Here is a 245,627-nt window from a genome sequence, read left to right as displayed (position 1 = left end):
TTCTCTGTGTAACAGCCCTAGCTGTCCTGAAGCTCACTTTGTAAAACAGGCTGGCCTTGAACTCCACAGAGATCTGCCTGCTGGGTTCAAAGGCTCGAGTCACCACTGCCCAGCCCTTTCCCTTATTTTTAAAAGCTTTTAAAACTGGGTGTAGTGACTCAATCCCAGCACTCAGGAGGCAGAGGCAAGCAGATCTCTGTGGAGTTCAAGGCCAAGCTGGTCTAAGGAGTGAGCTCCAGGACTGGTTCCAAAGCTAGAGAGAAACCCAGTCTCTAAAAAACAAACAAACAAACAAACCCCAAAAAGCAAAAAAGGAATAAAAGCCAAAAGTTTGAAGCAATCAACTCTGCATTGATAAATGAACGGGTAAATAAAATGTGGGGAGCTGGAGATGCAGTTCAGCGCTGAGTGCTTGCATACAGTGATGTTAGTTAGCCTTAGTGGCAGAACCTAGACTCGCCTCTGGTGGGCGTGTTCTTACTATGTTAATTGAAGCAGGAAAGCTGGTGTGTAGGAGATGGAGAAAGGGAGCTGAACTGCCCATACATTCATCCCTCTCTGCTTCCTGACTGTAGACCTGATATGGCCAGCTTGCTCCTGTTGCCGTGGTTCCCCTGCCTGACCGTGTATCTTGAAAGATGAGCTAGTTCAGATTCATAGGGGCAGAGGCTGCAGGCCACTGGAGAGAAGAGAGAGGAATGAGCTTATGTTTTTGGACATTATGCTCTCTGTGATGGGAGGGCAGGGTTTAGCTGGCCCCTGGCAGCCTTTCCCACAGCCCACATTCTCGACCCTTCCCTAAACTGCTCTCATCTCCATTCCCTCAGTGTAATTCTATCAGAGGCACAACATTGTTGATTTTGGACAAGATTCACACACAAGACATAGGTTGTATTGTGATTACATTTTTTCTTGCATTTTTTCCTTTAAGGCCTTTTTGTGTAGTTCAATGAGTTCTGATGGATCCTTACACCCCTGTAAACATCACCCTAACCCCAGGATGGGATTTCCCTCCAGTAAATTTCCCCGTACTGTTTGGCAGTCAACTTCCCCACAGTGAAAGAAAGAAAGAAAGAAAGAAAGAAAGAAAGAAAGAAAGAAAGAAAGAAAGAAAGAAGCCACCAGGGCCCCAGATTTTAGGAGGCCCTGGGTCGCTAGCACAACTGACTCCATGGTGAAAAGTACCATTCAGCGCACGCCTTTAATCCCAGCACTTGGGAGGCAGAGGCAGGCGGATCTCTGTGAGTTCGAGACCAGCCTGGTCTACAAGAGCTAGTTCCAGGACAGGCTCCAAAACCACAGAGAAACCCTGTCTCGAAAAAAATTAAAAAAAAAAAAGAAAAGTACCATTCAGGCTGTAAAACTCAGCCCATAGACAGCACCATCTGCCAAAACAAAAGCCTAATCCATTCAAGTCCATAGCTCTGGAATAAGCACTAGCCTTGCCTTTTGGCTTTTGTGGTTCTGCTTCTGGATAACTTTTCTTTTTTTTTTTTAAATATTTATTTATTTATTTATTATGTATACAATATTCTGTCTGTATGCCTGAAGGCCAGAAGAGGGCGCCAGACCTCTTTACAGATGGTTGTGAGCCACCATGTGGTTGCTGGGAATTGAACTCATGACCTTTGGAAGAGCAGGCAATGCTCTTAACCACTGAGCCATCTCTCCAGCCCCTAACTTTTCTTGTTAACTGAAGTGTGTCAACCCAGAACATGGTGTTTTGGGCTTAAGAGCTCACCCGGAGAAAGGCTGGGGGCTACACTGCAATCCGGAACACCCAGCAGTGGCCAGCCGGCTAATAAAGGTTTTCTATTAGCTTAAACTCCGGTTCGAGCAGTCTTCTTCCTTGGTGATTACCCCCACACCACCACCCACACTCAACTTCCCAAACATCTCAACATTCCACGAATAAAACCCCCAGCACCACTTTAGGAAGAGGTGACTTACGTAAAAAAGGTGTTCCATGCCCGGAGACAAGGGCATGGAGGGGGCATGGTGGGGAGTGTGAATGTGGACGGTGTCCTGACCCAAGAAACAAAATGAACAAGGCTTGGCGGCAAGAGAGAGTCTCACTTTGACTCAAATCAGGATTTCCTCATTTCTTCAATTTTATTACCGTGGAAATTCGTGCACTCCTCATTTTCCCCCAGTCCAAGCTGGGTGGTTATGAAGTCCCCCAGCGCTCCGTATAACCCAGGGCCATATACAAACAAGGCAAGTGCTCTAAGGTTGAGTAACACAGCGTAGGATAATTAAGCGATCATTAATTAAGTAGTCCTTCTGGGCGTGGTCCCCCCCCCCCCCCCCCCCCCGTCTCACTTCGGTGGTAAACTCTCCGAAAGCCAGAACTCTACAATCCAACCCTTGCCCTGCAGTTAGACTAAATGGTATTAGCCGCCTCCCTACCGTAGGGGGCGCGCTACGTCGGCCTCACTCAGGCTCCGCTCTAGCCTCCAGGACGCCGCTCTATGGCCGCGAGGAGGCCGGGCGGGGGCACAGCTGCGGCTTTTTGTCCTGACGCGGCGGGAGCGCGCAGAGCGCGTGCGCACGCGGAGGTGTCTGGCTTCTCCCGGAGCGTGTGAAGTGCGGAGCTGCAAGGCTAGGCGGCTGCGGACCCACGGAGCGGCAGTCCGAGCGGCCCCTGCGGCCCGCGGCGGCCAGGCGGCCCGAGATGTTGTCGGGGAAGAAGGCGGCGGCGGCAGCAGCGGCAGCGGCTGCGGCGGCGGCGGCGGCTGGGACGGAGACCGGGCCCGGGGTGACGGGCGGCGCCGAGAACGGCTCTGAGGTGGCCGCGCCAACCGTGGGCCTTGCGGGCCCCACGGACGTCGCCACGGGGGCGGCGGGAGAGCGCACGCCTCGAAAGAAGGAGCCTCCGCGGGCCTCGCCGCCCGGGGGCCTGGCCGAGCCTCCCGGGTCCGCCGGGCCTCAGGCGGGGCCCACGGCCGGGCCCGGCTCCGCGACGCCCATGGAGACGGGGATAGCCGAGACCCCGGAGGGCCGACGGACCAGCCGGCGCAAGCGAGCGAAGGTGAGGCCGGGCCCAGCCGCCGGTCCCCGGGGCTGGGAGCCGGGGTGGCGGGGGAGGGGAGGCAGCCTTTGTGCGGGGACCCGGCTGTCGGGCACGGGAGGGTGTGACCGTGATCGTCTGACTGGGAAAGATGGCTTCCCGACGCGCTGGTCCACCTGTGTGTGTGGCCATCGGGCGGCTTCTGGTCTGGGTGCACGCGGGAGCTGGAGGTGATGCTCGAGAGTCAAGGGACACGGAAAGGAAGGGACTCTCTCTTTGTTTTTGTTTTGCCAGGTTCTTAATTTTTTTTCTCCTCACACAGTGGTCTTTTGGCGTTGGTTTTTTTTTTTTAAAAAAAAAACATTTAATTATTGTCAGGGCTCGAGTGGAGCTCATAGGACCGCTCGCCTGAGTCGGTTTTTGTCCTTCCACCATGCTCAGGAATCGAACCGAGGTTCTCAGGCTCGGCGACACACGCTGTCTCGGGGCCTCGGGTAGACTTCTGCAGACGTGGAAGCGGATGAGGAATGCTCCTACCAGTTGGTCACGGTGCAAATGCAAAGATAAAGATTTGGCATCAAATCCAACGCTATACACAGATAACCTCTGTCTCACACCTCTGCGCCAGATGGTGCAGTTGGCACGCGGCCAACGTTTTCGCGTGTGTGTGTGTGTGTGTGTGTGTGTTTCCCCCAAACGCCCCTGAACGGGTGGGTGTTGCGTTTTAAGAATGAGTAAACTGAGGTTTACAGGTGAAAAGTTTGGCGTTTTGACAAGGTGTCATTTGTGATTGAAACGAAGAACCACCTGGGGCAGTTACATGGCCGAGCTTCGGTGTGGCTTTTTTTTTACTACACAGACTTTGGCGTTTTCTGCAGAGTTCTTAATCCGATAGGGGAGACTAGGAGTACGTGTGGGTATATAATGAGTATATGATGTGGTCTAGGGATGTATCTGGATGGCGTGTTTGAGGCCCTGGGTTTCTGTCCACAGCCCTGCAAAATAGATAACGTGTTAAATAAAGTCGTGACCTCTCCTTATACGTTGTTTGCTCCTGATGTACTAGGGAATTGCTTGTGCTAGACAGGGTCTCTACCATTGCTGTATATCCCCTTTTTGTCTTGAAGCTAAGTTGCCCGAATTAGCCCTGAGTTTATTTTGTGGCCTCGACAGGGCTTGGATTTGTGATGTCTTGCAACAACCTCTCCCAAGTGACTGCCTGCATTTGTTTTTGTTTGGGTTTTTGTTTTGTTTTGTTTTTATCAATTCAGTTGAAGGTGTGACCAGAAACAGATTTGAGGTAATTTACGTGCCAGTGTTGTTTTTTAAAATATGTATTCATGAGACAGAATCAGCACCGCATTCAGTTTAGAACATTTTCTCTGGTTTCTCTGTTTCCCAAGGACACCTGTTTGGAAGCTGTCTTTTCTCGCACCCTACCTTCAGCCCCTTGGCAGCCACTAGTCTATTTGCTGATTATATGGAGTTGCCTGTTCTGAACATTCTGTATGGAGTCTCAGGATATGTGGCCCTTTATTTTTGCCATTAGTATGGGTTTGCCATCATTTATTCATTTGGACATTGAGGGGATGGGTCGTCTTTTTTATTTATTTATTTATTTTTGCTGTTCTGTATGAATAGTGTGTGTAGCATGTGAGCATACATTTTCAAGTCTCGTAACACCTGGATTATAATTGCTGGGTCAGGTGTGAATTCACTTTTGTGAGGAAATGCTACCAAATGGTTTTCTAAAGTCATGTCTACAGTTTGACCTTGTATCAGCAATGTGTGTGGGTTCATTTTCTCCATTATCTTTGTCAATATTTAGCCTTGTCTATCTTACTGTAGACATCTTTGTAGATCTGAAATGGTATCTCATTGTAGTTTGGCAAGCATTTCCTTAATGGCTAATGTTGAACATGGTTGGGGTTTGATTTTTTTGTTTTTGTTTTGTTTTTCAAGACAGGGTTTCTTTGTATACTCCTCGCTGTCCTGGAACTTACTCTGTAGACCAGCCTGGCCTCAAACTCACAAATATCTGATTGTCTCTGCTTCCCAAGAGCTGTTTTTTTTTTCTTTCCTTTTTTTTTGCCATTTGTGAGATTTTTTTTTTTTTTAAGAGCAACTGAGGCTCTTAAACTCAGCTGAGGAAGACCTTGAGTTTCTGATACACCTGCCTCCACTTAGTACAGTGCTGTGATTACTGGTGTGTGTCACTTTCACCCAGTTTTATTCGGCACTGGGCACTCTACCAACTGAGCTACATCCCCACCTCTACCTAGTCACATTCTTGACTCATTTTTTTAAAAATAATTTGTTTCACTTTATTTCATGTGCATTGGTGTGAAGGTGTCATATCAGATCCTCAAGAACTGGAGTTACAGACAGTTGTAAGCTGTCGTGTGGGTGCTGGCAATTGAACCCAGGTCCTCTGGAAGAACAGCCACTGCTCTTAACCACTGAGCCATCTCTCCAGCCCCCTCATTTTTTTAAATGGATTTTTTTTAAGATTTATGTATTTTGGGGGCTGGAGAGATGGCTCAGTGGAAAGAACACTGGGTGCACTTCCAGAGATCCTGAGTTTGATTCCCAGCAACCACATGGTGGCTCAGAACCATCTGTAATGAGATCTGGTGCCCTCTTCTGGCATGCGGGCATACATGGAGGCAGAATGTTGTATACATAATAAATAAATCTTTAAAAAAAATTTATGTATTTTGTTTACAGTTTTCTGTCTGCATGTACGCCTGCAGGCCAGAAGAGGGCACCAGATCTCATTACAGATGGGTATGAGCCACCATGTGGTTGCTGGGAATTGAACTCAGGACCTTTGGAAGAACAGGCAGTGCTATTAACTGCTGAGCCATCTCTCTAGCCCCCTTAAATGGATTTTTAAATTGTTTTATAGCTGGTTGTGGTGGCATATGCCGGTAGGATTCACTGAAGGAGGCAGAGGCAGGAGGATCACGAGTGTGAGGCCAGCCTGGGCTACACATTTGGGCTGGAGAGATGGCTCAGCAGTTAATAGCACTGCCTGCTCTTCCAAAGGTCCTGAGTTCAATTCCCAGCAACCACATGGTGGCTCACACCCATCTGTAACGAAATCTGGTGCCCTCTTCTGGCCTGCAGGCATACATGCAGACAGAATACTGAGAATACTGTACACATAATAAATAAATAAATCTATTTTCAAAAAAATTGTTTTATAGCAAGATTTATATTTTTAGTTTCAAATGTTTTAAACTTTGATGAGGTTCAGTTTATGTATTTGCCTTGATCTTCTGCCCCCAGTGTGACCACCTTAGGAATACCTTTCTGGTCCCATCATTTTGTCCCATTGGTGTAGTTTTCTGTCCATATGCCACCAACACACTGTTCTAATTACTGTGGTTTTGAAAAAGATTTTTGAAATCAAGATGTGTGATCTCTTCAGCTTTGTTCTTTTTCAAGATCACGTTGATTTTGTTCTTTTAATATGAATTGTGGAACTACTTTATTAAATTCTTTTAAAAAACCCAAAACCCCATAAACACATGCATTCGAGCACTTGTGCATGCTTTTGTATACACGTCTGTGCATCGGGTGAATGTGTATGTATGTTTATGATTATGCAGAGGAAGAGGTTGACATCAGTTGTCCTCCTCAGTCATTTCTCTGAAATATTTTTTTTTTGACAATGGATCACTATCTCAAGGATCCATCTTTTTTTTTTAATATTTATTTATTATGTATACAATATTCTGTGTGTATGCCTGCTGGCCAGAAGAGGGCACCAGATCTCATTACAGATGGTTGTGAGCCACCATGTGGTTGCTGGGAATTGAACTCAGGACCTTTGGAAGAGCAGGCAATGCTCTTAATTAACCTCTGAGCCATCTCTCCAGCCCCCTCTCTGAAATATTTTTAATCTAGGATCTTTCTCTTTCTTTGAGCCTGGAGCTCACTGATTTGACTAGATGACTGTGAACCCTCAAGATTGTCCTGTTTCTGATTTTTACTAAGCCATTGTCTTTGTAATTCTCTTGGACTTTTAATTCCTGTTTTTCCATCTCGATTAGCTTTTTTTCTTTATGTGCATATATGTATCATGCTTGTGTGCTCATGTTTGTGTGCACGAGGAGGCTGGGGTTGATATAGAATGTCTCCCCTTTATCTCTGTTCACTTTATTTACTGAGTCAGGGTTTCTGACTGAACCCCAAACTTTTGTGATATGGCTCTGTCTATATTACTCCAAGGATGCGCTGTATATCCCAATTACTGGAATTACATGTGGGCTACCACTCCTGGCAATCTTTTATGTGAGTGCTGGAGTCTCTGGTCTGTTTACTATTTGTGCTTATCCCAGGAGCCATCTTCCCAGCCTTGTGATCAGATCTTAAACTTTCAAAAGAAATATGAGATTTCTGTTTATTTTGGGGACAATTAGAAGCAAGAGATGACTCAGTGGTTAAGAGCACTGACTGTTCCTCCAGAGGACCTGGATTTGATTCCCAGAACCCGCGTGGTGGCTTACAATCATCTGTAATCCCAGTTCCATGGGATCCAATGCTCTTTTCTGGTCTGTGTGGACACTATGCATGTGGTGCACAGAAACACTTGGATGTAAAACACCCACAGCAAAAAAAAAGTACAAAAAAAGTAGCAATAACAAAGAGGTGAGAAATTTTATGCATTCACAGCCAGACTTGAGAACTAGTGTGAACCATAGCTTCAGTGGGTGAATATCCGTTTAAGGAGTAAAAGGCAAGCTGAGTGTGGCCCTGCTGGCCAGCATTGTGGGGGAAGTGGGAACAGGAGGCTCTCTGAGGTTTATTGACTGCTAGCCAAGCTGTTGGTTCAGTGAGAGACCCTGTCTCAAGGGAATAAAGCAGAAAGTAATAGAACAGGACACCCAGTTTTCTCCTTTGGCCTTAGAATGTGCAGGAGTACATACACTTGTACATATACACCCCATAGGATTTTTTAAAAAGGAAGCTGAGGCTATTGTAGACAGGCTTTGCTTTAAGAGTTTTGCGATATATATAGACAATATAGCAGTGTTTTGTTGCTTTGAGATTTGTCTAGTATGGGGGCGCCTCTTTTAAAATAGCATGTTTTTATATAATAAAAATTAGGTTGGAGTTTTGTAAAGGTGTTACTGAAGATGGCAGGATCAATGCTTGGGCCTGACAGTAGATCTAACAAACTAGGCTTTGTAGCACAATTTCTAATTGTTCTTAATAATAAAAACTCAGATACTAGGGGTGAAAGCTGAGAGATCAGAGAAGCAGTGCAGCCAGCCACTAGAGAGACCTTTTACCTCTACCAGTGCTCAGACGGAAGGAGCAATCCTGTCTTCAGATTGCCTCCTCAGCTGCACCTTAGACTTCGATTGTTTCCACCAAACCTCAGACTGCGTTGAACTCCTGTCTCCTCCTATCTTATATTTTTCTCTCTCTGCCCAGCCTCTACCTCCTGTCTCTACCTCCCTAGTGCTGGGATTAAAGGTGTGGGATCCCAAGTGTTGGGATCACCTTTGTGTTGTAATAAGAGCGCCGGGGCTGTGTCCCCGGCACCCAGCTGCCTGCATGGTTAGCTTTATACCTGAAATAATTACACGGAAACTATTCTTTTAAATACTGCTTGTCCCATTAGTTCTAGCCTCTTATTGGCTAACTCTTACATATTGATCTAACCCATTTCTAATATTCTGTGTAACCCCACGAGGTGTGGCTTACCAGGGAAGATTTTAACCTGCGTCTGTCTGGAGTGGGAGAATCATGGCGACTGCCTGACTCGGCTTCTTTCTCTCAGCATTCTGTTCTGTTTTCTCCGCCTACCTAATTTTCTGTCCTATCAAAGGGCCAAGGCAGTCTCTTTATTTAACCAATGAAATCAACACAAAACAGAAGACTCCCACGTCATTTCCCCTTTTCTGTTTAAACAAAAGAGAAAGGTTTTAACTTTAACATAGTAAGATTACATATAACAAAACAGTTATCAAGCAAGAATTACAGTTACAATATTTATATCTTTTATTTTTCTGTTGAAAGGAGCTGTGGGCCGCGTTCTTGCCGCCTGGCTCCTGGCCGCCAGCTAGCTTATGCCCCGAAATAATTACACGGAAACTGTATTTTTTTAAAGTTTGTTTTTGTTTTGTTTTTCGAGACAGGGTTTCTCTGTGGTTTTGGAGCCTGTTCTGAAACTAGCTCTTGTAGACCAGGCTGGTCTCGAACTCACAGAGATCCGCCTGCCTCTGCCTCCCAAGTGCTGGGATTAAAGGCGTGCGCCACCACCGCCCGGCTAACTGTATTTTTTTAAACATTGCCTGGCCCATTAGTTTTAGCCTCTTATTGACTAGCTTTTACATATTGATCTAACCCATTTCTAATAATCTGTGTAGCCCACGAGGTGGCTTACCAGGGAAGATCTTAACCTGCGGCAGTGTCAGGTGGGAGAATCATGGCGACTGACTGACTCGGCTTCTTTCTCCCAGCATTCTGTTCTGTTTTCTCCGCCTACCTAATTTTCTGTCCTATCAAATGCCAAGCAGTTTTTTTTTATTAATTAACCAATGAAAGCAACAGATAGAAAGATGACCTTCCTCCATCACCTTTGTGTGAGCTCTGTCTCTCTTTTAAACATTTAATTTCCTGTGGCCCAGGGTAGCCTTGATTGAACTCACAGAGATCCCTCTGCCTCTGTCTCCTGAGTCCTGTGATTAAATGCCACCACTCCCTGGCCTTTAGTGGCTTAGCTCTGCACTCTGATCTTCAGGCAAACTTTATTTATTTATATCACTACAAGGCTGGGCCATCTGTTCTCAGCTTTTGTCAATTTAAAGAGGCAAGTAATAGCAAAAAGCAGGAAAAAACACAGTTGGAAGAGAAACTAATGCCTAAGCTACATCCACAGTGTGTGATATTCTAAGACATCTTTATTTAGGCTGCCCATGGAATAACCAGCCTGTGTAGCTCAGGTTGGTTAGCCTTGAAATTAAAAGTCATCAGGGTGCTCAAAGTATAGGCATATGCCACCATATCTGGCTCACTAGTTAACTGTATTTTGGGCTGAAGGCTATTTTAGTTGAAATGTTAGTATGTGAGCACATTAAAAAAAACTTGGAAGAGAGCTTGAGTTAGATGTGTGACCAGTATAATGATGTAAGTTACAGATTGGTGTAAACCTGAACTGACACATATTCTTTCTTGAGGCTTTTTGTCTTTATTTAACTTTATTTTATGTGCAGGTGTCAGATCCCCTGGAACTAGATCTTCAGACAGTTGTGAGCTGCCATGTGGGTGCTGGGAATTGAACCCGGGTCCTCTGGAAGAACAGTCGGTGCTCTTAACCACCGAGCCATCTCTCCAGCCCCCGGCTTTTTGTCTTTAATAACTTTTTTAAAAAGATTTATTTATTTATTAAGTAAACAGTGGTCTGCCTGCATATGTACCTGCAGGCCAGAAGAGGGCACCATATTTCATTATCAATGGTTGTGGTCCACCATGTGGTTGCTGGGAATTTGGAAGTGTAGCTAGTGCTCTTAACCTCTGAGCCATCTCTCCAGCCCTCTTTAATAACTATTATAAGTTCGCTTGATCCTTGTGAAGTTTGAAATCAATTAATTTCCATTAATGGTTCCAAATAGGGTCCCTGATTGATTCTCATTGTATTTAGCTTTTTTCTGGTATAATTTCCACTTAGGTTGAATACAGAGAGATGGATGAAAGTTTGGCCAACCTCTCAGAAGATGAGTATTATTCAGAAGAAGAGAGAAATGCCAAAGCAGAGAAGGAAAAGAAGCTTCCCCCTCCACCTCCTCAAGCTCCACCTGAGGAAGAAAATGAAAGTGAGCCAGAGGAGCCATCTGGTGAGTTGTAGCGACCAACCATGGTTTGTTTTATCTTAGAAATAAGAATCAGTTGTTTTGTTGTTCATATCTTGCGGTGTTGTTTATGTCTTCATCTTTGACTTATATTCTGATTCTGGGGCTCTTGCTGTGTCTTCATGTTGTGTATACATGTATATATGTGCACATGTATACCTAGTGTTGCTGATAATTTTTTGTGTATATCAGAAAACGAAGGGAAGGCGATAGATAATATAGCAATGTATGTCGGTTAGAATTAGGAGAAAATAAATGGTTAGAGAAAACACAGAATGTCAAACCCACAGAGCCAGTCTTCACAGCAACAGCTTAAAGTTTTGGTTTTTCAGTGTTGTTGTCTTTGTTTTTATTTACATATACTTGTTAGTAAAAAGTTTTTTTCCCCTGAACATATAAAAACATTCTGAAGTTAAAAGGACCAGGCCTAAGATCTTGTAATTTTTATTTATTGAGCCAAAGGAATGATATAAGACAAGACTGTGGGGCTGGTGGAGATGTTCAGTCAGTTAAGTGCTTGCTGGGCAAGTCCCAGGACCTGAGTTCAATCCCCATCACCTTTGTAAAGCTGAGTGCTGAGGAGACAGAGAGAGACACAGTGATCACTGAGGTTTGTTGGCCAGTTAGCCTAGCCGAATCTGCCAGCTCCAGGGTCAGTGAGACTCAAAAAATGAGACCATGATTAAAGAAGACAGGCACCGTTGAACTCTGGCATCTTTATACACACTAACACATGTGTGCATTTGCACAAACTCAGACAAAAAAGAAAAGACAATGAAGAGAAGACTCTGGTCTCACATAAACTTTCTTTTTTTTTCTTTTCTTTATTTATTTATTAAGGATTTCTGCCTCCTCCCCTCAACCGCCTCCCATTTCCCTCCCCCTCCCCTCACATAAACTTTCTTATACCATGAAAAGATTATTGGAATTTATATTGTACAAGCTTCAGATAGATAACCTTTAAAAAAACTCGCAAATGTTGTCAGGCTTGAGTCCTCTCTTTCCGAGGCTATCCTAACCAGTTCTGGTTTGTTTTGGAGAGCCAGTGTGAAATAAGAGTCTTAATTGTTAATTAGTACTTTGTGTTTTCTGCCCTGAATAACATTTCATTAGCTCATTTTGACTTTGAGAAATTATAGCATTCCTCTCCTTGAAATGACTTTTTAAATTTCTATTAGCTGCCTGCCCCACACTTCACTAGTTCTTCCTTTAAAATAGGGTGCCTATTTCAGGCCCCATCTGCTTTCTCTTGTGTTACTTTCAGAGTTAGCCAGATTAAAACTCAATTCTGACAACTTCTAGCTTTTGACCTAGCATCTTTTTATTTTTTATCCAGGGTGTTTCTCCTCTTTGGTGTTTTTGTAAAGCATTTTTTTTTTAAAGTCTACTATTAATGCTGGTACTCCACTTGAGAGTATTAAAAGTCAGTTGTTAATGTAAATTTAGATTTAGAGCTTAAATTCTGACTAAAGCTCTTAGAAATAATGTGAAATTGAAATAAAATATTATAAAAATATTTTTTGAAAAATAGAAAGATTAAATTCTAAATTAAATTAATCCCAGTATCCAGGGGTTTTCCTAAGACTTTCTTAAAATAGTTACCAGGCAACTCCTTATTTGAAGGCTTCTAGTCTGTGCCTTACTTTTACACATGCAACTTGAGGCAGCAGAGCCTTCTCTATACTTCAGCAGCACCTTCTCATTATCACAATTTCTTCATGTCTTTCCCAAATCTTGTATTTAGCTTTCTTTGTTCAGTCTGAGTCTCCCTCTCTTCTTTTTCCTCCTTTTAATACAGTCTTTTTGAGTCTTATCTTTTTCCTCTATTTACTGGGCACTTGCTATTGAAATGCCTGCTAGTCTCGTGAGACTACAGATCCTCAACTTAAGAGTTCTTAAGTATTGTACAGTGATGATCTGATATGTCAGAGGTTATTTTTTTGGTGTGATATTCTGTGGTCCCAGTAGATATGATTTATTTTAGGTACCAACTTGAGATACACTTTCTTTGTCCTTTAAAAATGTAAACCAAGTCTTGGTTTTTATGTATTTTTGTTTTTATAAGAGAGTTTTATTACATAAATATCAGGCACTGGTTCTGCAAAAATGTCTTGAAGGGATTTGGGATTTGGAGGCACTGTTTTTACTGTCTTTACAGTTCAGTGCTTCTATATAAATTAGGGTTTGAGTTAAGAAAACAACTAGAAGTTGTCTAAAATGTTCTAAGTGTTGCTTGCTTAATTTTATTCTTTTAAATTTGTTAACAAAATTTTGCTTTGTTTTCTAAAGTGTTAATGGGGGGGGGGCTTTGTTATTTATAAAAGCCCCAAGGTGTTCCAGAGATTTATCAAATGATTTGACTGGAGAAATTCCTTTAGATGAGAATTGAATAAGGAAACTGTAAGGCAGATTGGAGCCATATTGTAGAGAGCCTAACTTGACTGATAATCTGGTTAGAGGAAGTACCTAAATTTTTTTTTTTTTTTTGCGGAATTGGGATCGAACCCAGGGCCTCCAGCTATCCAGATGCGAGTTGTACAAGTTATTCACCAGTGCTTCCCAGTCTCGCCCGGAGGTCATTTAGAGGATGAGGGTAGTACTGAGCTATTTGTTGTAGAAAAGTCAGTCTGTGGAGGGGACTAAAAGCATAGAGAGAGATGGACATTGAATGGAGAAAAGTGTGATGAGAGTTGATTTGTGGTGGGGTGCCTTTCTCATGCTAAGAGATACTGCATCCAGCCCTCAGTTAATTTTTAAAAATGAAAATAGAGGTTTTATATGTTTCATGTTGTTGAATTTAATTTATTGGGAGGAAGGTCTCTATTTGGATTTAAACATTGCCCCCCTCCTCAGTTTTTTGACAGTGCACTGTGACATTGTAGTCCTAATAAAATCATATGGGTAAATACAGATTTTTAGATATTAACTATTGCTTATATTTAAACCTATATTTTTGTTTTCTCAAAATGTCCATGTTGTTTATTTGGTTTAACAAATGGTTTTGTTTAATTTCCTAGTATCTTTTCTGTGAAGATTAAACTGTTGATATTTTGTTTGTGTTCTAATAAATAAAGCTTGCTGAAAGGTCAGAGACAAAGGAGCAAGACACAGCCAACTCTTACCCTCTCCTCAGCCAAAAAAGGGTTGAGCTCCTGTGTCCTCTCGCTTTATATGCCTCTCTCCGCCCAACCATATTGCTTCCTGTCAGTTTGTACAGACCTCTGGACCTCTTTGGTTAACTAGTGGCTAGCTTCGCCCTCTGGTCTTCAGGCAAACTTTGTTAGAGCCCAAACAAAATAGCACCTCATTAAACTTTGTTTTTGTTTTTTTTTTTTAAGTCTGGTGGCCTGATTGGGAACAAAGTGCATTTGGGTTGCATGTATTGGTTAGTGGTGGAGCTTCTGTAATAGACGACTCATTCATTTGATCTTCAGTGGTTCAGCTCCTCAGTTGAAGGATCTTCTTATAGAAACATACTTTATTTGGAGCTTGACTCAGCTTGTCTCGTGTACGTCAGATCATTCCTTGACATTGCTCAGGCTTTACCCTGTTAATTGCTCTGCTGCTGCTAAGCCTTTTGTGTACAGAAGCATCACTTGTCCCCGTCCTACTGCCTTACTAGTTGCTGACTTTACATTTACAGTAGAGTACTCTGCGTTAGGAACATAATATTCTGTTTTGAGTAATAAGTAGCTTTGTTGTACATAGCTTGAGACATTTAACTTCAAAATAATGAGCAAAAGCACATTTAAAATAGGCCACTAGATGCTTTCTCAAGGCTTCTTCAAGTTAATGAGCGAGTGTGTGAGTTGTTTTCACAGGGGTGCCACTTAAACCACTGCTCAATTCTCAGGTTAGTTTTATTAGACATGGTTAGTGGATTAGCAGTTATAATCTACCTGTTAAATATGAGAAGAATTATTTTATCTTACGTACATTCTTTTTTAAGCCAGATGAAGATCTCTTTGCAGTATAGTCAGTTCTTTTGTACTTTGGGAATGTATGTGTTTGGGTGGAAAAGCTGTTAAATTAGCAAAATTAACTTATGTGATAATTGGTATAACAAAATTTTTGTGTGCTTGAAATAATTTGGGGACCCTTGTATTAAACTGTGGGCTTAAAAGTTTCTTAAAAATTCAGTTTGGTTTGGAAGTGTAGTTCAGTGGTAGAGCACTTGCTTAACATAACATAAGGCCCTGGGTTTGCTCGCCAGCGCTGCCCCTCCCCAAAGAACAACAACAACAAAAACTTAAAACAAACAAACAAACAAACAGAAAAACCCTCTAAAATAAAATGCACATAAAAGAATATCCAGGAGCTAGGCAGATGGATCAGTTAGTAAAGTGCTTGCCTTGCAAACATGAGGACCTGAGTTCAGGTCCCAAACTGCCCAGGTACAATGGTTTATGTCTTTATTCCAGCACTGGGGAGCAAAGACAGGAGGATTCTTGGGGCTTGCCAGTAGTCTAGATGAATCAGCAAGTTCAGGTTCAGTGAGACAAAAAATTAGGTGAAGACTACTGAGCATATTGATGGATACCTTTAATACCAGCACTCTGGAAGGTGAAGCCAGGTAGATCTCAGTGAATTCAAGGCTAGTCAGGGCTGCAAAGTGATGAGCCTTACCCCGCCCCCCAAAAGAAAATGGAAGAAAGGAAGGAGAACAATTGGATTATACATACATGCACCCAGAAAATAAATTAAAAGTATACACAACCTGTAGTAGTAAAAATACTGAATAATCCAAAATAAATATAGAAAAGGTATGAATAGAAAAATTTAATTCCAGTGACATTGGATCACAAAGCTGTTATAATGAAAATATATGACAAAAATTGATAAACATTTGATTGATTATTCAGTGTAACAAAAAACTAAAAGGCATATTTTGTTTTAGTGTGTGTTTCAGAGGACAGTTTGTGGAAGTACCTTCTACCATGTAGGTTCAGGTATTAAACTTAAATTGTTAGACTTGGCAGCCAGTGCCGTTACCCAGTAAGCCATCTCCCTGGCCCTGGAAAAGAGCTGGCAACTGATTTCCTACTTGGTTAGTAATAGGACCTCATGTAGCCCAAGCTCGTTGTGGACTCACTTTGTTGAGTCTAAGGTTGTACTTGTGACCCTCTAGCCTGTACTTCCAGGGGCTGGAATTGTAGGTATATATTATCACAATCAGCTGGTTTTCTTTAACAGAAAAGGAGAAAACAGGCCAGTGAAATGGCTCATTGGGATAAATATCTTGCTATCCGTGCAAGCCTGGTGTGATGACCTGGTGTTAACCTACCTGGTCTACAATAGTGAGTTCTATCTAGGACAGCCAGAACTATGTGGAAAGACCCAGTCTTTTTTTTTTAAAAAAAAAAAAAAAGAAAGAAAAAGAAAAATAAACCTAAAACAAGCAAAACCCTAGAGAGACTTGAAAGAAAAGTGTAGAGTATAGGATTGGTATATAAGTCAGAGGCAAAATTTTTAAAAAGTAAAACAGAACTGTGTAGTGGGCTGCGGGCAGGCCTGTTTTTCATCCTGCCCTGCTCCCGCATGGCTAGCTTTACACCCGAAATAACAACACACAAATTGCATTCTTTTAAACACTGCCTGGCCCATTAGTTTCAGCCTCTTATTGGCTAATTCTCACATCTTGCTTAACCCATTTCTAATAATCTGTGTAGCACCATGAAGTGGTGGCTTGCCGGGGAAAGATTCAGCATGTCTGACCTGGCTGCTGGCTCCACCGCGTCTGACCTCACTTCCCTTCTTCCCAGCATTCTGTTCTGTCTACTCCACCTATCTAAATCCTGCCCTGTCAAAAAGCCAAGGCAGTTTCTTTATTAACCAATGAGAGTAACACATAGATCATCATTTCCTCCATCAGAACTGGAGGGTGGTCCACGCCTTTTAATCCCAGCACTCAGAGCAAGGTGCAGGTCAGATCTCTTTGAATTCCAGGCCAGCAAAACAAAACAAAACACCACAAAAAACATTCAAGAAGCTGGAGATAAAGGCTCCTTCTGCTCTGGCAAGACCTGCAGTGAATCTCTGAGTCTGAGGGCAGCCTGGTTCACAGAGCCAGTTCCAAGATAGCCAGGGCTATACAGAGAAACCCTATCTAGAAAAACAAAACAAAAAAGTAATAGGGACATTCTTGCAATAGTTCCTTATTCACTTGATTTAACACACACCAACTAATTGTACAATTGTAATCCTTTGTTGCTCGTGTAATTCTGGAGTCTAAGGATTCAAAAATAAGACTAGATCCTCCACCACAGTATTCAGTCCAAAGAGCTACAGATACTAGCAGCTGACTTCGCTGTAGGAGTGAAGCAGCACAATATAAATATTAAAGGAAAAGTGTAGGGAAAATCTAGAAGATTATTTTATTTTCTAAAGTGGTAGGTAAATCTGTATGAAATCATTTGTATCAGATTATGTGTATAATCTGCTTTTAAAGTAATGTATATTTGTAGAGTCAATCTATCAAGGTAGCCTGTGTATTACCTTGGCATTTTTCAAGAATATTCATCTTGTTATTTATTATAGTCACCATGTTGTTTCATAGATTTTTTTTTTATTTCATTTTTTTAAATCATGGCAGGGTTTCTCTTTGTAGCCCTAGCTGTCCTGAAACTTTTTCTGTAGACCAGGCTGGCCTCGAACTCAGATTTGCCTGCCTCTGCCTCCTCAGTGCTGGGATTAAAGGCATGCGCCGTCACTGCCTGGCTGTTACAGATTTTTCAGAAATTGTCTGCAAGTTAATGTTTCTGCTCCAGATTGGATTTGGGAATTTTACATTAAACATGAAGAACGACTGTTAGGTTTTTGTGAAGTAGTTTTAGATTCTTGATTCTGAACTGCTAATTGCTTTTGATTGTTAAGAAGAACCATTGAATCCTGTGTTTGTCCTTAGAGAGATTGCCCTGCTTTCTTAATGAATGATTTAATTTGTCTATTTTGTTTCAATTTTTCAAAATAATGATTTTAGCTAATAGTTTTAGCTGAGAAACTTTATTGTTATGATTTGAATTCTCTTTACTACCATTATTTATTTGATCTGATCACATTGTAGTACAGCAATGGGGTAATTTGTCTATGAAGATTTTCCTCATCTGCCAAATGAGGCTTTCAGTGAAGATTCCATTGGAAAAATGTAAACACTACTGTTATGTATGAACATGTTGTATTAAATACAAGGTTGAACTAGGAATAGGACAAACTGATATTTTAGTCAGAAAAAAAAAATGAGGTCAGCAAATAGCCTACATATCTTTTTAGAAACTGGGAAGTGATTGCAATACCACATTGTCAAGTATGTGCAACTATGGAGTAGAATAGTAAACATGTAGTATGAAATGTTACAGCGGCACTTTTCATTGTGGCCAGAATAAAGTTCAGTATTGTCCATTTTAAAAACAGGTCAATAAGAAAAATGGGCTTTGTTTTTTACTGCATAGACACCTGAAGCTTGTAGGTAGCAATATAACAGAATCTGAATTAAATGTCTTCTTTGGAACATTTTGAAACCTACACTATGAATCAAGACTTTGCACAAAAATAGGGGACAGGAAAATCCCCACTCTGGAATGTGGGTAAATAGTGTGTGGAAATAGTCTGTTGATTTCTGAGAGGTTTGCTTTCCCTAGCAGCACTGTGTATCGACTTCTTACTTTGTCTCCATGGTTCTGACTGCTGTTCTTTCTGGCATCATAAAGTTCAGGTAGCTCCTGTTTCAGCAGAGCCCTTTCTTAGTTCTGGACATTATGAAGGTTGCTTGTTTTAGTTAATTTTTTCAATGAAGATTTAACTCTGGGATTACTATTCCAATTGAAACCCATGCATTTTATTTATTGTTGCTCAAATACTGACCATCATTAACTGTGTTAAAAGACTTCTGGTGTGCTTGAAGATTCTGGTTAATTTTGGCTACCTCTGTGAACCAGTTTACTTGTTTTGGATTTATTCTAGCAAGCATAGATTATTTATCCTGACAAAATTGGGTCAAACAGGTAGTAGGAAAGAACTGTATTGAGTTTATTTAATGATGCTTAGATTGTTTTTTATTATTTTTGTATGTATGAGTATGTGTCTCTCTCTATATACATGTATGTTTGGTTGGCTGAAGACCAGAAGAGGGGGTATCAGATCCCTTGAAAGTGGAGTTACAGGCAGTTATGAGTCACTTATTGTAGGAACCCTTATCTCCGGCCTCTTGAATGTTTTTTTGTTTGTGCTTGTTTTTGTTTTTATTGTTGCTGGGTTTTTGTTTTGTTGTTTGTTTGGGTTTCTTGTGTTGTTGTGTGTGTGTGTGTGTGTGTGTGTGTGTTTAAGACAGGGCCTTTCTATGTAACCTTGGCTGACTTGGGACTCACTATGTAGACTTGGAATTCAGCCTATCTCTGCTGGGATTAAAGGCATGCCATTACCATGCCCAACTTTTGAGTGGTGTTTTTAAAGCCACTTCTTAAAATGGAGATAGCAGAAAGGTAGAACAAAGCAGTGATGGTTACTCTCAGTTTGTACATTTTTATTTATGTGCATATGCCTATGTGGTACAGAACAGGGTGAGTATGCAGGAGTCAGTTCTCTTCACCCACTATGTGGGTCTCTTAGATAGAACTCAGGTCATCACATATAGCAGCAAGTACCTTTACTCACTCAGCTGTCTTTCTGGCCCACTTTCTTCATTTTTAACCTTTTGTTTGGTTATTGTTTCCATTAACTGGTTCATTTTTGAAGTATGGCTTTGCTGACTCTTCTATAAGTTCAGACTTTCTGAACCTCTTTTTACTTCCAGGTAGTTTAAAAATCTTTAGATTCATTGTTCCTTCTGTTTTATTCTTTAATTTTCAGCCATCTTTAGAATACTTCAATTTCAGCTTTATCTCATTACATTTTACCTATTGCATTACCATTCTCCTGAATTAAAAGAGTGCTCTTTAAAGCCCTTTTTCCTTTCTATACCCTCATATGCATAGCCTTTTTAATTTAAGTCTTGTCCGCTTACTTATTTTGTTACAAGTTATTTCACTTCACATGAATATGATTTTGTTTACATTTAATTGCATTTTCTTTCTCTAGGTCATTCTTCCTCCAGACATCTGTTACAAAGTGATCGTATCAGTTTAATTAAAATACAGTTTGTTTTTCTGTGGGATTTTTGTTTCTGTTTTTGCTAAAGATCAGCTTTCTTCCATTAGTGCTAAGGTCAAGTTTAGTTTTCAATGTGTCCCAAGATTTGGCATTATGATTTGATATTACCATCTACAAAGTTTACACTGGAGAACCATATAGTTGAGTCACAAAAATAATTGTGGGAAGCTCTTATAATGTTTTAAATAAGTTTGCCAGCTTTCTGGGGCCTCATTCATAGCTCTTCTCTGCTGAATGTGATCTGTCGGCTATAAACTGGACATATCTAGAAGTTGGCCGTCTCTGCTTGATCCCCACTGCTATTCTAGACCATCTCCTTAGTTAAGTGTGTGCTATGCTGGCCTCTGCACATACCTCATCTGATTTTCACTGGTCTGAATGCTCTTTCCTCTCCGTCTATCCAAATGCCTTGGGACCCGTACAGAAAATCATTCCTGATCCTCAAGTCTGTTAGCTTAGTTCATTTTTTTTTTAAGTTGCTTTGTGGATATTTTTTATTTTTCTCCAGACAGATTAAACTCTTTTTTTTTTTTTTTGAGACAGGGTTTCTCTGTGGCTTTGGAGCCTGTCCTGGAACTAGCTCTGTAGACCAGGCTGGTCTCGAACTCACAGAGATCCGCCTGCCTCTGCCTCCCGAGTGATGGGATTAAAGGCGTGCGCCACCATCGCCCGGCTCAGATTAAACTCTTTTTTTAAATATTTATTTATTTATTATGTATACAATATTCTGTCTGCGTGTATGTCTCCAGGCCAGAAGAGGGCACCAGACCTCATTACAGATGGCTGTGAGCCACAATGTGGTTGCTGGGAATTGAACTCAGGACCTTTGGAAGAGCAGGCGATGCTCTTAACCACTGAGCCATCTCTCCAGCCCAGATTAAACTCTTTTAAATCAGGAATTCTACCCTGTTTTTGTATTGGTGCTCAGCTGTTTTGGGATAAGTATCCATTAAACATCAAATTATGAAATTATTAAGCATGAAATTCCACTGATTTAAAATTAAGTGGATGAATGCAAAAGGTAATATACAGTGTAAGAACTGATGGGAACAGTTGGGCAGTCTTTAATCTCAGCACTCAGGAGCAGAGGCAGGTGGATCTCTCTGAGTGAAAGTTTGTGTATCCAACGAAGAGTTTTACTTTTTTGTTTTTTAACTTTTAAAACGCTTGTTTCTTATTTCCAAGCTGATTGTCGCAGTCAATATGAAATGACTACATTAACAGTTGTTAATCTTCCAAAAAAGTAATTTCTTCCAAGAAATTTAGAAGTTTATAAAGATATTTAGAATGTAATTCTAAGAAACTAGTCAGAATAGGAAGTTTTGGGGATCAGCATACTGAGGATTTTCACCTCCCTGTATTTGAATATTTGAAGGTCAACTGACTTCTGTTTAAGATGCTGGAAAACTGGTCCCTTGGGTATTTGAATCAAGATGAGGAAGCATCTAGTCAATGGTGGAACTGGGGCACAGCTGCTACAGAAGATAAGCTAAAGAAAGACTTACTTTTGAGGGGCTGGAGAAATGGCTCAGTGGTTAAGAACACTGGCTGTTCTTCCAGAGGACCTAAGTTCAATCCCCAGCACCCACATGGCAGCTCACAACTGTCTGTAACTCTAGTTTCAGATCTGCCATCATCATACAGACATGCATGCAGGCAAAACACCAATACGTATAGAATAAAGATAGTTTTTTTTTAAAAAAAAAAAGACTTATTCTCGATTTCGAGAAGCTGTGCACACATGACCTAAGTCATGAGTCTAAGTGCTTGAGGAATTCTTTTTTGCATGTTTGTGCACTTGTGTGCTCATATTAGTGGTTGAGATGAAAACTGAAGGCAGTGCCATTAAAAATGTTGCTTTTGAGTACTTTCATTGTTTATCTTGAATTTGTACTTATTAAAGATAAGTGCTTGCTTGCTTTCACATGTCAGGAGAGTCCTGAGCTGGAGAATCCCAGATCAGATGAATAAGACATTTTATGTATGATTTGTTACCCGAATGGAAAGTTAGCTCTTAGAGTTTGTATCTGTGCTATTATGAAGAAAATGATGAGTTGGGTGTGCCTATGATTGTAGTCCCAACTTTTAAACCTGTAAAGTTGTATAGACCCTGACTCAAAAGGAAGTTCATCCCAGAATACTAATAAAGATACCTGACAGGGCTGGGGCTGTAGCTGAATTGGCAGAGTGCTTTCTAGATGAAAGCAGGCAGTTCAAGGCCATCCTCAAATGTGTACCAAGTTCAAGGCCATCCTGGAATATATGAGAGCCTGTCTTAAAAAATAAAAAGGTGGGCCGGGCGATGGTGGCGCACGCCTTTAATCCCAGCACTCGGGAGGCAGAGGCAGGCGGATCTCTGTGAGTTCGAGACCAGCCTGGTCTACAGAGCTAGTTCCAGGACAGGCTCCAAAGCCACAGAGAAACCCTGTCTCGAAAAAACCAAAAAAAAAAAAAAATAAATAAATAAAAATAAAAAGGTGGGAGCTGGAGAGATGGCTCAGAGGGTAAGAGCACTGGCTGCTCTTCCAGAGGTCCCGAGTTCAATTCCCAGCAACCACATGGTGGCTCACAACCATCTGTAATGAGACCTGGTGCCTTCCTTGCCAGCAGTACATTGTATGCTTAATAAATAAATCTTTAAAAAAAATAAAAAGGTGTCTGGGCTGGGGATATAACAGTGATGCAGCCGGGTGGTGGTGGCACATGCCTTTAATCCCAGCACTTGGGAGGTAGAGGCAGGCGGATCTCTGTGAGTTCGAGGCCAGCCTCATCTACAATAGCTAGCTCCAGGACAGGCTCCAAGGCCACAGAGAAACCCGGTCTCGAAAAACAAAACAAAACAAAAACAAAAAACACCGTGATTCAATGCTTGCCTAGCATGGGTGAGGCCATAGGTTCAGGTCCCAGCACTACAAAACAAGCAAGCAAACAAAACACTTGTGGGATTAGGCATGTAGCTCAGTTGATAATTGTAGCTCTTCATTTAGTAGTGATGCAAATATAATTCAAGCACTTAGAAGGGTTAGAAATTCAGCAAATGCATACATGAGATCTTGTCTTTGGGGTGGGGGAAAGGAAGATTCTCAGCTCCTTTGGGAAGTGGGTAATATACCACAAATAAATACATTATGTTTAGAAAATAACTATATCTTTTCACTTCTAAACAAATTAAACTTTCAGCCAAGAAATAAATCTAAAACTTATTAAACATGTTTTAGCTTTGTCTTTCATCAGTTCTATTTGTTTTTTGTTTTGTTTTGTTTCAAGACAGGTTTTTCCTTGTTTGGCCTGGAAATCACTGGTCTCTAACTCAGAGATCAGATCCACCTGCCTCTGCCTCTTGAGTGCTGAGATTAAAGACTGCCCAGCATGTTCCATCTGTTTTTATCTTTTGCTTGCATTCATTCTCTTAATTTTTTTGCCTAAGTAAACCTTAGTATGAAAGAGCTTTTAAAAATACTTTCAAGATTTTGATAGCTTCCAAATTTCTCCTATATATTCTTATCAATAACAGTATCTTTTTTTAAGAACAGAATTTTCTATGTAGCCAAGGCTGAACTTGATCTTGGCATCTTCCAACTTCAGCCTTCCATGTAATTGAGGGTTATAGGCATGCACCACTTACTATACCTAGCTCAATCAGTGTCTTTATAAGAATTTTTAAAATGAAGTTTTAAAAGCAGAAGCAAAAAAGACTGCCCTTCCTTTTTTGCTATATTATTCTTTGTAGTACAATAATCAGGAATAAAAAAATGTAAAAAATGTATCTTCTGTTGAGTACCATTAATAGTAGCAAAACAAATGATGAGCTACTTATAGCTTAAACAGATTTGCTTATTGTAAGGCGTCTAGCTGGAGAAAAGGAAATGATAAGAATAGGAAGGGTAGACTAATTGAGGCTCAATGGCCAGTTGAAAGTGCTCTTGCTTTTCTATTTGATTTTTCTTTTTTAAAGTATGAAATGTCTCTACAAGAAGAAACTTTATTTTTGCTAAGTTGGGAATGTCATTTGAGAGAGAACAGCTAATGGTATTTTGAATCAGAGTTTCTCTGTATAGCCCTGACTGTCCTGGAACTCACTGTGAAGAAAAGATTGGCCTCAAACCAGGGGAGTCCACCTGCCTCTCTCTGTCTCGTGAGGGCTGGGATTAAAGGTGTGCCCCACCACTGCCCAGTTTAAAATGTTATTCTGAAACTGTGTTTGTTTACTGTTATGAGCTTTTTCTCTCTTACTTTTTCTAAATATGATTTAATATTCTGATCTACGTGGTTCTGTGGGGGAAACAAACCAACAATGACGATATTTTTTTTTTTAACTCACAACACTTTTAGGAATAAAAATCATACCAAGAGTGAACATTTCTGATTTAAATTGTAGGACCTGTGTTCCCAAGATTAGTTTGCAGATTTGGTTTAGCATTTTGGTCTTCTCATCATGATTATGTGCTGTTTCCTAGGGGCTCAACATAGCTAATCATACACATTGTATTTGTCTAAGAAGAACCTTCTAGAACCTAGTGGTTCCTTTAGATGAGCATAGGAAAATAATCTTTAAAACTGTTGTCTGCCATCAACCATCACATTCTGTTGTCAAAAGTCACTGCTTGTGTTTCATAGACCTGAAATATTTTTGAGGGCTGTAACTTTTTTACAACTCAGTGCTGTCATGTGGGGATAGTTTAAAATAAACTGTCCATTGAAGCTTGCCTCAGTTCAGATCACTGTGTGATTGTGTTTTCCTACTTTGAAAGACCACACTGATCTCCTTGCAGTACCAGGAGCCTGGAAGCGCATGATCATAGTGTCTGTCTTGGTAATAGACTGTACAAGACAGTTGTTGATGATATTTTCTGATTGAATTTAAAGCTTTGATTCTTGAAGTTCTCCACAGTACCATCGAGGAGATTTTTGTTGTATTTTGTTTTTTTAAGCCAGGCCTAGTATATAACTTAAGGTAGAATTTCCCCTACCATCCTCCCACAAGCATGTCTGTCTGCAGTTTGGCCTCTTGTGTCTTTACTGAGGAAGCACTGGCATATTCAGTCCATCCTATCTTCTGTTTATGGTTAACAAAACTACTGTAGGTGCTGAACTTTGAGTTACATCCCCTGCTTTGATGAGAACAGTATTTTTACTAAGATTGTCAGTCATTTGCTTGTTGTAGTTTTAGATAGAAAACTAAGAGACTTTGATGCTGAATTGTTGCAGTTTCAGGTCCTGTAGTCCTTGTCAGTCTAGCAACAGTTACTTAACAGACATTGGAATCCATCTCCCATCCCATCCAGACTTACTTAACAAGACTGGCAGCAAGAATTTAGGAATTAGAAATACCATGTACTTTGCTCAACTGCCTTTCAACAAGGATCAGCATGTGAAGTTGAAAATTCCTGACCAGAATTTGAAAGATGATGTAATACCATGGGCCTTGATTCCAGAAGGAGTGCTCTGATATGGGTTTACTAGTTGGTGGTAAATTCTTGAGTCACCAACTATTAGGCCTTTATGTCCAGATAATATCTTAATTTATGGAGTAAGGTCCCTGAGTTCTCCTCTTTCCTTCCACAGGGCAAGCAGGAGGACTTCAAGACGACAGTTCTGGAGGGTATGGAGACGGCCAAGCATCAGGTGAGGGTGGCATTAGATGCTTGCCACTTTAGCAAGAGCCGCCAAGTCAGGGAGTAATTGATGCTTGCAAGTGTTTTTGGCTATGGTATTCTCATTGTAGCCAGAAGCACAGCAGTAATGTAACCCACAGGACAGAGTAGTATAAGTAGAGAGCGTAGCCAGAGCATAGGCAGGCAAACTCTGTTGAAGTCCTCAGGCCGATCTCAGCCCTCCATTCTTCTTCATGTTTTTGAGGAGATGGCGGGTACTTTTCTCGGGAATCATGAGACCTTTAAAGAGAAACATAGTACTAGATACAGACAAGAAGCCATGGACTCAAGTCTTAAAGCTGAGATATTTATTCTAGGACTACACTCTAGGTGGCATCTTATAGGTGTAATTGTTGGCGTTGGGTTCTTTTTCCAATTAATAGTATGTAATCTCTTTACAGTTGAATTACTTTGTTCTAGGGTAAAAAAAAATCACCCTTTAAAAAAGCATATTCAAAGGACTTTCTCTTTTCAGACCAAACTATGGATTTTTACTTCTAGGAAAGGAAAAAGTAAAGGATTTATAGGGCCATCATTTGGAACAATTAAGCTTATTCCAAGAACTGGAAATAACATGTTTGTGTTTCATCCTTTTTGTCTTTGAAGAATGTGTGTGTGTGTTTGTGTGTGCCAGGGCTCAAAGCTGGTTTATTTAGACTCTTGGCTAAAATTGGAATACTTATTGCTTACTGTTGAAGGCTGTCGTCTCTCATTAAATATAGATTATATGTCTGTTGCAGTTTGTGTCTAGTAGGCTCAGGACATATTTGTGTTTTATTTTGGATCAGGAGTAGTTCCTTGGAGATAGAGCAGTTGGTAGTTAGTGGTCAAGGGGATTTGAATTGTTGGAAGTGGAAATCTTTCCAATACTGACCCAAGGACCAGAGATTTATAATCACAGACCCTAACTGAACGATGCAGGAGATCTTCTTTTTGAAACACGATTGGGGACAGCCTCTAGAGTCTTAATCTCAAGGAAACCAAGTTTTCTTGTTTTTTGTTTTATGAAATGTTCCTCTTTGCTTAAATAAATAGATTATAATGTATTGCTGGTAAACAACAAACTGTCATGTGAAACTGTAGAGCAGGTTCTGGCTGTTGTCAGGAGGGAGGTGAATGTTGTGGATCCTCCAAACCCTTTCTTAGGTTAGATCTTGCCATGTTCAGAAGTATGTTGCCATGTTCAGAAGAAGACACATGACATAATCAGAATTTAAAACATGCCTAAGTCGTCAGCATTCTTCTCCAAATAAAGCCAGGCACTCTTGAGGGTTTTTTAATTGTCAGGATTGTGTCTTGGTTTCTTAAAATCCATGTTGCTGTGTGTCTTCTAAATCTTAGAGCTGGAAGGGAGCTTGAGGCCATCTTGTCTGGCTTCCTGCCTTCAAACAGTAGTATTGTATATCCCTGTTTATGAGTTAGAGCCTGAAGGAAACCCAAAAAAGCTTAATGCGCTGGCCAGCAGTAAACCAGCAGCTATGAAAAGGACCAAGGGACTTCTTAGAGTATAGACTGCTTTGTATACTGATGGCAGTATACTTACCCTAAAGATAAAAAGTGTAAGTATGAGAACTCATGACTTTGCTTTTTTCTTCCTATCTTTACTCCTTATTTTAAAATCATTGTAGTAGGACTTGATGCACCTCTGCTGATTTTAAGAAAGACTTTATGTAGATCCCATGAGGCTTTTGTTCTCACTTTCTGCCTGGATTCTCTTTTATTTAAAGAACTATCAGAGGCAAATGATATGTGGAGGCCTTCTTTCTCTAACTTCTCTGTAACTAGTCAGAATGCCATTTACATCTCATAAAAATCAGGACAAAATAATTTTGTGGCATAAAATACTCAGAGTTCTACCTCCCTCCTTTCTTCTTTTCTAGTTGACTCACCTTGTGAAATCTAGGTTGTTTCTTTAAGAAAAGAAGGTTTTGTACGTTTTCTGGGACAGCATCAGATGATTGCAGTCTGGAAGGAAAGCCATTCCAGAGCTTAACTGTGAGGGGTGGGAGACAAGACTGAAACTAAGCAGACTGGGGCTCTTTAAAAATTTAAACAGCATCTTTGTGACATTTCTAGAATAATAAAGTGTGTTAAGCTCACCCAAACATATAATTGGAAACTATTCCAGAGCCAAGTGCAAATAACTTCTGAATTCTATGGTTACTTAAACGGGACATTATGCAAATCAGTAGGTTTCCTGTAAAGGAGATAGATCTGTGTGAGTTGTGAGAGTTTTGATTTGTCTTGTTGGCAGTACTGAGGAGTGTGCCAAGCCTGCATGTGTCCATGGTGGGCCTGTGCTCTTGGGCAGTCACCTCAGCGCTCACTGAGTGTTCCTAGGGACTGTGTTAACTTGAGAAGTTGGTATTGCAGTGTCAGTTCAGGAAGATAAAACTGTAAAGTAATATTGTTTCTGATGTGTTAATATCACCTTTTTAGTTTCTTTAACTGCATTTGTATAGTAATTTTGATTTCTGATTTAGAGAATACTTGGAAATTTCCATGTCAAGTAAATAACTTAATTGTTACCTACACCTCAGATGCCCAAAGGTGTATGAGAATTTGTTTTGTTTTCTCTAAGAACACTTGCATCTTGGAACCAAATGTCATGAAATTTTGGGAAATTATTTTCCACAGAGTTTTTCCTGCCATCATTAAAAAATTATCCATTGTAGAAATGTTAAGTAATTGGTTACTTTTTAAGCATATAGGATATAATAGTATAGCTAAGAAAGAAAATTATTTTTAGCAGGCTAGAAAAGGTTGTATTGATGTTTTGTTTGGGTATGTGGTGGGGTTTTGCCATAGCCCAGGTTGGCCTTAAATCTAATGATCCTCATGTCTATGACACACATCACTGTGGTCAGCTGAGAAATGGAATTTAATGAAGATTTTAGAGAAATTGTTCATTTTCATGATAATAGTATACACATGGACTAGACAGTATTTGGTTCAAGTACTAAACAGTAATGAGTAGATAACTAACTGTTCATTATAAGAATTTAAGATATTTGGGGTTTGATTTTTGTTTGTTTGTTTTGTTGTTGTTGTTCAGTTGTTTTGGTTTTGGGGTAGCGGTCAGGGACATCAAAGCTGTATAATTTTAGAAAATTCTGCCCTGCTAACACTTCACCTCTACCGTCACCTCTTTCTCTTGTAATATCACGTGCCACCGGAAGCAGTGTAGTTCTTATTTTATCCCGTAGGGAACGTTTGTCCTGACAATCTTTGATTTTGGGTTGGAGTTAGTTAAATAGGATTGTTGGTTTTACTTAGTAATGTGCAACACATGATTTTTTTGCTCTTACCATCTAGTGGTAGATAGTGCTTCTTTCTGAGAACAACTGTTTTTAATGTGTAGCCTCTGTCAGCACTGGGCAGTTTTACTTGGCTTGTTTGTTAACTGTTAGTTTAAGTAGTGATTGTCATTTGAATGTCATTATGGAAACAGATCCCTTAGAGTAGTACAGTCTTCAAGTTAAATTTGTACCTGCTGTGTTTTTAATTCTAGTCTTTACTTCTAACTTCTTGTTTTAAGACCTTAAAATATTAAATATAGATATTTTTGTCTTGCTTTGCTTCCTACTATAGTACTTAACAATACTGAATTCAGAAACCGTTTCTTGTCCCTTTCCTGTTTTTGGAGTAGAAGCTGGTTGGGGATTGAACCTAGGGCTAGCTAGGCATGCGTACTACTCTTGAGCTGCACCCAGGCCTATCTGGCTGTTGAAATGCCAGGTTAGTGTTTTTAAGGTGTTAGAATTGTAACCTCAGGGTGTGCCTGGCCTTTCAGGAATCCCTTACAAAGATGAGTTTTCCTGCTAGCTTATAAAATATTTAGAAGTAAATTAAGATAATTTTAGAATAACTCACTTTGTGTGTAATGTATGAGCACACTCCGTCGTGTGTAAGCAGCACTTGTATAGAGTGAAGTAGTTCTAATGTTGCTGACAGAAAAAGTAAATTCTTGGCCTTCTTCTGACTTAACCATTATAGTTTGCTTAATTCTCTACTCTCTTGCCAACTCTCCATAATAGGGACTAATACATCCTGCTCTTGATGAGATTGTGTGTTTTTCTATTTTTGAGTTTTCAGCCTTTGACTTTCCGTTCCATGCTGCAATCTCAAATGAAGGCTTGTGACCACATTCTTCACTCCTTGCCTCTGTAGTGTACTTTCCTTTAACTTGTATTTTTCTTTAAATTTTATTGTATGTTATCTATGACGCTCATTTTAATTAGAATATAATTTAGTATTACCTGTTCAATGAATGAAAATGTTCTAAATGACTTGTTATAAAGTAATTCATTTTAAACTTTAAACTTTGAGATGTTAAGCTTGAAATAGTGCCTGAAATTTTAACCTTTGAGGCAAAATTTATTTAATTATTTTGTTTTTTTGAGACAGGGTTTCTCTGTAGCTTTAGAGGCTGTCCTGGAACTAGCTCTTGTAGACCAGGCTGGCCTCGATGAGGCAAAATTTAAAAAACAAAACACTTTTAAGGTAGTATCAGTCTATGAATTAGGCAGAGCTTTACAGATCCTCTTCAGGCAGAAGAGGAGTTAGAGATTTCATCTTCGCTGCTCTGTGCCCACTTGCACTGTTCTAGTGCTCCTCTGCTTCCTTTGCCAGGTGTGGAGGGTGCAGCTTTTCAAAGCAGACTTCCCCATGACCGGATGACCTCTCAGGAAGCAGCTTGTTTCCCAGACATCATTAGTGGGCCCCAGCAGACACAGAAGGTTTTTCTCTTCATCAGGAACCGCACAGTAAGTATCTATGCCTCCTTTTCTTTCATTTGGATTTTGAAAATTACCCATGACTTTTATAGGGAATACAGAAAACAAAAAAATAGGACAAAAAAGTTTTGTATTTTTTTTTATCCTGTATATAACCATTGCCAGAGGTAAATTGTTTTTCCTTTGGGTATTTAAGATTTATTTTTATTGTTTTTGATTTTGTGCATGTGTGCTTGTGTGCATATTTGCATGTCTGTGGAAGCTGGAGCTCTAGGCAGTTGTGAGCCGTCTGACATGAGTAGTTTTCATTTCTACACGTTGGGATTTTGTATGCATGCATTTTTTAGGATCCTTCTCATGCCTCATTAATATATTAAGAATATACATTGAAACATAATTTGTCTCAACCTTTTTTTTTTGGGGTGGGGTTGGGTGGGGAGAAGTGCTGGAGAAAGATCGACCCAAGTTAGTGCTGTAGTTTCTGGCTAGCAGTTGCTTTCTGCTGCAGTGATGGTGTCTATTCCTTGACTTTTGGCTACATCTGTCTACTGACTTGACAACTGAAGTAGAGCTCGGACCTGAGCTTTATTTATTTATCCTAGCTCAGGATGGAAAAAGGAAGGAGCTGAGGTCAAAGAGCTTGAGCCATGGGTATGGAGTGGTTGCATTCTTCTTTGATTGTAGCCACTTCAAGAAGTGGAGTGTCTATGTAGCGCTAGCCATATCCCTTTGTAATTGGTTTATTTTTATGTAACCAAATTAAATTCCTTGGTTAGGACTTAATTTACAGAACAGGAGTTTCTTTTTCTTTTTTTGTTTTTTAAAGCAGGATTTAAATATGATGGTATTCATCCTGCTGTGTATTTTGTAAATATTTGTATGTATATGTATGTGTATGCCTGTTCACTTTGAGAATTCCTGTTAAAGCTCACTGAGAACCATTGACTATACTATAATCATTTCATTCTTCAATCTGCAGGCTTTGAAATAATTCAGTGTTCCTATTTGCTTCTTAAACATACTATTCTCTTGACCTCAGGGTGTGTTTATTTTCTCCTGTATCTCTGCCATGTAGTCTGATGCTTTCCAACTGGCCATTATGTGAAGTCCTCTTGGTCCTTTTCCTCTAGGGGTCTTCTGTACCAGTCACTGCATTATCATACTGCAGACCTTACCTCCTCTGAGCTTCCTATCTTGTACCTCCTCTTGGTGGTCTTAGAATTAGACTCATGGTGTGGTCTATGTTTGGTTTTCATTGGGCCCCATTCACCAACTCATTTAGCTGTACAATCCTGAACTGAGGAATCATCACCGATACTTTTTGGCCCCTGAATGATTATAATGATTTTTATCTGCTTGGTATCTGGAATTACATAAACCCCAAGCTTAAATCCTAGCTGCTTCCTACTGGTTATTAGGCATCTTTCTTCTTTAGACCAAATAGTCTCCAGCTTCTATTGAAATTCACTAATTTGGTGCAGCTTTGTATCAAACAGTAGTTTCCTTGTCAGCATTGTAACCCTCGCTCTTTACATGAAAATAAGAAACTCATAGTTAAAGTCTTAAAAGGTGATCTTACAACTGATCAGGTGACGTGTCTGTGGGCATGTAATACAACTGATGTCATTTAAATATAGTTGCAGTTGTGGCTGGACAACCCAAAGATTCAACTGACATTTGAGGCTACTCTCCAACAGTTGGAAGCCCCTTACAACAGTAAGTACTGTGCTTGCTGGAGAAGCCCTTTAGGGGCCTTACAGCTTTATTTCATCTTGTGATGTACATAAATGACCTTTACAAAGTTCCATTTTTGTTTGTTTTCCTGATTTGTAGATTGTATTGATGCAGATTTCTAAATGCTTTTCCAGATCTATTACCTCACTTGGATATGTGGAATACTTTTGTACTTGATTGGCTAGTTACCTGATTATCTTTCTGTTTACCACCAACAAAGTCTTAGGAAGTTTTTGCTAAAATATATGAACATTGTTCATGCCTTGCAAAGGTTTGTTCTCTGTTTTATCTGTAATGTAATATCATTTTTAAAATGTCAGTTTAGTCAGGTATGTGAGCACATGCCTATGACCTAAGCACTCAGGAGGTGGAAGCAGGAGGATTAGTAGTTCAGGGAAAGCCTCAGCTATGTAGCAAATTTGAGACCAGCCCCAGCTTGAGATTCTGTCTCCAAACAGCAATTCATGGCCCTCCCTCCCAAATTTAATTTCTGTGTTGAAAATTTTGTACTATTTTATAGCCTAATAGTTCTGTGACTTAGTTTGCTAAAGGCATCCATCACATGATCAAGGGCCACATGAGTTGTGTGTAGTGTGACTTGACGTTGGTGAAAAAAGCATTAGAAGACATTCCTGTTTAAACTGTGGGAAATATAAACATGCTTTTCATTTGCTTCGCAGGTGACACTGTGCTGGTCCACCGCGTTCATAGCTACTTGGAGCGCCATGGGCTCATCAATTTTGGCATCTATAAGAGGATAAAACCCTTACCAAGTAAGGGTTCGTCCACCAAATGAACTAAGTGGTTTTTAGTAATACTTTTAGTCCTGTGTTTAGTATTCATGATACTGTGACATTTTACTTTTATTTATAAGGTCCCACTAGTGAAAATGTTCCCAATCTCATAAGTTAAATTTAAAATAAGGCAAATCAGCCGGGCGGTGGTGGCGCACGCCTTTAATCCCAGCACTTGGGAGACAGAGGCAGGCAGATCTCTGTGAGTTCGAGACCAGCCTGGTGTACAAGAGCTAGTTCCAGGACAGGCTCCAAAAAAACCACAGAGAAACCCTGTCTAGAAAAAAAACCAATAAATAAATAAATAAATAAATAAATAGGCAAATCTATATTTCCTTGGATTTCCTATTTGAAAAGGTCTTAGGAAAAGATTAATTTCTAATTTTTAAAAATTGGAATTAAAAAGCTGTTAGAAATGTGAGAGGGCCGTTGGGCACGCAGGAGTTTTGAGGCTTTCCTCCTGTGAGTCTTTTCTCTTCCTGAGTATTTGCCCTTTTCATGCTGTTTGAATAATGTCTGCCAGGTATCTAAGAGACAAAGATATTCTGAAAAGAATAGAAGAATTTTTCAGAAAGGAATACTAAGTTAAACAGAAGTAAACTCTTAAAGAGAATGGCTCACTAGTACAGTCGTGAGTGGGTGAACGGACCTTCCAGAGGTTAGACCACAGAATTTCACATTCCGGATTAATACAATTCAAGCTTGTATATTTGGTTATAAGCTTATAGTGTTGAATTAATTTTTACAAGTTTCAGACATTTGTTGTTTTCACAGTTTTTGCAGTTTGAAAGTAACTGAATTGTTTAAGACATTACGTTAAGAAACCAGATGTTTTCATGAGGGAGAAAATACGAACTCCAAACTACAACAAAATACTCTAATTTTTTTGTTGTTGTTCTTTTTTCCCCTCCTTTTTAGCTAAAAAGACAGGAAAGGTGATTATTATAGGTTCAGGTGTTTCCGGCTTAGCAGCAGCTCGACAGCTACAAAGTTTTGGAATGGATGTCACACTTCTGGAAGCCAGGGTAAGAGTTAGACTTGGGATTAGAGGCCTGACCTAATGGAAGCAGAAGGAGTACCTGTTGCAAATTAAAGAATTGGACAATTTGTGTTTATCAAAACTGATTTCTGTGGTGTAATAGAGTATCTTTGGATACTGCATAGTGGGTAAAGTTGCACCTGTAGCTTTTACTTACATCATGATTGTTTGGTGCTGGGAATCAAACTCATAGCCTTACACATAGTAGCTAAATAAATATTCTACCTTTGATCTAAGTTTAGGTAGAGAGAGTATTTTTGACAATAAGTCTTCAGAAAATGATCATTGTTTTTTTACCATTAGCACTCTTTGTCTTTTTCTCTGTTTTAAAATTTGTAATTATGTATTTTATGCATGTATCTGTGTGGATGTATGCACATGTGAATGCAGGTTCCTAAGGAATACAGAAGGCGGCATCAAATCTCCTGAATTGGATTACAGTTGGTTTTGAGTAATCCAGGGTGGGTGTTGGGAACTGAACTCAGGTCCTCTACAAGAGCATCCAGTACTCTTAACCATTAAGCTGTCCCCAGCCCCTAAAGTTAGCCTTTCAGTTTGAGGAGTTTATAAACTAACTTTTTGTAGACAACAATACCTTTTTGGTGATAAATTATATTGTTTGATAGACAGGGAAAAGGAATTATCTTAGGTAGACACAGTCTTTTAGAACATGGTAGAACCAAGAGAATTGGTTATATTCATTATTATGCCTGCATCTTGAAATGGAAATAGAAAGGGTTGTTGGCACATCTCTTCAGAAAGCTGTTATGAAAATGGTTTTCATAAATAATTTTTCATATTTTATCTTCCAGTGGCTTAAATATTTTTATTTAAAAATATGAATGAAACCTTACTTATTAGCAACCTAAACATTTTCAAAATTTTATAAAATCCTTAGAATAGTATATATTTTATTCAAAATTGCTTTTCATAAAGTGTAATTTTTTTTTACTTCTTAAATAGAGGTGGGGAAATAAAAATGCTTTCCCTGATACACTGTTATTTGAAAAATCTTTTAACATCAGAGAACTTTTTTGTGTACTCTGTATACTGTGCATTAAGAGTAAAGGAGTGCTTTATAGGCCATATGTAATTGTTCCCACATGGATTATATTTTAATTTGTAAGGTTTTGTTTTGCTTTTTTTTTGTTGTGTTTTTGAAGTTTTCAGAAAGTGCTTTGATACTTTCCATAATTTTATCATTATAGCTTAGTAAAGTTTTTCTATTCTCAAAACTTTAATTGCTAGACATAAGCCTAGGCCTGTTTAGGAGTAAAAGCTAAGTTAACAGTTTATGTTCAGTACACATGGTTCCTGGGCATCAGATTGCTTGGGAGAAGACATTTATCAGAGAAGTCATCCAGCAAGAGATCCAGTTACAACAGCCAGTGTACCTGTAGTCCAGACAACTTGGACTTATGTGAGCCCACCAATTTAAAACCAGCCAGTGACTGTAGTATAAGATGCAAGCATCAGAGCGTGGTGGTAGAAAGTTGATGTTTAGTGTTGGAATTTATAAGCATAGATTTCCACTGAATGGGCCTTGTGCATTCTGCACAGTTAGAACAGCTGGGCAGGTTGTGTAACCTTCCCGCTGTCAGCCTTATTTGATGTCACTTCTGACATTCATGCTGTTTCCACCTTTCTTTCCCTCACTTCAGGTTATAATTGGTTTGCGTTTTGTGCACATAGTGCTGTTTATTGATAAATATAAACTCAATGCATTTCTTCTTATAATTATGGAAAGAGTAAATCCTGGTGTACTGACTTATGTGGTTAAAATAGAGTAAATGACTATGGTTATTTGATTTCTAAAAACAGGACCGTGTAGGTGGACGAGTTGCTACATTTCGAAAAGGAAACTATGTAGCTGATCTTGGAGCCATGGTAGTAACAGGTCTTGGTAAGTAGTTCTAGTTTGATACTGCAATACACAATCTAAGACAGAGAGACCTTAAATTTAAACCAATAGTTAGTTTTATAATATACTGATTATGGTGTCGTGTTAGTTTTCTTCACCAGTAACACACCATAGACAGCCATAGGGAGACACCACAGAGAGTCATAGGGACACACCACAGACAGTTAGGGACACACTATAGTCAGTCATAAGGATACATCACAGTCAATCATAGGGACACACCGCAGACAGTGAATCATAATGAAAGAAATTGAGCCAGACTTGGTTGTACCCCTTTAATCCCAGCACTCAGGAAGCAGAGGCCGGTGGATCTCTGTGAGTTTGAGGCCAGCCTGCTCTACAAAGCAAGTTCCAGGACAGTGAGGGCTCTTATACAGAGAAACCCTGTCTCAAAAAACCAGAAACAAAAGAAAGTTTATTTTTTTTATAGTTGTGGTAGGCCAAAGAGACAATGATCTGATAGTCAGTCTTCTTGCGATAGCCTTGAGGTACTTTGGGTCACATGACAAGACACAAGGACTTTAGGTTTGTAGGTGCCTTTAGATTTCATCTTCTAAGTCTAGTAAGATTCAATCAAGGGACTCAAGCTTGTCTATCTTTTTGTTTGTTGGTTGGTTGGCTTTGGTTTTTTGAGACCTTGTTTCTCTTTGTAATCCAGCTGTCCTGGAACTTACTCTATAGACCAGGCAGGCCTTGAAGTGGGAATTAAACTCCAGGTTGAGTATATTCAATTATAGCAGGTCCTTAATCTCCTGTTAGTAGGAGGTAAATTGCCTAATATCCATTCTGAAGACTGAGAAATGTAAATTGTACATTTTTCCTTTGATATTGGGTATCTTTTTTTTTTAATTCAAAGAAATTAAGGAGAAAAAGACAAGTGAACAATGTTGTTTGGATCATTTCTAACATGACATTGTTTATAATGGCACAGCATTAGAAACCACTTTAGAAGATTAAATTGCTATACAGTAAAGCATGTATATCCACCAAGAATAAGGTAGCTCAATAGCATAACATCTTGTTTACAATGTATTCTAAGTTAAAACTTTAATAGAGTGGGTTATAATTTTTTATGTGAAGTCTGTAATGCTATACTCTTAAATCCCAGGATTTGTAATTAAAATGTTAATTTAGAGGATTATGAGTCATTTATTTAACATTTTGGGGTTCCGCTGTGTACTTCCGGCTATCCTGGAACTCATCTTGTAGACTAGGCTGGCCTTGAACTCACAGATAGATTTGCCTGCCTCTGCCCTCCAAGTACTGGGATTGAAGGTGTGAGCTTTAAAAAAAGAAGTTGTAATTGACATCCTGCGTTTTCAGCTGTTTCACTCATTTCTTTTGGTAAGGCTGCTGGGGATCCAGCTCAGTGCCCTGAACATGGGAGAAGACTACAAGCTCTAGTACTGAGCTTGGTCCTTAGCCCTTGCTTATTCTATGGGGTGTCTCAGTACATAACCTGAGCAGGACTTGAACACTCTATCCTCCTGCCTCAAAAGTGCCACAGCACTGGCGTAGGCCACTAAGGCTGGATGTACCATTTTTTATTTTGAGTAAAGAAATTTTGACTTTGAGGTTTTTCTTTTCAAGGATAGTCTAAATTTGTTTGAGTTTTCTTCTAGGAGGGAATCCCATGGCTGTTGTCAGCAAACAAGTAAATATGGAACTGGCCAAGATCAAGCAAAAATGCCCACTTTATGAAGCCAATGGACAAGCTGTAAGTTGATGACAAACAGAGCTTTTCAAAATTTCTTTTATTGATTTGGAAATAATTTCAGGGGACTCTGTTACTGAGCATGACGTGAATACACAGACTGAAACAGTTGGCATTTTCCTGGCTGTTTTCTTAATTCTGAGCTATAGAGGAAGGGATGATGTGCAAACTTAAATGTCTGCTTAGGCATTGTCTATAAGTGTTTACTGAAGGTTGGCCACGCACTTAATTGGCCCTGGCTACTTGTTTCAAGAGACTGTGGAGTTAAACCTAACTCTTCATACTTTTGTTCTGTGCTTCCATTGTGTGCTTCAGCTCTGTGTGCTCTGTCGCCTCACTTTGTGTGTACAGTTAGATGGGGGCTTCTGACAGAGCAGTGAGCAGCCAGATGGTGAGAATTGCCCAGAAGTAGAGGGTAGTTAAGGCCTAGGAGCTTCTTGTCCTTGGTTTGAGAGTATCAGGAACCTGGTGATTGGTCTGAGAAGTGTCAGTGGGTAAGCCATGGTCAGGCAGGCTTAGGCTGCTCTGACAGTTCTGATTTTGCAGGCATGAGTAAAATTCGGAAGTTTGTGTTTAGCAGAAGTTTGACCAACTTCCCTGTCAGGATAACAGTCCATTGTCTGAGAGAGACTGTAAGTAAGCATACTGTTAACTATGGTTTAGTTATTGTTACCAAAGGTAAGACTCTCTACTCTTTGAGGTTTTTGTGATGATCTCAAGGAATATCCTTATTATCCTAGGTACCTTGGGTTTTTATGGCTTGATGTTCAGGAAATGCTTTGGGTCAGATACACCAAAATGCCCAGATTTCTCCAGAGCTTAGGAGAAACACCTAACAAAATAAGCAGAGTAGAATGAGAGGTGGGATGTGGTAGAGGCTAACTTATTTGATATAAAGTTGAAAACTGTTCTCTACTTCATTCTAATGTTACTTTTTTGGAAGTAACTCCCCTCTAATTTTTATTATGGAAATTAAATTAAAAATATTACAAAAGAAGAATACTATAATGAACTCCCATTTTCTAGTTTGTTTAATTTGTCCTGTTTCTGCTTTGGAGAGAGAGGATCTGAAGAATCTATCACCAGAAGCCTATCAGCAACACTAGGTTGAGGCAGATTTGCTGAGGGTTGAGTCCTCCAGAAAGGTGTGTGGTAGTGGCTGGGGCAGTGTGAAAGGGGAGGGAGCACGTTTGTGAGGTGCAGGGTAAGACTTCAGCCTGGGGTTGTACATTGGGGCTGAGGAAGGTGAGTAGGTGCCAAGGTTTCTGAGAGAAGGATGAGCTCATCCTGGTGAGGCAAGAAGACAAGTTCCACTGTCGGGCTGCCTTGCTGTAGAGGTGCCGGGAGGAGAGTTTGGAGCAGGGAAGTGACAGGATGAGATAGGTGTTTGAGGGCAGTAGCAGGAAAGAGCCTGGCTGGGGTAAGGAAACAAGGCAGCAATAGTAAAGAGATACCCGGAGAAGTGCTTTAGTGTTAGACAAGCTTTTTTGTGACTGGCTCCTGAGCCTCCTACTTGAGCCACCCAAGTGCTGAGACAACAGGCCTGTGCTATGCAGCACAGCTTAGCTGACATTTTTGTTTGCTATGTTTGGGATGCGACCCAGGCCCTCAGGCTTGTAGCAGTTGCTCTGTCATTGACCCTTAGTGCTCAGTGCTCTGCCTTTTGTGAGTTTGTTTGTTACTGGCACTTGATTTTTATGCAACACATGGTTTTTAAACCTGTGTTCTAAAATAGAATACCTACTAGCAAGTTCTCCCTAAGCCTGGTCACCAATCTCTCCTGTCACAGTATAGGATAAGATAAGCAGCTTGCATAAGGGCACAAGTATGTGCTGCTGTCTTATAGAAGGTTGCTTATTATGTTCCAACTTCAGCTCCCTATCTGAGAACCAGCCCTTTTGGTGAGCATTTGATAGTTTAAACAAGAGATATGGGAGTTTGTTTTTTTTTTTGGACCCAATTTTGTGGTTTTTTTTTTTAAGATTTTTTATTTTTATGTGTAGGGGTGTTTGCCTGTATGTATGTCTATGCACACAGTGTGTTTCTGTTGCCCATGGAGGTCAGAAGAGGGTGTTGGATCCCCTCTTATTGTAATTACAGATGGTTGTGAACTACCACCTGGGTTCTTCACAAAAAAAGCAACAAGTGCTCTTAACTTCTGAGCCATCTCTCCAGCCCAGGGTGTGTTTTTTTCCTCTCAGTCAATGTATTTGTATTTGGTGCTATACCCAAGTGATGATTCTTTAGGCATTTTAGTTTTGGAAAGAGCTTTTCTTCCTTTTGCCTTATAGAAAAAGCCGGGTTAATGTCTCTTTTCTGACCAGTAGTATATAGTTCAGTGAGAATGTGGAACTGTTGACTTGTAGACTAGCTTTTCACTTAAAGGACAGATACAGGGAGCCTTGTTTATATGCTTATAAATACAAATGAGGGCTTTGTGGTTTTAGAAATATAAAGAATTAAGTGAGTAGTAGTTATTTTCTCATTTTGCAGAATGGAAAACTGTGACTCCCCTTATTTCCCTAAAGCCACTGTGGTCAATACCTGAGAAGCAGTTTGTTGCTTGGAGTTCTAGCTCAGATTCCCATGCTTGTTCTGTACACCTGCCTGATTTCTCAGAAGATGATAGACGGGGCAGGGCAAGGGTGTGCAGCACCATGATCGCCTGTGTGATTATTTCTGCTTTAAAATAGCTCCCTTAGGCTGTGAGTGGTAGCACACACCTTTAATCCTGGCACTCAGAGCCAGGTAGATCTATGAGTTCAAGCCAGGTTTACATAGCAAGTTTCAGGACAGACAAGGCTACATAATAGAAAGACCCTGTCTCTAAACAAAACAAAAATCTAAAATAGTTTTCCTCGGAGCCAGCAAGGCCCACCTAGAGTAGAGATTACTCAGCCATTGAGATTCCTAGATTTTAAGAAATTCCATTTCTTAAAAATGAGATTCTATGTTCTTTGTGTACAACTTCAATCAAAATTGGCCCAGCACAGTGTCAGTCCTGTAATTCCAGCTGCTTCAGAGGCTGAGACAGAAAGATCCTAAGTTCAAGACCAGTCTAGGCAATTGAAGTAGATCCTGTCTCAAAATAAAAAGACAGGGATGTATTTAGCCCAATGGTCTAGGGTTCAGTCCTTAGTACCACAAAGGAGGGTAACAATTTGATGGTTCTGTTGCTAGTACATAGGGACTAATTCTACCATGTTCTATAAGGCAGGAGATACTCAAAGTTATGGATATCACCGGACATGGTGGCACATGCCTTTAATCCCAGAACTTAAGGGGCAGATTCAGGTGGAACTTTGTGAGTTTAAGTCCAGCCTGGTGTACAGAACAAGTTCCAGGACAGCCAGGACTGCAAAGAGAAACTATCTTGAAAAACCAAAATTTAAGAGAGAGGGGTGGGGAGGGGTGGGGAGAGGAGGGCGTTATGTTTGCTTAAGAACACAGCTCCATACCCAGCCACTTTTTGCTATAAGAAGAAAAAGTAATAGGTGGTGTTTGTTACTATTTACTTTTTGTATCTGTGTGTGTACGTGTCTGGGTGTGAGTGTACATACGAGGTTGTGTTGTCTCCCACTCTCACTCTCCATGGTATTTTTGAGACAGGATCTCTCCCAGAACCTGGAGCTCACTGACTGAGCTGTTTTAGCTGGCCAGCAAGCCCTAGGGATTGTCCTGTCTCTGCCTCCCCTGAACTGGATTATGTTTTTATGTGAATTCTGGGACTCTGAACTCAGGTCCTCCATTTGTGTGACAGGCACTTCCCAAACTTAAGCAGCTTATCTCCCTAGCACCTGTTAAACTATTAAAACATAATGACAATGATCTCTAAGCTAGCTCACTATTCTCTGTGGTCCTACATGGGCAGCTAGACTGTTGAGCTTCTGTGTTTGCCTTGACAGTGAAAGTTTTAATTGTTGGATATATAAAATAGAGCATTTGTAATTGGCCTTTTAACAATGAATTCAATATCTTAATACATTACAAACACATTTGGGTTTTCCCTGAACAATACTGGTTTGCCAGTGGACACGTATGCTGTTTACCATCTTCCATATACTCATTTCCAATTGAAATGTTAAAATTAATGGAGAACAGCCCGACTTCAGCACTTCCCCCTGGTTGCACTGGCAACATTAGCATCACTGTAATTGCTCACCTGGGCAGAAATGGATGGGCCTGGTTGCTGACTGCCTCACATAATCTCATAGCTGAGCTTTGGGTCTAAGTGGGTACTGGGCATACAGTCTTGTTATCCGGTGTCAGTCAGATGTGGCAGTACTCCTTTGGTTTGAGTTTTATTTGTTTGATTTTGTTGTTACTGTTCTGTGTTTTCTGTTCTTTGAGTTTTGTTTTTGTTAATCGCTGCTTTTTCACCACCACACCCCCTGCCTTTTTTAAATTACCCCACCCCCTGGCCATTTCTATGCCTTGACTTTCCCATTTTGGTCTCTGTACAGTCTGTTCCTTATTTCTCCAGCGGTTGCAGCTTCTAAGCTAACAGAATGCTTCTGTCATGCTGTGTGTTTAAAGCCTTGATTTTACTGCTGTCATACAAAACTAAACTTGACGTGGCTGTTGGGCTGTTATTTACAGTTTATTTCTCCCTCTGCTGCACTGGTTAAAAGGACACTGTCAAGGTATTTTTTCATAATTTTTCAAATCATTTTCTTCACTGTTTACAGTAACCCATTAAAAGCTTAACACTTAAATCTTTTCCTTTCAATGATCCTCTCCATCACACATTCACACTGGTTTGTTGTTGTAGAGTTGCGCCTATATGTTGGGATGGTGCTGTTTGAGTTTTTGTCATTGAAAGCGCATGTAAAACATCAGTTTTTTTTGTGGGGAGTGTGGGTGGGAAAGGGGGAAGTGTAATGAATGAAGCAGGCTGCTCAGAAATATAGAGGGAAGAAACAAAAGGTCAATTTGGTCCCTCTAACCTTGACAGTGTCCCTTTAAATATTTCTCTACCACCACCCTAGACCCAGTTACTGAACCTGAGTGCTGGGTATCTCTCAGTATGAACTTCCTTATGTGACTGTCACCCTAACTGCAAAGATTAAAGCTTGTCTGAAGCAAGCCATCCAGTTGGCACTAGAAGAGCTTTAATCTGTCCCATTTGCGTTCTCGTGTTTTGGCACATTCTGCCCCATAGTAGAGGCATATGTGGTCTAGTCCCTCTTGCTTGAGCATCCTCTTGAGGCATTTTTAGAAACTTGCATAGAAACTTCCAGGAAAAGCTGTCTTGCAGTTGATGTTGCACAGCTATGTAGAGTTGGTGTTGAAGTGTGATTGTCTCCTCTTTTGAAAGGAGAGCTAACTTGAGTACTAGAACCATCTTCTGTAGCACATTGCAGGGTTGCACTGGGAATAGCAAGTTCTTGGGCAGGACTTCATTTTGAGTTACTCTGTACATGGCCATCACATCTCTGAGAAAAAGTAACTGATGAGAATGTGAATGAAATTCATGGCAAGAAGGTTTCTGAACAGCTCTAATAGGTGTAGTCAGAGCAAGCAGAACCATCACCAAGAGCTCTTCTTTCACTGTGGAAATGGGTCGACCAGATAACTCTGATCACCAGCCCCTGCAACTACAGTAATTCATGTGACACCAAGCATCTAAAGTCTGGTTCTCTGCCTCATTTCTCTACACAGATTACTGGAGTTTAGATTTCTTTTAGTCTGGAAGTAGTTAATTCTCTGTGAGAGCCTCCACTGTCCTTGAGGCATTAAGCATGACTGATTGTCACTTGTATCTATTGTGTTCACGGATCCAAAGCAGGCTGCTTCGGCCCTCTTCCCTTTCTCTTTTAGTAAAGGTTATCCTGTTTTGACAGGTCATCTTTGCCACACCAGTGGCCAATCTCGTGGGGTTACCTGTGAGGGGTATTGTCTAGAGCTTCCCTCCTCCGTGTACTTGCAAGTGCAAAGTGGAAATGTTTGCACTGAAAGTGGCCTCTTACATGGTGATCTTGTCAGTAGCCACTTCCTACCAAACACCTCAGGCGTGGTGTTTACTGGAGCTTGTTTTAATGCTTTGTTTTCTCGTTCCCTACTTTAGGCTGATTGCAAAGTCTGTATTTTAAATCCCATTTTCCAACTCGTGCCCAACCCTGGCAAAAGATGCTTATCTTAGACATGCTTTGTTGTTTCTCACTGTTGCCGTGAATCCAGCAGTGGACTGAAGCGCAGATAGAATACTTTAAGCAAAGCTGAGATACAACAGAGGAATGACTAACTGATGCTCTCAGTAGACTGTACAGAACAGTCTAGGTCAGCCGGAGGGCTGCGTCGGAGTTGCTCCCTTCCTCTACCACAGCAACTTCCGGTAACTCAGTTATTCCTAGTCTAAGAGCTTTGACATTCAACTCTGAAGTTGAGAATCCATTATTACTATGTAAAAGAGTAAGGTGCTCATGTGTTATTGTTAATGCCATGAATTTGACTTCTCCGTTTCCTACTGTCCCTTGAAATTCTTTCATCTTTGAACAAAACAGATAACTTGAGCCTCTTCTTCTCATTTGGCTCTTATTTTGGAAGGTCTTCAGGTGTATGATCATAGTCTTTGTCCTCTGGGACTTTTCTAGTGTGTCCTTGCATGTCAGCCCAGCGCAGTGTACCTGTGCTTCATGGAACTGCAGCTAGTGCCAGTCAGTGCAGGTCTTGTGGCTGTTACTATAGGTTGAGTCCTTGCTCTGAGGGAACAAGTGGGAGAGAGGGAAATATTTCAGGCCTGAAACATTTCATATCTCATTTAAATGGATTTAACCACTTCATAGAAAAAGTCAAACCATTGTCCTCAAAGGTTTTCCTTTGAAATACATATTTTGGCCTCTTAAACTGTAGAACATTTTTGTGTGTTCATGAATGACTGGGAGTAGTTTGATAAGGATCAACTCTGCTATACTTCGTATTTTCAGGTTCCAAAAGAGAAAGATGAAATGGTAGAACAAGAATTTAACCGGTTGCTAGAAGCCACTTCTTACCTTAGTCACCAGCTAGACTTCAACGTCCTCAATAATAAACCTGTATCCCTTGGCCAGGCATTGGAGGTTGTCATTCAGTAAGTATTTAGAAACTGTTTATCATACTGTGAATTCCATTTTACAGATTGCTGTTTATTCTTTTAAGTTTTTCATAAGTCTTATTTGAGCTAATTTTTACATATATTTATATGAATGTTTAAATTCCAAAGTCAGAGTTGGAGAGATGGCTTAGTGGTTAAGAGCACTGGCTGCTCCTTCAAACCATCTGGGTTCAGTTCCTAGCACCCATGTGGCAGCTCATAACAGTCTGTCACTCTAGTACCAGAGGATATGACACTCCATTGCTTCCTGCCTCTGCAGGTACATGAAACACTCACAAAAATAAATTTTAAAAAATAAAATGAATTCCAAAATAAAACATTTAAAATAATTTTTAAAATAATTATAGAATCCCCAAAACCAGTTTCAGGTCTAAAATGCTTGTTATTTATCTCATAGGTCAGGAAAACAATAACCAGCTAACTCTCTGGTCTGAACATTAGACAGTCAGTGGGCTTTGGTCCTCAGGTGTTTGGCTGGGCGCATGTTTTGTGCTATAGAGCTGGCTGGGTCACGTGCGTTGTCTTTACAGGCTACAGGAGAAGCATGTCAAAGATGAACAGATTGAACACTGGAAGAAGATAGTGAAAACGCAGGAGGAGTTGAAAGAGCTTCTTAATAAGGTAGAGCTCTGCATTCATGGTTCCTACAGCCAAAAGGTGAAAACAAGGGTACTCCTTCCACTTAGGAATGTTCAAGGCCTTTCTGGAGTTTTTCTCCATGGAGAAGCATGGCCCAGCTGTCCCCCATACATACCCTTCCTAACTACAGTTGGTTGTCAGCACTTCTACTGAGGTCTGCGGTTAGAGCAAGATCAGCTGTACTGGAACCAAGTACCCATTGATGAAGAAGAAGTCAGCTCATTCATTGTCATAATTATTTCTCTCGAAATGCCAACATTTCCACTTCCATTCCCTAACTGAGCTTTCTGTCATCACTTTCTGAGTTCCAGGTTCCAGATAATTCAGATACAGTCGTAGTTTTCTTATCCTACCAACTGCAAAAGATGTCAGCTTAGGGAGAAATGATTCATGGGGGTGGGGGGGACACGACACCTCACTCTTGTTAAGCTTCCTGTCACACTAGGAGCTCCAGCCCACCTCTGTATGGACTGTGACAAGGATTGAAGATTGGTTGAGAATTGAGAGTTAGCAGACATCTCTGGGCCAGACTTCAACACCCTGTTGGTACCCGAAAAAAACTAACATTAGGAATGAATCACATAAAGTTCTTTGTGTGATGATTTGACCTTTTACATGTTTAAAAGAAGGGAATAGGGGCTGGAGTGGTGGCTCAGTGGTTAAAAGCACTGACTGGTCTTCCAGAGAACCCAGGTTCAATTCCCAGCACCCGTGTGGCAGCTCAAGACTGTTAGTAACTCCAGTTACAGGGGTTCTAATGCCTTCACATAGATATACATGCAGGCAGACACTAGTGCACATAAAATAAAAGTAAACTTAAAAAAGGAACAAAGCTGGGCATAGTGGTGAACCTATGCTATTTCAACACACAGGAGGCTAAGGCAAGAGGGATTGTGAGTTTAAGCCGTAGGCTACATAGTGAGTTCTTGTCTCTAAAACAGAACAATGACAACTGTTTTCTCAAAATAGACTTAAATTGATGGTAGGTTGTTTTAGTATTTTTTTCTTAAGTGGAATACTCTTTCCCTCTCTGTTATTTTGTAAGACAGGAATCTTAGTTATCTGATAGTGTTGTGGAAACCTCTGTTAAAATTTTCCCCTACAAATAGCATGATACAGAACGAGGTATTCAGAAATTCCAAGGATCTTTTATAACATTGTATAGGGAGAGCCAATGCCAAGGGCATGTGTTTTTTGGAAATAGAGTACACTGCTATCTAACCTGAAAAATATTGTCTACCTATCTGTCTATGAGACAGATTTCTCTGTAGCTCTGGCTGACCTGGGAACTCTATAAACTAGGCTCACCTTGAACTCACAGAGATCTGCCTGCCTCTACCTCCCAAGTGCTGGGATTAAAGGCGTGTGTCACCACCGACTGGCTAGTATGAAATTTTTTTACTTTTCCATCTTAGATGGTAAATTTGAAGGAGAAAATTAAAGAACTCCATCAACAATACAAAGAAGCATCGGAAGTGAAGCCGCCCAGAGATATTACAGCGGAGTTCTTAGTGAAAAGCAAGCACAGGGACCTGACTGCCCTCTGCAAGGTCAGTGCCACTGTGCCCTGAAAAGAAGTATAGAGGTGGTAACACCGAGAAAAGACAAAGCTGTAATACATGGCAGTGTGCTATGTAGAAGATGGTTAGGTACCTAAAGAGCCATGGAGAGTTAATTCCTCAGTATGGGGTGAGATTGCTATTTCCTTCACATGTGGAGTTTGAAGTCACACTGTGGTTTCGTATCTCGCACAGTGTCCCCAGCACCTTGACCTTTGTAGTGACCTCATCTACAGTGTGGTATTGGTGATAAGTAGCTTGGAGAATCCTTGTGAGACTTAACGAACTGTTTGTAAGGAATCCCACACCAGGGCCACGAGAGGAGCTGACAGCATGGTAGCTTGTGCGATTTTGCTTGCCTGTTGGGAGCACTCCAGTGTGTTTACCATTTCCCTCCTGCCCCATTTTATCCCAGATTCATAGCTTGTTTCCAGGATTAAAAACAACAACAACAGGGGGCTGGAGAGATGGCTCATTGGTTAAGAGCATTGCCTGCTCTTCCAAAGGTCATGAGTTCAATTCCCAGCAACCACATGGTGGCTCACAACCATCTGTAAAGAGGTCTGGCGTCCTCTTCTGGCCTTCAGGCATACAGACAGAATATTGTATACATAATAAATAAATAAATATTAAAAATAAAAAAACAACAACAACAAAACCCCTGAGGTTTGACCCAGCTTTCAGTTGAACCTTGTGTATGTGGTCTGAGCAGGAAATGCATCACATCTAAACAAGGTAAATATGTGACCCTGAGGCTAAATCACATTTGTTTGTTTGCTTATTTATTTCTGTTAGGAATATGATGAATTAGCTGAAACACAAGGAAAGCTAGAGGAAAAACTTCAAGAATTGGAAGCAAATCCCCCAAGGTAAGGAAAGGAAACCAGACATGAAGAACAACAGCTTCTCTCTCTCTCTCTCTCTCTCTCTCTCTCTCTCTCTCTCTCTCTCTCTCTCTCTCTGTTCATTTTGGAAGGAAGGTGACAAAACAATGAGGTTTTACTTACGGGTGTTTGATGTCATGAAGGGAACATGTTTGCGGATACAGGGCTGTGGTTGGGCTTGTGTCAAGATGCCTCTGTCTAAAATTAACCCTTCTCTACAAAACCTGGTATTGAGATAAAGCTTTCCTGGATGGAAATTGTCTTTGGGTGTGATTTTAAGAAAAGTTACTATTTTACACTCAAAAGATTCAGGAGACTAGAACTTTATTTCTACTGGGGTTCAGGCAGTGCTGACATGCTCTCTGAGCATCAGGGACAGAGCAGTTAGTAATACAGGGGAGAACTTGTTCGGTGACTTACATATAAGGCACAGTCCCAGTCCCCAGCTTAGAGTCCAGATTGGCTGAGACCATCCACGTGAACTCATGGAGACTAGCAGAGATGTCTTTTTAAAACTCTACTCCCTTATTTTTTCAGTGATGTATATCTCTCATCAAGAGACAGACAGATACTTGACTGGCATTTTGCAAATCTTGAATTTGCCAACGCCACACCTCTCTCTACCCTCTCTCTTAAACATTGGGATCAGGTAAGAGCTCTTGATCATTTATTGAGTTGCACATATTTGAGGACTACTGTGTGTGTGTGTGTGTGTGTGTGTGTGTGTGTGTGTGTGTGTGTGTGTGTGTGTGTGTGTGTGTGTGTGTTCGTTCTCGTAGACAGCTTCAGTAGGAACTAGTATTTGCTCATAGTAAAATCCACAAATCTTGAGCAAGCAGCTTGATTTGCCAAGCTTGCTTTGTCATAATCTACCACCATAGTTAGGATATAGAACATTTTAGCATGGGGTTGTAGTCCACTCCTGTCATCCCATTGCTTTAGAGGCTAGGCCAGAAAAATTAATAAGTTCAAGGTCAGCATGGCCTACACAGTGAGGGCTTAGTCTTTAAGAAACCAAAACAAAAGATACATTCATCATCCTGAAAAGTTTTCTTCTGCCCTTTTGCACATAATAATCCCTCCTCCCAATCCTGCTTCAGCTTGTTCTGTGGTTTCAGTGTATGTTGTCTTTGTGTGGTTGACTCGACTTGAGGTGGTTTATCTCTTTTTTTTTTTTATTACAATTCCATTGTAGAGATAAACACAGATTGTTAAATCATCACTGGTGCACTGATGGGGTTATGTGTTATGTTTGTCTTTGGGGTACTATTAGTGAAGGTGCTCTTAATATTAAGAGTGAGCTGGGTGGTGGTGGCACACGCCTTTAATCCCAGCACTAGGGAGTCAGGCCAATCTCTGTGAGTTTGAGGCTAGCCTGGATACAAAGTGAGTTCCAGGACAGCCAGGGCTACACAGAATAATAGAGAACCCTGTCTTGAAAAACTTGAAAGAAGAAAGAAAAGGTAAATGGATCTGCTTTTGTGCTTTCTGGTTGTCTGTGTCTCTTTGGATGGCCTGGACTTGGTAGTAGAGTATTGTGCTAATAATTATCTAGGAATGATTAAAAACTTCTTCCTGGAGATTAAAAACAGATCAGTCAGTAGTTTTTACTTAAGCTTAGTAACTGTTCAGTTGTGGTCTTAAAACACTGTTTGGGGCTGGAGAGGTGGCTCAGCAGTTAAGAGCACAGCTGCTCTTACAGAGGACCTGGGGTTTGATCGCTAGCACCCACGTGGCAGTTGTGGGTCACTCTGGTCCCAGGGTATCCAACACCCTCTTCTGGCTTCTGCAGACACTGCATGTGTATGGCACATAAGCTACATGTAGGTAACAACCATGCACATAAAAACTTTTAAAATTGACTAGTCTACAAGCTTGTGCTCTTCAACACTATCATATAGAATTCAGTACAAATGACATAGCGTAAATTTTATTTAAAAAATGTGGTAATAGACCTTTTTTTTTGTCCTTGTTAGGATGATGACTTTGAGTTTACTGGCAGTCACCTGACAGTAAGGAATGGCTACTCATGTGTGCCTGTGGCTTTAGCGGAAGGCTTGGACATTAAACTGAATACAGCAGTGCGACAGGTCCGCTACACAGCCTCAGGTATGTGTCTGGACTGTAGGAAGGTGGAGAGAGCACTTTTCCCTGAAACAAGACTAATTTTTTACAACTTTTTTTTTGTAACTTGATTGCATGGTCCATGAATTGTAAACTTTGGTAAATAAGGTGGCAGAGTGACAGAAACTGCAATATCGTCTTCATTCCGTCTCTCCAGAAAGTGGGCCTGGATTAGCTATCATACTTAAGACATAACATACATATTCTCAAAGAATTTATAATTATATTTACAATGAATTGATCAAAAAAGATAGATGTATATATAGGTGTATGAGTATTCATATAAAAACACACTAGGGCTAATCTGCCACCCCATTCTTTTGTGGAGTGTATTCTATGTTTTTATTCTCATTGTTAATAAATTTGTATTACTATTTAAAAAACAACATTAGGTAAAATAATAGTGATATAATTCTGATGTTAACTTAGAGGTCAAGCTAAGTATTACAGTGTCTCCAGTGTGAGGTTTTATGCCACAGTCTTCAAGTTGTCACCCTTAGTGAGCAGGTGACCACTTTAGTTCAGTATATTGGTAGTGTAGGATGGGGCCATCACGATTTTCTTATTGACTGAGGGTTTAAATCCTGGCAGCCTTAGACTCACTTCTGTTTTCCTGTCTGAAAAATTAAATAGCATGTTAATCCTGTTGGCCTCCATGATCAGTTCCTCGTTGAGTCCATCCTCATCGCCATTCAAGTTTCCTGCTTTCTCTAGGATGTGAAGTGATTGCTGTGAATACGCGCTCCACAAGTCAAACCTTTATCTATAAGTGTGATGCGGTTCTCTGTACCCTTCCCCTGGGAGTGCTGAAGCAGCAGCCACCAGCTGTTCAGTTTGTGCCACCTCTTCCGGAGTGGAAAACATCCGCAGTCCAGAGGATGGGGTTCGGTAACCTCAACAAGGTGATGTACTCTCCCCTTTCTGTCAGTGTTCAACAGCATCAGTGAGGAATGGGGTCGGCATATAGCCATGTTTGCCTGTATCCTCAGCTGTGATTCCAGGCCAGAAGCCTGGTAGTTCATATAACTCAGTACCTGGTTCTATAATATAGCATTCAGGTACTTATTCTTGTTATAAACCCGCTGAAGGTCACAAATCCATCAGAACTTAATGTAATGGGGATTTCTCTTTGGCACTGAAAGTGGATTAGGGGCTGGAGAGATGGCTCAGTGGTTAAGAGCACTGGCTGCTCTTCCAGAGGACCTGAGTTCAATTCCCAGCAACCACATGGTGGCTGACAACCATCTGTACTGAGATCTGGCGCCCTCCTCTGGTGTGCGGGCATACGTGGAGGCAGAATGTTGTATACTTAATAAATATATCTTTAAAAAAAAAAGAAAAAATGAAAGTGGATTAGGAGTGGTTAATAAGTCTAAGAATGATCTGAAAGGTCACAGCGATGCTTGCAGAATGCCATCTCTCTGAGGCTAGCTCATATGCTTCCTTTCTGTGGTAGGTGGTGTTGTGTTTTGACCGGGTGTTCTGGGATCCAAGCGTCAATTTGTTCGGGCATGTTGGCAGTACAACTGCTAGCAGGGGCGAGCTCTTCCTTTTCTGGAACCTATATAAAGGTAACTGTTTGCTAGTGGGTTGTTTTCTTATATTACTCTTTTATAGAAAAAGAGAATTAGGAATATTGGGAGGTGTTTTTTTTTTATTTTTAAAACATTTTTATGTGCATTGGTGTGAAAGTGTCCAGTCCCCTGGAATTGGAGTCACAGACAGTAGTGAGCTGCCATGTGGGTGCAGGGAATTGAACCTAGGTCCTCTGCAAGAGCAGCCAGTGCTCTTAACCACTGAGCCATCTCTCTCCAGCCCCAGGAGTTTTCTTATATATATGATATATATGCCTTATTTTTTTTTTCCTTAACTGAAATTCCAAAAAAAAAAAAAAATCCTTTCAAAGTGTTTTGAAGAAAACATGTAAAAATGAAGAAGCATCACACCCAAAAGCACAGACCAGGGGATGAATGTGTTTATGTTTCTATCTCCCATACTATTACTTTATAATCAGTTAACTAAAGCACTAAGTAAGTGTATTTAATTCCCAGTGAAGAACAAACAGGTAGTTCCCGTGCAGCAAGCAGTTGTGCATGTTTCTGACCCAGTGTCATTCCGTACCTGATACAGAGGCAGTCATGCACTGAGGTGGTGCTGTTTTTCCCCCCATTCTATCCAGGCTGTCTGGTTCTGACAGCACCAGCCTAATGGTATTCCTCTCTGCCCCAGCATTCTTTATCCACCACCCATGACCTTGTCCAGGCCACTATTACCTCCCATAGCTGTTGCTAATGATTACTGATATTCCTACTTCTGTTAATTGCTTTGCAATTACTTTTGTAATTGCTGTTGATTACTTTGTATTGCAAGAGGGAAACAGATTTGCCAAAGCTACTAAGCCCTTCATAAGATTGCCCTTCCCATCTTCCCCATCTACCCTGTTCCCAGCTCTGTTGTTCAGAGCATCTTTGTGCATCTCTTCACTGTCTGGCTTGCTTTGCTCAGTCCTCACAGCTTGGCCTAAATGTATTTGGAAGAGGCCTTTAAGGCACACATTCCTATTGCCTAGAATCTGAACTAAACCCCTGTATTCTCTTAACTATATCCTGTACTGTCACAGCTTTATCAGAGGTCACGATTCTATGTATGCATGGTTATTACCTGCTAACTCTAGTATAATTTGTATCTTTCATACCCCCAGGAACTAGGTAGCCCTGGGGCTATCATGCAAGCTTATTATATAATCACCAAATGGATGACTAAGGGTAGTAATAGGTATGAAGGGTCTGAGCTGGGTAGAAGAGATGTTGGCATAGCTGTGGAAGCACCTTAAGTGGCCAGGACTAAGAATTCTGTACCTAAATACAGAAATGTTTCCTTTTGACTCCTAGAAGTCATAAGCCGTGGAGTGCCCATTGGTCAGTTTCTGGGGACAGAGTTCAGAAAAATGGCTTGTTTCCAGCTCTGTGTGGTACTACTACATATCAAGAACAAAGCAGGGCCTGACAAGACTGTTCTTTTAAGAAAACACTTTCAAGTAAAGTATGGGAAAACCCTGAAATTGTTCTTTTTGTTTCCTCAGCTCCAATACTATTGGCCCTGGTGGCAGGAGAAGCTGCTGGCATCATGGAGAACATTAGTGATGATGTGATTGTTGGCCGGTGCCTGGCCATTCTCAAAGGGATTTTTGGTAGCAGTGCAGTACCACAGGTATGTGAGTGAGTGGACAAGCAGGCATTCAGCTTACAATTGAACTGAGGTTTGCCTTTAAAGTTTGCAGCTTATTTGACATATTTGTCAGAATGGAGACATGTGCTGAGTTGACCTGAATTTTAACATTTGGAGCTTTAAGGCATTCAGAGGACTCTATGACCTGACCTAGAGAATTGTAGCTGCTAGCTTTCTTTTGTATGTGGGGTCACATCACAAGCAGCTGAACTCTGAATACATTGGGGAGTTCTGTGAGGATTTCCTTGTAGCTTATTTTTCAAGCCAACTGCAATACGAAACCTAAGAAGGTGAATTAATGCGGTGTGAATTTATGAAGAGCGAAGGTCAAGTGCTGCTTGTCCCAGAGGAAGCAATTTGATCTTCTTGTCTCCAAGTCCAAAGCAGTAGCATCCATCACCTCACTCCCTCACCTTGCCTTCTACGTGGGCCCTGCCTACTTTTCAGCATTGGCTGATTTTTCCTGCTATCAGTAATACTCATGGTTCTTCTCTCTAGCCCAAGGAGACTGTGGTGTCCCGCTGGCGTGCCGATCCCTGGGCCCGGGGCTCCTATTCATACGTGGCTGCAGGATCTTCTGGAAATGACTATGATTTAATGGCTCAGCCAATCACTCCTGGCCCCTCTATTCCAGGTGCCCCACAGGTGAGAAACTACAAAGAAATTTGTGCCTGGCCTATCTGGGGAGGAGTTTTTAGGTGGAATATGCTAGACCTTGTTCTAGAGTATTTTTCAATATCACAACCCAAAAGACTTGGTATCTACTCTCAAACACATTCCTGCTTTAGAAGGCCCTGCTCCCTATGGCAAAGTTTAGGATGTCCAGGCAATCTTAGCTAGCACGAATTGATCGAGAGACTTGAGTAAACTAGTTGTGGATCAGCCTTCAAAAGTCAACAGGAATTTGGCAATTCAAACACAATAAATTACGTCTGTAACTTGCTTGATTTCTATACCCTCCTCCCCCAATAGCCAATCCCACGACTCTTTTTTGCTGGAGAACATACAATCCGGAACTATCCAGCTACAGTCCATGGTGCTCTGCTGAGTGGGCTTCGAGAAGCAGGAAGGATTGCAGACCAGTTTTTGGGAGCCATGTACACTTTGCCTCGCCAGGCCACATCAGGTGTCCCCGCACAGCAGTCTCCAAGCATGTGAGACAGATGGTTCTGAAAAAAGAGGCCCAATGGATGTGTAATCTGCCATGTAAGCGAGCTCTTCTAGCAATACTCCATCCTACTGAGGAACTGTCATCAGCTGCAGGACTCCTAGTTTGACAGCAGAGGCTGGCTCCTTTGACTGACAGCACAGAGAGGAACTTACCTGTTAATCTGGAATGATGGATGTCTCCATAAAGACTGAGACAAGCAAGTACTGCGAGGTATCCTCTTCATTTATCGGTGTTTGGCTTTTTTTTTAATATATTTTGAGAATAAAACTTTAAAATAATTTTATATGAATATTTATTTTTAATTATGTGTGGGTATGTGCACTTATGTGGGTGGCCATGTAGGCCAGTGGCTTTGGATCCCCTAGAGCTGTTGTGAACCATCCAGTGTGTGCTGGGAACCAAACTCAGGTCCTCTGCAAGAACAGTATGTTTTTACCACTGGGCCATCATCTCTCTAGCCTCATAAAATTAGCTTGATCTTTTGAATTAAAGCTTTATTTGCATAGTAGACAAGTGCTGCTCCCTCGGAAATGCAAATCCTACCTTTGACCCAGTAGCATATATATTTTCTTCATACTGTGGTAAGGTGGAAGCCATGTCAAAGACATGTTTAGTTAGGTCCAAGGGCTCCTACTGAGTTACACTGACAGCTCCTCTTTAAAATTTGTTTTGTGCATTGATGCTTGCTGACCTGTGTTTATATGCATTACACACATGCCCATGCACTTCCGTGCAGGCTCCAAATCTGGGTTCAGTGCTCTTAACCATGGAGCCATCTCTCTAGCCCCATTATAATTCTTAAGGGCATGTTTTTCACTTTTCATACTAATTGGAATGGAGCCACCTTGCAGTTAAACTGTCTCTGTAAGGCTACTACTGTAAAGTACTTAGAGCCCAAGTCTAATGCACACATCTCAAAACTCTTCCTATAGTGTCTGTGAAGTCCCCTCTACTATATAAGGTATTTTCTTTTTTTTTTGGTTTTTCGAGACAGGGTTTCTCTGTGGCTTTGGAGCCTGTCCTGGAACTAGCTCTTGTAGACCAGGCTGGTCTCGAACTCACAGAGATCCGCCTGCCTCTGCCTCCCGAGTGCTGGGATTAAAGGCGTGCGCCACCACCGCCAGGCTTATAAGGTATTTTTTTATATGACCTTGGATGACCATGAACTCAGGATCCTCAGCTTCCCCATGTATTGGGATTACAGGTTTACACCACTATACCCAGCTCTAAATGATATTCAATTGAGGAACAATGTATTGTGTTTTAGCTAGATGAAAAATGGAGTGGGGTTTTTCCCCTAGACTCACCAAGTGACACTACTAGAAAATAATTTGTTTAAAAAATGGTGTTAGTGATGGAAAGTTACTGCTGCAGTGGGAGGTGCTGGAAATACTCCGAGGGGAGTTCACGAAGGTCCTGCAGTCAGTGGCTGATGTCCCCCCCCCCCCCCGACACGGTTTCTCTGTGTAGCCTTGGCTGTCCTGGAACTCACTGTGTAGACCAGGCTGGCCTTGACAGACCCACAGAATTCCACCTTCTGCCTCCCAAGTCCTGGGGTTAAAGGCGTATGCCCGCCACCCAGCTCAGTGGCTGATGCTCTTTGAAGAGTGTTATTGTGTGGTGGTGGTGGTGACGCACACCTTTAATCCCAGGACTCGGGAGGCAGAGGCTGGAAGATTGCCTATGAGTTTTCAAGACAGCCAGGGCTGGCTACAAATGGGACCCTGTCTCCAAACAGGACTTTGTTTTTTGAGACAATTTATGTGCGTAGTTGTGGCTGTTCTCGAACTCATTCTGTAGACCAGGCTGGCCTCGAACCTGAGGAGACCCACTTGCCTCTGCCTCCCAAGTGCTGGGACTGAAGGTGTGCAACATCACCACCTAGCGCGACAATTGTCTTTGACAATAGATAAGCCTAAAAAGAAAATAGAGCAAAGAGGTAGCTGCTGGTTTGGTTTATTTCTAGACAGGGTTTCTCTGTGTAACAACAGTCCTAAGCACCCACTTTGTTGACCAGGCTGGCCTCGAACTCACAGAGATTGCCTGCCTCTGCCTCCCAAGTGCTGGGATTAAAGTCATGTGGGCCAGCACCACCTGGCTTGTAGCTGCTGGCTTTAACTCTGGTTCAGTTAGAACAGTTTTACAGCATAAATTACAGCTAGGTATTTTACCTAAATTTGTGAAGCTCCGTACCAGCAGCACCAATTCAGAGATAAGAGCTGTGTCCAGGAATTATATTGACAAAATTGGCATCACTGACTCAAAGGAGCATATAGAAACGAGGGAGCTTTATTGGTTACAATATTGTGCTGCAGAGCCAACAGAGAGCATTACAGCCTAAGGACACATGCAGACAGGCAGCTTCAACTATACACATGCACCCAAGGAGCCCTGAGCCACTGCCCGTGGCTGTGCCCTGCTTTCCAGAGGCAGTTCCTGGCCTCTCTGGTCCCGTACTTGGAGCAGGAATGTAGAAGCTGCTGCACCTAGACTCCAAGGGGCAGAGGTGAAGCCAGAGCCACCTGCCTGGACAAGCAGGTATGGACCGACAGAGCTGAGGCCCCAGTAAAGGGCCGATCATGCGTAAGTTTATTTAAGGGCTATCTTCCTAGCCCTCCCAATCTTTAAAATACAAAAAATAGACTTTATTCTCTTAAAAATACATTCCGTTCAATACATGTTCTGAGCTGTGAAGCAGCAGGAAAATAGGACCTCTTTCCTATGACCTTGGTTGAGGTGTTGAGGAGAACCCTGTTCCCCATTCAGGGTGTTCAAAAAAATCCCTAAAAGCAGCTCTTACAAAGCAGTCTTTGTCAGGGAAAAAACCCATGGTGACACAGGCAGCCGGGAGCCAGCCTCTGTCCCTGCTTCTTTACTGACCCACTAAATCTAACAACTGACACTGCCCAGGACAAGAAGTCCATTACTACTCTAGACACCGGCCGTTGCTGCAGGAGAGGGATGACTGGTGTGCAAGCTTGCCTGTAGCCTTGGCCCCACACAAATCCCTTTAACTCATACTCTGAACTGTTTCACTGCCACAGAAACAGACCTGGCATGGCTTCCTGCCTGCTGCCCTACAGCCTTTTCTGACTGTTTCAGTACCCAAGTGACAGGGAACAGCAGCAGGTAGAGGACACCAGCTCTTCATCTTCAGCCAAGCAGTTCTAGAACCAAGTTCTTCTAACTCAGAACTCTCGGATACACACCTGCTGGCTCAATTCAGCCATCTACCGAGACCACTGAAGAGAAGCACTTGTCATAAAAGTGAGCCTGTTGGTGGGGACTAAGGGAATATTTGGCTTGATTAGACAACAGTTTGACTATGGATCTTCCTTCTATTTGGAGGCTTCCTCTAACATCCAGCTTAGACCCAAAGGTTACATCTTGGTGATCTTTTTTTCAGAAGTGATGTGCCTTCCACCCTTGGAATTCCAAAGCACAGAGGAACCAAACCCTTCAAATTTCACTTGCTTAGTATAAATACTGTTGTCTGCAATGCTGAAGGCATTTAAAAATAAAATCTACTTTACAGCGGTTCAACAAAGTGTGCAGATTAAAGAAATAATATCCTGAAATAATTGTTACAATCAAATGCTATTGCACTCGGATTTTCAAAATGGCAGCCCACCGCTGTCCCTTTTCCACAGAACATTTCAAATAGCAGCAGGTGTTGGTGCTGCTAAAACGTGGAAAGATCCAGACTTTGGCACCAGGAGCTACAGCACCAGAATACAGGGTTCAACACCCAAAGACAAAAATTATTGGCGTTATCTTTTGAAGCAGGGCTTGGTGCCCTTATTTCTATCTGCAGAGAAGAGCCACAGACTGTTTCCTACACTCTTCAGTGGACCGCCACAGAGGTTTGCTTCCTTTGAACTCAGGGCTGCTGACTGGCACAGGAGAGTGGCGGGGGACTGAAAGTGAGAGGTTGCAGCCTTGAGCGAAGGAGTTCTGGCTAGTGACCCAAAAGCAGCAGCAGGAACAGATCTTGAAAACACTATCCTAGTTGTACATCAAGTTGGGATGTGGAGGCAAGACAGATGGCAATGCCCTCAGGTTAGCAAAACTCCATTATAACAGAAGTGCTAGCAAGTTGTTCCTGTCCCTGGGGATTCAAAAAAGCAAACACAGTAGATCTCCTCACACCCTGGCAAGATGGCTGAGTCTGTCTGATGCAGACAAGGGCAGATGGTGCCAGTGTGTGTGCTGAGTAAGGGTGGAGGAGATTACTCAGTCCTCCTGAGGATGTCCTGAGTCTTCCCTGTAGCCAGGAAATTCACAGGAGAGGCACGGAAACAGGAATCAAACAGATCTGTTACAGAAAGCACCTAGCTTGAAAGCCAGGAAGCGTGGCACTGGGGGACACTGGTGCCACATAGACCTGAGACCACCCAATCTAATCCCTTCACCTCAGACTGAAGACAGGCCTTACAGAGTTCTCTGAGCTCACCCCCATGACAGAAACATGAGGAGAAAGTATAAGACCAGGAAGACAACTGAAGGCAGACATTCCCCAGCCTCCTGTGAACATCACCTTCCAAAAGCAAGAGTCAGCTCACGCAGCATGGCGAAAACAAGTTTGGAACACCAAAGTTAAGGCCTTAGAGGTCATCCACTCCAAAGAACTCATTTGAGCTGTGAAGCAGCAGTGGCAGAACACTTGCCTAGCATGCCACGTCCTAGGTTCAATACCAGCATGCACGTGTGTACACACATGCGAGCAACAAAACTCATTTTAAAGATAGGGGAAACTGAGGCTCCAAGAAGACAATGACTTGCCAAAGGTCACAGAGTGACAAGCCAGGAGAGATGGGGAAAGTGGCTTCGAGACTCCTAGTCTAGTGATAAGACAATGACATCAATTTCACAAAGGTAGCCATGGAGGATCCCTTTGAACTGAAAGAATGCTTCAAAAACTCCAGCGACAAGCAAACAGTTCTTAACCTCCCCATGTAGTTGGTATGAGGAGATAAAAGGTTTTTTTTATTTATCTGCCTTCCTAAAAGGCTTAATGCACTTTGAACTGCATAAATCTGAGGCCCTCAACAGGCAGAGATATTGGCTTTCCTCCAATGAAATCACTGATATAATGATCTACTCGTAGACACAAGGGCTTGCTTTTGTGGGAATGGAGCATCAGCAGTCAGCATGGTAAAGTGCAAGGCCTCCTCCATGGGGCGGAAGAGGAATGGGAGAGAGCAGTCAGTCCATGCCTTTCATGGAGCTATTGCTTGTGGAGTGACTAAAGGAATCCACTTGTTTTGTTTGCGTTCCCACTTCCTAGAAGGCAGAGTATGCTGAGTCAGCTAGCTCAGTCTAGGGGATTTTCCCAAGATGAGAATGATGAGAAGTCAATTGAAATTTCCAGTCCCTGGGGAGAGCTGAGGTGATGCCAGCAGCAATGTTGGTGCCCAGGAAAGGAGATGCGTGAGATCTGTTTCCGATGCCTTTGGAAGGTGAGCCACGAGCTGGAGTTGGAGGACGGTGTCATTCCATTTGGTGTCATGCTCTGCCTCCCAGAAACTGGTTAGCCAAAAGCCAAGTCAGGGAAGCTTCAACATAAGGGTAATCCCATAATTACTTAGGGACAGCAGCACAAACCCTTTTTCTGTTTCCAAATTCTCAAGAACTCAGACAGGAATGTAAGCCCCCTAGATGGAAATGATGGCTGATGGTTCTTAGTGGGGGACCCCTTAGGGCAAACAAGGAGCTAACTGGATATGGTAAGGAGACAAATCGGCATCAACTACACGGCGAAAGGGGCTGGGCTTTGATATACAAACAGCTCACCAAGGAGCAGAGAAGAGAGCTTTTGGCTGCCTAGAGGTTGCTGCCTATGGTGATGGGTTTCTATCGCTTCCCATTTTGGGGTCTGAGAGTGGGAATAGGGACGAGAGAGGACTACTCATGCATCAGGGAAGGCTGGGCCTGAGGACTGGTTTGTAGTCTCTGATCCTATCCGGACAATTGGCAAAAATTACCTGAGCCATAGCCTGGCTCTGTACAGTCTCCCAGCCAAGGCCTTTGTGTCTAGCCTGATTAACTGGCCTTGGAAAGGTGGGGAGGAGCTGAGAAGCAGGAGAAGGGAAGAAACAGCAGACTTCACCTAGCTGGCTCAGTCTTCCTCAGTGTAAGGCCTGGCTGGCTGTAGTCGCTCCTCAGCCCAGACTCGCTCAGGCTCTGGCAACCCCTGCTTCCCAGGCAGTTCAGAATGCTCCAAGGCGCTGTGCACTCGCCTGCTGATAACAGACGTGCTGTCCTCCCCTTCCTCCTGTGCCAATGAGTAACACAAATAGAAAGTGAGCTGCAGAGACGGTACAGGGTCTCTTCCACTCTGGTAAGCTCTCCCACCTGGAATAGACACCACATTACACAGTAACTGCAAAGACTTCTTTTTTTTTTTTGGTGGTAGTGGGGCACAAGTCAGTATAAAACCCCTTGGAAATAAAGAACTGAGGATACCAAGAGGCCCTAACTGAAAGCCTGTTTTAGGCTCTGACGGGGAGCAGGACCCCAGGTGGCATATGTGAGAGCCACTTCCTTGCTGCATGGCAGGAGTGTGCTGAAGAGAAAGTTAGCTCTTTAGTTCCTGTGTATGATCTAGGAGAAAGCCACTCACCTTCCTCTTATACTATTCTGTCCCCTGGCTTGTAGCTCCCTGAGACCTCAGCAAATCCTTAAGACTTGAGATAAGCATCTTTCTCCCCACTCTTGGAATTCTGCCTTGCCAATATTCTTTGTCAAATAGTAATGAGTATGAGCAGAAAAGGTAGGCAGCCAGGGTAGAGGCATTCCACAGAGGAATCTTAGGTTCCAATCTGCACTCGGGTTTATTCATCTGGACAACCTTCAATAAGTCGCCTTGTCTGTGACCTTCATCTTTACCACTCACAGGTGGAAAGTGAGGACAGTACTGTTCATAGTGCTGTTTTAAGGGACAATGGGTGAAGTCAAATGTCAACCTAAAAGATTGACAGGCTTGTCCAGTTAACCCACAGTCGCCTTCCTTTTAAAAAGGTGCTAGTATGGGCTGGAGAGAAGTCTCGATGGTTAAGAACACTGCCTATGGTACTTCCAGAAGATCTAGGGTAGATTCCCATCACCCACGTGGCAACTCACAACCATCAGTAACTCTAGTCCCAGGGTGTCTGACTCTCTCCTAGCCTCTGCGGTACCAGGAACAGACTTGGTACACAGACATACATGCAAACAAAATACCCATATGCACTAAAGAAATAAAAATGTGAATTTTTAAAAGGTATTTGTTTGTCTAGAGGCAAGATATTTTCATGGTCATGGGGTTCAGGTCCAAGACACTCCTGGGGCCTTCTCTGTTCTGACACTGGCTCTCTGACACTTGGTTCTGGTTTCATCCATCCTTTGATGAGCCATATGGAAGCACCCACACACAGACAATACAATGGATCAGGCCCATCTGGAACAAAAGAAAGTGACACTTGGATATAAAGCTCTCACTCCCCCTATGTGGCTGTCCACAGAGACTTGCTGACCAACTGAGGCAGGACAGAAAAGAAACCTGTTCATTGCCATCCACAGGTACCCAAGAGGTTCCTGTTTACTCTGGATCTCTTGGGCAAACCAAGGAACAAATGCCACTTTGCTTGCTTCCCCTCCTCATGTGAAAGCAAAAATGAAGACAAACTAAATGAGGGGTGCTGGAAGTCATGCTGCTTTCTGCCAACCCTGAGACTCAGTATTTCCCAGCATCCTGGGTTCCCTAAATCCTAGACTGAAGAAATAGGAGAGGAAGGAAAGTGATGCTCACCATGCTTACTGAGTGGTTCCAGGAGGCAGCAGTGATGGCGTCTCCTATCCGATTCCTCCGGGTGAGAACTTCTGACGCGGTGAGGCTACTTTGGGTCCTTCTGGAGGAAAGTTCAGGACCATCCCCTGCATTTCCTACCTTTCGAGTGCCCTGTTCAGAAGGGAGGGACCTGGGCTGTTCAAGCTCTAAGAAGTCTGTGGAAGACCTCTGTGTGTAGGCATTGGTAGATTCCATGTGCCTACCTACTCGAGTTTGGGTGTCTTCTGAACATTTCAAGTCTCGCTTACTCTTCCAGGCATTCCGCACAGTGACGTGTCTGGCATCTGCACAGCCCACCTCTGAAGAGGCACTGTGGCTTTTCCACCTGATTGTCTCCGCTGGGGGGGCATGACTGTTCCTCTCCACAGAATCGGATGGCTTAATTACAATGCTGCTCCGGGAGACCACTGTCTCTGGTCTATTCTTGGGAGAGCCATCTCCCGTTCTTTCAGCTTCTGTGAGCTGCAAGGTAATGTCATGTTTATGAATAGAGAGCTCGAGGGGGGAGTTGACATGGTTGCTAGCTGCTGTGAGCTCTGGGGGCCCCACCTGGATGTTGCTGGTGGAGGTGTGCCTCTCCCTTGGGACCTCTCCTGGGACGGCTCTAGGGCCACTGTTGTCGGTGGGGTAGATGGTGATGCTGCTTGTCACTTTGCTTGGCACAGGTTTAGAGGTGGATTTCTGCTTCTCCAGGACAACCTCAGATCCAGATCCTCCCATGATTTTTTTCACATCCTTATCAATGATAACAGGTTTTATAATTGCTCTAGACCGCAGGGCCTCTCTAGGGCTGAAGGGCCTTTGGTTTTTTACCCCAGCACCATTGGCATCTGGCAATTCTACAGCATTGGAGGAAGCTCTGGTAGATTTCACAGATTCATTTTCTATTGCAGCATTTTTATCATTTTCAAATAGGGCAGTTCTAGGTCCCCCTCGGGACTTGACCTTTTCTCTAGAGTTTGGCTGTTGTTTGGGCTCTGGCTCTGGAGTGATAGTTGTGCTCACCAACTTGGCAGTAACAAGAGAGTCTATGTCCAAGTCATCATCCGAGTCTGGCTTCTCTCTGTCACTGGATTTGATGACACGACACCTTAGGGCTTCATGCTGGCTGCTGTCTTCCATTACAACTGCTACAGACTGATCAACTCCTTCTTTATTTGGCACGGAAAAGCCCTGAAGTATATTTTCTTGGCTTCTTGAACTATAAGGATACTTTGATAAAATAGGAGCTTTAGAATTTGGAAAATTGGCATCAGCCTCCAGGCCATTAGCAGCCTTTTTGCCCTTAGAAATCCCTTCTGAGGAGGCTCTTCGGGATGAGGACAGAGCTCCGGTGGTCTTAGAACAGCCAGAATCTACAGACTGAGTTACTTGACTTCCATTGCCAGGCACCTGTCCTCTCTTCCCACAGTGTGCCTCAGAGGTCTCAGAAGTCTTATCACCTCTACCCATTGTATCATTAGGAACAGACCCATGGGCAGAGTCATTGAATGTTCGAGTTGTCTTCTCAACTTTCCCCTTAAGTCCACTCTCAGTGCCTGGCTTGGGAGTTCCCTTCCAAACTTTATTGTGCTCCTGGGCAGCAGGGGGGTAACGGCTAAGCACTGATGGCTGCTCCCTATTCTTTTTCCCTTCAGTCTGAGAGGACCCAGGTAAAAATCGGTCTTCAGCTCTCTTTGTCTCCTGAGGTCCACTGTCTGTACCCACTCCCGGGTTAAAAGCTTTTGCTGCCCTTCTGTTGGTGAAAATAGGAGAAGAAGCCTGCTTATTGCTTAGAGAATAGTTTTCATTATTGAGAGCAAACTCCCTGTTCCGGATCCTTTCCCGCTTATGTTGAGGAGACAGTTCCCGGGATGTGTGCCTGGACATGGATGCCTCAGCCCCATGGCCTCTTAACTTAGTCCTCTCGTGCCTGCCTCTGCCCAATAAGAAAGCATCTTCCCCTTCAATGTCCCCATTTCCTAACTCTTTCTGTTTCTTGACTTGCAGCTTTGTCTCCTCTAGCTGGCTAACTAAGATTCTGTTTTTATTCAGTTCTGCTAGGTAATTATCCTGAAGGTCATTGTTTTTAGCTTTCATTTTCTTAAGCTCTTCTTCCAAAGATTCAAAGTGTTTGATTTGTGTCTTAAGTTTCTGAATCTCTTGGTTGAGGTCTTTGACTTTGTTGTCCTCCTGGTTCCGGTTCTTTTCATTTTCTGATTTGTCTCTGGTTTCATTCTCGACCTGCTTCAGGTAGTCCAGACTGCCCTTCCTTCTGGATTCTTTGGATGGCAGTGTGGAGGAGATGCCATCCTCAATGCGCAGGTCACTCCTCTCCAGAAGGGTAGAAGCATTCCTTGTATGATCTCGGTTCATTTTTTTGTTCTGCTCAAGTTTTTGAGTAAGCTCTCTTATTAATTTTTCATTTTCTTTCTCCTTTTCATTCAAGTATTTTCTTTCATTTACAAAGCTCAGGGTTAATGATTTTAGCTTTTCTAATTCTGATACTAAACTTTGCTCAGTTTTATCCAAGCGGTCCTCTGAAGATTCCAGGTCTTTTACTTTGACTCTGAGCGTTTCCAACTCAGAAGAGATTTTCTTGGTCAGATTTCTCTCTTCATTCAGGCTCAAACAAAGCTGGGAACATTCGTTCTTGCTCCTGCTCAGAGCCTCCTCTAGCTTCTCTAGATCAGCCATTCGTTTCTGAAGCCACTCAATCTCAGATTTTAGCTCTCGGGTAAGGTTTTCCTCCTCTTCAAGTTTCTCCTTCATCATATGGCACAGGTCCTCTGCTCTCTTGATTTCCTCATCTTTACCTTCAATCTTCAGTACCCGCTGGCGCAGCACCTCAATCTCAGCCAGCATGCTGGAGTTGCTGCCCTCTGCCTGGATCACCTTGTCCTGGAGGTCCAGGAGCTCATCCTCAGCTTTTTGGAGGTTTTTTGTGGCTTCCTCCAACTCATCGAGGCGGCGGCTCAGGCTCTGTAATTTAAACCGCAGATGGCGACTGGAGGCAGAATCCTTGTAGCTGGCCATGTCTGCCATGTCTACAGCCAGCCAAGGTGGACTGCTAAAGGCATCCGACTGCACTGGAGAAACTGGTTACCTTTCTCTTGGCATCCACAACCTTCTTTGGCAACTGAAGACCATTATAAGTCTATAGAATGGAAGCAGAAAAGCATGTCAGCAAACTTAAAAAATATATTGTTAGTTTGACAATAGCATGGCATAAGAGTTCAGGGAACCCCAATTCTCGTGGCAGAGTACAAGGATATCCACCATATGCACAACCTCTACACTTTCTATATTCACTAAATATAGAGCCTTTCTTCCTTAGCTGTAAAATGAGAATAGTCCTCTCTCCCCAGTACCCTTGTGAGAACATGGGTGAGCTCTTGGTAACAACACACTAAATAATCTTGCAGTAGGACAAGGGGAAGAGAGGGAGAGGGTGCAGACCAAAAGAGGGAAGAAGTAATATTTGAAACAAGTTGGTGAAAGAACTTACATTTAAAAAATACTTCCCCAAACAGAACAAAGTTAAAACAGAGCAGACACAAAGATACGTAAGAAAACCACAATTCATAAAAGCAACAGGTCTTAAGAAATTGTCTCAATCATTTGGCTGTTCTAACACTGGATCATTTATAAACACCAGATGAGGTTCTAGAAACGGGGAAAATGCAAACTCGGGCCACCAGCAGGGTCTTCTATGCCAGGAACAGACCTGGTGGTGTCCACTCGTAGGAGAGAATCTTAAATCTCTGGATTTAAGTAGTGGAAGGACAAAAAAGGTTAAAGGCCCTTTTGTAAGGGTGAGAGGTCCAACCACCTCTTAAAGGCCCCACCTTTTAATTAAATCAGGGAGGGTTAAATTTGAACTTGAGTTTTGTGGGACACACATTCAAATCATAGAAACAACGGACCCTTACCTGACTGGCAAGTAGAAGACAAAAGACTTGGTGATGCGTAAGAAGTAAACTGTCAATCTAAGCCAAGTACCCCCTACAACCACTAAACATGAGTTTAATTTAATGAACTCTTGAGCACCATCAATGAACGAGAGAAGGCATGTGCACAGCACATCTCAATACTACCAGATGACACTGTATTCAAGGCTCACAGTCAAGGCTATAAACAACTGTGGTGGCTGGTGTCAATTGTCAACTTGATAGACTCTAGAATCACCTGGGAGATGGGCTTCTGCACATGGGGGTGGGGAGCTGATTATATTCATTGCTGCCCACTGTGGGTAGCCTTTCCTTGGCAAGGATCCTAGACTATGTAACTGGAGAAAGGGAGCTCAACAGCAGCAGCATGCATTGCTCTCTCTGTCCCTGCTTGTGGATGTGCTAGGATCACTCAAGATGCCTGCCACCTTGGTAGACTGTGCCCTTGAACTGTAAGCCAGATAAACCCTTTCTCCCTTGAGCTGCTTTGATCACATCAAAAGAAAAGTCACTAAAACACTCACCTCAACAATTCTAAAAGAAATCTTAAATTAGACCACAAAGGATAAAACAAATAAGTACCAGAAGACAGCTGAAATACATTTTGAAATGAAAGAAAATACAACTTTCTCAAATTTGGAGGATAAACTCATAATGACACAAAAGAGAAGGTGGTAAGATTTTTTAAGAGCCAGAAGACTGGAAGTGTGCTGTGAGATAGTGTCTTCTGTGTATGACAGGGAGTTGCACTCATGAAATCTTACCATGAGGTTGCCCAAACCAAAGTTAAACAATGACACCACTAGATAACATCCCAACATGGATGGGGGAAGTCCCGCAAGGCCCAACCCCTAGATGAAGAGAAACAAGCAATGGGTGCTAATTCCAAGTGGTCAACCCTAAATAAATATTTACTCGGTAGGGCTGTGTGTATGTAAAACAATAATTAAAGACGTCATGAATTCAGTTATGACCACCATATGCACATAGGTGTAGAGGATGAGAGAGTGGGTGTAAATGATGAAAATACAATATTTGTGTATAAAATTCTCTAACGTAAGAGGTTGTAGGATGAAAAAAAAAGTTGAGGGATGAAGTGAAGTGTTGCTTAGAGATCTTGATGGCACCGGGTACAGATGGTAGATGAACTTGTAGCAATCAGTAACCTTGATGATTTCATCTGAAGAAACAAAAGGCAAAGTAAACAGATGGTGGTAGTTCCAGCTGCCAGGTCAGCATGAGACCACTCTCTATCAGCTAGTTAAGTAATTATTCATTAAAATTAAGCAGAAGTAGTACAGAAGGATGAGTGGAAATCAAACTAAAACAAGGAAACAAATAGAGGGTGTTAAAGACAAAGCTGGCTCTGTGACCAGATGATGGGGCTGGACGGTTTAGCCACTAAGAACACTTGATAAGTAATTGTAGAAAACTTGAGTTTTAGTTCCCATTACCACAACTCCAGTTCCAGGGGATCCAATGCCCTCATTTGGTTTCCACAGGGACCTGGATGCATCACACACACACACAAGTAATGAATCTTTTAAAGAACTTTTTTTTTAGATGTCCCCAGGTTTGCTTTAAAAATTACAGAGCAGAACAGATTCAAGACTCCACATGATGTTTTGACATTAAATATATCCTTTTACAATGGAAAAGATAACAAAATGAGGACTGTTAGAGGCTAAGAAATAATATAAAATTACTAGAATCAAAAATGAAAGAGAAAACACTACACATACATATCAGAGACATTAAAAAGATAGTAATTTATGAATAAATTTGGCAATTCAGGTGAAATGGACTAATTACCTGAGAGTCACAATCTATAAAGAAACTGATCATCAATAATCTTGCAAACAAAAAAACCCACAAAGACCCAAAATAACTACATACCAAATGTCCAAATCACAGATAACATGGAGGATATAGAGTAACAGGAATTCTCAAGTCCATGCCAATGGTAATGCAAAATGGTATAAGCACTTTGAAGACGGTTTCTTACCAAACTAAGCATACTCTTACTATCTGACCCAGCACACATTTTTACCTTGTTTTCATACCCAAATGATTAAAAAAAATTATGTTCACATAAAAACTAGTATGTAACTATCTGTAGTAGCTGTATTTATAATTGCAAAGAGATCTACTCCAGTGAACACAGGGATAAACTGTTTCATCTAGACAATGGAATATTATTCAGTTCTAAAATGAAGCAAGTTATCAAGTTTAAAAAGGTTAGCAAGGTATAACTTCTAACTAAATGGCATCTGAAGAAGGCAAAATTATGGGAACAGGAAGACTGTTCCCACAGTTTTGGGAACATGGGGTTTGGGGCAGTAAAGTAATCTGCATAATACAATTATGGATGCATATCATTTTACCTCTGTCTAAACCTATAAAATATACAAGATCAAGAGTGAACCCTAGACTGGATGTGGTAACGCACATGTTTAATCCTAGCACTTGGGAGGCAGAGGCAGGAGCATCCTTATGAATTTTGAGGTCAGCCTGGTCTACATAGTGAGTTGCAGGCCAGTCAGGGATTCACAGTGAGATCCTGTCTCAAAAAACTCTAAAGGAAAAAAAAAAGTGAACGCTAATATATAGATGTCGGGTGACAGCAATTATTATGACCTAAATAAAGATCAATATAAATGTCATGATTTTTAAAAAGATCACTGAAGAAAAGAGTGGGACTAGGAAGACCAAGCAGGAAGCATTGTGGTAATCTAGGCAAGACCATTGTGGCTGACAGCAGCACTGAGAAGTGGTCATGTGAACATAGAACCCCATGCTTTTGTTCCTGGACTGCATATGATGTATGAAACACAGTGAAAAAATAAGGATGACTCCATGGCTGCTGGCCTGAATTTGCAGGATCGTGCTGTCCTACATAAAATGCAGCTGAGTGCAGATGAACAGCTTACATTTGTGAGGGACTTAGTGGCCCTCCAAAGACAACAGAGGCCACGAATACACAAGCATGGGGGTCAGAAGAGAGGAGGTCTCAATATCAATCTGCAAGTCAACAAAAACAGATGGCCTATAAAAGCAATGACATTGTCAAGGAACTGAGTGAACACAGAGAAAACAAGAAATCAAAGGTCTGAACCCCAATATTTTATTGGTAGAGATGAAGAAGAGCAAAGGGAAAAAGCAGGTAGGAGACAAACTGGAAGCACAAGCGTACAAGCATGTCATGTCATGGAGCCTCTCAGAGTATAAGAAAAAAAGCAATGATCAACTGTCAAGTAAGACTGCCAAAGATGGAACTATCAAGACTACAATGTCACAAGGATCACCACTGGGGCTGAGGAGCTGGCTCGGTGATAAGCATTTTCTTCAGTCTACGAGATGCCTGGGGTTCCATCTCCAGCAGCACATGGGCTGGCAGAAGTGTCCAGCACTAAGTAACAGGAATGGTGTTGGAAACAGTGACAGAATCAACAAGGATTTGTGTCATTGGGAATTTAAGGGCAGTGACATGGTGGATGACGGCAACAATGAAGATACTGGATGATGTAGTCTGGTAAAATCAGATTCAAATCTACGGGAAAGGATGGAAGAACACAGTCTGAGCTGTAAGAGAAAGTCCAGCATCAAAAGTAAAATTGTCTTTCAACAACCCAACAATAACTGCAGGTTAGGCTTGAAATACCAAATGCCTTTGGGAGACTTCAGGCCACTGTTGCAATGCATGTCCAAAGACACCAGGTGGAGCCCTCGCACAACTCTTACAGAACCAACACTTGGGACAAACACTACCACCAAGGCTGGCTTTCTCCCTCCTATCACTCTGCATCCATCTCGATCCAGCTCTTTTCTCATCTAGGCTTTTTTAGACTCTCTCCCATCTTTCCATAGCCTACAGGCGTCCACATTCTCCAAAACTGGATAGGGAGGGGAGATTTTGGTCGTTTGTTTAGTGGCACAGCAAAAGCCTTATCTTATACACAAGGAGGGGGAATTAAAGACTCAACCAATTTCCTATGTTCAGTGATAACAAAGAATAAATGGTTAAAAGATTTATACTAGCATGACAGTTAGTGGAAGACAAATGACACCATGTGTCCACAAAGTGCTGTAAGGGAGTGTATCGTTGTATATAGCTCATATGGTGTAAGGAGATGGCTTTATCTTATATCCCAATCATGCTTTTCTTTTTTCTCTTTTTTGGTTTGTTTTTCAAGACAGGGTTTCTTTGTGTAGCTCTAGCTGTCCTGGCCAGTCTCAGAGATTTACCTGCCTCTGCCTCAAGGTGTGGTGGGATTAAAGGCATATGTCACCATGCCCAGTTCAATAATGTTATTTTTACAAACGCACACAGTTGGGCAAGGGAGCATGGGAGTTAGTCAAGACTTGATGTAGGTGGGTCTTCTATCTATCTGTTGCTTTTACTGGTTAATTAATAAAGAAAACTGCTTGGCCTGATAGGGCAGAATTTAGATAGGTGGAGTAGACCAAACAGAATGCTGGGAAGAAGGGAAGTGAGACAGCCGTTATAGCTCTCCTCTCCAAGATGGACGCAGGTTAAGATCCTTCCCAGTAAGCCACCACCTTGTGGTGCTACACACATTATTAGAAATGGGTTAATCAAGATATGAGAATTAGCCAGTAAGAGGCTAGAGCTAATGGGAAAGGCAGTGTTTAAAAGAATACAGTTTGTGTGTTGTTATTTCAGGGCATAAGCTAGCCAGGCAGCTGGGAGCCGGGCGGTAAACTAAGCTCAGCTGGGCGGTGGTGGCATGTGCCTTTAATCCCAGCAGAGGCAGGCAGATCTCTGTTGAATTCAAGGCCAGCCTCGTCTACAAGAGCTAGTTCCAGGACAGGCTCCAAAGCTGCAGAGAAACCCTGTCTCGAAAAACCAAAAACCAAAACAAAACAAAAATAAAACTAAGAGGGGCTGGAGAGATGGTTCAGTGGTTAAGAGCACTGACTGCTCTTCCAGAGGACCCGGGTTCAAATCCCAGCACCCACATGGCAGCTCACAACTGTCTGAAGATCCAGTTCACACCAATGCCATAAAATAAAAAAAATAAATAAATAAATAAAATAAAACTAAGAAGCTCAAGACAAGCCTAGGAAACTCAGTAAGGAATGCACACAAAAACAAAACAGCAAAAAAAAAAAAAGCCTATCCTCAGCTAACACTCTCAATACACCCCCTTTTTTACTAGTTTATACTGCACTTTTCATGAACAAATTTCTTTAAAAGTAAATTATAATATTAATATTGTCAACTTGATACAATTTGGAATCCAGAGATGAGCTTCCAGGCAGACCTGTGAAGGACTCAGGGTAACTGAAGGGGAGGCCCCACACTAGAAGTGACTGGCACTATTCCCCAGGGTTGGCTCTGTGGGTTCAATGAACAGCCTCCTCAGGTTTCTGTTTACACCAGACCAATCATTTCTCTCAACATTTTTCGCCAGGATATTTTATCAGGAAACAGGAAAAGTAACCAAATTTTATCACACTGTATGAAGTTCTATTACTCAGTCTATCGCTCCCTATTGCTGTCTTATTTGTAATTTGAATTCTCAGTACCCAGCAGGGAGCCTGGCACACAATAAATGCTTTAAACTTGGTGACTATGAGTGGCTGAATGAACTTCCTGATGGTTCAATGGCTGCCCAGACACTGGCCACCAACAGAAAACATTAAATAATGCCAAGGAACTGTCCATGGATTATAAAGGAGGAAATGGCTAGCAAGAGTGGATCTGGATGGAACAGAATATCAGGTCCTGGGGTAATGTTCTAAAAGATCACACCCAAGCCCTGCACCACTTGCTGAGTGTCTCAGCCACCACACTTCTAGTTTACAGGCCTGAGCCTTGGAAACAGGGTCAAACTGCTGAAGCCATTCCTCACAGGTTGCCCAAATATCACTCCTGGGCCAGACAAGAACACAAAATATTTCTGGATCTTCTTCCACTCCTTAGAACAGGGTTTTAAAACCTCCGACACATTTCTTTTTTTCTTTTTCTGTTTTGTTTTTTGAGACAGGCTCTCTCTAAATAGCCCTGGCTGTCCCAGAACTCAGTCTGCAGACCAGGCTGGCCTTAAACTCAGAGATCTGCCTGTCTCTGCCTCCCAAGTGCTGGGATAAAAGGTGTGTGCCACCATGCAGCTAAATACACATTTCTTATCTGGAGGAGGGTACGGGGAATCCTATTTCCAGGGCTATCTACACAGTGAAGGGGCAGATTCTTTTCTTCCTAATGTTTGTCTGCTCCCTGGAGAGAATTCATCATTTACTAAATATTTATGAAATATTTGACATACCCAGGCTTTTGTGAAGTGCTAGAATAAAAAAGAAAAAAAAATAAGAGCTTCCCGTTCTCTTTAAGGAAGCAGACTGACAGAGCCAAAAGTCAAACAATCGTTTTAAAAATAAAGCCTTCTCTATCCGTCACAGTGGCACTCTCCTGTGAGCCCAGCAGCAGGAAGATCGCAGCTCACAGTGAGCTCAGAGTGAAGCAACGGAGGAAGGAAAGGACGGGAGTGAGGAAGCAAAACAGCAGTAGCTTTTCCATCACCATCGCATGTGCTATCATATGTACCGTATCCACCCACCTACCACCTCTCTTTTCTCACACTGCTATTCTTTAGCACATTGACCACCATCCATACACCCTGGGAGATCAGAAGTAGGAATTATCTGTATCTGAGATTTGTTCATGCTAAACCTTAGAAAATTCACAGAAAAATAAAGGGAAGAATGAATAGTCCCACTTATTTGTATTTTGTTTCAACAGTGTTAACCCTATAGCCCAAGTGGTCCTGGAACTTAGCATGGAGCCCACACTAGCCTCAATTCACAGTGTTCCATGTGCTAGAGTCACTCAGAGATACACCACCCAGTCAGTCCCATCTCTTAAAGTCAAAGTTTCCACATCAATATCTACCTCAGTTCCAATTAATATTAGATACCAATTTTCTTTCATTTGGCAGACTTCTTAAAACGCTCCAAAACAAAACAAAACAAAACAAACAAACAAACAAGCAAACAAACAAACCCAGGTCTCTTGTATCTTGCCTTAAACTTAGTATGTAACCAAGAACGATCTAGAATTTCTTATCCCTCTTCCTCTACTTCCCAAGTGCTTGGAGGAGCATGCTGGGGTGGCTAAACAAGCACTTTACCAGCGGGGCTACATCCTCAGTCCCTACTTCTAAGTAGCCCTATCTAGTATTTTAGAAACTGGCTCTTCTTCCTGTCCTGGCAGATCAGGAAGGTCTGAAATAGAACATAAAAAATCCTGCCCTGCCCCTTCTTCCAACATAGTTGCCATGATTCATTTCCTGCTCCCAATAGTCATTTAATGCAGTGGTCGGCAAATGTCTTTGCAGTTTGATATATAACTATACAGACTTAGATTGGAAGTATTTTAGGTTTTGTGGGACTCAAAGTATCTGTCCCAACAACTCTACTTTGTAATTAATGTGAAGCAAGTCATACCAGACAAGTGAATAAACTTGGCCATGTTTCAACTAAACTTTATTTACAAAATCAGGCAAGGGATCTGCAGACCTGAGTTTGGCATCTCCTGATCTACAGGAACGTCAGAGCATTGTCTTTAAACAGTATCATCTGGACCACTTGTAGTAACCTGTCTTAAGGGCTTAGGTCTTCCAGCAACTGTATATTACCACCATCTCCTGAGTGTATCTATTTCGTTATTGGGATTCAGTCATTTTTACCCCATTATCATAAATTCATATACTTTAGATTTATGAACCTCAGGGTTAGCACCCAGGTAGCACTTAAAAGTTCTTCAAAGTGGAAAGAATTTAATGCCTAAGTTGTCTAGTAAGCATCATTCAATTCCTGCCCAAACACTTCTTTTTTTAAAAAAAAATTTAGCCTATGCATTTTTATTGTTGGTTTTTTAAAAATATTTATTTATTTATTATGTATACAATATTCTGTCTGTGTGTATATGCCTGCAGGCCAGAAGAGGGCACCAGACCCATTACAGATGGTTGTGAGCCACCATGTGGTTGCTGGGAATTGAACTCAGGACCTTTGGAAGAGCAGGCAATGCTCTTAACCTCTGAGCCATCTCTCCAGCCCCCTGCCCAAACACTTCTAATGACAAGAACATACACTTTCCCACCAACTCGCTCCATCTTTGGACAGCTCTAAGATACTACTTTTCAGCCTTGAATGTTTAAAACCACATTATATGTAAACTTAATACTGACTCTTCTACCAGCATATAAGATCTACAAGATAAAGAACATGTCTGAATGCCATCCACTGCCTCATGAAGAGTTCCTCTATGTCCTTATGATGTCTCTTTCATGACTGTGTCGACATGAGAGGTGTTACTGAGATTTTTCTCTATATCCAGTCATTTCCATGACCACAGTCTACTTTCCAAACTCTTTCTCCAGACCCTTCTCCATCCATCCCGTGCCAGCAGTGACCAGACCACTAGGTCCCTTGGTCTCATGTTCTCTCTCCTCTCACCTAACTCCCTGCTGCTCTCCATGGCCTTCATGAGTACCACCAACAAAGACTGGCTCAAAAACCCAGAAAGAGCAAAAGGATTTGGTTGTTAGTCCAAGTTTCTTTAATCTGTTTGTTGGTGTGCTTCTTAACAGAACACTGGCTACCATCTCAACCGAGAAAGTAACTTTCTTTAAGGGAAATGTGATATGTTGAAAAAGGTCTAATTTGAAAACTTAACTCTATTATTTGCTTCCTGGACTTGGAGAAGTTATTTGGCTTTTCAAAATACTTTCCTGCAGTGATAAAAGCACTAACCTCACAGTTAGAATAGGTGTTAAGGAAGAAAATGTCAGACAAACAGGCCTGACACAGTAAATAATAGGTTAGACCTTAGACCTACTCCTTAAAGTTTTTGGCTTCAAGAGTGGATAACACCCTATCCTATCAAGCTGGTGGGCTTAATTCAAAGAGAAAACATGTAAGGTGTTTAGCCTGGTTCAGCCTCATGTACAGTTCACACGAGGCATCAGCCAACATGGACTGTCCTCCCTTCCCTTGCAGGGATGGAAAACTGTAGAGGTTCAGAAACCACCCATTCTATTGGTCTGCAGACGTCATGTGTGATATACTTACCATTTAGGTAATGGGAGCTTTCTGCGGTGACTTCTCGTTGCCTTCCCACTGCTGCCTGCTGTCTTGGAAACAATCACTATCTTTCACTGGGAGCTGCCTCTTGACCTAGGCAGGAAATAAAAGAAGTAGGTAAAGCATGAGTCACACCAAGGCTGAGCTGACTCAAGGCCCTTCATATATAAATATAGTCCAACATCAGAAAAGAGGCAAAGAGTGAGTTATGCCTATATCCTGGATGTGAAGGAAGCCACCTACATCTCTGAAGGGCAACTAGGCTCCATGCCACTTCCCTTCTATCATATTATATGATTCCCAAGCCAGACTGTCTTTACTCAAATTAATAAAGCTCCATTTCCCAATATTCTAAATATTTATGACATCTTGTAGCTGGGAAGCACCTCAGGAATCATCTAAATCCCCATGTGAGTAAGGAAATCAGAGCCTGGAAATGGTGAGTCATACAATGATTTAGAGGTGAAGTTGGAATTAGACTAAAATAAGATGTTTTGGAAGACAAGTAGAAAATCCACTACATCCTGGGCATTATGTTTTACATATGTGATAATGTCACTTACTTATAATCTAAATTTCAAGAAGTCAAGTGACTTGTCCAAAGTCTTATAGCTTACTCAGTAAATAAAGTCAAGACAAACTCAAGTTTATCTGGGGGGGAAAAAAAGGAAGCCATTTTGCAACACTCTCATTTTATTGACTGCCTTTTGACTCAGTCCTCAAAAGGGCCCTGGACCACCCAATACCAATTAGAGCTAAAAGTAGAGTTTCTACAAACCACTCTCTATTTGAAGGGGATGGCTTCCTAAAAGAAAGCTAAGGATCCAATCTATCTAAAACTTACTGCTGAGATTAAGAGAAAAGTTATGGGAGGTAGAAGACTTGGGTTAAATCTTCCTGTCTATCCTGGTCATAAAGAATGAAGGTGGCTTATCAGTCAGTGCTAACCTAAGCTTTTAGACACAGTTTCACATTCAAACATCCCCTTGATTGAATAATGATTAACCATCCCTGTAGACCAACTCTGGTCTCCTTCTAAAACCATTGGTCCCTTTAATCTAAATTCCACATTCTAAAAATTTATGCATACCACAAAACCAACTTTCTGCCTCTATTGTCTTAGAGAGATAGCACAGAGTTAGAGAAAGAGATAATTATTTTGTTATTTATTTGTTTGATAGCTTAAAAGGCGGACAGTAAAAGAAGTACCTAAAGCTACAAACCAAAAACCTGAAGAGTGGGCTAAGAGATGTAGCTCAAGGTAGAATGCTCACCTCGCATGCATGAAGCCCAGGGTTTCAAACAGGGCCCAAAGAGGCAAGAAGAGGGTATCAGATCCCCTGCAACTGGGATTACAGATGGTTGTTGGCCACTATGTGGGTGCTAGGTATTGCACAAAGGTCATCCCCGAGTCACCTCTCCAGACTAAAAAGAATTTATTTTTAAAGGAATCCATACCAAAGAAGGACAACATCCCAAGGATGGCCTGCACATGGGGATTTCTCCTTCTACCATGTGGGTTCCTGTTTGGCCTATTAGCGCAGGCAAGCTGTGGCCTACCAGTAAGGTTCCGGCATATTTCTTTCTCTCTCTCTCTCTCTCTCTCTCTCTCTGCCTGGCTATATTCTGCCCCGCTATAGGCCAAAGCAGCTTCTTTATTAACCAATGGTAATAAAACATATTCATTGCATACAGAGGAGAATCGCACATCAGGTTCCAGGGATTGAACTCAGGTCATCAGGCATGATAGAAAGAAAGTGTCTTTACCCCCTGAGTCCTCTCACCAGCCCAGAATGACTGTAGTAAATACTATCAAACACCAGTGCTATAGCTCCTTCAGAGAGCTTTTTGTTGTCCCTGCCAGTGATATAAATGGTAAGTTCAAGTCTGTCTACAAAGCAGAGATGAAAGAAAGAGTCCTTAAACCGCCTCTTTTCCTGAGGAGTAAGGAAGTTTCAGAGAGGAAGGACATGTCTAAAGTTACAAAGCATGTTAATATAAACATAGTTATATCTTCTTTTTGTTCCCATAATTTTTCTGTAATGAATAAAAGTACCACTAGAGAATTCTGCTTCCAGCATGACTCTTCCGAAGATTACAGCTATAAACTGGATAAAACAAAAACAACCATCTGAAGAAAACAGAAACTGACAGATTTAGGAAAATTCAAAAAGGGATTGGGGTGGGTTCCGGCTGATGGTATCCAGCTGTAGTTCTAATTAAAAAGCAAATCTTAGGCCTCCGTAGGAACCAGGAGAGGCTGGACCAGCCAAGGATAATGGGAAATAGAAAAAACAAGAGCCAGAGAAGGAGAGAGACCCAGCTGAGTGTGCAAACTTGGCCCTGCACTGGCTGACAGCATGAAATGTGAAAGGCAGAATCCAAAGACCCCGGTTCAAGACAAAAACTACAAAAGAACAGAACTGCACCCCTACAGATATGGCAAAGCTTGCAGTTTGATTAACTGTGTGCTAAAATAAAAACACCAGCAGAACGTATAAGATATAATCTCAAATTATGTAAAGAATTGAAAAAATAAAACCTAGTAATTAAAAGGCAACAGAGTGCAACACTAAGATGGAGTCATGGTGAGATTACCAAAGACAAAAAATACAAACTTAACGGAAAAAAATGCTCAAAACTGAAGAAAAATGATAAATTTGGGGAGAGAAATTGGATGTTCTTTAAAAAGCAGGGACTTAAGAACAGAAATATAGTATCTAATTTTTTTAAATTCACAAATAGAATTAAAACAGAAAAGAATGTTGGGGAGGGGGCTCAGTGGGTAAAGTGGCTGTGACACAAACACTGGGATCTGAGTTCATGGTTATCTTAAGTATCTCAGTGATCTCTAGCACCTATGTGCAAAGACCCAGCATGGCGATGTAACATGCTACACTATTCTGGGTGATTGTTGGTCAGTCAATCTCCCAATCAGAGTTCCAGTCTCCTCCTCCTCCTCCTCTTCTTCTTCTTTCTCCTCTTCCTCCTCCTCCTCCTCCTCCTCCTCCTCCTCTTCCATATATATATAGGCTTTTTTTGAGACAGGGTTCCTCTGTAGTTTTGGAGCCTATCCTGGAACTAGCTCTTGTAGATCAGGCTGGCCTTGAACTCACAGAGATCGGCCTGCCTCTGCCTCCCGAGTGCTGGGATTAAAGGGGATTAAAGGCAAGTGCCACCACCACCCTGAGAGACACTATTTCAAAAACAAGATAGAGGTAGACACTTGAAGCTGACCTCTGACCTATACACATGTACTTTTTGCATAAGCATACACACCCATGCACATATACACCACACATAAGAAAAAACAATTTAAAAAAATAAATACATTGTCAATGATGGCTCACACCTCTAATTCCAGTACTTGGGAGACAGGGATAGGTGGGTCTTTGTGAGTTTGAGGCCAGCCTGGTCTACAGAGAGAAATTCAGGATAGCCGGGGCCACACAGGGAAACCCTGCCTCAAAACAACCATCACCCAAAAAAAGTAAGTTAAATAAATCTAAACCTTTAAAACAACAAGTACAATAGAATGGAGATAACAGTGGGAGTTGGTAAAACATGAAGCAGAATACAAAATCTGAAAGAAGTCCGGGTTATCTGTGGATTCCAGAAAAGCCACCATCAGACCTTTCACCAGAGTGTACAAGTTAATTAATTTCTATTGTAAGAAATACTGGTAACAGAATATGCAATGACTTGACATCACAGAGTTACACAAACTATTACCCAAAATTTTACTGGACCAAGTCACGTTCATCTACTCAGTAACCTCTGGGAGTCAGCCAGATAAAAGCAAAGTACAAAGTATGAAGATGGAAAATAAAAGAGCAGGAAAAAATTAAAACAATGTCCAAAGTAGCTCCGTAGTATACTGGGAAGTAAGGACAGTCAAGTTTGATCCCTGTAATTGCTGATGCAGCACCCACTGTTATCAAATAGAGCTGAGACATGAATATGCAGTCTCCTCACCAAGAGCCAGTATATGATGGAACGAGATGGACAGGTGAGCCTGAAGCCTCTTGTCACCAGATGATTGGTGAGAGTCACTCCAGAGTCACTAGAGCTGGTGAAACAACCAACCTGAGTTTAGACTGATTTTTAAGAATTATTTTTTCCTGTGTGTGGTGTATATATGCATGTGCATGGGTGGGTGTGTTTATGCAAATGTGGTGTAAAAGCTGGTGGAGCAGCCGACCAAGTTCCTCGCTAACTTCACATACATGCATGCTGGAGCTCAGGACATCTCAGGTACACATGGAAGAATAAAGCCTAAGTTGTAAAAGGATGTCATTTTGGTAATTCTACCTTTTTCTCCAATCCTGCTCACTCTGTCACCTCACAAATAGAAAAAAGAGAATCCAGAGTAAGTGGTCTTCTGATGGAGGAAGGTCATTGGTTAAATAAAAAGAAGCTGCTTGGCTCTCATTGGTTAGGAGATAGGTGGGAGGAGTAAACAGAACAAAACGCTGGGAGGAAGAGGAAGTGAGGTCAGACTCGACAGCTCTCCTCTCCGGAGCAGACGCAGGAGAGACACCATGCTACCTGCTCCAGGGAAGACGCACACCATGCCCCAGCTCCGACCCAGGATGGACTTAGGCTAGAATCTTCCCGGTAAGACCGGTGCTTTACAGATGATAAGAAATGGGCTAGTCCAGGTGGGAGAGTTAGCCTAGAAGATGCTAGGTAGAAATGAGCCAAAGCAGTGTTTAAAAGAATACAGTGTCGGTGTAATTATTTCGGGTAAAGCTAGCCGGGCAGGCGGCTGGGGTGTTGGGGACGCAGCCCAGCCGCCCCTATTACTACAGTCTTCTCTGACGAAAGTGGTAACTAAGAGTATGACACACCTTCACAGGCAAAACCACAAATGACAACCATGTTCTGTTGCTAACATACTATGGAGCTCTGAAGTCTCAGTTTACCCATCCAACAAAAGGTCCCACTAAATAATATGTAGCAAAGACCTAACACGCTCTTCTGACCTCCAAGGGCACCCAGCATGCCCCTGGGGCACATACATGCACAAGTGAAACACTCATACACATTTTTTAAAAGGCAAATAAGTAAAATGTAGTACAAAATTTTTGTTTGCTTGTTTCGAGACAGGGTTTCTCTGTGTAACAGTCCTAACTGTCCTAGAACTCACTTTGTAGACTAGGCTGGCCTTGAAATGCCTCCCTCTGGAGCTGGGGAGTTGGCCCAGCAATGCTCATCCCGGGCACGGTGGTGCACACCTTTAATCCCAGCACTTGGGAGGTAGGGGCAGGTGGATCTCTGTGAGTTCAAGGCCAGCCTGGTCTGTAAGAGCTAGTTCCAGCTAGGACTATTACCTTATCTAAAAAGGGGGGAAAACCCACAAATAAAGAATGCATACTGTTCTTACAAAGGACCCAAGCCCTCAGCACTCACACAAGGCAGTTCCAGCTCCAGGGGATCTAGCATCCCTGGCCTCCAAGGACACCTACATTCATATGCACATATTCATACAGATGTACAAGTATACACTTAACTAAAAATAATAAAAATATTTTTTAAAACAAACAAAATGAGCTGGGTGGTGGTGGCGCAAGCCTTTAATTCCAGCACTCAGGAGGCAGAGGCAAATGGATCTCTGTTAGTTCGAGGCCAGCCTGGTCTACAAGAGCGAGTTCCAGGACAGGCTCTAAAGCTTCAGAGAAACCCTGTCTCGAAAAACGGAAATAAAAAACAAACAAGACAAGAAAGAGGGGAGGGGAGGGAAGGGAAGGGGAGGGGAGGGGAGGGGAGGGGAGGGGAGGGGAGGGGAGGGGAGGAGAGGAGGCTCAGGGGTCAAGAGCACTGGCTGCTCTTCCAGAGGTCCTGAGTTCAATTGGTGGCTCACAGCCATCTATAATGAGATCTGGTGCCCTCTTCTGGCCTTCAGGCACACATGGAAGGAATGTTGTATACATAATAAATAAATCTTGAAAGAAAGAAAGAAAGGAAGGAAGGAAGGAAGGAAGGAAGGAAGGAAGGAAGGAAGGAAGGAAGAAAGAAAGAAAGAAAGAAAGAAAGAAAGAAAGAAAGAAAGAAAGAAAGAAAGGAAAGGAGGAGCTGGAGAGATGGCTCAGCTGTTAAGAGCACAGGAAGGAATGTTGCATACATAATAAATAAATCAAAGTAAAGAAAGGAGGAAGGAAGGAAGGAAGGAAGGAAGGAAGGAAGGAAGGAAGGAAATCTGTTTCCATATTCTAGGCTCATTCTTAGCATCTCCCAGCAGCCACTAGCATTTTGGGCCAGTCAGATGGCTCAGCAGGTTAAAAGTAACTGTCAGACCTTATGACCTGAGCTCTGTTCCTGGAGCCCACATAATGGAGAACTAACTCCTAGAGATTGTCCTCTGACTTTCACATACGCACTGTGCACATTACACAAAATAAAATATAGTATGTTTTTAATTTTTTTTTAAATCTGAAGAGCAAGCTGGGACCCTTAACCTGTCTCTGTAAGTCTGATTATCAAGGATTTCAGCAAGAATGGCAAAAGTAGTTAAAGAGTAAATCCTAACTACCCTAAGGAGGGGGGGAAGAAATCACAACTGCTTTTCATTACCATCAATCTTCATGGTAACTGTAATCAGATAAATATCATTATACTTTTAGCGAAAAAGCAAGGGCTAAACTAACTCACTCAGCTGAGAATGACTCTCACACAGGTTATTTTGCTTCTCCTCGGGGGAGTTATCTCAAATTCTGACCACAGAAGACAGTCCTGATCCACAGTCCAAACATCATAGAGCCATGCAGCTACTGCATTCATTTGTTTATTCATTCAAACAGCAACTAACTTCCTACAGTTCAAGAACACGAACAGTGAATACAAACAGTCCTTGTCTTCACAGTACTGAAAGTAGACTGAAACAGAAAAAAAAAAAGAATCTTAAAGTACATAAACTATAGGCACTATGATTGAATATAAATTATTGCTGGGTGGTGGCACAGCCTTTAATTCCAGCATTCGGGAGGCAGAGATAGGTGGATCTCTGTGAGTTCCAGGCCAGCCTGGTCTACAGAGCAAATTCCAGGGCTACAGAGAGAGACCCTACACAACCCCCCATTCCAAAGAAGAAGAAGCAAAGAGGAAGCTGCAGAGGCATGTATGGAATCACACCATGCACACATGAAAACCTTGGAGGATAAATGATCAGCTTGAACCTGTATCAGAAGTGTTACAGGAAGTTCTTTATTAAATAATGGTAAGACATGCTCTGAAAAGATCACTTTGACTTCAGTATGGGAGATGAGAGGAATAATAGTCAAAGAGAGATCAGCTGGATGCCAGTTTTGAAGTCCTGGAGAAATGGTGTAAGAGGTGCATGTTGGGCTTCATATACTAGGTAACCATTTTCTCTTTTTTCTTAACATTCATGGGTATTTTCCTAGCATGTATGTCTGTGAAGCACATGCATGCTTGGTGCCACGAGGCCCAAAGAGGGTGTTAAATTCCCCTGGAACTAGAGTTACAGATGGTTTATGAGCTTCCATGTGGGTGCTGGGAATTGAAACCTGGTGCTCTAAAATCGCTGTGCTCTGAGACACCTCTTCTGGCTCTGGTAGCCATATATTATCAGCACTTTATCAGACAATTTAATCCTAACAATGGACCCAAGTGACAGACACTATTATCAGTCTTATAAAAGACAGAGAGCTAGATAACTTTACACACCCGTCCTTCATGCTGCTTCCCTCATAACCAGTACCTGGTAAGGACTTTTAATCTACTTGCCCTCCAAAATATCAAGCCTCTCTACGCCTACACAAAAGCGGCTAGATGCCCGAGAAAATAGCCACTGGGACCATGCACCAGTGTCACTGCAAATGTATCGCCACAGCCTTTCAACACACATCTCCACACTACCAGCAACCATGCTATGCTTTTCCTAGTAAGTTGATTTTCATTCCTCCAATCACTCTTTCATACCTCCCAATAAACCTCTAATGAATGCCATCTGATAACAGCTCTAATAAATGCCATCAGCTGATAACATCCAGACCCGTATTTTCCTACCTCCAAATCTACCACCACACCATTCTGCTTCCTAGTTACAATAGATTCAGGCCCCTTTCTTCTTTGTGTCTGCATTACCCTCACTCTCTTAATCACTACTTTCCTCTCCGCACCCATCAGCATACAACATGCACCAGACGGTGCTACCTGGAGTGCACTGGACAAACCCACACTGGCCTTGCCAACAGAAGCAAAGGAAGTGAGAGTTAGCTTTTAGACACCTGTGTGACAAGTTGGCACCTGGTGTAACATCCAAATCCACGACTGGTGGAATCATCTTAAACAGGGTCCGTCTCACTGAGAGCATATGGAGTGAGCACATACACAGCGCAAATGACACCATGTAGTGCTCTCTGGCAGCTTAGGAAAAAAATAAATAAACTGGTCTCAATTCACAGACAATTTGGAAAGTCGTGTTCTTAGAATAGAATAATGTGATACAAGTGGCTAAAGAGTCTCACTTAGGGCTGCAGAGATAGCTCAGCAGTTAAGAGCACTGGCTGCTCTTCCAGAGGTCCTGAGTTCAATTCCCAGCAACCACATGGTGGCTCACAACCATCTGTAATGAGATCTGGTGCCCTCTTCTGGCTTGCACGGCATACATGCAGGCAGAACACTGCATACATAATAAATTTTTTTTTAAGTCTCATTAAAATGAGATTCTGGGGAATCAGAAAGATTGCTTAGCAGTTGAGAACACTTGTTCTTGCAGAGGACGCAGGTTTGGTTCCCAAATCCATATGGAGGTCCACAATGTCCATATCTACAGTTCCAGGGGATCCAAAACCCTCTTCTGATTTACAAGGGCACAAAAGCACACACACATCGTGCACAGACATAAAGTGAAATGATCTTTAAAAATAAAAACAATAAAATGAGATTCTAGGTTTCTATCAGGCTCTCCTGTGGATCCAGAGATCATATTCAGGAAGTAATATTCAAGAATTTCCTATTTTGAAAAAAAGAAACTCTCCTTTGGTCTCTACCTAAAAATCTAATTGACAATGAACTTCACACACTCATGCACCCACTTTCATAGTGGTCATAAACCCACTCAGTGTCCCCCACCTCAGTGACAGCACCACAGCTCACCCAGCTGTGCAGGTCAAGCATCTAGACTCACACTGGACTTTTCTTTGCCTCAAGAAAATGTCAGACCAGCAGGTGTTGTCAAACCTACTTCCCAATTTTCTTGGTTCTGTCCCTCTGTTTTCCACATTCCTCACCGCATTGTCATACAAGATGCTGGACTCTCACCTTGCCTACTCTAACAGCCTCATTAAGCATCTCTTCTTCCAGCTGTCCCCATATAAACCACCCTCCAAACAGATTACATTTCCAAAATTTTAAAGAGAACAAAACTCTGTCATGACAAGCAAACAAAAAACTCCAACTGCTTTCCATCTCACTTAATCTAGTCTTCAGCCACAGCCTGTGGGGGCAGTACGAGCTCTAGCTCTAACTCCTCCTGATCTCATTTCTTACCCTTCCCTCTGAACATGTCTCATGTATACTCTGTATTCGTTTCTACCTAGAGCCTTTGCACTAGCTGTTCCCTCTCCCTCGGTACAGCAGTCAAAGGTCAGTAGGATTTTACCACCTAGGTAAAGTTTGGATCCGCCAAAATAAAACAGTTCACTTTCTAATACACTACCATGTGTTGTAAACAAACATTCATGTTAGCACTTAACCCTGCTTGCTATTTTGTTCATTATTCATTTCTCCCCTCTATAAATAACCTCTACTTCTGTCTAGCTCAGCACTATATCTCCAGTGCCTAGAACAGGGTCTGGTAGATAACAGATGGGTCTATATCCCAGAGGAGTAGTGTGGGTTGGAGACATAAAAGTATGACTCATAGGGGGCTGGAGAGATGGCTCGGTGGTTAAGAGCACTGGCTGCTCTTCCAGAGGTTCTGAGTTCAATTCCCAGCAACCACATGGTGGCTCACAACCATCTGTAATGAAATCTGGTGCTCTCTTCTGGCGTGTGGGCATACATGGAGGCAGAATGTTGTATACATAAGAAATAAATAAATCTTTAAAAAAAGAAAAAGTATGACTCATATCCATAAAGCCAATGGGGGCAGACAGAGAGGGAGAATGTCTACTATGTGAAGAGAGGAGGGTACTGGGAGAATAGGCATTTAATAGCCACAGAAAGGAGGATGATCCTGTAAAAACAGCAGAGAAACAAGAGGAAGATTAGGGCACTGGAGGGGAAAGTCCAGTCCTTCTAGAAGGAAGGCGTGGTAGCAGCTCACAAGGCCGAGAAAACAAAGGATAAAATGTCTATAATGTTCAGCTTGGTAGAAGGTACTGGTGACTTCAGTAAGAACTGTTACTGTGAAATTTAAGGGACAAAAACCAGACTGGACTGAGTGGAGGGGCAGTGAGTAGAGACAGCTTTGTGGAAGCATTTACCTGTGTAACAGTAAAGGAGAGGTGAGGAGGGGCTTCTATTTGTGGAAGCATTTACCTGTGTAACAGTAAAGGAGAGGTGAGGAGGGGCTTCTATTTGGCTTTGTTTAAAACCAAGGGGGTCCACAGAGCCTATTCCACCAGTCACAGTATGAAACTCTACAAGTATTAGTCACCCAAAGGTTTCAAATTGTCTTTACTCACACTCAACTTAGAATGTGACTTTCTTTGGATTAATTCCTAAATGCCTAAAAATCGATGTTTAAGTTTTTTGCTTACACAAACATCTCATCTCTCTTATTACAATGCAAGATTTAAAAAACAACAACCAAAAACAAAAGCAAAAATTAAAAAAAACACACTTTTATCTACTACCTTGGTGCTATTAGGAGTGAGCTAGAACATATATTACAGGGTATAAATAAGGTTTTCTGCTTTTCCTCTTTTCGTATAATGACATACTTTATGGTCACTATTCCTATGCCCAGCAACAACTGTCTTTCATTTTACAGCCTCTAAAGAACAACCCTTTGTCTCTATTCCACACTTTCTCCACCCTGTTTGCTACTCCAGTCAAAAGTCCGAGGAAATTGGTCCCAACTTTAATTCAGTTATACAGTAATGTTGATGATTAAACTTTACCAACCACCTCTAGTTTTTCAAGTGTATATAGTAATTATACCTAAATTTCATTTAACTGCTATAAGGTTTGTATAAAAATAGACATACCACCATGCCACACAGCTGGAACGGTTTTCTTTACATATGAAATGTCATGTCTTAGGTCAGACAATAACTTCTTTCTTAGTAGTATGTTCACATACACAACTGTTCTCTCCTCTTTCTTTCTTTCTCTCTCTCTCTCTCTCTCTCTCTCTCTCTCTCTCTCTCTCTCTCTCTCACACACACACACACACACACACACCTCCAGAACTAGATGCCCTCTTTCGACCTCTGTGGATACTGGGTACACACACAGAGCACAGACATATATGCAGGTGAAACACTCATACACATACAATATAAATAAATCCTTTTTAAAAAAAATAATTAAAAAAAGGACAATTGGGGCAACATAGCAAGACCTAGAAAAGTGGTTCTAAGATACACTGTTAGAGAGGTTTTAGCCTGACCTAATCTCTGCAGTAGGTCCATGACAGGGTAAAAAGGGCAAAGCATCAAAAAAGTGCAGCTCTGGATGAAAAAAACCTAGTACACTGGAAAGATTGGGCTGAGCCCCTATTCTAATTATCTATAAAGATATTTTGAGATAGCAAAGAAATCTGATTATGAATTAAGGATTTGCTAATGTAGGTAAGATTGGTAACAGTACCACAGTCACATTAAGAAAATGCCCATATTTACAAATGGATATGGAAAAGCAGAAGATGGCACTGACATGAGAGCTGAGATTTGTTTTGAATTTTCTCAAAAAGAGAAAAGGAATGTTTGAAATGAGTATGGCATAAACCTTTACAACTAATTGTCTAGATGTATGTAGACTCACTATATTTGCCTTCCTACTTTTTTTTTTTTTTTTTTTTTGAGACAGGGTTTCTCTGTGTAACAGCCCTGGCTGTCCTGGAACCCACTATGCCTCAAACTCACTGAGATTCCACCTGCCTCTGCCTCCTAGGTGCTAGGATTAAAGGAGTGCACCACCACCCGACAAAGTTCTATTAAACTATTACAATCACAAAAATCTTTCTTAGCAATATCTATCAAAGTAGAATAACCTACCAATTCTGTTCCTTTGCATATAAAACCAAGATAAATAAGGACATACATCCACCAAGATATATACTAGAGCAAAAATGTTCATGGCAGCTTTCTCATATAGCCATACAATTCAATATCCAATAGGATGCTGGGGGATAGTGAGCCAGAACCAAAAGAATGCATACTGTCTTGACTCTATGTTAAACAGACAAAGCAGCCAAGCCTACTGAAGTACTTCTATAAACTGATCCATTCAGGAGGCTGAGGCAAGATCTCTGGTTCAAGGGCCCCCAAAGCTACAGAGGAGTTCAAGGTTAACCTAGGCAATTTTGTGATCCTTTATCAAAAACAGTAAAAAGTGACTAGTGGATTCATCTTATTAAAAAGTGACTAGTGGAAGGCTGGGCTAGCATGTTCAAGGCCATAAACTCAATCCTAGACAAAGCTAGTTAACAAAACAGTACAACAGCCAATGTGGGGACGCAGCTGGGCTACAAACATACCAAGACCCTGTTTCAAACAAAACAAAGCCAAACACAGTGGTAATCTCTTAGGAAGTAGAAAACACTTAGGAAGCAAGCATGAGAAGCACATGTTCAAGGCATAGTGAGTTGGAAGGCCAGCTTGGCTACAAGAGACCATCCTTGAAAAAAACACAAAAATGATCAATTAAGGGGCAGGAGAGATGGCTCAGCAGTTGGGAATACTGCCTGCTTTTCCAGAGGTCATGCGATCAATTTCCAGCAACGACATGGTGACTCACAACCATCTGTAGTAAGATCTGGCACCCTCTTCTGGCCTGCAGGCATACATGCAGACAGAACAGTGTATACAGAATAAATAAATTTAAAAATGATCAATTAATTAATGAATTCATAGTAAGTTATTACTTAGGGAGCCAGTAATGATAAAGAAGAAGTATGAGGAGCCAGGCGGTGGTGGTGCACGCCTTTAATCCCAGCACTCGGGAGGCAGAGGCAGGCGGATCTCTGGGAGTTAGAGGCCAGCCTGGTCTACAAGAGCTAGTTCCAGGACAGGAACCAAAAAGCTACAGAGAAACCCTGTCTCGAAAATCAAAAAAAAAAAAAAAAAGAAGAAGAAGAAGAAGAAGTATGAGGGAATGAACATTCTGGAGTTGGAAATAGTCTGTGTTTTGTTATGCTATATATCTTAATAAGTCATTTTTACATGACTACATAATAAAATTTATTGGGCAATTTGGGTATATTACTTTAGATATATAATCTAATCATGAAAAAATATGAGATAAAATCAAAGTCTTAAGTATCAGTATTTTTTAAGTCACTTAAGTTATTCAGGACTTAAACTCTAATATATTAATACTAGGAAATTTCCATGTCAATGAACTCAAACTTATGATTCCCTGGTCTTCCACTGCAATATAACTGTGAGACAAAGTAGTAAGAATAGAAGATGAAAAGGTCAGAGGGCAGAACGAAAAGGGAAGACTTAATTGAAAAAGAAAAAGATCCAGGGCAAGGAGAAAAAGCAAAGGCCAGTTCTAAGAGGCTCAGAACATGGCAAACAGAAGCAGTGGGTGAGGCAAATCCCATCTTAGCTCAGCTTTGTAACTAACAGTGGCTGTGACGCTTTAGATAGCTCCATAATTTCTTACAGCTTAAAAAAAAAAAAGTAGAGAGGTAGTTAACAAGGAATCCAGTAGGAACCAGCTCTCCTGACAGATCCCTAGATTTACTAGCACAGCACTTACTCAGTACTGTAATTGTCTGCTTGTTTATCTCCTATATCAAACCCCACTCTTACTCTCTCAACAACATACCTCTTAGCTATTCAGGAAATTAAGGCAAAAGGATCACTTGAGCCAAGAATTCAAAACTTGCCTTGCCAACATACCAAGACCCCATCTCAGAAACAAAAGAAATCACATGCCTCCTATTGTCCAGTGCTTACACTGTATTTCATGGTTCCGATGTCCAACTTCAGTCACACTGACACACATCTATTCTCAGTCCTCAAAACAATCTTCTCAGATTCCAAGATTTCAAATCCATTTTATATAAGAGGAAACTGTGGTTCAACTTTTAAATTTCCTTTATTTAAAAGGGGCAAGCTAATCACAACTGAAGAAGGGCTTTCACTGTAGCTCTTCTGGGCCAGAAGAGAGAGAAATGTATCAGTGCCTCCCCTCCCTCTGACTTCCCCAATGAAACAGAGTAGCCCTCTAGCTGTGACTGCAAGCTTTTCTTGTCCCCATAAGAATCAGCTTTATAGTTATTTTATTATAGTTTTGTTAGGTTGTTTTTATTTCTTTTGGTGATGAGAGACATTGATTGTAGGACTGTGTACAAGCTAAGCAAGTGTTCTGTCAATGAGCCACAATCCCAGTCTTCATTTTTACTGTTTTAAGGGAAAAAATAAGGCCAGTTCAGGGAGGAAAAAAACCCTCCAAGACTTCAAACAGCCATACTCATAAACTTCTATTATGTATAAAGCTAGAGAAATTAGGACAAGACATGTTCCAGCAGGAAGGTACACTCCCACCAGCCCTCAGCAAGTCAACTGCTTTAGAGGACATTAGAGTTTTACTTATGCCTATTGTTTTCTCCACACCATTCTAAATTCTTCAAAGAGTTGAAGTGACATCCTCATGAGTCTACATTCCCTTCTGTACAATGACCATAAAGTATGTAAATTAAAACTAAGTCAAAAATCATGTTTTCTGACTTAGTAATAAGTCTTTTCCAAATTTTAAAATTAAAATTGTTTACTTAGCTGTATATTTTTCAATGAACATAAGAAATGTTAAAAAACAATACCAAGAACACTAACACTATAATGGGCATACACTTAAATAGCACTCAAAGGAGGTGTGCTGCATGAAGGATAAATGAGAACTTAAAATCTATTAAACAAACAAACATTTGTGAGAAGTAAAATATTTAGGACAAGAACCAAGAGCGTGGGCAAATGTGCCAAGCAAACTAGGTTCTAAAGCAGTTTCACCAAAACATGCAGAGTACACACGGGTTTTAAGTACCATCTATAGCACCTACAGCAGTCAGCTGCCGCCCAGGTGAACACACTAGAGCAGAGCACAGCATCTAAACCAGCAGTTCACCCCCTAACAATGCAGCCCAGTCAAAGGACTGCAGGAGTTAAGCCAAACAGTACTAAAACTTGGGAGGAAATGAGCATGCCACCTGACACTTTTCTGGCATATAAGCCGATTAGTTTGAGTTACAAACATGACTGCAAGATTCCAATATGATGATGAAACTACTCTTTTCCTACAAACGAAAAATAACTACTTTATCAACAGAAGCATTCCCCAAGTATTTCTGCCCTGTCAGCAACCTAAAATTCTATTTTCCCAAATAATTAATGTAATCTATAAATAGTGTCTTACCAGATCCAAGAATCCACATTTCCCCTACATTGCCATTCCTCATCCTAATGCTGCCCTGTGAACAAACAGTCCTAAACTCCTTCCTACCTCATGCATTCTAAGTTTCTATTCCAATAACCAACTATGCACCAATGGCTCATGCCTTGTTTTGAGCAGCAACTGGAAGAACTGAGTTGCAACAAGCCAAAATGAAATGCAAAGAAAAATGAAAGACAAGACAGGACATGACTGGAAGTTGGCTAAATGCTTTTTACTCAGGCAGGAATGGAAAACACTCCACCCACCTAGAATACAAAAGCAAACAGTGTCCAGCACAGAGCTAGACTGTGCTGTATAATCTTAGAACACAGCCGTCAGCTTGTTCTAGAGACAGATGTACCCAAGAAGCTCTGAGTGCTCTACAAGAATCATGAAGCTACCCTGAGCTGAAGTGACTTTTGCATTGAAAATAAACTGCCATAGTTAAGGCTAAACAAATTAAATCTGAATTGCAGATTTTTTTTCAGTCATACAAAGCTAAGAGAGAGAGGCTCTACTGAGAAGTAGTAATTACAAAGAACCAGAAAGCTATAAGTCACCACTCCTTTTCCCAAAGCAAAAGCTGACTAGACTTTGAACTTCCTTGTTCTTTGCAACTGGCATCAGAAAAAGAAAAATGCCACAATGCTGTGCCACCCTATAAAGGCTCAACAAGGCATTTGTTATTATTACAGTCACTTGGGACACACATTAATGCACTTCCTACAGATCCATGTTTCAAGTACTATTCTCTAGTCCTTTCATTGCTTTTTGGGTTTGTTTTTTTTTTTTTTTTTTTTTAAAAAGAGACAGGGTTTCTCTGTGGGTTTGGAGCCTGTCCTGAAACTGGCTCTTGTAGACCAGGCTGGTCTCATAGACCAGGCTGGTCTCGAACTCACAGAGATCGCCTGCCTCTGCCTCCCGAGTGCTGGGATTAAAGGCGTGCGCCACCACCGCCCGGCTTGCTTTTTGGGTTTTAGTGTGTGTGTGTGTGTTTCTTTTTGTTGTTGTTGTTGTTGTTGTTGTTGTTTTGAGACAGGGTCTCATATAGTCCAAGGTGGCCTCAAACTCACTATGAAGGTAAGAATGACCTAATGCCTCTTTCCTGAGTGCTGGAATCACAGGTGTGCATTGCCATACCCAGTTTACGTGTGTTGGGATAAATCCAGGGCCATGTGCACATTAGGCACACTCTCTACCAACTGAACTATAATTTCAGCTCCTGTGGTTTTCAGCCCCTGTGGTTCTTTTAACATTTTACCATCTCAAACAAAACTAAAACTAGGCTAGCTATAAAACCTATACTCTCAGAAACACTTCTCCAAAATCAAAACAAACAAACAACAAAAATATTAGTCTCAGATCACCCAAGAAACACCATGTGGCCTCCCAGTTTATAGTCTATCCACCAAACTGCAGAGTCATGGAGGCCAGAGAATGGTATAAAAGCTGAAAGGGGGAAAAGATCTCAGTGTTACCAAACAGAAGAAAAGGGCACACAAAGGCAAGGTGAAACCACTGGAAGTGTGATGTGGGATTCCCCTCTGTATGCTATGAATACCACTGGTTAATAAAGAAACTGTCTTGGGCCTGCCCAGGGGGTGGGGGGGGGGGGGTGGTAAACTGAATGCTGGGAAAAAGGAGGCAGAGTTGAGGAGAGGTCATGTGGTCCTGCCAGAGAAGCTGGGAGCTTTGCCCAGTGAGCTACAGCCATGTGCCGATGCAGATTGATGGAGATGGGTTGAATTGGTATGTGGGAGCTGGCCAGCGGGAGGCTGGCGCTAATGGGCCAAGCAGTGATTTAAATAATATGGTTTTTGTGTGATTATTTCGGGAGGTTGAGCAGCCAGGAACCAACAAACCCCTCCAAAAACAAAAGTGGGGCGAGTAAGAAGTGACACTGCAAGGTGAGTGTGCCTGGGCAGCCCGCGGAAAGTCACAAAGAAGCATCCAGAACACACAGAAGGATACAAAGGACTTCAAGGCACCTCAATCCATTCAGAGCACTATCACATCCTCTGATACAGGACCAGCTGCTCCACAGGGTACAGCTGTGGGGGAGGGACATGAGAAGAAACAGGATTGCATTGGATACCCCTGGTTTTCTACAGAATACTTCGGAATTCAAGACCTGCCCCCCCCCTTTTTTTTTTGGTTTTTCAAGAGAGGGTTTCTCTGTGTTAACAGTCCTAGCTGTTCTGGAGCTCACTTTGTAGAGCAGGCTGGCCTTGAACTCACTGAGCTCCACCTAGCTCTACCTCCCAAGTGCTGGGATTGAAGGCATTGCACCACTACTGCCCAGCTAAGGTGTGCTTTTTGAAAAGGAAAAAAAAAGGTTTATGTGTATGGGTGTTTCGCCTACTATACACCATGTACATGCAGTGCCCATAGAGGCCTGAAGAGGGCATCTGTTCCCCTGGAATTGGAATTAAACAGTTGTAAGGTGCCATACTGGTGCTGGACACTAAGCCCGAGTCCTCTGCAGAAACACCAAGTGCTCTTAACCACCAAGCCATTCTTCCAGCCCTATATATGCCTGTTTTTAATCTTCTGCTGAGTCTGTACTTTTCAAAACTCTCCCTCATTCTGGAACCTGATTAAAATACAACTGTCCTTGTTGCACTTAATATTGGTTTCTACGCCACACTAGAAGATGATATTCTAATTTGTAAAGAAAAATTCTGGACTTATCCTGAAGCAAGGCCACTTTTACTCCTGAGTTACACCTAATACTGCAGGGCCAACCAGCTACCTTCACCTGGATAACACAGAAGTTGATTCCAGAGGATAAGCTCACACCAACAGGCTTACAACATGCACAGCCCTGCCAGACCCTCTGCAGAATTACCTGCCAAGCCATTTCAGAAAACGAACTATGGTCTTAATCTTTCATGCTCTTTACTTTACTGGTCTCATTCACTTGTTAGCTAAATTCTAGGGAGCCATCTGCCTGCTTTTGATGGTGACAATGTTCAGCAAAGTGAATCTAGGGACTATTCCAGAAAGGGACCCGATTTTCACTACTCTGAGGTGACGCAATTTCCTCTCCAGCTGAACTACAACAGAGGTTTAAATCCAACCTATGGAAGTTTCCAAAGGACTTACACTCCACAGGAATGGCTTGTCTCCTACTGTAAGAGAAGGCAAATGCGATTCTGGGAACACCAATGTGAGAGCTCCAAGTCTCAACAAAAGCAAGACAGCACACTGCAGCAGAGACTGCTGCATTCTGTTCTGCAGTGGGTCAGTCAGGCATTTCCTGCCCAGACTTAACTAACATTCACACGTGTCCTAGTTAGTGTTAAGCAACATGGGGACAGGATTTGTTTCACGTACACTTCCAAGTAACAGTCCATCACTGAGGAAAGTCAGAGAAGGAACTTATAACAGGGCAGCAATCTGGAGGCAGGAGCTGATGCAGGGGGCATGGAGGGGTGCTGCTTACTGGCTTGTTCCTCATGGATTGCTTGGCCTGCTTTCTTATAGCCAGGACCACCAGCCCAGGGATGGCCCTTCCCTATCATCACTAATTAAGAAAATGCCTTATAGCCGATCTTACAGAAGATTTTCTCCATTGAGGTTCCCTCCTTTCAGGTAACTCTAGCTTGTGTCACGTTGACATAAAACTAGCCAGCACAGCATGTATGTGTCTATATTCACCTGTGGCCAGAAATGCCTTGTGTAGCACATACTAAGGTCTTTCTAGGTATTACCTTACTCCTCAAAACAATCCTGCCCAGCACTCGGGAGGCAGAGGCAGGTGGATCTCTGTGAGTTCGAGACCAGCCTGGTCTACAGAGCTAGTTCCAGGACAGGCACCAAAGCCACAGAGAAACCCTGTCTCGAAAAACCAAAAAAAACAAAAAAAAAAAACAAAAAAACAATCCTGGGGCTGGAGAGATAGCTCAGTAATTAAGAACATGCACTACTCTCCCAGAGTCCAGCTCACAGTCAACTGTTAACTCCAGGCCCAAGAGGTGATACCCTCCTCTTTTGGCCTCCATGGGCACTTAGGTTCACATGCACATACCCACCCACAGGCAGGCAGGCAGGCAAGCAGACGTGTGCATACACACGCACGTTTTTTAAATTCTGGCAGGTGTAGTGATACATACTTTAAATTGCAGCATTCAGGAAGCAGAGGTAGATGGATTTCTTGAGTTTGAGGCCAGCATGGGTGACTTACTGAGTTTGAGGCTAGTCCAAGATACATAGAGCCCTGCCTAAATAAATAAATAAATAAATATAAATTGACAATATCAATATTATCCTCATTTTAAAGACCAGAAAATCCGATCTTTTTTATCGTTTGTTTATGTTGGTTTTTCGAGACAGGGTTTCTCTGTAGCTCTGGAGCCTGTCCTGGGACTAGCTCTTGTAGACCAGGCTGGCCTCAAACTCACCTTTCTCTGCCTCCCAAGTGCTGGGATTGAAGGCGTGTGCCACCACCGTCCGGCCAGAAAATCGAATTTCTAAGGCTCACTAATTTTCAATTAATAACATGGCTGAGATTTGAGTCCAGATTAGAACATAAATTCTTACTTTTTTTCACTTAAATATTTTAACTCCTAAGCTGACCTCCTTCCCATTCTCCATACTGTTAAAAAGAAGACATTTAATAAATGTTTATTGAATCTATGAGAGTTAAACATGACCACTTTAATTCAAACTTCAGAGTGCTGTTTAGGATCAGATTCTTCCAGTTCTAATCTTACTTTGGGGTGGTGAGATGTAAGGATCAAGCCAGGCAGCCTGGGTTGCATAGTGAAATCTCTCCAATCAGAAACAAGAAAGGAAAGGGAGGTGAACAAGATAAGACCCAAACTCATAAAATTCCCTTTGAATAGTAAGAAGAAATGGAAAACAGCTTTTCCATTTAAAAAGAAAAGACAGGGCCTTATTCCAAAATTGGTCTCAATATAATCCATTATTACAAAAGTTGGGAGGGAGTGTTTTTTGATGGGTTTTGTTGATTGAGATGCAGGCTCAATATTTTACCCTGTATGGCCTTGAACTTGTGGACTTAAGCAAACCTGCCACCTCACCAACCTAAGAGCTGGAAGTACAGGTATATGCCACCAAGCCAGAAAGAAATTTGGATATCAAGTAAGCCAATCCATAAAAAGAACTGTGATTTGGTATACTAAACAGGGAGATGAGAAATAAAATCTAAGTTTAAATTATTAAATTTAATTTTAAGCTTAAAATAGTGATAGATTCTCTTGCTCCTCCATGTAACAATGGTACCCTAAAGTTCAAATTTGACAATACCTATAAACATCATTACAGTGTTATGCAAAACTATCAAATATGCACCAAACCTTGATGGCAGAGCAAAAGCCTACTAAGACGACTCAGCCCACAAAGGCCAGCATTACAGCTCCACCACATCTAAAGCACAGACATAAATATCTTAAATCTCAACTAGGTTGTCCTTCAGAAAGGATGTGGTTTAAGCTTAAACTCTTCTCCCCCAGTGTTATCCCTCCAACAGCACCAGTGGGTCTCTCAGAAGTCAACACTGGGATACACAACTAATCACATACTGCTTTACTGAGGAGGATTTTCAGCAACAGGCTTACCGCATACTAGGGATGGAAGCTGATGGGGACTGCACTCCTCTGTCCAAATAATTCCCTCCTTCCATGTTATAGCTGTTACCCACTTGAGACATCTATTGTCATATCTATTAAATCCAATTCAGGGGAAGGGGGAAGGACATGACAACTCCAGATGACTTCAGAAACTCTTCTTAAGGGAAGACGATAAATACTATCAGCATATGCCTAATGTTGAGCTTATTCTTCTATAAACAAATAAATAAAAAAGCAAGTCAGTCAGTCATAAAAGACATTCAATAAACTCAATTTTAAGAGAGCATCAAGAAAGTGCCTTCTACTAGCCCAGTTATCTCTTTGCCACATGTTTGCCCTTCTCTGGATGAACAGGACTTAAAATGGATTCCCCCAATGGGCTCCAGCTGGTGGCTCCTGTACCTGCATGGGCTTCAGTAGAAGCAGAGCACAAATACACCTCTCCTGCAGGAGGAGCTGCCGCTCCTATAGCCCATGTGTCCAGAGCTCCATCTACAAGGATGCATCCAGAAAGTGCAGCCTTTACCTGATACAGGAAAGCCCTGCTCCAGCACATCCCACAGTAACATTTACAAAACTGGATTTGTTTTCACTATAATTCTAAACATTCATTTGTCTATAAGTATGTGGATAACAAACAATCACTGATATGAAAAAAAAATCAATTCTAATTAATGCCTCAAAGTATTTATTCCTATGGAAACACTACTGAGATTGATGTCAAGCAACAAAATGTTTTTAAAGCCAGAAGTTTAGGTGGGTGAAAGAAAAACTGTTTAGGAATTACTAGGATTATGTGTTATATGTGTGTAACATGAGGGCCTGCTTTGTTGGGGTTCCTGTCCTGCCGAGTTCCCACAGCCATTTAGCTCCCAAAGAATCACACAGAAGTCTACATTAGATGTAAACTGATTGGCCCGTTAGCTCAGGATTCATATTAGCTCTTATAATGTATACCAGTCCATTATTCTAGTATATGTTAGCCACATGGCTCGGTACCTTTTTTGGTGGGGTAGGTCACATCTTGCTTCTTCCGTGGTCTGGGCAGTACTGCCGAAAGAGCTTCCTTCTTCCCAGAATACTCCTGTTCTCATTGCCCCACCTCTACTTCCTGTCTGGTTTTCCCACCTACACTTCCTGCCTGGTTACCGGCCAATCAGCGTTTATTTAAAATATAATTGACAGAATATAGAAGTCCCACACCAAATGTGTGATTATATTTTAAATAAAGACTAAGACTTAAAATATCGTTAAGCCCATCATTCTCATTTCCAGACTGCAAACATAAAGACCACTTTTCTATCAAAACTCAAAGTATAGCAAGGATAGTAAATCTTGCAGTATATTCCAACAACCACCTTCAACTTTCCCTATCTCTAAACACCAAAACCCCAACTACTAAGCACCTACTAATAATATGAATTCTATTCTAATTAAGAATTCTTTCCTAAAGATACATGACTCAAAAAATCCTTCCCACTGGGTGATGGTGGCACACACTTTTAATCCCAGCACTCAGGGAGGCAAAGACATGTGAATCTCTGAGTTTGAGGCCAGCCTGGTCTACAGAGTGAGTTCCAGGATAGCCAGCGATACATAGAGAAACCTTGTCTTGAAAAAAAAAATCCTTCCCATTCATCTTCAGAATGTGTTTCTGTATTAACCATGTAACATGTCTCTATGTATAATCCAATTAGTTTTGTATCTGCAAGTGATCTAGGCTGTAAGTTTCAAAGAACTCAAGTATACACCATAGGCAATAATATTAACTGAATAAGCAGATTTAACACACACAAGTTACAACATACAAGTAAGTTATAAAGAAACATCCACAAAGATACAGAATAAGGTCTAAATTGCTTAGCTTGTCACTTGAATTCTGACATGTTGACCATTATCTTCTTCCTTGGACAGACTGATCTCATTAGGACAAATTCCTTCATGTTACACCTTTGCCCAGACATTTCCCTTGCCTGAAATGATTTATTCCATCGTAAATCTATCCAAGAAACAAATCAATGTTATCTCTTCTTTAGTAGAACTTTCCATTCTCATTAACTGCTCATTAACTCTTTTCTTGTTGAGTATCTGCTGTCATTTGACAGATAAACAGACACACACATATACACTGTTCTTCCTCAAAGACATTTGTCTTTACATCACAATTTTAGCACTCTACAACCCAAACTTAGAACTACAGACCTATAATTTCTTTGTAATTCTATAAATAAGACATTATGAACATAATATTATTCGGTAAAGATATACTGAAAGAAAGAGGTGAAAAGCAGTGAAACAGGGGGCTCTTCAGGATTCACCAAGTTAAAGGTTTTTGATTTGTCTCCTGATTTGATTTCATTTGGTTTTCTTTGAAAGAAAATCACTCTATTTATTCCAGGCTAGCTAGTTTATTGCCTTCTCCTACCTCGTGACCTATACCATATACCACCACTTCTCTGATCCATCTCACTCTCTGCTCCTACACACCTTCAGCTAAACCTCAGTGTCTTTCTACAGTTCCTATTGCCTTGGAATCCAAGCCACAGGTCAAATGTCATTCCCTCAGATTTGCTTTAGCTGCTGGCTAAAGCTCCTCTCCTACCATGTCTAAGTGGGTTAAAATTTTTAATATCTATATCCAAAATTATACTAATATGTTGGGGAGGGGTTGTTTGAGGTAGGATTTCTCTGGGTAGCCCTGGCTGTCCTGGAGCTTGCTCTGTAGACCAGGCTGGCCTGGAACTCAGAGATCTGCCTACCTCTGCCTCCTGAGGGACTAAATGAGTGCTTCACCAACCACCTAACCTACTGGTATATTTTCCTACTGCTTTATCTCCCCCAAAATTTATCAACTACACAAAGATAAATACTGTGTTAGTGTCATTTACCACTGTATCCAATGCCTAGAATACTGTGTGGCATACAAAAGGTGGTCAATAAATCACTCTTACCCAACACTGCAGTTCTCCTCAAGAACATTAGAACTGTTTTCTACGTGTCTATGTCCCATGTTTCCCACAGCACCTAACAGATTAAATGTATGAGAGTGACTAAATTTTTTAACTGCTGAGCCGAGAAAGACTTTCCTGTTATAGCCCTCCAGCCTGTTGGCATCTTTAAATCAACAAATACTCATCAAGTACCTACTATAAGCGAGGCATTATTCACTATCTACCATAAGGTAAGTCAGGCTGCATTCTAGTTTTGTTGTTTTAAGATTTGTTTTTGTGTTCATTGGTGTTTTGCCTGTATGTATGTCTATATGAGACTGCCAGGTCCCCTGAAACTGGAGATACAGAGAGTTGTGAGCTGCTATGTGGCTGCTGGGAATTGAACCCAGGTCCTCTTGCAGAGCAGCCAGTGTCTTAACTCTTAAGCCATCTCTCCAGTCCCCTGTAAAATTGTTGTTTTTTTTTTTTAATTCATCTCCCTCATTGATTTTTGTTTGTTTGTTTAGATTTTACAGAGCTGGGAATCAGAGAGCTTCATGTATGATAGGAAAGTGCCCTACCACTCAGCTCTCAGCCCTGGTTTTCTAAAAGAACTAATACTTGAACATAAGACAAGGAAGCCCTGAACCTTCCCCTAGTCCCAGACTAGTGATTTCACATTTTACTGACCAATGGAATGTAAATTGTTATTGCTACCTGCGGGGCACCACTTAAACACAGTGGTATTTTTTTATGTCAAGAGACCACAGTGAGTACTTTACAGTCCAATTACACTAGTATCTCTTTAGCTGTTGTACTTCCTTTCTTATAAAGATTTGTTTTATGTTTTTGAGTGTTTGGCTACCGTGCATGTCTATGCACCATGTGCATTTGGTGACAACAGACAGAGAAAGGAATCTGATCCCCTGGAACTAGAGTCACAGATGGTTGTGAGCTGCCAGGTGGGTGCTGGGATGAGAGCAGCAGATGCTGAAGCTATCCTACAGCACCTGATTATTGTACTTTAAAGAATACTTTTTTAAAAGTCAAAACTGACATTCCTAAGAAATCTGGAGGCATTTGGACTGAGGAACTTTCTTTTTTCTTTTCTTTTGAGACTGGTTTCTCTGTGTAGCCCTGTAACTCACTCACTCTGTAGACCAGGCTGGCCTTGAACTCAGAGATCACTAGGATTAAAGCGCTAGGATTAAAGGTGTGCACCACTGTGCACACTCCTTTTCTAGGTGTGTTAATACAGTAGTAGATGGCCTTCGTACTAGAGGTCACACATCTAAAGTTGTTCAGAACAACAACAAAATTTTTAAATTTTCCCAGTGAGGGTGACTTTCAATACAGGTTTAATATATAACTAGACTATAACTGATTCAGAGAATACTAAGAGGACTCAGAAAACATTAAAACATAAGAAATGTGGACAAAAGGAGTAGGGAATAGGAAAACCTTCTCAAGGCCAAAACAACTAACAGGACCAAGTTCTTTCTTCCTAAGCAGGAAACCTAAACCACAGAACTGCAGTGACAACGTATCTGAAAGAGATTTTGTAAACGCATACAGATTTGAAAGTACAACTCAGTTATTACTGCTGTTATTACTTAAGCATGTGTTAACAACTTTAATTAGAGCTACCAAAGTAATAAATAACTCATTTATTTAGGCAAAGACTATCAAAGGACAATGAAGGCATTTGGTTAGGAATAGAATATTCACATTGTCTCCAAGTCATTCCAGATTTCTTACTAAAGGGAGTAGGTACCTTTACAAAGCAGGGATCAAACAGACTGACACAGACTGCCTTTATATGACAAAAAAAAACACGTGGTGGCACATATCTTTAATACCAGCATTCAGGAGGCAGAAGCAGGCGGATCTCTGAGTTTGAGGCCAGCCTGGTCTACAAAGACAGCTCCAGGACAGGCCGTACTGTTACAGAGAAACCCTGCTTCAAAAAAAAAAAAAAAAACAAAGAGGGAAAAGGAAAGAAAGAAAAGAAAAAAAAGAAAGAAAAGCAAACCGCACAGCAACATCATAATTTCCTCACCCAAAGTTTCCCTGTTATCTAAATGTGAGAAAACAATAAGCTAAATTCAGTTTATGAGAAAACTGACCAGGACTCTTACAAACAAAATGCTGCTAAAGAGACACACAAAAGTTTGAGATCAGGGATCTAAAAGCTCAAGTTTTATTGGAGCACAGCGACACAAAGTTGAAAATCTTTATATTTTTAGATAATTTTTCTGACTCCAACTCTAAATTAATAGAGGTGTAACAATCAAATGTAACAAGAAATCTTTAAGGTAGGTCTTGTACCATCAGAAGTCCTAAAGAACATTTAGAGAACAAGGGATAAGTTAGACATGAACAAAAATTAAATAGTAGATGAATGCTAGTAATGTATGCAACTTTCTTCCAAATGTTTCAGGTAAGAAAATGTGTTTATAAAAAAAAATAAAGCCAACATGTATTAATAGGCGTGAAAAATCTAGGTGATTCCCAAATTTTTAGATCTCACGTCTCCTTTACTTTAAATCATTAATGAAGGTCTCCACAGGCTTTTGTTTTTGTAGGTTAATCTATCTACATTATATAAAAATTAAAACAGAAAACCTTAAAAACATATACTGCTTTTAATAACATTCAATAGAAATAACAAATTTTAATAAAAACTAAGCTTTCTAAATGCAAAATAAAATCTAATGTAACATGGGTCTTACTGCAGTCCTAGGGTCCTCTCTAGTATTAGCTGCTGCTCTCTAAGACCTGCTTTTATATGCAATCCTTTTAACGTCTTTTGTTTGAAGTGGATGAAGAAAATCCTACTCCACACAGTATGTTTTTAAAGTATTTTAATAACCTTTTGAGATAATTAAGAAATATTTTTCTTTGCCATTGTACCAAAACTTGAAAGATAGTAGCTTTTAAAGGTTAACTGTAATGTAGACTCTAAAGCCTAATAATGAATATTTAAAACTCTGTTACTTAAAATTCCTTGACCAGTTTTTCCACTTTGAATCAATCTTTTGCCTTTGTAAAAAAGCCCACAATGGTTATGTGAAAATAACCAATTCTGTCACTAAGATGACAAGAAAAAAACAAATTACAGACCTTTCCAGTGCATTCCATTTTCAGTATCAAAAAAAAAAAAAAACAGTGGGTTTTTGTTTTGTTTTTTCTTTGGTTTCGTTTGGTTTTTGGAGAAATGATTTCTCTGTTTAACAGTCTTAGCTGTCCTGGAACTAGCTTTATGGACCAGGCTGGCCTCGAACTCACATAGTTCCATCTGCCTCTGCCTTCTGAATGCTGGAAATTAAAGGTGTGAGCCATCACTGCTCAGGTCAAAAAACTGTTAACATTGCCAATGTCATTTAAAAACAAGTCTAAGTTAGATATGCTGTCAAACTCCCAAAAACAAGTTACCTATAATTCTAATTTTTCCTTGGAAGCTTGAATTGTATCCTTAATAATAAATATCATCAGTTTCCTTTACATTAACAAGTTTTATTTCATTCATTTTCAAGATGATGTTAGCCAAAGGCCTAGGTCTGAACATCAGTTTAACTACCAATCATCCTTTCAAATAAAACTGGTGTTTTCTGAAAAGAAAAATGTTACTTTGACTTGTAATTCAAGCAATTGCACAGTGTTTTTCTTGATATTCATTAAACATAGGCAGAAAGGCTTCACATGAACTTCCCATCACAAAATAAAACAATATGTACTCACCTGGGTACATACCTTAAAAGGTGGTGCACACCTTTTGTCCTAGCACTTGGGAGGCAGAGGCAGGTGGATCTCTGTTGAGTTTGAGGCCAGCCTGGTTGACAGAGCGAGTTTCAGGACAGCCAGGGCTACACAGAGAAACCCTGTCTCGAAACCTCCCCAATCACAAACAAACAAACAAAAGAACTATTATGTACCCAACAATCAAGATACTAATGAAACTGATATTTTCAGTGTTTTATCAAGGACATTTGAAAGTGAAAATAGAATTCTTATATTACAACATATGTATCATGAGCATAACTATCATCAACACAATTAAATGCTGTTCTTTTGGTGTGGGCTAAGCAGAGTTATTTGTCAGTTTTTGTGACACTAGTACAAATGTTAATGTCTTGACATTAATAAAATAGTTTGACTTTCCCTTACAGTACTTTAGGAATCCCACAAATCCATGAGAACTACTGATACATATGAAAGGCTTGTGGACCCTCATTAATACTATTTACTTAACCACTTCACTTTAGGAAACTTCAAAATATAAAATTGGGGGCTGTTAGCGGGAGCCCACTCTACTTACAGCACCCTGAAGGTTGTTTGAGACCAGCCTGAGTGAGCTAAACAGGAAGACTTTGCCTTTAGGAAAGGGGGGGGGGGGGGCTGGAGAGATGGCTCAGCAGTTAAGAACACTGGCTGCTCTTTAAGAGATTCCCAGCAACCACATGGTGGCTCACAACCATCTATAACGAGATCTGATGCCCTCATCTGGCATAAAGTTGATAGAGCATTCATATATAAAATAAATCTTTTTTAAAAAGGAGGAAAAGCTCATTCTCATTAATCACTAAGTAAATCAAAACCACTTTAACCCCACTCCTGTGGCAAAAAAAAAAAAAAAAAGACAGGCATTACAGCATTGTGGAAAAACAGAGCCCTGTACTACTAGGAGTGCAAACTGAAAATGACACAAACACTGAGAAGGCTGTCGGCAGGTCCTTAAAACAAAACAGTGACTGTATGACCCGTGTCTCTACTTTAGGTGTGTGCCCCACAGATGGGAAGCTCCTAATAGCCAAAAAGTAAAAACAATCCAAATTGGAATTTTCACCAGGAAAGCCTTTAATCCCAGAACTCTGGAAAAGGGAAGTAGGTAGGATAACAAATTTGAGATTGGCATAATCACATAATTTCAGGCCAATTAAGGCTATACTACTACATAGCAAGATTCTGTCCTGTCCCCCTCAAGCCATTATTATACAATAAAATACGTTTAGCTCTAAAAATAAGTACTAATACATATTGCAATAGAAAAAAATTAAAACACTGCAGTGGTCAAGTTTAGTGGTCCATCCTGTAACCCTAGTACTAGAATGAGAAAGCAAAGAGGACCAGGACTTCAAGGTCATTCTCAGCTATAAATCAAGTATTTATACCAGCTTGGGCTGGGCAGTGGTGGTGCAAGCCTGTAGTCCCGGCACTATTGAGGCAGAGACAGGCGTGTCTCTGTGAGTTCAAGGCCAGCGTGAGTAAGTTCCACGACAGGTTCCAAAGCTACAGACAACAACGACAACAACAACAACAACAACAAAAGGCTAGCTTGGGCTATATAAAATCCTATCACAAAAAATAAAGACACCCCAAAACTAAAACACTATACCCAGTGAAAAAGATAAAACGTTATCAAGTCTGAATGAACAAGAGGGAAAAAGCAGATATTATATGAAATGTCCAGTACAGGCAAATCCATAGACAAAAAGTAATCTATAGTTTAAGACTCAGACACAGAGAAGAACGGAGAGCGGCTGCTACTGGACACCTCTCTGAGGTGATAGAGATGTTCTGAAATCAGATAGCAATAATAGGTACACAACTCAACGAATATATTTTAAAAGACCACTGTGCATGAGGCCTGCTCTAGCTACTGAGGAGGTTCAGGCAGGAAGATTCCAAGTTCAGGTCCTGCTTGGGCTATAGAGTAAGTCTGTGGTCAATTTAGGTAACCTAACAAGATCATATCTCAAAAAGAAAAAAATTTGATGTAGTTAAATGACAAAACACTTGCCTAGCACGAGGCCCTAGATTTGATCCCTAGCACAAGGGGACTAGAGGAGCAGAGAAGAAAAAAGTGGAGCATGAGGGATAAGGAAAGAGCAGGGCACAGTGACAAACACCTTTAATCCTAGAACTCAGAGTCTCTGTGAGTTAGAGGCCAGCCTGGTCTACGTAGCCAGGACTACCAGAACCACATAGTGAAACCTGAGATCCTGTCTTAAAAAAAAAAGGAGGACTGGAGCTGATCTACTGGGAGCTCACCAAGGCCAGCTGGACTGTTACCAGAAAAAGCATGGGATAAAACTGGACTCTCTGATCATGACGAACAATGAGGGCTGATGAGACGCCAAGGACAATGGCACCAGGTTTTGATACTACGCAATCTGCTGGCTTGGTGGGAGCCTAGCCAGTTTGGATGTTCACCTTCCTAGATATGGACGGAGGGGGAGGACCTAGGACTTACCACAGGGGAGGGAACCCTGACTGCTCTTTGGACTGGAGAGAGAGGGGGAGAAGAGTGGGGGGAAGGGGAGAGGGGTGGGAGGAGGGGGAGAAGAGTGGGAGGAGGGGGAGAGAAAGGGGAGGCTGGGAGGAGGTGGAAATTTGTTTTTTTTTTTTTCTTTATTCTTTTATCAATAAAAAAATGTTAAAAAAAAAAAAAGGAGGAGGAGGAGGAGGAAAAAAAAAAAAGACAGCCATAGTGGTACAGGTGGCACACATCTTTAATCCCAGCACTTGAAAAGCAGAGACAGGAAGACTACACAGCTAGGATTACACAGAGAGATGCTGTAAAAAACAAAACAAAAACCAAAAAGAAAAGAAAAAGAAAAGAGAAGAGGAAGAATGGGAAAGAAAGGAAAAAAGAGAAGACAGACTACTGAACTGGACCTTTAAAATGATGAATTTTATGGTGTGGGAATTGTGTTACAGACCATACAGACGAGAGTTAGTTATTATTTTGAGACAAGTCTTTCTCTGTTACCCAGGCTGGTCTCCAACTCCTAGACCCAAGTGATACTCTTAACAATTCAGCCTCTTGAGCAGCTGGAACTACAAACACAGGCCATACTACCTAGCTCTGTTCTTTTTCTTTATGCATACACACAAACTCCAAGGTATGGTTCTTACTCATTAATTCTAAGATTGAAAAAATAAAAGTATCAACACAAAGTGAAAGCGTCAAAGTCTCGATGTATCGAGTAGCCAGCCGTGCACTGTGAAGTGGGAACACAGAGGTAAACGCCCTACTCCTCTGACCCTTGTGGTCTATGATAAAGACACAATTACGCAGCTAAGTACAAGACATGGTAAGTACAACACAACGTGTTAAGTACAACAAAAAGAGATGACAAGTTCACTGGATAAAGCACTTGTCATGCAAGTCTGATGATCAGAGTTCAAATCCCCAGAACCCAGATAAAAGCCAGATACATCAGTGCAAGCAGCTATAATCCCAGAGTACACCTACCAGGAGAATCTTTGAACACTGGAGTCAACTGGCCTGGCTTACTCAAAATGAAAGAGATCCTGTTCCAAACAAGGTGGAAAGGCAGATTTACACCCAAAGGTTGTCCTCTGACCTTCAAACATGAGTCACAGCATTTGCACATCCACATATGCTCAAGCATACACATACACACCAACAAGCACACAAATATACTCTAGCCACACACATATACACACACAGAGGTTCGTAGGGACTAGACTTGAGATAAAACTAAAGAAATGATAAGAAGTAAGCAAAATATAACTGGAAATTCAAGTACTTATTTCAGGAAAACTACAGTAGCCCAAACAGATTGCTGAAGTAGTACTGACTAACTGCTGGCAATGGTATGACTTGGGAATGCTGGCTAGCTTTGTGTCAACTTGACACAAAAACAGGAGTCATCTGAGAGGAGGTAGCTTCAATTGAGAAAACGACCCTACAAGACCAGGATAGAAAAAGTTTGTAGGGCATTTTCTTAGTGATTTGATGGGGGAGTGCTCAGCCCATTGTAGGTATGGCCATCCCTGAGCCATGATCCTGGATTCTATAAGAAAGCAGGCTGAGGGGGCTGGCGAATGGCTCAGCGGTTAAGAGCATTGCCTGCTCTTCCAAAGGTCCTGAGTTCAATTCCCAGCAACCACATGGTGGTTCACAACCATCTGTAAAGAGGTCTGGCGCCCTCTTCTGGCCTTCAGGCATACACACAGACAGAATATTGTATACATAATAAATAAATAAATATTTTTTAAAAAAAGAAAAAAAAGAAAGCAGGCTGAGAAAGTCATCAGGAGCAAGCCAGTAAGCAGGACCCCTCCATGGTATCTGGATCAACTCCTACTTCCAGGCTCCTGCCCAGTTTGAGTTCCTGCCTTGACTTCCCTCTGTGGACTGTGATTCAGGATATATAAGCAGAAAACAAAACCAAACACTTTCATCCTCAAGTTACTTTTGGTTATGGTGTTTCATCACAGAAACAGCAACTTTAAACAAGACACTTGGGTAGCATTTTGTTTCTTCCAAAAACTTCTTTTTATACTATTTCTACTGTTTCAGCTAGGTGCTAAGTATATTATTTTACCATTAAAAAAATGCCATGGTGCGATGCGTGAACTCACAAATATAAAGAACTAATTTATTAAGAGGTGCAATGTAAAAGGACAAACTCAGGACAGAGTAAGGCTGAAGCCTCCGCCTCTGATCCTGCACTGACTCTCCCCCCCTCTTGGGTCTCCAACCACCAAGCAAAGGTATAAGCAAGACCCCTACTCTTCCTTATAAGAGATCACAGACAGAAGCCATGCCCTAACGCAGGTACCCCAAAACTAATGGCAGAATTAATTCCCATAACAGTGGTAGATGGAAACCCATGTGCCAAACAATCTACTTGTCTATCTATCCTCATTTAATTTTTATAATATACATGAAATAAATACAAATACCCTAATTATAACATGGAATTCAACATCAGAAAGGTTACTGAAACTCAGTATCAACTCACAGGACTACTTCCACGCATGCTGATGGAGATTGTAAACTTATTATCACACTGAATTCTGCCAACAACCACAAGAACTATGTATGGTTAGAATTCTAACTTACAGATCAAAAACATAGGTTCAAGAAAGCTAAATTATCCTTAGAATTTAGCATTAAAAATCAGATCTGAGATTAAATCCAGGACTCCCAACACTAAAGCTCTCTCATTCATCTTTCACCTGCCCTCAATCATGATCAACCTAATCCAATGTGCTTGATTCTTACACACCCTGAACAGCCAGTGAATGATTCAGGAGTAGCCTCTCACATAGACTACTATAAACACATACATCTCCTGAAGACACTCATTGTACAGAATACAAGAGAAGGCTCCAGCTGGACAAACCCGATAGCTGAATTCTTTACAAGGGTCATAGGCCCCCAATTCTATAGTCTAGAGTGTGGAAGAGACACAATGGAAAAAGTCTCAGTGGAAAAGAAAAGGGCAAGTCCAACCAAATCCAGTTACAGCCCTGCAGAGATCAGCAAAGTCACGCTGAGAGGAAAACTATATATAGAGAGCTCTGAGCATATAGGCAGACAAGCAGTATTGAAGGGGATGGTATGTAGCTCATATTTGTATTTGTGTAACCTTATGAAGCAGAAAACTGACAAAACACAGAAGAGTAGAATTCAGTCCAAAAATTAAAGCCAGGAAACAAAACTCAACAGGATACTAGTGGTAGGTCGCTCATGTCTCCCATTCATTACCTTTTCCTCCAGGTACGCTGTTTTCCCAGTTCTCAGAAAATTCAACAATCTTTCAAATGCTATTTCTCAGAGTGCTAAAACAGGATATCAGAATGGCACAGCAACATCCTCTCCACACCTACTATGAACGTAGGGAAAGAATCAAATAGCAGGAATAGCTAAGAATGATCTTCCCTCTGACTCAAAATAGCACAAGTTTAAACTGGGGACGTAGCTCTGCTGGTGGAGCGCTGACCTAGCACACCTGGAGCCCTGGGTTCCATTCTCCACAGCACATACACAGAGCATAGTGGCACACACTGTGCTGTGTACATAAGAGGTAGAGGTAGAAGGATCAGAAGTTTGAGGTCATCCTCTGCCAGCCTGAAAAGGGGGGGCAGTAACACAGATTACTCTCACTTATACAAGAGAGCTATCTACTACAGAACTCATTGCAAACCTCCCCCACCCCACTTTCAGATTAGGATTTAAGAATCATTTAAATTTTAGTCCTTTTCATTTTGTTCTTCTGTATTTAGATAAGTTCCTTCTTGGATTTATTTTTTGAAAAATAGGACTAAATAGACTCCAGACCCTTTCTCTTTCACAGGAATGTCATTTGAAGGAAATACTACAGTACTGTGAAAGCTCAAAACAATGTAATAACCAATATTTACTGCATGACATTCTAAACCCTTTGCATAAACTTGCTAATTCCTCACACTAAGTCTATGAAATAGATACCGGTGTCCTCCTTTTCCTAGTAAGTAAACTAAGTCTAAGAAAAATAGAGTACCTTTCCCAAGTTTACACAAACATTGCTTGGCAGAGCTGGAATTCAAACTCAACCCATCAGGTCAATACATTTACTACTAAATTAATACACATGTACTGTAAACCATGTTAGAATGTTATGGCACATGGATTAGGACTCAATAACCTAATTAAACATACAGCCAATACTTGAATTCTATAATTTATTTTATAAGATACAAGGTCTCATTCTGCAGCCCAGGCTGATCTAGAATTCAAAATGTAGTTTAGGCTGGCTTCAAACTCACTGCTATCCTCCTGTATCAGCTTTCCATCTACTGGTTTACAGGGATAAGCCACCACGCCCAGCTGGATTCAACTTTATCCCCACTACACTATACCGTCATTTTTTTTCCAGTCTGAAATGAAAATGAGATAGATAAATTACATAGCTTGAGGCTCTGAAGTCACAGAAAGCCAGATACACCATATGTCATTTAGTAACAATATGTTCAAGTTACTTGACTGTGCTTCAGTGTCCTCATATATAAAATAGATAATACCTATATGAGATTTACGAACTAAGTCATGACAAACTCAGCACAGTGGCTAGCACATGGTAAGTGCTAAGCAAACACCTCTAGTAATTGTTGTTTTACTCTTGGCCCTCTTACCCATTTGCCATGTAAACAAGCATCTAAAAACTTTTGCTCCAAAGCAATCAAGTCATCCTGGATAGGTATCTGTGCACTGGGTTTCAAATATTAGCATCTCCAGTCCCTGGTAGTATTTTTCAATTTTGTTTGCTTGTCTTGGTCAGTGTTGGAGATGGAACCCAGGGCTCCATAAGGTTACACAAATCATCACTGAGCTACACACCACCCCCTTAAATACTGCCTGCCTGTTTATATGCTAACAACTATTTATATATTTTCTAGTGATATTACAATATATACAATACTGCTGCTTATATTTGCATCTTCCACTCACAGGTTTTTTATATTTTTTTAACTTTTTAAAGATTTACTTTAGATTACTTACATATGAGTGTTTGTCTACATGAATATCTGTATATCATGTGCATACCTGGTTCTCAAAGAGGCCAGAAGAGGGAGTTAGATCCCCAGGAACTAGAGCTATTGACAGCTGTGAGTTGTCATACAGAGGCTGGGAACTGAGCCTGGATTATTCCAAGATCAATAAGTGCTTTTAAACACTAAATCATCTCTCCAGCCCCTTTCTTATATTTCTTACATGTAAAAATACTACTGCAAACTCATCTCTTAGAACAGTGGTTCCCAGCCTGTGTGTTGCAACCTCTTTGGGGTCACATATCAAATATCCTGCATATCAGATATTTATATTACAATTCATAACAACAGTAAAATTACAGTTATGAAGTAGTAATAAGTTTATAGTTGGGGGTTACCATATAAGGAACTGTATTAAAGGGCCACAGCATTAGGAAGGTTGAGAACCACTACCTTAGAAGAAACTCAGTTTTTAATTTTTTTTAAATATTTATTATGTATACAATATTCTGTCTGTGTATGCCTACAGGCCAGAAGAGGGCACCAGACCTCATTACAGATGGTTGTGAGCCACCATGTGGTTGCTGGGAATTGAACTCAGGACCTTTGGAAGAGTAGGCAATGCTCTTAACCTCTGAGCCATCTCTCCAGCCCAGTTTTTAATTTTTTTAAGATTTATTTATTTAGTATGTATACAGTGTTCTGGCTGCATGTATTCCTGCATGCCAGAAGAGGGTACTAGATCTAATTGTAGATGGTTGTGAGCTATCATGTGGTTTCTGGGAACTGACCTCAGAACCTCTGAAAGAAGTAGTCAGTGCTCTTAACCTCTGAGCTATCTCTCCAGCCCAGATTTTATTTTGTACACAATTTTTTATTGATTCTTTAGGAATTTTACATCATGCACCCCAATCCTACTTATTTTCGAGTCCTTCCATATCCACCCTCCATCCTTGTAACACTCAAAAGAAAGTAAAAATTTTAAATTTGTATTTTAAAGAAAGAAAGAAATGTCTCAGACCTGCTCCTCTATCAATCGAGCCTTCTCTCCTATCAGACACGGCTGTCAATCCAGTTCCGCTGTATTTGTACCATTCTGTACTTGTACCAATCCTTCATCTTGCCCGCCTCTCCACCACACAGTCCTTCACGGACAAACAGCTTTACTTGAAAATGTTCACTGCAATGAGTCATTGGTTTGGTTCAAAGCCTCTGGTTTCTGCTACACCATCAATACTGGACTCTCACCAAAACTCCTCTAGGATGTCCTGCTGTTGCCTTGTGGCCGTGGCTCCACAGGACTGGCTCCATCACACACTCCAGCAGCTCACAGATGGAGTAGATGGTGGGGGGACACTCAAGGCCCTGGGTAGTAGCTGAGCTGGTCAGCTCAGGTCCTCACCAGAGCTGCCCCCTCCCCAGAGGGGTGGAGCCTGCTCTCCCAAGCTCAGCCCTGCAGCTGCTGCGGACTGAAGGGCAGGACCAGCTCAGCACAACACTTGGCCATCAACGTGGATTTATGTCGCAGCCCAGTCCTAACATATGCTAGAGAAGGGTTTGACCACTGAGCTCATAGCCCAAATTCACATTTCTGATTTGATTAGTACAGTAACCATGCAAGTCACTATATTCAGCTCAGGAAGACACCTACAAGATGTTATCTTCTTAGAAATCATTTACTCAGCCAGGTATGGTAGGAATGCCTTTGATTCCAGAACTCAGAAAGAAGAGGCTTATTCATCCAGAAAAAGACTCACTTTGCATGTGAGTGAGAATACATAGGAAATGTTGAAAAGAAAGATTAAGAATCTGGGATTTGAGGCTAGAGACACGGCTCAACAGTTAAAAGCATCAGCTGGTGGACCTGAGTTCAATTCCCAACACACCAGGTGGTTTGCAACCACCTGTAACTCCTACTCTTCTGCCTTCTCTAGACACCTGTACTCATGTACATACCTACACATCACACACATGCACACACCACATACATTCACTTTAAAATAATCAAGAATGAAGTATAAAGAAGTGGGACTGAGCTTCCTAACATTAAGCCAATTTCAGTAAATAGAATCTGTGAGTAATTTTCAATTATAAAAATGAAGATAGGTAAGCTGGAAGAACCGTGTAACTGCAGAGTACAGCTTGAATGGAAAGACATAACAAGCAAATTTTGAACACCACAAACATTACGTCTTCAGCACTACGCAGCCCAATGTTTCCAAAGGGAATGATCTTCAAAAACCACTTTCCCAGAAACTGGACCCTGAAATAGTCTTTAATTTAATTTGCCAAGAGTAGGAATTTGCTGAACTATCAACAGTTTGTTTATGTCCGTTTGTTTGTTTGTTGAACTAGACATTTGTTTTTAATCAAGATTTGTTCAAAGTCCCACAAAAAGACAGAAGGAACATTATCCAAAAGATAAACAAAAGCCATATGACTAGAAATTAGAGTTGCAGATTATATTTTTGTAAGCCTCCCTTTCATACACATACAGAAGTGGTCTTCAACCTTCCTAATGCTGCGACCTCTTAATACAGTTCTTTGTGTTGTAATGAGCCAATTATAAAATTATTTTCATTGCTACTTCATAACTGTAATTTTGCTACTATTATAAATCATACTGTAGATATCTGATAGGGAGACGGTCTTGGGAGACCCCTGTGAATGGGACATTAGAGTTCCCAAAGGGATTGTGACCCACAGGCTGAGAATCACAAATAATGCTAGCTAGCATTTGGATAGAATGCTACCAATTTGAAACACTATCTAATCAGTTATCTCAGCTGATCCACTCTTTATTCCTATTTATATATGCTGAATCCAAAGTTGGTAAAAAAAAAAAAAAAAGAATATGAACTTTGGCATAGAGTGATCTCAACACCAAACACTAACACTTCCTCCACAGGCTTTTTTTTTGGGGGGGGGGAGGGGGGTTGAGACAGGGTTTCTCTGTAGTTTTGAAGCTTTTACTGGAACTAGCTCTTGTAGACCAAGCTGGCCTCACATTCACAGAGATCCACCCACTTCTGCCTACCAAGTGCTAGGATTAAAGGCATGCGTCACCACCACCTGGCTTAAAGTGTGTAGCCCAGGCTGGCCTCAAACTCCTGATCCTCTTGCCTCCGCCTCCTTCAATAAATCTTACCAGCGTGCTCCACCAACCAGCTTACAGGCATTTCTTAAACATCTACCAGCTTCACTTTTCTCATCTGTAAAACAGGGGCAATTGGCCTATGTAATGAGGCAGTTTTAAGATCCAAGTCTTAAACGTGCTGAGCAGCCATCACACAGTAGGTTCTAAAGAAATGGTAAATATATAGCATACTGCAGTGGCAAAAGTGGAGACTGATTTAATAAATATCATAAACTAAGTAATCAAGCTGAACCCAAATTTTATTGCTATACTGCTGCTGACAGACACAGGACAAATTCAAGGAAATGAACAAAGAGGAGAGAGAGACCAACCCACCCAGGTCTGAAAGAGAGAGAGCTCAACCATTAACCATGCTTGCTGTTCTTTCCAGAGGTCCTGTGCTTGACTCCCAGCACCTACATGAAAGCTCACAGCAGTCTATAGCTTCAGTTCCAGAGAATCTGACACCCTCTTCTGGCTTCCATGGATACTGGGTATGTATATGGTGCATAGACATACATTCAGGCAAAACATCTATATACATAAGTAAAATTTATATTTAAAAAATCTAAAATAAAAAAATGCATCCCCAGGGACCCACAGCCAAACATTAGGCTGAGCTCAGGGAATCCTGTAGAAGGAGAGGAAGAATTATAAGAGTCAGAGGGGCCAAGATACCCTAAGAAAAGAGCCACAGAATCAACTAAGCAGGGCTCATAGGGACGCACAGAGACTGAGCCGACAATCAGGGAGCCTGTATGGATATGACCTACCTTCTCTGCATACATGTTATGGTTGTGTAGCGTGGGGTTCCTGTAGAACTACTAACAGTGGAAGTGGGGGCTGTCTCTGAATCTTTTGCCTGCTTTCGGACCCTTTTCCTCTTACTGGGTTGCCTCATCAGACCTTACTATGTGGGGATTGTGCCTACTTTTATTATAACTTGATATGTCATGTTTGCTTGACATCCCTGGAGGCCTGCCTTTTCTCTGAAGGGAAAGGAGGAAGGGTGGCTCTGGGGAAGAGGGGATATGGAAGGGAGGGACTGGGAGAAGAGGAGGGAAGGAAAACTGCAGTTGGGATGTAATACATAAGAGAAAAATTATTTTTTACAAAATGCATTCACAGGGCTGGAGAGATGGCTCAGAGGTTAAGAACATTGCCTGCTCTTCCAAAGGTCCTGAGTTCAATTCCAAGCAACCACATGGTGGCTCACAACCATCTGTAATGGGGTCTGGTGCCCTCTTCTGGCCTGCAGGCATACACACAGACAGAATATTGTATACATAATAAATATTTTTAAAAATGCATTCACAAAATTCTTCTCTATTTGACAGTCTAACAATGATTGAGGTATACGTTCCATAACTAAACACAGAGTTTAGAAATTTGTTTTTTTTTTAAATGACGGTTAAGTTCTTTTTTTTTTTTGAAATATTTATTTATTTATTATGTATACAATATTCTGTGTGTATGCCTGCTAGCCAGAAGAGGGCACCAGACCCCATTGCAGATGGTTGTGAGCCACCATGTGGTTGCTGGGAATTGAACTCAGGACCTTTGGTAGAGCAGGCAATGCTCTTAACCTCTGAGCCATCTCTCCAGCCCCCGAGTTTAGAAATTTGAAATGTACTTTTAAGCCAAGTGGTAGTGGTACAAGTCTTCGATCCCAGCAGAAGCAGAGGCAGGCTCTGAATCCAAGGCCAGCCTGGTCTACAGCCTGAGTTCCAGAACAGCAGTGCTACACAGAGAAACCCCATCACAAAAAACAAAATAAGAAATGTTATTTTCCTAAATATAACCCCAGCAGCACAGACACTGAGAGAAACAATTAAATAAATGGGACCTCCTGAAACTGAAAAGCTTCTATAAAGCAAAGGACACGGTCAACAAGACAAAACGACAGCCTACAGAATGGGAAAAGATCTTCACTAACCCCACATCAGACAGAGGTTTGATCTCCAAAACATACAAAGAACACAAGAATTGGACACCAAAAGATCACATAATCCAATAAAAAAAAAATAGAGTACAGACCTAAACAGAGAACTCTCAACAGAGGAATCTAAAATGGCTGAAAGACACTTAGGGAAACGTTCAACATCCTTAGTCATCAGAGAAATGCAAATCAAAACAACTCTGAGATTCATCTTACACCTGTAAGGATGGCCAAGATCAAAAACACTGATGACAACTTATGCTGGAGAGGTTGTGGGGAAAAGAAAACACTTTTGCATTGCTGGAGAGAATGCAAACTGGTACAACCCCTTTGGATGTCAGTGTGTCTCAGAAAATTAGGAAACAACCTTCCTCAAGAGCCAGTATTACCACTTTTGGGTATATATCCAAAGGATGCTCAATGGTGCCACAAGGACATGTGCTCAACTATGTTCACAGCAGCTTTGTTTGTCATAGCCAGAACCTGGAAACAACCTAAATGCCCCTCAATTGAAGAATGGATAAGGAAAATGTGGTACATTTACACAATGGAGTACTACACAGCAGAAAAAATAATGACAGCTTGAATTTTGCAGGAAAATGGATGGAGCTAGAAAACATTATTTTGAGTGAGGTAACCCAGACACAAAAAGACAATTATCACATGTACTCACTCATAGGTGGTTTTTAAACATAAAGTAAAGAAAGCCAGCCTACAAGCCACAATCCCAGAGAACTTAGACAACAATACGGACATTAAGAGAGACTTACATAGATCTAATCTACATGGGAAGGAGAAAGGAGAAAAAGACAAGATCCCCTGAGTAAATTGGGAGCATGGAGACCTTGGGGGAGGATTGAAGAGGGAGGGGAGAGGCAGGGAGGGGAGCAGAGACAAATGTAGAGCTCAATAAATATCAATAAAAAATGTATTTAAAAATGTATTTATCAAAAACACGTATCTCAAAAATAAACAAAGCTGCCCAGACCTGGTAGCCATAGTCCTTTTGTAATATTAGCTAGTTGAGAGGCCAAGGCAGGAGGATTCACAGGTTCAAGACCTTGCCCAGCTACAGAGAGCCCAAAGATAGCCCAGTCAGCTTAGTAAGACAAAGTTTCAAAATAAAAAAACGTGTCTTAAGCATGGTGGATAGGGGCTGGAGAGGTGGCCCAGTGGTTAGAGTACTGACTGCTCTTCCAGAAGATATGGGTTCGATTCCCAGCACCCACATAACAGCTCACAACTGTCTGTGACTCCAAGATCTAACGCCCTCACACAGACATACATATAGGCAAAAGAACAATACACATAAAATAAAGATAAATAAATTATATTTAAAAAAAAAAGCATGGTGGATCATTCCTATAATCCCAGCACAAAGGAAGCTGAGGCAGGAGGATTGAAAACTGAAAAACCAACCCCATAGGTTGTCCTCTGACCTCCACTCACACACAATATTGACATAGACATACACATATACAAGATATTTAAAATTAAAAAATTTCAAGGGGGCAGTGCTGGAGAGAGAACTCAGCTGTTAAGAGCACATACAGAGTTCTCTGCTCTTACAGAGAACCTGAGTTTGGGTCCCAACACCCACATCAGATGGCTCTAACTCCAGCTCCAGGGATTCAATACCTTCTTCTGATCTCCAAGGTTATATTCCTTCATGTGTACACACTGACACACACACACACACAAAGTTTAAAAATAAAATAAATCTTTTTATTAAGCTGGGTATATAGCTCAGTGGTGGAGTACCTACCTAGTATTCGTGAGCCCGAAGTTCAATCTCTAATATCACAAAAAAACATTAAAATGGTTCCAGATTAATCCCAGGGCAATCTTAAAGAACCTAAACATTCTTTTTTTTTTAAGATTTTTATTTATTATGTATATAGGTTTCTTCCTTCATGTATGCCTGCACACCAGAAGAGGGCACCAGATCTTATTACAGATGGTTGTGAGCCACCATGTGGTTGCTGGGAATTGAACTCAGGACCTTTGGAAGAGCAGCCAGTGCTCTATTCCTCTGAGCCATCTCTCCAGCCCCCGAACCTAAACATTCTTAATGTGGAGTTAAGGTGGGGAAAGCACAAGAATCCTGGTGAGGTGGCTCTACCTACAATACCAGCCCTGAGGAAAGGGAGGCAGACACACAGTGAGAACCCTGGCAAATGAAGTAATAACTTCAGTTAACAATCACAATTAATTCTTAGTTTTAACAACCTCAGATCTTTCTTTCCCTTTTTCATTTATGTCATTTAGTCCTATCTCTACTCTTAACAAAACATCTCCAATATATCCGTGTTTATGTGTTCTCACTCATAAGCACACAAGTATACATATATGAGCAAGTCAGTGACATACGAAGGCCAACACATGTTGGGTGCCCTGCTCTGTCACCTGCTGCCTTAATTTCTTCACACACTGTCTCTCACTGACCCTGGAGCTTGCTGTTTTTCTGCTAAGCTTTGTGTGTTCTGCTCTCTGTGCTGGGCTTACAGATGCCATTGGACACACTCGATTTTCTTCATATGGCCGTACACTTAGGTCCTCTTACCCATTGAGTCCTCCAATATAGCCCTTTATTTTTCCACTCAACCCCTAAGCTCATGTCTCAGTAATATTCACACATAAAATTTTCAATTAAAATTACATCATTTTCCACTATTCCCTTTCCTTCCTCCTGTGCCCTGCCCCCTCCCACCTTGCTCTCTTACATTCCATTCTTTAAAAAAAGCTTTAACTAGAACTGGGCATGGTGGCACATGCTTATAATCCCAGCACTGAGAAGGTTAAAGCAGGAATGCTTGCTACAAGTTTGAGGCCAGACTGTGCTACACTGAAAATAGCAGGTCACAAAGGGCTACACAGTGAAGACCCAGTCTCAAAAAAAACAAAAACAACAACAACAAAAAAAAACAAGGGACCGGAGAGGTGGCTCCAGACAACCACTGGCTACTCCTTCAGAGCACCCAGGTTTGGTTCCCAGCACCTATATGATGGCTCACAATCATGTGTCACTCTAATTCCAGGGGATCCTATGCCCTTTTCTTTCTACAAGGCACATATGTGATGCATAGACATACATGCAGGCAAAGCACCCATACACATAAAAACAGTATGATTTGTTTTTTCAAAAGAAACAAATTTTAAAAGTCCTATTAACTCCACTTAACACCTAATAACAGTCATAATTCCAAGTAGATCATATCACTGCCTAATTTATAAACTTTCAATGGCTCCCAAAAGTTGACAAGATGAAGCCTAAATTCCTCAATATGACTACTGATGGTGTTCACTGCCAAACCGGTTATTAATCTTACCTCCTCACAGTCCATAACTATATCAAACAGGTCTTCTCAGGCCCACAATCAGACACGTTTACCCCAATCTCAGTATCTTTGGTTTGCACTGCCCTAGTCTAAAAAGCATCCTCTTCCTTCCCACCATCTCAAATCCATCATGTAGAACTTGGTCTAACTGCCTTCGTGAAGTTCTCAGACGACACTGAGTAAACCACAGACTCGCTTCCAGACAAATCCACAGCACAGAGGCTTCACTGGACACTCAATGGACTGCCAAAGGACTCAAATGTACATTTTCCATAAGGGGAATTATGCAGTATTTAAAACTGTTTTCCTCTAAGATACCTTTTTCTCTTATCTGCTTTTAATGTTCCATCTTTTATAGTGGTATTAGATGCATCTCATCTTCATGTCCTTATTTGGAAAAAAGGACTCTTGATGAGGCTGGTTTTTGAGCCATTTCGGGTTTATCCACAGCCCAATACAGTTACGGAACTGTTTTAAAACTAAACACTGTCTCCCAGTTAGAATTTTAACAGCCATGTGTGGCACTTCTTTTGTCTTTTATTTGTCCTATATTAACTAGCCCTGGGTTGAACACAAAACCAGTACTATAAATGAAACAGATATGTGTAAATCCTGGCTTTTAAAATCTGATGTAACACTAACCAAAACCAGAAGTGAAGTCAGTTCAGTGTCCTCATCTTCTCTCCTCCCCGAACACAAACTGCACATTTCCAGACTATTCCTGTCACCTCACAAGATCACTAACTTCACTCCACTAACTTTTATTTATGAACTAAATTTTACCCTTGGTTTCTTTAGCATCTCCTCAGTCTCTCTCCCAGATCCTTTAACTGTCTCACTATTTCCCATCTTTTTTTTTTTTTTTTTTTTTTTTTTGGTTTTTCAAGACAGGGTTTCTCTGTAGCTTTAGAGGTTGTCCTGGAACTAGCTCTGTAGATCAGGCTGGCCTCGAACTCACAGAGATTCACCTACCTCTGCCTCCCGAGTGCTGGGATTAAAGGCATGCGCCACCACCGCCTGGCTTCCCATCTATTTTTTAAATATTTTTTTTCATATTGGGGACTGAAGCTCAGTCATGATAGGCACACACTCCACACCCCAGCACCATATCGTATGTGTGTGTGTGCGTGTGTCTTAGTTAGGGTTACCTCTGCTGTGATGAAACACCATGACCAAAGGTAACTTGAGGAGGAATATTCTTATATACCCTAAATCATAGTCCACTGAGGGAAACTAAGACAGGAATTTAAACTTTGTGGGAATCTAGAGGCATGAGCCGTCGAAGAGTGCTGCTTACTGACTTGCTCCTTCCTCAGGGCTTGCTCAGCCTGCTTTCTTATAGAAGCCAGGACCACCAGCTCAAGGGTGCTGCACCTACAACAGGCTGGGCCCACCCCATTAAATCACTAAGAAACCGCTCTACAGACTGACCTACAGCCTGATCTTATGGAGGAATTTCTCAGTTAAGATTCCCTCCCCTCAGCTAACTATAGCATGTGTCAAGCTGACATAAAATAGCCAGAACAGTATGTGTATGTGTGTGCTCTTGAGAAATCTGACCAAGCATAGGCCCCCAGCATGCTGAGCAAGCACTCTACTACTGACTGAGCTGCACCCAGTCTCTCAAAATTTTTATGGTTACTTTCAATTGACTTTAGAATCCAACCTCAAATGCGTTAGTCTAATTATCAGTCAAGTTCCTACAGAAAAGACTTTGAAAATGTCCAATCTTATCGAATTATATTAAGAATATTTCATGCTGCATTACTGTACAGCTATGGCAGAAAGCACAAAAATTAACTGCCTTTAATCTCAGCACTCAGGAGGCAGAGGCAGGCAAATCTTCTTGAGTCAGACTGGTCTATAGAACAAGTTCCAGTACAGCCAGAGCTATACAGAGAAACCCTGTCTCAAAAATCAAAAAAAGACTTAACCATCAGTAGACTATACTGTTTCTTTTTGGTTTTTGTTTGAGAAAGGGTCTCCCTACATAGCCCAGTCTGGCCTCTAACTCACAAACCACCTGCCCTAGCCTCCTACTGGGATTACAGTCCTATGTCACCAGGCTGTCTTAAAACAGATTTCTATATATCACTCAATTACAAAATGTCTACTAGATTAATGTGCACCCAGACTCAAAGAATGTACACATTAGTACGCCTTTCATACAGAAAGGAAGAATAATTGCCAATAAAATTTACCTACTGTCTATAGCTTTAAGATTTATTTTTATGTGCATTGATATTTTGCCTACATTTTATGTGTGTGTGATGGTGCCAGGCTCCCTAGAAACAGAATTACAGACGGTTGTGAGCTGCCAAGGGTGTGCTGGAAATCGAACCCGGGTACTCTAGAAGAGCAGCCAGTGCTCTCAAACAGTGAACCATCTCTCCATTCCCCTTGCTTTAAACAGATGTGACTGGTTGAAGATTTTCTTTCTCTTTTTGGGGAGAGTTGGGGTGGGAATATGTATTTGTTTGTGTGGGTATGTGCAAATGGAGTTCAGAAGCCAGCACTGTCTTTCTGCGGTTGCTCAACTTTCTCTCTTTTTGAAGATAGTCTATGATTATCTTAGCTGGTCTGGAATTCAGTACACAAACCAAGCTGACCTCGATCTCAGAGATTACCTTGCCTCTGCCTCCCAGCTACTAGGATTCTTAACAGTGTGTATCACATGTCCAGTTTACTTCATTATTTTGAAACAGGGTTTCTCACTGAATTTGCAACTCATGCATTCAGCTGGCCAATAAGCTTCAAGGATCCACTGGTCTCCACCACCCCTGTGGTGGGGTTAACTACACATACTGGGCTTTTACACTGGTGTTGGGGATCCTCAAATCCTTATGCTTGTATGGCAGGCACTTTACCAACTAAGTTGTCTCTTCAGCTCCTATTTTGTTTTTTGTTTTATCTGTATATGATTTCTTGTGTAGGTATGGATATACACATGCCACAGCATGTATGTGGAGGTCTGAGGGCAACCTCAAATGTAAGACCTTTTACCTTGTTTGAAACACAGTCTCATTTGCTCATACAGAATCTGCGGGCAAACATCTGGGGACTCTCCTATCTCTGCCTCCTATCTTGTACAGGCTTCATACAGGTTCTGGATATCTGAACTCAGGTCCCACTGAGATGTCTCCTAGTCCTATTTTTTTGTTTGAGACATGGCCTTGTCATATAGCCCAAGCTAGCCTTTAAACTATGATCCCCATTTCAGCCTCCACTCTAATCCCAGTTTTGAGATTACTGTGAGGCATGTATCACAACATCCAAGGGCTCATTTTCATTATCAACAGAACCAACAAAATACTGATCAAAAACAAAAAACAAGCCGGGCAGTGGTTGCACATGCCTTTAATCCCCAGCACTTGGAAGGTAGAGGAAAGTGATCTCTGTGAGTTTGAGGCCAGCCTGGTCTACAGAGAGAAAGAGAGAGATCCAGGACAGTCAGGGCAGTTACACAGAGAAACCCTGTATCAACATATCAAATAATAATGATAATCCAAATAGGATAATACCTGGAATCTCATCTTAGTTACCCAATCAGAACATCTTATACAAGCACAGACCAACCACCTTTCCCAGTAGAAACTCTGCTTAGTTCTTCACCTGTAATTTTTTTTTTTTTTGGGTTTTTCAAGACAAGGTTCCTCTGTAGCTTTGGAGCCTATCCTGGAACTAGCTCTTGTAGACCAGGCTGGCCTTGAACTCACAGAGATCCGCCTACCTTTGCCTCCTGAGTGCTGGGATTAAAGGCGTGCGCCACCACCGCCCGGCTGCAATGGAGCTTGTGCCTTATGGCACCATGACTGAACTTCCGAACTTTCATACAAGAACAGTCTATTACTTGATGCACTTGGTGCATTCCTACCTTTTGGATTAAAGAAAATATTATGTAGAATTCTAGTTTTTAAAAGGGATCCATATTAATAAGCCTAAAATATTAAAATTGCTACCTATGCATAAGCAATTTTGAAGATGTTCAATTACCAAAAACTCTACTGAAAGCAAATGTAGTGATGGATGGAGTAAAGCATGCCTGTGACCCCAGCATTTAGAAAGCGGGGGCACACTGGAGGCCAGCCTGGGCTAAGCTGCTGCTGTATGAGTGTGGGTTCCTCAGCACCCACATTAACATTGAGGTTACCCCACCCGAGTAGAAAAGAGACTAGCAGATCCCAAAAGCTGCTGACCAGTCTAGCCAATCACTGAGCACCATCTTCAGTAAGAAAACTTGTCTCAAAACTAAGGTGGATTATGGAGGAAGATACCCTATGCTGGGCATGACAAATGCACACACACAAAAACACCCTCTACTGAGAACCTACTATGTACGGTGCTCACAGGAAATAATCAGGGGGTATTAAACAACACAACTTCTGAACACAAATTTCTTATCAAATCAGGCAACTAACATATAAGCTAGCATGGGAGTTAAAACAATGGCTCAGCAGTTAAGAATGTTAGCTGCTCTTCCAGAAAATCAAAGTAGCACAGGTATTTAATCACAGCACTCAGGAGGCAGAGGCAGTCAGAAAAACCCTGTCTCAGAAAATTTTTTAAAAAGTGTGTGTGCATAAATTAACCAAAAATATGACAAGTATTATAAGCTGTTTTTTTGAAAGGGCCAGCAAGATGACTACATGGGTAAAGGTTCCTGCTGCCAAGCCTGGTGACCTGAATTAGAACCCCCAAATCCACATAAAGGTGGAAGGAGAGAGCTGACTCTGCACCTCCACAAAGCTGCCCTTTGACCTCTACACATGCACTGTGACATTCCTACATACACACATCACACAATCATACAAGCATACAAGACATACATAATAAATAAGTGCTTTGAATTTTTTTTTAAAAGAGGAACAGCAAAATGGGTACAGGGAGTTGCTAAGTCTGAGTTTGCTCCCCAGAACCCAAGGACATAAATATACCCCCCCAAGTTGTTCTCTGGTCTCCGTACATATACTGTGATATGAAGGTGCATGCACACACATACATAATATATGTAATGTTTTTTATTTTATTTTTTGAGACAGAGTATCACTATGTAACTCTGGCCATCCTGGACTCACTATGCAGACCAGGCTGGCCTTGAACTAACAAGATCCACCTGCCTCTGCCTCCCAAGTATTGCAATTAAAGGTGTGCACTACCCAGTTAATAAATGCAATCTTTAAAAAGGGAGCAGGGGTAGAGCAGTGGTGGCGCACGCCTTTAATTTCAGCACTCGGGAGGCAGAGGCAGGCAAATCTCTGAGTTTGAGGCTGGCCTCATCTACGAGTTTTCCAGGACAGTCAGGGCTATACAGATAAATTGAGGGAGGGGGAGTATTTTTGAGAAAGAAGCTTTTGATCCAACAAGATATTAGGATTAAGACAAGCCAATATGATTTACCAAGAACATAAGGAATATCAATAATAATACCATACAGAAAAGGTATTTTTTACTTTTATTGCATTTTTATTTATTTACTTTGTATATATGTATGTGTGTTCATACATGTATATGTGTACATGTTATAGCAGACATGTGGAGGTCAAAGGACAACTTGTAAGAATCATTTCTCACCTTCCACCACGTGGGTCTCTGAGACCAAACTCAGCTGTTAGGCTTGGTGGTAAACACTTTACCTGCTGAATCATCTCACCAGCAAAGCAAAGTCAAGATAACATCAATTATAAGAAACAGCTGATTAAGCTGGGCGATGGTGGCGCAGGCCTTTAATCCCAGCACTAGAGAGGCAGAGGCAGGTGGATCTCTGTGAGTTCGAGACCAGCCTGGTCTACAAGAGCTAGTTCCAGGACAGGCTCCAAAGCCACAGAGAAACCTTGTCTCGAAAAACCAAAAAAAAAGAAAAAAGAAAAGAAACAGCTGATTAACACTACCCTACTCCCCCAGATAGGGTTTCTCTGTGTAGCTTAGCCCTGGCCGTCCTGGAACTCGCTCTGTAGACCAGGCTGGGCTCAAATTCTGAGATCCACCTGCCCCTGCCTCCCGAGTGCTAGGATTAAAGGTGTGCGTCACCACTGCCTGGTGATACAGCTGATTCTTAGTAGATGAAAAACATCTACAGAGTAAAACAACATGAGAGAAAAAAACACAAAAGATGACACAAACAAAGGTGCTAACTTTGGAATATAATCATTAAATATTTATTAAATACCTGCTACATGTCACACTGTGCTAGGTATTAGGAATGCATATATTCGAGAACAAAACAAATGACGTCTTTGCTCCTATGGAGTGTAGTAGGAAAACAGATAATAATCATGCAAGCCAGATAATAATCATTATAAATCATAATAGGTCCAATGAAAAAAAAGCAACAGAAGCCAATAATAGGGAATAACGGGAAGGGACTAGGCAAGACAGGGTGATGAGAAGTATCTCTGATACTCAACATAAGCTTAGGCACTTGGGAGGCAAAAGCAGGTGGATCTGAGTTTGATGGCAGCAAAGGAAATTCCAGGATAGCCAGAAGCCAGAGTAACAGGGTGACTCTCCCAGAGGAGAGAGGGGATAAAGTCCATGTAATAACAATTTAAGAGGATAAAAAGAGCTGCAGCTAGATAATCATGAGGACCAGAGTTCAGATCCCAGTACTAACTTAAAAAGGTTTCACAGCACACACCTTAACTCGAGCCCCAAGAGACCAACACCTCCTTCTGGCCTTTGTACAATTCGTATGGACACACACACACACTCACAAAATTTTCTTTCTCAAACATACAAAGATAAACAAATCTTTACAAAAAAGAGTGCAAGGTCAGCCTGGTTGACAGAGTAAGTTTAAGTTTAAAGCCTGGCAATTTAAACACTGTTTCAAACTACAAGGTGAGGTCATGTTCAATCCCTACCACAAACAAAGCCAAAAAGGAAAAGGAATGGTAGATTTTTAAAGTTTTGTGCAAGTTTTTAAGAACACACGTTTAAAAACATGACTTGTCCAAGGCATGGTGATACATACATATCTATAGTTCTATAATTCTAGTACTCAGGCAACTGAAGCAGGAGAATAGTCGTGAGTTCAAGGCCAGTCTGGGATTACACAGCAAGTTCAAGGCTAGGAGGAGCTGCAGAGAGAGAGAGAGAGAGAGAGAGAGAAGAAAAATTGGCAGAGCATTTACCTAGCACATGTAAGGCCCTGAATTCAATCCCCTGCAACACACACACACACAGACATACCCAACACGCACACACTAATAAGTACTTCCTCAGCTACACAGGGAGTCTGAGGCCTAGGCTATATGAGACCCTGTCTCAAAATTCAAATAAATAAGAGTGTACAGAAAAAAAAAAAGAGAAGTGCACAGACCAAGTATGAAGTTCTTAAATAACAAACTAAAGTGACAGTAACTTTGGATCACATACAAAGAGGAGGAGTGGCCCAAACAGTAAACAAATACAAAATATTATACTTAAAAAAAATAAATGTTAAGTATGGAAGGAAAATGTGCAAAAAAAAAAAAAAAGAGCTACTAATTCTTTGGCATTGAGGCGGCGTCTCTAGGAACTACAAGAATAGATGGCCACAGCAGCAGCATGCCTACACACTGCAGCTCCGATTCTGATATGGTATGTTCACGTTTGTTCTTTTAAGATGCACCCAATACACCAAAGTGTAATGAAATAAAGATTCAACCTGCCTGACCTCAAGTATATAGTCTGCCCCTCACAGGGTCTGGCAGTAACTGCTCTGAGCTCGCTCCCTCATATATAAAATGAGGATAATAACTACTTCATAACCATGAAGTAAGCTACTATAATTTTCTCCCTACAGTCACCCAAAATGTTGAGTAGTCTGGAGGGTATTTTAATTTAATTATTATTTCCTAATAGTATATGGAAGGAGGACCAATGGTTGATGCTAACAGAAGTTTCTATTCTCAAAGAAATTCACAGATGGAAATGGAAAGTTGTACAACAGAAATAAAATGGGGGGGGGTGAAGTAGAAATGTGGCTTCTTCTAAATTCTAGAAGCTCTGCAAGGAAGGCTTCAGAATTTCCTAATAAGAGAAACTTGAGCTAAAAGCAATTTGAGTCAAATTCAATGACTCAAGAAATCACCAGATATCTTCCTAGCAAGCTACAGTTTCTCCCCCGATGTATCCTCCTTTTTGTGTGATGCTGGCTAAAATAAATCAGAGATCAATCAGCAGGAAGGGTAAATTGGCTACAGGTGGGAAGGGAACTCAACCATTTCACAGCATCCCTACCCTTAAGTATTTGTGGGCATGTTATGCAAATTGTAACATTTTAAGCATTTATTATGTATACAAGCTACATTTCAAAGGAAAACAAAGTTTTACTCTCAATAAAACTTTAAATATTAATTTTAGCAAAAAGAAATCCTTTTGCCTAGAAGTAACTAAAATCTACTTCCTCCCAAATGTAGTCATCACTTCCTCTCTTACGTGCACTATTTTTTTTTTTTTTTGGTTTTTCGAGACAGGGTTTCTCTGTGGCTTTGGAGCCTGTCCTGGAACTAGCTCTGTAGACCAGGCTGGTCTCGAACTCACAGAGATCCGCCTGCCTCTGCCTCCCAAGTGCTGGGATTAAAGGCGTGCGCCACCACCGCCCGGCTCTTACGTGCACTATTAACTATGTAAAATTTCCTGATTTCCTACCAAGTTAGCATACAGACTCCCTAGTATTCATTCTGATCTCCCAGCATAAAATCTAAGCACAGAAACCTCCTAATCTTCCTCGGAGTCAATCTGTTATCAATTCCTTAAAGAAAAGTTTAATAAAGGTAGTAGTGACTTCACAACTACACAACACTGTACCTTTGCCAAAGCTCAAACTATATACCTAACGCTGGCCAATTTTATCACATACAAATTATATATCAATAACATATACATTCATTCATTCAGCAAATAAATTTGAGTGTCTAATATGTGCACCAAAATTTATAACAAATTTTTCAGGTTGGATTATCTGAGTCCTACAAGTAGCATACTTTACTAAGTTGATACTGTCCTAAAACTGTTACATGAAAATGTTTCAATTTTGGATCCTGAATGTCACCCTCAATGGTGGCCTCTACTGCAGGATCATCACCACCTTTCTACCAGCTTCCATTATAAAGATGAAATGTATGACTTAGTCCAACCATTGTTTTAATACAAATGTTTCCAACATAAGCAAAGCATTAAGAACCTGCTATATACAGCACATATTTTTATGTAGTCTTTGTACCAAGTTTTCTTTTCTTTTCTTTTTTTTTTTTTTTTTTTTTTTTTGGTTTTTCGAGACAGGGTTTCTCTGTGACTTTGGAACCTGTCCTGGAACTAGCTCTGTAGACCAGGCTGGCCTCAAACTCACAGAGATCCACCTGTCTCTGCCTCCCGAGTGCTGGTACACCACCTGGCTTGTACCAAAATATTATCACACCTCCAGCACATACTGACATTACTCTAGGGTCCAACTGTGTGTGTGTGACCCAGTGAGCTGACTCAAAGATCTAGAAATCAAGTTTTTTGTTTCCCAAGACAGCATAGAATTGGAAGTAAATGTGGAGCAAACATGGTTTCAAATTTCAGAGCCACTTCTTACTGGTTATATGCATGGGCTTGGAATAGTCAGTCACTTGTACGTTCTGACCTTCAGTTTGCTCAACGAGCACTTCACTGACTTGTAGAGTCTATATAATATACTCTCCGCCTAGCAAGATTACTGAATAGCAACTCAACATTATTTGTTACCTTTCTTGGTCTTCAGACTAAAAAAAAAAAAAAAATCAGGAAGGCTAGTTAACAATCCATGTTATAGGAGATAAAGGAGAGAGGGCAAAACGTTTAAGAGCCTTTCTTGCTCTTCCAGTAGACCAAAGTTCAGCTTCCAGCACATATGTCAGGCAGTTCAGAACCATAACTGCCTATAACTCTAACTCCAGGGGGATCCGGCCTTAGAGAGCACTTGAACTCATGTGAGCATTCCCATGCACAGGCACACAGTTAAAAACAAATCATTTAAAAATCCATGATATTAATGGATGGTCAGCTGTGAACCTATACTTCCTGCCTTCACAGCCCAATTCATCCCTTACCCATCCCCACTATTTCTAGTTTTTCAAACTTGAGTTGCTATGTTTAGAAAAGTGATTTAATTTTAGAAACCTGGAAAATTCTTCTGAGTAAATTGAGCAAAACCTTAATCTGCCCCAGGGGGAATGTCTGTGCAAAACAATTATTTCTAACAAGAGAAGAATTTTCTATGGGGGTTATAGACTTTAACCACACAAATGCCACCAAAACTGCACACACAGTGACAGAAAGCAATCTGGAACACGCTGCAGATTTTCCAAAAGGAAATACCCTCCCCTCATCTAGGGTTGCTAAATCTTCTAGGTGATCTGAATTCTTCCCGGCTCTGTCACTAGTCCAGATCCTAAAACCAGAACCACAGCAGTTGGTAAGACGAAATACCCTGGACAAACCCCACTTCTCAAAAATATCCCCCGGCTCGGCAGGGAGGTCCAGAGAGTATTTGCTCCTCGGTGGACAGAAAAGCCACCACGAGGCGCCCAGAAGCCCAAATCCTTTCCCCCAAGGTCATTCAAGTCAGTGAAGACGGGGCGACGGAGAATCTGCAAGCTTCCCGATAAAGAACACTGCGGAGATTTTTTTTTTTTGAGGTGTGTGAAGGGGGATGGGGGGGTGCTTGCTCTCTTCCCCTCTCCCACCCCGAAGTGTGAGCACCCGCCTCGGCATTTCCGAAACAAGCCACAACAAGCTCTGCAGTGTTAGGAAAGGGGCTGACGCGATGAAGAAACAGATGCTCCGAAGCAAGATGGGTCTCTCTCTCTCTCTCTCGGGCCCCGGAGGCTCCGGCGAGGTAATTAGCCCAAACCGCAGGCACCTCGGAGAGGTCCCCACCGGGCTCCGGGCTGCGGAACCCCCCAGCCCCACCGTGCCCGGGATGCCGGCTTTCCCCTCGCTCGTCGCCCCGCCAGCCTCAGGCCAAAAGCGGCTCCCGAAACCGCATTTCATTCCTGCGCTTCGGGAAGCCATGGCTCCCTTCCCCGGCGGGCCGCGCGCTGCGGAAAAAGTTCACCGCGGCGGCGGGAGGGGGCCGGCGGCTGCCCGAGTGCCCCTGCAGATTCCACCATTAATTAGTCCCCGGGACTGCCGACTGGCAACTTAAACAAAGCGAATGCCTCGAATTCCTTCCCGGGCCGCGGCGGTCTGGCCGCGAGCGAGACGGAGCAGCGCGCCCCGCCGGCGGGAGCCGCGCGGGCCGCAGTCCCGGCCGACAGCTGCGGACGCCCCGGGGCCGCCACGGGCCTCTCTCGCCGCGTCCCCCGCGCGCCCGCCGCGTCCCGCACACCGGCCGCGGCCCTTCCTGTCCGCTCACTTCCTTCCTCCCCGCCCGCCGCCCCGCCGAGCCCGGCGAGGACCCCGACGCCTCCGCGGGCCGCCGCAGCCGCGCTTGCCCTCACCCGGCGTCTCCTCAGTCTCCTCAGAAACGTCCCTCCCCCTCCTCGAGAGGGGGAAAAAAAATCTCCGGAGTCTCTGTCTCTGTCTCTGTCTCTGTCTCTGTCTCTCTCTCTCTCTCTCTCCCTCTCTCTCTCTCTCTCTCTCTCTCTCTCTCCTCTCTCTCTCTCACTCTCCCTCTCTCTCTCTCTCTCTCTCTCTCCTCTCTCTCTCACTCTCCCTCCAACAACTCCGGCTACACTCTCCCGGGCTGGCCCACCGGAGACCTCCCCTTCCCGGCTCCGCTTCCACAAGCCGCGCGCACTCCCCAGCGCCCCCGGGACACCCCGGCCGAGCACCCCCCGCCACACAAGCCGAGCCCTCGGGCCGCCAGCCTGGCCGCGCTCCCGCCGCCGCCTCACCTCTGCAGCTCCGGCCCGCGCTCCCGCCGCCGAAAAATCCGGCGCTTCGCTCCCAGCGGCCGGCGCCTGCTCCGGCTCCCCGAGACTGACAATGAGGGGCGGGGCCTGATGTGGCGTCAGCCTTCCGGGGGCGGGACAGGGTCGATGCCACGCCCCTAGGCCTTTCTTTGGGCCCTCCCACTTCCAAACCCAGAGGGTTTGAATCCAGCCAAGTTTTCTTTGCCTTCCTCGGTAGGTGCTGGGCTCCCAGGGAAACCTGACTTGGAAGGCGAGACCGAATTCAAAAGGGACGCTCTCAGAGACGTTCGGAGGGTGCCGTGAGACCGTGCATACAAAGAGATTAGCCCAGAGCCTGAAATGGTGTAATCGCTCAACAACCACCACTCCTACTTAGGGAGTGTGGAGAAGGAACTGGGCGTGGCTCAGAGGTCATGAGTTCTAGTCCCACTAACTCCACATCCATTCCCCGTGAGCTGCCAAAAAAAGTCCTTTCCTATCTATAGTCCCCACTTTCACCTTCTTTCAAATGGGAATCGGCAGTGGCCAGATGGTCTCAAAAAGTCCCACCAACGCCTTCCAAGTAAGTGCAAAGAACGAGAGCCCAGAGAAGGGTCAAAGGACTTCGAAGGTAGCTCAGGACCCACAGCCAGCAGAGTACAGGCCCACAGTCAGAGACGTTCTCTCTGTGGACGCCCTCCCACGCGCTGGCACCCAGCAGCCTGCACAAGCCGGGACACAGATGGACTAGAGGCTGCTTCCGCTCTGACTGCGGCAGTATGGTTGGTCTCTGGAGACGCCTCTTGTGTAAGCTCTTTATTGCCTATGGAACAAAGGCCAAATCCGTGGCCTGGTATGCTCGCTTCCTACCTTCGTATGAAGGTTTACCAAAACTTCCCTCGGGCACGCCCACTGCTTTCCCACATCTGCCCTTTTTGCTCACGCTCTCTCCTTGTCACCTCATCTCCTGTGCATGTCCTCCTGGTTTCCTCCAGGCAAAAGCCTAATGACATTGGCTTGAGCTCTCACAGGACCACGGACACATCGACACATCGTAACTTGTATCCTGTTGACCTCCAGCTGGGTGTGGTGGTGGCACATGCCTACAGTCCCAACACTCAGGAAGCAGGTGCATTACTAGTTTGAGACAAGCTGGGCTAAGACAAAAAGAACGTGCCTTTTAAAAAAAATGATGCCCGTCATGGCCAATGCACACTGATAGACAAACGCTGAAGCAGACGTAACAGGAGGGTCACGGGTCTGAGGTTAGCCTGGACTACCTTTTGGGGCTGAGGCTAGAACTCTGTGGGTAGAGTGTTTGTCTAGAATGCCCAGTGCTCTGGCTCGAATCACCGGCACCGCATAGACTGATGTGGTAACACGCACCTGTCATTCCAGCACTCAGGAAGTAGAGACAGGAAAAGCAGAAATTCAAATTCAAAGCTGGGCATAGTGGCCAATGCCTTTAATCCCAGCACTTGGGAAGCAGAGGCAGGTGGATCTCTGTGGGTTTGAAGTCAGCTTGATCTAGATAGTGGGTTCCAGGACAGCCAGAGCTACATAGTGAAAACCTGTCCAAAAAAATTCAAGTTCAGGACTGGAGCGATTTCCCAGTGGTTAGAGCATTTTGCAGAGGACCCAGGTTCAGTTCCCAGCACCCACATGGCAGCTCCCAACAATCTGTAACTCCAGTTCCAGAGGATCTAATGCCCTTTCCTGGTCTTTGCAGGCACCAGGCACTTACATACATGGTACACATACATACATGTAAGCAAAACATTCATTCACATAAAAAAATTAATAATTTTTTATGTTGTTTTGGGATTTTTTGAGACAGGATTTCTCTGTGTAGTCATGACTGTCCTGGAACTTGATCTGTAGACCCCAGGCTAGCCTGGAACTCAGATAACTGTCCACCTCTGCCCCCAGAGTGCTGGGACTGAAAATAATAAAGTTTTTAAATTAAAATTAAGCTCATCCTCGGCAACATAGTAAGTTTGATGTCATTCTGGGCTACAAAACACCCTGTCTTTAAATAAAAATAAATAAATAAAATGTCCTATTTGTTTCTTAGTTATTTCTGGCCATGTTTGCGGAACTCAGGTTGTGATGCCACAAACCCATTTCCCAGCTCATAGGAGCTTACTAAAGCCTCATCCCTTCATCCGTGAAATGAGAATAATTACAAGGCTCTGGTGTTATTTGTTTAATCTGGATTTGGCAAGACAGCTCAGGGGTAGAGCACTTGCCTACCTAGCACAAAGTCCTGGGTTCAGTTCCGAGCACCAAAAGCTTAATTCATCACTTAAATGTGGTAAGTCGAGCAGAGTGATACATGCCTGTAATGTCAACACTTGGGAAGGACTGCTTGTGTCTCGCCTGAGCCACTCAGCGAGATGCTGTTTCAGGAAATCAGCAAGCAAAATAAGTGTGATATTACATAGAAAACACCAGGCACAGCGTGGTTATAATTCTTATTTTCAAAATGACCACTGTCGGTGATATTTCCAGCTTCTAACATCACATCCTTGTGATGATTCACCCAGTCACCAGATGTGTGGTACAGGCCGGTAATCCCAGAAGTTCAAGGCCAGACTGGACCACATGACATTGTTAAGACCCTGCCTCAAAAAAAGAAAAGTAAGAGAGAGAGAGAGAGAGAGAGAGAGAGAGAGAGAGAGAGAAGAGGAGAGGAGAGGAGAGGAGAGGAGAGGAGAGGAGAGGAGAGGAGAGGAGAGGAGAGGAGAGGAGATAAGAAGAGAAGAGAAAGAATCCATCCGATCATTTCACAGGGAGGACCTCAAGGGGTTGACATAAGGAAGAGGTTTAATGAAAGTGGCCTTTAGAACAGGAACCAGTTCCCCAATCACCAGACCCCAGGTGGATTCTGCAGGCCCCAGGGCATCAGTCTTGGCACGCCTCCCGGTTGGCAGCTGCAAGTTCTCTCTGCAGGTTCTTGCAGCAGAGTGACCTGTTTCTGCTCTATGCCTACTCACAGAGAGATGGATATGTATTAGGCTGCCCTTGGCTGCCCCCTGGTCTTCCAAAAGAACCATGGCACGGCCCCAGGAATTTCCAAAACCCCAGTCTGTGGGAAGAGGGGAAGGCTTTGGACTTCTGATTAATTTCCTGTGTTGCAGATAGACAAATAAATGTCCTGAAATGCCTGGGCTGGTCCCCAGGGACCCCTAAAAATTGTGGTTTATTTTTAGAACTAGGAGATTCAAAGCTGCTACTTCCCATAAAAAGTAAGCATGGTCACCGAATCGTTTCAAACACAGAGAGGGCTTTTCCTGTGTCCCTCTATCTGCTAACGTTGACTTAAGACACCACTAATATTCACTCAGAAAGGAGAACCCAGAATAAACAGGGGAGGGTCCGGAGGTCTCTGAAGTGGGCATGACCCCACCAATCACTAGCTCATTTGAGGCAAAAGCTTTGGAATGAGACAGTTCAGGAGTCAAATTATAACGCCACCAGTTATTGGTTATGAAGCCTCAGACTTGCACATCTCTACACCCCAGTTTCTCATCTGCAAAATGAAAATAATAATAGTACCTACCTCCTGCCATGGCTGTTACGGATTGAATGAAATAGTGTGTGGAAGAACTCAAAAGTTCAGTGCTCAGTTCATGCCTGAAATGGTGGTCGGGTGTGTGTGTGTGTGTGCGCGCGCGCGCACGCACTCAAGGGCTCATGAATGTTATTGAGAACGGAACCCAGGGCTTCATGCATGCTAGGCAAGGGCTCTACTGTTGAGCTACACCCCTAGCCGCCTGCTGCTATTTCACCAAGTCCTTCCAATAAATCTCTCATGTACTGGCCTCTGGGCTGGAAGGACTCAACAACAGTCCTGCCCTTGAGGAACCCTTAGTAGAATGAACAGGGTGGGTTTCCATGAATAGGCGGGGTAGATGTCTGCTGAGTGTTCTCAACTAGGAATCACAAGTCATGGAATCACAGGTGTGGTGTACGTGAGGCCTGCACTTTATAGTGTATGCTTAGTCCAGGAAGAAAACACTAGAAGGACTTCCACCCTTGTTTTCATTCTTTTGCTTTTCCTGCGTGCATGTAGGAACTTTCCAAAAGAGACCCAACTAAATACCGAGGGGGAGGAAAGTGGGTGAAAATACAGCAGCAAGACACATCTGTAGAGGGGATCTGTGCCAGCTGTGTATAGTGCCACAGAGAGTCCCAAAGGTAGCTGGGTGTGGTACCACACGCCTATAATTCCAGCACTCCAGAGGCAAAGGCAGGAGGATCAACTCAAACACAGACTAGGTACAAAAGACCCCTTTCCTAAAACAAAGAAACAAAAAGTTCTGCAAACCCCATCTCATTTTCTGTGGGGTTCCGGTAAACATTTCTAAAGATGGAATTCTTTGCCCAAGACACAAGATCCCCGCAACCATATATTCATTCATTCACAATAAAAGCTTCAACCCAGAGAAAAACTAAGATTTGAACTTTAGGAGCTGGGGCCACACCTCCACGGTAGAGCACATACTAAGCCTTTGTGAGGCCTGCCTGGGATTTGATGCATGACAGACATAAAAGTGTTGGGGGGGGGGGGTGCATGACTAGGGAAGGGCACAAATCCTAAGCTTACCGCTTACCAACGTCAGTCTCAACTCAGTCCATCAATTCACATATTAGTCCCTTCTGGAAACATCCTCCAAGGCACACCTAGGAAAGATCTGGGCCTCCAGTACCCCAGACACACTGACACATAAAAATTAGCCCTTACACTGTGGGATGTCCCTTCCTCCCTGCCGAAGAATAGCAAGCTGTCAGCTCTTGTGTCTGGTGTGCCTAAACTTGTGCTTTCGTTTTCCCTCAGTGTTATCTTCCTGCCATTTAATTTTTTTTTTTACAAGCAGCACGTAGTCCTCTGTCATCAGAAAATAAGGCAATAAAAGCATATATAAAAAGAATGTTATCCAAGCTAGAGTTGGCTCACCTTTGTTGGTTCACAAACAGTAAATTATAACGCAATAATGAATGGGGCCGGGAGCAAAGTCTCACAGGAATCGTGGAAAGTGAGAGTGGGGAGGAATAAAATCATCCTCCATCTGCCTGCCAGCCTCCGAATCGCATGGTTTATGTCCTCACGTCCCAGGGCCCCCACCGCTACACCCATTTCACTCACTGTTTTACCTACGAGCACCTTATGGACCCTTTTGCATAAACTAAGAATCACCGTGAGTGATGAGGGCTCTGACCCCACTATCTCACAAGGCTACAGGAAGCCTTGATTGCTCTTTTTAGGAAAACAAGGCTTAGAGGTAGAGCAAGTCAGAGAGGCAGAGTTAGTTATCTAAAATCACACATTTACTTGGACCGAAACCAAGAGCGGAGCTAAACCAATGGCTGGGTCCTTGAGGTTGAGGATGTATCTCATGGTAGACGGGTGGTGTACACGAGGTTTGGAATCCATCCTTAGCACAACTCTCCGCCTCCAGACAGGCAGGAGAGCTCGAAACAGTCACTAAATTCTTCATCAATTCCTCCACCTCCTTAGGATAAAAACATACGACACTTCATGGAAAGTAAGTACTCTGTATGTTGGGGTGGAAAAGAAATCCATTATCCCAGCCCTCTAGGGACTGGGTGTCACTCATCTCTGGCTCTTCCGCTGCCCTCCCCCACCAGCGTTTATCTCCGGGGCTGTTTAACCCCTGTTAGCACATACTTAGGACCATCTTCCTTGCACAAACCCTTTTCATTCCCCTCCCCACCCAGTCTGGGACCTCCTTGAAGACAGGAACGATGCTGATTCATCCCTGGTGCTTTTTCTACCCTTAATGCAGCATCTGGCACGCGTGTCTCCATTCCTTTGCTCTTTATTTATTTCACAACAAATGGCTGGGTGTTTAACATGTGTCAAGGCTACACAGTCTGCCCTTTAGCAAAAGTCCCTATCTTCCTGAACTTTGGGACTTCTGAGGTGGAGAGGCAGGGCAACGAATACAATCGTTTAATGATATTAGCACTAAGTATCACACAAGGAATCAGTCCATATGCAATGAGGGATAGAGGGACACCAAGTGGGGACCCAACGGAGTCTTGGAGACCTGGAAGACTCCTTTAAGAGGACATGGGTTGGAAGCTCAGAGAAGTTAAGGAACCTACTTGAGATCACACAGCTAGGAAGGAGGAAAGCTGGGACATAAGCTGGAGAATGACTGATTCCAATGACAGTGCTATACTAGAAAGCACCGCCCATTTATGTCCTCCATTTTTTTTCTTCTTCCTTGTAATTAGTGAAAAGGGATCGTGGTCTGCCCATCACAGTAGCCTCTAGGTCCAGAACTGTTTTTGAAGTCTCCGCCCATCAAGAAACTAAACCTCTGGGCACCAAGAACAAAGTTAAGACTCAAAAAGACACCCGGAGTCTAACTCCAGCAGGTCCAGCAATTTCCTAGCGGTATTACGGACCACTCACCTACACACCCTCAGCATGTCGCCCCCTCCACGAGAGCACTGGGCCGGAGCCCTCCCTCCCTGCGCCCCGGCAGGCGCAGTGGCGGCTGCAGGATCCGGGCCACGCGGCTGCCGCACTGGCGCAGGGCTGGGGCTGCGGCAAGGGCGCGCAGCGGCGGTGACAGCTCGCTGCAGCCTGGGACGCCGCGCTGCTGCAGCTCCGGCTTTTCCCACCCACGGGCAGGGCGTTCCCGCCAGCCAGCTTCCTGCAGCCGAAGGCCGGGGCGGAGGGCCCCGGGGCCTGGCAGGCCGGGTTCCTGGCTTTCTCTGCGTTTCCTGAGCCGGACGACCGGGGGATGGGACCCGCGGTGCAAAGCTCCTTCCCCGGAACGTGGCCAGGAAGCCGCGTCCTTGTGAACTCCGGGTCCTCCTCTGCCGGGAACGAGCCGGGAGGGGGGTGGTGTTCGGTGACAGTCCTTGCACCGGGGCGGGAGGCCACACACTTATCCCAAGGAGGCAGGGCCCACAGTGCGGCCAGATTCCAACCTTCTGATGTCAGCCTGTTAACTCCATCCTTCGGATGAGAACACCGAGGCTGACAAACGAAGGGCAAGCGCCAGGCTGCGCGTGAGATCCGAGAACAACTTTAGGACGCACTCTACCTCAAGTCGTCCAGTTTATCACAACAGACTTTACCCACCGGGCCGGGAATGGGACAACCAGAGGTCACGTGGCTCTTCATCACACCGCTGGCCAGGAATTTGACTTCAGGCTCCAGGTTCCAGTCCTCGGGCCATTCCATTCATTACACCGCCTCCTCGCTCTAGTTCAGTAACCCAGAAAGCTGGGACCTTATGTCATTTCTTACTAGTTCACGGAACTCGGAAGAAAGCAGTTAACTCTAAGAAGATTCTGGACCCTGGCACCCAAGCTAAAACTTGGGGCATCAGTCTGACTCTTTCCACAACCTTAAGAACTAGTGAAAATTCAACCGCTCAGACTTTTTCTGATCGTGGTGTTCTCCATATTTCCTTTCCTTGTGGCCAAAAGTCTGATTTAAACGGCAAATGTAAAGTCAGGAGCTGGCTCGTCCTTAAAATGTCTGCCACACAATCAAAAGGACCTTTCTATCTCACTTTAGTACACACAGAAAAAAAAAAAGTGGGTGTGGCTGGGCTTGGTAGCACGCGCCTTGAGTTCGAGGTCAGCCTGGCCTATAGTTCCAAAACAGCCAGGGCTACACAGAGAAAACCTGTCAAAAAAAAAAAAAGCACAAAAAAAACCCCCACAAACAACGACAACAAAAAGCTGGGTGTGACTATCCAAGCCTATCCGGCTATCTCTAGGAGGTAGAGACAAACAGATTCCTGGGCTCATTGGCTAATCCGATTAGCTAAACCAATGAGCTTCAGTCTCCCTGAGAGACCCTGTCTCTAAATGTACAGGTGGTGAGTGACTGAGGAGGGATGTTGACTTTTGGCCTCCAAAAGTATGTGCAAACAACAAACACAATTTTTTAAAATGTAAATGTTGTGTGCACATGTGTGTGTCAGAGAGGCTACAATGTACACACGCTATGGAGGCCGGAGGTCAACATTCTCAATTGCTCTCCACATTATTTTTTTCTTAAGATTCGTTTTGTTTTTTAAGTCCTGTGTGTGTGTGTGTGTGTGTGTGTGTGTGTGTGTGTGTGTGTGTGCACCTGAGCGCAGGTGTCTTTGGAAACCAGGAGAGGGCATCAGATCCCCTGGAGCTTTAATTACAGATTTTTGTGAACTGCCTTGTGGGTACTGGGATCCGAACCCAGGTCTTCCTCACGAGCAGCCAGAGCTCTAACCACTGAACCAGCTCTCCAAGCTCTCCTCTCCCCCCTCATTCCTTCGAGACAGGCTCTTTCACGACCCTAGCGCTCACTGAATCAGATAGGCTGGCTGGACAATGAGCTCCAAAGACTCATTTCCCCAGTACCAAGATTACAGTGACACAAACTTTTACCTCCCCATCCTTCTACTCAGCCCTAAATGCTCCCTTTTACCCATGGTTCCTTGCAAGCAAGGCAAGCCCAGTTTCCTTTTTGTGGCCAGTCTGCATCTATATAGACGTGAACTGGACCTGTGTCAGCTATTCAGTACAGATGCCTCCCCTCCGTGCATTGAGCTGTTTCAGAGAAAAGCAGCCCAGACTACATTTTTTCCAGCCCTTCTCGCAATTACTATGTGACTCCTTTCTACCAATGGGACAGTGGCGAGGATGATGTGGCACCGCATTCAGGCCAACGTGGTTAAGAAGTATGCATGTGCGCTCCCATCTGCCATTTGGACGCCAACACCAGGGTGACCTTGGAAGCCACGTATTGAATGTGGCAGAGCCTGAGTCGATCTGAGTTTTACTCCATCCCTACACTGGCCAGGGAATACATAGGAAGGCCTTCATTTTTCTCTACCTTTTCTACCTTTGTGAGTGTGTTTGTGTGATGTGTTCATGTGTGTACAGACACAGGTGAGTGGGAAGTGCGTGTGTGGGTATTCGTATAGAGCCCCGAGACTAACATCATGTATCTTTCTCTGTCACGCTCCACCTTCAGTACTGAGGCAGGGTCCCACACTGAACCCAAGACCCACTGGTTTTGTTACTCTAGCTCTCTGGCTTGCTCCAGAGATCCCATCTCCGCTTCCATCCCTGGGAGTCTAGGTGGGATGGGCTTGGGGAGGGTCCAAACTCTGTTCCTCAGGCATGTGACAAGTGCTTTACCCACTGAGCCGCTGGAAAAAACTTCCTTTTAGTTAGGCACCGAGATTTCGGGGCTGCTCTGTGTCTCTGACGTAATTTCATGAACGCAGAGTTAACATGGTTTCACTGCTCTAGCCACTGGAAGCTGTTTGGAGACACTCATCCTGCAGACTGTGACTGGCTGCCTCAGCCAGTCAGAAGGTCTCTATTCATCTCATAAATGTCTTATGCCCTGCTGATTCCAAAAAGGGTTTGGAGGTGGTTTCCGCTGCAGCCTAAAGACCATTTGATCAATAATTAAAGAGTAGGAATCAAGTAGTAATGAAAGCCTGGGCAGAAAGCCAGAGGAGAAGGAAGGAAGAAGCACGAAAATCTGACTGCAGCAGCAAGGTGATGGAAAGTTTTCTAAGGACAGAGACTGCGGTATAACCCAAACCGTGGCTGGCTTGGAGTTTCCTGGCAGTCAAAGCAAAGAAGGAAACAGGATGTGCTTCGAATTGTATAGGAAGTAGTAAACGTGATTAAGTGCACAGACCCTGGAGACAATGTTATGTTAATTAACTAACTTTTTTTTCCCCTGGTGCTGAAGATTGAATTTAGAGCCAGACAAGTTCCCCATCATTAAGCTATGTTATTTTGAAACCCAACTCTTCTCCTTACTAGTCACATGACCCTAAGCCATTCCGGAACTTCTCTGTTCTCTGGGGGCATTTGGGGAGATTAAAGAAGCCAAGCAAACGGTGTGGGGGCTCTTACAGCAGGCCTAGCACGAGGTAAATCGTGCATGAGAATTCACTATGCGTCTGATGCATGCATGTGACGCATGCGTGTGAGGCTCTGGGTTTCATTTCCAGGACCTCCTTTCCCTCCTTAAAGTTTTGCTTGGATTTGACTGGAAGAATCCAGGCCAGCGATTTGAGAGCCGCTCATGTTTCCCTGAACTAAATTCTCCCTGGCAGATGTCACACAAATACAGTGGTTGGTACTGCCAAGCTGACTGCTGTACCTTGTGTTGAGTGTGTCCCTTAGTGGCTTGTGGCCCAGTTCTGCTTACTGGGTAATTCTAGGTGCTGGGGGAACCATGAGTTCTAAGTTCAGTGATCTATCCATAGGCCAAGCAAATGTAGATTCTTTTTTATTTTTTTTTTTAGTTTTTTTTTTAATTTATTTATTTATTAAGGATTTCTGCCTCCTCCCCGCAACCGCCTCCCATTTCCCTCCCCCTCCCCCGATCAAGTCCCCCTCCCTCATCTGCTTGAAGAGCAATCAGGGTTCCCTGACCTGCGGGAAGCCCAAGGCCCGCCCACCTCTATCCACAAATGTAGATTCTTATACATGTGTTGACTTGTTCCAGCCTTGGTTTCTCCACCCATACAATGGGTGAATAACAAGTAGGACCTACCTACCTACCTCACACAGCGGCCAAGAGGACACCCGAAAGAGTGTATACACATAAATGGCTGTGTGTTACTCAGTGGGAGAGTACTTCCCTAACATGTGTGAGGCCTCAGGCCCAATTTTCCAGTATTCCAGAAAAAAGGAAATAATAGTAATAATAATATAATGATGTAGGGGCTGGAGAGATGCAGTTAGAAGCCCTTGGTGGGTTGGCATGAGAACCTGAGTTCAAAACCCAGCACTCATATTTTTTTAAAAAAATGGCTGGGGTTTTCTGTTTTCAGCCTAGCTCCGGGTTCAGTGAGAGATCTTGTCTCAAAGAAATAAAGCAGAGGAAACTGACAGGGACGCTCTGTCAGCCCTCTGTGCAAGTACAGACATGTGCGCGGATGCTCACTCACACACTGGCACACAGGCACACACAGCTTACTCACATACAAAAGCAAAGGGAAAAAAGTCAAAGAAAGCAGGGATGATATGTGTGAGACATTTGTCGCAGTCATTGGGGTTAGAGGCCACCTTCACGGCACAAGCACCAAACAGGTACGCGGACAAGAAAATAGAACAGAGGTTCTCTCCTTAGACCTGGCCCAGGAGAATCGTTCTGAATGCTTAAACAAGGGAACAGACAGAGCACCTTCTCCAGAAGGAGGCCCTGGACTGGCCAGCATTGTTTCTTTGCCTCTGGCTAGAATTCTCTTGGCCTAATTCCCATGTGGTGTCAGCCTGGGGCTGACCTGGTTTGAAACCCACCCTGGCTTGAAAAGGTATTTCCATGCCAGAGAGCCAAGTACCCACCTCAAGAAGCCACAGTCTCTCCGAGTGATGGCCAACCTGAAAGTCCCCTTTCCTGGGTCCCCCACCCCAGAACTGCATTGAGCCCTACACACTCTGCCTATTCCAGCCCCTAAAACGGTCTAAATGAAAGGTTGATCCTGTCCATAACCACATTGGATTTTTTATGTCTTATCTACTGCTATTGTGTGTGTATGTTGGGGAAGCTGCACACGTGTGGAACTTAGGGAATAACTTTGTAGACTTGGCTCTCTCCACTTTTTTGTTTTGTTTTGTTTTTCGAGACAGAGTTTCTCTGTGTGACAGCCCTAGCTATCCTGGAACTCTCTCTGTAAAAAACCAGGCTGGCCTTGAACTCACAGAGCTCCACCTGCCTCTGCTTCCCAAGTACTGGGATTAAAGGTGTGTACCACCACTGCGTGGTCAGTTCTCCCCTCTTTCGTGTGGGTTCTGAGGATCCAACCCAGGTTACTAGGCACTGGCTGAGCAATCCCCATTGTCCCATGACCACATCTCACAGAGGCAGGAGCTGAGGTTTAGATTGCCAAAGTGACTTGGCTGTGGTAACACAGCCAATAATTAGCAGAGTTGGCACCTGAAAGAGAAGCTTACCACAGGTGTGTGTCCAAGCAGACTGCTCTGCTTCTCTCTCCTACCCACCATCCCCATGGTTTGGTTTTTCTCTTAGTCAGTCCCTCTCCCTAGATGTCCACTGATATCAAGGACCTCCCAGAATATATCAGGTGAAGAAACAACCTCCTTGGCCCAGGGAAGCCCCCTACCCTGCGAGGACTGTCACCTGACCAAGACAAACAGTTTCACTAAGGTGCCTTGGGGGTGCATGGGAAGGTCGTGGTGGCTGTGTGGAAAATTAACCCCAGCTGTCATCACGCCGTCCAGCCGTCAACTCTTATTTGCTCAGTCTCTTAGTTGGCCTGTCTGTCTCCAGACTCCTCCACCTCCCTTCTTGTGTCTACACACCGCTCTCAGCTCCGATCTTACCGCGCCATCCTCTCACTGAATAGTCTCCCTGTTCCTCCCAAGATAAAGTTCAGAGCAGATAGCTGCTCGAGTCCCCAAGGTCCAACCTACTTCTCATCCAAGCCTCCCCTTCTTCTCGGCCTCCCTCAGCTCTGTTCCCCTCCCCCGCTCCGACCTCCCAGCCTTTGAACTTACCGTTCCCTGTGTGGTGTGAGACTACAGAAGTCTGACCGAACTGCAGGGCCTAAGCTGAGCTACGGAGCTGTCAGACCCGTTGATGGCCCCTAGAGTGATGGCAGCAACTTCTGCCATCTGGTAGACCGTCACCAGTGGTGGCCACCATCCACCTAAGAAAAGCACCAACAACCAGCCTCCAGCTCTGCGCACTGCCCGGGAAATGGGGAAATGAGGACCTCATCTTGCACCAGGACAGACCTGAGTCAGATGCCAAGAAGATTCCCAGCGGCAAAGATTTCCTACCGCGTCCGCTGGAGTCTGTCTCCCAGCTTTGACCATCGTCTTCTGCTACCTCCGTGGTCAGGCAGAATTCACCTCTGTGAGTGTCTGCAATGCGTACAGGGACCTAGTGCTGATCCAGAACAGCGGAGGCTTGCACCTGCCTGTTGGAGAAAACTTGTGCCCGCGGAAGGCCGTTGCCCACCCTTCTTTCTGCGCTTTTCCCTGATGCCTCTGCGCCACCTGGTGGACAGATTTGGACTGGACCAGGATTTCGGAGGAGGCCAATGCCATTCTCAAACTCCATAAGAGCAAGCAAGATGTTCCCTACTGGATCCTAGCCTATGATGGGATCTCAGATCTGTAACAGCCCCTCTCAGGATTAGGTTCCTCTTTCAGAAAAAAAAGGACGAGGAAGGATTGAGTTCTTCCAGCTCCGACACAGACAAGGCCCAGATCTAAAGTTACTCTGTCTGGAACTCAGTGGTTAAGAGCACTGGCTGCTTCTTCAGAGGACCAGGGTTTGATTCCCAGAGCCTACATGGCAGCTCACCACCATCAGTGTCTCCAGTCCCAGGGAATTCTTCTTCTGGCCTCCTTAGTCACTATATATACAGGCAAAACACCCATCTACATTAAAAAAAAAATCTTTAAAAACAAATTAAAATCAAAGCCCAATGTGGTAGCACATATCTTTAATCCAGCACTCAGGAGGCAAAGACAGGCAGATATCCATGAGTTTGAGGCCAGTTTCCTCAAACATAGCAAGTTCCAAGCCAGCTAGGACTGCACAGTGAGACCCTGTCTTAAGACAACAAGGACGAGCAAACAAACAAAAATATCAGAGCATTTGATCCTGACCTGCCATTAAAATTAGGTTTGTCCCCTTGCCCAGCTCCTTCTCTGCTCTAAGCCTGTCTGGTTAAGCACATGATTGGTACAGTATAGTGATAGAACATGGTGGCTGTTGCTAGGGAGAAATGATACAGCCAGGCTATGTTAGTGCACACCTTTAATCCCAGCACCCAGGAGGCAGAGGCAGGCGGATCTCTGAGTTTGAGGGCAGCCTTGTCTACAGGGCTAACTCAAGGACTCAAGGACAGTCAGGGCTACACAGAGAAACCCTGTCTCGAGAAGACAGAAAGAAAGAAGGAAAGAAAGAAAGAAAGAAAGAAAGAAAGAAAGAAAGGAAGGAAGGAAGGAAATAATATAAAGTCTTGAAGACTACTAGTGACAACCACGGTGCTTGGCTAGAGCTGGGTTAGGGGTAGAGTTGGGGTGAACACCCAGTCCCTGAATCTGTTCAAGGGTACTTGGTGGGCACACCCAGGTGTCAATTAAATGAACTGTCTAAGTGTGGTTCAGGGAAGCAGGGTGGTGGTGCACGCCTTTAATCCCAGCACTCGGGAGGCAGAGGTAGAAGAATCTCTGTGAGTCTGAGATCAGGCTGGCCTACAGAGTGAGTTCCGAAAGAAGCAGGACTACATAGCAGAGAGATCCCGTCTCAAAAAGCAAAATGAAAATTAGAGTGTTTCAAGGAGTGGGGTGAACTGGGAGCGAGTGATGCTGTTCTTAGATGACCTCACCCGGCTGGGAAGGCAAGCCCCGGTCTACCTATCTGTAAAATGGGGGTGACAATGGTGTGCTCTCCACCAAGTTACTGGGGGTCACTGAGGTAAAGCAACCCATGGGCATGAGCTGCTGTGACATGGGTGACCTGACTGAGGGTGTCCTCCATGATCTTTAAAATCCTCTTTCTCTAGGTCAGGGACCCCTGCTTCCGCCTTAGAAAGCAAAATATGGGATCAACAGAGCAAATAAATGCGTCATCCCAAAGCCCTTCAGGTGCTTGTCGAGGACTGGAGAGGAGGCTCTGTCCCTCTCTCCATCTCTCCCTGCTCTGACTCTGGTGGCAGGAAGGTGGCTGGAAGGGCACCTGAGGGCACAACACAGGCTGGGTGAAGGACGGGTGTCTGCCTTTCTAATCTGTTTCCTGCACTTTGATCCCCAGATGGACTCTGAGCTCTGTGAGGGACCTGGGGGCCTCCTGGGAACAGAAAATAGCCAATCATAAAAAAAAAAAAAAAGATCACAGGCTGCCAAGTGGAAGCCAAGGGCCAGACCTTGCTCGGTAGTCCGAATGGTCAACTGTGTGTGTTTGGCCTGACACTTAATTGGTTCCAAATGAGTAAGTGGTAGCCTAGTCTCATTCAGTGACTTCCCCAGTGTCAGGCACAGTACCAGGTGCCAGTCACCCCGAGGTGGATAGTATTGTCACTCATGTGAAACCAAGGAGTGAACTGCGTCAAAAAAGCAAGGAACTGGATGCCCTGGTTACCAGACTTGTATGTTCCCACTGCTCTGTGTGTGTGTGTGTGTTTGTGTATCTATGTGTATGTTTGTGTGTGTCTGTGTGTCTGTGTGTGTCTCTGTGTGTGTATCTATGTGTATGTTTGCGTGTGTCTCTGTGTGTTTGTGTATGTCTGTGTGTCTATGTATGTCTTTGTATCTGTGTGTCTTTGTGTCTGTGTATCTATGTGTGTGTTAGTGTGTCTTTGTGTCTGTGTGTCTATGTCTATGCATGTGTTGTGTGTCTCCGCGTCTGTGTATGTTTGTATGTCTCTGTGTCTATGTGTGTCTGTGTGTGGTTGTGTGTCTGTGTGTGTGTGCGTGTGTGTGTGATCTGACCTGTGTTTATATGTCTGTGTGTGTATGTATGTCTCTGTCTCTGTGTGTTTGCATGTCTCTGTGTGTGTCTGTGTGTGCATGTCTCTGTGTGTGTCTGTGTGTTCATGGGTGAACGTACATGTGTCTGTGTATGGAGGATAGAGGTTAACCTTGGATGCTGTTACTTAGGATACCATCCACACAATTTTTGAGGCGAAGTCTCTCTCTCTTTTACCTGGATTAGGTTAGCTGACTGGTTCTCAGCCTCGGGGATGTGCCTGTCTGCCTCCCCAGTGCTGGGATTACAAGCGCTCAGATCCTCATGCACGCACCTCACATACTTTACGGGTTGAGCCATCTCCCCAGCTTTACAACGGCACACACGGTCATGTACCATTAGGGCCCTGCCACATCCTTGGGCGTTCAGAGTGTAGACTAGCTTCAAGTCTGGCACTGTGACCCAGGGCAAAAGATTTTGTTTCTTGGGACTTTAGCACTTAATCTGCAGGTTAACAACAGGCCTGGCCTCACTGGGCTAAGTGGTTCATGTTCATAAGGCCCTTAAAGCATAGCTGGGCACACAGTCAGAGCTCAATAAATGCTAGCTATTATCATTAACCACTCGCTGGCTGGCTGGCTGCCAGGCGCGAAGAGGACAAAGTTGGGTAAGTCCCTGCAGGCTCAGAGTCTGGTGGGGCTCACAGGGTGAGGGATGTGTGGTGGAAGGGGCCCGACCTTGAAAACAGAGGGGCTGAGGTCACCTGTGTCCACAGAGCTCACGTGTTTGCACAACCTCCGGGATTCCTACCCTGGAGGCCAGAAGTCTGTTGCCAATTAGACTGTGGGAAGGGATGGTTGAGAGTGGAGCCCAGCAGGGAATAATTTGCCTCGTATGCATGAAGCCCTGGGTTATGCTTCTAGCTCTGGAAAAAAAAGAATAACTAATAAACAAACAAACTGGCCTGGGAAGCCGGGATGTAAAGTTGTGTCCTTGCAGTACCAGGTACTCAGAAGCCTGAGGCAGGAGGATCATTTGAATCCAGGAGTTCAAAGCCAGCTGGCCTGGGTAGCATATAGGGATCAGTCCTTTTTAAAAGGAAAAAAAAGTAAACAAGGAGGTATTTTAAATTTTTTCTTTTAGTTTATGTAGTATATTAGTGTGCATATTTACCTGTGTGAGGGTGTCAGATCTTGGAGCTACAGACAGTGGTGCGCTGCCGTATGGATGTTGGGAAGTGAACCTGGGTTCTCAGGAAGAATGGCCAGTGCTCTTAACTGCTGAGGCGATTCTCCAGCCTATCTGGTTTGTTTGTTTGGTTTGGTTTGAGACAGGGTTTCTCTGTGTAGCCCTGGCTATCCTGGGATTCACTCTGTAGATCAGGCTGGCCTCGAACACACAGAGATCTGTCTGTTTCTACCTCTGCCTCCTGAGTGCTAGTATTAAAGGCTTATGCTACTATTGCCCAGCCAAAAGATGTATTTTGTTTTGTTTTGTTTTGGTCTTTTTCTTTTTTCAAGACCAGGTTTCTCTGTAGCTTGGAACCTATTTTGGAACTAGCTCTTGTAGATCAAGCTGGCCCTGAACTCACAGAGATCCACCTGCCTCTGCCTCCCAAGTGCTAGCATTAAAGGCGTGCACTCCCACCACCCAGCTAAAGATGTATTTTTTGTTTGTATTTATTTATTTATTTATTTTGGTTTTTTGAGACACGGTTTCTCCATATAACAACCCTAGCTGTCCTGGAACTAGCTCTTGTAAACCAGGCTGGCCTCAACCTCACCGAGATCTGTCTGTCTCTACCTCCCAAGAGCTGGAATTAAAGGCATGTGCCACTACTACCTGGATCGAAAGATGTATTTTTAAAAATAAAATCAATTGGAAAAAAATAAATAAAGCCAGGAATGGGGATACACACCTATAGTTCCTGGACTTGGGAAGTGAAGGTCAAAGTTCAAGGCTAGCCTGAGCTATATGAGGCCTTGTCTCAAAACCAAAAATAAACGTAATAAATACTTTTAAATAATAAATGAAGGTTATTGTGGGGAAGGATTGGGGGAAGCAGGTATTTATTTGCTGTATATGTTTTTTTTTTTGTTTTGATTTGTATTTTAGTTTTGTGAGATAGGGTCTAACTATGTCCTCTTGGATGGCCTAGACTCAAAATGTCCTCTTAATTTCTGCCATTTCATGCCCACAGGGACAGTGTTGCTTTTAAAAAATAAACATGGGTTTCTCTGAGCAGGTACAGGACTGGCACCGTAAGCCTCTGCCAGGGCTCAGCAGTGTCTCTCGCTGGCTGAGGCCCTGCCCTCCCCCAGAGTCTTCTGTCACACTGGGTGTGTGTCTGTGACTAAGTGTGAAAGAATGAAAACCGTGTCCAGGATGGGAGGTGGGAGGAAAGAGGATTGGAAGGAGAAAGGTCCTCGGCCCTGGCTGTCCCTATGGTCATAAAAAACTGGTTGGTTGGTTGGTTGGGTTTTTGTTTGTATTAATGGAGATTACACCCAGGGCCTTATGCATGCTAGGTAAGCACCTACCCACCAAACCATATCCTGGCAGTTGGGTCCTACTAATTAATTGATTAGTTAATTATAGATAGGCTCTCATGTACCCCAGGCTGGCCTCCAACTCACCGTGTAGCCCAGGATGACCTTAAACTTCTGGTTTTCCTGCCGCTATTTCCCTAGCGCTAAGATTTCTGCTTGGTTTATATCACGTTGGGGATCGAACCCACGGTTTGGCTCCATCGCCTGAGCTGTTAGTCCCACTTCACATTAGCTCTAACTTCATCTTCTGTGGCAGAGTCTCATTGCATAGTTCAGGCTGGCCTTGAAATCCTCCTGCCTCAACCTCCCAAACTGCACTTCCAAGTCCACAAGTGTTTTGTTTATTAATTTTTGATTTTTTTTCGAGACAGAACTTTTTATTTTCTATGTAGCCCTGGCTGTCCTGGAACTCTCTTTGTAGATCAAGCTGGCTTTAAACTCACAGAGACCTTCTTGCCTCTGCCTCCCAAATGTTGGGGCTTGGTTTATCTTATCTTAACTAATTAAATTTTGAGACAAGGTCTCCACACACATCCCTGGCTAGGTCTCGAATTGGTATGTAATGTTGGTTAGCTGCTCAGACTATGGATTCTCCTACCTCAGTCTCTGAAACCTGCAGGCCTGAGCTAGACAAGTTTATTTTCAGTGTGTCCATCACGTGGCCTAACGAGCGCAGCTGTGGGCAGAACGTGGGCCACCTTCAGATAATAACAATGGCCAGCTGGCCTGGGATAGAGGAGACCTTGTTTAAAAAGCAAAAGCTCAGAAATTAAGAGCATTGGCTGTTCTTCTAGAGGACTCAAGTTCAATTCCCAGCACCCACATGACAGCTCACAATTGTCTGTAACTGCCCCAGGGGGTCTGACACCCACACACAGGCAAAAATACCACACACACACACACACACTATGCACATACACACACATACACAAAAACACCAATATACATAAAATAAAAAATTATTTAAAAAAAAAAACAAAGCCCAGCACACCTCTCCTGGGGGTGGCTGACCCTTTAACTTTTACAGTGCAGTAATTGCTGGAGGGGGAGGGGGTTGTCTAGAGGATGGGGGCGAGAGGGGGGAAGGGTGGGGGGACTTGTACTAAGGCAAGCTAAGTCACCAGATCTAACTTGACCCCTTGGAGACTCCTTGGTAAATCTGGCATCCTTACCAGCCATTTCTTCTCAGCGTGGCCTCCCATCCGATCCAGTTCCACTGGGTAAAGTTCCTAATCGGGGAGCAGTTGCCATCTCTCAAAAATTTAAAGACAAGACATTGAGCAGAAGGCATGTGGGAACAGGATTCCATGTCTTCATCAGCTGCTCACTCATTCAAACACGCATGTATTGAACACCAACTGTATGCCAGGCCTGTGGCATGCTGGTGATCAAAGGGAGAACATGTCAAATAAGACCATCACCTTCCAACTGACACTTAAGAGGAGGGACAGGCAACAAGCAAGGACTACTTGCTTAAGTGTAGTCATTGGAGACAAGCCTAATAAAAACATAATACCAGGAATTGGGCGTGGCAGCCTGGGTTTGTAATCCCAGCACTGGGAAGACTGAGGCAGGAGGGTCTCAAGTTCAAGTCCAGCCTGAGCTATGTAGGGAGGAGAGCCTCTTTTAAAAGTCTAGTAACGGGGCCTGAGGAATTGGCTCCAAGTTTAAGAATACTTGCTGCTTTCCAAACCCTGGGTTCAGTTCCCAGCATCCACATGGTGGTTCCCAACTGTCTGTACTCCCAGTTCCGGGGCTCAGCTGCCTCTTCTGACCTCCACAGGCACTGCACACACATGGTACCCATACATACATGCAGACAAACACTCATACACATAGAGCAAAGTAAAACTTTAAAAAAAAAGTCAATAACAGAAGTTGGTAAGAAAAAGTTATAGCCTTGGGGACCTGAGTTCAATTCCTGAAAACTCACATAAAGGTGGAGAAACAAAGCCAGCTCTAAGAAAATGTCCACTGACTTTTCATATGCACACTATAGCACATGCGCGTTATACACACACACATGCACACACCCACCATGCACACACACATACTATGTATATACACACACATGCATACACCCACCATGCACACACACATACTATGTACACACACACACACATGCACACACCCACCATGCACACACACATACTATGTACACACACACATGCACACACCCACCATGCACACACACATACTATGTACACACACACATGCACACACCCACCATGCACACACACATACTATGTACACACACATGCACACACCCACCATGCACACACACATACTATGTACACACACACATGCACACACCCACCATGCACACACACATACTATGTATACACACACACATGCACACACCCACCATGCACACACATACTATGTACACACACACATGCACACACCCACCATGCACACACACATACTATGTACACACACACATGCATACACCCACCATGCACACACACATACTATGTACACACACACACATGCACACACCCACCATGCACACACACATACTATGTACACACACATGCACACACCCACCATGCACACACACATACTATGTATATACACACACATGCATACACCCACCATGCACACACACATACTATGTACACACACACACATGCACACACCCACCATGCACACACACATACTATGTACACACACATGCACACACCCACCATGCACACACACATACTATGTACACACACATGCACACACCCACCATGCACACACACATACTATGTACACACACATGCACACACCAACCATGCACACACACATACTATGTACACACACACGCACACACCCACCATGCACACACACATACTATGTACACACACACACACATGCACACACACACAATAATAATGACAATTTTTAAAGCTGATAATAGCAATGCCCAAAAAAGGGGCAGAGACGGGCTGGGCAAATGGGGCAGCCACTCTTTTTATATTTTTGGTTGTGAGCCTAGCCTCCAACGGCTGAGCCATCTCTCCAGCCCGCAGCCACTCTTTTTAAGTAGAATCTGCAGACTCTGGGCCTGAGCTGCCTGCCCCGTTAGTAAGCAATAGAGGATGTTTATTTACATGCCAATCAGGCCGTGTTCATGCCTCGGTGGCAGAAAGAGAGTGACTCAGAGAGCTGGAAAGATTCACTCTCTGGGCCCTTTACAAAGCTTAGCCACATTGCAAGGAAACACCACGTCACTCCCACTAGAATGGCGCCAATAAAACAAGACAGACAACAGCAGGAGCCACAGCATGTGGACAGACTGGAATGCTTGCGTACCGCCACTGGGAAGGAAAACCGGTGTGGCCACTCTGGAAAACAGTGTGGCCCTTCTGCAGGAGGCCAAACGCAGCTGTCCTCTGGCTGGTCGAGTCAATTCCCAAGGCTCGAAACCTATGTCCACACCAAAACTTGGACTTGGATATTCCCAACCTCATTTGCAACAGTTGAAAAGTGGAAGTAATTCAAATGCCCCTCGACCGATGAACAAAATGTGATAGCCACACATTCTGGCAATAATAAGAAATATACCAAGCTGGGCGGTGGTGGCTCACGCCTTTAATCCCAGCACTCAGGGGGCAGAGACAGGCAGTTCTCTGAATGTGAGGCCAGTAAGGAGATTCGGGGACATGGCTCAAGGGGTAAAAAGTGCTTATTGTACAAGCATAAAAACCCAAGTTTAATTCCTGTTCCAGGGGATCCGATGCTCTCTCTCTCTCTCTCTCTCTCTCTCTCTCTCTCTCTCTCTCTCTCTCTTTCTCTCTGTTTTTCGAGACAAGGTTTCTGTAGCTTTGGAGCCTGCCCTGGAAGTAGCTCTTACAGACCAGGTTGGCCTCGAACTCACAGAGATCCACCTGCCTCTGCCTCTTGTTTTTTTTTTTTTTTTGGTTTTTTGAGACAGGGTTTCTCTGTGGCTTTGGAGCCTGTCCTGGAACTAGCTCTGTAGACCAGGCTGGTCTCGAACTCACAGAGATCCGCCTGCCTCTGCCTCCCGAGTGCTGGGATTCTGCCTCTGCCTCTTGAGTGCTGGAATTAAAGGCATGCAGCGTTGCTGCCCAGCTTATGAAGGTGTCTCTTAGTGAAGCTTTCATCTAACCACAGGTACATTTCTTTCTTGCCCATGCAAGGTGAGTAGGAAGAAAAAATGAGAAAAGGGACACAGACCACATGAGGGTACTTTAGAGGGGCTGTCATTATTATTATTATTATTATTATTTTATGCTGCCTGTGCTTGAGTAGATCAATTCCTGGCTTTCCAAAATGATAGGCCCTCTTTGTGTCAAAGGCTGTGTTAATTTATGACACAGTATTGTCTCCAGTTTACACGTGAGGAAAGAGAAATGAAGAAGGATTTAGAACAGAGAGCTAGGAAATGACAGCACTTGGATTTGTACTGAAGCCTCAGGGTCTCAGATTCATTTTTGTTGTTTGTTTTTGTTTAGTGCTGGGATCAAACCCAAGAATTCGAACATGCAAGTACTCTACCATAGAGCTGCGCTCCAAGACCCTAGCCCTAGGTCTTGAGGGTGTTTTTGCTTTTTCCTAACATTTTTGGAGTTTATTGTTTTGTGAATATAATTGTGTGCATGTGTGCTTGCCTGTTTGCTTGCGCGGAAGTCAGAGGACAGCTTGCAGGAGATGGTTCTCTCTACCATGTGGTCCTGGGAATCACACTCAGGTCATCAGGCTTGGCTTGGTGGTATCTTTACCCATTGAGCCATCTTGCCCTGGGCCCAGTTTCTCCACTTTTAATTGTCATGTTATCCTGGTATCCAGAGTCACAAGGCTCGCTGTCCTAACAAATGCTAAGAAGTTGGGCACAGGGCCCGGCATGAGGTGGGTGCTCAGTGGGTGTGTAAACTGAGGTAAAGAGAAAGTCTAGGCATCTGGGCAGAAGGGGGAAAAACACACAAAGATTTTACTATTCCTGGAAGGCTGGGGAGGTGGCTCAGAATGTCTGTTTGGCCCTCTAAGTTTGACAACTCAAGTTCCATCCCTGGAACCCATTTAGAAAGCCAGATGCAGTCATACCTGACTATGATCCTCACACTCTGCGATGAGACAGGAGGCGGAGACGGAAGTCTATCCCTGGAGCTCGTGAGCGCAGAATAAGCAAGGCAGAGGTGGAAACAAGGGACACCCGGCCTCAAACAAGGCTTAAGGCGAGGGCCTGAGGGCAGTGGCTGCCACACCCTTACACACGCATCATACGCTCACACATGTACAAAACAGTTCTGTAAAGACGTCGCTGCTCACTATGTCTCATGCTTTTTATTTGATAAGACTCAACATCTTAGGAACTCTGATGACAATGAGTTGTAAAAAAAAATAATTCAGAAAAAAAAATCAGACTGGGCAGAACGGGGTGACCCATTAAGGTTGGAGGGTCCAATACTTGTCAGTCTTCTTGAGTGGCATGATGATAAGGTTGATCTGGTCCCTCTCCCCTGATGCCACCTTCTGAATTTCTTTCCATGTCACTGTGTGTCACTGGGACCGCTTTCCTTATGGACAGCCAGGACCCAGTGAAAGTAATTTGGTGTTATTTTCTAATCAAGGAGCTATAGGAGATGGTGTCCCCGCCCCCATTCTGACTCCATATTCTCTCTAATTCAAGTCATTAATCTTACCCACTCTCCACAGCCCCATATAAAAATCCCAGGTAGACCAGAAGGCCTTCCTTCTGAGCCTGCTAGAGAATAAGACAGCTCCTCACCTCAGTCCTGTAGCTTATATTTCTTCCAATCCAGAGAATCACGAGAATGTTATGTTAAGGGACATCTTCAGTCCTGTCCTCTTTCACACAATGGCCTAGCTTTAGGTGACTCCGAAGTCTAGAAGATGCTGGCAGTTGAATACAGAGCAAGTCTATTGATTAATCCAAGACCCCAAGACAGCACACATCAACCCAAGTCTCAGACAAACAACAATCATTTAAAAAAGGCAACCTTAGTTGGGTTACAGGACATAACAGGTAAACAAACGTCACCCCCCAAATCCGACTAGGGGGCCTTCCGGAAATGAACAACTCTTTGAAATGCTTGTCGAAAATCTTCATTGAACACAGTGTAGATGACGGGATTGATGAGGGAGTTTAAATAACCTAGCCAAGTGAAGAAGTCAAAGAGGGCTGGGTGGATCCAACAGGAGTCCCTGCAGATAGGGAGGACCAGGGACACCACGAAGAAAGGCAACCAGCAGATGATAAAGGCCCCCAGAATGATGCCCAAGGTCTTAGTGGCTTTCCTTTCCCGAGCCGCGGAGATCCTCTTGCGTTCCAGGATGCTATCTGCAAGCTTGATTTTCACCTGGTTGAAAAAGATAGGGGAGCCGGCAGTATGTGAGTGGCTCTCGTGGAGGCTGGGGTTGAGCGAACAGAGGGAAGAACCTGCAGAGCCCGTGATGAGCTGTGCCGTGGTGAAGCGCTTCCCGTAGAGGGAGGGCGGGTTCAGGATGCGGCTCCGGGCGGCCACGTATATGCGGCCGTAGAGGATGATGAGCAGGACGGATGGGATGTAGAAGGCCCCACAGGTGGAGTAGATGGTGTAAGAGATCTGAGACGTGTTCACCAGGCAGTCGGACATCTCCTGCGCCGTGGCCTGCCGCCAGAAGAGCGGGGGGATGGAGATGCAGATGGAGATGGCCCAGACCGCCGCGATCATGGCTGCTGCGTGGCCTGCTGTCCGGCGTTTGCTGTACTCCAGGGCGTCGGTGATGGCCCAGTACCTGTCCAGAGCGATGACACAGAGATGCAGGATAGAGGCCGTGCAGCATGTGATGTCAGAAGACACCCATATGTCACACAGGATTTGGCCGAAGTTCCAGGTGCGGGTGGTGGTGTAGGCTATGCTGATGGGCATGACCAAGATAGAAACCAAGAGGTCGGTGGTGGCCAAGGAGCCAATGAGATAATTGGCCGGGGTGTGGAGCTTCTTGGTGAGTAAGATGGTGGTAAGAACAAAGGCATTGGAGAGGACAGTGGCCAGCGTGATGGCGGACAGGACCACCACAAGGGAGATTTTGAGCGCCTGTATGACCTGTGGGTCCCAAGCCCCTGTAGCATTCAGGGATCTGTTGAAGGCCTCCTGGGAAAGGCCTTCTATGGACTGGTTTGGCAGAGACATGCTCAGTGTTCCTCTCTTCCCACAGACGCGTGTAGACACGGCTGCCTCCTTCACAGTGGTCCCTCCCAAAGAGCAAGGTCATCCTTCGGCTAGATAGTTGTGAAGGCCATACATCAGAATGGAGCACAGCAGAAAGGCTTCAAGACATGACCAAGAAAAACACCAAGACCACCGCTAGCCGCTTCTGGAAGTAGACGAACCCCAAGGCATCTTGGGGTTCTGGAACTTTTCTCAGCAGACGCTCCAGCCCAGAGAACACAAGACAGATTTGTTAGACAATTACCAGGGTCTCACAGGAGGATGGGCAGAGTGCTGGGGTTCTTGCCTTTGGCATTCTAGCTCTGTTCAAAACATAAGACCTCGACATACTTAACAAAACGTCAACATTTCCTTATTCATACTTAGAGAAGATTCTGGATATTAGGTCACTTTCAGAGAGCTTTTAAAAACTCAAGACAAGGCATAGGGACCGATTCAGAGGTGTGCCCTCAACAGCTCCGTTTTCCCAGGATCCTCCCGACAACATCACAAGCGTTGGTGCTATCCTGCTGACGGCTTTGAGTCCGATCAGACAAAACATTCCCGTTACCAAGACTCAAAGAATGCATGAGCTGGGAGAAGGCAAAACAAATGGGTCACTGCTGGTTCACGGAGATGGAGACATGTTCAGACACTGAGGGTTGGGAGAGAAAAAGGAAAAAAAAAGAATTAGATTCTAGAAAGAGAGTTCTGAAAGTTGAGGTGGTAAGATGAAAGGGGAATGGACTACTTTGCGCTGCCCCGGGTGCTGTGGACTTGACTTTCTCAAGATGGAGAACACCGCAGAGGTGTGCCCCACCCACACAATTCCCAGGGGGGACAGAGTGTCCTAGCTGTTGGAAGTATCACAGTTTTGTTCCAAGACCATGAAGTCAGCACTATAAAGTGAATCAGAAAGCGTCACTCTATTTATGCAGCAATGGAAGCTAAACAAAACCCAGCTGGGCCTGGGGGAAAGAAGGCTTTCAGAGAGAACACCGTATTGTCACCACGCATTGGCCGAGCACGGAGGGTGACATACTTCTACTCATCTGACTTTCCAGACTTCCTAGAGTCAGCACAAATGGTTTTGTGGGGGAGGGAGGAAGGGGACAGTGGTACTTCTTTTGAGATGTGGTCTCATGTAGCCCAAGGAGGCTTTAAATTCACGCTATTGCCTAGGACACCCACCATTATGCCTGGTTCTGGAAGGATTCTTTTTTTCGAGACAGGGTTTCTCAAGTAGCTTTGGAGCCTGGCCTGGAACTAGTTCTTGTAGACCAGGCTGGCCTCGAACTCACAGAGCCTGTCTCTGCCTCCCGAGTGCTAGAATTAAAGGCGTGTGCCACCACCACCTGGCATTCCTGAATAATTCTTAAAACAAAGCAAAAACCTATGACTAGCCACGAATAGGGGCACATGCCTTTAATCCCAGCACTCAGGAGATGGAGGCAGGTGGATTTTGTGAGTTAGAGGCCAGCCTGATAGCAGCAAGTTTCAGGGCTTGACAAGGGCTACATAGTGAGAACCTGTCTCAGAGACAAAACAAAACAATAACGTCAACAAAAAACCTACAACAAGGGGGCTGGAGAGATGGCTCAATGGTTAAGAGCACTGGCTGCTCTTCCCAGCATCCACATAGCAGCTCACAACTGCCTGTAGCTTTAGCTCCCTGGGAGCTGACACCTTTACACCAATGCACATAAAATAAAGTTAAAATAAATTATTTTTAAAAAACTACAACAAAATACTTCATATTAAGTAAAGAAGTTAATTGCTGGTTGTAGTGATATTTTATTTGTATTTTAATAAATAAAGCTTGCCTGAATGTCAGAAAAGCAAAACAACCAGCTACTGGCTCTTACCTCTACGTCAATCTGAAGTGTGATCCTGCCTCCAGGAATCCTCAGAATGAGACTATGCGCGAGAGCTGTCTCCTCCCGTTTTATATTCCTCTCTAGGGCTGGGGTTAAAGGTGTGAACAGCCACCACCCAGTCTCTGTGATAAACTAGTGTGGCTACTGGGATTAAAGGTGTGTGTCACCACTGCCTGGTCTGTAAGGCTGACCAGTGCGGCTGTTTTACTCTCTGATCTTCAGGTAAGCTTTATTTATTAAAATACAAATGAAATATCACTACAGCGGGTATCTGGGTTTCCTGAGGCAGGCCCACGGTAAGAGTACTGAAGTCTAAGAAGCTGGTATCATCTGAATAGCGGCTTCACTGAGAACCACGTGCCCGTGGCTGGAACGCTGCTATGCAAAGTGTGGACTTTGTCTGGAGCAAGGACTTCCGGAACTATCTCATAAGTAGGAACTCCTGGGACCTAGTTGCCAGCTGGGGTCTCCCCTACTGCTGCTATCAACGACATGAAGAAGTCTCCAGAGTTTATCAGCAGGTGGATGACTTTAATCCTCTGCCGTTATTCAATGACATTCATGAGATTTGACTACAAGGTCCGACCTGGAATCTGGCTTCTTTTGCAGGCCGTGTAACAAATGAAGTAGATCAGCTCATTCAGGTGGGCGGCTTATCAACTATAAAATGATAAGCAGGCATCTGTGTACCAGTGCAAGGAACAGCTCCTGAAATGAGCAGCACCTGCCGGCCAGTGGCGGCGCATGCCTTTCATCCCAGTGCTCGGGAGGCAGAGGCAGGTGGATCTCTGTGAGTTTGAGGATAGCCAGGTCTACAGAGCAAATTTCAGGACAGCTGGCTGTATACAGAGAAACCCTGCCTTGGAAAACCAAAAAGAAAAAAAGAAGAAAGAAAGAAAAAGACAGGGACAGTACCCCAGACCTGCTGTAAGCCACAGATCACATCAGCACAAATCGTCTTGCTGAGGGGAACACAGAATGCTATCCTAAATAACCATGCCAACATTACAGACAGAATGGGAGAGAGTCCCCAGGCCAACTCTCTGCTGGCTTTTCAATGCTAAAATTTGTCTTCAGCAAGTAGTTCAAAATACATAACTAATTTAATAAGTTTAATGATGGCTTTATCTATAGTAATCTGTAGTAATATGTATGTTATCTATTGGGATTTGTGTAATAAAAATCCAATTTTTCTCAGTTTATCTATTTTTTATTTTCTAAAAAAATAAAACAAACTATCTTTTTTTCATTTTACATACCAATTCCAGTTCCTACTAATAGTGGGAACAAAACCTTATAGCTATAAGCACTTACGTATTCAAAATTCTTGACTTTTCCTTTAGTGACGGTAATATATCCTTCAGTTGGCATGTCTACACGTAATTCCCAGTGGTAGCAAGTATCCATATTTTCCATAGTGTGTAGATGCATGTCTGTGACTTAAATGGCAATAAATGATTTAAATATTTGCTTTAAAAAAGTTAACTGATAAATTTTAGACCCTTGAGAATTTTTTCCTGATAGAAATTCAGTCCAGAAAAATAATTCAACTTTATAAATGGGAACTGGATGTTTGGCCCCATGGGTTAGTTGCCTTATTTTTTATGTGTGTGTGTGTGTGTGTGTGTGTGTGTGTGTGTGTATGCAGTGCCCTCAGAGGCCAGAGAGGACATCAGATCCCATGAAGCTGGAGTTAAGGGCAGTTGTGAGTCCATATATTAGTGCTGGGAACCAAACTCAGGTCCTTTACAAGGGCAGCAAGTGCTCTTAAAGGTGAGCCGTCTCTCCAGTTCTCTTGTTTTTTGAGATAATAAGGTCTCAGGTATCTGAGATTGGCCTTTAACTTCTGATCCTCCTGCCTTCACCTCCAGACTGCTGGAATTTCAGTCACATCCAGTTTATACAATGCTTGGGAACCAAGGACTTAGTGTATGCGAGGCAAGCACACCACCATCTCTGTGGCATTCTCTGGTCTGACCCTTCCTAGCTGTTGTTTTTGAGACAGGGTCATGTTATGTTACCTGGGATGGACTAGAACCTGAAACCATCCTGCCTCTGCCTCCTGACAAGTGTGTCCTAGCTCACCTCTGACCTCACCCACCCCCACTCCCATACACAAACAATCAAAACCGTTTCGTGTCTCTTCCATGTGCTTCTGGATTCTGGGCTTATGCATTTCAGATGTTGAGCAAATGGTTGGTTTGGGAAGGTCTTCAGGCCTAGACATGGATGATGAGGGTCAGGCAAGGCTGAGGACCATCAACACAAGCCCATCTCTGGTATAATCCCAGCAGAAGCCTATAGGCATGAGACCCAACAGACAGCCCTAAATGCTGTGGGGAGAAGGGGGAGCCAAGTAGTGTGGGAGATACTCAGCCTCATAGGAACCCTTTCTCTTTTCTTTTTCCTGATTTGTCTCTACTTTCGTTGTGAGTCAGAGTCTCACTGTGTAGGAAACTCTGACCTCCAGATCTTCATATCTCCACCTCCCGAATTCAACTAGAATTACGAATGTGTGCCACTATGCCCAGCTTGGTGTGTGTGTGTGTGTGTGTGTGTGTATGATGTGTATCCGTGTATGTATGCATCTGTGTGGGATTTCAGGTACACCTGTGCCACAGTGTGTGTGAGGGTCTGAGGACAACCTCAGGTGTCGTCCTCAATTCCACCTTGTTTTTTGAGACAGCATCTCATCTCAGGCAAGGCAGACGAGCCTGTCCACAGCTTCGGAGGACTTGCCTCTTTTCATCTCCCATATCACGGTAGGAGCTACTACACATGGTTTTATGTGGGTTCTGACATGCGTGCCTGGTCTACAGAGTGAGTCCCAGGCTAGCCAGGGCTACATAGTGAGATTCTGTCTCAAAAAACAAAAGAACAACAATAACAAAGAGCAGCCAGGTATGATGGCACATGCCTATAATCCCGGAAGTTTGCAGGTGGCAGTAGAAAGATTAGGTGTTCGAGGCCAGCCTCAGTTATATTTACTGCACGTTTGAGGTCAGTCTTAAGAAAGTAAGGAAGGAAGGGGGAAAATAACTATCCCCCCCAAATAACCCTAAACTCTAAACTCCAAAATATATCCCCAAATTTGAAAGACATTTTTATTATTACTGTTATCATTACTATTATTTGGAAGCAGGGTCTCACTATGTAGCCCTGGCAAGCCTAGAATTCATAATATAAACCAAGTTGAGTTGGACTCACAGAGATGAGCCAGCTTCTGCCTCCCTGGGTGCTGAGCTAAAGGCATGCACAGCCTGTTTTATTATTATTATTATCATCATCAGTATCATTATTATTAATGACATTCTTGCTATGTTACAGGCACTGAGCCAGTCCAGGACCTGAGTCATCCAACCTGTCCACTGAGCAATCTGTCTCCCAATTTACAAAGTGGCCAATGGGTGTACAGAGAGGTGATGTCACCGAGTTGGAAGTAGAAGGACTGGCTCCAGAGCTCTCCAAATCTCTACCTGTCTTCAAATTTTGCAATCCAGGAAGAAAGCCTCAAGGCACAGGTATGGCCCCAGGGGTAAAAGGTGACAAAACAGTTTTCCTGCCTCCTCCTGCCCTGGGCTCCATTCCAAGCCTACAGCTGCTTTCCCTTCCTACGGCTCACACGAAAGATGCAAAGTCAGATTGGATCCTTAGGAATTTTCTTGCCTACAGATAGCCAAGGAGGACTTGCTACTGTCATGGCCCACAGCAGGCTGGTGTGACTGCCCCATATACTTGGGTGGCTCCAGATGGTCCAGAGACTCCCTGCAGGAAGAGTCATGGGCTGGTAGGTAGGCAAGCCCTCAGTGCTATCTTGGGAAGAGGGACAGGGACAAAGGAGGTGGCCTTGGGTTGGGGGTTTGCACTGGAACTTTTCAAGGAAGTGACATCATCTGAGAGCCTTCAGCTTTTCCTTTTTCCTTCCTGAGCCATGTTGGGAGACTTATCCCTAATCCTTTCATCTTTGGAGGCACGGACCACAGATGTACAGACAACAGCCTTTCTCCATCACAGCTCAAACAACAACATAGACACACAAAGAAGCATGACCATTAGATGCTGTTTTCACCCAGGAGAGTCCTGGCTCTTCTGGAACTTGCTCTGTAGACCAGGCTAGCCTTGAACTCAGATCTGCCTGCCCCTGCCTCCAGAGTGATGGGATTAGAGGTGTGCACCACCACCTCCTGACTTGAGGGAACAATTTTTAGTCTGATCAAGTCAGTGTGTGAACAAGTGAGACCATATGAAGTATCACAAACTGAAAATAAAGCAAAAGTTGGAAGTGCTCATAGACATAGCATTTGTATTGTCTCAAGACACGAACGATGTGATGACCACCCAAGGACCTATGCTCCCATTTCTGTTCATGCTCGCTCGATGGACAGACAGACAGACTTCTATGTTCGCAAGCTGATGGGAACATGAATGATGTTGGTGGCCCCACCTGTAAGAGCGAACAATCAGAAACAAATAAATTGATCCTCAATGGGGAGTCCTGCACACCCCCAACACAGAGGTCTATAGTGCCCTATTTTTCTTTCTTTCTTTTTTTAAAGATTTATTTATTATGTATACAACTTTCTGCCTCCATTTATACCGTGTGGGTATAAATGGCGTGTGGCCAGAGGAGGGCGCCAGATCTCATTACAGATGGTTGTGAGCTACCATGTGATTGCTGGGAATTGAACTCAGGACCTTTGGAAGAGCAGACAGTGCTCTTAACCACTGAGCCATCTCTCCAGCTCCTAGTGCCCTATTTTTATTTTCATTTTATTTGTGGTGTGTGTGTTGAGACAAAATATCACTGTGTTGCCAGGGTTTTGTGTATGGTAGGCAAGCATCTACCAACTGACCTGCATCTGAGCCCTCTTTATTCCTTAATCTGCACACACATGTGTGTATATATATGTGTATATATATGTATATATATATGTACATATATATATACACACACACACACTACTTTGTAGGAAATAATATATTTGTAAACAAAAGTCTGAAGAGAGTAGAGTCAACAGAAAAATAAACTGAATGGGGGGGGAGGGAGAGAGGAAGGGAGGGAAGGAGGGAGGAAGGGGGAGGGATGGAGGGGGGGAATGGGAGAGAGAATTGCCTAGGGAGAGAAGTAGGAAGCCCTGGGTGACTCCCACCAGGACCTTCACTGTACCAGCTCAGTCTTCTCCCAGCTGAGCCAATTCAAACGGTCCTAGCAGGCTCTGGAAAGCCACACAAGACAGACTTTCAGTTCCTCCCCCCACCAATCCCCAGGGTGGAATCTGAAGTCCCTTTACCTCCTGGCCCCTCCTCATCTGCCAACTAGAACAACACCAGTTTTCTCCCAGAATCTTCCTGTGGTTGCAGCAAAGTCAGGACACCCTAGGGAGAGAAACCAGCACATAGCAGGGGTCCTCCCCCAACCCTTAGCCTAAGCTTCCTGCCTGAGGTTCCCTGGTAGATCAACCCCCTTTCCTTTCTGAAGGGTCTTTAGCTGAGTCATGAAACCGGCCAGAAACAAAGCGGAAGTGTGGCTCTGCTGGAGTTGTAGCAGCCAGTCGCGGCCTTTTAGAGGCTATGGGGAGATCTAGGGCTTTCTGATCAAAGATTTGTTGCAGTAGAACAAATCCCCCACAGAGGAATTCATGTCTGCGTTCTCTGTTGTACTGATGAGAGAGCCCTGGACAGGGAAATAGCTCTCCACGAATCTGAGAACTTTCCCTTTTACAAAAGGCCTCCACAGCTGTTATCTGATTCCGCTCCCTATCCTGTGTGGGCCCGCCAACAGTCAGAGCCCTTCTCCATGGGAAAATCAAGGTATCACACGTGCTTCCCAGAGACGGAGTCAAGGGTAAACGTAATGTATGTGATTGAGACAGGAAAATCTCATGGCTGTGGCTGTGCCTGTGTGTGTGAAAGTACTAGTTTTAAATTTTAATCAGTATCTTGAGGTACAAATACATCAGTTTTAAGGTTTAATCTCTTAAATTATAATACCTGGGAAATGGGGCTGGAGAGATGGCTCAACAGTTAAGAGAATTTGCTGCTCTTGTAGAGGACTCCACTTTGGAACCCAGCACCCACATCAGGCAGCTCACAACTCTGGCCTCCTCCAGCATCTGCACTCATACATGTGGGCACACACACAATTAAAGAATAAAAATCTGGAAAATGGTTGGGCATGCTGATCTTTAGTTTTAACACTTAGGAGGCAGAGGCAGGCAGATTTCTGTGAGTTTGATGTCAACCTGCTGTACAGAGTGAGTCCTAAGATAGCCAGGCTCTGTAGAGAGATTCCCATCTCAAAAAAAAGGGGGAAAGATAATCACATTCTTTTCTTTCCTTTCCTCCTTCCTTCCTTCCTTCCTTCCTTCCTTCCTTCCTTCCTTCCTTCCTTCCTTCCTTCCTTCCTTCCTTCCATCAGTGTCTTGTATCCCAGGAGGGCCTCAGACTCATTCTGTAGCCATGCACATTATTTGTGTGACCCTGGGCCAACATCCTAAGCAAGCACTCTACCGACCGAACTACATCCCCAGCCCCAGCAGGCAGATCCTTCGCCCAACACTCCATGCCTCTCTGCCCGGCCACATGAGGAGGGCTGGGGCTGAATCTCAGAAGTAGAGCACTTGCCTGGTGCCCAGCAGGTCCGGGGGTGGATCCCCAGCACCGAGAAATAAAAAGCATGCATGAATGTCGACTGAAAGACACAGGATGGATGCAGAAGCGGCTCGCAGGAACTCGCTCTTTGTAACAGCCTGAAATGGAATCCCCTAAACAGACAGTAGCGGAAGTGATGAAGAACTGTGGCATATTCACACAGCATCCGCTACGTCAGAAAATGACCCCAGGACACTCTCACAACCACATGAGGTCAAGAAGCAGCCAGATACCAGATGTAATGGGACTTTATAAAGTTCATAGCCTACAAAATGATCCCTTCAGTAAGGACAGGATCCAGTGTGACTTCCAGTGTTTTGTGTTGAGACGTTGCCTTGCTGTGGAGCCAAGGCTAGTCTCGAACTAACCTGCGTTGATCCTCCTGCCTCATACGGCCAAGTGCTGTCATGACAGAGAGAGACACCATGGCTGGGTTTAGAAAGTGAATCTTAAAAGGGGAGGGAGCCTCTGGGGGCAACACATGTTTTGTTTCAGCAGCTGTGAAAATTCACCAGGCCATGCACTTGGGTTTGGCGACTATTTGCTTTTAATCTCCTGAAACTAGGGAGTATCGGTTAGATGCCGATACTGGCCGAAAGAGCACCCAAGGTACCAGTTCTATAGGTCGCAGGCAGAATCAGGCTCATCAGGTGAATTTCTATGCTGTTTCTTCATGTAGAAAATGAAGACAATAGAGGCCCCGGCACCACCCAGCTAGCTGCTGCGTGTGACTGGACTATGTGGGGTGCAAAGTGTCAGGTGTCTATCAAAGGCTTCATTAATCATAGCTACCGTGGCCCCCAAGCTACTGCTGCTTTCTATGCTTGCATTACCCAGAGTCAACGCTGGTGGAAAAGGATGACATGGGAAAGTCTCAGAACCAAACAATTCCGAGGCTGTAAGTTATGCCCCGTTCTGAATGAGCAGTACGATAACAATCTTGCACAGTCCTGTTTAGACTGGCCCAGAGGTGAGTCATCCTTCGCTGGTGTAGCCATGTTGCACACGTGTGTGAGCTCACCCAGGAGCTGTCTCCCCCGCAGACTGACTGTTCAGCCCTCACAGCGCTTGTGTTCAGGTGTCCCCTATGTGGCTGGAGCTTAACACGACAGTGCCGTCTACATCATTCACCTGGCTCCTTCTCGTCGCTTAGGCATTATATTATAGATCTTGCATCATCACAAAAAGATGAATGGGTTGGGGGGGGGCATGACAGTCACATAACAGAAAAAATATTTTTTTTGAGACAAGGTCTTACTATGTTGCTCTGGCTGTCTTGGGACTGGGTCTCTAAACCATGTAGTCCCTGGACTCACAGAGATCAGCTGCCTTTCCAGAATCTTCTTTTCAACTAAACACCTGGCCACGTCACTCCACCTGGGGCTTCCACGGCACTTAGAGACCCGCCGTGAGGAGTCCCTTCTGCCTCTAACACCTTCGGCTGCAGTTTGCCGCCCGCCCGTCCTTATACTCCCGCAAGGCATAGCTGCCTAGTTTTCTGTTTGTTTGTTTGTTTGTTTTGGTTTGGTTTTGGATTTTCGAGACAAGGATTCTCTATAGCTTTGGTGCCTGTCCTGGAACTAGCTCTTGCAGACCAGACTGGCCTTAAACTCACAGGATCTGCCTGCCTCTGCTTCCTGAGTGCTAGGATTGAAGGCGTGCGCCACTACCACCCGGCTAACTACCTGTTTTCGTGGGAGGGCTACCTCCTGCTCTGACCCTATATCCTCCTATGCTTGGGAAGTGTCATTTCTTCTGCCCTCTGGTTGTCTCACTAGGCTGAGACATCCTTGTGATGTCTTTCCTAACCTGCCTGTCCTAACCTGCCCGCCCTAGGCAGCCCAGGTGCCCCTCCCCTGAGGGCCCACCACCATCACTAACTCCATGGGAATTCCTGGAGGACAGGGGCCTGGTCTTGTTCCACCTATGACTCTGAAAAGAGACAAATACATGTTTATGTTGGCAGGGAAGGGAAGCACCCAGAGAGACAGCTCAGTGATTAAAAGCCTTTGCTGTTCTTGCAGAGGACCCAGGTTGGGTTCCCAGCATCCATGACAGACAACTCATCAATGCCCATAACTCCAGTTCCAGGGCACCCAATGCCTCTGCACTTCCTTGGGCACCTGCACTCACAAACACATATCCACACACAAACACAATAAAAATTAACCTTTAAATGTTTTTGTCAAGACAATGACCAGATGGGGACTGGCCTGAAGAGCTGGACTAGGCAGAGGCAGGGATGCTATAGGGACTTTAGCTTAACTCTGCCACTAATTCTACATAACTGTAAGTCACTTCCTTCTTTGACTCTGTTTCTCAAACTTCAAAAAGAGTGTTGGGCCAAATTAAAGACTCCATTGGGGAGCATTAGAAGCACCTAGGGAGCCTTTGTAAAACAGACATGGCTGGGCCTGACAACACAGGCCTGTATAACCCCAACTACTCAGGAGGCTGAGGCAGGGAGATCAAAAAAGTTCAAGGGCCAGCAGTGGTAGTGTGATTCATGCCTTTATTCCCAGTACTAGGGGGTCAGGGGAGTGGCAGAGACAGGCAGGTCTCTGAGTTCGAGGCCAGCCATACAAAGAAACCCTGTCTCGAAAAACAAACAAACAAACAAAACAAAACAAAAAATGTTTGGATGACATAGTGAGTTTAAAGCCAGCTTGGGCAACTGAGTGAGAGAGACGTTGTTTCAAAACAAAAAAGGAAAAGGGTGATGGGGATGTGGATGTAATTCAGTGGTGGAATGCTTGCTTTTGAGAAGTCTAGAGTTCGAATCCCAGCATGGGGGGGGGCTGAAACAAAACAAACAAACAAACAAAAACCAAACCAAAACCCACAATTATTTAGGCCTCACCCCCTGGGGGGGGGGAGAGCCCAGACACTGTAGTTTCTAAAAAATTCCTCAAGTGTTTCTACAGTGTGACCCAGCTGGGGTGACATCGAGATACCGTCACTGACGGTTTAAGATAGATAAAATGCCACATACAGGAGAGACCTGTTCTCAGGGCCTTTGAACAAGTTTGCGAATCACCGCTCAAGCGTTTCTTTTCTTGGTTTTGGACTGTGATGTTACAAGCCCTCAACAGCCAGAGGCCACTGTGAACAAGCCACAGCGTTGTTTAGAAGCCAGAGCCTTTGTCACCGGTGGTTAGGTGAATTCCTATGCACGTCCGCCCCTAGTACTGCCCTTGAGGCAAATCAGCTCACATTATAGATGAAGAAACAGTGGGGAAATGAGCAGCTCAAGTCCACGCACGGCACAGCTGGATTGAGAGCCCCAGCCGGGAACTCTAAGAGGACTCAGTACTGAGGTACCAAGACCGTGTAGACAGAGACAGTGCTTGAGGGTACAGAGAACACCTGGAATCCGGCACATGTGAGGCTGAGGCAGGAAAACACAGAGTCTGAGGCTAGCCTAGACAACATAGTGTGATCTACACACACACACACACACACACACACACACACACACACACACACACACACACCACCACCACCACCACCACCACCACCACCACCACCACCACCACCACCACCACCACCACCACCACCACCACCACCACCACCACAGTGAGTGCAGCGCCAGAACCAGTAATTATCAACAGGGCGCTATCGCCCCCTAGGGGTCATTTTGGGATTTTATCATCTGAGAACTGCATTTCTGGCCAGTGGGATGGGGCAGTGGGACTTGTGGGTGGTCAGCCTTAGGGAGACTCTTGTTATCGCAATCCTTTCTATTGTTTTCCACGGGAGGGAAGTAGCTCAGAGCTCTGAGCTAGGATGAAATTTTAGGACTAGGATTTGGGTCTGCCTGGCTCCATGCTGCGCCTCTTCACACAAACTGCTGCTCAGTACAGGCCTGCACACGTGCAAGGCCTCAGCCAGGCCTACTGTCACTCCAGGGCTTGGAAGGTTGAGGCAGCCTGAAGCCAGCCTGGACTACATAGCAAGACCCTTGCCTAAGAAAAAGAAGAAAGTGGAAAGGGAAGGGGAAGAGGGAAGGGGAGGGAGGGGAAGGAACTTTGTTCCTGCTGGTCTCTCCTGGCAGGGCCTTCTCCCACCAGGTCTATACAGTAAATGGTTAACATCTTTCTTCGCTCAGCACAGCCCAGAGGAAAAGGGGAAGTGGCGCCTAAGCCTGTCTCACACTTGGCTGCGTTTGGAGCGGGCCTAGAGCCTGCCTGGCTTACTGCAGGTGAGAGGCTGGGACCAGGCTGCACAGTTCACATCGATCAGTGTGCAGGGGAGGGAGAGCTGGGGGTCGTGGGAGGGGTGGACACAACACAGATACGTCAGCCCTGGCATTTGCACAAGACCTAGGTGTCAGAGTGGGCTTTTGGGAATCACCCAGTCCAGCTCCCTGTGGCACTGACAAGGGGGCAGGCTCAGCTAGTTACACAGTGAGTTACAGGTACAGACCCAGTCTCCTGGCACCTAGACTCTCACTTGCAGTGTGAACCTGAGATGCAGGGTGGAAGTTCCCTATGGCCCCCCGCCCTGGCTCATGCCAAATGCTTCTGATGTTTTCAAGTCCTCCCCGCCCCAGCAGGGGCAACTCTAACAGCAGACAGACAGGCCAGCCTGACAGACCTTTTGAACTACACCCCTTGGTCTGGAGCTTTGCCTGTCTTGTCTCCTCTCCCCAGATGCTGTACCTCTGGATCTCAAGAGAGCAGCTGAGCTCATGGTGTGAGTCTATTCTTCTCTTCGGGTCTGAAGAGACTCTGCCTTCTCCAACATGGGTAAATGAGATACTAACAGCAGGGATAGATTTCCTGGGAGCCAAACAGGGAACTGTGGTGTTAAAGGATTCAAACCCACTAGCAACCATCTGCATTCCCTGCTGGGAGGCACAGGGCAGCAGCAATTAGGAGTTAACACACGCTTTGGAGTGAGGTAGCCCATGGAATCAGGCCGTTTGCTTCCCAGCTCCATTTATGAGCTCTGTGATCTTGGATAAGTTATTCAGCCTTGCTGAGGCCGTTCCCATTCAATTACCCCTGAGGGTGTGGACGACACAGATTGGGCACTGAGCTAGGAGGCTCAGTGTGACCCCTGAAAAAACACTTTCAGTACATGGGATGGCAGTCGGGAGAGGTTGACAGGACGCGTGCCAGGACCAGGGACAACAGCGGGCACAGACAACATGCTGTCACACTGAAACGCCACTCTGCTGGCTTTGAAGCACAGGACTGAAGCCTGGAGAACACTTGCCTGTAGGCCACACAAATCTTTTTTACTTCCTGCCATTACCTTTGCAAAGACCACATGGTCCACCCCCTTCCCCTCATCCCCTACCATGTGTGGACTCACGGGCACCCGCCTCTCTCAGCTGAGGCCTGTACTTGTGAAGACAATGGTTCTTTTGCTTCTTTGAGTGTTCCCACAGAACACTCCCACTACCCAGAATGCTTTCTGGTCTATTGTTTAAAATCTTTTTTTTTTTGTTTGTTTGTTTTTGTTTTGTTTTTCAAGACAGGGTTTCTCTGTGGTTTTGGAGCCTGTCCTGGAACTAGCTCTTGTAGACCAGGCTGGTCTCGAACTCACAGAGATCCGCCTGCGTCTGCCTCCCGAGTGCTGGGATTAAAGGCGTGCGCCACCACCGCCCGGCTCTTTTTTTTTTTTTAAAGATTTATTTATTATGTACTGTACACAACAGTCTGCCTCCATGTATGCCCGTACGCCAGAGGAGGGTGCCAGATCTCATTACAGATGGTTGTGAGCCACCATGTGGTTGCTGGGAACTGAACTCAGGACCTCTGGAAGAGCAGCCAGTGCTCTTAACCACTGAGCCATCTCTCCAGCCCTAAAATCTTTACTGTACATGTGTGATGTGTGTAGCGGGTGTATGTGCACATGTGCGTGTACCAGCCAAATGAGGACACGCTCTTCCCCATTTCCCTCCAAGACAGGGTCTTTGGAGGTCACCATTTAGGTTAGACAGGCTGACCCGTGAGCTCCCAGGATCTACCCGTCTCTGCTTCCCAAACTCTGGGGTTACAGGTGTGCACAGCCATGCCCAGCTTTTTGACACGGGTGCTGGGAACTTGAACTCAGGCCTTCAGGCTTGTACAGCAGTCCTTCCTACCCACTGAGCCATCTCCCTCTCCTCCAAAGAATGCTTTCTGGAAGTTTCCCTGGACCCCACAGTAGAACTGATCACCCCCTGCTCTCTGTTGTACTGTTTCTTACGTAGGCATTAACTTTGGCCTCCCCAACACGCCTCACTTGCTGACTTCCTGTGCCCAGCCAGACCGACCGGAATTCTGGAAGGGACTGAAACATGTGTGGTGGAGCCTGTTGTCCTCCCTGTTGCCACCTTCAGGACTAGCTGCTCTATCTCCCCTTTATATAACTTCCTTTTTCCTCTGTGCCAGCCCATGCCATACACAGAGCCTGTCTCACTGTGCAGCACCCAGTCTGTCCCTAACACAGAGCCCGTCTACTCTGCAGTGCACAGTCTGTCCTTAACAGAGTCTGTCCCTAACTCTGAGCCCATTCCTAACACAGGGCCTGTCCCACTCCGCAAGGCACAGTCCATCTCTTACACAGAGCCCGTCTATTCTGCAGTGCACAGCCTGCCCCTAACACAGAGCCTGTCCACTCTGCAGTGCAGAGCCTGCCCCTAACACAGAGCCTGTCCACTCTGCAGTGCACAGCCTGTCCTTAACACAGAGCCCTTCCCTAACTCTGAGCCCGTCCCACTCCGCAGCACACAGCCTGCCCCTAACACAGAGCCTGTCCCACTCCGCAGTGCACAGCCTGCCCCTAACACAGAGCCTGTCTACTCTGCAGTGCACAGCCTGCCCCTAACACAGAGCCTGTCCCACTCCGCAGTGCACAGCCTGCCCCTAACACAGGGCCTGTCCCACTCCGCAGTGCACAGCCTGCCCCTAACACAGGGCCTGTCCCACTCCGCAGCACACAGCCTGCCCCTAACACAGAGCCTGTCCCACTCCGCAGTGCACAGCCTGCCCCTAACACAGAGCCTGTCTACTCTGCAGTGCACAGCCTGCCCCTAACACAGAGCCTGTCTCACTCCACAGTGCACAGCCTGCCCCTAACACAGAGCCTGTCTCACTCCACAGTGCACAGCCTGCCCCTAACACAGAGCCTGTCCCACTCCGCAGTGCACAGCCTGCCCCTAACACAGGGCCTGTCCCACTCCGCAGTGCACAGCCTGCCCCTAACACAGGGCCCGTCCACTCTGCAGTGCACAGCCTGCCCCTAACACAGGGCCCGTCCACTCTGCAGCGCACAGCCTGCCCCTAACACAGAGCCTGTCCACTCTGCAGTGCAGAGCCTGCCCCTAACACAGGGCCTGTCCCACTCCGCAGTGCACAGCCTGCCCCTAACACAGGGCCTGTCCCACTCCGCAGTGCACAGCCTGCCCCTAACACAGAGCCCGTCTCACTCCACAGTGCACAGCCTGCCCCTAACACAGAGCCCGTCTCACTCCACAGTGCACAGCCTGCCCCTAACACAGAGCCCGTCTCACTCCACAGTGCACAGCCTGCCCCTAACACAGAGCCCGTCTCACTCCACAGTGCACAGCCTGCCCCTAACACAGAGCCTGTCCCACTCCGCAGTGCACAGCCTGCCCCTAACACAGGGCCTGTCCCACTCCGCAGTGCACAGCCTGCCCCTAACACAGGGCCTGTCTACTCTGCAGTGCACAGCCTGCCCCTAACACAGAGCCCGTCCACTCTGCAGTGCACAGCCTGCCCCTAACACAGGGCCTGTCCCACTCCGCAGTGCACAGCCCAGCTCTCACACACAGAGCCTGTCCCACTCCGCAAGGCACAGTCCATCTCTTACACAGAGCCTGTCCACTCTGCAGTGCACAGCCTGCCCCTAACACAGGGCCTGTCCCACTCCGCAGTGCACAGCCCATCTCTCACACACAGAGCCTGTCCACTCTGCAGTGCAGCGCTTCCGTATCTCCCTTCTCCCCACACGATAGAGCAGGAACTTGTTTATTTATAGCTGAGCTTTTTGGAGTTGATACAGGTGATCAATAGAAATTTACTCAAAGAACAGATGAAAGAATAAGACAATTTTACCCTTCTTAGACCTGTTCCCTCATCTCTCGTAATCCAAATGCCTTTGGTGACTCTATCTGAAGGCCCTATAGGAGTTCCAAACTCAATCAAGTCCTCTCGCCCAGACTGTGAATTGGCTGTCCTCCATATTGCTGATCAAACCCAGGGCCTTGTGGAGGCAAGACAACCACTTTACTATGGAGACACGTCCCAGGCGTTGGTTTTTTGAGACAGAGTCTCGCTATATAGTCCAGATTGGCCTTGAACTGGATGTCCTCATGCCCCTGCCTCCTGGGTGATGTGTTTACAGGCATGCACCACTAGGACCAACTTTCTCATTAAGTGCGGTTTTTGTTTGTTTTGGTCAGAGGACAGCTTGTGGGTGTCACTGTTCTCCTTCCACCATGGGGTTCCCAGGGATCTCACTCAGGCCAGCAGACTTGGCAGCCATAGCCTTTGCCCACGGAGCTATCTTGACAGCCCCTCTTGATATTTTTTTTCTGAATGTGGACAGAACACAGTGTTTCATGCACACTAGGCAAACACTCTGCGACTGAGCCCCTGCCCGGCACCCAAACTGAGACTTCTTCCTCCTGTTTTTCCCTGGCATTTATCCCGCTGTCTCATAAAAAAAGAGGAAGCTGAGGCTCACATAAGTCAATGGCACATGGAGAGCCTTGGTCTTAACAGCCCAGGTATCTCACATCCTTGCAGGTTCTGTGTCCTCCCTCCACATACTGGGGACGTTCATTTGCCTTAGATAGGGCTGCTCTGTCTGTCTGGAGGCATGATATCATCTCCGCTACAGAAGCCACCTCCTCCAGGAAGCCCTTCCCTGGTCACCTGGCATGGACTGTGACCCACACTCAGCAGGGTAGCATGTAGCACAGACTGGCTTCCAACTAGCTATGTAGTCAGGAATAATCGTGAACTCCTGAGTGCTGGGATTACAGATGTGCACCATCATGCCCAGATGTATGCACCACTGGGGATCAAACCCAGAGAGAGCCCTGTGCACGCTAGGCAAGCATTTTACCAACTGAGCTACACCCCAGCCTCCAAATCTCTCTCCTTTAATCCCCCCAGACTCCAAGTTGCTTGTGCATCCTCCTGCCTGTGGCTAGAAACTCCTTGAAGATAAACCTAGTCCCTAGTCCCTCCCCACTCCAGTGCCTAGACCACTTGCAACCAATCTAGAATAAATCTTTCTTTCTTTTTTTTTTTTTTCCGAGACAGGGTTTTTCTCTGTGGCTTTGGAGCCTGTCCTGGAACTAGTTCTTGTAGACCAGGCTGGCCTCAAACTCACAGAGAACCGCCTGCCTCTGCCTCCCGAGTGCTGGGATTAAAGGCATGTACCACCACTGCCCAGCTAGAATAAGTCTTTTTATAAGGCTTAAATGCACCCAGAAGAAATCGGCAGTATTGGGGCTGGGACTGGTTAGAGTGCTGGCCTAGCATTCGCAGACTCTGTGCCCCCCCCATATGATGATGATGGTGATAATAACAACAACAACAACAGAAAAACATCAGTATTCCTTCTCTCTTATTTGAGACAGGGTAGCCCTAGTTGTCCTGGAACAACTCATTCTGTAGATCAAGTTGGCCTCAAACTCAGAGATCCACCCGCCTCTGCCTCCTGAGTGCTGGGGTTAAAGGCGTGTGCTACCATCACTTGCCTTTTTTTTTTTTTTGACAGAGTCTTATTATATAGCTCAGGCTGGCCTCAGAGTGAAGATCCAACCGCCTCTGCCCCCTGAGTGCTGGAGTTCCAGGCCTGAGGCACCATTCCTGGCTTCTGCACTCTCTAATAATGATGGCCCCTTATCATTCAGGATAAAGTCCCTAACCCTCACCGTGATCTACACGACCCTCACCATCGGCACTGAACCCCATCATCCCTTTGACCTCACCTCCTACCTGTGCCCTCCCTCCCGCCCCCAGTCTGTACCACCACTTCTGCCAGCTCTCATCCATGTCACCTGGTGCTCATTTGGGACTCAACACTGGCTGCCGCCCTCCACGTATCTGTTTACTGGCCATCTCTCCACTCCACACCCCCGCCGTACCCACTTAACACACAGCTCCGTCTAGCTCATCGCTCTATCCCCAGGGCCTGACTAGTGGCTGGCTGACAATAAATGGATGGATTGCTAGCCCAGGAGAGCTCTAGGCTGGAGACATTCACCTATGAGTCACATGCATAGAGGTGGTAACAAGAGCCTGAGGGAAGGTGAGATCACCCAGGGAGAGGGTCTCCCACAGATGAGCCTGCAAAAGCAAAAATAAAATAAAATAGAAAACCGATAACAACAGCAAAGAAGAAGAAAATAGTGTTAAGTCAAAGGAGCCCCAAGAATCCTGTTTCAGAGGGAAAGTGTGGCCAACAGTGTTAACTGCTGGGAAGAGAGAGAAAGTTAAAGCAAATTTGGCTTCCTGGATGCTGCTGCTGGCTGACCTTGGGCCTGATGGGAGCCGTTCTGTACAGTGAGGGCATCCTCTCAGGGCTGGGGATGCCAGTCTCTGAGGATCTATATTTCTGTTCATGCTCACTTTACCCTTGCCAAAGAGAACCGTTATCCGTGCCAGGAGAGAAGGGATCACAGCAGCCCCACTTGCTATCAGGCAGCTGGCAAACCCCAAGGAGGCATCGTTGTATTTCTGGCCTTGTAATTACATGGGGAAGAGGGGAGGTCTGGGGCTCTGCTGCGTACACCTTCTGCCCTAGACTCCAGCTTCCCATGGAGTCCTGGTCTCTTAGACAAAGCCCACATGACCGGTTTGCTATTGTCATAAGAGGTGCCTTATAGGGAGGGCTGAGACTCCAGCCAGTGTCGCTGGGGTCCAGAGGAAAGCACAGAAACGCCTTAAGTGAGCGGTTCTCAACCTTCCTAATGCTGTAGCCCTTTAATACAGTTCCTCAGATTGTGGTGACCCCCCCCCCCCCAAGCATAGAACTGTTTTCATTGCTACTTCACAACTGTAATTTTGCTATGGTTATGAACTGTAATGTAAATATCTGCGGTTTTGGTGGTCTTGGGTAATCCCAGTGGGTTGTGACCCACAGGTTGAGAACCACTGCCAGAAAGTGATTCCAAAGAGATCTAAGTCTGATACTACAAAACAGGGCAAGGAGGGCGGAGCTCCTGCTTCGGGTCAGATGTTATCCTAGGCAATAATCCATTTGATTTTGCAAAGCAAACCTGCCGTGTGGACGTTGTCATCCTCATTTCCTATAGGAGGGAACCGGTTCCCAAGGAGGTCAACAGCTTTCCAGCGATTGCCCAGCTAAGTGCCCAGCGCTAGTTTACTAACGTGGCCAGTCTGAGAGTATCCGGAAATTAAGCCCTGAACGACCCCAAACCTAGCGAGTCAAGGGGTTTGAGTCTCATATTCTACAAGTACTGAGACTTTGGGCAAAGATTTCTTTCCCATTCCTATCACCTGCAATAAGACTAATCTAGAGCTTCGCAATTCTGATGTTCCTCGAACAGCTAGGATTTGCAGAGAACTTCAGCGTGTATAAAAAGACATCCACAGCCTCTCACTCATTCTCCCCAACCCGCAGTGAAAGAGAAGCGTCCTCTCCATTGGACAGAGGCACTTACTGAGGTTGAGAGAAGCAGTGACCCGTCCAAGGTCACTAGCAAGTCAGGGCCCTTCCCAAACCCCAGCTCCGAACTGGACCCTCCTTTAAATCTTCTTCCAAATCGGCGTCACCCCGAGACCTGGCCGGTAGAGGGCTCCCCGCTTCCCTCGGCCGCCACTGGGGCCACCTGGGGGAAGGTGTCTCAGATTTGGCCTGCGGGGTGCAACACCCACCCCGCAGGACCTCCCCAGAGCGCCGGACACTGAGGATGTGCTCCCGGGGTCTCGCGGCCACCTTCGGGGGGGTCCCTCGTTCCACCCTCGGTCCGGGGCTCCGGACAGCCCTACCCGGCGGCATGCTCCCTTTGGCCCCGATGGTCTTTTGGGACCTTCTGTCCCTGCTCTTCCCTCAAGTCCCAGAAGCGTACAGAGGCGGGACGCCAGGTGTTGGGATCCGCTCTGACGCGACCCGCCCGGTCAGGCTTAGTCCCGCGAGGCTGCGACGCCCTGTTGCCCCGGGGCCCCATCGCTTACCGGCTCCTCACTGGCAGGCACCAGCCGACCCTGTAAACGCTCTGCATCCCCGCGGGCAGGAGCCAGGCCTCCTCCACGACCCTGCTGAGCTCCGGGCTCCGCCGCCCTCCGTGCCTGCAGCTCAGGCTCAGCGCTCCTGCCTGCGCCCGACCGGTGCTCCACAACACTGCTCTGGGGCTCCTCCCCCGCTGGGCTCTCTCCCCACTCGGCCTCCCGCCCACAGCAGGGGAGGCCCGCCCGGAGAGCCCGTGCCCCAACCCCACCATGGGAGGACGCCAGGGACGCGGGTAGAGGAGGCCCACCTGTAGGAAGGAACAGACTGTCCGGGGAAAGTGGACGGTGCCTAGACTCCATCTACACCTCTCTGCGAGTTCTTCACAAGCTGGGTCTCCCGCCCCCTACCTTTAATTAGCAAATATTTATTGATCTGCTTTATGTCTGCATGGACTATGCACTGGGGTTAGAATCATTGCGCACCCCCCTCCCCGCGCCTCTTGGGGCTCACATTCTACTGGGGCGGATGTAATGCACTTAATGAGATGTCAGATATTTCAGGAGGGAAATAAAGCAAGAAAGGCGGTAGGGAGTTGTAGGGGGTGAGGGGGCGCCCAGGGTGGGAGATCTCACCAGGAAAGTAGCCTCCCAGGATAGAGGGGAGGTAGGAAGCCTCCTGGCCACACACTAGAGGTGAAAAGGGTACAGTCAGCTTCTTGTTGGACAAGTATGGTGATCACAGAATTAGGGTATCAGATCTGAATGCCAACTCCGCTGTGCAGCGTTTAGCAGGTGCAGAGAGCCAGGAGAGGGAGGGTTGGGTTCAGAGACAGGAACAGTAAAAACTCCTGCAGAAGTCCGGGCTCCGAGTGGGTATGACCAGGTTCCACACAGCTTGGATGGACCTGGCCTTCCGTGTCCTTGCCCACTGTGCCTCCTTATTGTTTGTATATTCTCAAGCCGTATCATCATCAGCATCCTTCCCTACGCTGGTTATGCGTTCTTGATAAATTGACCTTAGGAGCATTATGAAGTGACCCTGACCCTCCATTCCCAGTAACAGTCTTCTTGGGGTGTGTGGGGGGGGGTGCATAGGGGTGTGTCTAGAGAGACTCCAGAAACACCCACCAGCACCCACAGCTGTTTGACATCTGGCACACCAGCACACTGAGAGCTCAGCAACTATTTCACGTCTTTTGCTTTCCATGTCCTTCTATGTCCTTCTATTTGCACCAAATTCTCTGCCCACCTGGGCCTTCCCTCCCCTCCCCTCCTACTGCTCTCCTGGTCTATCATTTGTGATTGGCTTGGAGCCTCCATCTCTTACAATCTCTTTTTTGGAAGGCTGTGATCAATGGTCATTAATAATGCAGAGGTTCCTTTTGTCTTAGCGCAGATCTCAGGCAAATAAATCACTGGCATGAATAGACAGGAGTCATCGGCAACCACACCTCTGCCTTCTCTCCTCTCTTTAGGCCCTTGGCTCTTTTCCCACATAGGGGAGGGGAAGATCGAGCAATGCCAAGTGTAGGTGGCTCTTAATAAAGGCTGTGCTACCAGTGTCCTGGTTGAGCCATTACAGAGGAGCAGAGGGTCCTGATACACAGCCCAGCATAGCAGCTGCCAGGGGTCCTTCCCCCAAGGTCTTGCAGTGGGAAAATACACACTGCAGAATAGACAGAGACATGTCCCAGGTGTGTGGCTTCTATGAAAAGTCCCTAAAGTTGCTCTCAAAAGAGATGTGAGCAACACAGCTCAGTTGGCAGAATGCTTGCCTGGCATGCACAAATCTCTGAGTTCAACATCCAACATCACATAACCCAACAGTAGTAGCACAAGCCTGTAATTTCAGCACTCAGGGGGAGGAAGGAGGATTAGAAGTTCAAGGTCACTGGCTACAGCGTAGTGAATCTGAGGCCAGTCTGGACCCCATGAAACTCCGCCTCAATATAATGATGATGATGACAATGACGATGAAGACGATGAAAGGACAGGAGAGAAGGACAAACCTGAGGAAATGCCTTCTAGTAGCATCTGCTTACAAAACAGCCCAGGAAGGTGACATTGGAGAGCTGGTTGATAGAAGTGGCTAGGTCTATGATGAGGGCCCCCTTCGGATTCTGTAGTCCTTCAGGGATCAGCAAATGTGCAAAGTGCCATCTCTGTCCCCATGGAAGGAAACCAAACACGCTTGGGCACAGCATAGGGTTGGGATGGTAGAGAGGGGATGAGGTGCACAAACCCAAGGTGTGGACACATGGGAAGGGTCACCCTGGGCTTGAGCCTTGAGGCAGGAGCAGGAGGCATCTCAGCAAAGACCAGGCAAGGGCCACAGAGACTGTTCCTGGGAGCAGAGCCCTAAAGAATGAATGCAGGAAGGACACATGCTATAGGGGTTCTGGGTGTGGTGCAGCTGTAAAGAGTGGGTGACACAGGCTGGGGGGACAAGGATGGTTGGCTTACAGAGTCTTGAAGGCCAGATGATAGGGTTTTCCTCTCACTATTGAGCCTTGAGAACTGGGAAACGGTGCAAGCAAGGGTTATGGCGTGACCGCACAGGGCTCACTGGCAGTCCTGGTGCCCTGAACTGCGAAACTGTGAAGGGTGGGCATTGCCAGCAGGACCTTTGTAGTCCCATCATTGCCACCACAATAAAAAGAAAGGAAGAGAGAAAGTGAGAGAGGACCCTTAGGGTGGCGTTGCCAATTCCTGGTTGTCTTCCTTCCCTAAACCAGCTTCCTGAGCACAGGGCTCTGAGCCTCTGGTTAAAGCTTTGGCGTCTTCAGCTTCTTCTACTGTGCCCTGGAAGGCCCTGTTTCACTTGTGCTGGCTTCCTCCTGTACCCACTGCTCGTTCACAGCCGACCTGGCTCATGTTTTCCTGCCATTTGGAATGTACTCCCTCCCATTCCTGCCAGCAGAATCTCCTGGTTGACAGACTTTTTTTTTTTTTTTTTTTTTTTTTTTTTTTTTTTTTTTTTTTTTGGTTTTTCGAGACAGGGTTTCTCTGTGGCTTTGGAGCTGTCCTGGAACTAGCTCTGTAGACCAGGCTGGTCTCGAACTCACAGAGATCCGCCTGCCTCTGCCTCCCGAGTGCTGGGATTAAAGGCGTGCGCCACCACCGCCCGGCCCAGACTTTTTTTTTTTTGAGACAAGGTTTCTCTGTGGCTTTGGAGCCTGTCCTGGAACTAGCTCTGTAGACCAGGCTGGTCTCGAACTCACAGAAATCCGCCTGCCTCTGCCTCCCGAGTGCTGGGATTAAAGGCGTGCGCCACCACTGCCCGACAGACTCTTTTCTACCTTCTTGGTGTACCAGCTGGCCTCACCCTGTAGCCCCAGCTTAGGCACCCCTTCTGCATGTGGCCCTCACACTCCTCATACACAAGAAAGTGGGTCCCTCCTGGGCAGTCCACACCAGAGTGTGGTTAAGTGTGCAAGTGAAGATCCCTCTGACTTTGACTCTTGACTTTAGTGTTCTAGGGTTGCACAACTCTGTATATCTCTTCCCAGTTCTGAGAACCTTGGTAAGTTTGTCTGCACCATGACCATGGTGAAGATTGTGGTACCTGCCAGCAGGGAGTCTCAGCAATGTCTCCTGTCACTGCCATGGCAGTCTATCTTCCACAACGTGATGAGTCCCTGGCAGGGTAAGTTGAGCCTAAGTCATCTTGGAACACCCAATGCCTAGTCCTACTCTGGCACACTGTAGCCATTCATTCAATGCTGCATGCAGATGGTTAGATGAATAAAGAAGAGGGCTTGAATACAGCTCAGCTGATAGAGCACTTGGCTAGCATACACCAGGTCCTGGGTTTGATTCCCCAGCACCGTGTAAGCCATTCATGGTGGTACAGGACCATAATCCCAGCACTCAGGAGTGGACGCAGGAGGATCAGGAGTTCAAGGTCATTCTCTGTTGTATCCTGAGGTCAAAGCTAGCTTAGACTCTGTGAGGCTTGCCTCAAGGACAAGGAGAAAGAAAAGAAGGAAGTAGAGAAAGAGGAGGGGGGGGGAGAAGAGGAGGAGAGAAATGTAAGGGAGAAGGCAAAGGAGGGGAAGGAAGGGAAAAGGGAGAGGAGGGGAGGCAGGGAAAGATGAGGGGAAGGGAGGGAGGGAGGAGAGAGAGGAAGGGAGAAAGAGGGGAAGGCAAGAGGAGAGGGGGAGGAGGAGAGGTTGAAATGGGGGGAGAGGAAGCACCATTTCTATTCACTAATGTCTCTCTACTTTAGAGGTGGCAGCCCAACTTACCCTTTTTTGAAGAATACTGAATGAATCGGGTGTCGGGAGTGTGTGTCTGGGGCAGGCTTTGTCACCAGACAGACTGTGCTTTGCAGAGTCGTCAGAAGGGAGCTGTCTAGACAGAAGGGACATGCCTGCCAGGGAGGAATGGAGACTGCATGGGAATCAGAGCCCAGGGAAAAGCTGTCCAGAGAGCCAGACTTCCCTTCCCTCAGCTCTGGGGCTCAGGACCTGACCTGCCCCGCGGCCTTGCTCCCTGCCCTCAGCAGGTGAAGTGACTTAACAAGGCTTTTCCCTGGGGATAGCAGAATACTTCGGCATAGCCCGTCATGCCAACCACTCCCCTTCCTCTCCAGAACCCTATTAAGGGCTGTTCTGGCCCTTGGATGAAGAGAGAAGCACAGGAAACACACGGCCTCTCTTACAAGGCCAGGGTTAGAACTTTGGTTAGATCTGCTCCCCCAGGAATCGACTGAGCCAAATAGCTTTTCCTTTTCGGTATTCATTGCTGTGGTAATTGGTGTCAGGTCGTCCAGGAGAATTGAGGTCTGCTATCTACTCCTGGGGAGTTCACAACCCGAGGAAAAGAGTGAAGTCTTGCTAATCTTTGTATTCCCAGCTCTACCTGGCAATGTAGTGAATAAATCACAGACTGTCAAAGCTGGAAGGATCGAGTCTTTGCAGTTCAAGTGTGACAGTCCCCATAGCTTACTGAGACCTGGAGGCAACAGAAGAGTAAGGTTAGGAGCTTTGGATCCCGAAGTCAGACTTCTTGGTTTGTTTCTCAACTTTCCCATTTCCTAGCTGGGTGACTGTGGGTTTGTCACTGACCCTCTCAGGTTGTCTAAAAGAAGGGGAAAGTTGGGGGAATGAGCTGAGATCACACATGCACGAGATTTGCTCGATGGTTATCCATAGCTGACCTAGTTACTCATCTGGGATGCACTCATGGCTTCCCAGTTCTCTGCTCCATGTCCTTTCCAGCTTCCCATGACTTCTATGTTTACCAGAGTGTGCTCAAGGGAGACTGGAAATGCCTGGATTTGCTGTCATTGGCTAGTGTCTCCCCCATGCTTCCACTTCTCTCCTCTTCAGCCTGGAGTTCAAAGACTCCTGACTGGAACAGCACAGAGGCTCCCGATAACCAGCCAGAGCGCCCTCACCCCCACCCCCACCCCCACCCCGTCCCACCATGGCAATTTCCTCCGGGCCAGACAGAGTGGGCTGAGCTGCCCAGAGCCAACAGGAAATTCCAGGAACCCAGAGAGGGGGCATGGAGCCACAGAGATGGCTATCGCCTCTAGCCAGGCACTAGGCTTGGCCAGCAAGAGGCACCCGCAGAGCGGGATTGCTGTTTGTTTTCCTCTGCCTCCACTTTTAACAAGAGAATTTAATTAAGAGTTCAATGGCCTCTCCTGAGGAATAAAGATCCCAGGGGCCAGTAGTGAGGAGACTGGTGCCTTCGAGGAAGGCAGGGAGAAAAAAAAGCCTCTTGACTCAGATTTGCCGTGGGCTCAAGCCTCTGCAGAGGAGGAACACGTAAGAGGGCAATGAGTCTGACCCCAGGACAAAAATCTTTCCTTACAGTAACTGCGGGAGTGTTAGATTGATTGACGACTGATAGATTGAGTGATTGGAGACAGGGTCTCAAGTCGTACAGGCTGACTTCAAACCCCCCAAGGAGCAAGGATGACCTTGAGCATCCTTGATTCTGCTTCTGGAGTTCTGGGATTATAGGACCACTCATCTGGTTTTGTGTGATGTAGGGGATTGAACCCAGGGCCTCATGCCCAACTGAACCATATCCCCAGGAATGTTAGATTCCATGGCACAAATCTTTAAAATTTTAAATCAGCCAAGGAGACAGGAAAGCTTGCTGTCCCAAGTGTCTCCACTCACACCTTGCCAGAGAAAACATGTCCACAATATTCATTAAGACACAGAAAAGCAGACTTGGATCAGGGCCGTTTTCATAGACCAAGTCCCCATAGAAAGGGATTATTACAGCAGGGAGAGACACCTTCATACTAAATAAATTGGGACAAGTGGAGTTATAACCAAGGGGCAGTGAGGAGGATGCTGCCCAAATCTATGCAGCAGAATTCTTGCTGGAGACAGGCCAGGATGACACCTCCGGGGAGATGAGGGAGGGAATAAACCAGATAGCAAGGATGACCAAGATCCAAGACCAAGTGAGGATCCTGCTGAAGGGACTGTCTTAGTCAGGGTTTCTATTGCTGCGATGAAACACCATGACCAAACAGCAAGCTGGGGAGGAAAGGGTTTATTCAGTTTATATTTCAGCATCGCTGTTCATCACTGAAGGAAGTCAGGACAGAAACTCAGACAAGGCAGGATTTTGGAGGCAGGAGCTGATGTAGAGGCCATGGAGAGGTACTGCTTTCTGGCTTGCTTCCCATGGCTTGCTCAACCCACCTTCTTATAGAACTCGGCCAGGAGCCCAGGGATGGCACCACCCACCATGGGCTGTGCCCTCTCCCATTGATCACTAAATGAGAAAATACCTTACAGCCGGATCTCATGGAGGCATTTCCTCAACTGAGGCTCCTTCCTCCCTGATAACTCTAGCTTGTGTCAAGTGGACACACAAGCAGCCAGTCCAGGGACCTAGCCAGACCCTTTGCTAAAGGAAGTATATAGATGAGGCTGGGATGGGCTTTGAACACCTGAGGAAGCTCCGATCAACCAGAGACTCTCATTTTATTTTTTTATTTTATTTTATTTTTTGGTTTTTTGAGACAGGGTTTCTCTGTGGTTTTGGAGCCTGTCCTGGAACTAGCTCTTGTAGACCAGGCTGGTCTCGAACTCACAGAGATCCGCCTGCCTCTGCCTCCCGAGTGCTGGGATTAAAGGCGTGCACCACCACCGCCCGGCTCAGAGACTCTCATTTTAACAAGTAGTATTGAGTAACGTTTCTTCTTCAACAAATACTGTTCCAGACCGGGTAGCACACACCTGTAATTGTAGCACTCAGGTTGTTGGGGCAGGAGGATGAAGAAAAGAGTCAAAGCCAGCCTGGGCCTGAAGAGTGAAACCTTCGTGTCCTCCCTGGGGCTGCTGGGCACAGAGGAAGTCAGGGAATCTGGCTCTGATTCTGATGATCCTCCCTTCATCTTGATATCCTAACTTGCAAAGCAAACAAACAGGTATTTAAGGGGCTATAGGTATAGGGGTGTAGATTGTTGGCAGAACAGGTGCAATGACCTTAGTCAATTCCTAGTACCAATCAAAGCAAACAGATGGGGGCACATGGAGACAGCTGGAATCAGCCAAGCAGTTGGGGCGCACGCCTTTAGTCCCAACACTCAGGAGGCAGAGGCAGTCAGGTTTCTGTGAGTTTGAGGCCAGTCTGATCTACATAGTGAGTTCCAGGTCAGTTGGAGCTACATAGTGAGACCTTGGCTCCAACACATACAAACAACAAAATGAATCCATGTTTAGAAGGTAGTGGTTAGATGGGCTTTTGTGTGGGGTGGAGGGTATGGAATGGATAAAAACAAAGATCTGTCATGAGGGGATCAGGCAGGAAGGGCAGGGTCTGACAGAGATGAGGAGCATTGTTGAGATGCCTCTAGGTCTTCACAGGTCCATCTGAACCTTCCACAGAGGCCCAGAGGCCATCCCAGCTGTCCTGGTCCTACAGGTCTCCTGGGATGCTGGGGCCTTCAACGTCAATCCTTCTCTCTGACTTTTCTATGGGCTGAGCTCATTCAGTGCAACAGATGACATCAGGAAGGTGACAAGGCTTGTCCTCTCTCACACCATCCTGTGAGACAGCACGTCACTCCTTAGGCATGGCAGCACACCCCGCCATCCTCAAGCTAGGCATGGTGGCACACCCACCATCCTCAAGCTAGGCATAGCGGCACACCCCACCATCCTAGGGCTAGGCATGGTGGCACACCCATCATCCCCAAGCTAGGCATGGGGGCACACCCTGTCATCCCCAAGCTAGGCATGGCGGCACACCCTGTCATCCCCAAGCTAGGCATGGCAGCACACCCGTCATCCTCAAGCTAGGCATGGCGGCACACCCTGCCATCCCGCCATCCTTGAGCTAGGCATGGCGGCGCACCCCACCATCCTCGAGCTAGGCATGGTGGCACACCCTGTCATCCTCAAGCTAGGCATGGCAGCACACCCCATCATCCTCAAGCTAGGCATGGCGGCACACCCCACCATCCTCAAGCTAGGCATGGCGGCACACCCCGTCATCCTTGAGCTGGGCATGGCGGCACACCCCACCATCCTCGAGCTGGGCTTGGCGCCACACCCTGCCATCCTCAAGCTAGGCATGGTGGCACACCCGTCATCCACATACTCAGGAGTTCAGTGTCAATCCTCAGTTACACAGAGAGTCTGAGACCAGCCTATGCTACATGAGGTCCTCATTCAAAAAGCCAAACTTCACCAAATAAATAAACAAATAAGCCCTGGCTGTTCTGGAACTCAGTCTATAGACTAGACTGGCCTCGAACTTACAGAGATACACCTGCCTCTGCCTTCCAAGTGCTGGAATTTAAGTTGTGCACCACGCCGTCCAGCATATTTCTCCCATTTTAAAGGTGAAGAAACAGTCAAAAGTCTTACAGCTAAGAAATGAGCAGCTAGCTCTGTGGGCCTGGTTTCTTGGTCTGGGTGGGTCTCTCCCTCTAGAAAATAGATGGGTCACATTCAACAGGTGCAGCTGTGGGAACAAATGAGGTCAAAGCTTACAAAAGCATTATGAGAGACCACAGGACCAGACCACAGGAGATTTGAGTTTGTCCCTTTTCCTCCTGCTGCTCCCTAAGGCTGGGATCCCTTGAGGCCGGCAGCCTTTCTGCTGTGCATGTATATGTGCGATCTCATTACAGGGAGGTGTGTTCTTCAGAGCCGTCTCTTTCTCAGGTACCAGGGGACAGAGGGAAGCAGAGCTGGCTCCATAACCCACATGCCTCCCAGCTTCATTACTTCGTCCCATCTTACTGCTCCACAGGGACCAGGCTGAGTGGAAGGGCAGGATTTGATTCTCAAGAAAGATGCAGGGAAAAATAATAATAATGCATAAGTCCTACTTCCAAATTTAACCTTCAGACAACCAGGAAAGAGCCCACTACATTGAACATTGAACGTGGTGAACTTATTATGCAGCCAAGGCTGACCTTGAACTCCTGATCCTCGGCCTCCTCTTTCTAGGTACTAAGATTACTTACGGTGCAGGCCACAGGCCCGTGCCGCGTGCCTAGGGTAATGTTAAGTTTGACTTTCACTCATCGGACTGGAGAGATTTAATAAGGTTAGTGATAAACAGCATTGGGAGTCCCGTGGGGAGATGCCCTGGACACTACCAGGACAAGTACATGTTAGGGCAGTTGTTTTTGTTTGTTTTGGCACACAAACTGACAGCATCTATCAAAATCTTAAGCAAAAAAGGCTTTTTAACAATTCTGCTGCAAAGTATCATCTTACAAAAATGCTATCACACGTACCTAAAGGTCGCTTATCCTTGAGGGGAAAGATGAAGAGGACCTTGAAGCCTCTGATTTCCTGTTGGTTACAGGAATAGGATGTCTACATTATTAACTACTGTAAAGCAATTAACAACAACTCAGTAGGGCCAGGGATGCAGCTCATGTGTATGCCTAGGATGTGTGAGGCTCTGGGGTCTATTCCTACAAAATAGAAAACAGAGTCAGTGGGTCTGTGTGTATTGATAGGCAGAGAATAAATTAAGTGTTGGAGGCAGGAGTGTAGCCCAGCACACACAAGGCTCTGGGTTCAATCCCCATTACTGGAAAGTAAAAATAAATAAATAAATAAATAAATAAATAAATAAATAAATAAATAAATAAATAAATAAATGAGGGAGGGAGCTGGGGAGATGGCTCAGTGGTTAAGAGCACTGACTGCTCTTCCAGAGGTCCTAAGTTCAATTCCCAGCACACACATGGTGGCTCATAACCATTTGTAATGAGATCTGGTGCCCCCTTTTGGTGTGCAGGCATACGTGCAGGCAGAACACTTCATATGTAATAAAAAGATAAATTTAAAAAGAAGAAAGGAAATAATATGGGCTATGATTCCACTCTAGGCCCACACGTGTATATATGGATGGATATAAAAAATAAGTAAGCAGGGGGCTCGAGAGATGGCTCAGTGGTTAAGAGCACTGCCTGCTCTTCCAGAGGTCGTGAGTTCAATTCCCAGCAACCACATGGTGGCTCACAGCCATCTATAATGAGATCTGGTGCCCTTTTCTGGCATGTGGGCATACATGGAGGCAGAATGTTGTATACACAATAAATAAATAAATCTTTAAAAAAAATAAGTAAGCAAACAAATAAAAATTAAACAGAGAGCATCCAAATGGAGGCATCCTTGGGGGATTTTCAAATCAGTGGTTACCTGGCGAGGAGGCACCTTGAGGGTGCGCAACACCTTTAACTTTTAACATTTAACCCCGACTAACCTGGAACTCACTGTGTAGATCAACACCAGTGTATTTTCTAACATAGATGAATTAAATATGAAGGAAAACTGACTATGAAGCTAGTTTATGTCAGCAATCCGCACACGACCTATTATGCTTCACATGACCAGAAATTACTGCTGGACATGGAGGCTCACACCTTTGATCCCAGCACTCAGGAGGCAAAGTCAGGTGGATCTCTGGGAGTTTAAGGCCAGCCAGGGCTACAGAGTAAGACCCTGACTCAAAAACAACAAAACTAATATTAAGTCTCTGTGGGCTCTAAAATTTTATGAATATGTAATGTCTTAGTTAGGGTTTCCTATTGCTGTGAAGAGACACCACAACCATGGCAATTCTGTGTGTGTGTGTGGGTGGGTGGGTGGGTGTGTGTATGATTTTTTGAGATAAGGTTTCTCTCTGTAAACAGTCCTGGCTGTCTTAGCACCTGTTTTGTAGACCAGGCTGGCCTTGAACTCAAAGAGAACCACCTGCCTCTGCCTCCAGAGCGCTAGTGTTAATTTAAGGTGTGCACCACCATTGCCCAGCCATGACAACTCTTATAAAGGAAAACATTTAATTGTCGTGGCTTACTTACAGTTTCAGAGGTTCAGTCCATTACCATCATGGTGGGGAGCATGGCAGTGTGAAGGCAGATAGCGTGCTGGAGCTGAGAGCCCTATATCTTACAGGCAACAGGAAGTCAACTAAGACACTGGCAGTATCCTGAGCATAGGAAACCTTAAAGCCCACCCCACAGTGACACACTTCCTTCAACAAGCCACACCTCCTAAGAGTGCCACTCCCTTTGGGATGATGCAGGCCAATTACATTAAAAGTACTACACTTAACAAAATAAAGTGTTCATTTACTTTCCAGTGCTAGGACTGAATCCAGAGTCTCACACCATAGACAAGCGCTTGGCCACTGTGCTATACTCCAGCAACAGTGTTAATTCTGACACATCCTGTCTCTAAGCTTTCAGGCCCTTAAACTCATTCACAGCCCAGGCAGGCCTTGAACTTGACATGCCCCTCCCTCATCAGCCTTTTGAATTACTAGGATTCCAGGCCAGCAGCACAAGGCATTTAAAACAAAATCTCAGCCTTGCTCTTCTCGCTCACCAGGGAGCTTGCTCCGTGTCTCGAAAGACACAGGATCCAGAGGCTGCTGAATTGTATGCTGTGACTGTACGGTAAAGTAAAAATAAATAAATAAATAAATAAATAAAAATAAAAAAAATACCAGTACTGGAGATTCAGCTCCGTGTAGAGCTCTTGCCTAGCTTACTGGAGGCTCCGGCTTCCCCTCTCCGCACTTCAAGAAGCATAGAACAAAAGTGATCACTGAATCTCACAAAGTGAAAGAGACTTCCTCAAAATCATAATGCCAATGGCTCCCTCTCCTGAGTCCATGGCTTCTCCCCTCCTGTCCCAGGGCCTAGGAATACAAAAAAGAAAAAGCCTTTCCCCTTCCCACTCAGCCTCCTCCAGAGTGCACCAGCTGCGGGTACCACAGAATGAAACCTCAAACATTCTAAAGCCGATCCAAACACATTTCCTCTCTTGCGGAGGAAGAGCATCCTTGAAGGAAGATGCTAAATTGCCTTAATTATATTTCTTTCAAAGGCACAACGTACCCATCTGCTTTCTTGGTAGGGGGTGAGGATGCATACTGAGCACAAATATAAATCAACCCAAATACAAACACAATTAGCAGGCCCAGCCTGCCCTGCTGCCTTGAAGAAGGGTGTAGGGTGCCGTTCAGTTCAGCTGAGCTACTCGGCAGGGTTCCAGCTGGCTGACTTTTTTTTTCTAATTACCTTTATTTAGTATGTGAAGGGGTGTATGAGCATGAGTGTGTGTGTGTGTGTGTATATGTGTGTGTGTATGAGTGTGGGGGTAAGGATGCATGTGTATGTGAGGGTAGGTATGAGCGCGTGTGTGTGTGTGGTGTGTGTGTGTACAATTGTGGGGGTAAGGATGCATGTGTATGTGAGGGTAGGTATGAGCGCGTGTGTGTGTGTTGTGTGTGTGTGTACGATTGTGGGGGTAAGGATGCATGTGTATGTGAGGGTAGGTATGAGCGTGTGTGTGTGTGGTGTGTGTGTGTACGATTGTGGGGGTAAGGATGCATGTGTATGTGAGGGTAGGTATGAGCGTGTGTGTGTGTGTGTGTGGTGTGTGTGTACGATTGTGGGGGTAAGGATGCATGTGTATGTGAGGGTAGGTATGAGCGTGTGTGTGTGTGTGTGGTGTGTGTGTACGATTGTGGGGGTAAGGATGCATGTGTATGTGAGGGTAGGTATGAGCGTGTGTGTGTGTGTGTGGTGTGTGTGTGTACGATTGTGGGGGTAAGGATGCATGTGTATGTGAGGGTAGATATGCACGACTGTGTATGTGTGGGTAGGTATGAGCGTGTGTGTGTGTGGGGTGTATATGTGGGTGAGTGGATGGGTGTGAATTAGTGCAACTGTGTTTGTGCCATGGTGCATGTGTGGAGGTCAAAGAACAAGTCACAGGAGATAGTTAGCTCTGTCCTTCCACCATATGGGACCAGGAGATCGACCTCAGATAATCAAACTTAGAGGCAAAGGTCTGACCATGGAGCCATCTTGCAGAACACGGAGCTGACTTTTGACAAGAGGTGAGGCATGGGTGCGGATCCCCATGCTGGGCCCGGGAGGAGTGACAAGAACAGGGCCCTGGCTGAGGCAACAACAAGATGGAACAGTCATGGAGTCACTGGAACTCCGGGAAGACGGAAAATTCGAGAAGAGACTTTGAAATGGCAAAGTAGAAAAAACACAGAAGACAGCTCAAACCCTGCCCCAGGCACTTTTTAGCTATGTGACCTTGGACAAGATATATAAGTTTTCCCAGGTTTTCTGGGGACAGAGTGATAGATTAAAATGAAGAGTAGAGATCCGGGAATATGTACACAGTCCTTAACACCACGAGCGAGTCTGGGTTTGGTTTGTTAATTATTCTTATCGACTCCTCGGCCCCTTCATGGTCTTCCCTGGGCCTGAGCACACACTGATAGGCAGGGACCCCACCACAGGGCTGCACCACAGCCATCACCGACTCCCGGACCCTTAGGTGAGAAGGGAGATGGCAATGTGGGACAAGGAAAGCAGCTGAAAGCACCTGTGTCCCTGAAGGAAAGATGCACGACCTTGAGTAAGGGCCTTCATCTCCTCGGCACTCAGTTTCTCCATTTAGAATGAAAAGTCCAAAGGATGCTTTAGTTCCGGCCGCTGGTGCTACCTCAAGCTCTGATGCACTCAGTAGGGAGAAAAGTCCCAGTATTTGCGTATGACTTAGAGCCCCTGCGCTGGGATCAGGAAGAGTTGGGCGGCGCAGCGGGTGAGAGTGAGCCTCTGAACAGAGTCTTTCCCTGCAGGCAGCGAAGGGACTCTCCACAGGCATAGTGGCTTCTATTTTTTGAAACCCACTCTGCACTGTGTGAGGGATTTCACACATGTAAGATCTCCTATCCTTGTCATGCCGCTGGAAATAAATGACCTCATTTTAAAGAAAAGGAAACCTATTTGGAGAGGTTAAGTCTCTTGACATTGAGTCAAATAGTGAAAATGGAATTTGTATCCAGGTAGGTCTGGCTTTAAATCCCTGTGCTTGGTGGAGAGTGGATAAGTCTGGATTGGACCAATGTCATTTGCTGCAGTGGATTGAGATGTTACACTGGACCACATTCATATGCACATTGACTACATGTTTATCAAGACTTCCTAGGGGCTGGAGACGTAGCTTAGCTGGGAGAGCACTTGCTTAGCACTCACGAAGCCCTGGGTTCAACTCTCAGCACCTCATAAACCAGGTACGGTTAGTATTCAGGCATCTGCACTGGCCTGCCCTTGGGGTCCTGACAGGATGCATCCTCAGCTGCAGCCACTAAGAGCACCCCTGTGCACATTCACTACGTTCCCTTTTAACAGGTGAGCCTTTCCACCTCTCAGCTTTCCCTTTCCCTATCTGTTCCTCTTTCTCTCTCTGCTTCTCTGCCTGTCACTCTGCCCCCCCCCCCCCCGTTTTCTCTCTCTGCCTCTCTCTTCTCTTCTGCTGCTCCTGTCTCCAGAAATCCCCAGGTCCCCGCCTCTTCCCCCTTTTTATGTTTCCTTTCCCCTAATAAAAACCCCTCCACGTGAACTCTGTCCCATGGCGTCTTTCTCTAGCCCACCACTTTTTAAAATTGCCAGAGTGGTGGTGCAAGTCTGTCACCAAGAACTCATAAAGTGGAGGCAGGAGGATCAAAAATGCAAGACTATCCTTGACTACTTAGAGAGTTGGGAGCCAGCCTGGGCTGTATGAGACCCCATCTCATGTTTTTGTAACTCTGGCTGTCCTGGAATTGGCTGTGTAGATCAACCTAGCCTTGGACCCAGAGATCCTTTTCTCCTTCCTCCCAGCTGCTCGGATTAGAGGAGTACACTACCACACCCGGTCGGACAAATAAAACTTTTAATTAAAAATTTTATTTTTCCTTTTTTCTTTTCAAGGGTTTTATTCATTCTAGTAACAGCATGGGGTTTAATGGGAATAAACAGGGCAAGCATTTAAGATCATCTCTAGACGCCTGGGCTCTCTTTGAAGTTATTTGTTTTTCCAGCCAGAGGGATGGCTCAGCAGGTAAAGGTGCCTGCTGCCAAGACTGACACCCTGAGTTTGATCCCGGGACCCACGTGGTGGAGGGCGAGACCATACACACGCCCATGCTCGAATCCATGCACGCACATAAAAATATGTGACATGTAATTTCAGAGAAAATTATTTGTTTTTCAGTAAAAATCACAGGATTCACCCTTTTGGAATCTGTGGGCACAGCAGTTAGTGCCAGCCCCCACAGACCGGGTCGTGATCCTCACTCCCTTATTTGACTCTCACCCCTTCAGGGTCCGCATCTGCTTCCGGTTTACTGTTTCACAGACGCCAGTAAAACTGTTAAAGATGGTGAAGCATGGGGGCTGGAGAGATGGCTCAGTGGTTAAGAGCATTGCCTGCTCTTCCAAAGGTCATGAGTTCAATTCCCAGCAACCATATGGTGGCTCACAACCATCTGTAATAAGGTCTGGTGCCCTCTTCTAGCCTGCAGACACACACACAAAATATTATATACATAATAAATAAATATTACAATGGTGAAGCAATGAACCATGGGGTAGGATCACACCAGCCTTCGCCATACCTACAGTCTCTAAGACTTGGTGCAGCTGAAGGCCCAGGTCACTGGTTACCTTCTCAGTGTATACAAGAGATGCTTGCCTGGATGAGGTCTGGGCTGAAGGAACCATTTCCATACTCACGAGGGAGCTGGCAGAACTCTCTTGTTTGTGGGTTGGACTGAGGCGCTTTATTGTTCGCTAGCCGGGAGACGGACTGGGGTCTTCCCACATGAGCCTCTTTTAAAACATGGCTACTCTGTCAGGGCCTGCAAACTGAAAGGCAACAGGGCCTTCTCTTCATTTTTCCTAAAGCTGAGTTATGTCTTCTTCAGTCCTGTTAGACTACATAGTCAGGGCTGGAGGAGAATTGTCTAGCACGCAGGAAGCCTGTGGCCCACCCCAGCCCAGAATAAACTGGGCGTGATGGTCCATGTAGGCCACCCCAGCGCTCAGGAGGCAGAGGCAGGTAGATCTCTGAGTTTGAGGACAGCCTGATCTATGGACTGCATTCCAAGATAGTCAGGGCTACACAGAGAAACCCTGTCTTGAAAATAATAATAATACTAATAAAGGAATTCAAGGTCATCCTCAGCTACTTATCAAATTCAAGGTCATTGTGGATGGACTCCACACACAGACAAACTGAGCATCACTCACCTTGCTTAGTGTCTTACAGTCTCCCAGGTAGCTAGCCAGCCTCAAAGATGCTCTCAGAAAGTCAGTGGCTGCTTCTGACTGAAGGAGACATTGTTTCCACTCACTGACCTTTGGTGAAAGTTTCACAGGGTCTCTGGGGAGAGCAGGGCCGACCTCACAGCAGTGGTGGAACGGCTTGAGAGAGCAGGCCTGGGCCTCGGGCAGCACCGTTCCATTCGTGAAATGCTTGAGATAAAGGGAAAGAAAGAGGCCGATGAGGTGACTCAGCATGTAAAGGCACTTGCCTGAAAAGCTGGGTGACCTGAATCTCATTCCCTAGATACAAATAAAGGTGAAAGGAGAGGACAGACTCCACGGTGTGTGTGTGTGTGTGTGTGTGTGCTCTGACAGGTACAGTAAGGCATGGGTGGACACACACTGATGATAACAGTGACAACAGACGTTCCAGCTTCATTCTGACTAAAAGCAACTTAGGGGAGGACAGTATTTATCTGGCTGAGACTTCCAGGTCTTTCTAGCACTGAAGGAAGCTCAGGAGGCACCTGAATCTCTGTGGTTCATGCTTAACTACCTTTCTTGTACACGTAAGGACCGCCTAGCTACCTAGGGAATGCTCCTGCCCACAGTGGGCTAGGAGCTTCCTACATCAATTAATAATCAAGACAATTCCCGACAGACATACCCGAGGCCAGTTCCTCTGATCTCGTCAATTCCTCATTGAGGCTTTCCTCTCGGATGACTAGGTGGTGTCTGTCATGTTAACTATTAAAGCTCCTAGCAGCAATAAATAAAATTTACAAAATAGCTCAAGGTATCTGCAATAAGTATACACTGATGCAAAAATATCCGACATCTGATTTCATTTCAGCCACAGGAACGGTAGCCATCTGCTGGCCGTGGCCTTCATGAGTAACCGAGTTTTAGTGAAGCGACAGACAGCAGGTGGTGGACCCGGGTGACACTCCTGCCTGGACTCTAGTGAGTCACTAGGTTGAGCTGTATGAGAAGTCAGACCTCGGTGTGCTCTGAGAATTCCCAGCGGCTCTATCGCATTGAATAGGGCCAGATGTTTGGCCAAATGCATGATGTCCTCCAGTGTGCACCCGGGAAAGGAAATCTTGTTTTCAAAGGACCAGGAGGAGAGGAGGCACAGGGAGGCACCGGAAGACCGTGCTCTCTGGTTCTTGGCAGCTTTGGGGGGTAGCTTGAGCATGTGAAACATGCAGCCTAAGTAATTTGTTTCTAAACTATTGTAGACTTCTTAGCTACACCTTGCTGTGCCTCCACCAGATGGCATGTTCTCAGACAGGGACTTCATTAAGGAAGACGGCTGCCTGAGTGCTGCAAGCATGGGGAATGCGTTATCCATGCAATTGTATTTATTCAGTGTATTGAGATTGATAGCCAAACTCTTTTGGTGGATTTTTTTGTTGTTGGTGGTGGTTTTTCTAAACAGAAGGTTTCTCTGTAGCTTTGAAGCCTATCCTGGAACTCACTCTTGTAGATCAGGTTGGCCTCGAACTCACAGAGATCTGTCTGCCTCCGCCTCCCAAGTGCTGGAATTAAAGGTTGTCTCACCACTGCCCAATCGATAGTCAAGACTCTTAAGGGGAAAGAAAGATGCAGGGACAGAGGGGGAGCCATTGGTAATCTACCCTCAGAAATAAACAAATAAATGTCATTTCTCTTGAAAAGTGAGAAAGAGTGGGTGCACGTGTGAGTTTTATTACATAATATCTCTCCTTTTCTCCCTTCTTCTAGGTTCCTTGACTAGGTTCTCATGCTGCCCAATCGGGCCTTGAACTTCTGGTTCTCTTCCCTCTACCTTCTGAGCTCCAGGATTAGGTGTGTGTCACCATGCCCAACCCATACACCAATTTTAAAAAAAGATCTGGGACTGGAGAAATGGCTCAGCAGTTAAGAGCATGTGCTGTTCTTACAGAACAGCACCTACCTGGTGGTCCAGGACTCCGGTTCCAGGGGAGCTGATGCTCTCTTTGGATCTCCTTGGGCATCAGGCACACACACGGGACACACATATACAGGTAGACAAAACATTCATACATAGAAACTAAAATAAATACATCTAAAAGAATGTTTTAAAAAGCCAGGAGTGGTGGCACATGTCTGTCATCTCAGCACTAAGGAGACTGAGGCAGGAGGATTGCCACAAATTCAAGGCTAACCTGGGATACCTGTCAAATTCCAGGCCATACAGTAAGACTGTCTCAGGAAAAGTGGAAAGGCCATTGTAAGGGTAGAGGAGGCAGCAGAAGAGAGTGATCGAGCCCCTGGCATGGAGCAGAAGCTTTCTTCATCCTCCTTATCCTATCGTTCTCATTACCATCATTATTAATTACTACCTTTATCGCCATGACAATCATCTCTATCTTCCCCTCCATCTTTATCACCATCATCATCATCACCTTCGTCATCATTGCTGTCATCTTTGTATCTTTCTCGCCATCATCATCGTTATCTCTGTCATCACTGTCGCCATTGTCTGGGACAGGGGACACATCTGGACCAAGCTGTGAAGACGAGCTACAGCTGGTTCAATGATACAGCTCTTGCTGGGCATATGTGAAGGCTTGGATTCCATATCTAGTATTGGGGGGGAAAATAAAACTTCATGTATTAGTTGACCTGTTATTTTATTTTTTCACATTACTTAGAATAGATGACATCTGGCGAGGAAGCGAAGTGAGGTTTCGTGTTAAAACTGCACTATCTAAATAAAAATGTGGTACTTAAAAATAAATTTTATTTTCTTAAAATACTATCATGGCTGACAGGTTTGACTACACAAAAATAAATGCCTCTGTATGGCAAATGACACAATAAACAAAGTTAAAATGACAAGATTGGGGGAGAAACTTCTACATAAAACAAGGGGTGTAGAGCCGGGTAGCATACACCTTTAATCTTAGCACTCTGGAGGGAGGGGCAGGAGGATCTCTGTGAGTTATGGTCTAGCCTAGTCTACAAAGCAAGTTCCAGGGCAGAGTGGTGGGAGAGACGGCCATCTTTGAATACTCTTGTGTTCTGCAGTTTTGAACCATGTTCAGTGTTTTTTATTGTTGTTGTTTTGTTTTTGGTTTAGTTTGGTTTTGTGGTGCAGGGTTTCTCTGTGTAGCCATGTGTGTCCTGGAACTCACTCTGTAGACCAGACTGACCTCAAACTCCACCTGCTTCTGCCTCCCGAGTGCTGGGATTAAAGGCATGCACGAGGCCCTGGGCTGGAGCCCCAGCACTACATAAAACAGGCATGGTGGTGGCTACCTTCAATTCTAAGGAAGTCAAGCAGGGTCAGGCTGGTGCTACGGTTCAGTGACAGAGCGCTTGCCTGTATGTGTGAGATTATAAGTTCCATCAGAGCACTTTGTCAGGATCTCAGGGACCCGGTCTTCAGTCCTTCCTCTGCCACACACTAAGTGATACCGGGCAGTTGACACAAATTCTCTCAGCCTTCAGCTTTCCCATCTGAGTACACAGCTTGTCTTCAGAGAACTCTGTGAGTAGCCACGGTCCTGCCAGTGAGCCTGGTACACAGCAGACTTCACAACCCACTGACTTTGGGCACACTGGGGCTATGGCAAGAGATAGCTTAACTGTACTGTGGCCCATGGTTGTGGGATAGACTGCGACAGAGGGCAAGGAATTAAGGAATTCCCGTGGTGATGTGTGGGCCTGAGCATAAGGTAAATCCCTCCTAGTGTCTTCCCTTCAAGGGATGACTCTACTGGCTCCCTCAGCCAAGCCACAAGCAGGAGTCTGCCATCTTGAAACTCAAAAGCTGCAGCCAATGCTCCAGGCCCAGCTCATAAAAATAACCTCTGAGTCCCCATGGGGCAGAGGCAGCACCCGTTCCGCTCTTCACACCTCAGGTGGGATTCGCCGGGCACAGCCACTAATTATTTCAGAAATAACTCTGACTGCACTTGCCACCCTGACAGCTGAGGCTACAAATGCCCAGTTGACTGATTTTAATTATTTTCTTTTTTCCAGGAAACAGTTGTACCTGTCAATCACAGGCGATTCTGCAGGTTGTCTAGTGGTGAGTCTGGCTCCAGAAGAGAGGACTGCACCTCGTCCTGGCCCTCAGGTCGCTCCCAGGGACAGTCTGGAGGAAGGAGGATCGCCCAGAACAAGCCACTCCTCAGCTCTGGTTCGCCAACTCATGGAAGAGTTGGCAGGCGGGGAGGAGGGCCTGGGCTTGCACCCAGGCTCTGTACTTCTCGGTCCATGCTGTCGAGCAAGGTCATGTGACTTGCTTCCACTTATCCATCCTGGCTACTAGTTGTGAACTGGAAACATCATCCTGTAGCCTCAGAGGGAATAAATAGCCAGAAGGAGAAACTGAGGCTCAGGGAGCCACAGCGACTTCCAGAAGCTACACGGCAAGTCCCTGCCAAATGAGACCTTAAAGGCTATGGCAAAGGTTGTCACCTCCATGCTCTCCTCTCAGGTGCCACAGATACCTGGTGGCTGCTGTCCTCTAGTGATGCTCGAAGCAGGCCTGACTGGTGCCCGGCTAACCTGTGATTCCCTGAGCCTCCAGCACTTCCTCTTCAGTGCATCAGGTCTGTGGGTCAGCCTCACTATTCAAGGTTCACAAGACGAGTCTGAATGTCAGCTCTGCTGAAAAAAGAGGGATGAGATATGAAGTCCAGAGCGAGGGAGCAGAAGGAGTTTTCTTTTTGCCCAGTGTGTTGATTAAGCTACTGCCTTGACACAGCCTAGATCACCCGGAAAGCTGTGTTAAAGGAAGAGTTGGCTAGGTCAGGTTGACTTGTGGGCGTATCTGTGTGGGACTGTCTTGTTGTGAATGGATGTGGGAAGACCCAGGGCACTGTGGGTGGTACCATTCCCTAGGCTGGAAGCAGAAGGGTGTTGTGTGCGTGTGTCCTGGACCGTACAGGGACGGAGAAGAGAAGCAAGCGGAGCTGCGTGCACGCATTTCATTCTGCTCCAAACTGTGTGGTGTGATTAATGACTTTGTGCTCCTGCTGTTGTGACAGACTCTAGCCAGGAGCGATACGCTGAAGAAGCCTGTCTTAGGATTTCTGTTGCTGTGAAGAGACACCATGACCATGACAACTCTTATAAAAAAAATATTCAATTGAAGGGACTCATTTACAGTTCAAAGGTTCAGTCCATTATCATCATGGCAGGGACATGGTGGCATGGCGGCATGCAGGCAGACATGGTGCTGGAGGAGTAGCTGAGAGTCCTACATCTTGAAGGCAACAGGAAATCAACTGAGACACTGGGCGGTATCCTGAGCACAGGAAACCTCAAAGCCCATCCCACAGTGACACACTTTCTCCCACATGGCCATACCCACTCCAACAAAGCCACACCTCCTAATATGAGATTATGGGGGTCAGTTACAGTCAGACATCCACAGCGCCCTTTCTCCCTGACGTCGCTTGTCATCTGGGCATTTTAGCACAGCAGCAGAGTGAAACTGGAACCCAGGAACGACTCTGAGCCCTCAGGAGCTCCACTCCAAAATGCGGTCATTCTCAAAGCTCTATTGTCGGATGGTTCCCAACTCCTGTGAAGCAACTTCAGTCCAAGGCGGTGCCGTAGGCAGCCCACGCAGCTTGTCTGAGAACACAGAGAGGCTAGCCTCACTGTTGGGAGTCAAGTCCCCGCTCTGCTTTGTGACCTTGAACTGCTTTATGAACCAGTAATTCCATTTCCTACATGAAAACTGAGATGACAGTGTCTACTGTCAGGCTGCTGATTTAAGCGAGAGAGTGTACGTCCGTGATCTACCAGGTTCCAGGCCCACCCTGGGCCTCTGTGGCTATACCAGCTGATGACAGATAGCCACCGGTTATTTTCATGTTTCCCTACCTAGAATGCAAACTCATTGCAGGGAAGTATCGTGTCTGTTTTATGCTTTGCACAAAATAGATACTAAAATAAAGATATAAATTAAAGCATAGGGCTGTGTTTGTAGCTCAGTTGGTAGTATGCATAAAACTCTGGGTTTGAACCCAGCATTAAAACTCCTGGAAAATATCTGATCATCTCTGAGGACGTAGAAAACCCTTAGTAACAAAAACAGTTACAGGTAGCTTTGCTTAGTAGCTACTGGCACTTTATAGGTGCCTAGCCATAAGGACTCGTGTGTGTGTGTGTGTGTGTGTGTGTGTGTGTGTGTGTGTGTGTGTGTGTTGGGGATGGAACCCAGGGTCTCTTCATGAGTTACGTTCCCAGTACCAGAGACTGAACTTTCAACTAGGAATGTTAATGTCCTTGCTCAAGACTCTTCTCCCTCCACCTCTAGCTTTCTCTTCACTGTTGTGTATTAGACTGAGTCTCACTATGACCTGGAACTTACTATGTAGCTCAGGTTAACCTCAAATTCACAGCTGTCCTCCTGTGACACTTCCAAGTGCTTTCATTCCAGGCACGAGCCATCACGACTCCTAGCTCTCTCTTTCTGACTTCCGCCTGGTGTTTTAACCCAGACAGAAGAGAAAAAAGAAAAAGCACATCTGAGTCCTGAGACTCCTGCCTCCAAAACGCAAGCTGTCTTCTAACTCTTTCCCTGAGCAGACAGGAAAGCTTTCTTCTTACCACCTGCTGGCCTTTCCTAACTAGTATAGCTTTCCCCTTCCTTCCTCCTTCTTTCTTTCCTTCCTTCCTTCCTTCCTTCCTTCCTTCCTTCCTTCCTTCCTTCCTTCCTCCTTCATTCCTTCTTTTCTTTTTTCCTTCCTTCCTTCCTTCCTTCCTTCCTTCCTTCCTTCCTTCCTTCCTTCCTTTTTTCCTCCTTCCTTCTCCCCCTGCCACACATACCAGAAGAAATTGTTTCTAGCAATGTCTTTCTTTCCCTCCTGACCAATTACTTAGCTGGGCATCCTATAAAATAAAGTTTACAGTACTAAATCGTTTCCATGGCAACCGCACACCCAGACTCTCTGCCTTTAAAGCAATCATATCTTCTTGGTTTTTTTTTCAACCATTACAAAGTCAAGCTTACCAAAAAGTAACTTTTATTTAAAGTACCGAGACAGACAGAACCTAACAAGGTTTGCAAAGGGGGATAAAATGATTGCACCAACTAAGGCTCCCTGGGTAGAGCAAAGAGAAGATTCCTGGAGGAAAAACAAAAGTCCTCTGTAAATCAGTGACAGCTATTCACATTTTGCTGAAGCCATTTCAGTCTGCATAAGAAACCCAGTGAATCGTAAATCGGATGGGGAGCCCTCCTTTTAGGAGAACTGCCCCCGACATGCTGGACATGCTCTCGTCTCAGCACTTCGTGTCCACAGACCGCCTCACCTCCTTTAACCCTGACTGCAGACTTACAGCCGCTGAGGGCCTGTGCGCCTGAGAAAACTGATTTGGTCCTCAATTAGCTCCTCAGAGCTGTAGCATTCAGGCCAGGCTGCTAACAGCAGCACCAGCTGTCCCTGCTGCAAGGAGGAGGCCACAGTCTGTTGGGCCAATCATTAACTCAAGCTTCGGAGGCTGGCCCATCCCTCCCTCGCATATCACTGAGGACCAGGAGGGAAGCTACTGCCCACACCATTAGGAAATTGCAAGGGTAAGATTAGAACCCATGAAGACACTCCTTTCTCCTAGTCCATTTAATCTTCTGTAACAAGATGGCATAGGCTGGATGGATTATAAATAACAGAGATTTAAGCCCCACAGCTCCTAGTCTGCAAAGTCCAAGACCAAGGCCTTGGCAGACTGGCTGTCTGGTGCTACTTGGCTTCCTAGTCCACAGATGGCCTTTCTGGCCTTTCTCACTGTGTCCTCGAGTGGGGGAGGGACAAGGGAGTTTCTGTCAAGCCTCTTTTTTTTCAAAGTTTTTTTTGTTTATTTTTAATATATTCTATTTGTTTTAAATTATTTGTTTATTTTATTAGTGCTGTGTGAGACTGTCAGGTCCCCTGGAACTGGAGTCACAGACAGTTGTGAGCTGCCATGTGGTTGCTGGGAACTGAACCAGGGTCCTCTGGAAGAGCAGCCAGTGCTCTTAACTGCTGAGCCATTTCTCCAGCCTCTGTCAAGGCTCTTTTACAAAAGGCACCAATTCCACTCGTGAGGGCCCCATCCCTACAAGGTAATCACTTCTTAAAGACCACATCTCATGCCCGAGGCTCTAGGCTCCGTCTCCAGCACTACGGATACCCTATGGATAACCCCCAGCATGCACAGGGGAGGGCAGGTGCGGAGGCCAGAGGACAACACGGCCAGTTCTCCCTTTCTACCATGGGACCCAGGGATTGAACTCAAGTCTTCGGGTTTGTGGGAGAAATTCTTTTACCTGCTCATCCATCACACCAGCCTGAGAATGAAGAGTCTGACCTAAGAATTTAGGGGGCACACAAACATTCTGATGGAAGCAGCCCCAAAGCATTCAGTCGGCATACTGCCTTCAAAAAATGCTACCAGAGGGAACGGAGGAAGGCAGTCTCTTTCCTCAGTGGGCGTCTGGCAGGCTCTGTGCGGGCTGCGGACTCGGCGTACATGGCTACCATGCCCACTGTCGCGCTTTCCTAACCTCGAGTTGGCACATCTTTCCAACAGTTGAGGGCAGCACCTTTATTTTCTCTCCCATATCCCTGGTCCTTGTGTTTGTTGATGAGCACAAGATCATCTAGAGAACTGTGCCCCAAAAAGAGTGGGGTCCTGGAGATCCCCAGGTTTTTCAAATTTAAAAAGTCTATAGACTAGTCAATGCTTCAGGTGACATGGGTTGTGTACAGTGGGGAAGGGTGGCATGAGCCTGGGAAAGGAGATGCCATCCTGGAGGCAGAAAAATAGAAATGCGGCCGAATGTGTTCTGTGTATGTGCACGTGGGCATGCGTGTGGAGGCCATTCGTCGGTGTCCCCCTCAATCGCTTTCTGTCTTATTTTGGAGACAGTCTCTCTCACTGAGCCTGGAGTTTGGCAATTCGGTTAGCCTGACTAGCCAGCAAGCCCCCAGCCCCTCCTGTCTCCATCCATCAGCACTAGGGGTTACAGGTGTCTTGGGGTTACTGGGGTTATGCTGCCTTGCTGGGCTGTGTTTGTTTGTTTTATTGTGGTAAGAACTTTACCAACTAAACCATCTCTCGCCCCCATGCATCTCTCTCTCTCTCTCTTTTACAAATTACAGTTAGTGTCTGTGCACATGTGTCCATGACTCACGTGGGCCTTTGTACCAGGGCATGTTTGTGGAGATCAAAAGACAATTTGCAGGAGTCAGTTCCATCCACCATGTAGGTTTCAGGGGCTGAACTTGGTTTGGCAGCAAGCACTGTTACCCCCTGAGCCCTCTCTGGATCCCACACATGTTTATCATTGGCCATACAACGATGTTATAATCTCCAAGACTGGTCCATCTGGGGCACATGGGGTTACAGAAGGCACACACTGCTCTGCTATAGCCGGGCAGTGGTGGCACACACCTTCAATCCCAGCACTTGGGAAGCAGAGGCAGGCTATGAGTTCAAAGTCAGCCAGATCTACAGAGTGAGTTCCAGGACAACTTAAAAAAAAAAAGAAAGAAAGAAAAAGAGAAAAAATAAAAAGAAATCAAATGTGGGGACTTAACTGAGTTGGAAGATGAACTCCTAGATTCCTGAAGTTGGATGGCTAAGATGACATTGAGATCTGAAATGGGGTGTCTTAGGGTTTCTATGCTGTGAAGAGACACCATGACCATGGCAACTCTTACAACAGAAAACATTTAATTGAGGCTCACTTACAGTTCAGAGGTTTAGTCCATTATCATCATGGTGGGAAGCAAGGCAGCATGCATGCAGACATGGTGCTGGAGAAGGAGCTGAGAGTTCTACATCTTGAGCCTGCAGGTAACAGGAAGTGGTCTGAGACACTGGGTGTGACTTGAGCATATATGAGCCTTCAAATCCCACCTCCACAATGACATACTTCCTCCAACAAGGCCACAACTACTCCAACAAAGCCACATCTCCTAAAATGCCATTCCTCCTAAAAATACTACTCTCTGTAAGTTGATGGAGGTCAATTGCATTCAAACTACCTCAGGTGGCTAGCACTGTCCCCAAGGAAAGGACTTGAATTGAAATTATCAGTCTAAAGGAAGGGCATAGTGGCTCATGCATTTAATCCCAGCACTCAAGAGGTAGAAAGGCAGGAGGATCTCTGTAACTTTGAGGCCAGTTTGGATTACGTAGTAAGTTCCAAGACAGTCAGTGTTATGTAGAGAGACTCTGTCTCAAATAAAATAAAAATTTAACACCATAAAACTATCGATCTATGTGTGTAGATAAATGTGTAGGAGTGTGCATACCATGTGCACATCAAAGAACAACTTTCAGGAGATAGTTCTCTCCCTCCGTTATGTGGGTCCCAGGTATTGAATTCATGTTGTCAGCGTTGCTAGAAAGCACCCTCACCTTCTAAGCTATTGCTCCAGGGCAAGAGCTAGCTTTACAATGATGCTGGGATAATGAAACTTAAAGCCAGCATGCAACACTGGAGAAAATGAAGAAGGAGAGATGCTGGGCGGTTTTGTCAACATAAGCTAGAGTCATCTGACAGTAGGGAACCTCAATTGTCTCTACAAGATCAAACTATGGCATTTTCTTTTCTTTTTTTTTTCTTTTTGGTTTTCGAGACAGGGTTTCTCTGTGGCTTTGGAGCCTGTCCTGGAACTAGCTCTGTAGACCAGGCTGGTCTCGAACTCACAGAGATCCGCCTGCCTCTGCCTCCCGAGTGCTGGGATTAAAGGCGTGCGCCACCATCGCCCGGCTCAAACTATGGCATTTTCTTAACTAGTGATTGATGGGGGCGGATCTGGACCATTGTGGGTGGTGCCGTCCCTGGGCTGGTGGTCCTGGGTTCTATAAGAAAGCAATGAGGGGCAAGCCAGTAAGCGCCACTCCTCCAAGGCCTCTGCATCAGCGCCTGCCTCCAGGTTCCTACCCTGCCTGAGCTTTGACCAGACTTCCTTCAGAGACACACTACAATATGGAAGTGTAAGCCAAATAAACTCTTTCCTCCCAAACTTGATTGTGAATATAGTGTTTCATGGCAGCAATAGAACGCCTAAGACGGGGAGTTATCTCCATGTATTCCTTCCTGTCATGAATCCCTCCTAAAGTTCACTCTGTCCAGTGGGCTGCTGACCCCACTGAAGACCACAGTTTAAACAGAAGTGGTAATCCTGGTAATCACACCTGTAATCCCAGCCCTTGGGAGGCTGAGGCAGGAGGATTGCTTTGAAATTGAGGGTAGCCTACATAATTCCAGGTCCCCCTGAAATATAAAATTAGATCCTGTCTATGAATAGATTGAGACTTCATGGCGGCAGTACTCATCCCCTGTTGTCCCCTGGGTGGTAGGTTCAGGGTTCTATTAGTGTGCTCTGAACAGTAAGGGGACATGCACTTCTCTTGTATTTTACAATTATCTCAAGTTGAAAAAAGTCAAATAGCCAGGTGTAGTGGCAAACATCTTTAGCCCCAGCATTTGGAAAGCAGAGGCAAGTGAATCTCTGTGAGTTTGGCAGCCTGGTCTACACAGCTTGGTCTAGGCCAGCCAGGGCCACATAGTAAGACCCTGTCTTAAAAGAAAACGGCAGGGCCGGACCATGGTGGTGCACGCCTTTAATCCCAGCACTCGGGAGGCAGAGGCAGGCGGATCTCTGTGAGTTTGAGGCCAACCTGGTCTACAGAGAAAGTTCCAGGACACAGGACAGCTAGGGCTGTTACACAGAGAAGCCCTGTCTCAAAAAACCAAAAACAGAAAAAAAGAAAGAAAAGGAAAGGAAAGAAAAAAAAAAGAAAGGAAAATGGCAGGGGTCAGGGGAAGTTGGCTTAATGGGGAGATGAATCGATGGTTACAAACAATTGCCAAGTTTGGGTCCTAGCTCCATGAGTATCCCACATCTTGGACCTCTGAGAGCACAGGTCCAGGGTTCAGTCCCCAGACCTTCCTTCTAAAGACCCAGCAAACATTTGCAGCATAGGGCTGTCCCCACCCCAGCTCATTGTCCCCTCCCAGCTCTGTTTCTATTTATGTGAAATGGGCCCCTCCAGGGTCCCTTCTGGTTGTAAAAGTGTGGAAATTGTAGAAGTCTTTGCCACAGCAAGGAGAATAAGAATCCGGGTCTGACAGCCCGTGGGAACACCTCCCTACTCAACAGCAAAAATGTATTTCTGTCTTGACATCTACAATGGAAACTTAATTGCTGATAAGTGGCTGACAACTGGTAGATGTGATTTGGGAGCTAAATCTATAACAGGTTCCGGGAGCTCCTGCAGAATGTCAGGCTCCCAGGAAGTGAAGGGGGGACCTACATTCTAGGGCACAAGGCGTTAGCTTGATTAGGGAACCTTGGGGCCAGGGATGGCAGGCCAGCTCTCCACATCCCCTCAGCAAGAAGTGGCAGCAGAGACAACAGGCGCACTTGCAGGCCACTTCTCGCCAGCCCTGTACTGATTGCTCTCAAGGTCGTGTAGTAATGCCTGCCGACAGCACTGTGGTGAGACACAGCGAGGGAGGGCCGCTGCTTGTTGAGGGCTTACCGTGTGGCGGCCTCTCTCCTGAGCATGTGATGGAAAACACTGCTTTAGTTCTCATGACTGTGTGACACAGATATGATCATCCCCTGATTGCAGCAGAGAAACCAAAGCACCGTTGATTGCCCAAGTCAAATAGTTGTGACTGGAGAGATGGCTCCAGAGTTAACAGGGCATGTTGCTCTTAGAGAGGATCAAAGTTCAATTTCTAGCACCCACGTTGGGTACCTCACAATGCCTGTGACTTGAGCCCCAGGGGATCAGAAGCTCTCTTCTGGTCTCCACAGATATATTCATATACATGGCTAGCCTGTGTGTGCACACATACACACACACACACACACTAGCACATACATATAAATAAAAATAAATCTTTTAAAAAAATGATCACTATGCTGAGCGGTGGTGGCGCACGCCTTTAATCCCAGCACTCGGGAGGCAGAGGCAGGCGGATCTCTGGGAGTTCGAGGCCAGCCTGGTCAACAAGAGCTAGTTCTGGGACAGGCACCAAAGCTACAGAGAAGCCCTGTCTCAAAAAACAAACAAATAAATAAATAAATAAAATGATCACTGTGTGGTGGAGCTGGGACCCAACCAAGCAGTCTGGTCCCAGAGCCCACACTCTCACCTCCTCCACTCCACTATCTCATCTCAGGGGGTCACCCTGAGAAGTTGGCAGTTGTTATTTCAGCTTAAAGACGGTGATCAAGATTTGGGTATCAAATGATGTCCTTAAAGGTTGCATAGCATGGATGCAGCAGAGACTGGATCCAACTGAAGGTTTATGCGTGGTCAAAGCCTCTGCTGCTCACTGTCAGTCCAGACTGCCTCCTTTGGTGAACTTGTGGCCAGCTCTGCAAGGAGCCACTGACACAGAAATTACAGATGTCCTCTCAGGCAGGACACATCTGTCTCTGCAGTGGAGTTGTCACTGATTCCCTGTTACCTCAGGCAAGTGCTCCCAAGTCCCCTTTGTGAACAAGATGTTAGGTGAGCCCTCTGGTTACATCCAGGCCACACTCAGTGACTCAGGATGAGGACAGAAGGCCTTGATTGCTTCTGGCTCCAAGGACAGAGGTCTCCAGGCTGGAGCTGCCTGGAAGCTTAGATTCGAACCCCTACTTGGGGCTGGAGTGATAGGGTGCTTGCCTTGAATGCACAGCACCCCAAGTACAATCTCTAGGGCTGCAAACCAAACCAAACCACAAAAACCCTAAAACACACCCTTTCCATATCTGATCCCCTCACCTTTTCTTTGGAGACAGGATCTCAAGTAGCTCAGGCTGGCCTTGGACTACTCCGATCTTCCTGCTGGGATTGTCGGTGTGCACTACTACACCTGGCAAGAACAGGGATGCTGGGGGGGCGGGGCTTTCATTAGTGTCTGTGGCACAGTGACTATAAGTGTGCAGTCATGACAGAGGGCAGAAGAGTTTCTTTTCACAGTTCTACTACAGGCCAGAAGCCCTACATGAAGCAGGGACTGGATGCCAGTGAACACATCCTGCGTGGAGTTAAGGAACGGTATGTAGACTCCCCCAAGTGTCTGTTTCCCAGTCTATTCACCCACATGAACTCACTAGACCAGACCGTAAGCACCCTCAAGGGCATAAGAGCCAGGATCGTGATCACCAGGCTTCAAATCCCAGCTCAGCCCTTGTCCATGTGAGCAACTTCCTTTCTCTTCCTGTGCCCCCCCCCATTTCCTCATTTGTGAAATGGGAACAAAATAACACCTACTCCCTCCAGCATGTGGTCATAGTTCATGTACTATTGCCTGCCTGCAAAGTGCTTAGAACAGTGGCTGGGGTGGGGGAGCAACAGAATAAATCTGGTCGCTGTCCTTCCAGACCTTATGTCCCCCACGCATGACACAGAAAATGCTGGCAGGAACAGGTGACTTCCACAGTCTCCCTGTTGTCCCGTTTGAGAATGGCAAGAGGCTGGAGCAGAGGTTGGGAACAGTTGGAGTGCAGGGGCCAGCAGCACAAGCTCATTGGCCTCTGCCAGGGACCTGGCCGGCACTTGTGTGACCCTGCTTCTTTCCAGGCTCAGGTCTGCCCCTACTGCTCTCTGTCCAGCCTCAGCTGTCCCCTCTGGGTGTTTCCTAAGTAGCTTCTGTCTAAAAGCAGAAAACTTAAACAGCAATCCTCCTGCCTCAGCCTCCTGAATGCTGGGATTAGGAGCGTGAGTCTCCACACCTGGGTCTTTTTTTTTTTCAAATTAGGAAATGGAGACCTAAAGAAGATTTAAAATCTTAAATAAATTAGGAGACAGACAGAGCCAAGATCTGAACACCAACCGGCCTCACTCCAGAGTTAGGTCTGAGTATCGTGGAGCCTGAGGCTGTTTGGAGACTATGTTAACCAACTTCTGCCACTATAATAAAACACATGATGTAAAAAAGAGATTTCCTTATTGTTGTTTTTAAGACAGGGTTTCTCTGTGTAGCCTGGGCTGTTCTGGAACTCCCTCTGCAGACCAGGCTGGCCTCAAACTCAGAGATCCTCCTGCCTCTGCCTCCAGAGTGCTGGAATTAAAGGCGTGGCGCCACCACCACCACGCCTGGCTGAAAGAGATTTCTTCAGCCCACAGTTTTGAAGGTTCAAAATTCAAGATGAGATGATTCCATTTGGTCTCTGGAGAAGGTACCACGGAATAAGTGGTCACTTCGGGAACCAAGGAACCGAGTGGGGTGGGAGCCACGTTTGCTCCTCCGGAGAGAACCTCCCAGCAGAGGCATTCTCATCCTTTCCCAAAGCAAAGACCCACCGGGCCCGCCGCTGCCCCACCTTGCCTGCTCTTACTCAAGAACTCTGTCATAGTTGAACGATCCCAGCTTTGATCATCTTTAAGAGAGGCAGGGGCTCCAGCACTTGAGAATCTGAGGCAGGAGGATTGCTGTGAGTCTGAGGCCAGCCTAGAGTGTAAAATGCTATTTCAAAACAAGAGAGAGGGAAGGAAAGGGAAAGGGAATTGAGGAAGAGGAAGGAGGGAGGGAAACAGAGAGCATGCCAGCTAAGAGAGCACTTGCTTAGCATGTATAAGGTTCTGCATTCAAACTTCAGCGCCAAAAATTATTTTTAAAGTGATTATATATATATATATATATACACACACACACACACACACACACACACACACACACAGACAGATAGATTTGGAGGCTAGAGAGAAGGCTCAATCAGTAAAACACTTGCTACAGTAGCTTACTGACCAGAGTTTGAGTCCTCAGAACCCATTTGAAAAGCTAGACAGGGTAGTGTACCCCAGCCCGGATCAGGGCAAACAGTGAGCCCTGGTTAGCTGATGGGGAGGAGAGAGGCAGAAATGCCACCCCAAACTGAACTCTGGTCTGAAAGCCAACACTCCTCCCCAGAAACTGCTTTCCTTCTCTCAAAGATCAGTCCTTCCACAGGGAGAAATTGGTATTCTGGTGTGTGTGCCCGTGTCCCCACTCACTACCGCTTTCAATCCTATTTGCTGGGAGATAACAGCTCCTGTCTGCTATGCCAAAGCGGCTTTGCCCTCCTCTCCCTGCACTGCATGACGAAGCTTCCTTAATGAGAGACATAAAAAGGTGCCCTGTCACAAGCTCTGTTTCCATTTCACCTTGTCTGCCTGGAGCTGTGTGTCAGGCTGCCTTGTCCCTTCCCTGCCACTGTCTGCCGAGCATGTCAGTACAAGAAGCACAGTGAGGTTCTGTACGGCATTTCCTGAGGAAGCCCCTGCTGCACCTAGGATGCTCCAAAGATGGATCTGCCCTGCTCCAGCACTGAAGGAAGCCAAAGCCACTGAAAGTCATGCTCCTGCTTCAGGCACCTTACAAATGACGAGGAAGGAAGAGCAGGTGGACAACCTGCTGATTTGCTAACTTGACACACAGTCCCACCAACACACGCAAATTAACCTAATTCCCAAGCCACCATCAAAGCCACCATGAGACAGAACCAATACAGCCAGGCGAGGTGGTGAGGAGCTGGCCATGACCTCTCTTTGATCTGCCTCTTTGGAGCTGCCAGCATAGGGAATGATCTGGAAACTAAATCCACCATGTTTTACAACTTTCTACGTTAGCTAACATTTCTGGTCCAGCCCTCCCAGAGGAGAAAAGAGCTGGGTTGCTGATGACTGTCTAGACTTCCAGCCTTTAGGCTGAAAAATCACACGTCTCACAAGCAAGTTCTACATTTAGTTTTGAGGTAATGCAATTTAGGGGCTAGCAAGATGACTCAGTGGGTAAAGGCTTGCCACCAAGATCGATGCCACCAAGACCAGGTTCAGTTCTGGGATCCACACGGCATGAAGGAAAGAACCAAGTCCTGGAAATGATCCTCCACACGCATGCCATGGTGTGCACCCCAACACCCGCATACAGACAAATGTCAAGAGAAGTTATAAGACAATTCAGGTTGGGAGTTGGTGAGATGGTCCAACAGGTAAAAGTACTTGCTACGCAAACCAGAGCTCAATCCACAGGCACCACCCTGAGTTTAGTCTCTAGAATCCATGGAAGACATGAACCAACTGCCCCAGAGTGGTCTTCTCATCACACACACACACACACACACACACACACACACACACACACACACACTCACACACACACTGGCACATACCCACCCCACCCCCACATTACAAACTTTCCATACCAATAATAATAATAATAAATAAATAAATTTAAGGAGACCAGAGAGATGACTCAGCAGGTAAGAGACTGGCTGCTTTTCTGGAAGACTAGGGTTTGATTCCCATCACCCACATGGGGGCTCACAATAGTCTTTAACTATAGTTCCAGAGGATGCAGCACCCTCTTCTGGACTGCACATGTGTGACATGCTGCAGACAAAACACCCATACACATAAAAACAAAGTACATTTTTTAAAAAGTTTAATTTAAGCCAGGTGGTAGTGGTGCATGCTTTTAACCCCAGCAATTGGGAGTCAGAAACCAGTGCCCTGATCTCTGAGTTTGAGGCCAGTCTGGTCTACAAAGCAAGTTCCAGGACAGCCAGGGGTATACAGAGAATCCCTGTCTCAAAAACAAAATAAAACAAAACAAAAATAAATAAATAAACCCAAAAATTAAAAACAAAATCCCACCACCAAAATTAATTAATTAAAAGTAATAAAAAATGTATTTACATGTAAAGCATTTGGCCTCCCTAGACCTTAGCTCTCCCTTCTGCAAAGAGAACAGAACAAGACAAAAAATACCGGCATTTCCATCCGTATCATCCCATCCACCCGCTCACCTGCCATGCAGTAGGCACCATCATAGTTCCATGAACCCGACTGGCTAAAAAGGCCTGTCTTATTGCTGGCCTGACCTGCCCCCTCCTCTGAACCTCTGCTGTGAGATAGAGCAGATAGGATCCCAGTTAGGGGCAGATTTATACTGAAAGGATGGGACAGACATAAAATGGTAATCCTAGCACTTGTGAGATAGGGGTGGAAGGAGCAGGACATCCTAGGTTACACAGAGAGTTCAAGGCTAGCCTGGGCTACATGAAAAACTCTCTAAGTGTAGTAGTCTGAATGTAATTGGCCCCCATAAACTCATAGGGAGCAGCACTATTCAGAGGTGTGGCCTTGTTGAAGTAGCTGTGGCCTTGTTGGAAGAAGTGTGTCGCTTTGGAGGTGGGCTTTGAGGTCTCCTTTGCTCAAGTTTCACTCAGCGTGACTCTCAGATCACTTCCTGTGACCTGCAGGTTGAGATGTACCTATGTCTACCTATACACCACCACGTCGTACCATGACGACAATGGGCTAAACCTCTGAAAATGTAAGCCACCCCATTAAATGCTTTTCCTTCTAAGAGTTGCGGTGGTCATGGTGTCCCTTCACAGCACTGAGGGGAGAAAGGAAAAAGGTATGACAAGGTGGCTTAGTGGGTAAAGACAGTTGCTGTCAAGCCTAAGTCTGACCCTCAGGGGCCACATGGTGGAAGGAGAGAATCAGTCCCCTGATCGCTACACAAGCCTTGTGAGCCGCCTCCCATCCCCCACAGATAGGTGCACTCGTTAGAGAAGAAAAGAGAGAGCTGTCGATGTACTAGGCTGAAGCAGTGGGATAACCTCAGGGAGTGTGGTTTCTGTCTGGGATGAGGGGAGCTCCCCTCCCTCTTCCTTCCACTTCATGCTCAGGGCTCTGCTTGGATGCTGATTCTCACCACTGACATTGGCGCTGGCTTGTCTCCTAATGGCAGGAGTACAGAGACTTTTTTTGATCTAGCCGGTGGTGAGTTCTGTGGTTTCGACAAACGTTCCCCAAGGCTCATGTGTTGAGACTTAAGATGCTTGTGAGACATGTGACCCATGAAGTTGTACAAAAGGCTGCATGTAACAGACAGAACATGCTCGGGAAAACCTCGTGCTATGCAAATGAGTCCAGCAGCCCCATGCAGTGTAGAAGCACCAACCCTTTGCACTGGGAGGCAGTTGGAGATCCTGGACTCCTGTGCTCTTGTCACTTGCCCCCACTGGAAGTGCACATGACCTCTTCATAAATGGTCCCTGTTTCTTCTGCAGTGGTGTATCTCTGCCCAAGTCTTTGCTCAGAGACACGAGAACCAGTCCCATAAGGGACTAAGTTGGGCATTAAAACTAGACAGAGTGTAGAAGCAGGCTCAGGGCCGTCAGGAACCATCACAGAGAGCCTTAACCATCACAGAGGACCTGAACCATCACAGAGGACCTGAACCATCACAGAGGTCCTGAACCATCATCACAGAGAACCTGAACCATCATCACAGAGGACCTGAACCATCGTCACAGAGGACCTGAACCATCACAGAGGACCTGAACCATCACAGAGGTCCTGAACCATCATCACAGAGGACCTGAACCATCATCACAGAGGACCTGAACCATCGTCACAGAGGACCTGAACCGTCACAGAGGATCTGAACCATCACAGAGGTCCTGAACCATCACAGAGGTCCTGAACCATGCAGAGGTCCTGAACCATCATCACAGAGGTCCTGAACCATCTTCACAGAGGACCTGAACCATCACAGAGGTCCTGAACCATCATCACAGAGGACCTGAACCATCATCACAGAGGACCTGAACCATCGTCACAGAGGACCTGAACCGTCACAGAGGATCTGAACCATCACAGAGGTCCTGAACCATCACAGAGGTCCTGAACCATCATCACAGAGGTCCTGAACCATCATCACAGAGGTCCTGAACCATCTTCACAGAGGACCTGAACCATCACAGAGGTCCTGAACCATCGTCACAGAGGACCTGAACCGTCACAGAGGACCTAAACCATCACAGAGGTCCTGAATCATCACAGAGGACCTGAACTGTCACAGAGGACCTGAACCGTCACAGAGGAACTGAACCATCACAGAGGTCCTGAATCATCACAGAGGTCCTGAACCATCACAGAGGACCATGCCAAGCTCTGATGGTAGTAAGTGCTGTATAAGAGAGATACACCCGGCCACTCAGGGAGGGCATCATGGGGAAATTGTTCTGCTGGGGCTCAGAGAGGTGAAGGGGGAGCCAAGACTTGAAGGAGAGGTAGGAATTAAGTAGGCAAAGAACCAGGAGGCTTTAATGGAAGTGAGGAAAAGCATTTGGGCAGAGAAAATTGCATATGCAAGCCCTCTGGGGCCTTGAGAGAAGGCCAGAGTGGCTGAAATACCAAATTCAGGAAGAGAGCAGGGCCCAGGGAAGCTGGAGAGGGAGGCAAAGCTGGGGGGGTGTGTGTCAGACTGGGTGGGGCTTCAGAAGCCAGAGTAAAAGCTTTTCCTTTTGGCCTGAGACCATGTGTTTAAGCAGGACGTGATTTCTTGGCAGTAGGTCTATGCCCAAACTGCAGTGGCTCTCTGCCTCTGTCACAGTAACGCTGTAGCCTCTTGGCCCCTTTAATCCATTTTTGACAGTCTGTAACCGACATTCACACTGGTGCATGAAGCGGAACGTGTGAGCTTCCCGTTATCATAACTAGCTAAGATGGAATAAAAGAGCCTGCGATTACAGCCAGCTCTGAGAAGAAATCTGGACTATTCGGTAAACAGTGACCAGCAAAATCGACGTGGCTTGTGTGTTTTGGTCATTCAGTAAATTCAAAAGATAATAGAAAGACACAAATGTTGCCCACCTATGTTCTCAGCATAGCATGCCCGTAGCTGTGATTCTATACAACACATAAATCCCATCCTTGCTGTTACTCCAAATCTGCACAGCCTGTTTACATACCGTGTCATGGTGTTCTGTCTTGTCTTCCTCCTCTGCCTCCCGAGTGCTTAGATTCCAGGGTTGTACCACCACATCTTTGTTAAAGTTCTGCAGGGTATTGGGGTGAGGGGGAGCTGGAGAGAGATGATTCTGCCTTAAGAATACTTGCTGCTTGTGCAGAAGACCCAGGCTCAACCCCTAGCACCCATATTGGAGTCAGGAGCTTACTGCTACCTGCAACTCCAGCTACAGATGATCTGCTGCCCTCTTCTGGCCTCTGTGGACACTGCACACAGTGCACATAAAGTAACTCTCACACATGTAAATAAAACAAAAATAAATAGATCTTTAAGGTCTCTCTTTCACTAGCTGTGTATTTCTCAGCAGTCCCCACCAACTGAGGTTAGTTTAGACTTCGGGGGTAGTCAGAATAAGTCAGAGCCTTCCCCCCAACAGCAGCACGTGACCAGTGAACGTTGACATGTACTAGCAGTGCCTGTGTCTAAAAAACACAGGCCTCCGAGCCAAGAAAGATTCAGTGGATGTTAGCGATGACGGGTGGCATTTAGAGTGTGCCGTGTCAACCTTTGATGCCTGTGCTGGCGATAAGAGCTGCCAGCATTTCCTGAAGGCTCACCACATGAGACGTCTTCTACCACATGGCTGCCTTTGTGCAATTGTTTGACGTGTAATTGTTTGACGTCCATCCATGGGAGAAGATGTCACTTGCCCAAGATGGCATGTTGGTAGAATGAGGGCGGGAACTCGGAGCCTGTTTACTTGGCCTTGTTTGTGCACTGCAGTTCCCCCAGGGTACTGTTCATTTCCAGATGGCTCCAGCCTGTCACTGCTCTACTGTGTGAGTCCCTCTCTCCAGGCCACTAGGCCCTGTGGTTGGCTATATGACCACTCCAACAGACCGACTGCAGAATCGCTTCAGCTGGGTCTCTAGAAGCTTTGGAAACTTCAAAGCAGGGCCAACTCTAAACAGACAGCATGGTCTCAGCCTCTCTGAGCGCCCCGGGGACAGCTGCGTAGTCTGAGCTTGAGCGTTAACTTGACTGGAATGAGAGATGCCTAGGATGTGAGGAAAGCATATTCTGGGTGTGAGGGCATCCCCAGAGACAGAATGTGGGTGGCAACTGCCGAGAGGCTGAGGGATGGGACAGAATACAGGAAAGAAGCCGCTAGCACAGGCAGGCGCTCTCTCTCTCTCTCTCTCTCTCTCTCTCTCTCTCTCTCTTTCTCTCTCTCTCCTTCCCAACTGTCATGAAGTCAGTGGCTTTTCTCAACCAATCCCTCTCTGATGCATAAGACAGCAGGGCCAGCCTCTGAAACCCAGAAACAAAGTAATCTTTCTCCCATATTATTAATTATTCTCATCACAGAGATGAAATTGCTGCAGAAGTGACTTACGGGAGAAACAGCTAGCCGCTCATTTGGGCTCACAGTTCAGAAGGCGCGGTGCATCATAACAAGGAAGGTGTGATGGCTGGAGGGCTCAGTCCGTGGCAGCAGGGGCTTGTATCATGGCTTGTTCACATCTGGTGGATAGGAAACAGAATGAGTCAACAGTACGACCAGGCTATCCTGCTCAGATGCCTGCCTTCAGTGACCTACTTCTGCCAGCTGTCCCTCCAACCCCATATGTTCCACATCCTGTGTCTTTGGGGCTGAGAATATGGGTCAGTTAATGAGGACCTGAGCTTGGACCCCCAGCACACATATAAAAAGCTGGAAACAGCAGCACATTTCTGTGATCTCAGCATGGGGGAGGCAGGGACAGCAGGGACACTCGGGCGGGCTGGCCAGCAAGCCTACACAGCTCCGGGTTTAGTGAAAGACCGCATTTCAAAAGATAAAGTGGAGCAGGACAATGATCTCTTCCCCCAGCCTCTGCACAAGCACGTGTACACACACACACACATACATCTACACACATACACAAAAGCAGTGACAAAGAAAAATGGTGCCACCAGCTGATGACCAAATAAATGTTCAAATACAAAGTGTGTGGTGGGAGGTGTCTTAGTCAGTGTTTCTATTACTGTGAAGAGACACCATGACCACAGCAACTCTTACAAAGCAAAACATTTAATTGGAGTGACTCACTTATAATTCAGAGGTTCAGCCCATTATCATCATGGTGGAACATGGTGGTGTGCAGGCAGACATGGTACTGGAGAAGTAGTTGAGAGTCCTACATCTTGCAGGCAACAGGAAGTGGTCTGAGACACTGGGTGGTATCTTGAGCATATGTGAGACCTCAAAGCCCACCTCCACAATGACACACTTCCTCCAACAAGACCACACCTACTCCAAGACCAGATCTCCCAATAGTGCCACTCCCTGTGGGAGTGAGTCATTTTCTTTCAAACCACCAAAGGGGGCAAGGACATCTCTCATTTAAAACATAATATCTAGTTTAGGGGCTAGGGAGAAGGCCCAATGGTTAAGAGTACTGGCCGCTCTTCCCAAGGACCTGGGTTCAATTCCCAGCATCCACATGGCAGTTCATAACTGTCTGCAACTCCAGTTCTAGGGTATCCAACACTCTCATACAGACATACATGCAGGCAAAACCATAAATGCACATGAAATAAATAATTAAGCAGGGCTGTCGTGGCACATGCCTTCAGTCCCAGCATTCAGGAGGCAGAGACAGGTGGATCTCTGTGAGTTTAAGGCCAGCCTGGTCTACAGAGTAAGTTCTAGGAAAAGCTCCAAAGCTACAGAGAAACCCTGTCTCGTAAAAACAAAAATAAATAAAAATTTAAAATCTACTTTAAACTGTTTCTCTCAGGCATCTTCCATTCTGCAGAGAGTCAGACCAACACAGTAGCCCATGTTCAAGGATCGTTTTTACAAAAGGGTAAAATCATGGTTCCTATTCAAATATAAAACAGACACATCTTAAATATCCTTCTTAATCCATTATTGAGAAAAGCAGAAGATGTTAAAACTAAATCAAAGGAAAATCCAAATAACAGACACTATGCATCATGAATATTGACATAAATGGAAGCCAAGCTGGGTTCTTCTGCAGTCAGGGGAAGCCAACAGCATCTCTGCCAGACAGAGTCTGCACGTGAAGACAGGAGCTATTTCTCTTTATCGGTTCACTACAGTGGATAGATTTGGGGCTGGATGTAACCCAATGGAGTTTCTGCATACACAAGGCCTTGTTTTGACCCTTGTGTTACAAAAAGAAAAATGAAAACCAAACATAGTTTGGACAGCACTTGGGAGACTGAGGCAGGAGGGTCATGAGTTTGAAGTCAGCCTGATCTAAATAGTGGGTTTAAAGACAGTTTGGCAACAGAGTACAACCCTGTCTCCAAAAACAATACAAAATGAACAAACAAAACAAAACTGGGGGCTGGAGAAATGACTTGTCAGTTCGGCCCTCTAGCACCCATGATTACCTGGGTGTGCATGTGTAACCCCAGCGTGGAGGAGGAGACGGGTAGGTTCCTGGAGTTTGCTGGTCAACGGCTTGGCTGAACTGTCAAGTTCCACGTTCAGTGAGAGGCCCCCTGAAACAGTGAGGTGGAAGAGTAAAGTGGGCAGCATTGACCTCCTTACACACGTCACTGTGACCGAGAATCTGACAAGAAGCAGCTGAGGGGAGGAAAGGCTTACTTTGCACCTTGTTGGAACAGAGTCCATTATAGGGGAAGGGTCAGTAAGAGGAGCAGGCCCCACTGCTCATATTGGACTTCAGGAAGCAGAGAGCAGGTAATGTGGAGAATGGCTTTCTCCTTTGTTCCCCGGTCTGGGAGTGAGATGAACCCTTCACATTCAGGGCCTCCCCTCAGCTAATCCTCTCTAGAAAGCCCCCATAGACACACTTGCTAATGTCCTAGGTGCTTATTAATCCAATCAAAAATTAACCATCACTCTATCCATCAATGACTTAAGGTTAGAAGAGGCCACAAACCAGGGATGCTGTGTGGTCTCTAGATGCTCGAAGAGGCAAGGAAAAGATTTCCCCTGGAGCCTCCAGGAATACAGTTCTACCAGAACCTAGACTCGGGGAGATGCATTTTGGACTTCTGATTTCTAGAGCTTAGATATGTGTCTGTATGTGTGAGTGTGTGTCTGTATGTGTGTGTCTCTACATGTCTGTCCTGGGAGTTACACTCAGGGCCTTATGTCATGCTAAGCACATAATCTACCCCTGAGTATATACATCCTACTAGTAAACTATATCCCAGCCCAGTTTGCGTTATTTTCAGTCACCGGGTTACTACAGTGACAATGCAAAATGATACACCCCCACTGATCAAAAAATAATCTTGCAACCAGGCATGGTAGCACATGTCTTGAATCCCAGCACTTGGGAGGCAGAGGCAGGTAGATCTCTGTGAATTTGAGGCCAACCTAGTCTACAAAGCAAGTTCCAGGACAGCTAGGGCTACACAGAGAAACCCTGTCTTGGAAAACAAAACAAAACAAAAAATCTTGCAGGAAGGTGATTCTTGCCTACAAAATAAGAGTGCACTTTAGGTTTGGAGAAAGGAACGGAGAGAATGTAAATGCGCAGACACGCATGGCTGCAGATTTGAATAAGGGATCTCAGTTTGGGTGGATTCCTATCTTTCTGTGTAATCCTAGCCTGACACCAAGTGGCCTTCCTAACCCACGTATTAGACCAGAAGGCTGTAAGAGAGTCTTGAAGGCAGAGACCATGAAAGTCCAACTTGTTTCCTTAGGACCAATCAGAGCTGATTAAATCAGCAGCGTCTCAAACAGGACAAGGACAAGGCCATGGCTACAAACACAGTTTTTCCAACTAGAATATAGCAAAGAGGAGGCCATTGGTAATAAACTTATTGACGTTGACTATGAGTAAATACTTAGTAAAAGTTGCTGGGGAAAGGGGAGAAAGAAGTGGACCAATGAGAATAAGTTTCTTTTTCTCCAGTACTGGGAGCCAAACCAAGGTTATTTTACCTAATGCCAGCCCAATGTATGGCTTTTCATTTCATCTTACAGAAGGTACTAAAACAAAACAAAAACACTCCTTTGTGTGCCCAGGAAAGTTTTAAAGGTATCAGTAATATTTCAAACTGCCTCCTTCCCTCACCCATTCACTCAGTCCTGCGTGCTTCTTTTGGTTGGGGAAGGGTTTGAGACAAGGCCCCAGGTATCCCACCTAATAAATGCTGGGACGACAGGTATGTGGCACTGTGCCTGAATCCCATGTGATTACTTCTTGACGCTGGCTCTTGAGTTAGAAACCAGATGACTCACCTGCTTCCATGCTGGTAGAGTCTGGAGGTTGTCGAAGCGATGACAACTGAGCCCTTTTGTTTGTCAACAGAAAATCCTGAGGGTAAAGTAAGATCTCTCTGGGGGTGATGTCACTGTAGGATGCACCCGACTTGTACTTGCTCCCAGCGTGTGACAATCACAGTGCTTTGATTCCGACTTTATGGGAAGAAACAAAATGAATTAAGTAGACCTAGAACTCACGATCTATTCCTTTTCTGGATTTTGCAGTCCTGGGGACCAAGCAGAGTTGTGCATCCCAAACACATGCTCTACCCGAAAGCTACAGCCTGAGCTATCTGTCTGAGCTCCCTGGATTTGTACCTGACATTGTGCGTGCTTTCTAAAGAGAAACGGCTTCAGCTTCCATCACGTCTCTGAGAAAGCTATGTCCTCAACAAGACTAGCAAAGGAAGGGCCCTGAAACTCCTCCTACCAACTTGAGAGCAACCCCCAGCCTCTTCAAGAGGGCTGGGACAACTTGAAGCTCCAGCAATCTTTTTTCTTCTCCTTGACAATGAACACACCTGTCCTGGCCTTCCCACCAAGCTCCTCCGGCCACTGTTGAGTGGCTGTGCTATTTTTCTTAACATTTCAATACACTTCAATAGATAAGTTGCTTTGATTACTGAAAACTGACCCAAACTTTTCTTACCTCTTTATTTCTACCTTTCAAGACCCCTATCCGACCTTGACGTCTGAACCTGCCACTGCTTTGAAAGAAGAACTTGGACTTTACATGGTTTTACAGGCTTGTTACTGGGATGACATGGCATCTGAATGATGATGACAGCCTTAGGTTATAAACTATAGAATAATGCACGAGTCCCTGCAGCATACCGACATGAACGAACGAGGCGGGAAGCACTGCCTTATAGAATGCAAAAAGCTCAGGTGGCAGAGGAATGAGACCGAACAAGAGACCCTTGTAATTCACTTAGTAATCACAATCTGGCAAGCACTATCCTTTCGTTTTTTTTTTTTTTTTTTATTAAGTATACAGGCCAGAAGAGGGCACCAGATCTCATTACAGGTGGTTGTGAACCACCATGTGGTTGCTGGGAATTGAACTCAGAACCTTTGGAAGAGCAGGCAGTGCTCTTAACCACTGAGCCATCTCTCCAGCCCTCGTTTTGGGTTTTTTCCCCACTTTGTTTTGTTTTTTTTTTTTTTTTTTTTTTGAGACAGGGTTTCTCTGTATATCCTTGACTGTCCTGAAACTTGCTCTGTAGACTAGGCTGGCCTTGAACTCACAGAAATTCTCCTGCCTTTGCCTCCTGAATGCTGGGATTAAAAGCATTCACTGCCATTGACCACTTGCCTTATTTTTTTTTTAAGACGTATTTTTTATCTTTAACTCTATGCGTCCGTGTGTATGTGCATGTGAGTGCAGGTGCCGTGCGGCCAGAGATGTCAGCTCCTGGAGGTGAAGTCACAAATAGTTGTGTCCTGCTAGATGTGAGTGCTGGGAACCGAATTCAGATCTGCTGCAAGAGCAGTCTATGCTCTACGGCAGTGAGCCATCTCTCCAGATCTTCTCATTTCGTCTCTCTCTGAACCTGGAGCACACTGATTCAGCTGATGGGCTGGTCAGCGAACCCAAGGGATCCTCTTGCCTTAGCATCCCTCCCCAGAGCCCGGATGACAAGCAAATGCTGCTGCTGTGGGCTAGGTTAGTCAAAAACTTGCAGCTATCCTCTTGTTTTGGCTTCTTGAGTGCTGGGAATACAGATAGTCACTGCCATGCCTACTCAAAAACACCATCTTAACCAAGTAATTAAAGTCATTATCACCAGCTGGATGGTGGTGGCGGCACAAGCCTTTACTCCCAGCACTCAAGAGGCAAAGGGAGGAGGATCTCTGAGTTCGAGGCCAGCCCAGTCTACAGAGGGAGTTTCAGGACAACCAGGGCTACGCAGAGAAACCCTGTCTCGAAAAAACCAAAACCAAACCAAACAAACAAAATAAACAAACAAACAAATAAAAAAGCTAATGTTGGGGCTGGAGAGATGGCTCAGCGGTTAAGAACACTGACTGCTCTTCCAGAGGACCAGGTTCAATTCCCAGCATCCACATGGCAGCTAACAACTGTCTGTAACGCCAAGATCTCACACCCTCACACACACATGCAGACAAAACACCAGTGCAAATGAAAAGAAAATAATTTTTTTCTTTTTTAAAAAATATGTATTTATAGCTGGGCGATGGTGGCGCACGCCTTTAATCCCAGCACTCAGGAGGCAGAGGCAGGCGGATCTCTTTGAGTTCAAGACCAGCCTGGTCTACAAGAGCTAGTTCCAGGACAGGCTCCAAAACCACAGAGAAACCCTGTCTCGAAAAACCAAAAAAAAAATATATATATATATATATTTATTATGTATACAATATTCTGTCTGTGTGTATGCCTGCAGGCCAGAAGAGGGTACCAGACCTCATTACAGATGGTTGTGAGCCACCATGTGGTTGCTGGGAATTGAACTCAGGACCTTTGGAACCACTGAACCATCTCTCCAGCCCCCAGGAAAATAATTTTTTAAAAAAGCTAACGTTACCAAGATACCTTCTGATATGAAGCACCGGGGACCCAGAATCACTTCTGTAGGGCTCCTGGTAAATATGCAGACATGACCTTAACCCAATCACAGGTTCACCAGAACCAGAAAACAGCACACAAAAGGCTGAAGATGACCTCAGGTTGAAGGAGACTAATGGCTGGGCTGGGGAGACAGCTTAATGGTAGGATGCTGAGCTTGAGGCATGAGACCACGGATTTGATGCCCTAGTGAAGGAGTGTGTACCAGACGTAGAGAATAGGAGGCCCTGGGTTTATAACCTGCCACTACACACATGAATAAGTAACATAAAAGACATTTCAAACATAAGAATCCTGCCCCTGCCCCTAGCCACACACCGCACATGACTACATGTTAATAACTTAGTCACTATTAGACTCCTGAAGACTGTGTGTAGATTAAAAGGTTAAGGAAGAAGGCTGGAGAGATGGCTCAGCAGTTAAGAGCATTGCCTGCTCTTCCAAAGGTCCTGAGTTCAATTCCCAGCAACCACATGGTGGCTCACAACCATCTGTAATGAGGTCTGGTGCCCTCTTCTGGCCTGCAGGCATACAAGCAGACAGAATACTGTATAAATAATAAATAAATAAATAAATATTTTTAAAAAAAGAAAGAAAAAAAAGACATTTCAAACATAAGAATCCTGCCCCTGCCCCTAGCTACACACCACACATGACTACATGTTAATAACTTAGTCATTATTAGACTCCTGAAGACTGTGTGTAGATTAAAATGTTAAGGAAGAGGGCTGGAGAGATGGCTCAGCAGTTAAGAGCACGGACTGCTTTTGTAGAAGACCTGGGTTCTATTCCCAGCACCCACACAGAGGCTCCTAGCTGTCGGTAACTCTGGTTCCAGGGGATCTGATGCTTTCTTTTAGCCTCTTTGGGCACCAGGCACACAAGTGGTGCATGGACATGCATGCAAGCAAAACACCCATACACTTAAAATAAAAATAAATAAAACGTTAAAAATGTTGAGGGCAGCCGGAGCGTAGCTTGTGAGTGTGCAGATTTCTTTCATAAAGCAGTAGCAAGGTCATGCTAAAGGCCCAGGTTTTCTCCCTGCCTGCTGGTTCCTCATCTAGACGGCTAATGTGCAGACACCGCCTGCTTCAGAGACTCACACGGCTTCTCCCACGTCCCTTTCAGCTGTAGACTGATGCCCCACTTTCCATGGGAGAAAAAGCAGCTGAGGGAGGATAAAGAGCCGTAAGGGACACCAGCAGCAGGAAGTAAGAAAGCAAGGCGGCTTATCTTCAAACCAGAAGCTAGCTCCCTTCTCCCAACCGCCACACTCAGCAGTTCCCCACGGGGGACAAAAGCACAGAAGTTCCCTCACCGAAGAGTCAAATATTCCACCCATTCTTCTTGGGGGACAATTATGGAGTGTTTCAGGTTGTGTCAATGATTACCTGCTATTGCTCTGCAACTCTAAATAACTTTAAGTTCCCATAGCAACACATTCAGCTTTGGAAGCTGACAATTGTTCCCTAATCCATGTGGGAGGGAACGAGAGTGGCTTCTAGAAAACTCACAGCAAGTAGGAAGGACCACATCAGGGAGGGTGGAGGATGGGGACAGTGACCAGGAGGGTGGAGGGTGGGGACAGTGACCAGGAGGGTGGAGGGTGGGACAGTGACCAGGAGGGTGGAGGGTGGGGACAGTGACCAGTTATTAAAAATTTTGCCTAGCCAAAGACAGTGGACCTTCCTTGAGCAACATTGAGTGCCTAAGCAGTCAGTCATTCTGGACGGACCCAGAGAGTCTGCTGAGACAGAGGCTTCGGGGAACATGAAGCTGTGGGATGCTCAGCAGGACCGAGGCCCTGCACTCCATCAAGTCTGAGAAACGTCAATTCAAGTTCAAGTCTTCTAAAAAGGATTTCAAAGAGAAGATGTCTGGAACTCAAAAGAACTACGTTGGCAGATAAATGTTATGGCCGATCACAGGCAGAATTATTTGAGGGTCATTGCTGATGTCTGTCACCTGCTGTAGACGAAAATGATCTCTTTACTCAGAGCGCCTCTGACAGCAGATGTGAAGGTTTCCCTGCACCGACCCGTGACTGATTCTCCGTCTCACAGGACACTGGGTCCAGTGACTCAGTTCGGCCACTGTCCCACGCACAGACCCCACAGGGTGAGGGTCCCGCAGTCTGTTCAATTCCAAATGTCAGTTCCCTATTTTTTCTGGACTGACTACAAATAGATTTACCCAAGCCTCTCTTTGGCTTCAATAATTTGTTAGATGGGGTCGTGGAATTCAGAAAAGCAACAGTCAAGTGGAGGAAATGCATCCAGCCAGGTCAGAGGGCCAGAGCTTAGATGATGCTCTCCAGAGAGACCCTCTCAGCACCTCAACATGTTCCTTCACTCTAAGAGAAGTGTTATATATGCCAGATGTCATTGTCCAAATTTTATAGAATTTAGCCTCTAGCCAAGCCCCCTTTTAGAGGGCAGTGGTTGCAGTCAATCCTGAGCCTATTAATGGCCTTAGTAAATTGCCTCATTAGCATAAACTCAGGCCTGGTTGAAAAAGGGATTTCTTAAGAAATAAACACTATTACTGAGGAAATTCCAAGTCTTTAAAAGGATCTCTGGGGCTGGAGAGATGGCTTAGAGGTTAAGAGCACTGACTGTTCTTCCAGAGATCCTGAGTTCATTTCCCAGCAACCACATGGTGGCTCACAGCCATCTGTAATGAGATCTGGCACCCTCTTCTGGCCAGCAGGCATACATGGAGGCCGAATGTTGCATACATAATAAATAAATAATTTTTTTTAAGGGGATCTCTGGACCAAGAGCGCCAGAACAAAAAAAAAAAAAAAAGGAAAGTGTTTCTTTGGATTGAATTTGTCTTAAATTATTGAAACATGTCTTGCTAGTAAGAGGAACTCAAAGGAATCTTCTAAAACCCCTTACTAATGTCACTTGGTGTTTGAAAATTGGTTATTTTTGTTGTGTGTGTTTATTTAAAATAAAATAAGCATCCACAGAACAGAGTATAATTAAAAAATGACTGTTAGGGCTGGAGAGATGACTTAGAGGTTAAGAGCACTGGCTGCTCTTCCAGAGGTCCTGACTTCAATTCCCAGCAACCAAATGGTGGCTCACAACCACTGTAATGAGATCTGGACCTTCTACATGCAGGCAGAATACTGTATACATAATAAATAAATATTTTTTTTTTAAAAAAATGACTTTTAGCTAGGTGGTGGTGATGCATGCCTTTAGTCCCAGAACTCGGGAGACAGAGGTAGGTGGATCTCTGTGAGTTTGAGGCCAGCCTGGTCTATAGAGTGAGCTCCAGGACAGCCAGGACTACACAGAGAAACCCTATCTAAAAAAAAAAAGAAAAAAGAAAAGAAAGGAAGGAAGAGAGGGAGGGAAGGAGGAAGGGAGGGAGGGAGGAAAGAAAAAAAGAAAGGAAGGCAGGAAGGAAGGAAGGAAGGAAGGAAGGAAGGAAGGAAGGAAGGAAGGAAAGAAGGAAGGAAGGAAAACTAAAGACTCCAAAATAGAAATAAACTTGTATGTTTATAAATGGTGTTTCTTGCAGTGCTGGGTTTAAAGTCAGATGTATGACAGGAAAGGCTTCTACCACCGAGCCAAAGAAAGACAGGGTGTTGTGGGTTTTTTGTTTTTGTTTGTTTCTTTTTGAGTCAGCATTCAATTCCCCCAAGCAATTAGGAATGACCTTGAACTTCTGATTCTCTTGCCCCTACCTCCCAAATTTTGGAATGACAGGTGTGTGTCATCTTGAAAGGCTTACACAGCACTGGTAATTGGACCTGGGATCTCATGCATGCTTTGGAGTCCCTCTAGCAACTGAGCTAATGCCACAGCCCAGAAGGCCACTAAATGTTAAAATCCCACAGCTAGTAACGGATAGTTGGAGTGTTTCAGGCTTAATGCTCATTCTTTCATACAGAGTTCAGAACGGAGAGCATCAAGGTGGAGACAGGTCTTCAGAGAAGTCTTTGAAACCTGAAAACACCTATTTTCTGTGAATGTCATAAACAGGTGGTTCGTACTTTGTTCTAGAAACCCGGAACCCTTGTAAATAGCGCCTCCTGGTGGCCATAAGGGAGAACAGTCTAACTTGTCTTTCCTACCAAGTTTGTGTTGCTTCTCTTTTTTGGAGAACATGGCCTTTTAGCTCTTTGTATTCTTCCCCAGTGTTTCTAGTTGTCCAACAGATATTTGTGAGGAAAGTCTATCCAACTATAGAGTTACGGTCTTGGGATTCAGAGTGTCACTATACTACTTTATACCTCTCACACCCTATGAATTTGTATTAGGGGGGTGTGTGTGCACGCATGTGCGTGTGTGTTATTAACTTAGCACACAGTGCTTGCTCTGAGTTCATTCCCCTCCACATCAGCAGCTGGAGTGCAGAAATGATAGCGGAAGACACAAACTAGACTCAGTATTTCAAGAAATAACCGAGCCCCAGAGTCCAGAAAGTGATGGAAGGTGACATCACAAGACTTGCTGTCTGAGCAGATGGGAGACAACAAGGTCTGAAATGACTGCCTTCATTTCCACCATAAAACCTTCGGTCCATGATGAGATGCTAAGATATGATCATTGGCTCTCTCTGAATAAAGGGCAACCTAAAGATTCAATGCCTGGCTCTGTTCATTGGCATTCATGACAACAGGCAACATGATCACTGGTGTTCTAATTATGTACAGTGTCTTTGTGGTGATAATTATTTTTTATTATTATTTTTTTTGTAGTGCTGAGAATCAAATTAGGACCTACTGCATGTTAGGCACCTACCCAGGTCCCAGTCCCAGTTCCTACCCCAGCTTTTCATATTTAAGAGGACTCAGTCACCTTAGTCATTTAAAGGGTTTACAGTAAGATTTACAATGTTCCTAAGAGGCTGAAAGACTCTCCAGTTTTCAGACTTCCAACTAAAACTCTGAGGGCGGAGCACCGTCTTAAATGAAGGCCTGGTTCTGGCGTCTCCAGTCAGCTTTACTAAACGACAGGGAAATCCCTCCCTTTGAGTCTTAGTTTTCTTAAGCATCATCTGCTCCCTCCTCTCTATGCAGTTGTGGTCCAGACCTTGACTGTTCCCTTCCTAACCCAGGCAGAGACGACTTCCTCAGCCACTTCCAGCCCTAAAGCAGCAGCTGTTAGAGGAGGGAGGCAATCACAGGGCCCGCCTAAAGCTGACTAAAGAGCAGCTGAGAGCTGGGCAAGTGTCACTGGTGAAGCTGCTCACATGGCTGGACTCAACGGGTCACTGTAAGTCAAATAATCAAACAAAATTTTAACATGTTGGCCATTATATAATATGCTTGTATCCTGACTCAACTTTACCAGACTTGATTTTATCTAAGACAGAAAAAATAGGAGTGCAGTTTCCAAGGGTTGATGACTCTTGGCGCGTTAACCCTTAGCGCATGATCGTGCATGGGAAGATGCTCCTATAGCCAGCGCCAGGCAGCACTGTGGTGGGTCACCTCAGCCACCCTCCACGACATTACCAGGGTGCCTGTGGTAGGTCACCTCAGCCACCCTCCACGACATTACCAGGGTGCCAGCTATTTTACTGAGACTATGAAAACAATTTATGACAAAAATTTAACTATAAAGCTAACTTTCCTCCCCCTTGTGATACTGGAGACTGACCCAGGACCTCAGGCATGCTGTATCACCAGATTGCCTTATAACCCAGTTTTAAATATTATAAAAACAATGCCAATGACTTATATGAAACTTATAGATTAGTGAATCATAAAAATACCTATAGAACCATGTTGACAAAAGTCAAGCTCTGGGGTCCTCTTTCCACATCGTATGCCTTGGATGGCAACCACTTTCTGCCTTTGCTCTATAGTTTTTGACATGTATGGAATCATATTGGATCACCATTGTTTCTGAAATTCATCCAGTGCCAGGACCTCAAGCATTCTGATGAGTCCCACCCTCAAATATTTAAAATGACTGTAGTCAGCTCATTCAAAGCAAACGGCAGGGGCTGGAGAGATGGCTCAGAGGTTAAGAGCATTGCCTGCTCTTCCAGAGGTCCTGAGTTCAATTCCCAGGAACCACATGGTGGCTCACAACCATCTGTAATGAGATCTGGTGCCCTCTTCTGGCCTGAAGGGCATATATGCAGGCAGAACACTGTATACTTAATTAAATCTTAAAATAAAAATAAAAAAAAGCCCAGGGTCTCACTATGTACCCCAGGCTGACCTGGAATTTACTATATTGGCCGGGCTAGCCTCAAACTGCCCTTGTATCTCTAGTGCTGGAATTAACGGCTTTTATCACCATGCCAGGCCAACATTCATTCTGTTATGTGATGGGTGTACATGTATGTATGCACATTTGTGTGGAGGGAGGGCACATGTGTATGTGTGTGTGTGTAGGTCCAAAGACATCAGATGTCTTCTTCAATAGGTCTCCATTTCATTAAGGTAGGATCCTTGCTGAGCCCAGAACTCCCTGGTTCTGGCTAGTCTAACTAGAGGCTTGCCCCAGGAATTAACCTTTTCTCTGCCTAACCAACTGCTGGGACTACAGGAGGGGAATGGTCACTGCAGCCACTAGGCCTGCCCAGCTTTCTGAGGTGGTGGTGCAGGGACTCAGCCCTCAGGCTAACACTTTACTACCACATCTCCTTAGTCCTGGTTTATTTGAGGGATGGGGTTGAGATAAGGTCTCATCCAAGACTGGTCTCTAACTTCCCATATTCCTGAGGCTAGCCTGGAACTTATCTGCCTCTGTCTCCAGAGTGCTGGCATTAAAGGTGTGCACAACACCATGTCTGGCTTCCATCTATATTCTTACATATGTACCCTACGACAAGTTTGTCTCAGGTAATTTAATGAGTCAACACTTTGCTGTTGGGTATATTTTCACATCTACTCAGTAAACTTTTCTTAGAAAGTAGCAGTTCTAATCCAGATTTTGTTATTCCATTTATTATTTGTAAGCTTGTGGGAGGGGTATGTGAGCCATAGCATGCATGGGGAGTCAGAGGATAGCTTGCTGGAGCTGGTTCTCATTTCCTACCATTTGGGTTCAGACTGGTATTCTAGCCCCTTGTCCCTAGAAGCAGGGCATCTAACCAGCCCTGTAACCTTGAACTCTGGGTCCTCCTGAGGGCTGGGTTACAGGCATATACCACTACATCCAATTTATAACACATCTAACTTATAAAGAACCTAGGGCTTCTCAGTGCTAGGTAAGCACCAACTGAGCTACATCACTAGGATTATTTATTTTTTTGGGGGGGGGGGGGAAACGGTCTCACTATGTAGCCTTGGCTGACCTGGAACTCACTCTGTAGACCAGGCTGGCCTCAAACTCAGAGATCCACCTGCCTCTGTCTCCTAAGTGCTCAGATTATAGATGTGTGCCACCACACCTAGCATAAAATTTTTTTAGTTTGGATATATATGCGTTTTGCTTGTATGTATATCCATGTAGCACATGTGCGCCTGATACCAAAGAGACCAGAAGAGGGCACTGGGTCCCCTGGGAGTGGAGTTACAAATAGCTAGGAACTGCCTTGTGGGTGTTGGAAATTGAACCTAGATCCAACAGCCAGTACCCTGAACCACTGAGCCATAGCTCCACCCTACACAACTTTCCTCTAGGATTCTTTTTTTTTTTTTTTTTTTTGGTTTTTCGAGACAGGGTTTCTCTGTAGCTTTGGTGCCCGTCTCGGAACTAGCTCTTGTAGACCCGGCTGGCCTCGAACTCCCAGAGATCCACCTGCCTCTGCCTCCCGAGTGCTGGGATTAAAGGCGTGCGCCACCACTGCCCGGCTCCTCTAGGATTCTTGATGCAGACAAACTGTATAGGATCATAAACATTCACTTTAAGCTCCTACATTTGGGGATGGGGTAATTTGTTGTGTAGAACTCACAGCAATGAACTGAAGAGGGTGAGAATATACCTTAGGTAATTTGGAAGGGCATTCCATAAGACAATCTTCCAGCTAACAATTTCCAAGTGTAAGTTATAGTTGTGCTTTAAATTACCCTATGTAATTTGCTTTTTGAAAATGAGGAACAGGCCAGCGTGGCTCCCCTGGACTTTTATGACCACACAATCACTAAAAGAAAAAACTCAGGCCCTTGTTGCCCTCCACTAACCATCATCAGATTCTTTAAGACCACTTCCTGTCAACATAGGTAAGGGTAAAAAACAGGTCAATCTATATTTACATATTCATTTTCTGATCCTGGGTCTCATTTGGGTCATGCCAGTTATAAACTTACTATGTACCCGAGGCTGGCTTTGAACGATGGTCCTGCCTCCATCTTCTAAGTGGTGGGGTTACAGGTACACAATGCCACCTTGGCTGAGTTGCCTTTGCATCCATGTTTCCTAGTCCTTTCACTTCTAGCACCAAGACAACCCATTCAAGAGAAGCATGCATCTTTGAAGGCTATGATGCAGCTTAGTGGTAGACAATATATAACGGCCATAAGTTCAAAACCCAGCTCTCTGTTTCTGTCTCTCTCTCTCTCTCACACACACACACACACACACCCTGTGGTGCTTTATATAAGAATGCCCACATCACAGACTCATATATTTGAATGCTTAGTCACCAGGGAGTGGCACTATTTTAAAGGATTAAAAGGACTAGATGTGGCCTTGTTGAAGGAAGTAAGTTATTGGGTGTGGGATGTGAGGTTTCACAAATCCATGGCAAGCTGGGTCTCACTGCCTGGTGATCATGATGTAGCTCTCAGCTACTGCTCTAGCACCTACCTGCAACCATGCTCCCCAAAATGATCATGGACTCAACCTCTGAAACTTTAAGCCCCAATTAAATGCTTTAATTAAGAGTTACCTTGGGCATGGTGTCTCTTCACAGCAATAGAATAAGGCACAAAACCCAAAAACTTCTATTTTTATACTTAACAAAAATTTTAAAACAACTATCATATCACACTATTCTTTTTTTTTGGTTTTTCGAGACAGGGTTTCTCTGTGGCTTTGGAGCCTGTCCTGGAACTAGCTCTGTAGAGTGCTGGGATTAAAGGCATGCGCCACCACCGCCCGGCCATATCACACTATTCTTTTTGGTAGCTTTTCTCCATCTGCTCTGGAACTTACTATGGAGACCAAGTTGGCCTCAAACATAAAGATTTTCCTGCCTCTGCTTCCCAAGTACTGGGATTAAAGGTGTGTGCCATCATTCTCAGTTGGTTGCCCATTATTAGGGAACACGCTCCTTTTCATAGACCCAAGACTTAACACAGCACCTGCGTGGTTTCTGTGAGAATCAAGTGTCTCCAAGATCCCAGTGTCATGTTCAAAGAAGTGAAGCACATACAAATAGCAAAGTCGCCAAGGGTTTATTCATGCTGCCAAACCACACCCAGCTGGATCAGCCCACTGACTTAGGTCCCTGATAAGTTCTAGCATGTGCCAGAACAAAGGGTAATTATAGCTATATAGTGATGTAAACGCTGCCATGAAGAGAGGTTATGTGTACAGCTCACTGAAGATAAGTTCCCAGGTCGCTAAATGCTTTCCCAGGATACCAAGCTAACTCTACTGCCTGCCTTACTTGGCAGCAGTTTGGTGCATAGAGCATGTACATCCTGTCATAATCTCAATGTCTTTGCTCCATCATTTTAGCATTGTTCTCAGACGCATTCTTTTAAAAATAACTTACTCTGAGTGTGTGCAGGCACATGTGGAATGTGGAGGTCAGAAAGCAAGGTCTTTCTATGACCCTGGCTGTCCTGGAACTTACTCTGTGTAGACCATGCTAACCGTGAACTCACAGGGATCTGCTTACCTCTACCTCCTGAGGGCAAGAAATTAAAGGCCTACACCACCACACCTGGAAAGCATATACTTCAAACAGCTTCAACTAAAAATGAAATTCCTTCTCTCTAGGGATCCGACTGAATTTAAAATCAGGAACAATCCCCAGAATAATAAGAGCTAAAACATGAGGCAACTGAGAAGGCTCATCAGACTTAACTAGCTCAACTCAGTTCAAATCCATGTTTCTTTTCTGCAGGGGCTGGAATGGTATCTGCAGTTAATCTGCACCCCCTGTTGCTAAAAATGCAGATTTGAACACCACAACCTCTTCCAGAAAAAGGTTTTGCAGGGCTGGGAAAGCAGTTCAGTGGTAGAGCCCTGCCTAGGATGCCTGAGGTGTAGGTTCAATTCCCAGCATCACCACGAAACACAACTTTTAATTCTTGAAATGGAGGTTACCATCTGATTGAACAATCTCACTCCTGGTTATGGTCCTAACAGAAATGAACAGATGGACACTCAAAATCTCAGTACATTGAATTGTGAACGAACTGTATGCATATGGATTATTTCATAAGACTTGTTTTGCATTTGAGACAGGACTTTGCTTTGAAGTCTACGCAGGCCTGGTACTTATTGTACAGCCCATGTGCTATTGTGTCCTAAAAAAAGGTTGATCAGATCTATTGAATAAAAAATAGCATTTTAGCAAGATCCTTGGGCAATTTACATAATGCAATGTATGAGGAAGGAGCAATCTGAGTGAGCCAGGGTCAACACTGTTCCTCCAGTTACTTACTCTTCACAGGTAAGTCTCTATCTGACTAGGACTGAGTTGTTATTCTTAATGGGCTGGGGCCTGAACCCAGGACTTACCCACAGCAGGGAAAGCCACTTAAGGTTTTGACTCAGGGTCTTACTACGTGGCCCAGTGTGGCCTTAAACTCCTTTTTTTCCTGTTTCCCCTCCAGAGGGCAAGAATTATACATGTAACTCTTTGTTCTGTCACAACTGGTTGAAGCGTATTATCCAATATTTTTAGATTGATTGTACAAATTCTGCTTTTCCTTTAAAATTGTGCAGTTTCAGCGCTGAGTGGACCCTGCAGTGAGTTGGTTTGTTTTTTGTGACCCTACTTAAACCCCCCATCCTGAGGCAGGAGCAGGTAACACGTAGAAATGAGGCAGATACCCAATGACTTTCAGAAAACAGTTTATTAAAGTTAAAATCAGATTTACAGAAGAACAACACAACAGCGACAGAGGCGCAGTGGCGCGGCAAATAACACAAGGGCACTCACCTACCTGGGCTTCTCTTCTCTTCTGCAGTCTGCTCTGTTTCTAGAAGAATACTGGGGAAAGTCTCAGCAGTCACAGTCTGTCATGATTTAACAGCTAAAAGAAACCAACCTGCCTCCCCACCCTCCACCCCATCTGCATTCTAAGCAGAAAGTGCTCTGTTCCAGATCTTTCAATTCTGTATCTCAGGCAAAAGGAAGGTTAACATGCAGACTGAATGTTTGAGCACCAAGCTACTGCAGCGTTAACTTTCATCACTATTTTTTCCTGTTTTTTTCCATTTTCCATTTGTGTGTGTGTGTGTGTGTGTGTGCGTGCGTGGTTTAGACAGGGTTTCACTGCGCAGCCCTGGCTAGCTTGGACATTGCTATGAAGACCAGATTGGCCTTCAACTTACAGAGAATCACCTGCCTCTGCCTCCTGAGTGCTGATATTTAAAAAGTGTGCTATTACAACTGGCATTTTTTTTTAAAAACCAAGACAAATTTGATTAAGAATCTGGGCTGTTTTGAGGTTACTCATCGCAGGTACTACATTTATATTATCACATCCAAATATAAAAGACTGCAGGTTGTGCAGCCAACCTGCTGGAGCTCAATATTGGTCCTATGTCAGTTATATAAACTTAGGCAGTTAGTGCACATCTCTGCCTTTTCTGAAATATTATATGTAAAGCTCTTGGAGCAGTACCTGAAATATGAAGGATCTAATAAATGTTATACATATAAACTCACATAAATAGGGAGTGTGTATGTGTATGTGTGAGTGTGTGTGTGTGTGTGTGTGAGAGAGAGAGAGAGAGAGAGAGAGAGAGAGAGAGAGAGAGAGAGAGACTGTCTCAGGCTGGCTTCAAACTCTTGATGCTCATGCCTCAGCCTCTTGAGTGCTGGGATTACAACACACCTTAGATCTTCCATTTATAATGTGTTGCATGCAGTCAAGTCAGCATATTAGTTATTAGCATGGAATACTAATAAGGAATTTAGGCCTCCCTCCGTTAAATCAGATTTTAATTCCTTAAACTTCTCTCTATATTTTATGAATAAGAGTGAGTTCCTTAAGGTCATAAACTCTGTACTAGTTTACCTCCAAGGTCTGTAGGATCCAAACTACACAGATACATAATCTGGAATCATTTATTTCTAGCCATTTTTTTTTTGTTTTGTCTTTTGTTTTTTCAAGACAGGGCTTCTCTGTGGCTTTGGAGCTAGCTCCTGTAGACCAGGCTGGTCTCTTTATTATTATTATTTTTTTAAAATTTTTCAGACAGAGTTTCTCTGTTTAACAAACCTGGCTGTCCTGGAACTCTCAGAGACCCACCTGCCTCTGCCTCCCGATTGCTGGGATTAAAGGCGTGTGCCAAAGGCCCAGCTTATTTCTAGTAATTTTTTTTAGTAATTTTGCTACAAAACTAATAAATGAATGTTCACAGAAACCACTAAAAACCCCAGTTTACTTGTATTTGTTCACATCAAAGGCAAATGTAATTCTGGTGGAACCTTTGAACATTAAACAATTTAAAAATGTATATACCAAGAACACTAAAGCAAATGAATATTCATTCCAACAGGGTCTTCCTGAACTTTTTTTATATCACTTTTCTATGTATGGATGTTTTGCTTGCATGTATGTCTGCATACCATGTACATGCCTGGTGCTCACCAAAGTTGGACACTGGACCCCTGAAGCTGGAATTATGAATGGCTGTGAGCTGCCATGTGGGTACTGGGAATTGAATCCGGATCCTTCGTAAGAAGTGCTTTTCACTGCTGCGTCATCACCCTAGCCCCTCTCCTTGAACTCTTAATCCTCTTGCTTCAGTGCACCACCAAGCCTGGCACAAGCAGAATACTTGCAGGCTCAACTACTCTACACTTTGCATAGTCCCATGACATATACCAAATAGAGGCAGGGCTGTGGAGCCCAGGAAGGAGCTTCCTGTCTTTACAGAAGTAGAGATATGGTTCTAATACAGAGGCAGTCTTTCTTCAAAGACAACAACAGTTCACTCACCTTCTTGGTACCTTTCCTAAGAACATCAAACAAAGTCATAAGGCTTAGCTGGAAAATTCCATCAACTCGAGTATGGAAGGCAGGTTTGGGAAGGCTAGACATGAATTCCTACTTCCCTTTGCATTCTTCAGATGTCATTTCCCCCAAACGTCTGCACTGGCTGGCTTCCACTTCAGCATCAGTCCCGAAATCTTGAAGGTCAGACACAGTAAACAGGGAAGGACATAAAATTAAGTCACTGGGGCATAGTTTGAGGTCTCACAACTTCAATTGGGAAGAGTCACACTTTGATGTATGTGGAAATGAATTTTAAGTTAACACTAAAAGGCCCTCTGGCAAGCTCAAGACCTATATGCAGACATTTTCTTTCTTCTTAATTTTCTAGGTTAAGATACAAAGTAATGGTTTTATTATAGCATCTTCAGCCATTGGTACCATTATAATTTATTTCATTCAATCCCTTCCCAAATTCCTCACCTAAGTCCCTTCCCCACCTCCAGCTGGTCCCTTTCTTTCTCCAGTTTAGGCTGGAATTTTCTGTCCCCTTTAAGATGGAATCTCTGCTGCCCAGGCTGCTCTGGAGCCTCCTGTCTGAGGAGTGGTTAATTGATGTTGGTAAACTCCACCACAACTGGCTTCTGCATTCTTTTAGTAAAAGTCAGTGAGACCAGGTATGATATGATTCCCATGATGACCAAACATAAACTAGTTAAGTCCTTGATGATTTTGCTAAATGGGTAAAGGAAAAACAATCTGATAAGAGCAACAGGTCAGGACTAGTAGACTCGTCTAAGTGGTTGATTAGTTTGTCAGATTTGGAATAGGGTTTAAGTACAAACCACTTAAACCAGAAAAGAAGTTAACGTTCTCATTGGTGTAAGCTTCAAGTTTGCAAGGTTTATCTCCATTCAACTAATTTTTCTTCTTTAAAATATTTGAGATAGAGTTCAATGTGTAGCTCAACTCAGGCCAGCTTCATACTGAACCTCTTGTGCCTTAGGCTCCCAGGTGCTGAGGTTACAAGTGTGCATTATACCCAGCTTATTCAGCTGCTTTCTGAGGTACAAATAAACATGAAAATAAACTCAGTAAAATGTAGGAAAAATATTTAAAAATGCATTTGAAAATCTTTATACTACAAAATCATAAACTGAAAACCAAAACACTATAGGTTGGGCAAACTGACTTACTGACAATTCAATTCCCCAAGATACTCAGAAATGAAAGGACTGGGTCATCACTTATTAGGGAATGGAAATGAGGAGAGATGGATGAAACCCCAAGGCTGTCAAGACTTGCTTTTAGGGAAACACTGTTACGAGTTTGATTATTCTGACCATGTGACCAGGCAGTCATCCTTGCTGGACGGTCCTGATTCCAAATGGCACATTCCTTCTCAAGGCACATTCCATCAGTGGCTCGGAAGCGTTCCTCAGATGAAACCATTTAAAAATGTGCACTTTGCAATGACTTATCTATCTTAGCAGCTAGGAAGGCAAAACAAAATTAGCATATACAGCTACTTGAGGGACCAGAGAAGTATGCCAGTTAATGACCAGAACCAATGAAAATAAAGACTGAAATTGAATCCCATGCTGGGTTTTGGTTTTAGAACCCACCCCTGAAAACCTCCAAAATGTCTGTCATTCAACATATGGTCCATTTCCGGGCTGGTATTCCAAAAGAATGTATCATGAAGTGGTATTCACTAAATAGGAAGGAAAGCCAGCCAATTTAAAATAGAAAAGATTAGACTCAATAGGTCATCAAATGCCAGAAAAATTCTTAACTGAAGATCAAACACATCAACCACTGTTGTTAAGTCAGATTCTGAGAGCAAAGCTCATGTTGACTACGTTTACTTTTATAAAGAAAAAGAAGGCAGAACTCAGCTTTAAAAAGAAAGTGTGTCACATTTCAGATGGTCTCAGCTCAAAGTTAAATAGGCGTGAGAGAAAAAGCTGCATTTATCACTGAACTCAGTTTTAGTCTGCAGGTTTGACGGAATATTCACATCGAAGACAGAATATGCATATAAGTATTCTTTCAAATAAAAGACATGCTCAGAGCTTATCAGTGTGGCAGGGAACATGTGTTACAATCGGTATCTGGAAAGAAGGCAAAAATAAAGTTAGTTGCAGGGTTGAAACACACCCTAGATTAGGTACATTAAGTCAAGAAACTAGGCAGTAGTAGACTTTTACATCCTAGCTCATGAATTTTATTTCTTAACAGGTAACAGAAATTTCCAAGGTATTTTTCTTGGATTCAGCAACACAGGTAGCCCACGCTGGCTTTGAACTTGATATGCAGCAAAGGACCACTATGAACTTCTGAATCTCCTGCCTCCACCTTCTAAGTACTGGCATTAAAAGCAGGTGCCACTATGTTGGGTTTATGAAACGATCAGGTTCAAACCCAGAGGTTCATGCATGCTAGGCAAGCACTCTACCCACTAAACTACATCCCCATCCTCAAGATTGAACTTTCAAAGTTAATTACCCTTCAGTGTGGCCCTGGGAGTTTACAGGGTCATTCCACCTTCACCTAATACTGTTTCACTTTCTCAAGAAGCTTAGCCTCATACAGAGGAGATCCAATGACAAGCACAATCAATTTGTCTGTGCCTTGTTCAAGACAACCACTTTGAGCGCTTTTGTTTTCCTACCTAGTTTATAAACCTAAGAAAAATAGAGGCCCTGGTAAAAAGAAATTCCAAGGACATCAACTATCCTGAGAAGGGAGCCAATAAACTCTCATAAGTGAAATTACTCTAGGCTTTCATATTTGTGTTCCCCAAGAGTGTAATTAAGACCCACATAGATTATATTCTCATTGGTAGCAGTTATGTTTCTCATTTGGCTACAATAATCTAACCACACTTCAAACATTTGTGTGTGTAGTTCTTTAAAACAATTTGAAATATGAGCAACACTTTTTTTTTTTTAACTTTCTGAGACACGATCTCACTGTGTTGCTCTGGCTGCTCTTGAGCTCATAGGGATCCCGTCTATTCCTCAGGAGTGTCAGGACCAATGTCATGTACCATGCCTTTTTGTTGTTGTTGAGCAACTATTATTTTAACACAAGACTCAATGTTCCGAGATAGGTCCAAAAGTCTGACTTAAAAACAAAAGATAGATCTAGATATATTTTGAATAAAGCTGTTGGTTCTGCCTCACACTTCCCCTTAATTCATTTGATTCAGATCTAAATTCAGGGTCCAAGTCAAGAACAAAACTAAACTTAAATACTAGTCTTTATTAACCCCAAGATAAAATGGATGCTCACATTAAACGTAATGTCTTCTAACTTGGTCAGATATAAACTGTGCCCTAAAAACTTCAATTTCATTTAAGTCTTAGCACATGAAATGCCACTTTCAATAGTAACTGAGTGTTTATGAAGATCATTTGAGATGTTATGAGAATAAGAAGCCAGGCCAGGAAAAAAGTCCTGAGCATTTCACTTTCCTGTACTTCCTATTTTTCAATGATCTTTTGTGTTTGTGTTGCTGGGAATTGAACCTAGGACCTCACACATCCTAGGCAAATACTTACCACTGAATACTTCCAGGTCCTTCTCAATGACCAAGCCACTGACCAAACACTATTCTTGAACCTTATCTGCAGCCTAAAGACAGCAAAGGTCTCCTCTGGAGATGCTGTCCTTGTTGAAAAGTCCTAGTATCATTAAGTCCTTTCTGCTACCTAGAAACAAAGCACTTGCTGCAAATGTGCCTCCAGGCAGGCTGCCTATTCTTCCACAACTAAGAAATGAAACACTCACTTTGTTAGTGATCTGTACAGAAAGGACATAAGAACACAACCGGCATAATATACGCTCCATCTCCTAATGCAGGCTACACTTCACTCCTTTGAAGCATTCTAGTCAAGAGCTCCACCTTTACCCACCACCCTTCTTGCTGAAAAATGTTTTACCTTCACTTCTTCTAACAGGCATTCTTACCTCCTTTTTAAAGATTTTGCCAAGTTCCTGGAAATTACTCCAGGGTGGAGACGCTTGAAACTAGAGGTAGGTCTGTAGTCAAAAGGGCTATTAATTCCCACTTAACTGCCACCCAAAGGTTATCTGGTTACCAACCTCTTCCCTTTCTCCTTGCTTTTGGGCCCCCAAGAAATTGTGATCAAGAACAGACTTGTCCAAGTGGGGTTATTTTCAAAGGCAATTCCATTTTCCTCAGGGGTAGAGATGGGAGAAGCAAGTGACTGGAGCTGCTGCAGTGTCCTGAGCAAAGGCTAGGACTTCAAAGAAAAAGACCACCATTGCACACAGGGCCTTCAACTTGATAAACAGGTACTCTATCACTGAATTAAATCTTCAGCCCATGGGTTTTTGAGCCAAGACTTCACCACGGAGTCCAAGCTAGCCTCAAACTAAAGACTGCTGCCTCAGACTCTTGAGGCCTTATAGGTGGTATATCGACATCAAACGAAGCTGTTTTTAGACAGGGTTTTACTATGGAGCTCTGGATGGCCTAGAACCATACAGACCAGGCTGGCCCTAATTTCTGGGAGATCCATTTGCTTATGCCTCCAAAGTACTAAGATTAAAGGCATCAGCTACCAAATTTAAATTTAAGTATCACCATGAAACCCAAGATAGCCTGGAATCTGACCTTACTTTCCTGTGTTTATATTATAGACGTGAACCATGTTTGGCTACACACACACATACACCCCACACTTAAAAAGTACCACTGCAATATAAATGATGTTTCTAAAAGAACAGCTAAGCCGGGCGGTGGTGGCGCACGTCTTTAATCCCAGCACTTGGGAGGCAGAGGCAGGCGGATCTCTGTAAGTTCGAGACCAACCTGGTCTACAAGAGCTAGTTCCAGGACAGGCTCCAAAGCCACAGAGAAACCCTGTCTCGAAAAACAAAAAATATATAAATAAATAAATAAAAGAACAGCTATGTATCTAACATCCCAGGACTGTAGAGGATGAAGCAAAAGATATAAATTCAAGCTTAGGTTATGCAAGTCTTTTTTGTACCCTCTCTTCTGAGAAAGAATCTTATAAATTACATATAGGCTAGCCTCAAACTCTCTATGTATTTGAGAATAACCCTAAACTTCTGATCCTTCTATCTCAGCCTCCTCAGTATTACATATGTGCACTACCATGTCCAATGTATAAGGTGCTATATTCTGAACCAAGAGTTCATGCATGGTAGGCAAACACATTACCAGCCAAGTACCTTTAGTCCTAAGGTCCTATGGGGGGAAGAAGATGACTTTTCAAAGACTGGATGTATCTTGTATTAATGTCATATTTCACATCATGTATATGAAGTCCTCCTCCAGCAGCCACTAAATCTACCCTAACCCAAAGCAGCCTTGTGGGCCCAGGTTACATTTGTAACCGTAGCACCACCAAAGAGGCATAGGCAGGAGGATGCATGGACCCACATATAGTAAGGCCTATTCCAAGAGCTGGCAATATAACTCAATTGTACACATACAGCGTTTGCCTAGTATGTACAACCTTGGGTTCAACTGCCAACACACATACACACACACAGAGAGAGAGAGAGAGAGAGAGAGAGAGAGAGAGAGAGAGAGAGAGAGAGAGAGAGAGAGAGAGAGAGAGAGAGAGAGAGTCAGTCTGATGAACGTTTTAAACATAGAAAAACTCAAAAGTAAACTGAAAGGTGGCTGCATGGAAAATATAAGGGTTCAGCTCTTGCCTAGCTAGGTAACTAGAGCTAAGACTCCAGCCCCTTCTAAATCATTTTCTAATTTACTCAGTCTTTCACGAGATAGAATAGCAAAGAAAGTCATTACTTTTTTTCACTTACCATTTTTTGTTGTTGTTTTTTAATTTTTCCAAGACAGTTTCTGTGTCTGTCCTGGAACTCGTTCTGTAGACCAGATTGGCCTCTAACACAAGAGACTCACCTGACTCTGCCAGAATTAAAGGTGTGCACCGCCAAGCCTGGCCAAGAATAGTTTTTCTTTAGATAGTCTTACTATGTAACCAAGACCAACCTTCAACTGGTACAGAGTACCAGCTGGCTTCTAACCTTTAGTTCTCCTAACTGCTCTCCTGGGGGTTGGGGTTACAGTCAATTACAGTATGACTGGCAGAGACAGAATTTTTTTTAAAGAATGTTCTTCACACTGATTTTTTTTTTTTTTTTGGTTTTTCGAGACAGGGTTTCTCTGTGGCTTTGGAGCCTGTCCTGGAACTAGCTCTTGTAGACGAGGCTGGCCTTGAACTCACAGAGATCCGCCTGCCTCTGCCTCCCGAGTGCTGGGATTAAAGGTGTATGCCACCACTGCCTGGCCAGGGATGAATTTTTAGTTTATTATGTAATTCTATTTTGTTACTGGTTTGTTTTCCTTGAGTTAGTAGTTCACTGCTCATCCCAGGTTGGGTGGCCTTGAATTTGTGTTAACCTTCTATCTCGTCTCTGCCTCCCTAGAGCTGAGATCAGAAGCATACACAAGCAAGTCTGGCTTTATTTTATACATTCACACATAAACAAGTCCTTTAGCAACCTTTTACATCCTTTAAAACTGCAGAAAGACTGAACTTGAATATGATGGTACAATTTAATGAACTTTATAAGACTAAATAAGAACTCAGGAATAAAAATAAGTATTTTCAAATGTTGAAATCACTTAGAAAAGAGCTTTCCAGACTGCAGAGATGGTCCAGCAATAAAAGGCACTGACTGCTCTTCAAGGACCAGAGCTTGATTCCCTGCACCCACATGTTGGCTCCCAAAAATCCGCCTATCCCGGAGGACCCAAGGGTACTAGGAACTCATGTGGTACACAGACACAGAGGCCTATGATAGATAGATAGATAGATAGATAGACAGATAGATAGATAGATAGGTAGGTAGGTAGGTAGGTAGAAAGAAGCTTTCTTTTCCAAATCAATTATAAGCTTGCCACTTGCCTAGGAAAAAAGAGCTTCCTTTTTCCCCTTGTTTTTCTTGGGTTTGTTAATAAAACCCTAGCCTTGTGTACATTAGACAAACTCTACTGATGAGTGACATTTCCAGCCCCAAACTGGTTTCTTACAGACCAAAATATAACGATACTTTGAACTAATTTATTTTTTCAAGACAAGATTTCTGTGTATCCATGGCTGTCTTGACACTTGCTCTGTAGATCAGGCTAGTCTTGAACTCACAGAGATCCACCTGCCTCTGCCTCCTGAGTGTCTGAATTAAAGGAAGGCATGAGCCACCATGTCCAGCTAAAGTAAATGATAGAACTACTTTACCTGTTTTCTTCATCTTTCTTTGGTAGCTAAGATAGGCTCTAAGGATTGTATATGATATCAAGCACGTATTCTACCACTTAATCATACCCCTAGCCTATTTCACTTTAAATTTGAATTAGGGTTGCTTTAGTATGCATACAATATAAAGTATATATAAAATTTATTATTTACTTCTTGTTTACTTCTAATCTAGTAACTTAAAGCTGTGCAATGGTATAGAGTGGCTCATGCCTGTGACCTCAGGGCTTCAGAACTGGAGGCAGAATGATCAGTGTTCAAAGCCAGTCTATGCTAAGGGGCTAGTCCAAATCCAGCCTAGGCTATACCCATATCAAAATAAAAGTACAGGTGTACTTGGGAGTCAAGGTGCACATTTCAGTTTTGCCATTTCAAACATTTAGAAGGCTGGTGGCCACTAGCTACAAATACTTTTTTACTTACCTTCCATCTCTGAGTTGCTTATATACAAAACCTACCTTCCCGTCCTGTAAAACATCCACTTAGCAGAGGGTGGTACATAAAACTAAAAAATACTTGCCATGAAACGGAAACAGAGTATTTGTTTCCCCTTTAGTCAGCTTTATTCTGCTCTGCCTCTTTTAGGGTCAAAGACAGATCTCATCAACAACCAACCTGCACTCATCTTCCTGTTAACCAGTCAACATCCCTGTTCTACGTCTTGACCACCTTCAGTAACTCCTGAGCCTGGCTCCTGACCCCACACCTAAACAACATGCAGTGACTCTGCCTTGGTGGTCTTATTTTCTAACAACCCCTAAAACTATTAAAATTGTCTCATCTATTTCCTTATCCCCTCCTTGGCACTCCAAGCACTACTGAAGTCTTTTACCATAGTGTTTTGTGTTGCTAGATGGCAAACCAAAGCCTGTATAACCAAGTTCTAAAACTTGACCATAGTCTTTAAAAAACAACAAATGAATGAATGAATAAAATAACTCAGGATCAACACTCAGGATCAGGCTGACATTTGTGATTTTGAAGCCAGAATAATATATACACAATGAGCTCAGGCCAGCCAGGGCTACAAAATAAGACTTTAAATAATAGTAAGCTGGGAGTGGTAGCACACACTTATGGTCCTAGCAGAGGCAGGCTAGTCTCTAAGATCAAGGCCAGTCTGGTCTACAAATTACAGGACAGCCAGAGCTACAGAGAAACTCTGTCTCAAAAAACAAATACAAAAATAACACCCATCAATGACTTGTTGGTAGTTCCTCTACTAAGGCCTTCTTTTGTTAAGTCCCTGAAATGTGAGACAATGATGACCCTGGCATCACCTAGGAGATGATGAAACAGAAGATTCTTGCCTCACCTCAGGGCTAATAAATCACCTCAACAAAACCCCATCAATAAGTAGGTCAAGACAGAAAAATCAACCAGAAGTCCATCATTAGAGTGAGAAATAGAGTCTGAGAAAGAGAAAATTGGAAAACTCCTAAGAGGCTTCCATACACATCAGTTTGAGGAGTGATGGACTGGACCTGAACAACTCCAGTTAATTACCCCCACTGTTCCTTCTAAGGGCTTTAAGAAGCAGTCTTTATATATTGCTCAAGCTGGCTTCAAAATGTTAATCCTCCTGCCCAATTTCTAGTGTAGCTGGGATGACACAGTCATCATTTTGATATATACAACAAATGGGCTCATTCAGCACTTTTTCCATTTAGAAAAACCAAACAAATAATTTCAATGTATGAACCACAACCACATTACTCTTCACAACATCAACATGAAATTCAGTAGCAAAATTTACTATTCTTTGTGTCTGAAGGGTGCAGTCTCCCTGTATAGCCTCAGACTTTGATCCTCCTGGCGTAGCTTCCAGAACACTGCACCAACAGGACTTTGCTGCCAACCAGGAGGCACACCAATGCATTTTGTTTTGTTTTTTATTACAGGGTTTCTCTGTAGGACTACTATAAGGTAGTCCTATCTGTCCTAGAGCTCACTCTAGACCAACAAGCTGACCTTGAACTCAGAAATCTGTCTCCACCTTTGAGTGCTAGGATTAAAGGTGTGTGCCAATACTGCCTGGCTCAAAATCTTGATGAGTTTTACCATGATTTGCTGGGAGGGGATTTAAGTTCTTCTGATCAAACCAACTGAGGTATTTTAACAAAAGCCAAATAAATAAGCCCCATTATTACAGGTTCAATGACAGGACTTGTTAGGATACGTTTTGAGCAATGAGAAACATACTTCCTTTTAAAGCCCAATTTAAAAAGAAAATAATTTATTTTATATGTATTGGTATGAAGGTATCAGATCTCTTGGAACTGGAGTTACAGACAGTTGTGAGCTGCCATGTGGGTACTGGGAATTGAACCTGGGTCCTCTGAAAGAACAGCCAGTGCTCTTGACCACTGAGCCATCTCTCCAGCTCCTAAAGCCCAAAATTTTAAACAGAAAATAAAAAGTTCTTGAATTATAATATTTTGTTTAATCTATTAAAAAAAATCTAAAGAACTGAAATTTCCAGACTTACAGGATTCTTGGCATAGCATAAAACCAATCTCCATGGCAGAGACAAAGCCCTCTGGGGACTATTATGAGACCTCAAATGGTGCAGTCCCTTTCCATTCAGGACACTGCTTCCCCCTCTGCATAGCTAGGAACTCTAGGCTGAGCCCTTCCCAATGGTGCTGCAGCTGTGGAGCTGAGTTTTCAGATGATCAACTCATGTGATTTGAAAAGAATGAAGCTGTAAAGTTTAAATTGTTTTGATATAGACACTGACCAGGCTGCCCAGGTCAGCCTCAATCAGACATGTCATGAGTCTAACTGTATGATTTCATGACTTATTAGTCTCTTATTTCCCCCATCATGCTGGGAAGTAAACCCAGGGATTTGTGCACAGAAATCCTCTCAATACTGAACCATTATCACGGAGCCCAGCCCTATTAACAACCATGCCCTAATAGTCACCTTCTGGGGCTAGGCATAGTGCTTTTAATCTCAGCACTTGGAAGGCAGCTGACAGATCTGAGTTCAAGGGCTACATATTTAAATTTATGTTTAAATAAAAATTAGGTCTCTATCTGGGAATTGCAAATTAGTTGAAAAAATAGGGTTTGGGGGCTGGAGACATGGCTCAGAGGTTAAAAGCATTGTCTGCTCTTCCAAACGTCCTGAGTTCAATTCCCAGCAACCACATGTGGCTTACAACCATCTGTAATGAGGTCTGGTGCCCTCTTCTGGCTTGCAAGCATACATGTAGACAGAATATTGTATACATAAAAAATATTAAAAACAGGGTTTCTTGTGAGAAATATTTATACATAGTCCTAATTTTTCTGAAATTTCTAAACAGAAAAGCAGTATTTTGTTAGATATAGGTACAAGATATTCTTCTACGTCAATAATACAACTGCACAGGAAAATACTTTTACAAATGAACTAAATGAAGTCAGACATGACCTACAGACATCCTAGAGTAAATGTGACCCACATCTGATAGAGTTAAGCAGGATAGGGCCTGGCACCACACCTGCCTGGCCTCTGCCC

General features: G+C 44.3%; 3 protein-coding genes across 7 annotated transcripts; 1 reads left to right on the top strand and 2 right to left on the bottom strand.

The window, feature by feature from the left end:
* Positions 1 to 2,532: 2,532 nt before the first annotated feature.
* On the top strand, positions 2,533 to 54,587 carry Kdm1a (lysine demethylase 1A). 2 transcript variants are annotated; one of them, XM_075945050.1, is made up of 20 exons: positions 2,533 to 3,031; positions 10,695 to 10,860; positions 25,585 to 25,644; positions 30,306 to 30,439; positions 32,047 to 32,125; positions 32,824 to 32,916; positions 33,856 to 33,962; positions 35,798 to 35,879; positions 37,520 to 37,614; positions 44,538 to 44,680; positions 45,235 to 45,325; positions 46,759 to 46,893; positions 47,698 to 47,771; positions 48,324 to 48,435; positions 49,763 to 49,895; positions 50,625 to 50,812; positions 51,367 to 51,481; positions 52,993 to 53,120; positions 53,637 to 53,783; positions 54,111 to 54,587. In XM_075945050.1, exons 1-20 carry the CDS (start codon positions 2,675 to 2,677, stop codon positions 54,294 to 54,296), a joined length of 2,625 nt encoding a protein of 874 aa, XP_075801165.1. In that variant the 5' UTR covers positions 2,533 to 2,674; the 3' UTR covers positions 54,297 to 54,587. The 2 variants fall into 2 exon arrangements, with proteins under 2 accessions (XP_075801165.1, XP_075801163.1); XM_075945048.1 differs by lacking the exon at positions 25,585 to 25,644 and having other exon boundaries at positions 2,536 to 3,031.
* Positions 54,588 to 56,569: 1,982 nt separating this feature from the next.
* Positions 56,570 to 130,909, bottom strand: Luzp1 (leucine zipper protein 1). Of its 4 annotated transcripts, none has more exons than XM_075945468.1 (5): positions 130,817 to 130,909; positions 75,163 to 75,267; positions 62,099 to 65,273; positions 60,419 to 60,663; positions 56,570 to 59,835 (listed from the first exon to the last, which is right to left on the bottom strand). In XM_075945468.1, exons 3-5 carry the CDS (start codon positions 65,159 to 65,161, stop codon positions 59,664 to 59,666), a joined length of 3,480 nt encoding a protein of 1,159 aa, XP_075801583.1. In that variant the 5' UTR covers positions 65,162 to 65,273; positions 75,163 to 75,267; positions 130,817 to 130,909; the 3' UTR covers positions 56,570 to 59,663. The 4 variants fall into 4 exon arrangements, with proteins under 4 accessions (XP_075801583.1, XP_075801585.1, XP_075801586.1 ...); XM_075945470.1 differs by having other exon boundaries at positions 56,570 to 59,864; positions 60,419 to 60,583; XM_075945471.1 differs by having other exon boundaries at positions 60,419 to 60,583.
* A 23,169-nt stretch (positions 130,910 to 154,078) lies between these two features.
* Htr1d (5-hydroxytryptamine receptor 1D) lies at positions 154,079 to 177,040 on the bottom strand. The gene is made up of 2 exons (XM_075945473.1): positions 176,666 to 177,040; positions 154,079 to 156,625 (listed from the first exon to the last, which is right to left on the bottom strand). Exon 2 carries the CDS (start codon positions 155,950 to 155,952, stop codon positions 154,831 to 154,833), a length of 1,122 nt encoding a protein of 373 aa, XP_075801588.1. The 5' UTR covers positions 155,953 to 156,625; positions 176,666 to 177,040; the 3' UTR covers positions 154,079 to 154,830.
* Between the last annotated feature and the right edge of the window lie 68,587 nt (positions 177,041 to 245,627).

This window comes from Microtus pennsylvanicus, chromosome 13, assembly GCF_037038515.1.
Source record: "Microtus pennsylvanicus isolate mMicPen1 chromosome 13, mMicPen1.hap1, whole genome shotgun sequence".
NCBI lineage: Eukaryota > Metazoa > Chordata > Mammalia > Rodentia > Cricetidae > Microtus > Microtus pennsylvanicus.
The sequence above is the reverse complement of the archived record's forward strand: the minus strand, read 5'-3'. Positions and strand labels throughout refer to the sequence as shown.

What these genes read in the sequence shown, in the direction of transcription:
- Htr1d (XM_075945473.1), bottom strand. Translation starts at nt 155,952, where the DNA reads ATGTCTCTGCCAAACCAGTCCATAGAAGGCCTTTCCCAGGAGGCCTTC.
- Luzp1 (XM_075945468.1), bottom strand. Translation starts at nt 65,161, where the DNA reads ATGGCAGACATGGCCAGCTACAAGGATTCTGCCTCCAGTCGCCATCTG. An exon ending in GGAACCACTCAGTAAGCATG is followed by an intron (nt 60,664 to 62,098) that starts GTGAGCATCACT and finishes TGTCTATTCCAG; the next exon opens with GTGGGAGAGCTTACCAGAGT. An exon ending in AGGAAGACTGAGCCAGCTAG is followed by an intron (nt 59,836 to 60,418) that starts GTGAAGTCTGCT and finishes TTGGCTAACCAG; the next exon opens with TTTCTGGGAGGCAGAGCATG.
- Kdm1a (XM_075945050.1), top strand. Translation starts at nt 2,675, where the DNA reads ATGTTGTCGGGGAAGAAGGCGGCGGCGGCAGCAGCGGCAGCGGCTGCG. An exon ending in GTTGGAAGCCCCTTACAACA is followed by an intron (nt 32,126 to 32,823) that starts GTAAGTACTGTG and finishes TTTGCTTCGCAG; the next exon opens with GTGACACTGTGCTGGTCCAC. An exon ending in GAGGATAAAACCCTTACCAA is followed by an intron (nt 32,917 to 33,855) that starts GTAAGGGTTCGT and finishes CCTCCTTTTTAG; the next exon opens with CTAAAAAGACAGGAAAGGTG.